The 288,358-nt window shown below is 35.1% G+C and overlaps 3 protein-coding genes across 7 annotated transcripts; all 3 read left to right on the forward strand.

Annotated features, from left to right (window-relative positions):
- The first annotated feature begins 17,842 nt into the window (after window positions 1–17,842).
- CTXN2 (cortexin 2) lies at window positions 17,843–37,514 on the forward strand. Of its 2 annotated transcripts, none has more exons than XM_051980596.1 (2): window positions 17,843–19,289; window positions 37,054–37,514. In XM_051980596.1, exon 2 carries the CDS (start codon window positions 37,111–37,113, stop codon window positions 37,357–37,359), a length of 249 nt encoding a protein of 82 aa, XP_051836556.1. In that variant the 5' UTR covers window positions 17,843–19,289; window positions 37,054–37,110; the 3' UTR covers window positions 37,360–37,514. The 2 variants fall into 2 exon arrangements, with proteins under 2 accessions (XP_051836556.1, XP_051836557.1); XM_051980597.1 differs by lacking the exon at window positions 17,843–19,289 and adding an exon at window positions 19,679–19,933.
- Window positions 37,515–51,933: 14,419 nt separating this feature from the next.
- SLC12A1 (solute carrier family 12 member 1) lies at window positions 51,934–178,410 on the forward strand. The gene is made up of 27 exons (XM_051980599.1): window positions 51,934–52,009; window positions 53,302–53,906; window positions 68,289–68,423; window positions 68,584–68,659; window positions 72,186–72,281; window positions 77,709–77,848; window positions 79,609–79,719; window positions 82,679–82,790; window positions 84,505–84,632; window positions 88,586–88,670; window positions 92,409–92,560; window positions 97,084–97,191; window positions 97,514–97,637; window positions 101,629–101,730; window positions 104,255–104,410; window positions 106,059–106,158; window positions 107,701–107,812; window positions 123,586–123,726; window positions 135,632–135,738; window positions 139,405–139,487; window positions 151,695–151,838; window positions 158,059–158,190; window positions 158,427–158,538; window positions 160,332–160,418; window positions 171,421–171,556; window positions 175,958–176,025; window positions 177,089–178,410. Exons 2-27 carry the CDS (start codon window positions 53,487–53,489, stop codon window positions 177,222–177,224), a joined length of 3,303 nt encoding a protein of 1,100 aa, XP_051836559.1. The 5' UTR covers window positions 51,934–52,009; window positions 53,302–53,486; the 3' UTR covers window positions 177,225–178,410.
- Window positions 178,411–209,101: 30,691 nt separating this feature from the next.
- On the forward strand, window positions 209,102–222,435 carry DUT (deoxyuridine triphosphatase). 4 transcript variants are annotated; one of them, XM_051980604.1, is made up of 7 exons: window positions 209,102–209,192; window positions 210,102–210,270; window positions 212,703–212,794; window positions 213,714–213,758; window positions 221,264–221,338; window positions 221,420–221,490; window positions 222,304–222,435. In XM_051980604.1, exons 2-7 carry the CDS (start codon window positions 210,104–210,106, stop codon window positions 222,358–222,360), a joined length of 507 nt encoding a protein of 168 aa, XP_051836564.1. In that variant the 5' UTR covers window positions 209,102–209,192; window positions 210,102–210,103; the 3' UTR covers window positions 222,361–222,435. The 4 variants fall into 4 exon arrangements, with proteins under 4 accessions (XP_051836564.1, XP_051836563.1, XP_051836560.1 ...); XM_051980603.1 differs by having other exon boundaries at window positions 209,182–209,280; XM_051980600.1 differs by lacking the exon at window positions 209,102–209,192 and adding an exon at window positions 209,330–209,544.
- Window positions 222,436–288,358: the final 65,923 nt, after the last annotated feature.

Here is a 288,358-nt window from a genome sequence, read left to right on the forward strand (position 1 = left end):
ATGAAAACCCCAAATGGGATCATGAATAGTTGAATAAAACTAAATAACAAAACTTCATATTTTCTCCAACAGTCACCATAGTTCCTTGTCCACAAAAACATCTTAATATTTATTGAACTTAATTGAATCATATCCCCAGACCCACATCAAAAATTACAATAGAATTTTTGATCAAAAGGAAAATCATATTCCAAAGAGCTCTGCCTTAATTGTATTGCATTATCTTTCTCTAAACATCATTTGTTTCTTAATCCTTAATCCCTTTAGTATTTTTGAAATACTAGGGCTACTAGATGGCACAGTAGATAAAGCATAGACTGAAGTCAGGAAAACCAGAGTTCAAATTTAGTCTTAGACACTTAACACTTCCAAATGTGTGACCCTGGGTAAATCATTTAATCTGAATTGCTTTACCAACTTCTTCTCCCCTTATCCCCCCAAAGAAAGACCTCATAAAGTAAAAAAAAATTTTAATTAAGATGAAATTCTAAGTATCCATAGCAAATACCATAGTAATATTCCTGACTCAATTAGACAGCTATGAAAAAAGAATGACAATTACTGATGTTTATATAACACTTTGGGAGACATAATATCATGGAAAGAGTATTTGGAATAGAGAGACATAAGCTAAAATCCTAGCCCTACCATTTGTAATCTGAATGACCCTGGGCAAGTCACCTAATTTTCCATTTTACAGAAAAGGGATTTGAATTAGTTAAGCTCTAATGTTCATTTAAATTCCACTTCTATAACCCTACAATCTCTCTTTTTAAGACATTTGGGTGTTTGTGCATGTATGGATTTTTAAAATAATTAAATTTAATTTAAAATAATTTAAAATAAATAATTATCTTTATTGTTTTTAATTTCAGATAGACTATCTTTGGATAAATAACTTGTAGATGTGACTCTATCAAAAGATACTTAATATAAAACTATATTTAAACTCCATATTAACTGATTTTTTATTTTCCCCTCAATCTTTGAATACCATTTTCTATGCATTTCATATGTATTTATAAGGTTCTATTTTATATTATAGTTATTTAATACATGTATTGTGCCTAGTGTCCTTTAAGAATATAAGATCTATGAGAGAAGAAACCATGTCTCATTTATTTATTTATCTCCCATAACCTTATATATAGATCTTTATCTAGTGGACACTTAATAAATATTTGTTTAATTGTAATGAATTAATTTCTTCAGGAAATGTTTTTAATTCAAATAAACAACTTTTTTTTTTTTTGAGGAAATCATTCTTCCATTCCAATTGTACCATGCTGAGAGTGAACCTGCTACTCCAATGATTATAGTCAATTGTACACAGGTGTAGATAAAAAAGATCGATGTGTTAAAACAGATAGATAAATAGATGAATTTTTAAAATTTCTAACCTACATTTCTTTTGTATTTTTTTACATTTCTATTATAGACATTATTTGCTAAACTGCTCCTCTGCTTAAGGTCTGTTTAAATCTTTCTGCAATAAGAATCACTCTTCTCACCAAGATGGTTTGTTCATAGCTATAACTCCCAAGCAGTCTGTAGTTATAACAAATTGTTACACATTGTACTTCTATATATCTTTGAATTGTTTCTTTTATTAAGTAGGACAGTCACATAATGAGATGACTAATGGGTAGCTCCCATATTCCTTTAGTTTCCTCTCAATGTCAAGAAGTCCCTCAGCACATTTGCTAGACACTCTAGGATGAAGTTATAGGAGGACATGGGCAAGAGTCATACAGGATAGGAAAGCATGAATAGGTGGTGATCTATGTCATCTTTATCATTGGAGGGAAAACCTACATAGTTGAAATTATAGTTCCATTGGAGTACCTTCATTAACAAAATGACCTTATTATGACTTTCATTAACTATCATTAAAATGACGTTCGTTACCAAAATTAAACTTATCTTTGGCATCTCACCAAGATATCTGATAGTATGGTTGGTTGAATATCAAAGTTGATGTTTTGATCCATTTACCATTATCATGAAATTAGAATTCTTTAACACCGTTTGAACATATTACATGCATCTGTGCTTGGATATCAATATTAACCACCAAAAATACAAAATATTTTCAACTCAATAAACTTCAAGAATCACTAAAAGTCAAGTGGCTTAATTATTAAACTTTAGCTTTTGTGTTAATATGGAAGAGGTTCAAATTTAATTTAGTGGCTTGCTTTTTAGAATCTATTTATGTATTTATTCCTTGTTGATTTATTTCCAATAGAAGCTTTTAGTCACAATTACTATATCTTACAGTATGGCTATTGTTCATATTTATTGTTTAGATGAAGTCTAAGAAGTCTTATCAGATTCATTAGATAGAATTGTAAAATACAACAATGCACTCAGTTTGCACTATAAAACAGAACACTTTTAGCTTTATGAGCTGTAATAATTGGCAGGAGGTGATCCAATTAAAACCAGTTAAATGGATCTTCCTTTAAATGGTTCACTCTACACATTAAACAGTTTGGGGGTGTTGTTGTTGTTGGGATTTTTTTGTATTTTGCTTTTTAAAAAGCTTACCACAAACATGAAGTTTTATTTTCAATTTTATTATACCAATAATAGTCCATTAAAGAATCATCATCTGTCCCAAACTTTCACTACTTCCATTTTTGGGCCCATCCCTTTTGATATTTTCTTCAACACTGACACAACCTGCTTGGCCATCTGCTAATCAAATCGAATCAGTGTATTACTCTCCTCTCTAATCCTATTTCAACACATTTAGTACTGACTCATCTCCAGATTCTTAGGAGAAAGCAGAGGGGAAGATAACCTGGAAGAAGAGCACTGAGGATAGAAAATGAAGACTGGTAATAAAGGATTAGAGGATTTTGAGTAAATCAAAATCTACTAGCTGAATAGGACTGTTGACCATTAAATGAAAGGAAAAGGCCTAACCTGTCAAAAAATGAGGACATTAAAAACAAATGGGCAATGTTTTTATTTATAGTATTGAGTGCATTCCTTTAATACAAAAGGACCTTTGAATACAATAAGTCTAGATATATAATATATCTAGAATAAGACTGGACTTTATTTGCTCCAACCTTTTCATAGGTAGTATTTGCTTAAGGTCATATAGTTATTAAGGATTGGAGGTGGAATTTGAATCTAATTCTTTTGATTTCCAAAACAGTGTTTCTTTACTATGCATATCTCTAAACTATACAACAGAATTCATGGATTATACCGAAAGTAAATAATCCAAATATCAATTGTATCTTATTTTGGATTGTATTTTTGTTCTTATAATAATAATAATAATAATAATAATAATAATAAACAGCAGAATATCTGGTATCCTAAAGATTCACTTTAAAATATATATATATACTTATAATGGGAGCAGATAGATGATAGTAAGTAGAGCACTGGCCCTGAAGTCAAGGGGACATTAATTTAAGTTCTCTCCCAGACACTTAATACTTGTTAGCTATATGACCCTCTGTAAGTCACTTAAGCCCAATTTTCTCCCTTATACACATACACACATATTCTTATGATGAAAAGACAAAGCTCAGAAGAAAATGCAAAGCTCACCAGCTTCTGTTAAAGCAGAGGTGTCAACACAGTGGGTGGCTACAAAAGGCATATTTCTGAGTGTGGATCCAAAAGATTAAAATACAATTAAGAATTTTTTTTAAATAAATAAAAATATAATGAAACAAATGTAGATAAGGTTAATTGTGACTTTCTAAGTCAATATTCAGGCCATAGGAATCTTTATATATAGTTTGATAAACACCACTGTGCTAAAGGAGGCAATGATATTCCAAAGAAGATTTTCCCAAAATGATATTCCAAAGGGAGGAATTTATCCTAAAATGTAATTGCAGAAGGTAAAGCTAATAACAGAAAGTTAGAAGCAAGAAAACTGGAATAGGAGTATTAGCAGGAAATGTAAATCAAGTTCTGTCCCCAGCTGAAATATTGGGATTAATTTCAAGGAATAAATCTTTTTTTGTTGTTGTTTTTTGAAAACATTATTACTTAGGGGCCTATTCACTGTTCTATGATTACTAAAATATTGTTCCTATCCTCTTGAAATGTCTTTAAAGTCACCCATCTACCCAGTGTATTAAATTGACAGATTTGCTTTTTGTGTTGCAGAAAGTCCTATTCAAATGAAGGTAAAAGAAACAGAAAGGGAAGGGGGAAAGTGGCATATTAAACAGGTGCATAATTTAAAAACTAAAGCTTCTTTCCTGCTAACAGCATTTGAGCATTTAGGAATAATAAGTCAGAACATTTTATGCTCCATCTAATTGCATGATGAATTATTTTCTCCATTTTTAATATCAAGTATAAAGTCATATTCTAATTCTATCATATTTCATCACCATGCTTTTTTCTCCCAGAATAGAGAATGATATGAGGTAACTCAGGGGCAGAAAATCTCATGGCTCTAGGAATAGTTCAGTGTGGCTAAATGAAACATTAAGAGGTGAGAGCAGTATGAGGCAAAGTTGAGAAGGCAGAATGATCCTAGACTGTTAGATCTTGGATGTTAGGCTAAGGAAAGGGAACTTTATTGGTTAAGCAATAGTGAGCCAATGAAAATAGTGAGCGATTGAAAAGAGATGATATGATCACTTCTATACATAAGAAATATTCATCTGAGATTAGAAGAAAATACGAAGCAAATTCCTGCTATTGATGGAATGGAAGGGAAGAAAGTAAATAAAATCATAGCTTTAATATTGAAAGGGACATTTATTTACAAATTAGGAAACTGAGGCCCACAGAAGTGAAATGAGGTTTGAGAAAGTTATCACTGTAGATCAAGTACCTATTAATGAAGAAATGTATTAGAAATGGAACTAGAGAAGGGAAAATGCTTCAAGAATATTTAAAATTGGAACTATTTCCCTTCATCTAATTTTCAAAGTGAGGAGAAAAAAGAAATATTGAAGGAATCAGGGAAGCATACGAAAATTCAAATTTTTGCTTTGTGTAATAGAATGGATTTTCTGTTCTTGCATCATGGATAGTTATGTTCAGTTGAAAATAAGGGTGTAAAATAATTATTAAGATTGTTTAATTGATGATAAATGGTCAAAGGATATGAATAGACAATTCTCAGATGAAGAAATTGAAACTATTTCTAGCCATATGAAAATATGCTCCAAATCATTATTAATCAGAGAAATGCAAATTAAGACAACTCTGAGATACCACTACACATCTGTCAGATTGGCTAGAATGACAGGGAAAGATAATGCGAATATTGGAGGGGATGTGGGAAAACAGGGACACTGATACATTTTTGGTGGAATTGTGAAAACACATCCAGCCATTCTGGAGAGCAATTTGGAACTATGCTCAAAAAGTTATCAAACTGTGCAGATCCTTTGATCCAGCAATGTTTCTATTGGGCTTATACCCCAAAGAGATACTAAAGAAGGGAAAGGGACCTGTATGTGCCAAAATGTTTGTGGCAGCCCTGTTTGTAGTGGCTAGAAGCTGGAAAAGGAAAGGATGCCCATCAATTAAAGAATGGTTGGGTAAATTGTGGTATATGAATGTTATGGAATATTATTGTTCTGTAAGAAATGACCAGCAGGATGATTTCAGAGCGGCTTGGAGAGACTTACATGAACTCATGCTGAGTGAAATGAGCAGAACCAGGCAATCATTGTATACCTCAACAACGATACTGTATGAAGATGTATTCTGATGGAAGTGGATTTCTTTGACAAAGAGATCTAACTCAGTTTCAATTGATCAAGGATGGACAGAAGCAGCTATACCCAAAGAAAGAACACTGGGAAATGAATGTAAACTGCTTGCATTTTTGGTCTTTCTTCCCAGGTTATTTTTACCTTCTGAATCCAATTCTTTTTGTGCAACAAGTGAACTGTTCAGTTCTATACACATATATTGTATCTAGGATACACTGTGACATATTTAACTTGTATAGGACTGCTTGCCATCTGAGGGAAGGGGTGAAGGGAGGAGGGGAGAAGTCGGAACAGAAGTGAGAAGAGAGTATTAAAAAAATAAAAAATAAAGATTGTTTAATTGATAAATTAATTCTATTTCTCATGCATAATGATTATCATTTTTTTAAATTGTCATGTAGCTACTTAATTATTAACATTTAAAAGACAAATGGAATGCTAAATAGAATGTAGGCCCTGCAGTCGGGAAGACATAAATTTACCATCTCAAACTTTTACTAATAGAATAATCTTAAACAAAACACTTAAATTTCTATTGCCTCAATTTCTTCATCTATAAATTAGGAGTAGCACTCACAACCCAGTGTTTTAGTGAGTTTAAAGCAAGGTATTTGTAAAGAATTTTGCAAACTTTAAGTACCATGTAAATGCTAATTATTATTATTATTAAATTTTGGGTTTGGAAATTTACTGTGTGTCTTTTCTGAAGACCAGCACAAATTAAATCCAGAACAATTCATTTCCAACTACTTTGGCTGCAAGTGATAATTTATTTTGATCATTACAATTGTTTAAGATGTCTTTTAAGTTTCAAAAAAGCAAGAATTCATCTTAGTAGAAAGACCATTTGCACTAACAAACATTCTTTAACATGTGAAGTCAAAAAAATGCTAAATTTAGAATCTGAGGATATGGGTTAAAACCATATAAAAGAAACTTAATGATATCTCTTATATGGTTTTAACCCATATCCTCAGATTCTAAATTTATTTAGATATTAGATATTAGACCCAGATATTAGATATTAGATATTAGATATCAGATTAGATATTAGATGATATTGAGCCAAGTCATTTTAACCTCCTTAGGCCTCAGTTTCCTTACCTATAAAATAAGGACTCGTTAACAACTAAGATCTCTTTCCGTACACAATATATGCTTTTAGAATCTTAAATACATAGAATTTCTGATAGTAATTATGGAAGCACTGTCCTGGCCCACTATTAAAGAAAATTGGTCCAATGATGGCAGTACGAAGTGAGTGGTTAAGACAAGTTGCTGGCATTTGTGAAGCCTCTAAATTTATTATGGCACTTGTTAACATTGGCTCTTGTAAACCTGTTAATATGCTTCTTGAAAACACTTTATCAGCTAAATAAGTCCAATCATATATTATGTATCAATGTGTTATGCATTAGAATGTCTTTCCACTGTTAGAACTAGCCATTTCTTTGTATTTAGTGTTTATCTGCCATACACATTCTTCGTGCTCCAGTAGAGCCTAACATGGTATTAGACATATCATGAATGTAATATTCTTCTCTAAAAATGTAATCTTCTCTGGGAGTAGGTTTCTTGGGGGGCTTCTGAGAGCAGCCTTTACTTCAGTTCAGTAATCCCCCCAAATGCAGCCAAGAATTAAAGTCCAAATCCTTTATTGTATCCTTCAAAGTCTTATCACCTTCACTTGGGGCTCGGCTAGTTTTTCTAAGTGGCCTTCTGTAGTCTTGGTTCCCAGAGCTTAAGCTCCCTTCTCTGGCTTGTGAATCTGCTCAACTGAATTCTGACTAAGGCTCTGAGAGCTCCTAGTGGGCTTGTCCTTTAGTGGGCTTGTCTTCCTGGCCCTGAGAGCTTCTTGCTTATATGCTGTAAACTGAATACACACCAATCATTATATCACTAGGAAACCATTATTTCCATTATGCTAAACTAGATTTAACCATTGTCTCCTCGATTCCACTTAGTACCTTGTTTCAAGTTCTGGCCCATAACATCTCCTTGTAGGACCAGATCAATCATACTGAACCATGCTAAATTAAATAACTATTGTCTCTATCAATTTCACTGTATTAGTACCTTGTAAGAATCCTAACATCTCCTATTTTCTTTTGATTTAGAACATAGGTGGTCATGACCTCTCTGACATCTCAAGGAGCGAGAACCCCCAAAAAGAAGTGATCACACCTTCCCTGACATCTCAGGAAGGGAAATGAAAACACCAAAGGAAATGGGAAATCAAATCAGATTAGCGGGTTTCTGAAGGGGCTCATTTGAAACAGGTATATATAAAGCCATCAATATAGGAGGTATTACACATAATTACATAAATTACATAAGCACATAGCAATATAACACAGGCTAGTAGTGATGTAAAAAATAACATGAATCAACATGAGAAAATTATATATGTCCATAAGTCCTAGAAATAGTCCAAAAGGAATCTATTGTCCATTAGTTCATGTGCCAGGAATCCAATAATTCCTGCAAGTTTTGAAGTCCTGCAATAATCTCATCTTGTGTTGGGGAATCCAATGATTCCTGCAGATTTTGTTCTTGAGTCTTTCTCCTTTGTTTCCAGATTTTTCTCTTTTTCTGTCTCTCTCCAGGTGCTTGTTGCCACCCATCTGTTTCCTTCTCCAGCTGTAGTAATACAAGCAAACCCTTTCTCCCAAGCAGTTAACCTAGCTAGTCCCTTCTATTTACCACTTTCTAAATCTCTCCTCATCACCTGGCAATTACATTCTCCAATGTAATTGTTTGCACCGGACACTGCCCTGTTGGTTTAAAAAGCCTGTATTCTCCCCAATTGTAATCTCTTTCTGCTATCTGATTGCTTTTCTGCTGATTGCTTATGTAATCCCTTTCTGCTATTTGATTGCTTTTTTGCTGATAGGTCATGTCAAAGTCCTGAACTTCTAAAGACTCTCTGGGTATAAACTCAGCTGCCATCATTCCCCACCTGTCTTTTGATTGAAATCTTGGAGCTGGGCCCTGCCTCTCATTTCCCTGGGTCAATTTATATTCTGAGGCCCAGTGGAAGTCCTTGTGGTATTTTGGACATGGGGTTTTGGGTTTTATTCTCTCACCCTGTCCTCTCATTTTATCTCTTTGCCTACACTGAGCTCTCAGAAGTCCTATTTTTCCATATTGAAAACATTGGCAAGTTTCTCTGGAAGTCCAGACTTCCAGAGAAGTCCCTTACCAAGAGGGACCCTGTCTTCCTATATTCATCATAGCCTGGGGTATAATAAGCATTTATGCCCACTGTGGCACAGCATCTTATGATCTCCTCTAAAGGATCATCTTTGTGTAGTCCCCACATAATTCTTCTGCAAACCTCATTAGCATTTTTCTTAGCCAGTTGTCTGATCATAATTCTTGTAGCTGCATTTTCTCCAATGGTTCTTGTGACACTTGTTTGCAAACATCCCACAAAATCCGTAAAGGGTTCATTGGGACCTTGCTTTATTTTTGTGAAGGCTTTACCTTTATCTTTCCCTGGGAGGGAACCCCAAGCTTTTATAGCAGCAGTAGCAATTTACTCATACACTGTTATGAGATAATTAATCTGTGCTGAATTCTTTGCATATTGACCTTCACCTGCTAGTTGGTCAAAGGTGACTTGTATATTAACTCCTGTTTGCCTATTGCATTGGGCTTGAATCCTACTTAATTCATGATACTCTGAAAGCCACAACAAATTTTGTCCAGGTTCTAAACATGTCCTTGCTATGGATTTCCAATCACTCAGGGTTAGGATTTCATAAGCCAAACTCTAGAAACATCTTAACACAAGATGATGTAGCCCCATAAAGAGTGCAACCTTTTTTCAAATCCTTGATTTTTTCCCAATCAAAAGGAGTGTATCCTCTCCTTTGTTGACCTGAAGAGTCAAGCTCTTCAATCACAGGGTATGCATTTATTTTTAAATCAGATATATCCTGTCCTTCATTTTTTTAACCAATGCTTTTTGTAATCTTGTCATAGGCTGCTTCATAGTTGGTGCTGAATGTGTTATTGCTTCTTGCCCTCCTCCTTCTCCCTCCATCCATGAAGGGTTAATTGAGAGAAGTAGGTCAGGTGATGGGAAATGCATCTGCTGTGAAGTGCCACATTTACAATTGTACTCAACTCCATTCTTATCTGATTCTTCATCTTTTTCACCTAGCTTATTTGGCTCCTCGCCCTCCTGCTCTTTCTTCTTTTTCCTTATTCTATAAGTTATATAATTTCCTAAAGCCAGTTGTATTAAATTATATGTATTAAGTGTCTTTGGAAATTGAGTCAGGTCCTTTCATTGTAGAATTGACATAGTTGCTCTCCTACTAATTTCCACTCCTTTGGATCCAATTCTTTTTCCATAGAAAACCAAGGAGATATGTACTGTATAGTTTTTAAAAGTTCAGTGATCTGCTCCCAAATTATAATCAAACCTTGGCTTTTCATAAGTCTGACAATGCTCTCTACACATTTTCCTTGAATTGGAAAAGAAGGCTATTTTCTAAACATCTGTCCCATTTTAACTGAAATACTACCTTAGCCCTTTAACAAAATTTCCTTGTATATTTTTGTACTCACCCTAATTTCTGGGTCGAGGAGACTTTTCCACTGAAATCAGGATCAGAGATTTTTCCACTGAAATCAGAATCCTGTCTATCCCACATTCAGGCACCAAAATGTAATATTCTTCTCTAAAAATGTAATCTTCTCTGGGAGCAGGTTTCTTGGGGGGCTTCTGGGAGCAGACTTCATTTCAGTTCAGTGTAATCATCCCAAATGCAGCTAGGTATTAAAGTCCAAAGCCTTTATTGTATCCTTCAAAGTCTTATCACCTTCACTTGGGGCTTGGCTAGTTTTTCTAAGTAGCCTTCTGGCTTGGTTCAGAGAGCTTAAGCTGCCTTCTCTGGTTTGTGAATCTGCTCAACTGAATCCTGTCTGAGGCTCTGAGAGCTTCTAGTGGGCTTGTCTTCTAGTGGGCTTGTCCTCTTGGCTCTGAAAGCTTCTTGCTTATATGCTGTATACTGAGTATATACCAATCATTATATCACTAGGAAACCATTGTTTGTTGTAGGATTAAATCAATGCTAAACTAGATTTAACCACTGTCTCCTCAATTCCACTCAGTACCTTGTTTCAAGTTCTGGCCCATAACATCTCCTTGTAGGAGCAGATCAATCATACTGAACCATGCTAAATTAAATAACTATTGTCTCTATCAATTTCACTGTCTTAATACCTTGTAAGAATCCTAATATAACATGTTCCATAAGTACTTTAAAAAATAAGTTTTCAGATAATATTATGATATTAAATTTACATGATGCTTTCTATAGTTCAAAGCATTTTCCTATCCATGATTCCATTTTAACATCAATCTTACACAGGAGTTCTGAAAATTAATTTTATTTATGAAAGATAATAAGATTTGATGATTATGTAGGCCAAATATAAAAAATCGGATTCAGAATTTTCTAATTTTTACTTATTTGATGTTAATCTAAAAGGTAAATTCTTTGATCTTATAATATTCTTATTAAAGTTACAATGTTTGAACTAACTCTCCATACCTCACCTGGTTATTGGCAAAACAAATTTGAAGGGATTGTGACAAATTGTTTTGAGATCTTCTTTGTCAAAGATTTTAACCAAAAGGGGGATCTCTGCAAGTAGCCTGAAGCAGAGAAGCAAATCCACTGGAAGCCACTCTGGAGCCTCCTTTATATCAATGTGCCTAAGAGGAGAGATCTCCAGGGAATCAGAGGACTCCATCACTTTCATAAACCATACAACTGTATAAAATGAGATGTCACAATGCTAAGATATGATGAACTGATGAAATGAACAGTAAAAATGGGTTGCTAAAAACCAGATAGAGCCGTTATCCTCTGTAAGATCTACTTGCCAAAGGGGACTGCCCCCAATGGCTTTTGTTAAAATGTCAGTTAATCTCTCTTTTCCCTTCATACTGTTAACTACCTCCTCTAATTTTGTGTAGCCTATAGAGAATCACTCTCTGTAATTTAGATTAGGATCTTTCTTTGGGTCAAAGTGGGGAATGACAAAAATGATTTAGTTAGACTCTTATTTTGTTCCAATCATTATTAATCAGTTCAGTGTGATTCCATAGGAATAATTGTTGTTAGCAATTATTAGTAATATACTCATCTATTAATATACATTTAGTCTGTCTAGTCAACTAATAAGAATGTAGGAATTACACATATTAATACATATTTGCTATATCTTATACATAGGAATAATTAGATAAGGTTAGATAGATTCTTTCTTATATTCAATCCCAAATTTTAAACCACTGGTAATAAAGTTCACTTGCCTAACCACAAGAAAGCCAGTGACTGAACTCAGTGTGGTTTGGACAACTTAACATGATTTGGAAAAGCCCCCAATTTATTTTTGTACCTCCAGACCACCTTATTTTGCTCAGCATAAGAAGGGAATCATCTTATGATCATTTAGTCAATGGAGATAATTCTTCTTTGCCATCCTGTGATTATCCATGCTGATGCACCATTTCTGACCCTTCTGGAGGGTCGAAATTAAGGTCTATCATCCAGTGAAAGTCTGTTGCCTCTTTTGTGGGTTTGGGTATCAAGCCATATAAAAAGTAAAGCCTTGGGGAGAGAGGGCATCCCAAATTGTGAGGAAGAGTTGAGGTCCCATTCATTGCCTGGACTTTTTAAATAAGTAGTTAATGAGTTATCAAACTGTGCATACCCTTTGATCCAGCAGTGTTTCTACTGGGCTTATACTCCAAAGAGATACTAAAGAAGGAAAAGGGACCTGTATGTGCCAAAATGTTTGTGGCAACCCTATTTGTAGTGGCTAGAAGCTGGAAAATGAATGGATGCCCATCAATTGGAGAATGGTTGAGTAAATTGTGGTATATGAATGTTATGGAATATTATTGTTCTATAAGAAATGACCAGCAGGATGAATACAGAGAGGACTGGCGAGACTTACATGAACTAAGTGAAAATAAGCAGAACCAGGAGATCATTATATACCTCAACAATGATACTGTTTGAGGATGTATTCTGATGGAAGTGGATCTCTTCGATAAAGAGAGTTAATTCAGTTTGATCAAGGGTGGACAGAAGTAGCTACACTCAAAGAAAGAACACTGGGAAATGAATATAAACTGCTTGCATTTCTATTTTTCTTCTCGGGTTATTTATACCTTCTGAATCCAATTCTCCCTGTGCAGCAAGAAAACTGTTCGGTTCTGCACACATATATTGTATCTAGGATATACTATAACCTATTTAACATATAAAGGACTGCTTGCCATCTGGGGGAGGGGGTAGAGGGAGAGAGGGGAAAAATTCGGAACAGAAGTGAGTGCAAGGGATAATGTTGTAAAAAATTACCCTGGCATGGGTTCTGTCCATAAAAAGTTTAAAAAAAAAAGTAGTTAATGACTGAAAGCTCAGCCTCAGTGGTTTTTCTCACAGATTGGATAATTTTTTACCACAGAGACAAACTCTTGGATCATATGGGTCAGTTGTACCCATTATGGCGCAGCATCCTACATGACATACCTGAATTTATTATTTTACTTTATCATTGAAAATAATACACAAAGTGGAAACCACCCCTCCCTATATTGCGCCCTGCATACCAAAACAATTCTACTTTCCACCTTTGGAAAAATATTTTGTTCTTTTATCAAGAGTAGAAAGATTTAAATTGTCCATCAATAACACTTTAAAATATATGAGACAGAAAAGATGGCTGAAGTTTTCAAAGATACCATCACCAAGATTATCATATTCATTAGCCAAATTAGAAACCTGACTACAAGAACTATCATAGTAGTAGATTTATAGAATCAATATCTGTTTAAACCTGTACTTTTCAAACCACAAACAATTGGAATATAGACATGTGTCAACAAAACCATCACAGAAATGTTCTAGTTCTGAATTTAAGATCAACCAGTCATTATTCATTCATGTTATAATATGGTCAGTGGAGAATTTCTACAAATCATATTTCCAACAAAGTGTGGCCTGACCAAAAGCTAGTGTAACAACAATTTTGAAAGAGTTCTGCCATTATTCATTCAGAAACAATCCTTTTATTTACAGTATGCCAGACTTTTTTTTAACTTGAGAAACAGATGTCAAGACTTCTATAATATGTTCATGTAACCTCATAAAAAGACTTGATGTTCTGAATTCTATTGGACATTATGAAACTTTGGTTCTCCAAAGAATTTGACTAGGATTACCAGATTTCCATGTGATGATATTAAAAGATAATATAGTTGTATTAAGTATGTTACTTATGTTCTATTGTTCACATCTAATAGTGTGGATCATAGTTGTGTAATATAACCATATTTTTAATCAACTCATTCTACAAAGACATATTTGAAAAATCTATCAAGGAAATTAGTTTTTTATCTTCTAGTTCAACATGTTATATAATACTTTCATGGTAGTCCTATGACAGCTTTAATATTGCTTGTGGATAATTATATTTACTAATAACTGTTCAGTCATTTTTTCAGTTATGTCTGAGTCTTTGTGACCCCATTTAGATTTTTTTTAGCAAAAATACTAAAATGGCTTGCTATTTCCTTCTCCAGTTCTTTTTACATATGAGGAAACAGAGTTAAGTAATTTGCCCAGAGTCACACAGCTAGTAATTAACTGAAGCCAGATTGGAATTCAGAAAAATGAGCCTTCCTGGAATCAGTGCTTGATAGACTGTGCTATCTAGCTGCTTAATTATAAGTTCTATATATTTCTAATAGTAATTATGATGAGCCTCTATGATATTGAACATTTCAGGGCTTCCTAAATGAGATCCATAACCTCTCAAAATTCTCTACACATGAAAAACTAAGTACAACATGGAATTAAATAAGCAACATATAGTTTTCTCTTATTATTTCCATAGATATATATGTATGTATATGTATATTAAATCTATAGCTATATTCATAACTATGCCTATATGTCAAATAAAAATTTTATACAATTTACCTAGATTTTAACATATCTCAAACTATGCTTATGGAAAAGATAGACATATATGGGATTAAATAATAATATAGTTAGATGAATTTGGAACTGGTTGAATGATCTTACTGAATGAATTATCATTAATAGGTCAATGTCACCCTGGCAAAAAGACTGCTCTAGCCTTCTCCAGAGATCTATACTCAATTCTGTGCTATTTAACATTTTTATCAAAGACTTGGCTAAAAGCATAGATAACATAGTTAATATACTTAAAAATGACACAAAACTTGGAAGGATAATTAACACATTTGATGACTGAGCCAGGATCTTAAGCTACAATAGTGAGCTGAATCTAAAACAATGGAGATAAATGTAACTTTACATTAGAGTTAAAAAAAATCACTTCTGTACTTACAAAGTGAAGGAGATATGTTTAGACAGCAACATGTTTGAAAAAGGTTGAGCTGTTTTAGTGGAACACAAGCTCAATGTAAGTCCATAATATTATATAGCAGTTGAAAAAGCCAATATATCTTGAATTACATTAAGGTTCCCTGAATTTGATAGAGGAAAGGAACCTCAGAAGTCATTTCATCTAACTCATAAACAAAAAGAATCTCATCTAGTCTCTATTTGAAGACCTCCACAAGACATGGAAACTTCCAATACATGGAAACAATAATTGTCCTATTATATTCATTTTTAAGTCAAACTCCAGTTGAAAAACTGTTTTTACCAGAGGATCCAGAAGGCAACAATGAAAATGATGAGACCTTGTATTCACTTCATATAAAGACAGGCTAAAAGAATTTATGGTAGCTGTCCCCTAAAAACAATAACTCTATAAAGACAAACATATTTAAAGCCCTGAGAACTCTGATCAATACAATGACCAACCAAGATTAGTGATGGAAAAAGCATGCTATTCATGTCCTGATGGAGAAATGATGAACTCAGAGTATAGAATGAAACATTAGTTTTTTGGAGATGTTCAGGGCTAGAATTTATTTTGCTTGCCAAAGCATATTTGGTAATAACTATTTTGTTTTTGTTTTTCAATGGTGGCTGGGGAAGAAGGGAAAATAAATTATTGTTCATTGAAAATAATACAACTCAATTTTTTGAAAATCCAATATCCCTAATAAGTAGAGTTCAAAGAATGGCTTGGAATCAGGAGAGATCTGTCTTTGGATTCCAGTGCTAATACTTATTAACTGTGACTCTGGACAAATCATTTAAAATCCCTGAACTTTCTTATCTCTAAAGAGATAATAGTACTTGCATTAATCTACCTCAAATCTAAGGGTAGTAAAGGAAGTATTTTTTAAACCTTAAAATGCTAAATAAATATGAATTGTTATTAGCATAGTTGCTTTTTTTTTTCTATTATAAGCCACTTTATAGATTTGGCAAAGCAATAGCAACAATTAGCTTGAAAAAAGGCCAAGGTCATGAACCTTATCCTAAGAAAAGCAATATTCAGTTAGAGTTTTCTTTTGGCATAGTATCAAAAGCTGACACTAGGAGCACTTTTTCAAATGAAGCAAGTATAGACCAATAAAAGAAAAAAAATCCTGTATCACCTCTCATCATATGGCATATCTCATCAATATAAAGGTAAATCGTCTCTAGAATGGCAATGTTATCTAATCTTCTCAAAGGAGCAAAATTTGTATTATCCATTAATATAAAAATAAGATTTCTAAGTAATTTTATCATTTTAAACTGAAATATTACTTCAGTACATGAAAAATCAAAGTGGCTATTCTCTCCAACGGTACAGATTCCATTCATGTCTACTCATTCCACCCATTCTGTGACCCCCACACTTACCTGATCACAACTTCTCTGCAGAGGAGTTCACCCAGTATCTTTGAATTTTCTTGACATAGGATGGTACCAGGGAGCACAAAGGACTATTCATCAGTTGCTCCACACTCACCAAGGCCAGACTGCCTTTTTCTATAGATAGATATCTTTTACATATCTGTATAATTCCCTTATTTATATTATAGTCTACTCATATTTACTATGCATTTTTGTTACCTTTTGGATATTTCTTAACTTTGGTTTTCCAGAGATTGTAGTATTCAAAGACTTACAACCATAAAACACCACCAAAAGAATATTCATGTTAAAAAGATAAGCTCTTTTCAAGGGAAAGTTTGAAGTCATTAAAAAAACAGTGAGAATTTCCAAAGTCAATAGGCCCCACTTTTCTCTTCTTATTCAGTTCTGTTCCAGACATAAGTATATGAAGTCATAACTAATATCAAAAGATAAAACAAGGACACCAACTATGTAGGAGACAAACACCAATTGATGACAATCAACTTGTAGGGGATAATAGAATCATGTATATACTTAATAGTTAATAGACTCAGTTTACGGATTATACTGGGCTAGGTTTGTCTTTTAAAAAAAGAATGATGGACAACAGGTAAAAAGCTATAGTAAGTTCAAAATAAAATAGTATGGACAGGTTAAAAATTTGTAAAAAGAGCAAACATGTATGGGAATACATAATCATCTGATATCACCTTACTTTTTATCTTCAATTGTTCAATTCTTTAAGTAATAATGAAAATTTTATGATCATATTAAGCTATAAACAGAAACGGACTGTTATTTTTCCATTTTAGGCATAATTATTAAACTTTGAAGCATGAAAATACAACAAAGCTACATCAACATGTATTCCTATCTATTAAACATTAGTAATAGGTCAGAAGAAGAAAACCAATATTTTGACATATTTTGCAGATATTTGTAACTTGAAATTTCACATAATCAAAATATATAGGAAGCCTGGAAACTGACTTTGAAGAAACTACCAACCCCAAGTGTGTTCAAGCATATTAGAGGGAAAGAAAGGTCAGCATTTCTTAATTTGCAAGTTATTTTATGATAGGCAATATGATGCCGTGGATATAGTCAACTTTTGAGTTGATAAGACCTGAGTTCAAGGTCTGTTTCTAAGATCTCCTGACTGTATTAACATAGACAAGTCACATAACCTCTCATTGCTTTAGGCAATTTTCTAAGATTACAAATTAAAGAGAAGGGAATCTATCTTTATTGATAGAAAGAGATTCTTTAATGAGAATTCTCTATACAAGTTAAATAGGTCCAGTCTGTGTATTCTAAAATAGAATCTCTATTTTTCTTAAGAAAAACTTTCCCCATATTATATCCTGGAGATAACCTCACAAAAGCCTGATCTTCATAGTACTCTCTAAAAACTGTGGCTTAATGAGAAAAGCAAAGAGGAATAGTCAAATTAAATTTGTTAGGTAATATAGACTTTAAAATGTCAGAAATGAAGATTTGGAAGTCAATATAAACCATTTCCTGGAAATAATATTGGAGACAAAATAGGAACAGTTGAAAAATTGCTAGATTTGGAATTAAAAGATCTAGATTCAAATTTTGACTGACTTTGTTGATAAGTGCCCATGGCTTTAGGCAACCTCTTTACCTCTCTGGGCCTCAATTTCTCATCTGTAAAAAAGGACACAAAAGAGGATTGGACTAGATTATTTCTGAGGTCCCTTTCAGCTTTAAGCCCATGATTCTATGCATGTCCTTCAGCTAAATCCTTCAGTTTAATACTGTCCTTAGTTACAAAATTGCCCTCTACTTAAATGCTATGCAAACAGTTTCAGCACCACTAACAGCGCCCAGTCCTACGCAGCTGGGAGAGATTTTTTTTTTTTTTTAATGAACATGCGTTTTTGTTTATCCTTTTCCTTCTTTCTTTTTCTCTCTCCTGTCTTTTGTTTCCTTTCCTTTCTCTTTCCTTCCCTTGTTCCTTTCCTTTCCTTTCCTTTCTCCTTCCCTCTTTCCTTCCTTCCTTCTTTTCTTGCTATCATCCTTCCTCGCTTTTTTTGTCCTTACTAGAAATTGAGAGAAGGTCAAAATGACGCATTCTATTCTCAGTTAAATCTCTTCTTTGGCTGATAATGCTCAGGAGGTACTAGCACAACTTGGACTGGAAGATACTGCCTCAGTACATATAATAATATCAGGGACATAGCCGGAAATCTAGAGGGGATTTTTAGCAATAAATTCGTTAGACCCCTGCTGCTTTAGGAAGTCAATGTGGTGATGAACCCTAATTGATAACCTGAGGTGCTGGATATAAATAGAAATGAGCTCTTTTTTTTTTCAGATCTGGAGAATTGTTAAAAGACACATAAGCCTGTTGCTAATGTAGCCCAGACTTCCTTTCCCTTTTTAGTTCCCACCCCTTTCTTCTCTCCCATACACAGCCAGACACAGACCCAGACATACGCATACCCACACACAAATACGTACACACACAGAGAGAGAAAAATACGCACACATACAGATATATACATTTCCACATGAATAGACACAGAGAAGAGCTCTTACCCACTCCCACACACATATACACATACACACACAGATAAGTACATACACACGTAGGCCAGGGAAGATTCCACGCAGGTACATAGGACAAGCGTTTTGCATTGTTCCTGAAACAGATCATCTAATACAGAGAAACCTGCAAACACTTTAGTCAACTCGCTGGATTTCATCTCCATGGCAACAAGCATGGAAGGTGAGACATAGCTGCCTGAGAAGTAACTTTCTCCCCACCCCCTGCATGAATAGACAAGGGAGGGCATGGATCTACCTCCATGTCCTCAAGATCTTACTTTTCTGAAGCAAACAGGTCTGCAACCCAGGGAATCCAGATTCTTGGGGAAGAAGCCCTAATGCTGCTGCTGTTGCTGCTGCTGCTATTGCTGCTGCTGGGTGTGTGGTGTGGTGGGTGTTTGTGTGTGTGTGTGTGTGTGTGTGTGTGTGTGTGTGTGTGTGTGTGTGCAGCCAGCTTGCTGATGCTTCTCACGTAATATTTTATAGGAAGTTTCCATGTTTCTTCCGTTAGAGAGAGAGAGAGAGAGAGAGAGAGAGAGAGAGAGAGAGAGAGAGAGAGAACGAGCTAAAGACAAGCAGAGCAGAATGATAATGAACGTCTGGGTTTCTGTCCATAAGATACATTGAGAATTTCCAAGTTTTCCACCACCTTGGAAAAAAAATGGGAACAAGAGCTCTATAGGGACCACCCTCCAGACTCTCTCAAGAGGAAACTTAAGGACTTAGTTTGGGGACTTTTATTGAGTGGATCATAACAGATCTTGAGGTTTTAGGTTTCTGGGAAGCCCTGAAACTTTTATACCACATCAAGATGAAGACACCTGGGTTTGTACTTTCAGATTTTCCTTTCATTCTGACATACTCATACCTCATAATTGATAAACAAGCCCTGTGTAAAGGTGGCTTGAGTAAAGATTTACCTCTTATCTTCTATAAGATTTACTAATTTTTGCATTTGGTGTGGCGGTGGTGTTTATTGTAAGTCTGGGTTAATGTTTATATCTCCTTTATGAAATGATGCAATGTCTGTTCTCTCATTTTTATGGTGAGTGTTTCTTTCATTTAAACTATTAAATTAAATTACAATCACAAAAATCAGATTCTATCCTAATTTCATTGATTTCAGTGATAATGCATGAAATCTACTTACAGATAACTAGGAAGAAAAAAAAAACCTGTTGATTAAAATAATTTTTTATTTTGAAAAATAAATGATTTAATTTTTTTATATTTAAAAATATACAAAAATATTTTTCAAAAATATATGATTTTCAGTACTAATCTCAGATGCTTTGTGTTATTAGTGATGCAGATGAAAGAATAAATTGTATCAATTTATGAATACTAAATTAAAATATAACATAATTAATAAGTTTATTTCCATCAGAAATAACTACTATCTACAAAATACCTGTGCATGAAAACCAAAATATTAGATATAAAGATGATTCGATCTTTCTTTGGGAGCTTTCTTCTGTAACTATGCTTGAAAGAGTCATTGAAAACAGCAAGGTTAATAAATAATTACTGAATGATGATACATGTTACTCATCAGGAAAACACAATTTATTTTTCTATTTAGTTCTCTAATTCTTTTTAAACAATACTTACTATTTAGCAATTGAGTCAAATAAAAGGTCCCTGATAACCATTGGGCCACTGGGGCCTAATCCTGTGACTCATCAAAACTCTCAGATTCCACTGAATGGCAATTATACTTGTTGCCAGAGAGAACAATTGTTTTTATTTTGATCAATCTAATCAGTTAGTGTTAGAATATATATGTACATATTTTTATGCATATATAGGCATATATTTCTGAGAATATGGGTTGACATGGAACTTTATTCTTCACTGATATGTCAAAATACCATAATTAAAGCATATTTTAAAAAAGTTTTTCAATCTGAATTTTAGAGATAATAAATAAAAACAACTGCTAATAAACAAAATTCATCATTTTATTTATGTGGGTAAGAGCATAGCCTACAAATGTTTTATATTATTTTCCCCCTTTCCCTCCAGTTATATTTTATTTGATTCTCTTTAAATCTAAATTTTTGTTTTATTTTAGTCTTTAAACATATCTTTGGTGTCAACCATTTTTTGTATCATGGACTCCTTTGACTCCATAAGTTTCTAGTGAAATCTATGCACTCCTCAGAATAATATTTTTTAATGGATAAAATAAAATACATGGGATTTCAAAAGAAACTAATTATATTGAAATAGATTTATATATGTATATCTTTCTATATATTTAGAACTCTCATCTTAGAAAGATTGACTAAAGTTATTGTTTCGCATACTTAAAAGCTATTCTGAAGATCATTATCCTCGGAAGATTCATGTTCTATTCCTCAGTTACTAAGAGTTCAGAATGTTTGCAGTGTCTCTAGTTCAATGGGTACAATTGAAAACCCCTCTGATTTAGGCCTTATATGCAGAACTCTGGAATATTTCCTTCTCGTTTCTACCAATCATTTAAAAGGTTAGAAATGTCCTTCATTAAAAGTTGACAGATGACTTTTTAGACTTTCTACTGGCTTTCAGAACTTTATCTATTATGATTCATTTCAATTTGTCTTAATGTGAATGAGTTCATTAGAGGTTGCTTTTCAGCACTAGTGAGGGACTAATATGAAAATATTCAGCAGAAAATTCTCAAAAAAGACTAAGTATTGCCCTCTTGGGGCTGCCTTCCCTCAGATCAAGTAAAATGGAAAAAAAAAATGAAAAATTTTTAGTCTGATATTCCAGGTCTAAAATAACCCATAAGAAGGAATTGAATGTGTTGGTTATAGTTTCTTTGCTGGTATAAATAAGGCCTATGGTAACAACTATATTGTTTTTTTTTTGTCATCTTCTGTTCTGTTATTTTTTTTTAACATGACAGAGTTCAGTTTTTTTTCTCTTTAAGAAAATTTTTTATTAAAGAAAAATATCCTTTCCCTTATCCCCCCCAAAAATTCTTTTTTTGGTTGTTTGAAAATGAAAATTTCATACTGGCATGAACCTCAGAGGAACAAGCTCCGTTTGAATCTTCAGCAAATGAAAATTTTATTAAGCATATATTTGGGAAAAGCTTTAAATTGAGGACTTCAACTTAGGAATCTACTGAAGAAAATGCAAAATTTAAATAAGATAAGGCCCTGCTTTTATAAAGCTTACAGTCTAGCAGAGGGAGATAAAGTTACAGATATAACAATAAATGCATCAGGGAAGTGTGACAAAACTTTATGGGGGATTCAAAGGGAAAGGAAATTGCCAACAAGGGGAATAAAGGAAGTCTTTAAAAAAAGAAAGAAAAGAAGTAGTGTTTTATTTCAACCAACCAATAAGTATTTATCTTGCTCAGGTGTATAGCAACAAGAGTTTGTATTCGGGTAATTGTAATAGAAATAGAGAAAAGACTATGATGCAATAGATGCTGCAGAAGTAAGGTCAAAAGGATTGATAATTTATTAAATATAAGAAAGACAAATATAAGATTCAAAAATAATATAACAATTGTAACATTATATTATATATTAGCATTATATTGTGTTACAACATAATATAGATTGTAGCATTATAGTTATAACATAATAGATTATATTTATATATTATATAACAAATATTAACATAAGTATATAACATAACATTATATTACAACATAATAGTGTAGCTTCCTCTATGAAGGTTAGGTCTCCAGGTGAATGGTTACTCCATTAGTAGGTTACTCCATAGCTCACAAATTCCTACCATTGAATTTATCTTTAAAAGTTGACCAGAGGACACAATTAGCTCAGAGAAAAGGTACTGAATGAGAAGGCATTAAAAGAACAGTAATTATAATGAATTGCCCCTTAATCTTGAAGTATAATCACCCACAAAGATATACAATATCCATGGGAAGAAGGAGAACACTAATAGGGAGGCTTACTTTTAGGAAACTTTATATGGTAGAGGCAACTCACAGCTCTGATATTGCAGAGTTGCAATATCCCTTCTCTTTTTACATTTTCCCCTCTGGATATGGCATTTCAGTTGGGCACTTTAATCCACTGATGCGCTGGTAAGTTCACTCTTTTCAGAGTATCTCCTATTGGACAAGTAACTAATTCTTTAAAGTCATTGGTAATGGCAGGAATGAGGAGAGAGAAAAAAAGGTAGAAAAAAACTTCCTAAGAAGCTGAGGGATTTTCTTTCAAAATCTATGTCCAGAGGTTACTGGATTCTGCTCAAACCCTCTGAAATCATTAAATATTGCAAATTAGGGTTTAAATTTTTTTTGCGGAGGTTGTTGATTATTTACACTGGAGCCTAGATTGTAGACATTTGACATAAAGAAAATGTTAGTAATTCAGATTAAACTTAAAAATGTATTGGTTCATATAGTTGTGTGCTTCCCCCCCAGAGAGCCCATTGTTAAAATTTACCATTCATAATTCTGAGTTCCATATCCAGCTTTCTTCTCAACTGCCAGAGTATATACTCTTGTGAGCTGTATCCTGCTTCCTCAAAGAGTCTTGCATCTTATTTTTTAAAAATATAATAGTTATCTTATTTTTCCCTCAGATACATGATACAAAAATTTTTAGCATTCATTTTTATGAGTCTGGCATTTTAAAGGCTACTTCAGGATTGAACCAGCTAATGGCTACCTACCTTATAATTCTGACAAGTTTGTTTGAACAATATTTTTATACCTCATGAACTATAATACTTCTTTATACTCTCTTTATGACTAACCCCTTATTGTTTCTGTTTTCTTCCTTTATTTTCTATCATTTCATTTCATCAAATGAATTAAGGGAAAATAAAGTTATCAAGACTCCTCTGATCAACTTATGCTCTATTGTCACTTCCCCACATTCTCTGCAATAATTAATATATAAAGCACTTGAAGACTCTAAAAGTATTTTTTACTTTCATTCTCATTTACAAATCTGGAATAACCCTGTTATGTAGGTACTACAGATATTATTATCTTCATTTTAAGGATTAACAGATTAAATCCCAGAGATTGCAATTCCAGTGCTCTTGACAATGAATGTCACAATGGGTGACATAGAGAATGATTTTTCCAGAGAAGAAATAATTGTCAGCAGAAAGAGCAGATTTAAGATAAAGAGTTTTGTTTGAGTTATGTTAAGTTTGAAATATAAGAAAATATAGGTTAAAATGTCCTTTGGATAATTGGATATACTGCTCTGAAGCTCCTAAGCAAGGTCCAGATTAAAGACCTAAGTTTAGGAGTTATCTGCATAGAGGGGAGTAACTAAAACTGAGAGTACACAATTGCCAACAGACTGTTGAGACTTAGAAAACTGCCACCTTAAGGAATTCAGAAGAGTGAGAAGGATGTGTAAGGAAGACAGGAGAAGAAGCAGGAGGATGTCTTTAAAATCAAGAGAAGAGACAATATATTTAGAAAGAAGTGGTATTTCACTGTGTCAAATATTGCAGAAAAGTTGAAGATAAGGGCTGAAAAATAAAAGGTAATGGGAACTGGTAACTAGATTCTTGGAAGAACTTGTGAACTAGAACTAGATTAGAGAATGTAATTTCAATAAAGAAATTGGTGTTAGAGGTCAAAATGCTAAGAAAGAATGTATGGTAAAAAAAAATAGAGACATTAGATATAAATAACTCTTTTCAGTAAGTTTTAAAAGGAAGGAAGAAAACTATATGTTTTCTGGCAAATGAGGAGTCATAGAGAAGAACAGAAAGAACATAAATGAAGGAGAGAGAGGTACAGAAGTAAAGGTAGCCATGTGACAAAGTGATTAGAGCACCTAAAGTCAGGAAAACCTGAGTTCAAAATCTAGCTTCTGATCCTCAATAGTTGAATGAACCTAGGCATGTCACTTACCTTCTGCCTGCCTCAGTTTCTTTTGTCTGCAAAATGAGTATAATAATAGCACCTAACTCCCAAGATGGAGTGAGGACAAAATGAGATAATATTTATGGAACACTCTGCAAACCTTAAATTTCTATAAAGGCTAGCTATTATTATTAAGATTCTAGACCTAGAGAAAGAAAGAGAGAATGAGTTAAAAGCACAGGTCAGAAATAAGGCATATCTCATCTTTTGGGAAGGAAGAGAGAGTGAGTGAATGGTGATTCAACTCAATTCAAGAAATTCAGTTCAGTTCAATAAAATCAGGATTCAAGTACTGACTTTGAGGCAAGCCACTTAAACTGGCAGTGTCCCTTTGAGAATATCTATCAGTTGCTGTTCAAGTGACTGATCTGAACTGGTTGAAGTTTACACCGTGGTAATGAAATCACAAGTCTGATCCACCTTCCAGAATTAATAAATAAACAACTACCAATCTTCTGAAATTTGTGATCTATTTGTTGGCAATCCAACTATTCCTTAACTTCTTGAAATGCTACTCTTCTTTCTATTTCCTGAAGTCACTAATCATCTCTTAATTGCTAAATCTGGTGACTTTTTTCTCTTCAATTCTCCTTGATGTTCCATGGTATTTAATCATCTCATCTATGCAATTAACAAAACAATAAATCAAGCTCTAATTTGTAGCATTTGTCAGTTTCCAAGTTTCCAATCACAGACTGATTCAAAACTACCTTTTCAATTATATCCCTGTTTTTTTACTCTACTTCAGTCAAACAAGTCAATTTACTCTCCATGGTCTTACGAATGCAGTACTTTTCTCTGCAAATCACAATACATATCTTTTCAACTTGTATGACTTTTGTCTATCTCTCTCGTATATCTTCATGCAAATTCACCCCAATAAAATCATTCCTTTAAATTTTGAACGTTTTGTGCAGAACTTACACTGTTTACTTTCTATCCCAGCTCAATATATGACTTCGACTTCCTTTTCTTTTTTGTTAAAGCTTTTTATTTTCAAAATATATTGATATTTTTCAACATTGACCCTTGTCAAACCTTATGTTCCAATTTTTCCCTACCTTTCTCCAACCCCCTCTCCGAGATGGCAAGTAATCCAATATATGTTAAATGTGATACAAATATATGTTAAATCCAATATATGCATACACACACACATATACACACACACACACATACATATATACTTTGCTGCACAAGAAAAGTCAGATCAAAAAGGAAAAAAATGAGAAAGAAAATAAAAAAACAAACAACAACAAAAAGAGTGAAAATGCTATGTTGTGATCCACACTCATCCTCTCTCTCTGGGTGCAGATATCTGTCTTCATCACAAGATCATTGGAACTGGCCTGAATCATCTCTTTGTTGAAAAGAACCATGTTCTTCAGAATTGATCATCATAGAATCTTGCTGTTGCCATCTACAATGATTTCCCAGTTCTGCTCATTTCACTTTGCATCAGTTCATGTAAGCCTCTCCAAGCCTCTCTGTATTAATCTTTCTGATCGTTTCTTATAGAACAACAATATTCCATAATATTCATATACCATAATTTATTCAGCCATTCTCCAGTTGATGGGCATCCATTCAGTTTCCAGTTTTTTGCCACTACAAAGAGGGCTGCCACAAACATTTTCACACATGTGGGTCCCTTTCCTTCCTTTATGATCTCTTTGGGATATAGGCCCAGTAAGAGACACTGTTGGATCAAAGATCATGCACAGTGTGATACCTCTTTGAGCATAGTTTCAAATTGTTCTCCAGAATGGTTGGATCAGTTCACAACTCCACCAACAATGTATTAATGTCTTAGTTTTTTCACATTACCTCTAACATTTGTCATCATCTTTTCCTGTCATCTTAGGCGGCCTGAGAGATGTATTATCATACTTCAAAATTGTCTTAAATTGCATTTCTCTGATTAATATTGATTTAGAGAACCTTCTCATATGGCTAGAAGTAGTTTAAATATTGTCTTATCCTTTTACCATTTATCAATTGGAGAATGTACCTTCTTTTCTAATAAAAAAAATTTCCTAGATATTATCTTTTATGCCACTTCTTATATTCACTATTAGTAATATACAACATCCTTTTATTCCAATTCTTTGACTCACTTAAAATTTTAATTTCTCCCAGAGATTCTGGCATTCCATAATTTTATGTCATATAGTATCAATTAAAAGAATATACATATACAAAGGAGGGTTTTGTTTTAAGTAGTAGTAGCTTTGGATTATTGAGAGCATTATAGAATTTTTCATTTTCTTTTTTTTTAACATGGAATTCTTCTATACATATTTCCACAATTATCATGCTGCATAAGAAAAATCAGATCAAAAAGAAAAAAATGAGAAAAAAAACAAAATGCAAGCAAACAACAACAAAAAAGTAAAAATACTATGTTGTGATTCACATTCAGTCCACAGTTCTCTCTCTTGGTGCAGATGGCTCTCTTCATCACAAGACCTTTGGAACTGACCTGAATTATCTCACTATTGGAAAGAGCCACATCCATCAGAATTAATCATCTCATAATCTCATTGTTGCTATCTACAATAATGTCCTGGTTCTGCTCACTTCACTCAGCATCAGTTCATGTAAATCTCTCTAAGCTTTTCTGAAATCATTCTGCTAATCATTTCTTATAGAGCAATAATATTCTATAACATTTATATATCACAACTTATTCAGCCATTCTCCAATTGATGGGCATCCACTCAGTTTTCAGTTCTTTACCACTACAAAAAGTGCTGCTACAAACATTTTTGCACATGTGGGTCCTTTTCTCTTTTTCATGATCTCTATCATACAGTTTTTCAAACACAATCCAATCTACTTTCTTCTCCCCAATTAATTTTGATTCTAACTCATTGACCCCTTGCAATATCCATAAAATGAGGACCACTTCCTAATAAAATGAGAGCAGGAGACTGTCCATGGAAATACGTATTTTCATACAGATAAAAAGCTTTCTTCATCCAATTCATTTTTCTTATATAAATTATTAGGCCAATATCTTTTGTGTGTGTTTGTGAAACTTGTTTAAGAAATTCTACCATATTTCTGGTCTTCATACTATCAGTTCAATGCCACAAATTCAGCAAACAGAATCATCTAGAAGACTTTACAATCAATAGGGAATATTTTTTTTCATTGGATTCTGATGTTGACATCTTTTATGACAGTGACAGATACCTTTGGTGAGTATGCGTCTACTCATACGCACATCCTTTGCTTGATGGTGATAATCAGGGGACTGAATAAACTTATCTCTGCTGCATCTATCAAGGAGTCTTATTTGTTCTTTAACATATATGTAAGAGGGTTTGGGCTTGACTGAGCTTACCCACATCTCCCAATATGGAGAAACCCTGCTTCTTTGAGTTCTCATATCAAAAGAATGGCAATAGCCTCTTTTGATTGGTTTTATAGTCCAGAATGGCCATGCTGAAATGGTCTCTTTTTGTATCTAGAAGGTGAATATAACAGTTCACCCACAATCCAAGTATCATAAACTTAACTGATGAGACAAAAAAGGACTTTACATGTATGTGGGTAATATCTTGTTAGAGGAAAAAGCTTTAAGGCTGCATTTTGCTTATTTGAATCAAATGTTTTATTATAATCAAGAAATCATTAAGACGATACTACTGTATTCTCTGAACCTTTCAGTTCATTATGTGGCTTTGAAGATAAAAATACAATTTGTTAAAGCCAATTAATGCCTGCCATTTCTATTTTGTTAAATTATAACTAGTTCACTTTTTGACCATAACTACTGTTCCAATTCTCCCTGAGAAGATTTGTTCTTGTCTATAGGACTTTGATCTTTTTCATTTTTTTAAATTAAAAAAACATGTTTGCCAACATTTTTATTTTGCCATGGTACCCTGGCTATAACTAGCAAAATAGAGGAGGGAAATTACTCTATCATATGAACTTCTATTTAATCTATAGCTGTATGATCTTGGACAAGTCAATTAAATATTCAGGGTCTTATTTCCTTTATCTGTAAAATGAAGTTGTACTCTCAGATTTAATGTTCCTCAGTTTGCCCTAGTTAAAATGGAGTGATAATAGTACCTGCTTCTCAGGGTAGTTGTGAGGATCAAATAAGATAATATTTGCAAAACAAAACAAAACAAAACAGCACAGTATCTGGCACATAGTGAATACAAATAAATTCTTATTCACTCTTTTTTCCCAGTAGCTCCCACCAGAAGCAGAGAAGTTAAGTGTTTGAATGAGCAGTAGAGATATGCTCTACAGAGCTATCCTTTCCCCTTCTGACAAGCCCATGTCTACTTCAGAGGCCATCTACAAACAGATGCTGCCAGAAGGAGTATGTAGAGAGTGTTATAGAGGTCAAAGAACAAAGTATGAAAGATTGGGACTTAGAAGAGAGAGTTTTTAAACCAGCTTTACTGCCAAGTAGATGTGCAATTTTGGACAAATCATTTAACTTCCCTGGTCTTGGTTTCCTCACATGAAAATGAAAATACTTGACGAGATGACCTTTAAGATCTTTTTTCCATCCATGTTTTTAAAGTTGTATGTATGACTTTAGGGCACTCCTATAGAACAGAGAGTCATTCTCTGTCAATCATAAGCATCAAGGAGATGAGTCAGACTTATAACATCCTGAGAGGATGTCAGAAGTTTCATAACCATTTCATAATTGCCACAAATATCACAAAATATTTCACCTAGTTGATAAAAATGAATGATAAGTAGAATAACAGAAGTTAGAGTTAGAAGGGACATTGAAAGTCATGCTTCTAGCCCCAATTCCCTAATGAGAATTCCTTCTACAACATTCCTGACAGATTCCTGACAAAACCTTTTATATTGTTGGAATGGTTTTTCTTTCTTATATTGAATTCCAGTCTGTTTCTTGATAACCTCTATCCATAAGTTATATGTTCACAGAAGCACAGATTTTTTAGTTGGATGAGACCTCCAAAGGCTAGCTAGTCAATTGTTATCTGCACAAGAATCTCTTCTACAATATATGCTTATCCAACTTTTACTTGAAGATCTTCAGGAAAGAAGAACTTACTAGCTCCAAAATTAACCTCAGTCTGCTTTTAAATAGCTCTAAATATTATGGAAATGTTCCTCTTTGGAACTTCCACTTAACATATCCAATGTTGCTCTGTAAGTCTCTCCCCCCTACCCCCCAATTCTTCTCTAAGCTAAACACCTCCTCTTCCTCCAACTGCTCTAAATTTGGTCTATTCTGGTCACCTTCCTCTGGACCTATTCCAGATTTATAAATGTCCCTCCAAATATATACTACTTAGAACTGAATATAATACTCTAGATGTCATCTAACTAGGTCAGAGGTCAGATTTTTACCTCCTTAATTTTGAGCTCCCTCCTTCATATAGCCATGATACAAAATAAAAATGTCATTTGTGACATTATTGATCTATATAAAGCTTGAAGTCTTAAAATTCTCAAATCTTAAAAACAAATGACTGTTATCATTGTTCATTCATTCAGTCATGTCTAACTCTTTGTAGCCCTGTGGGCCATAATATGTTCCTAAAATCCTTGAGGTATTCTTAGCAAAGATATTGGAGTTCTTTGCCATTTCCTTCTCCAGTTCATTTTTCAGTTGAGGAAACTGAGGCAAACAAGGTTAATTAACTTGACCAGCATCATAGCTAGTAAGTATCTTATTCCATATTTGAATTCAAGAATATGCCTTTCTGACTTCAGATCTGATATCCTATCCACTGAGCCATCTAGTTCCCTGACTGGTACATAGTAGGTCCCTTAATAAATGAAACTATTCTGGCTCTTTGAAATCATTGCTTCTTTTTTAATTGTTAACTATCTCCTTGATAATCCATTCTAGAATTTTGACAGGAATTGAAGTCAAGGTAACTAGTCTATAGTTATAGATTTTATCTTTTCTGCCTCTTTTTTTGGTAAGCAGGACAAGTTCAACCTTTTCCAGGACTTCAGAGACTCTTGATGGTTTTTCAAAGATCCTTGAAATTGGCTTAGCAGTCAAAGCACTTTGCAAATATTAAAGTGCTACACAAATGTTAATTAGCAACTTTTTTTGTCCCAGGATATAGTTCATCTGGTCCAGCCTGGTAACTTAACCTCATCAAGGATAGCTAAATGCTGTCTTATTATCTCCCTATTTGTCTTGTTATGACACTTATTAAATTTTTTTTCAATTCTTTCCATTCCAAAGATCATTCTTCCTAACATAGAAAATGTAAGTATAGTAAGATTACAATGGCTCTGACATTTCTCCTATTGTCTATTATCATCTATCTCATCTACTTGAGCAGCAGGGCTATTTCTTTTTAGATCCTTCTCTTTGCTTGAATATAATTTTTAAAACTCTTATTGTCTTTATCTTCAATCACTAATCTCAACTCATTCTTAGTTACTTTTTGTCTCTCTTCTTACATGACCATTTTAAAATTCATCTTCTGTTACTTGCTTTTGCTTTATGTCATTTTCTGAACATTTTTAAAAATCTAAGATGATTGATGAGTTTCTATGGGATCTGCATTAATCTTTTAAGACAACTCCCCTTTTCTTTCTTATGGGAATCATTTCTCTTTATGTCTTCTGTTATTCATTCTTGAGAGCTTTCCAACCCTCCTGGACTAACTTTCCTCTTAAAGTACCATTTTATATCTATTATTTTTCTGAAGCTTTTGTTATCTGTTCTCTCAAAATCCATGGGCAGATGTCAGTCCATATTCAACTTTCCTTTTCTCTCACAGATTCTAAGATAATATGATTCCCATATTTGTTTTGTTTTGTTTTGTTTTGTTTTTTATTAAAGCTTTTTATTTTCAAAACATATGCATGGATAATTTTTCAACATTGACCCTTACAAAACCTTGTGTTCCAAATTTTCCTCTCCTTTCCCCCACCCCCTCCCCTAGATGGCAAGTTGATTCCCATATTTTACCAGAGAAATCAGTTACTACTTGTTAATGAAGTAAAAGTTCTTCTCAGTTCTTTTACCTTTTGAAGGATGGAGTAACCATTAAGGCAAATTAAGAAATTATTACCTAGTATGGAGGGCAATTAGGTGGTGCAGTGAATAGAATGTTGAACCTAAAGAAACTCTGAGTTCATGTCTGTGATACTTACTAGCTGTATGATTTTGGTCAATTCACTTAACCTTGTTTGCCTCAGCTTCTTCATCTGTAAAGTGAGCTGGAAAAGGCATACCACTCTAGTATCTTTGCCAAGAAAACCCCAAGTGGGGTTATGAAGAGCTGGATGTGACTGAACCCCTCAAAAATCAGATATTTGGATAGTTGAAATCCTCCATAATTAACATATCATGCTATCCTTTCTTCACTTGATTCTTGATTTAAATAAATCTCTTGCTGTCTATAGTTACACAGGGTAAGTTTATTTCTACTTCCAAAACATAGACTTCCAAATATTTAAAAACAACTCTCCTGTCTTTTGTTATTCTTTTGCTTTTTAAGCCAAACATCTCAAGTTCTTTCATTTTTTTCCTCTAAATGATGGGATTTCCAAATTCTCACCATTCTGGTTACTTGCTTCTAAATGTACTCTACTCTGTCAATCTCACTCTTAAAATGTGGTTCTTAGAAACGAACATTATATACTTTAAATATGGTCTAAGTCAAGAAATAGTGCAAATATCACTTCCTACAAATTAGATATTTCCATTATAAATTATGTTGACTTAAAAAAAAAAACTTATTATTAGGTAATTTTTTTTTCTCCAAAAGAACTAAGGCTTATATATAGGCTATTAAAATGTTCTAAGCTTATTGTTCTAAGCTTATCAAGATAGTTTTGATCTTGATTTTATTATTGTTGGTATTAGCTTATCTTTGAAAATAATGTCTTTATGTCTTCATCTATATGATTAATAAAAATGTTGAGCAACTCAGACCCAAAGTCAGAATCTTGGGGCACTCCACCAGAGATAGACAGTCGATATCTACTCATTAACTAACATTCTTCTCTTTAAACTGTTCAACCAACCCATGTGGATATCATAAAAAACTTGGTTAAATATTTTTGCTCAAATCAATATATGCCATATGACATTTAATCGATTTATCAAACTATCAAAAAAAAAACAACTTTGTTTTATTAGAAAACCAAGTAGGTTAGCTTGGCATAATAGGGTCTGAGAGTCCTAGAACTTAGGTACATTGCATTTAGGGTCATGTTTACTCTTGGTATACAATATACTTTTTCCTAAATTCTGAAAAACTATTCTTTCAAGAATATGCCCTAGAATTTAGCCAGATATCAATGTTAAGGTTATAAAATAACAACTTCTAAGATTTATTTTTTCACTTTTTAAATATTGAAATATCAGAATATCATTTACCTATTACTATTTGGGTCATCATCTAATTCTCCATGATTTTATTCTGATGTTACTTTTGCAAGTACTTCAACTCTTGGAGATGTATTTTATTTAGCCTTGGGATAATAGAGAAATGGTCCATGGTGATCTAGGATAAGCTGGTAAATTGGGTAGATCAAAAAAGGGAGGCATAACTTCAGGAAGAGATGACAGGAATTTTAGGAACTAAGAGAGGAGTCTTTAAGCCCAAGCAAGTTCAGTAACACACCATTAGAAAAGTTGATCAAATATAGAACACTGGAGATATTGCAAGCCAGTCAGTCAGTCAGTCAATCATCAAGCATTAAGCATCTTCTATTCCAGGTACTATGCTAACATCTGGGTATATAAAGAAAGTGAAAACAAAACAAAATCATTGTTGCTCTCAAGAAACTCACAGTCTAAGGAAGCATAATGTGTAAACAACTATTTACAAACAAGAGAAATCAGAGCATCAAGGAGGATCAGAAAAAGGCTCTTCTAGAAGATGAGATTTTAGCTGGGTCTCAGAGTAGGACAGGGAAGCAAGGGTAGCAAGAGAATTCAGGTAACGAGGTGTGGGGGTAGCCAGTGAAAATATCCAGAGTCAGGAAATGGCAAATCACATTCTAGTATAGCTTTAAAAGCCATCTTAGTTGTTTTCAGATTTTTTCCTAAGCAATACAGTCATTAATGATCTCTGAAAATTACATAATGTATTACATAGATTATCTTATTTAAGTTTCCTAAAAATTCTATGGGATAGATACTGTCCATGGTCCCCAATTTACAGACGAGAAAACTTGTACTACAAAGATTAGGTGACTTGCCTGTAGTTACATAGCATGTCAAAGCTGGGATTTGAACTTGTGTTTTCCTGACTGCATACCTAGAACTCTAAGCTGCAAGGCCATGTTGCCTCACCATTCTTTTTCATTTGTTTATTTTTACTTTTTGGTGAGGCAATTGGAGTTAAGTGACTTGCCAGAGCTCACACAGCTAGTCTGAGGTAATATTTGAACTCAAGTTCTTCTGACTCTAGGGCTGGTACTCCATTCATGGTGCCATCTATTAATTTTTTGTACTTGACCTTGGTTGTATTCCCGTCTTTTCATTCTTTGTACATTTGTTTAGAAGCAAAATAGCAGGTTTTAATGGTCATGAACAGTGATGAAATAGCCATTTACCTACTCACCTAAGTTGAGTACAAATATACTCCAGACTAGTGGAAAAAATACTGATTTAATTCCTTTATTAACAGCATATTGCCATAAAAATCACAAGCTCATTAAAAATCTGGATAGACTGGTATGCTTTTTGATATTTATTTTTAAGGTTGGGCCTTAGTCTAAGTTATAAATGAGTTTTCATGTTACTCTTATTTGAGCTGATTTTATTTCCCCTGTTTGCTGATTATTAAGACTATTTGGCTTTTTTAAAACCAAAATATCTTTCATCACAAATTACGTAGTTGAAAGTTCAGTTTACTTTCCTTCCAAGGTACTGAGTAACTACTATAATTTGTAGCTTCCTGAGGAGTTCAAGAGAAAACCACTCTATTTGGTTATAATATAGGCAAATTTGGGGCTGAAATATAAATGAGCTTGTATTCTCATTTAGAGAAGAAATTCAGAGAAAGAAACCTTTAATAAAAGGTTGGTGGTTCATATTCTGTTATCACTAAATAACTTGACTATTTCAGTGGTGTTGATTTTGTCTAAGGGAACACTGCAGTCTAGTGGATTAAGTGTGAGAACAGCAGCAAGCAGATTTCACTATCCCCTATAACAAACAAATCTATATAATTTGCTTAACTTTCTGTGATTGTGTCAGCATGAAGCCAAAACAATGGTTCTATTTAGCCAATTCAACTAAACGAGTCCAGTTAAGATGTTCATCAGAACAGCAACAGAGTTTATAGAAAGTATAAAAATATTTTCTCTCTGTTTCTACTTCTTTTTGTATGTCTCTCTCTGTCTCTGTGTCTTCTTCCTCTTCTCTTTAATCTCATTATCTTCCATGGGCTCGCTATAACTCCCAGATCTATGTATCTATCTATAGTCTCTTTTCTGAACCCCATTCCTGTATTACCAATTGTCTGTTGGACATTTAGAACTCAATGCTTCTCAAACTCAACATGTCCAAAACAGAACTCATTGTCTTTTCCCCAAAACGTACTCCTTGCCCAACTTTTTTGCCAAGGGTACCATTATCCTTTCAGTCACCCCAGATTCACAGTCTCAGAGTCATCCCTGATTCCTCACTTTCCCTCACTTCACATAGCCAATCAGTCCCCAAATTAGTTCTACTTCCACATTTTTCTTATCTTTTCTTTTCTCTCTGCATTCCCAGCCAACACTCCAATTCAGGTTTATTAATCTAATTGCCTCAAATGACTATGTTCTCCTAACCACCCTTCTATCAGTCAGTCAGCAAATATTTATGAAGTACATGCTAAGTGCCAGAAACCGTGCTAAATGCTGGAATAAAAAGGAAGACAAATACACAGCCTGAGCTATCAGAAAGGTCACATTCAAATGAAAGATCCCACACACATCTGCCAAGTGACATTTCTAAAGCATAGGTCTGACCATTGTCATTCCTATGCTCTGAAAAATATACTCAATTCCATTGAATCCATATTATCTCTAAGATAAAATACAAACTCTTTTGTTTGACATTTTAAACGCTTTACAACCTGGCTCCAACCTGCCTCTCCAGGCTTAATATACATTATTTCCTTTCACATACTTACTCTATAGTCCAGACAAACTGACCTTTCTCTTCTTCATATGGCTTTCCATTTTCTGTCTCCATATCATTGTGCTGATTTTCCCCTTATACCTAAAACACAACTTCTTCATTTCCACCACTTAAAAGCCCTAATTTTTTTCTAAACTCAACTGTCATGTCATCTCCTATGTGAAGCCTTCCCAGATTCCCCAACAGGTTGGGCCTCTTCTCCCAAATTAGTTTACATTCTGTATTTACTTACTGTATACATAATTTTTCATGTACATGAAATCTCTCACTTTAGAATATAAGCTTCTTGAGGGCAGACTTTCACTTTTTAAGCTTTTAACAAAGTGCCCAGTACAGAGTAGACTAATTTGTAGTTACTTAATTGTTGATTAAGGCAAAATGTTCATTTAATATAATGAGTATTTTAGTCACTCTAATGTCAAATTACTAGTTTAACCAATTTTATGATTTTTTTCTATCAAATTAATTAGCTGTTTTAGCTTTATATAATGATAGCTCCAAGAGCAATAAACAAATGAATAAATGTATAGAAAAAGAAATAAAACATGTGAATAAATAAACTAGGTAAAACTTAATTAAATTGACCACTTTGACAAAATTCAATCAAAATGAATGAACAGTCACTATATATCATATCATACTGTAGTATTTTGTAGATAGTAATATCATATATCATTTTTTATGATTGTATTATAGTATATTATAATCTATTCTATTCTGTCATTAGACAAAATAAATAGTCTAATTCTAATATGAGAATATATTTGATAAGATTTCTGATCAACATCAATCTTTGTGTATAGCGGCTTTTCATATTTAGTGCCAAAAGTGTTTAAAGATAGGAAGCTTTCTTCTTTTTCTTTCTTTCTTTGTTTCTTTAGTTTCCTATTTTAATGACTACATCACAGAGTATATGATTGTAACTAAACTTACTATTTTTCTTGTATGTAGGCCACGACATGATCCAAGCAGGAATCCTGAAGAGGAATTCCAACAATGTGGTAGCAAATGATGAGTAGTATCCACCATAGCAACGGAGCAGCCAGCATGAGTGTCAACAAAGTTTCAGCTTTCTCATTGACATTGGAACAAAAAACAGGCTTTGCATTTGTGGGGATTCTGTGCATTTTTTTGGGCCTTCTTATTATCAGATGCTTTAAAATTCTGCTGGACCCCTACAGTAGTATGCCTTCTTCCACTTGGGAAGATGAAGTGGAAGAGTTTGATAAAGGAACCTTTGAATATGCACTTGCATGAACATTCTGCCTTCATTTTCATGTTTATTCAAGTTCAATAGAAAACAAAACAAAATAACTACCTGTGGCTCATACATCTGTAACCATCACTGAGGAAATGAAGGGAGGCTTGTGACACCTATATGGTTAAATAAATGTCTAAGGTTAACTCAATGGTATATTCTCTGGTACATTAAGGTTTTTCATGTTGAAAAACATTCTTCTAGATGGGGGATAAAGGGATAAAGAGAGAGAATGGTAGAATCATTAAATATCTGAGTAGGAAGGGTATTTTATTTTATTACATGGTTTTTATTTTCTGGGCCTCAGATTTTTTTCCTAGTTGATCTCTAAAGTCCCTTTTGGTGCTACAATACACCTACGCCAATACATATCTAAAGCATAAATCCCTTTTTTTAATTAAAGCTTTTTATTTTTCAAAACATATGCATGAATAATTCTGCTACATTAACTCTTGCATAACCTTGTGTTCCAATTTTCCCTCCCTTTCACCATCCCCTCTCCTAGATGACAAGTACTCCAGTATATGTTAAACATGGTAAAATATATATGTTAAATCCAATATATGCAAACATATTTATACAATTATCTTGCTGCACAAGAAAAATCAAATCAAACTGGGAAACATGAGAAAGAAAATAAAATGCAAGCAAGCAACAACAAAAAGAGTGAAAATGCTGTGTTGTAAATCACACTTAGTTCCCACAACCCTCATCCACCAGAATTGACCATTATATAATCTTCTTGTTGTCATGCATAATGATCTTTTGGTTCTGCTCATTTCACTTAACATCAGTTCGTGTAAGTCTCTCCAGGCTTCTCTGAAATCATCTTGTTGGTCATTTCTTACAGAACAATAACATTCATATACCGTAACTTATTCAGCCATTCTCCTACTGATGGGCATCCACTCAGTTTCCAGTTCCTTGCCACTACAAAAAAGGCTGCCACAAACATTTTTGCACACATGGGTCCCTTTCCCTTCTTTAAGATTTCTTTGGGATATAAGCCCAGTAGAAACATTGCTGGGTCAAAGGATATGCACAGTTTGATAACTTTTTGAGCATAGTTCCAAATTGTTCCCCAAAATAAGCCCAGTAGAAACACTGTAAAGTATTAATCCCATCAACATCTTGAACAAATGATCAATCATCATTTACTTGAAGATTCTTGTGTGAGAGTACTCACTACTCCTACTCAACCATTCCACTTTATGAAACATTAATAGTTAAATAATTTTTTCTTGTGTTGAACTGAAATATGCCTTCTTGATTATAAGATCATAAAAGTGGAAAAGATCTCAGAGGTCATCTAATCCAATCTTCTCGCTTTACAAATGGGGAAACTGAGGATCAGGAAATGTGATTTGTTAAAGACCAAACAAAACAAATCTAATCCTTTTTTTGTATGATAACCCTTCAAAACATTTGAAAATATGAATCCTAGACTCCACAAATCTTCTCTTTTTCAAGTTAAATATACTTAGTTATTTCAGTTAATAGGGAGACAGGTGGCACAATAGATAAAGCACAGGGCCTGGAATAAGGAGGACTCATCTTCCTGTGTTCAAATCCAACTTCAGTCACTATCTATGTGATTCTAGACAAGTCACTTAACTGTGTTTGCCTTGATTTCCTTATCTGTAAAAATCTGAAAAATTTCCTTCTGGAGAACGAAATAGAAAACCATTTCAGTATCTCTGTTAAGAAAACCTCAAATGTACTAACACTATAAATTACTTTTTGTCTGCTTTAGTAGACATGCACATACATTTATTACACAAATTTCTGGTTGATAAAACAAAAACATAGTTGGCAACATAAATTAATAGTTTGTTTTCTCCTTGCCCTCAATTAATACCATTTATAAATAATAGTTCTAGAAATGCTTACTGATTTCCATATGTTTCCTTGAGTAATCATTTAACCTCAATCAACATATCAAGCTGAGATTTTGTTTGATCTGTTTTTCATCACTTGGTGTATTTGAAGTATTTGTTGTTCAGTTTTATAGTTAAAAAAAAATCTTTATCCAGGATTTTACTATTTAAAGAAAATAAAGATGAAATTTTGCAAAACAAAACAAACAAAAAAGAAAACCTCACAAAGAATTGGACATAACTGAAATAGCACAATAATAATAACAAAATTAATTAATCCTTGATGCATTTTATCATTAATGGTCTACTTTAAAGGTAAAGCCAGATTCTGTGCTACACAAAGAAATTTTTAAAAAAATTTAATGAACCATAATCCTTTAAAGTACTTTAAACATCATTTAGTTAAATATAATTTACAATAAAAAACTTGAGATCCAAAGAGAATAAGAAATTTTCTGTAACACAGTTCATCAGTAGTAGGATCAGGACTGGAACCTATATTTTCTTGACATCCATTATAATGAATCTTCTGAAATAAATTGCCTCTCTCACTAAAACTTGATGTTACAATGGATTTATGCATTAAAGCTATGAAAATTGGGATCTCTGAGCAAAATGCGATAACCTTATTTAATTTTTAAAGGAAACATAAATATAAAATACTGTATTAGAATAAACATCCTTATTGAAACCTTTATTTACAAATTACACATTTATTAAATTATAAATTAATGGGTCCTTGGAAACATAGCAAATTATTCATCCGATGCACAAACATCTGACTTCATTGCATTATATTATTGTTCCTTCTGAGAGTTGTTGGCAATCTCCAAAGTTGTAGGATGAAGTTTAAGAAGAAAATAGTCATTGAATCATGACATAAACATAGATTTAGAACTGGAAAATACTTTAGTCCATTCTCTCCCAACCCTCCTCATCTAACAAAGGAGAAAACCAAGGCTCAGAGAAATTAAATAACTCAGCCAAGGTTGCTGAGGCATAAATAGATATGTGCTAAAAATTCCTAGATCCAAGTAACCTAGGAAAGGTAAGCTCTTCCCAGGTATTCAAAATGAAGTGTCCTAAAATATAGCCCATGCATATTGGGAGAGAGACACAAGGCAGACAAAATAAAAAAAGATTCTAAAACCCAAGAGAAGAACACAGAGAGGCAATTCAGGACCCAGAATAAGCTTTATCTAACTTGAAATTTTATTTCTTACTAGTCTTTTCCAACAACATGGTATAGCAGAAAGCATAATGTATTTGAACACATGAGCCATCAGAGTTGAAATTGTATCTCTGACTAGTTGTATAGCCACAGCAAGACATTTAACCTTTCTGAGGTTAATCCTTGGATTTTTCTGAGCCCTAGCATTGGAATCTATAAAACGGGGGTAATAGTAATATTTTCTCTTTCACAGCATAATACCATACTGTTATAGTAATTACTTCATTTTAAGACTAGGGGCAATCTAAGAGCCTCTAAGGTCCATATGGTTTCCTCTGCAGCTTTCGAGAGTTAATTTTAGATGAAAAGTTGTAAGTATAATCACAACTAATCTGAGCCCAAAGTTAGGCAAATTCCTAACATTTATATAGAAGTTTGGCTCTCTGTTTTAATTTACATTTAGGTCCATCTCTAATTATAACTAACCCCTGATCTCTTTGAGCCAAGATTTAAGTTGTCAAAATAAATAATAAAGAAATAGATTATTCATAGGCCCTTATAAGGGAAATAGGGAAAAGAGGAGCTCTTTTTTCTTAGTTCTTCAGTACGTGGGTACAATTGATAATGTCAGCTTGAATCTTCTGAACTGATATGTTTGAATGGCAAATGGCCCTCCTCAATATTTCATCTCTACTGCAGTTCAATTCTATTTTCTTTTTCTCTTTTTTCTGGTTACTCCTGGGCTGTTGGTGCTTTCTGATCCATTTCTTGTGCTTCTACTCTCTCTCTCTCCATTTACAGACCATCTCAATGACAAGGTTGTTGTAAATGCCAAATAAGTTAAAAATGTAAAGGTCTTTGAAACTCTACAATTATTTATAAACATGAGCTATTATTCTTTCCAGGAATCAGGTTTTTTTTTTTTTTTTTCATTCAAAAAGGGACATAAGAAAGAAGGAGCCACCTGTCATCTTATTCACTCTGCTATTCTTTCCTGGAAATGGGCAGTAGATGGTTCAAACTCATTTTATTAGTCTTAGCACATGAATCTTCCACTCCATGAAGGATCCAATATTCTTCTTCTCTCAGATATAATGCTTAATTCTATTTTTTAAAAAACCTTTCTCACTTTAGAGAACAGTCTTATGGAGAGTCTTTTTAAATAGATTTCTATATATGTGTGTGAGTAAATATTACATATCTGTTAGATCCACTACATTTCCTCCATTTCCATCCCCTATCTCTGTGAGTCAAACCCAGTTCTGCTGATGCTAAATCCAAACTTATTTATAGCATGCTATCCAACATCTCAGATATTCTTTCAAGGTAATCAGGAAATAAGCTGAAATCTGATCATTTCATTTTCTTTCTTTCTTCTTTCTTTCTTTCTTTTTTTACTAATAACTCTTCCAGATTATTGTCACCAATGCCAAGATGAAATCAATTCTGAAATTCACATCTTATCACCCCTTGCTGTCACTTCCCTCTCTCTGATTGAAGAAGATGGAGGATGAACATTGGAAGCTTCTCTCTGATTTTTAAACTAAGAATTCACCTCATTTCTATTTTGTTGAACATCTCACCTCCTCAGATCATTTCTTCTTCCCATCCTGCACCCAGACTGAAGAAATTCATAATCCCACTCTTTCTTCCCCTCAGGTAACCTTCTCTTACCCACTTACTTCATTTTCAGTTTCTTTTTATATATTATCCCATCTAATAGTAACATTGTAAAGCATTTACTAAGTGTCAGGTACTTTTGCTTTATACTTATCTCATTTGATCCTCACAATACCCTATTAGGTAAAATTTATTATTACCCCTATTTTACAAAATGAGGAAACTGAGGCAAAGAGGTTAAGTGACATCCATAGTCACACAACAAATAAGTGTCTGAGACTGGAACTTTCTGACTCCAGGCTCTATCCATTGAACTACCTAATTCAATCTTTAGATTATATGATCTCCTCAAGGATAGAAACTATCTTGTGTTTTTCTTTCTTCCCCGCCCCCAAAGCACAGTTCTGGCATATAGTTGAGTTGGTACTTAATGTTTGTTTGCTACAGCTCTTTTTTAGAAATGATGGGTATCACTATTGGTGGAACTGAGAATCAAACCCTCTAGAAAACAATTTGGAATTAAAGAAAAGTAATTCAATTCTTCACACTTCCTATTGTCCTAGTTCTGAAAATGTACTTCAAAGAAATCAAAGTTTTTTTAAAAAATGGCTCATATATACCAAAGTATTTGTAGCAACACTTTTTATGGTAGCAAGAAAATTCTAGAAATATAAAATCCTTTAAGAGGAATGGCTGAACAAATTGTAGTTTATCAGTGTAATGCAATATTCAAGCAATGAATATAAGGAATCCTGAAGACAGGGGGAATGGAAAGGCTTCTGTGACCCGATACAAAGCAAAAGAGAAAGCAAAGCCAGAAGAATAATGTACACAATATGTATACACAAGGTGCATGTGAAAATAGCTCTGAAAGGAAGCCAAACTAGTTAGGGACTCCTCTTAAACTTGGAGAATCCTGGAATTTTAACATTCATTTCAATAGAGATAGGAGATTACAAGTGTGGGAATGTTAGGTATAACTGTAATTCCAAAGAAACTGAGCAAGGCAGAGGTTAGAGACCAATTCAATAGTTTAATAAATGAAGAGAGAGAGATACTGGGACCAGATGGATCTTGGTCCCAGGGTTGCAACAGACTATCATCTCAAATAATCCAGCCCTGAAGTACTCAGAGGGCAAGCCTTTTATGGGATAACAAGAACAACAACACAATACGGGAGGTACCTGGGTGGGGATAACCTAATGGGGGGAGGCCCCTAGGATGACACAATGGAGGAAGGTTACTAATAGTCTAATGACTTCTAAAATGGATAAACCTTTATCCTGTCAAACATTAAGAAGGAGTGTCTATAACCTAAAGATATAAAATCTTCATTTCATCAACCATTTAAGAGGGAATGATTATAGCCTGGGGTTTTGGGGCAGAGCAACTGAGGTAGACCTTTATCTCATCAAACATTAAGAGGGAAAGGTTATAACCTGAGGCAGAATAACTAAATAGGACAATTGGAGAAACTGGGTCATGACATTAAAAGGGAACTTTGGTACAACATAACATCAGACCCAGTCACTGTGGGAGGGACTTTTTGTAATTTTTTGCTATATGAGAGATTTCCTGAAATAGTTTTTTTTTTTAAATTAATTAATTAATTTATTTATTTATTTTTATTTAATAATAACTTTGTATTGACAGAATCCATGCCAGGGTAATTTTTTACATTATCCCTTGCACTCACTTATGTTTCGATTTTTTTCCCCTCCCTCCCTCCACCCCCCCCCAAGATGGCAAGCAGTCCTATATATGTTAAATATGTTGCAGTATATCCTAAATACAATACATATTTGCAGAACCGAACAGTTCTCCTGTTGCACAGGGAGAATTGGATTCAGAAGGTAAAAATAACTCGGGAAGAAAATCAAAAATGCAAATAGTTCACATTCGTTTCCCAGTGTTCCTTCTTCGGGTGTAGCTGTTTCTGCCCATCATTTATCCATTGAAACTCAGTTAGGTCTCTTTGTCATAGAAATCATCTTCCATCAGAATACATCCTCATACAATATCGTTGTCGAAGTGTATAATGATCTCCTGGTTCTGCTCATCTCACTTAGCATCAGTCCATGTAGGTCTCTCCAAGGCTCTCTGTATTCATCCTGCTGGTCATTCCTTACAGAGCAATAATATTCCATAACATTCATATACCACAATTTACCCAGCCATTCTCCAATTGATGGGCATCCATTCATTTTCCAGTTTCTAGCCACTACAAACAGGGCTGCTACAAACATTTTGGCACATACAGGTCCCTTTCCCTTTTTTAGTATCTCTTTGGGGTATAAGCCCAATAGAAACACTGCTGGATCAAAGGGTATGCACATTTTAATAACTTTTTGGGGCATAATTCCAGATTGCTCTCCAGAATGGTTGGGTTCATTCACAACTCCACCAACAATGTATCAGTGTCCCCGTTTTCCCGCATCCCCTCCAACATTCATCATTATTTTTTCCTGTCATCTTAGCCAATCTGACAGGTATGTAGTGATATCTCAGAGTTGTCTTAATTTGCATTTCTCTGATTAATAGTGATTTGGAACACTCTTTCATGTGAGTGGTAATAGTTTCAATTTCATCATCTGAAAATTGTCTGTTCATATCCTTTGACCATTTATCAATTGGAGAATGGCTTGATTTCTTATAAATTTGAGTCAGTTCTCTATATATTTGGGAAATGAAGCCTTTATCAGAACCTTTAACTGTAAAGATGTTTTCCCAGTTTGTTGCTTCCCTACTAATCTTGTTTGCATTCGTTCTGTTTGTACAAAGGCTTTTTAATTTGATATAATCAAAATTTTCTATTTTGTGATCAGTAATGGTCTCTAGTTCATCTTTGGTCACAAATTTCTTTCTCCTCCACAAGTCTGAGAGATAAACTATCCTATGTTCCTCTAATTTATTTATAATCTCGTTCTTTATGCCTAGGTCATGGACCCATTTTGATCTTATCTTGGTATATGGCGTTAAGTGTGGGTCCTTGCCTAATTTCTGCCATACTAATTTCCAGTTATCCCAGCAGTTTTTATCAAATAATGAATTCTTATCCCAAAAGTTAGAATCTTTGGGTTTGTCAAACACTAGATTGCTATAGTTGACTATTCTGTCTTGTGAACCTAACCTTTTCCACTGATCAACTAGTCTATTTCTTAGCCAATACCAAATGGTTTTGGTGACTGCTGCTTTATAATATAATTTTAGATCAGGTACAGCTAGACCACCTTCATTTGATTTTTTTTTTCATTAATTCCCTTGAGATTCTCGACTTTTTATTGTTCCATATGAATGAAATAGAGTTTTATTGAGGTGGGAAGTAGGGAATAGTGTGGTCAGGGTAGAGGAAGCACTACCTAATTAAAAAGCACTTTAATTTTTTTTAAATGGCATTAAGAAAACATTTTTTAAAATTTAAAACAAGAAACAATTAGTTAAAAAAATAAACTATAAAGCAACAACAAGCCAACTCTCACAGAATGTGCTTTTAATCACTTTTCCCCTTGAAATATATGGAAGAGTATAACCATAATTTCATTCATGGATAATGCTGGAAACTTTCATGACAATCTTTCCTACCAGGAACAACTAAGATGAGGTATAGAGTGATTGCATTACTATTTTGTGGGTGGGTGAGGATTGGGGAATTCTTCAATTAGCCAGAAAGTTTTGGAGAACTCAACAGAAGGAAAAGTATTGCTTCACTGTTCAAACTCTTACATAACTCCTAGAAAGTAGAAAGGAAAGAGTCCTTCCAGGAGAGTTGTTGAGGGGTGAGATACCCTAAAAGCAATGGGAGTCCCCAGCAGGTTTTGGGAAAGAAATCTCAGTCCCAATCTCCAAGCAAGGTTTGGCAAAAATGGGTTTATATTCACTGAGAAGCTCTTTCTGTCAGTGGGCCCCTTTCTGATGGAAAAGCAGCAAAGATTGGGATACAAAGTTCTGATTTTATTTAGCTTTCTATGGCTTGGGGCTAGGAATGATTTGAGGGGCTAATTTCCAAATCAGTTAAGGTGGTGATTGTTCCCCAGGCCAAAGTGATAGCCAGATCAGTTGGAGGTGGGAGTTTCCTATGGGAACTAAGTAGGAGGGTAGGGAAGACTTGAGATTCAGAGTTTTTCCAAACCAGGGCCACCCCCCAAAGATCAGGGACATGCAGAGTCCTATTACATCAGAGTGACAGGCATGGAAGTCAGAGGAGATGGTAGTAGCTAGGCTCTTTGCCACCCCTCTTGGGTTCTTCTGATTAGACTCACCTTGGAGACAGTGTCTGGCAAATTGCACAATTTTGCTTCCTGAATTACTTACTGTATTTGTTTTCCTTTTGAGAAACAGTATATCTGCATTGAATGTGTTTACACCCTCAGAAAAGTTTCTTTGAATTTTCTCTCTAAGACCATGTTTATTCCACAGTCAAAAGACCTGTACCATTCAGGGGCTGGGCACCATGCCACAATCTAGTAGATATTCTATCCAAGTGTCCTACCTTGGCCTGTGAGAGTTCTAATAGGAAAAAACCTTGCCCCCTACTAAGCCTTAAGTTAAAACATATTATTGGACCCAGCCCACCTAGTGATGTAAGTTCAGTTGCGGGGAAGGATCTGAGGGAGGTTCACACTAACTTGAATTTACCTTTCATTTGAGTGATCTCAAGGAAGTTTGGAATGTTGGAGAGATTCCAAAGTCCCATAAGAATTAAAATCTGGATTGTAAGAACTGTACATGACCAACTTGTCCTAGTTAAGGATAGAAACAAAAGAGGCTTGAAGAAAAGTTAAAGAAGAAGTAAAAGAAGGCAGAATACAAGATACTCCATTTCTAATGTTGTGCCAAAGTTCCCTTTTAATGTCATGACCCAGTTTCTCCAATTGTCCTATTTAGTTAGTCTACCTCAGGTTATAACCTTTCCCTCTTAATGTTTGATGAGATAAAGGTCTACCTCAGTTGCTCTGCCCTAAAACCCCAAGCTATAATCATTCCCTCTTAAATGGTTGATGAGATGAAGGCTTTATATCTTTAGGTTATAGATATTCCTTCTTAATGTTTGACAGGATAAAGGTTTATCCATTTTAGATGTCATTAGAATATTAGTAATCTCTCCAGTACCTCCCTCCATTGTGTTATCCTAGGGGCCTCTCCCCCATTGGGTTATCCCCACCCAGGTGCCTCCCCCATTGGGTCGTTATCCTATGAAAGGCTTGCACTCTGATGCTTCAAGGCTGGACTCTTTGAGATGATAGTCTCGTCCAGCCCTGGGACCAACAATGGATCCATTGGTCCCAGTATCTCTCTCCATTTAATAAACTATTGAATCTTTGTCTTGCTCAGTTTCTTCAGCAATACACTAGTAGTTCTAGGAATAGATTCAAAAAATTGGGCTTGTCCTTCCAAGGGGAGTAGGTAGCCTTCCCCAAGGGAAAGAAATCGATAGCCATCTCTTCTGATTGCAATGTGTCTCTATCAAAATAACATGGACTCTGGGGTCAAAGTCTTCTAATGCTTACTATCTATAAGCACCTAATACCTTGGCAAGTTGTTTAATTTCTCTGGGACTAATTTTCTCCTATCTAATGAAGGACCTGGAATGACCACTGACTGCCATTGAAGATGTGTGTTCAGATCCCAGTTCTGAAGTATTACTACCTACCTGTGTGACCTTGAAGAATTTATTTAGCCTGTTGGGACCTCAAATACAAGGACTGGGTTTAATAGCATTGAGGTCCTGTTTAGCTCTAGTTTTGTGATCCTCTGGCTGCTCTGTCCCTCCCCCAATTTCTCTCCCCTAAACACATGCACTTTTTTTTTTTTTTTAACCAACTACCTTGAAAGACTAAACTATGTTTACCTTTCAAGGTCAGCATAGTATAATTTCCAGCCCTGCTCCCAAGCTTTCTTACCTATTTCTGTTTGTTGATGACTGACATTCTTTTAGTGGAGACAAAATCTCTACTTCCATAATTGTAGATGAACAGTTTATAATTAAAATGCCTTGATTTTAACACATAGACCAAAAATCATTCACTCTAACATATAAAAGAATAGTATGGAACATCGGAAAAATCACAGAACTAGGGAGTCAGTAAAACTGGGTCCATTCCTGGTTTTACCACTGACTAATTTTTATGAAAGTGGTTTCCCCATTGTAGGTTTCATTTTCTTCAATTATGAAATGAGAAAGTTAGATTAAATGATTTTGCTGTTCCTTTCCTGTTGGAATCCTTACAAACTGCTAACTAATTAGAGTTGATCTAATCTTACAAGAAGATGTTTTGGGTAGAACCTGAAACAAGGTACTAAGTAGGACTAATTAATACAAGGCTTGTGTTTACACCTTTACTCATTGGAGTTCACAAGTATGCCAGCTTCACAAAGTAAACTTTGTACCTTTATGAGTTCACACCTCTCTTGAAGCTCTTTGGGCCAGAGAGCACTATGGGAGAAAACCCATAATCCCTCTCTCTCGTATCCCACAATTCCTCCCTCTTGGATAAAAGAAACAGACAGAGGATCTCCATCAGATTTCCCTGGAATGACATGAAGAGTGGAGCTGGCTGGAGGCTGAAGAAAGCAGAGGCAAAGGCTGAAGGACCAGACCTTTGGAGTTGGCGACATTCGGAGAGAACTCTTGGAACCAAGCAGAGAGATAGGCCTCTAAGCTAACCGGGCTATTGGAGATAATAAAAGATCTGAACTTTTATCACCTGGCTGCGATTTGAGAAGAAAAAGCTCACCACATTTTGGCGCCCGAACAGGGACCGATTCAGATCCATCTGAACTAGATCACAACACTTTCCAATCTACAGCAGAGCTGTTGGGAAGAAAATCTTGGACTTGGAACCAAGGAACCATGTATTCAACTTCAGGCTCTGCCATGTACTAATCATGTGGTGAGGGGTAGATCATTGAAACTTTGTGAACCTCAGTTTCCCTGCCAACAAAATGGTGGTAATATATATTACCTACCTCCCAGGATTGGTATGTGAAAAATACTTTGTAAGTCTCAAAACACAATAGAATTATAATCTTCATTCATTAACCAACCAACAAACTTTGAGTCTTTCTTATTTTAATGGTGTAGCAAGGTATGGGATAAGAGTTTGTTAGTTTGATAGTAAAACTACCTACTTTGTCATAGTTGCCCTGATCTTTATGTAATGAATGGAGTTCTTGTCCAACTGTTGCCTTCAGCTACATAAAGGTGGTATAATTCGCCCTTACTCAATGAATTTATTTTGTCTCTTAGTCAAGATCAGATGGTTGATAACTAACTCTACCAGGAGAAAACCTAGGGCATAAATTTGCTTGCGCTGTATGTCACTGAAATAAGCATCTGCTGTTAATTATTCATCAAATCTCCTACCTTTTAAATCTGCTTTTTCATGATTCAGACTTCTGTGAAAAGGAAACCCTTGATTCAGTTTTTGCACTGATTTGGAAAGTTTATAAAATATATTAATGCTTAAGATTCTCACTCATATACCTTGGAAACCCCCATTCAGGGAAGGGGGAAAAGAATTCCTTCTGTTCAGACAGGGAGTAGTTTCCACACATGGAAGGTGTATCATCTCTGTTACCTTCTCTTTCATTCTGTTAGTTACTGCCCTTTTCTCTCTAATTTCCCCTTCCAAAAACTAAAGCACTTAATCCAGAGCAGTTAAATTCTGAGATTTTAGATAGTTAACATTAATGTTAATTAAACAGAAAGGAAACAATGTTAAAAAATAGAACTAAATGTTTACATGTGCTTTTTCTCCTTCCTGTGGCATAAGCATGAGACTTCAGTACCATCAGATTGATTTCTTGACTTAACCTGTACCATCTGATAAGAGGAGACTTTTATGCTCTGCTTACACAGCATCCTGCTTCATCACCATCTCTATTCACTCACAGATCACCAAGGCAAAATCCAAAACTCTTTTGAACTCTAACTGGCCATATTGCCACACTGATAAAACAGTTTTAAAAATGTCTGGTACAGCATCTGTGCCTCAGAATATCCTCTCTCTGGTGATAGCTATTCTTTTAGGTGAAGGGAAACAACATTGTCTTTATGAGACTATATCTCCCAGAAATTTACACAATGAGGTGCCTAAGATTTCTTTCTTCTTGCAGAAAATTACCTCCCCCTAAATTTCTGTGGCAATGAGGAGAGAAGATTCAAGAGAAGAACACACAATACTTTAATCAAGAGGAGAGGAGTATATGAAAGATGGAAAAGTCATGAATTTCATTAGTTATGGAACTTATTCCATCTAGTTTCACTGATACTTACGAGATTATACATTTACCTGCTTATATTAAGTTTTAAGGTTTATTTCATAAATGCTCATACTCTGTGCCATAGTGTTTCAACATCTGAAAATATAGATTATTTCTTCCCTGCTAAAATGATGCCATTTGGACACTATATAGTAACGAAGTGTTGAGGTTGAGAAGGGGAGCTCCAAAAGTCCCAGACCAGTGTCCCAAGATGTCTCAAAAGAATTTGAAGGCTTGAACCCATCTCCTAGTCAAGGGGCAAAGTTTATTAAAAGCAATGTGATGCCATTACTGAGCGGACTGAATTCTAAACAAATTCAGTAAAGAATCAGTACCAAGGAGATATACAGCTTTCAATCATAGATAAATTAATCCCCAAATGAATTAAGGGTGGTCTTCAGATAGATTGGATGTTCTCAGATTCCTAAAGCAGATTTCAAAGCCAGAAGACCAAGGACTCATAAGAACAGAACCCCAAGATCAGGAGACCCCCAAAATCACATTACATCAAAAGCAGGGAGAGAAAAGTAGATGAGTCATGGGAAAGGGAAGGAAACAGTTATCCTTGGAAGGCTGGGAGATTGCACACACACACACGTGTACTGCATGTAGTTCTAGGCAAACATATAGACTGTCAGGATACTTGGTTCACCCTTTTTGCTTGCCCGTGGAGCCAATATATTTAAATGAGAGAGGTATTGCCATCATAACAAGAATCTGAGATTAGTCCTTGAACCTTTGCAGCTAAAGAGCAATCAAGTGAGAGGAAGGACAGAAAAAGACTCAGACAGAGGAGGTAACATGATCCTAATTATTCTACCAACTGTCTCTATAATTGTTCTGAACCTCAGTTTCCTCATCTGTAAATTGAGGGGGATGGGCTAAATGATCTCCAAATTTTCTTACAACTTTGACATCCCATAAATTCTATTACTCAGATGGACAGTCTAAAGTATTTTGAAAAAGCCTTAATCAGCTGGTGTGGGTGAAGTCTTCCATCTGACAGAAAAGGATGCATTAGTTTTGGTGACACAAATCTGACAAAATGTTTTGTAGAATGAAGCAATTTGGTTTTTTAGATTCACCACTGGGAAATTTATGTCCTGTTGTATTCTTGCTTAAGAAACGCTTTGCCCTTGGGCAGACATGTTCCTTATAAACTTAGCTTCCATACCCTATCTGCCCACTTCATATGCAGAGAAGAGCCAACAGCCACTGTGAGCCAAAGAAAAATACTTGAAAACATGATTAGTTACAAAGTATAGACATCATCTCTGGAAGCCTATATTTTAGAGTGCATGCTTAAAAAGGGGAGGTCACTATGTAATCACTCATCTGAAATAAGCTCACTCAGGATAAAGATGGAACACCTTTCATCTACCTCCAAACAACTGAAGCGTCCCTGTTGTTCTGTTGGGGTATTGTGGTTACACAACCCACTTCCTGTTATGAATTAAAGGCATTTTCATTTACTTCCTTTCTGTAGGAATTAATGATTTACTACTAGTCACTGGTTGACAGTATTTAAGACCTTTTGGAGCTAATGAGTGGGAGGAGCTGGTGATCTTATTCTCAGCCAATCCCTACATGGTCCTCCCTGAAAAGTAAGATTCTAAACAATAAAAAGCTATCTAGGATAATGAGTGAAAGCAAAGTGTTCTTCTATACCCCAGGGATGAGGAGGCAGTTTACTCTTCCCTTAAAGACTGGCCCTCTGTGGTAAGTTCACTTCTCTTACACAATTGTATACATTTATGAATTAGCATTAGATCATTGTGTTGGATTTATTCAACTAAAACTGGGAAGGAAATTCAAAAGCTACCTACTCAGAATTCTTTTTAGAACAATGTGGGGAAAAAAGACCTTAGTATTGTTTGGAGAGCTTCTAAAGGTGGGCAACTGCTTTGTAAACTTTAAACACTAGATATGCTTGCTTTTACATATTTATTACTCTGGGAATGAATTAGTTGAGAGTCAAAGTTGACATTTTAAAATAAATATCCATAGGAAAAAATTGATTTTTATCAGTTTGAAAATAATGATCTCATCTTCCTAGAAGTTTCTTTGAAAACCAAAATGTAGGCTATTAAAAAATAACATTGTTCTGAAAAAAGAATTTAATGAGATATTGTTCTCATTCTTTGGAACTATGAAAATTATTATGTACTTTCATCTCCAAGTCAAATCTCTGCCTTATAATGAAGATTGATAATATTCCATTAAAACAATCTGTAGAGTATGGTTATTCTACATAGATATAACATAACCATTTTATTAATTTCTGGTGATTTATTTCCTCCCTAAACACCCATATCTTTAATAAAGACTCCACACTGCATTTGCAAAACAAACAAACAAATATTTCAAGTCTGGTACAAGATCTAGGGATCTGCAAAAAACTCGTGACATACTGAGAATGTTTTAAAATCTTAATTTATATTTTAAAGAATTTTTAAAAAGCTTAATCAATTGCTAATTGAAGGCATTACCAAAATATAACTGGAACAATTTTAATTACTTGGAATATCCATTTTTAATTATAATCGTCTAAGAAGACAAATCTTTAAGAAGATTTTGATTTTAATATTTTTCTCATTTTCTGGTGTCATTTTTCTTCCAACTGTACATTTAGAATAATTATTTTTGAAGTATCATTGATTTATTATTATCAAAGTTTTTTAAAGTACTGTAATGAACTATTAATATATCCAGCTATTTGAGTTAAATGTTTTCTGGCCTCAACTTAATGCTCCCAGCACAAGTCAAACATCTAATGACTCCAGTGGAAATTCTGTCTGCCAAAGCAAGTCTCCAGTTGTTTATTATGTGATTTAATTACCCAGGTGATTAGATTCCATAGAAAGGCAGATTTGAATAAAGAGAATGAATTTTAAATCCTGAATCCTAGGGTTCCTGGGATATTGTGCTTAGAAAGAAAACTAAATTAACTTAGTTAACCCCTATTCATTTCTGAAACTTGAAACAAACCTATTTTATGTTTTTGCTTATAGAACTGAGAAGAAAGACTTTCTGAAGGCTGTTAGAAGAGAATACTTTTAGGAACCAGGCTTCTTCTAGACTGAAAGCCAAGCGTTACCTCATTAGTTTTTTGTTTTTTTTTTATTTTGAGAAGGTAAAGGAACAGATTTTTTTGACAACCATAAAAGGGACGGCTTAGAAAAATCCAATTCAGAAGATGTCAATGAACAACTCTTCCAATGTATTCCTGGATGCGACTCCCAGTCATCCAAATCGTTTTCAAGTTAATGTAATTAATGAAAGCCATGAAAGCAGCACAGCTGCTGATGGCAATCATGACCCTCCACATTATGAAGAAACATCCTTTGTTGATGAAGCCCAGAACAGATTGAGGATCAGCTTTAGGCTTGGGAATCCGGAGATATATGACAATTTTCTCCAAAATGGAGAAACTGCTAAAACAGATGCGAGTTTTCATGCCTACGATTCTCATACCAACACATACTACCTACAAACCTTTGGCCACAACACCATGGATGCGGTTCCCAAGATTGATTACTACCGTAACACTGGCAGCATCAGTGGTGCCAAAATGAACAGACCCAGCTTATATGAGATACACGAACAACTTGCCAAGGTAAGTTTCAGGAAAGGTATGTAAACATCCCCTGTCTCTTTTCCATTCCCTTAAAATTGTACTTGCTCCAGTTTCTAGAATGTCTAAATGACCTGACTTTGAATTTTACTTCTGAGGCTTACTATCAATTTGCAGAATTCTAGTTTTTAAAATGAAGTGGTTAGACCAGCTAATCTATGATTCTTTCCAACTCAAAAACTTAATCTACCATCCTGTGATGCTTATGAAAATGTCTGGGTAAAATGTCCTCTCTGTAGCCTGCTTTGAAAGATAATGAGTGTTCAGTATATGCTACAGAAAAACTCCAAACTAGAGAATTCATTCATTTGCATTTATAATATCATAGACCATTGGTGCTTGAAGGTATTTTGCAAATCGGCTAGGTCAAACCATTATTTTATGGATAAGAAAACAAGAGGCATTGGTAAGTTTAAGTGACTTGTCCAAGATCATCCAGATAATTAATGGTAGGTCAAGGCTAGAACCAAATTTTTCTCATTCTCAATGAGAATTTTCTTTTCCTTACCCAAAGTATAATAGAATAAGAGAACTTTAAAAACCAGAAAGGTCTTCAAAGGTCATTTAGTCCAATCTCCTCCTTTTATAGATAAGGAAATGTATTCAGGTGATGAAATACCATGTTTAAAGTCATATTGCTAAGATCATGGACTTAAAGCTTGAAGAGATCTTGGAGACCAACCTTTCTTTTACAGAAATGGTCCATCCAAGTAAGGATCACATGACAAACATCAAAGGCAAGCTTTGAATGCAGAGCTTCCTGACTACTAGGCCATTGCTCTATCAGCAGGAATTAACACCCACATCTCCTGAATTCAGATCCAGAGATCTTTATTGATTATTTTTTTTCCTAAGATGCCTTATCTTGTTAACAACTACAGCAGATTCAATTTCCATTTTTCCCTGATTCATGAATTATCAGATGGATAATCAGAACAAGACAGCAGTGCCTTTGTTTCAGGGTACCCAGATTTGGGAGGGGAGGCTAACAGCATATGTAGTTTTTCAGACATTTAGAAACAAATGAGCTTAACTACTTAAGATTTTTTCTTTTCCTTATCATTAGATGAGATTCTACCAACCCTGATCCTGGTCTATAGTCCTGGGATTTCTGTCAACCCCTAAAATAGGTGTTTTCTTCACCCTTGGCATCCAACTAAAATTGTCCTTAAAGTTTATATGAAGGTACATTTCCTAACATGTGTCTGACTGTGTCACTTGTCCCAGGTACAAAAATTTCTAGCATATGGCAATAGTGTTAATCCATGAGCAAATTAACTTTTTCTTCCTCTCCATTTCTCTTTCTCTATTTCTCTCTCTCTTTCTCTCTCCCCCTACACACAGACACACAGACACACACACGCACACACACACCCCAAATGCTGTGAAACATTTTTCATGTTGTTATATAGTTTTATATACATGAATACATATATGTGGTTTTGTGTGTTTTACAATGTTTGTTTTAACAAGTAGTGTTCTCCTTAAGAATTTAATCCAAATAAATATTTTGGCTAGATTTAAGGAGAAAGGGGAGATTAGGCATTTTGTTGTTTTTCTCTTTAAAACACTGCTTGAGTTTTCTGAATGCACATAAACACTTAAAATGTAGTTCAATGGAGTTTCAACATAGAAGCAGAAGATATAGGTTGACATTCTATTATTTTCCCAATATAATTAATATGCTTAAATCTATTAGAATTAAATGATAAGAGTTTTTCTAATCCAGGGATAAATTATCTACAGGTCAAACAAATTTCTTCTTCTATATCTTGTACTCAACTATTCTGGTGAACTTTTAAACTTCCTGCAGTTCTGGAATTTTATCTAGATTTGAATGAATAGCATTATTTATTGAAATGTTCATTTGATAAAGTACTATTACAGCATGTCTTCCTCCATTTAGATACTTCACTCCCTGGCTGGTGCCCAGAGCCTTCATGCTACCCCGTTTCTTCTAATTTCAGTTTTCACTAGGAATTAATTTCCTGAATAAACTCATTTTGATCCAGATCTTTCTTAATCAAAACCCACCAATTCTATCCAACCCTTAGGTACGTGATGGGTGACTGACAGGCTTATTTTTTTTTAATTAACTATGAATTAATGCATCATCTCTTAAATAAAAATTAGATTTTAACCAATTTCCTAACCCAAAGAAATAAGAGAAATTAAGGCACAAAGCAATAGGGAAGAGATTTTTGAAAAGGAATGCTTTAGAGAGCATTTCAAATCTATCATGGAGGTAGCTGTTACTTGCACTGGTGGTTGCCCTTATTTCCAGGAAGACAAAGGAATCAAAATAGGAAGGAATATAGAAAGAGCTGTGATAGGCATTGTAGAGAAATTTGCAGCCCCTCAAAAGTAGACGCTTTTAAAATGAAGCTAGAACTAAATTCTACTTTATTCCATCCCACCTCAAGGCCTGCTTTTTTTCCCCTTAGCCTTTTATATCCTCCTCTGTCACTGAAATTGTCATCAAAATGTCCCATTCATTTTGACCAAAAAAGAAAATCAATAAAGTTGCAAAGCTCTAAAAATGAAAATGGCCAGGAAAAAAAAAATCTCACCTTGTTGATCATTGTGCTGTCCTAGAGGTTGCATGTGGCAGTGGCAAGTCTTAACTATTGAATAAATCCTCCCCTCCTCCCCACTGGTTCAACTCTGAAGGAACTACAGTTTAGATTTCCATGTGAATGACAAAAGAGGGATGCATCTGTGTCTGACAGATCTAGAACCCACATTGTTTTTTCTTTTTAATACATTTTTGAAAAAATTGAGTGGCACTAAGTATTTAGCTTTGACTTTTAGTAAAGACTGAATTTTCCTCCTATATAAGGGAATAGCAAATGTAAATGATTGGAAACTGGACTGGAGCCCAGTGTTCTGAATGTTAATGCTATGTTTTGTAAGATTCTCCAGGTAAGTAGCTGTTGATAGAAGATTAGTTCTCAGTCATCATGATGGCTCACCATGATTAGAGCTACATCTCTCTATTTACATACCCACAGTGGAAGCAGAGAGGTATGGAATCCAAATGAAGTACTGTATTTAAAATGGCCACAGTTGTGGACAAACCTATTTTAGGTATTGCTGGGAATCATCTCAGTCTTTCATTTTATTTGGCTTGTGAATCATGACATTCCAACAAAACTTGAGTCTTTTTTTTTATTTAGATTTGGTGGAAGAATTTAATTCCCCGCCCCCTTTTTTTTGTCAGAGATGAAGATGGACAATATCTAATATCAGCAGTTTTTGTCCTACAAGAGTATTTAGAGGCTTTCTAGCTCAATTCCTTTGTTTTACAGATGGAGAAACAGAGGCCCCAAGAGACTGTTATTTTTCTTCTTCATAGGGAAAAGAAACAAAGTTTTTTTTTTAAATCTCACTGATACTCTTCTATTTTTCTTGTATCACTATTATTTCCTACTGAATTATCCTCTTCCTCCTATAGAAACAAAATAAAATTAACATTGGTCATGTCTGAAAGCATATGCCTCATTTTGTATTTCCAGTTCACTCTATTTCTATCAAGAGATGGAGGTCATAGGCAAGTGATTTTTCCAATGTTGCATGAGGAATAAGTAGCAGAATTTGAGCCACTGACCTTGGTATTTAAATCTTTAGATGCTCTCAGTAAAATAAGTGTAATAAATTTATCAAAATTACAAAAGCTTTATACATAAATGCTAAATTCATGGTCAAAGGTTTTGAAAGTAGAAAGTCATAGGAATTACAGGATCTAAATAAGACTTTTCTCTCAGTTGTGCTTATTATCATTAGCATACAGGTAGGGTTTTGATTTCATTTATATGGGAAGCTCCCAGATAAGAAAATTCACTCTACTAATGAAGTTTGGCATCATTTCATTATTTATTGCTTGGAGCTATTGTTGTTCAATCATTTTTCAGTTGCATCTGACATTTTGTGACCCCATTTGGGATTTTCTTGGCAAAGATACTAGAGTGGTTTGCCATTTCCTTCTCCAGCTCATTTTACAGATGAGGAAACTGAGGCAAACAGGGTTAAATGACTTGCCTAAGATCACACATTAGTAAGTGTCTGAGGCTTCCCAACTCCAGCCCAGCGCTCTGTCCTCTGTACCACTTATATACCCATTGTCTGGATCACTGATAAATGATTATTGTTACTGCTGTATCTGAAATTTTGACAAGATTAAGACAGAAATGAGATTATTCTAAGTGTCTAAAGTACTACTCAAAAACCACCAAGTAGTGCAGGAATGACCTTGGGTTCTTGAAGGTTAGGCCAGCAGTTAGCTAATGGAAAGGTTCTTGTTTGGTATCTGGTGTTTCCCAGAAATGACCTAACAGTTTAGAAGATGCTCATCACCAGGTTGTCTCGGGGAGATTGATTTTATTTTCCTTTTATGCAGTAACTCTTAAAGACTACATGATAGAGAAGTTAACTCTCCACTACCAGAGGAGTCCACATACTGACAAAAATCACAAATCCTTAAAGTACAGATGAAATTTTAAGTCTCTGGCTTCAGTGATCTCCTGTGGCTAAGAAGAGCAGCCAGTTTGTGGCCCTAGGATTTTAATTTCATTAAACTTTTCCTCTCTTTTGAAGTAGTGATGCATTAAAGGCCCATGTATATGTGGAAATGGGAGTTCTGAAACCTCTGATGGTTAAAAGCAAAAATCAAACATTTCAGAGCCTAATTGTCCATTTAGGGGTTTAAACTGGAGAGACTGTCTTCAGTGAGCCTTTTCTCCCCCTACTTTTTGGATTTCTAATGAAAATGGAATTTCTAATACCTGTCTGCTAAATTTTCTTCTTTTTGTTCATTCATTCATTCCTTCATTCAGCATTCTCTGGGTTACTATTCCATGCAAGGCACTAAGTTATGGTACCAGTGATAATAGTTTTATTGGGTTTTTTTTAATGGTTTAAAATAGTCATTCTCAGTAGCATCTGACTCTTCATGACCCCATTTGAGGCTTTCTTAATAGTTCATTTCATAGATGAGGAAACTGAGGCAAACAGGGTTAAATGACTTGTCTAATGCCACGTAGCTAGTAAATATCTGAGGCTGGATTTGAACTCAGGAAGAGAAACCCACCTAACTCCAGGCCTGGCCCTTAAATCACTGTCCCACCTCACTGCTCTGAGACATCTATTAAAACACAAAACCCTACTGTTAGGACACATCATGAAACATTAGCAATAAAATGACCCCCATTTCACTTACCCTTTCAAAGGAAAATTATAATAAAACAAAGGATATGTTATAGTAATTTCTTGAATATAACTTATTTTGTTTATATATTATAGGACTTTAGCAGGAGGTAACAAGGCATAGTATCAACAATAAATAACTGGAGCCTGAGTGGGATCCAAATGAAATTGGGAAATATTTGACAAAATTAAATTATAATAAAAACACAATAAAATAATACAGTCAATAAAATACAATGGAATATAGATAATGTTTATTTGTGGTTTTCTAAGTCAGTATGTTGCCATAGGGATCATTGTATAATATTTAATGGCCTAGTTTCTCTCTTGAGTTTTATACCATTGACTGAAGCCAAAAAGACCTGGGTCAGAATTCTTCCTCAGATTCACTTTAGATATATGTACCAATGAACAAGTTGCTTAATTGTTCTCAGCTTCAGTTTTCTCTCATCTATAAAATGGGGATGATAATAATAGCATCTACTTCATAAAGTTGTTGTGAGGATCAAATAAAATAGTATATATGAAGTACACTAAAATGATATATAAATGTTAGCTATTATTATTTTCATCTTGATCCCATCAATATAGGGAGCTATCCCTGAGAATATTTTCTTTTTGCAGATTGACAAGTATCCTGTAATAGATGTTTTTGGGGGAAGGGTTGGTCCTTGAGGCCACTGAGGCATTAAATGACTTGTTCTGAATCATACAGCTCACATGAATCAGATATGGGACTTGAACACAAGTCTTCTTGAGTCTAAAGACAGGTTTTCACTACAACATGCTGTCTTTTAACCTAAAGCAATGCATTTTAATTATTATTTAATATTGTTAGAAAATAAAGTGTATAAATTATAAATATGTAAGTATATCTATATTGAATGTATTTAATGCTTTTATTTCTAATATTTTAATTTTATATGATAACTATATTTGTATAAATTTGTATATAGTATGAAAATAAATTATATAAAATAAAATATAAATCATAATCAGAAAAACAAAATGTCATTCCAGTGAAGATTTTGAAAAAATGAATGTGAATACTTCAAAAGTTATGATTGATACAAATTAAAGCATTAATATTAATAAGATAATCAACAGTACACAGAACAACTAAAAGGGACTACTCTAGGTTTCATGGATTGGTTTCATTTTCAGACTCCTAGTTGTTCACAGAATGAAAGTCATTTGTCATTAACAGCTTTAAGAGTGAATTCCAGTAGGGAGTCCAGATAACCAGGTTAGAGGATTCAGTCATAGCTGACTAAAGTGGGGAAGACCCTACTTCCTTTTTCATCCTTTGATCTATACAATATTATCATCTGTGTTGTTAAATTAATTTTTTTGGTCTCAAATATTGCTATCAATCAGCATTTATTAAGCACTTATTGGCACATGGTATAAAGTCAGTTGAGTTCTTATAATCCACTTCATAATATTTTATAATCTAAAGCAAATTAGATTGATCTGAATGGACAAAATATATATAGCTGACAAGCACTGAACACATGATTCTAGTCGTTAAACCTTTCAATTCTGTAGGAGCAAAGGGGTAAGTACTTATGCTTCCACTTTGGAAAATACTTTCTTCAAGTGCCCTAGAGTTCAAATCTAGAATATGTTACTTTGGAAAAAAGGCAAATTATGGAATTCAAAAAAATATGAATTTATATCAATATTATAGATACCCCTAAAAGACAGGGAAGACTAGAAAGCAAGCTAAAGTATATGATCTAGCCAAAATCTGAATTTAAGTGAGCTACACTTACAAAAATCTGCACTAGTGCCAGCTAGAGCTTCCAAGTAATTTTCCAAGGTAGTCCCTTATAGAACTCATTGCAGTAATAGAGCCTTTGGAAAGAGAGGAATAAAATATGGATCTCCTATTAGTAATCATTCAGTGTACAGCAAAGTGGAAAGAGCAGGGAATTTCCACAAAGATGCATAAAGCATCATCAAATGTTAGACTTGGAAGAGACCTTAGAACTTGTTAAGTTTACATTTACTCATTTTACAAATGAGGACTCTAAGGCTTAGCCGAATTAAGCTCCCAAGGTCACATTGGTAATTCGTGAAAGAGCTAGTTCTGGAAACCGAGTCTTTAGTCCAAAGTACTTTTAAAATCAATTCTTATCAGTCTGAACAACACAATATTAACTTCAAATGCAGAGGGCTGGAGATGAAGCATGCTACCTCCCTTTTGCTGGAGAAGTGATGGTTTAAAATACAGAATGAGACATAGATTTTTAAACACAGGTAATGTGGGAATTTGCATATTTTTTCAAGAGTTTTTCTTTCCTTTTTCATCATTCAATTCAATAAACATTTATTAAGTGTGTACTATAGGGAATGATAACAAGTGCTTGGAGAAATAAATAAAAATTTTAAAAAAAAAAAGAAGAAGAAGAAAAAACCTAGTAGATCCTGATAAAAAAAAATAATAAATTCTTATCAATTTAATTCCATACACATTCACTACATGTCTGTTGAGCTCAAGGCACTTAAGAGGCCTTTCTTACTTTAAGAGAGTCAAACTTATCTTCCTCAATCCTTTTTATTCTCTCCTATTGGACTTTATGAATGTTTTAATTATTGCAAATGTAAAATTTGAACATAAAATTTGGTAAATTATTTAGTGACAGAAATGAATATCAACAAATCAAACAACTTCCTTAACAATCAGTCAACAAGAATTTATTAATTGTTTGTTTATTATATGTTCAACATTGTGTCAGGGTCTGGAGACACCAATACAAGTAATGAAACAAGATTTATTCTGAGTTTATATTCAAATAATGGAGAAAAGTACTTATAAATGCATATATATATACATAGGCATATATATACACACATACACAAGGTAATTAAATATAAAGTAGAATGGAAGGGAGGACACAAGCAGTGGAAAACTCAGAAAATGTTCTATGCAGAAGATGGTGCTAAAGCTGCATCTTAAAGGAAGAGAGAGATTTTTCAAGTCAAAATGTAAAAAAGGAATGCATTCTAGGAAAGCAGAAAGGCCAGAACAAAGGCCCCTAAACTGATGGAGTGTTATTTGTAAGTGACAAAGAAAATACCATTTAGCTGTATCGTAGAATGCTAGAAGGAGAGTGATCTCCAGTGATGCTAGAAAGATAGGTCTGGGCCAAGACTTTAAGGACTTAAAAAGCTTAACGGAGGAGTTTACATTTTATCTAAAGGCAAAAGGAAGCTATTGGAATTGATTGAATAGTGTAGTCACATGGTCACATCTCCCCTTAAGGAAAATTACTCTGACAGCTGTGTGTTGGACAGACTGCAGTAGTGAGAGACTCAGATTCAATCACCATCTATTTTTTAGATCAGGGCAATCTGTTGGATTTTTCTGCCTCAGTATCCTCATTTCTAGGTTTTAGATCATACTAGAACTCATCTTCTCTCTCAGGGGTGTTATGAAAATTTTGCAGAAGAGATTGTCAAATCTCAAAACTATTTTTCTTTCTTTTTGGACTGCATGATATCAAGACAAAAATTGTATTTGATAAATGGAAAATATCATCTTTTGGAACTTTACATGTACCCTAATGATATCTAGCAAAATAGAAGTTTATTTCCCTTGGATCTAGCAATCATAGCATTCACTAAATAAAATCAAATAATGATTTTACTTTTCTTCTTTTATTGATTCTTCATTATGATTATCCTTTCTCGGGAAAATCATTTTGAACTGTGTGAAATACCTGCTTAACTATTCAAAAAAGGAATAGAAAATCTTTTATGCCAAACAATTTGGATTTTTAGAACACATTTTATCTCCTGAGTGTCTTTAATGCACAGGTACAACTCTTGGTAAATAAATAATAGTTCCCTAAAGCTAAACAATTTAAGATGTATTTATGGAAGGTTCCGAGCCATCATTTATGGTAATAGAGTGTGAACAAACAAATTAATTCAAAGTGCTAGGAAATAACTGGTTTTAAGTGGCAGTGACAAAACTTTTTTAGTTTTTGCCTTTGAGATTTAATCATCTGAACCTATACTGGCTCTGAATATTTAGGCCTACTGAGCATCTTCTTAGCTTTGGCTCCCTTATCCTATTTTAAAGGAAAATGGTCACAGTTTCTCTTTTGATTCTCAAAGGATTTGAGAGAAACTTGGTGTTGTTTTGTTCTCTGAGAAATATGGATAGTGAATGACAAAAATTACAAAAGAAAAAACCTCTACTTTTTGTCACTGACACAGAACCAGTGCAACCAGGTAATACAAACCAATTCCATAGCCAGCCCTCTCTCCATTAAAATAATGATAAACCTTTTGTTACTTCACTGCTCTAGGCTTTCCAAAATTATTGTTCATTCAGTTGACTCAACAGCCATGGCAGGTAGGATAGTATTATTTTCTTATTTGACAGATGCGAAAATTAAAGCCAGAATGGTTAAGTATCTTGAGAAAGATCTTCACTGAAATAATAGCAAAGTCAAAACTATAATGCAAGGCTCCTAACTCCTAGTCCAGTGATCTTTTTACTGAATCAAAAGAATGAGAAAAAGAGTTACTTATTCATTTTGTAAATGAGAAACTTTTGTAAAGTTTGCTGATAGACTGATGTATTGAGTAAAATATATGTACTAAAGAAATTAGTTTAGTTTAGTTTTTTTTACTCTAAGGAATTAGTTAGGAGTTGAGTGTACTTATTCAGTGGGAAAATGACTCAATGTTTATTTGAACTAACCGAGAAAGCTGATTGTTTTATTAAGCTTTTTTTGTCCATGTTCATAATATGCCATTAGTATAATATTCTAATAATAAAATGAAGAATTTGTTAACTGGGGAAGAATATTCACTAGGACAAAATGCTCATTTATAAGGAAATTTTATTTAAGTTATACATTCCTTTAACTTACTTGAATTTACTGTGGAGGGGGGAAATAATTCACAATTGTGGAGATTCTTATCAATCAATATCTTACATTGATAATATATTAGTCAATATCACCGGCTGAGTTCACTTCAGGGCAGATGACTTTCCTAGATTGAATCTCCAAGTATAGATTTTCAATTCTGAAAACTTGGATTCTGTTCATAATTCTACTATAAATAGATAAGTAACTTAAGCTCTGAGACACCACATCCATCCAGAAACAGGAAATGTCCTCTGCCTTAATGAACACAATTAGTGAATATCTGTCAGGATCTTGATCAATGGAAGCATGAAAAACATAACACTTTTCCTTCTCCAAATAAATTAAAAGAATGATAATGTAAATTAAATGTTCCTACAATTCAATTCTTCAACACGATGGGGATTTTTCACAGTTATTGTTTAACCAATTACTCAATTTTTTTCATTTGTGGAACTCAAAGTTAAATATGGAACCTCAAAGTTTCCATTATAAGATCATAGATTTAGCGCATTTTACAGATCAGGAACCAACCCTCCCCCCCATTGGGATATTTGTCCTTAGTGAAGTGAATTTGTCCCCCCAGAGGATTTAATCCCTGGAATCTGCTAAGATCCCTTTAAAAGAAAATCAGAATTTTCAATAGCTCCTAAATTATTTCAAACAGTATTTATGCTTAACTACAAACTAAAAATTACATGGCCAAGCAGCCCCTATCTGGGTTCAAATACAGTCCCAAATACTTATTAACTGTGCCATACTGGTCAAGTCATTTGAATTCTGCTTGCTTCAGTTTCCTTAACTATAAAAGATGGATAATAATAACACCTTTCTCTCAGAGTAATTTTGAGGATCAAATGAAATAAATTTATAAACACACTCAGACACATACACACATATACATCCCTTTGCACAGTACTTAGCACATATGAGGCACTATATAAATATAAAACTATGATCATATGAAGCCAGAAGGGCAATGTGGCAAAACAGATACAGAGATGGGCTTAGATTCAGGAAGACCTGATTTCAAATTCTGTCTTTAACATACTGGCTATGTTATCTCAAGTTCTCGGAAGCTCTCTAAGAAACAATGATGATCTAAATGGAAGAGGGAATTTCCACAGAGCTCTGAACTATACTCCTTCCCAAAATTGCTAGTCGGGAAAAGAAAGAGTATGCACAAGGGATATCCCAGGTAATCAGTAAACTTAATTTAATTTTTTTTTTTTGATAGGGAGAGGAGAGAAGGCAACTCTTTTTTATCAGTGCAGCTCCAAATACTATTTATTGGAGCATTCCTCCCCCCCAACCAAATCTTTTTATTAGTATTGCCAATTTACAAAATAAATTTTTAAACAAATTTCACTTTCTCTCCCCTTCTATCTGCCTTTTAACAGAGGGGCCTAGGAGTAGAGTGATAAAGAAAAACAGTAAAGGAAATAAGAAGCCAGGATGAAGACTAGTTCAACCCCTAAATACTAGACAGTCATGTAGACTTTAAATCCTTCAAATAATTATCTAAATATTAAAATACTAAACATTTACAACAATGAAAGAGGGTGAGAGGAATAAAATAATAGAAATTCGCGCTGTGGATCATGTTTTTGACACCTCTACTCTTAAACTACAGAGTAGAGACTATTCATCAGCAAAATGAAAGAATTGAATTAGATGGTCTCTATGAAATCAGATCTGTATTACTTGGATCCACCTTTAAGTTTGTCCAGGAATAAATATGTTACTGGCTGTTTATTCCACACCAATATGGCCCAATATAGAATGTTACAATGGATATGATGGTAACAGTGGTAGCATACCTAGGCTTTCTCAAAATAAAGATTCATTAGAAATATTAACCTGCTATTTTGTATCATTGTTCAGTGTGAATTGGGACAAATTATAAAACATCAACAATTAAAAAGAGAAGACTAAACAGAAAATATTGAGGATGGCAAATTTTTTTATCTTAGGACCAAAGATTGTTCCACACAAAGCAAATATACGTTACTTGTCCATAGAGTTTTCCCTGGCTTCTGGAAAAACAGTGATCACTTTTAGGTAGCTGGTCCACTCTGTAGGGTTTATTCAACCATTTGAAGTGCCATTCTTCAGGTGCCACTTAGGTCCAATTCAAAGGCATTAAGAATCACAAAATTTTGGACCTAAAAGAGCCAAAAGAATACTTTTCAATATGATGATAATTGGGATATTTGTCCATAGTGAATAAAGAAGTCAGGTATTCACGATATCAGTGACCAACTTTTTTATTTTCTGCTACTTGGACAAATAAGAGCCCTAAACTATGAGACAATCCCCTCCCTGCTCAGCTAGTTTGCCCAAGAATCATGAGACTAAACAAGCTTGTGTAGTATTATTGGTATGTCCAGTAACTCTCAGGCAAAAGTCTCAAGGTCAGATCTGAGAGGTATTTCCCATGAATTGGTATATAGTCTTTCATTTGTATGATTTTTCAGGACACTTTTACATATGTTATTTCATTTTAGCCTCAGAGACCCCATGAATTAAGTAGGGCAGGTGTTATCCTCATTTTATATCTGAACAAAGCAAACCCTAGAGAGGTTAAATAAATTGCCGAAGGCAAGGAGACCAGGTGTCCTACATTTGGCTGCACGCTTCTGGATTTCAAATTCCTGTCACTCCTGATGTGCCCCCAAAATGTCCCTTAATGACCTTCCCTTGGTTATATCCTTCTTTCTATTTTTATCCTTTTGTCTCTTTTCTTTTTCCTTAGATCACTTTGCCCAATCCTCTTAAAAACAGAATTCATTTAAAGTTTAGCCGTATTTGTACTTTCCAGAAAATTTTTACAATAGCATCTCTTAATGGACTTTTCCTACCCTGTTCTCATCCATTTTTCCTCAGCAAGTCAGGAAAGGAAGACATGTAAAGCTGTTAACCCTGAAGGATAACTTCCTCCACACTCAGTATTCAGAGATGACAGATTCATCAGGATTAATCCTCGAGTCTTTTATTGACATATTTGAAATCATGTCACTTTAGAAAAATTACATTTAATAAGGAAAAACAGTGGTATAAGAGAATGCTCACTGGATTAGCATTCAGATAATCTAGGCTGTAATAATTAATCATAATAATTATTAACATTTGCTTCACAAATACAAAATATTCTATTTGGCATTTAAAGTGCTTTACTAATTGGCCTCTACCTACCTTTCCAATCTGATTTCTTCCCCTCCTCATGCTCTGTGATCCATTTTACAGGGACTAACAACAAGAACCTTAGTTTCCTTCATTCTTTTCCTTTTTTTTGGCTATTTCCAACCTTGTGATTCTCTTCCTCCTTATCTTCCATTGCAAATTATCATGACTTCTTTAAAGGATTCATATTCTAACTTCTGCAGAAAGCATTTTTTCATTCTGTTCCACTTCCTACCCCTACTCCTATCCATCACTTAGTCTCATCTCTCTAAGAAGAAAAAATTTTCAGATATTCAGACTGTTTCAAAAGTCTTAATATAGTCTTAAACTAATGGCTTCAGTAGTTTCTAAATTTTTAAAGTATACCTTAAAACTATAGGGACAACCTGTATAGGCAGATGACCTCCATTTATACTAAATATTTCTTGTTCCTTCTCCCATTAGAACATGAACTTTTTAAGAAGTTTTCATCTTTCTTTTTATCCTTAAAATTTAGCAAAGAGCTTGACACAGTAAATGCTTAATAAAATGACTGAATGACTAAGTGATAAGTAGTTTCTCATTTGCTCCTCACAACTTTCTGAGGTAGCTACAGTCATTTTCATTTTAGAATTGAGGAAACAGGCTGAGAAATTATGTCCATATAGCACAGTATCACTCAGCTAAAAAGTAACTCAGGCAGGACGTGAATTTGGGTCTTTCTGACTGTGCTTACTAGTTAGCTATATGATCTTGCACAAATCACTTAAACTCTTAAAATAAATGAAATCAGCGTGAAAATCACAAAGAATTATATAAATGTTATTTTTTATTATTATTATTATGTGGCAGAGCTGGAACTAGGGACTAAAGTTTTGTCACCGCCAAGTCCAAGATACATCACATGGCTTCTGTTTTATTCACTGAGAAGTCTAAGATTAAGCACTTAGCTTCAGCATATAGCAGACAGTACATTATAAAAGTGGCTAGGATAAGAATTATTTTCTTTTCTCCCAAAGATAATTGTCAATTGGTATCATATGCCTTTGATCCTTTTGTATAGGCAGTTGTTCCTTGACTAAACAATATATTTTTGTCATGTGTAAAAATGTAGAATGTAGCTGTGACCTCGGGCTCCACTGACAGAGTTGCTAATGGAGATGGGATGACTGGTGAGGAACAAACTGAAAACAAAGAGGAAGACCCTAATGCAGGCACTGTGAAGTTTGGATGGGTGAAAGGTGTGCTGGTGAGAAAACTCTGTGTTCTATGAAAAGTCGGTGGGCTATTTTAATAAACTGAGTGTTAATATGACTTGGAAAAGACAATCCTCCCATTTTACCGTAGCTTTGGCTCTGTCTCCCTTCAACACTTTATTGATAAGAGATCTTTGTCCCTCTAATCCACAGGTGAGATGCATGCTGAACATCTGGGGAGTGATGCTTTTCATTCGCCTCTCCTGGATTGTAGGGGAAGCTGGAATCGGTAGGCATTTTCCCCCTTGAGCAAAGTTTTCATCAGTGTCAATGATAAATCCAATTTACATTTTTTTTCACATTAATGCTGAATGTGAAATGAGAATTAGGGGAAATCATTTACACCAGGAGCTCTTTTTATGTCTTTGACAGTATTTTTCAGAAGAGGGAAAAGGTGAAAAATTAACCCCTGTCAAATAGGAATTTTCCAGATTGCTAACCAAGTCAGGGCGCAGGTAAACATATATATATACAGAGAGAGAGAGAGAGTTTTAAACCAGAATGAATATATACATGCATATACATATATGCACATACATATATAAAGGTATAATTATGGCTATTCATGTATTTATATATACATAATATGTATATTTATGGACAAATATTGCAGATCAACTAAATAATTCTCAAATATCCACATGTTTCTCTCTTTATATACTTTATATACACTATAAGTAACATAGAACTATATATACATACAGAAACCAAGTGATTTGTCCAGGGTCACACATATAGCATCTGAGGCTGTATTTAAACTAAAGTCTTCCCAACTCCAGTTCTAGCACTCTATCCACTCCACCATCCATTGGCTTTCCTTCATCATGGAAAATACATATATAACTATGAAGCAATTTTCATAAAATAAAAAATAAATAAATCAAAAACTAAGATTGGAGTAAAGAAAAGGAAGTCAGTGAAAAGCTGATCTGAGTTTTGTGAAAAGGTTTAAATATAGAATTTTTTAAAAGAGAAATGCAGTCTCACTACTTTCAGGTACAGACAGTAATAGTTCTGTCAGATAAAGGTTCTTATTGAATAACTTTAATGATCAGATAATAAGCATTTATAACTAGTACATTGTTTGCATACTTCCAAAGAGATCTTTAAAGGTCTTGAAAAGTTTAGTTTGTATTATTCAATTGATATCATGTGTACACTCCTGTGTGACTCAACACACCCCTCCCCTTTTTTTATGGATAGAAGATAGTTAAATGTTAGACAGATGGAAGCTGGGTGGCTTAGTGGATACAGGGAGCTTGGAATCAGGAAGACTTACTTGAGTTCAAAACTTGTCTCAGACACTTGCTGTATTACTCTGGGCAAATCACTTAACCCAGTTTGCCTTAATATCCTCATCTGTATAATGAACTGGAAAAGGAAATGACAAACCATTTCTATACTTTTGCCAAGAAAACACCAAATTGGGTCAAGAAGAAGAGGATACAACTGAAACAAATGAATAACAAAAATTTTAATTCACAAATCCAGTGTCTGTGGAATACAAGGTTATAGTTATGTTGCACTTATATCTCTAAAATGCAGGATGGATACACTTTGTAAGAGGAGCTAATAATTAGTGTTCCAGGGTCTTCTAGGCATCTCAGCTTAAAACCTTCTCTGACCCTATACCTTCATCTAGCTACTTTCCAATTCAGGATGTAGTTAGTCATTACTTATAATAACTACCATTCCTCAACATACACACGAATTCTGAACCACTCAAAGACTTACCCAAAAGAGCAAAAGGCAAGTTGTTGTCCAGAAATGGAGCGGAATCACACAGTTTTCCATGTTTCATGTTTGGCAAAAGCCCAGTTCCTGACAAAGGGCTGCTTGCCGGTTTTATGATGCATATCAAATAAACGTTTACTGCCAGAGGGCCCAAGATAAGTAGATGCTGTTCCATGGAAAATCTGCATCTTAATATTGCCAAGTTTTTTGCTCTAGGGTTTCATGCGAAATTAGTTTTTTAAGGGCAGTTTAGTAACTTACTGAGATCATCAAGAAACATTACTTTGTTTGGAGGTGTGAGAGTAGCCAAGGGCAAGAGTAATTCTTTTTAATGTAACTTATTTAACATCCATATGTTTAGGTAATCATCTGAACTTTAATCAGATCTTACATTACCCTTTGCAGTCATTTCCCTTTACATGTCTAGAGTAAAACTATGATTCTCTAAGAATAGTATTCATTGCTTAACTGTTTATTGCACAACTAGGTTTTGTGTTATTTTAGTATGAACTTTTTTCTTAAGTAGAAAGCAGACTGGGAGAAGGATAAAAATTCTACTTGAATAGGTGTCCAGTGGGCTTTTCCTTTGAACATTCTTAGTTTGGGCATAAAAAAAAATTCTCAAAGAGGGTACTTTAGTGAGCAGTTAAAACTTATTATGGCATAAGCTACTGTGACTTTTTAGTAGTTATATCCATGAACTGAAAGTTAAATGAGTTGATTAAGTCATCCTCTGGGTCCCATTTGTATTCTTTTTATTGAGATAGACAAAAGGAAAGACAATTATTTTGATTCAGGGTCATTCTTGGGCAGACCTAATATAATGCCCAGATACCTAGAAGGAGAAGTAGAAATGAAACTAGTCAATGTTAATATTAGAAACAGCATCTCTGTGGAAAAATCACATGAAAGTAGCCAAGGGCAATTCTTTTGATTCTTAAGAAGAATGATAGAATCTTTCAGTTAGAAATTCTGTCTATTGCTTATCCCCTTTACTGCCTAGAGGCCTTAGCTTAGGGCATGACAGGGCAGTAAACAACTTTACCTCTGATGTGAGGCAATAACACCCTATTTTGCTTCCCCAAAAAGTCTGACAGAAGCTAGAATTGACAAAAGTAGAATAGTCAACCTCTGACTTTGAAAGTTCATCTTGCTTCCATCTTTATATGCTTTTGAAAGGCCATGGCCAGAAATTCTGCCTTTTCTCTTCCATGCCAATCAGTCAAATAATTTCTCAACAATAAGATCTGGCAACCCTCTCTATGTGCCTTCTCTTGATGTAGTACATTATGCTACAAATGGGTTTGATCTGGAAGATGCTGGGAACCAGGTGAAGTGGCTTTACCATTTAGCCATTCTGTTTCAGTTGAGTTGATCAAAGCACCTCTCCTCTCTGTAAAACATCCTGCCTAGGTGTCCTTTAGTAGATGGGCATTTTCATTTTTTATCACTTTTTCATGCAGAAATAATTCTATTAAAAGGAAGAGTTCTAAGAAAACAGGCTGGTACAGAGTATTATAATATTATCAACATATTCTTATAAGAAGAAATATCTGTCATATTAAAAACATTTCTTTAATTTTGTGGAAAAATGGATATAGTCTTGCACATAATAGATAATTAGTAAATATTTATCACAGCGAATCTGGAATGTATATGCATCTCATATGCAAACAAATCACAATCTAGTTATAGCACACAAAATTAATCATCCATCCCTTTCTAGTACTTTGTCAATGACAAGAATCACATTCTCATTTTGACGAGCCAGAGTCACTGACTTTTCACGGGTATCCTCACCTCACAGCAGTGTATTTCTTGGTCCACATCCCCATCAGTACTAGGAATAGGAAACTAAAGAGGAGAAAGCTGTGAGAACATTTATTTCCCCATCCAAGTTTTTAAACTTGAGTCCTAAATTCAGTTCTCCCATGAGCACTAAAGACCTGTTGAAACTTATACAAATGATTTATGGATTTCTTCACCATTTAACCATCTTTATTTTTCCTTTTTCAACTGAGGTCTTGGTGTGATTATCATCGGGCTAGCCGTGACAGTGACTGCTATCACTGGCTTATCTACCTCTGCAATTGCCACAAATGGATTTGTCAGAGGAGGTAATCAAAACTGTAGCATACAAGCCCACTTGCAAAATAAAGGTAACATAAGTTCAAATAGATCTCCACTGACCTTTCTGGATGTTTTCAAAGGTAACCCCAGTTGGTCATTTTTTTTTTCAGCCAAGATGGACCCAGAGAAAATGGAAATGAGCACAACCTTCATCAGTCCCACAGCCTTCTTATTCAAGTTTTTATTTAGGCAAGAAGGCCAAACATCAAATCTGGATTTTCTTTCCCAGGACATTTGCTTTAGTCAAATTTTCTTTTCAGGGCTGTACCATGAATTGTGTTCCCTTTTAGAAACTGTCCATCAGAATGAGTGGTTTCATGTCAGTCCCATCTGTTTCTTCAGCGCATAGAGAACCCCCAATACAGCCCTCAGGTTCTGGTTTGGGCATGAAAGCTTAAATCAAAGGTCACAGGAATACAAGTTAAATATAACATCTTCTATCTTTCATTGCTGACAGGTCTTGGCGTCCTCATAATTCTTCTTTCCACCATGGTAACCTCTATTACTGGGTTGTCAACTTCTGCAATAGCAACTAACGGGTTTGTACGTGGAGGTAAAATCTCTAAGGTTTCTAATGCCCTCAGCACTCACCGTGGGTAGGCAAAAACTTTCTTTTACTATTTTTGTGGGTATGAGAACAAGAAAGTGGCCCAATGTCCTTGAGGAGGATTTCTCCAGTCATCTGGTTGGGACAATCAATCACAAAAGGAACCAAGAGGTAATGTGTGTAAAGGTCAAGCCAATTACACTGTTGTCTTTTTAATTAAACTTTCTAATAAACTGATTTCTTCAGTGCATTTCAGGTGACGTCTCCTTGATCTTTGACATACACATATTAATATTTTATTTTTCAGGTTAATATGCAAGTATCTTCTTGGAGTTCAAATCTTGAAACTCAGTTCACTTTTAAAGTTTAGTGCATTTCAGGTACTACAAGGCCCCAGTGTGGTGAGAACATTCAGTACATTTCAGGTTCTTCACACAACAGGGCACTATGGACATTTTCCTTTTTTAAGTGCTGATTAAATCAGTAAGTATTAGAGCCAAATGTCTTTTCTGGGGATTTTTCAGGTCTTGGAGTTATCATCATTGGTCTTAGCGTCGTGGTGACAACATTAACAGGTATCTCTATGTCTGCTATTTGCACAAATGGAGTAGTGAGAGGAGGTAAGCCAATTCATTTATATCATGGGATATATATCTTGGTAATGTAAAAATATCTAAAACTGTTTTTTCTTTTTGAAACTTGAAAGTAATGTTAGTATTTCTATGGCAAAACCTTAAAAATTTAAATTCTCAGTCAACTTTCTCTTCATCCAAGACTAACTATTCTCTAGAATTGGTTTATCATTAATTTCCTGTGAATAACCAGACTGGAAAAATGGACCAAGATGGCCATTAGACCAAGGTGTCTTAATAATAAAAATAACTAGCATTTATATGTATTAGATTCATTAGGCCATTCTATGGATTATCTCGTGAAGCTCTTTCAAAAGCTGCACACAATTGGTACTGCAGGTATTATTATTACCATTTTATAGATAAGAAAGCTGAGACTCAGAGAGATAATGATTATCAAAAAGGGGAGTTACATTCAGGCCTGCTTGACCTTGAGTTTAAAAATAGCCACAAGATTACCTTTCATAGTCAAAATGTCTATAATTGGGCAATGAAGAAAAGCAAGAGATTCCCCCAGAGCCTGAGACAAGCATCCATGGTTGTCTTTATTCATCATCTTTGGAGTCTTGCCTACATTTTCTATCCTGAGAACCTTTCCCCAAATTTCTACCTATTGCCTCCAGTATTCGCCTACCACTACATGATATCAATGGCAAAGAAGCATGGGAAACAAAGTAGATCCCAGTTATAATTACAAAGTAAGAAAAGTTATCAAAATGTCCTTTCATCTTTCTTCCCAAGCCCTCCTTTCTCCATCCAGTACCCTTAATCTGTCCTCTAGCTTGACTAAAGTTTGAGCCACTAATTTTTGCTTTTCCCTTCCAAGTACTTAATACAGTGCTTGGCACATAGTAGGTGTACCACCTGACTTCTCATTATGCTTACTTTTTGTGCATTTGAAATAGCTAGGTAGCATACTGTTTACAATTCTGGAATTGAAGTTAGGGGTATTTGTGTTTAAATCTAAGTTGTATGACTCTAAGAAAATCAATTTAAAAAAAAATTTTTAAAGTTTAAAAAAAAAACTGTCCAAAAAAAGCCTGTCTGCCTTAATTTCCTCATCTGAAAAAATAGGGATAACAATAGTACTTAGCTCTTCAAGTTTCTGTATGAATAAAATGAGATAATATTTGTAAAATACTTTACAAACCTTAAAAAGCTATGTAAATTATACTTATTTTTATTGTGATTCCTCAGTGCCAAGGTGACTAAATAGCTATTTAGGTACAGCAATTAATACTAAAGTGTTAATGTGAGACAATGGTTTAATGAGTAACGCTGTAGCTTAATACCTGTCACACAATAAGGGCTTAATAAATGCTCCTTGATAGCACATTTATCTTTTAACTGAAACTTTTAAAACATTGATTCCTTTTGTTTTGACATCTCTTCATTTTCCACTGTATATCCCTGTCCTTCCCAATACAGAGCTTATTGCTTATAACAAAAGATAATAAAGAGGAAAAAAATCATTTTAGCAAAATTAATCAGCATATCAATCAGATTCAACAGATATGCAGTGTTCTATGTCTACAGTCATCTGTCTCTTTAAAGAAGGGAGGGTGGTGCATTCTTATTTCTCTTTTGAGAGCTAGAGTTAGTTACTCTAATTACCTGGCATTCATTAACTTATACTTTTGATTCCTTAACCTAAAAGAAAAAATTCTTCCAATAATGGTAATTTCAGATCAATAAAGGAGATATTTTGAAGGAGGGGACTTTCAAAGGTCTGTCTTTAACTCATTCAGTAACCTTCCCCTCCCCCCCATATTTAATAATTAGCATTTACATAATATTTTAAGATTTATAAAGTATAAAAATGATCACATGCACATAAATATGCAAGCATATATTTATATATGGGGGCAGCTATGTAGTAGAATGGTAGAAGGCTGGGTTTGAAGCCAGGAAGACCCATCTTCCTAAGTTCAAATCCAGCCTCAGACACTTATTAGCTGTGTGAATCTGGGCAAGTCATTTAACCCTGTTTGCCTAAATTTCCTCATCTATAAAATGGCCTAAAAAAGGAAATGACAGACCACTCCAGTAACTCTGCCAAGAAAACCCTGAATGGGAACATGACTGAAACAACTGAACAATAAAAATATGCAACTGAACAATAAAAATATGCATATAAATATATATACATTTAATTTGATCTACACAAAAATCCTGTGCAGAAAGTACTATTGTTCACCCCATTTTGCAGAAGAGCAAATGAAGTTTATAAGAGACTTATAAGAGAGGATATAGTATGTGAAATAAAGGAATCTAGAAGACCTGGATTTAAATTCTACCTGAAATATCTTATCCTTCTCTTCTGAGAAAGCCAGTTAATCTCCCTGAACCTTAGTTTCCCCATCTGTAAAATGAAGGATTTGTACTAAATGATCCCTGAAGTTCCTTCCAGCTCTAGATCCCATTCGGGGTGGATGAGCTGATTTCTTTCTAAGGATCACACAATTAGTATCTGATGTGGAAACTGAACTCGGGTCCCCTTTGTCTTCAAATCCAACATTCGAGCCATTATTCTTTGCTGCTCTTCCAAGTGTGGTCTTTATTCTAGCTTGTAATATTCAAGCTTTTTGTTAATGGAATTTTCATTGATTGGTACTTCATGGTCACTTAATCAGCCCTTTCCTGAGCTCCTTATGTACAAAGAGGCATCATTACTGTGTGGAATTACTAGTCCTATGCCTGTAAGGACATTAATAGCTATTAATTGCTTTCTATGCCTCAGGGGGTGGCTATTAATAAAATCATAGAATCATACAATCCCAAAATTGAAAATGACCTTAGAGCTCAGAGGATGTCTAATTCAACTTCCAGATGAGACATGAATCTCTTGTACAAAATCCTCAACGAGTGAGTACTCCCTTCCCCTTAAAGAGTTAACTCTTGCTTATTTACTTCCAATAAGAGAAAACATTCTGTTTCTAATTTTCTTTACCCCTGCCTAATGCCAGCCTTTCTTACCATTCACATTTAGACACACACATGTGTGCTAGCTAAATCCATATTTTTCTGGATTAGAGAAATTAAAGAACAATATTAAATACTGACTCAGGGTATGCAGTGGTCCTCAAAGTGTAGTCCAAAGAATTGTTAGGGTCTCTGAACCCTTTCAGAGGATCTACAAATTCAAAATCATTTTTTATTTCTCTTTGAACAGATACTCGATAGTTTTTTTTAAACAACATAGAGATACAGAGAACAAAAGTTTGAGAACCACTGGTATACAGCATTTTACTGAACAACAGATGTTTCTGAGATGATAAAAATTTTATTCGTTAAATTGTATTTTGGAAAGCTCCTGCATGAAGGAATTCTATAGTAAATTATTTTGCAAGAAGAATTATTTCATAGAATGACCATGATTTTGTAATTCACTTTTATGTGAATAAGATTTTCACATATTGGTTGAGTTTAAAGAAAGATACTATAGTAGCCTCTGTTAAGGGTTGCTAAATGGCACAGTGGATAGAGTGCCAGTCCTGGCGGTAGGAGGACCTGAGTTCAAATCTCACCTCAACACTTAATGTGTGACTATGAGCAAGTCACATAATCTCTGTTTGCCTTGGTTTTCTCAACTATAAAATGGTAATCATAATAATACCTAAAATTAGGAAGATGAGTTTTCCTGAGTTTCAGCTCTAACCACAAACACTTCCTAGCTGTGTGACCCTGGACATATCACTTAAACCTTTTTGCCTCAGTCTCCTCATCTGTAAAATGAGCTAGAGAAGGAAATAACAAACCACTGCAGTGGTGTTCAAACTTAGCCAAGAAAATCCCAAGTGGAGTCACAAAGAATCAAAAGTAACTAATTGACTAACCAACAACATCTATGTTAGACTCTTTACAAAAATCAGAGACAGACCTGGTCTTTTTTCCAATTCCCATCTAGGGATAAAGAATAGATCTGTGATTTTATTTGCATGTAGACCTCCAAGGTAACTTTACAATTTATAAACTCCAAGAATTGCCTACAAGACTTGGGTATTAAATGATTCAACCAGGGTTAAAAAACAGCATATTTTCAAAGCAGTACTCAAACTCTGAACTTCCTAGGTCCAAGACCTATTCTCTAGGTCTTGCCTCTAGGCCCCTGTGATTTTTAGGAAGTTACTATATTTTTATTGGAATATTTAGAATTCCAAGTTCAATACAATTAGTCACCAAATGGACTCTTAGAGAAATCCACTTGTATAAATAATGTTCTCTTTCTATTATAGGTGGGGCCTACTATCTCATTTCAAGAAGCTTAGGGCCAGAATTTGGTGGCTCCATAGGCTTGATCTTTGCTTTTGCCAATGCAGTGGCTGTCGCCATGTATGTAGTTGGATTCGCTGAGACCGTGGTTGACCTTCTTGCGGTAAATTACAATTAGGAGTATTCTTTCCTTTGGGCTGGAGAATTAGGTTTTTTAGTTTCTCCAGAGTAGTAAATAATAGACATATACTTTGTTCTGACTAAGCATTTAACAAATGTTTGTTGAATTAAAATTAGACAAATTATACCTATACAAAAACAAGGCAAAATTGACTTAAACTATAGCATGAGAATTTCTAAACAATAAGGTATATCAAATAGAGCAAAGATTGATAATTTGCAATAAATGGTTACCTCTAGAAACTATAAGAAAATTTGGAAAATAACTATGTTATCCTACAGCTATATGCCAAAAAATTTATCTTACATTTTATTTCTCATATACAAATGCATGACAAACTCTCAACTTAATTTCTTTTTTTAGTGAATGGCAAGGCTTACTGAAAACTAAGGGAAATGGGGAAACCCCTCCCTAAATAAAGAGTACCTTGTTTCAGAAGTTTGCAGAATTCTCCAGATTAGATTCTCATCAGTCTGATATAGTGAAAGAATAAGTTTCTTTTGAGTCAAGGGAATGTATTAGTTGATGTCCTAGTCTTCTATTGACCATAGAGTCCTTGAGGGCACAGGTTATTTTATTTTGGTCCTTACATCTCCAGTACATAGCATAGTGCCTACCATAGTAGATGGACATACAATAAATACTTGTTGAATGAAATTGAGTTGAAATAGTTATAGGACCATAAGATACCTAGGCCCTTGCCCTAATGTAAAGATTGGAGAACAATGTTCCTCTCTACCACACAAAAACTATTCATTTTTCTCCCTGAATAGAGACTCTCCCCATCAATGATTGTTTTTTCTTTTTTTTTTTTTTAATTTAAATTTTATTTTATTTAATAATAACTTTGTATTGACAGAATCCATGCCAGGGTAATTTTTTACAACATTATCCCTTGCACTCGCTTATATTTCGTTTTTTCCCCTCCCTCCCTCCACCCCCAGCCCCAAGATGGCAAGCAGTCCTATATATGTTAAATATGTTGCAGTCAATGATTGTTTTTTCAAAATTAAATGTTCTATTTAAATCCAACCAAAGGATTGTTATTACTTGACTAAGGCAAGATCAAAGCATGGATTATTGAATTTATTGGATCAAATAATCATAGATCTAGAGTTGGGAGGGATGTCAGAGACCATCTACTCCACTTCCTCATTTTACAAATGAGGAAACTGAGGACCAGGGAGGTTAAGTGACTCTAACTCAATTGTACAAAAACAACTTTCTTTGAGAATAAAATGAATATGCAAGTGAAATGTATTTGTATATCTTACATATGTATCACAACAGGTAGCACCTTTAAAATATACATTTTCAGGCATATTAGAAAGTCTTTTAAAAGATATTTATTTTCTACTCTCTGTATTTTAATTTAGCCATTTTCTCACATTGTAGTATTCAAAAAACCCTCCAACAACGTGGCATTCTTTTCAAAATGAGCAAGATGCCCCTTTTGTGGTGAATTTCCTTATCCGGTGTTAGGATATCTCCCCCCCAAAATAAAGAGAATGGATTTGAAAAATTCCAGCTCTTAACCTTATGTCCCGAGAACCTATAATCACAGAAAACAAGACCTATTCGTGTTTTTTTTAATTCCCTAAAATTGATCAATCCAGCATTTTCTTTAATTTTACCTAGTCTGCGGAAAGAGATGCATAGTATCTCTGCTTCCCTTTAATTGTATTAATAACACCTATCAACAAGAAACTGTGTTCACAATAATACCTATTATTCTTTTTTAGGAGAGCAACTCAATGATGGTGGATAAAACCAATGACATCAGAATAATAGGCTCCATTACGGTGGTGATTCTTTTAGGCATTTCAGTGGCTGGAATGGAATGGGAAGCCAAGGTAAATTTTTCAAAATGATGTATCAATAGCTGCCAGTCCACTTCTGAACAAATTACAGCAGGCCAGGAGAGAAGCAAAGAGAACCATATGTTCAAAGAGAATTGCGCAGTTATTACTTGTCATGGCAACAAGGGCAATTTAAGGCTGGGTGGAACATAAGACCCTCCAAAGTGTTGGGCTCAGGCAGAGTCAGAACATGACATCCATGTGCCACATGCCCTCTTTGTTTCCCAGGCAGCATCTCACACAAAAGGCCCACCTCCTCCTTCCCACCCCCCCAGCACCCCAGAACTGGGACCAGTCTCGCCATTCTTCCCATTCCTTCCGCCCCTCTCCCCTACTGAGCTATTAGCTCCGTGAGCATTGAGACAGGATCATATTCTTCTTTATGACCTCCAAGTTCCCCTAACACAGTGCCTTGCACACAGTCAATATTCAATACATGTTTGTTGAATAAATGAGTTATAATTGGTGCAGCCAGTAAGAATTGTCAAGGGAGCTGAGAGGATGTGAGGATGACAGCAGATAATTATCTCCCTCCTTCCCACTGCGTGGGTGATAGCCATGGCAGAGAAGCGATATACCTTTCAGAAGTGTAACCTGAGGATGCCACGGGTTCTGGACCAAACAGGAGCATTTCAGAATTCCTCCACCTCCACTCTGAATGATAACATAATATCAAGCTTCCAGTATGGAACCTCCTCCATGAATATATTTGAAAACTGCAATTATAGTTTTAGAAAATTCTAAACTCTAAATTATAGAATTTGAAAGTAAGAAGGGACCTCAGTGGCCAAATAGGAATTTATTTTAAAGTCCCAGACAAGTGATTATCTAATCTCTGCTTGAAGACCTCCCCAGAAGGGAGAACCTAAAACCTCTCAAGGCAAAAGACAGTTTTTATGGTTGGGAAGTTTTTCCTAATATCCAACCTAAATTTGCTTCTTTGAGATCTTCACCTACTGCTCCTGATTCTGCCTCCTTGGGTCAAATAGAACATGTCTAATCTCTCTCCATGTAACAGTGCATCACGTTTTGAAAATAAGATGGCTCTTACTTTCTTTTTGAGTCTTCTTTTCGCTACTTAAAATGTTCAGTTCTTTCAATTAGTCTTTCAATGTCATGGACCCAAGGACCTTCACCATCTTTATTACTTTTCTCAAATTATTTCCAGAATAACCATGCCTCCCTCCTCCTACTTTTGTATAATTGATCTTCTTGTACCTGGCTGCAAAATTTTAAATTTTCCCTAAGAAATTCTATCTTTTAAAAATTAAGTCCAATGCTTTAATCTGTCAATATCCTTTTGAATTATAACTAGAACTTCTAGTGTGTTGACCATCCCTTCATACTTTGTGACATCTATAAATGTGATAAATCTACCATCTATGCCTTTGTTCAAGTCTTTGTTAAACATTTAAACAGCACAGATCTCTGGATACTCCACTGGTAACCTTTTGCCAAGTTGACATTAAATAATTAAAAACCTCTCAATGAATCTGGCAATCCAACAATTTCTGCATCTGAGATTATACTGTCATCTAACTCTTATCTCTCCAGCTTCCCCATGAGAATAATATGAGATCCTTTATCACAGCTTAGTTAAATTCTAGGTAAATTATATCCATACCATTCCCCTCATCTATTAATTTAATTATCCTATCAAAAACATATACAAAGTTGTTCTGCCATGATGATGTTATGGTGGCTCTTTGTAATTACTGCATTTCTGACTACTACTAATGATAATAATAAGAGTTATGGCAATTACTTTTAAATTGATTTATTTTTTAAAAGCTTTTTATTTTCAAAACATTCATAGATAATTTTTTAATATTCACACTTGCAAAATCTTGTATTTCAAAATTTTTCCCCTCCCTTCCCCCCATCCTTTCCCTTAGGCAACAAATAATCTAATATATGTTAAACATGTATAATTCTTCTATATATATTTCCACAATTATCATGCATGCATCAAAAAAGGAAAAAACTGAGAAAACAAAAAAGGAAAATATCATGTTTGTAATCTACCCTCAGCCCTACAGTCATCTCATTGGGTACAGATGGCTCTTTCCATAATCAGTCCATTGGAGCTAGTTTGAATCATTTCATTGTTAAAAAGGAGTTATGGCTATTATTTAGATAGTACTTTAAAGTTTGGAATTTTGATCACATAAGTCTGGTCACAACATTGTTCTGCTAAAAAAAATTTTCAGCGCTTCCCAAATATAAATATAAATATTTTTAATAAGTCAAACATAAACTTGGTTTCCTTTCATTCAAGGTTCTCTGTAAACTGACTTAACCTATCTTTCTACTCTCATATTAGTTCATCTCTATAAATTCCAGGGAAATTGTTCTCCCCTCTATCCCTTACATGTGTGATATACTCTTCCAGCTCTGCTTCTACTCACATGATTCTATATATGTGGAAAACTATCCTTCACCCCCTTTACCTATTACATTCCTAATATTTTTTGAAGCCCAATTCAAATGTTACATCCTTCATGAAGTCTCCCTTGAATTCCCTTAAATATAATAACTTATCTCTTCAATCTTCATCGAACATTTATTACCTCTACAATGTATCTACCATATTATTACTTCTATAATGCATCTACCATTCAGTTTTGCCTATTATGGTTTTCTGTGTTTACTTATCATTATTCTACTATACTGTAAGCTTCATGAGGGAAGGGGACTTTGTCTGATTTGAACCTTATATCATAATGCTCTGCGTACATTTTTTAATGTTTGTTGAATGAATGAATGAGTACTGGTGTGTATATATTTTAAAAGTCAATTCATTACTTGGTAGTTCTACAGCATATTCTTTGTACAAGAGAGAATAAAAACAAACCAGTTACATTCCAAAATAGATATGACAAAATAAGTTCTATCCCCCTTATTAAAAAGACATGCTTAAATGTAATGGTCTAATTGAATTTCTTTTTTCCAGGCTCAAGTGATACTTCTTGTTATCCTTCTCATTGCAATTGCAAATTTCTTCATTGGAACTGTCATTCCCTCCAACCATGAAAAGAAATCTAGGGGTTTTTTTAATTACCAAGGTGAGTGCTCCTAAGACTTTCTGATTTTGAATGTCTCTTTTAAGAGCCCCCATCATCCTTATTTTGGGAACTGGGAATAAATATGAATGAAAGTCACATGTAGTAAGCAGATTGAAATCACCATGAAAACATAGGATGAGATTTAAGGTCAGTGCTTCTGACTCTAATATTATTGTTATTTTCTACCATACAATGGCAGACTCTTATAATCTTATTCATTCTAGGGGATAATATGATGTAAGGAAGCTTAAGGATCTTGGCTCCTACCCAAAGGGAGATTAGTCACTGAAATAACAGTCTTTAGTCATAAGACAGTCTCTGTCATAGTCCTCAAGGACATCATTTGAGTAAGATTTCAGCACATTTGCAAATGTGTGTTATATCTGTACATATAGAAATGTATATATGAACAGGAGCAGTGTAGTTTAGTGGCCAGAGGATTGAGCTAGCTAGGTAAGGCCAAGTTCAAGGCCTGCCTCTGACACATTCTCACATGACATTGAGCAAGTAATTTAAATTTTAAGTATCTCAGACAACCATCAGATATTATAAATGATAAGGCAAGTATTATTTATTTAATATAATTTTAATTATTTAACTTATTAAATTATTTCAATTATACTTAAATAATTGGGGAAATATTAATTGTTTGAGGGTGAGCATGGCCAATACAATAAAAATGAGAATTTTACCTAAACTAATTCATATATGCAATACCAATTAAATTGCTTAAAAAATTATTTTGCTGAATTAAAAAAAATAACAAAATTCATTTGAAAGAATAAAAAGTCACGAATATCAAAGGAACTAAGGAAAAAATGTAAAGGAATGAGGTTTAGCAGTATTAGATCTTAAACTATATCATAAGACAATAATTATCAAAACTGTCTGGTACAGGCTAAAATATAAAAAGGTGGATCAGAAAAAACATACCATTTATAGCTGCAAACAAATGTAGTAATCTTATATTTGACAAATGTAAACAATTTTTGGGAGTAAGAATTCAGTATTTGCTAAACATTGTTGGGGAAAATTGGGAAACAAATCTGCATTTGTAGAATGCTTTTTCTCCTCAGGTGTTCCCTAAACTGTTTATAGGGAAACCATGAATGCAATATTTAAACAACACACACACACACAAAAACCCAGAAGTAAAAGCACAGATAGAACATTTAAAAACATTTATTATGTCCTAGGAACTATGCAAATGTTCTATCCATTCTGAAGAAGGAGTTTCACATGGTAGAAAGAGCTATAAATTCAGTTTAGGTGTCCTGTATTCAAATGTGGCTCTTTCAGTTACTATTTGTCTGAACTTAGGAAAGCCATGATCTTATATGGGCCACATTCTTATCTAAAAAAAAGAGGTGGATTATACCATCTTTAGGGTCTCTTTCAGTTATAAATTGTCTGGTCTTTCTTTTGTTCCTTGGGGACAAAAAAGGAAGCTTGAACCTCAGTGAAATCTGGTATTGTTAAGGCAATAGAGGGGAAAAGGGTATTTTCTGAGGATATAAAGTGAACAAAGTGGTAATACTAAGTTACAGTCTCATGGCAAATATGATGTTCAATAAGAAATTGAATCCATCAAGCTCATCCCATTTTGGATGGAGGAAGTATATTAATTTAGGTTTATAGACACAAAATGCTATTAAAATTCTCTAATTGATGAAAAAATTCCAAGTGATAAATTTATCTGTCATCTGTGTTGCAGCATCTATCTTTGCTGAAAACTTCGGACCAAACTTCACAGAAGGAGAAGGTTTCTTCTCTGTCTTTGCCATATTTTTCCCAGCAGCTACTGGCATTCTTGCTGGAGCTAACATCTCTGGGGATTTAGAGGTAGGTTACCTTCTCTGTTTTGGATTTCGGAACTCTAGAGTTGTAGGAGTAAAATACCAGATAGAAATGACTGTGCAAAGTTATCTGGTTATTTTTAAATGATCTGGGTTTAATTGTTAATTTTCAATGCTAGTTCTAACTCCTAGAATGATAAACCATTTAGTCTTCTAATGAGTAAACTAAGGCATAGAGAAATTTTGATAAATCTACATCAATTAATTTTTAAAGTAAAAAATTGCTAAACTTTGTTTCAATATTGTTTTCAAAACTTTTACACTAATCAACAACAAAGAAAAGGAAAAAAAATCTCCTTTTATTTGTAGAAATCATTTTAGTATACTTAGAAAACTCCAGAGTAAGCAAAGAATATAATTGGAAAAACCATTGTTTCAACAAGGACACAAAATGAATTCAATAAAATTTTCCTCATTTCTATACACTGCCAATAAAAACCAAGAAGAAACAATTAGAAAAGAAATTCCATTAAGAATAATCATAAAATGTATAAAATATCTGAAAGCTATCCTACCAACACATATAGCATATATACAATTATAAATAAGACATATAAATAGAATTATAAAAGTTCCTTTCTCTGTAGAGATAATGATAAGCTTAATTGGAGAAAGATTCATTGTTTATGACAAAGTAAATGCCAATTAAAATGACAATACTACATAAATTAATGTAGAAAAATAAGGATCATAGTATAGCCAATTATCAAATTATATTTCAAATTATATATTTCAAAATATATACTTATTAAAACACAGTGGAACCCACTACATAAGGAAGAAAAAAATCAAAAATAGCATCCCAGTGTTTGGTAAATGCAAGGATATACATCGTTGGAAAAATGACACCCTTTTTGACAAGAACTGCTAAAACAACTGGACAACACTGGCAAAGGTTCAGTTTAGATCAATAACTTATACTATATACCTAAATAAACTCAAAATTAATATGCAGCCTGAATATGAAAGGCAATATCATAAAAACATTAGAAAAGAATGAAAACATTTACTTTACACAACTATGATTAAGAGAATTCTTAAATAAATAAAAAGTACAAGAGATAATGATATATGTACATAATTTTAATATATAAATTTGAAAACTTTTACACAAACATAATCAGTGAAAAGAGAACTAGAACGAACATAGAATGAAAAAAAAATTACTTCAAATATCACTGATAAAAAGCCTAATATCCAAAACATGTAAGGATTTTACAGAAATACATAGCACCAAGAGTTATTTCCCAGTATTTAAGAGCTCAAAGGGAATAATAGAAATGTGGGAAGATGGGCATAGTGACACCCTATATATAAGGATGTGAAAGAGTCCAACAATTCTAGACATCAATTTATAATTATACAACAAAAATGTTTTAACTGTCTATACTCTTTGTCCCTGTGAATCTCTCCCAAGGGGGGAAAAAAAACAGAAATAAAACTCCAATAGATACTAAAATATTCATAGTAGCACTTTTGGGGTAGCAAAGAATTCTAAACGAAGTAAAGACCCTTCAATTGAGGAATGGCTAAAAATGCCAATATATGAATATGGTTAAATATTAATATTTAGTAAAAATAATAAATACAAGGAATTGAAAAAATGGAGAGTTAAATGAAGTGGTTCAGAGTGAAATAAGCAGAATAAAGGAGACAATATACACAATGTAAAGGAATTGAACTTTAAATACTCAAAGAACTAATTTTAATTGAAAGATAAATAATGAAATACTCCTCCCCATTCATGGTATACACACAAGTGGTGGACACCTTGAACGGAATATTGTAGACATTGTCTAATTTGTCAGGTGTTTTTGTTTAAATATATTTGTCATAAAGGAGAATTCAATTAGGTGTGGAAATTTTTCAGGGCTTGAAATCATAGTGGTGTAAAGGCAGAAGGAATCAATAAAACATACATTAAAAAGTGATATCCTAGTATAAACTTATATTTATCTCCCCTCTTCATCTTTCTAGCAATGATTTCTTATAGCAGTCCCAGATTTGAATTTTGAGATAATTGAGTTTTGGGGGTTTTCACTGAAATTCTTCAACATGATCACATTGTGCCATCAGAATATAGAAGAGGAGTCCTTCATCTTTTTTGTCACAAATCCCTTTGATCTGAAGACAATAGGTTCCTTAGAATAATGTTTAAGTACATAAAATAAAATGTGATATTACAAAGGAAACTGTTCTATTGAAATATAGCAATCAATTAAAAAAACTAAGATTTTTGTTTGCTTAAAAATCCCTAATCTTGAGGCTGCCAACAATGTGCCCTACCTCAATGATCCTTCATCTGAACATACATCTGGTGCCTGATACAGAGCCTAACACAAGGCAACCAGTGCCTAAATAATTGAATTGATGGAATGCAATGTCAGAACTATCCTGTAAGACAAATCTTAATTCAATAAAGAACAAACATTAGTAATAGTAATAGTAACAATAATTATATTTACATAGCTCCTTAGAATTTTAAAAGATTTGTCTTTATATTAATTCAACTGGACCCCTAAACGAATACTTGGAGTAGCCCTTATTATCTTGAGGACCAAGAGGCATACCATGAAAACATAGGCAGAATAGTATAATAAACTGAACTGTGGCTTTCTGGCAAGTATGACCTTCACTAGGAAACCAGACAAATTCAAATTAATAAAGATTAGGAAACTGGGGCTCTGTTTAAGTGGCCTGCTGAAAGTCACACATATAGGAATAAAATGAGCTGGAATCTAAACTCAAGCCTTCTGATGCAAAATCTAGTGAGCTGACCATATTCAAGGTACTGTTAATGATTGTAATTTTATAAAATAAAAATAATATGAAATAAAAGGGGTACCAACTATGAAAAAGACTGATGAATGGGCTCCCTTTTATAACCATTATACCTATGAAATTCCCTTAAAGCAGGTAATTGATGGCAGAATGAGAATATTTTATGCCATACAAATTCAAAGACTATATTCCCTTTATTCCACTTCAATTCAAGGAATACTTATTGGATACTTATTATAAGTAGCAGACTGTAGTGGACACTCAAATCAAAGGCCCTCACCCCATAAAAAACAGTCCTTGTCATCAAGGAGTTTATATTCTTCTAGAGAATACAAAATAGGAGATAAGGAAAATAGTGAATAATTTGAAGAGAAAAAAAACACTAATGAGAAGGATGAGGAAAGGCATCCCGAATGGGAGGTGGCATCTATAATGAGTTGTAAAGGAAACTGAGGAGTCTAAAAAGCATTTCTGTCATATCAGAGAGCCTATATAAATGCATCAAAGAAGGACAGGGAGATTGAGTTGGGAGTACAGAAAGTAGGAATCTTGGCTAAGATAATTGGTCTTTGGTCTTTTTTCAGTGGTGTCCAATTCTTCATGACCCAATTTAGAGTTTTCTTGGCAAAGATACTGGAGTGGTTTGTCATTTCCTTCTCCAGTTCAATTTACAGATAAGGAAACTAAGGCAGACAAAATTCAGTGACTTGCCAGTATTATAAAGCTAGTAAGTCCTTGAGGCTAGATTTAAACTCAGGAAGATGTGTTCCAGACTTCAGGTTTCTCACCTTGCTGCCCTTAGCTAGAACTTGGAGTTCATTAAATAACTTAGGAAAAGTACTGGAGTTAGATTGTAGCTTTAGAAGGCAGGATGAAGAAATTGATTTTGTTCTAGTGGCCACTTTTGTTTAAGGGAGCCACTTGAAATTTTTGAACAAGAGACTAACATGGTAAAAAAAAATCATTTTTCTATCTGAGTAAAGCATAAAAATGTCCTCCATCCTCAGAGCTTGCTACTTTTGTCAGTTGGTTGATTTTTCTGTTTTTTTTTTCCAAATTGTTTTGCAGAATTGCAAAGACAGAATAAACTCTAGATAATTTCATTTCCCCACTTTATATCATTCTCTTTTAATCTTCTCACCTTTTTTCCCCTTCAAGGACCCACAAGATGCTATTCCCAGAGGAACAATGCTGGCCATCCTGATCACCACTGTTGCCTACATAGGGGTTGCTATTTGTGTAGGTAAGAAACAACAATAATAGCTAAATTCATATGGTGCTTTACAAAGAGTTTTACACACATTAACTTGATTGCTCTTCACAATAGCCAATTATAGTAAATTATTACTTCCATTATTACTGCCAATTGAGGAAAATAAGATTTAAAGAGATTAAATAAACTGTCCCTTTCTCATGACACAGTCAGTATCAAAGGTCAGATTCAAGACTTCCTGCCTCCAAATCCAGTGCTCTTTCTATATCAGGTTATATGCCAAAACTCAAGATTACTCTCAATGGTTATTTGAGTCTCCAGAATTTCTGTCATGCTTGGGCTGTGGAGGGTAAAACTCTCAAAATTTGCAAATTATTGAAAGCTGCTAAATGTTTAAATTGTGAAATGTCCTCCCCCCATCATTCTGGCATCTCAGAGGTTTGATTATAATTGTCATAGTTGGGGAAACAGATAAATAGTAAATATAGGCAGATAGAAAGAATAGTTATAGATAACTATTAGTACGCTTTCATATTATTATATATGTATTTATGTATATAATATGCCTACATGTAGAACTATATTTCCATATTTTCCTATATGTGTATGTGAATAGATATAGATATGGGTAGGTGTATGTGTCTGCATATATGCATATTCATATATTTATCTAGTTATCTATCTTATTATATACCACTTCAGATATTGATCCCATTGCCACTAAGAGAGGCAGAGAGGGATTTAGGTTACTTCCATTGCCATTATCCACTCCTGCCTAAAGGTGGGAATGCAGCCTATGTGAGTCTATCTGGGAAAAGGTACATAACTAGGGGTTGAAAGGAAAAAATGGAATTGTAAGGAAGATATAGAATTGGAGCTAATGGCTCATTTCAGGACTGCTTTCTCTAAAGAGGAAATTTCACTATTTCCAATTGCTTAAGAATCAGAAATTGACCCAACCTCTATTCACGCATTTATTCACATGGCTCACAGAATTTTGTGCACTAGCACCCGTTGTCTTTATCCCATCACTCAATGGTAGTACTTAATGTGTGGGAGGCAGAAATCTTATCTCAGAAACTGTGACCAAGAAAATCCATTGCTTACCTAGGAATATTTCTTGCTTAGGGGTAATGACTGATGAGGACCAAAAAAAGAAAATCACCAAAAGCCATGGAACTTTGAACAGTTCTCAGAAGAGACCTAAATTTTGTTCATTCTCTGCTTGTTTCAAGAGAATAGTAGAGCAGTTTATTTTCCTTAGGTTGACCTCTAGATTAAAAAGAGATGATGAAACAAGTTGGCTTGCAACCAAAGTCACAAAAAGAAACTTTTGTAACACAAACCACATTCAGAGGAAACAGAATGAATTCTGAATTCTGCCCTCATGTAGGTGGGAATGATATGGGGTAGAGACCCTAAATACCAGAGAAATGCCGTTATTATTGGGGAACCTGCCTTGTGACAGATAGAGGAAATGGGGAGATAATGGAAGAAATTAAGATAAAAGCTCCTCCAACTTCCCATTTGGTAACCTCCTTGTTTAACCATTTTACTTATCAGGTACAAAATCTCTGCTTCTGGGATACCAAAGGACTGCAAATGTCCTCAGAGCCTGCTAAATTCAATACCCTGGGGCAAAAAGCCCATAATCCCACCCAACTGGTGTCTCCTTGCAAATTTTCCTAAATAACTTTTTTAGGGATGAAAAGGTTTGCTGAATATTCAAACATCTCCAAACAGCTAATAGTGCAGTAGATGAGGCTTTAGGCCTGAAGTTAGGAACTCCTGAGTTATAATCCACTAACTAGTCACTTAATCTGTTTATTTTCTCAATTGTAAAATGTAAAATAATAGCACATGTTTAATGCCACAATAAGTACTAAATAAATCCTTATTCCTATTCCATTCCTCTTACAGAAAAATCATTGTTTTGGTGATTGAGGAGCTTCTATGACTTTCTTTTTTTAAATAATATTAAAGCAAAAAAAAAAAAAAAGGTTTTTCAGTGTTAGATTTTTCAGAAATTAGTTCCTTTTTTAACTGAAAAAGGTCAAAACTGAGGTGCTTTATCAAAGACAAGACCATGTCATAGATATCCCAGTATCTTCGAGTTGGAAGGGACTTTATAGGTCATTTAACCAAAACCATACTTAAATAAGAATCTTTTTATAACAAGACCTACAAGTCATCATCAGACCTTAAAAAAATAAGACATCTGGGGGTGTGGGATTCCTCAGACAGCCCATCCCACTTTGGTAGAACTCCAAATATTTCTCACATCAAGATTGAATCTACTTCTCTCAAATTTACATCTCTTCTCCTAGTTCTACTCTTTGGAGTCAAAACCAGTATGTCTAATCCCTCTTCTACACAGCAATCTTTAAATATTTGAAGAAAAGCATTGTATCCCCCACAGACTTCACCAGGCTAAACATCTCCAGTTCCTTCAACTGATCCTTCCTTCAGTGTCCTGACTTTAAAAATCCACCCTGATCTGGATGTTTTCTAGCATATCCCACATAATTAGCTATGGCTCCATCACCAGCCAGATCACCCTAACGGCCACATTTTCCCACAGGCTTCTGGGGTAATGCATATTTCTTGCACTTTTCTCATGGAGGAGAAGGAACAGTGTAGCGCAGTAGTGGACTACCCCTGGAAAATGCTTGTTAATCATTCTGGATTGCTTTGCTAAAATTTCATAGTTTCAGAGCATGAATGAATCTTAGAAATGTATTCTACTCTTCTTATTTTGCTGGAAACTTCATCGAGGTTAAAGAATGCCTAAAGTGACAGGGATTGCAAGTGCTAGAGCAAGAATTTGAACTCAGGTCCTCTGACTCTGAATCCAGTGCTTTTTTCTACTCTTCCCATGCTGCACTGGGGTGGTTTTCAGCTGAAGTAATAAAATCTTATTAAAAGAACTTTATTATTAGAAGACTCAATAATGGACCGAATGCCACTTCAGCTGTGTTGCTGCTTAAGAACAGTGACACTATCATGTTTTTAATTATTCTTAATCAAATGACTTCAAACATGTTAGAATAAAATCTTCCATATGGTTTCCTTTTCTTCTTCAAATATCTCCCAACCCTAGGACTTGGCATTCTTTATCTAAGAATGAGAGGTCCACTGGGTCAAAGACCTGAATGATATCTATCTGCTGGCCAATTCCCAGAAATGAGAAGATGCTCAGTGAATAAGGAGGATGAAGAAAGACGAGGGTTTTTTTTCTGTTTATTTTCACGAGCTCCTTTCTTTAAAAGAGTTCAAATAATTTAACAGTTATTATTTATTATTGATTAAACTAATGATGCAGTATAGTAAAAATATAAATATGAACCATGGGTATCTCATACTGAGTGAACATATTTACTCTGTAATAACCACGGCTCAAAATATTAGGATCACAAATACAAAAGTGAGCTAGTCTCTCAAACAATTTACAATCTAAGGGGAAACACTACATATAGAGTGGAGGGGGGCAAAGGGAAAGATTGGGGGTCTGGAAAGTTCAATAGATAGTAAGTGGGACAATAGGGCAGTAATCTGGCACACACTTTCTGGTGTCATTGGTGATGTATTCTAGAGATTCAGAGGAAGGGAAAGTCAGTATTGGGTAAGAATTTTCAGGAAGACTTCATAGAGGATATAAAATTTGAACAGGTCTCATGTCCCAGAAGTGGAAAAGAATGCCTCTTCAGAGGATCCCAATTGGGTCAGATGTTTATTTTTTAAATTAATTATTCACTTTCTTTTCCACAGGAGCCTGTGTTGTCCGGGATGCTACTGGAAATGTGAATGACACAATAATCTCTGGGATGAGCTGCAATGGCTCAGCTGCCTGTGGTCTGGGCTATGATTTTTCCAGATGTTTGAACCAAAAATGTTCATATGGGCTGATGAACAACTTCCAGGTTTGGATTTTTATTTTAAAACTTTTGTTGTCCTTGATGATTGGACGTTAGTTGTCTTAGTTCAATGTAGTGATTAAGATCTGAATTTGGAAACAGCTAGTCTTTAAACAAGTTTGCCTATAATGCCTGTTATTTTCAACTCTGGGTCCTAGAGTTAGAAAGAATCTCTGGACAGGCAAGTCCTTGTGCAAAGTAGGACTTCGAACTGGAAAGAATCTTAAGAAATAATCTAATTTAAGACTTTTATTTTGGAGATAAAGAATATCACAGAATAAGTAGAAGTGTCAGGATTTTTACTCAATTCCTCTGACTTCAAACAATATTTGGAATAACCCTCCATCTTCAGTTCCAATTCACTTGTGGTGGGAAACTCCCTAGGGAATTTGGGTTCTGCTGGAGAAAACTGGGACCCCAACAGGCCTTGCGACTAATATGCCTTATCCAAAAAGCTTCTAGGAAATCAAAGCAGATCTCCTAGGGAAGGAACAAAGCTCAGAAACAATGGAGATATTCCCTTGAACTCACCAATGGTCATATATTCACTCATGGGGTTGCCTTGGAAATTCTAAAGTGGGGTGGGGAGAAATAGTCTGGGAATCTGGTGAAATACAGACTACATAGGCCCTATAGAACAGTGACACTGAGTACCATTTACTAAGGGAAGTGAAACTTGATGAATTCCCTCTATATTTTCTGTAGCAAACTACAAGGTAGGGGGGAGAAGGAAGGAAGGAAGGCAGTTTATGCATATCTTTTCTAATGGACTTGATATAGCTAGAACATAGATCACAAACTTGGTTGATTATTTCCCCATGTTATTGTCCTAAGCAGAAAAGAGAAGATAGTTCACAACATAATAGATTTAGAGCACACCAAAGAAAGAAGTGGGCTCAATCATAACATTTTTATCAAAACAGTTTAATGAAAATTCACAGGCATTATTTACTTGCTTTCATATTTTAAAAAAGCATTTCACCCAATGTCACTAAATATTTAAGACTTGAAATTACTTACCAAATGCTTACATATAAATCTACTATATACAATAGAGAGCACAAAGCAAGTATTTATAAAATCAGTTCCCTTAGAGTTTTTAGTCTGACATCCTATAATGAAAATGAAATTAAGGATGTGCAACAACTAATCAAAAATATAAATTAAATTGTTTGCATTGAAGCAAAATAATTTAAGTTCATTTAATGTGGTGGTAAGAGAATCAGAAATAAAGAGAATTGAACAATGGGACCGCCTTCTTTTTAATGGAGTGGAGAACAGTCAAATGCTATGATTTATTTCATTGATATGGAAAGCTCTCATTGTGGAAACTCCTTCTACCAATGTCACAAGTCTTCTTCAACTTAAAAAGAATTATAGATTCCAAGCTGCAAGAGACCTTAAAGGGCAACCAATTTAGTTCACTAACCTAAAGATAAGGACAATGGTGATCAGAGTATTAAATGACATTGTTACCTAGTTACTAAGACTCCGGAAGGATTTGAACCAAATTCTACTAAATTCTAACTTCATCTCTCTATCCAGTTAACTTGGTCTTAGAGAGTTTCCTGGAGGCTCTGAAAGTGGTTTTTCCAAAGCTTGTAATTCTCATAGGTGGACTTGAAACCCAGGACTTTTATACTCTAAATCTGTTTTTCTAAGTCTGCTAAGCCATCTTGCTTCTCTTCTAATTAACCAAAGAAGGCTTTGGGAATTGAGGGGAAAAGGCATCATGTTTTAGGGAATGGAAGGCATTCTGGGAATCAACTGTAGCATTGGAAAAGCCTGTAAGATGACAGAGGAATTGACTAGAAGAAGAAGGAATGTCTGAAACTCTTGAGGGATATAGACAAAAAGAGTTAGAAACATAATAAATGTCCCAAGTGGCTGGTTGAAAGAGAATTTCTTATTAGGAAACTCTTAATGAATTTATTATCTATTAGAATTTCCCAATAAGGAAAAATAAATTATCTCAACCAAAGGTATTTCCTGCAAAACTGGACTTGACTGCCAGGATCTCATCTTGTATAAGACCCAAAACCACTGCTCAGTAAACATAGAGGAAATAATGCCCATAAAATATTCTTCTATGGGTATAGAGAAGAGAAACTGATCTTTTTAAAAGGAAATATAAACTTACAATATAACTCTTCCCAAAGCTTTATCCAAGTATCACATTTTGTTAGAACTTGCTATAATCTAAGAAAACTCAATTATATCAAACAGAGGAAAGGATTAGTTTTTTTAAAATCCAGAAAGCTTTTAAAGGAAGAAAAGAGAAAAATTATTGAGAAACCATTTAATGAGAAAATGGAGTTTTAGAAAGTGGAAAAAATCATTTGTCTTAGGATCTGATTTTTTTTATAATTGGGACATAATTCTTGTGCTTTACATCTGTTTGATGAGTTTCCCTAGTTATCCTTCCTTTACTGTTGAATTGAACAGACACACACAATATAGGATGTTCTAAAAGTCTTAGTGTTTAGTTTTAAACTAAAACTTCTGGGTTCTTTCCCAGTTTTGTAAAGGAAAACATAAAAACATGATTCAATTAGTTTCATATAATCATCATTTTATGTTTAATATACCAGTAGAATGAAGCACCTGAATGAAAAAGTCAATTAGAAAAACTACTGGAAGGTGTGGGCAAGGAAGGACTGAACATAGAAATCTTGTACCAAACTAACTATGTTTTAGACAAACATTGACAGTTTCTGTCCAGAGGGAAATCTTGCTCCACCTCTATTTCTGATCTTCATTTAGGATCACCCTCTACCTTTTCCCTCAGAACCCTGAATATATTCAATAGTCATTGGGTAAAGTTTGGATTCAATTCTGGTTCTAATTAGGTCTATATTAGGTCTTCTCCACATGATCATTAATGACTTCATCAGAAAGTCCTAAAGTCTCCCTTTCTTTCTCTGTTTCCAACCTTGTAACTCCTGTCCTACCTTCAAATAGGTTTTCCCAATGGAGGATATCTTCAGTTATTCAAGATGACAGATGTACCTTTCTGATATGTTATATGGATTTTTCTTACTCTTTTGGGTTGACCTTATTTATTTATTTATTTAGTTAGTTAGTTAGTTAGTTAGTTAGTTAGTTAGTTATTATCCCAACTGTTGCTGTTTTAGCCTGGTATTTCTATCTCAACCAGGCTGGAATTGCAGTGGCCATACATGGCCCAATTCCAATATTGATTAGTATAGAGTTTTAACCTGCTCCATCTTGCTTACTTAAGTCAGTTCAGAGGGACTCAACCACGATGCCAGACTTAGTACAAAATCCCCAATTATCTCTTCTCCTATTGCAACTCAGAACTGAACTCAAGCAATTAACCAACCTCAGCCTTGCTCAGTAGCAGGGATTACAGATGCCTATCATTATGCCTGAAATATTTATTCCTCTTTAGGCTAAAAGACCCCTTTTTCTCTTAGGCTAACATAATTCTTCACTTGGTTCCTGAGATATTCAGATTTCTCTAGAATCTGCTGATTTAACTATAAACAATTTTTAAAAATTTTCTTACATTCATCCAAGAGAATGGTTAGGTTTTCTCCTAATCCTAGGTCAGGAAAGAGTCAAATGTTCGTTGAAGAGTAAGAGATAGGATGGATATATTATCCTGAATGACTGAAAGTATTCTCAACTGGGAAAACCAATTTGAAGGCTGAACAAATTAGAAACAGGGAATGAAAGGGATGCTGAAGGGTTTTTTTTTGTTTGTTTGTTTGTTTGTTTTTGTTAGGGTCATTGATGGTCTTGTGATTAGGGTCCTAATATAAAACAAATAAGAATCAGAAAAGAAGAACCAAGATTCACCCAATGACTAGTAAATGTATTCAGGCTACTGGCATAGGCGAAAAAAAAAATTAGTCAAAGACAAGAAAATAACTTACCAGGTAGGAAAGAAGATAGAGGAAGAACCTAGGCCAAAATCAGAAATAGATATGAGCAAGGCAAGTTGTCAAACTAGATTATAGTGATTTTAGAGCAAGACTTCTCGGTAACTAATTTTTTTGCTATTTTGTACTTTTACCTTCAATTATTTAGTAAAGTAATTTGTGGGGGAGGGAGGGAAGGGAGGAGAGAGAATCCAACCATCATACTGATAGAATTTAAGAGAAGTTCTGTCCCCTCTAGGTCAGGAAATTCAAGGGAAAAAAATTGATATCCCAGAGATGGGTAAGGACCAGTGGTAGTGAAAGAGAGAAGGGGTCCCTAATCCAAATAGATCAGAACGATCTTGGAGACAATCTAATCTAAGCCTCTCATTTTACATATGTGGAAAGAAGGCCTAAGAAGTTTGTCCAAGTTGCCACAGGAGTAAAAAATAGTAGCATTGGAATCCAGCATTTTCCTCACTATTCTAGACTACTTGCATCTGGTGATCTGAGCCCCCAGGCCCCAAGCCAGTGAGGAAAGTATAATGAGGACAGTTTGAGCAACATTCCTCTACAAGGGCTGTCTCCTTCTTCCAGAAACTCCAGAATTACTTTTCCTTACCTGAGCTTCTGTTTTCTCTACAGGTAATGAGCATGGTCTCAGGTTTTGGACCCTTAATCACCGCTGGAATCTTTTCTGCAACTCTCTCCTCTGCTCTGGCCTCTCTTGTTAGTGCACCAAAAGTTTTCCAGGTACTGTAACCTCAGAAACACAATTTTCTTCTTGTTTTCTCTACATGTATTCAGCTGAAATACTTATTCTCACTAGCAATCATTTTCAGAAACATTTTAATGTTTGCATCTGGTCCAAGTGCTCTATCTGCCACATATTCAAGATAGATGCAAATAATATAAAGAATGATAAACTACAGATGCTAACCAGTGCCACAGTATCATATGTCACTTAATCTTTCCAAAAATCTCCTTGTTTAAGAGTCACTTCTGGGTAATGACTGTGTGCATATATAAATGACTGATTTCTCTCCTTTTTTTCCTCTCCTTTTTTTCCCATTAGGCTCTTTGCAAGGACAACATCTACAAAGCCCTTCAGTTTTTTGCAAAAGGATATGGGAAAAACAACGAGCCTCTAAGAGGATATATTCTCACATTCATTATTGCAATGGCATTCATTTTGATTGGTTAGTGGGTTTTCTGGTAACACTAAAAGTCAAAGAACATTTTTTATTTTATTTTCAGATTTGGAAAGTTAGCTTGTGCTAAGGTAGCATGGATGAGTAGAAAGAACATTGACTTTGTGCTTCAAGAACCTGGGTTCAAATCTTGTCTCTGAGGTTTGCTATCTATGTGACCTTGTGCAAGTCAGTCTGGCCCTTAGTAGTCTTATTTATAAAATAAGGTGGACTTGATAGTTTTAAATCTAGATTTGTTTTCTTCCCTACTTCCCAACTTTGGAATATTAAGCTTGCTTAGCAGGGAAATTAGAAATTTTTGAATTTTTAGGACCAAGAAGACATCCAAGAAAATACTATCATATTGAATCTGAGTTTTTTACCCATGTGACTCCTCATATTAGAACTCCTGCTCTGAGTCACAGTATATCAGAGTTGGAAGGATCTCAGAGAACACTGTGTACAATCCATACCTATATGAGCATCCTGTATACCATAATCAGAACATGATCATCCACATGTATGGTTTGAAAGATTACAGAGAAGATAAATCCACACTAGCTTGAAATAGTCTATTCTATTTTTGTATGGCTAATTGGGAAGATTTTTCTCTCAATTTGTTTGGTTCTGTTGACCTTCTGTTGGCCCCTTTTTTATTTCAAAGAGAGGGCAAAAATGTAAGCTCACTCAAGATAGGGACTGTTTTTTATCCTTGGGCTACATGTAGAGATATGTATTGGGATATCCACTTATCTCAAATGTTGCACAATACTTTGAACTTAATAAGTGCTTAATGGATATTTCATAATTTAATTGAATCTACATAATTATGTCTTGGAAGTGGGCAAATGAGTGTTGATATCTGGACTTGATTACCTCTCCTTTCTAAGCAAAAGACATCTATAAAATCTACATTGGGCCAAACTCACTGGTTCGAGTCTGCATCTCCTTGCTCCATCATAAGCCATGTCCCCATTAAGATGCCAATGTATAGGGCAAATCATAGATAATGTAGGCTGTCAAAAGCCCTGGCACCTGTATATATATACAGTATGCAGAACAAAGTATTCCTACCTATGATAGAATTCAATTAACCCAGTCCCTTTACTTGCTCTTTGAAGAGGAATTTGACCATAATTCCTGAATCTTTACAAGATGACCAAGGATTACACAAATTCTGCTCTTTCAGATTTCTAGACTTAAGAATAACCCCAAAGAATAAAGTAGCTATATATAGCAATGCTTCACTTATGTGGCATCCTTGGGGATATTTTCTGTGTGAGTAATTTTTCCATATAATTAAAATTAAATTCTTTAAGTGTCAGGTTTAATTTTCATCATTTAAAGGAAATCTTTCCAAAATCCATGACACCCTCCCCTACCTTCTTAAGCAGTTCACACTGAACATCTTTTAACTTTTTGATGACTAAGAATCATTCTTATCACTACCGATGTTTCTGATATGCTATAATACCTTGTCAGTTGTCACTTTTGTTGTCAGTGTATTCATCAGTGAACTGCCTTGTAAAGCACTGCTCTTTCTAATTTCCTCTTATTTTTCTATGGTCTTAGAAATAGTTCTAATGAAACCCTTAGATTTTCTGGATTCCTACAAAGTATAGCAGCTTTGGTGCATGGCCTTTGTAATAGTTATTCCAGAATCTCAGCAACATTTAAAATCCCATATTTTACCTGTATTCCAGATGATAGCAGTTGCCAGAAATCTTACTTCTAGATAAATAAGGAGTTACTGAATGATATCACTTATATCAGATGTACCATAACAGGGCTGAGATTAAGACCTATCTAGCTTCTTGTTGCAAACTGGGTAAACATTTTAGTTCCATATATGCAAGTAACCCAGAGGAATACATGCCATGCAAAGCTCAATAGTTATATAAAATAAAATATGATCTGCATCTAAGTTTCCTTAAAACTAGGATCAATAGAATTGAGATAGATTCAGGGGCATACTGTAAATATTTAACAACTGGATCTATACAGATGAGGATCTATTCCAATAATATACTTTTAAGTTTAAACTGCTCTATTAACATTTTCTCCAACACTTTAAATCTAGACAATCATGAAAACCCCATTTTATACTATTTGCTGATTTCTGAAGTATAATTATTCACACTGAAAATTTAATGATCAGTTCTGATGAGCTATTTAGAGCTGATTCCAGCATAGTAATGGGTACATGCAAAGATCTGACCAAGAGAGCATGATTCCTTGAGATTTAAATCATTTATCAAAAAGTCTGCATGAAGTTTTTTTAAGGACCCATGCTTTATCTAGCACATTAGCAAATTGAACTGAAGATGGGCTTTTCTTAGTGTACCCAAGGTTTAGCTACATTATAAAACATCCCTTCACACTCTTCTCTTACACAGTTTTTGTGCTTCTAATTATCTCTCCCTTTGTCAAAAATTAAATTTTAAAAATCTTGGGTTAATATTGGTGTTTTTTATGTTAGTAAGTTATACTTTAATGCAGAACTGAAAGTAGTAAGTTGTATTTTTATTTTAAGAGTTACCCCTCACCCCATCCCCAACTGTGAAACTCAAAAAATATTTTTTAAAAATAGTTTGTTGTTTATTTTCAATTTAATTGGTTTCCTTTGTATTCATTTAAAAACATCATTTTGAGATGGTTTCCTTAGAATCCACCACACTGCCACAGGTAGCTATGATACCTAAGAGGTGAAAATTGGCCTGCAGAAAACAATTAATATATTATTAAAGTTCCTTCGCTCACCCACACTTGGAGCTTCATGATAAGCATTTGGCTACAATAGAACAAATACTAGGCTGGGAATTTAAAAAACTGGGTTCTAACTCTTTGTGTATGTATATCCTAGTGAAGAAATCATTTGTCACCTCACCTTTGTACAGTCAGCATTTAGCATAGTACTTGGAACATAGTAAGCATTTAATAAATACTTTTCAGTTAATTGATTGAAATAATAATAGCTCTCATTTATATAGAATTGTAAAGTTGCAAATTGTTTTATATAATGTTATTCCATTTGGTCACTGGAAAGTTTGGATAGCTAGAATTTATATAGATTGGATTGTAGATTTCCACATAAATAATATTTCATTTTATCTGCACAACAATCCTGGAAAGGGGTGCTGTTAGCATCCCCATTTTACAGATGGGAAAATTGAAAAAATTATTTCAATTACTTGCCCAGAATCACACAGTTATTTGGTTTGAAGGGTTTGAAGTCAGATTTATACTGGTTTCCTAACTCTAGGTCCAGCATTCTATCCACTGTGCCACCTATCAGCCTCATAATTTAGACTTACATGATGTTTAGAATCATCTATATTTGATTTCACAAAGTATCTTCTATGTGCAAATTACCATTCTTGACCTGAGGGATATAAATATAAACATCAATAATTTATTAAGCATTTACTGGCCCTCAAGGGAATTATATTTAATATTCTATGAACATTTTATTGACAAGAAATGTATACAAATTACTTGGGCCATTTCTGTGGTCTCTTTTATGCAAAAGACATATAGACATATAAAATTTATATGGTTTGAACAATAGTCTAGAAGAGAAAGGAGACAGGGGTAATGAATCTTAATTTCATAACATAATAGCTGAATGCTTTTTCCACGTGGTTTTTTTCAAAAACTTAAAAGTTTAGAGAAATGGCAGGAAGTAAACCAGTGTCATCACTGTTATTTTAGAGGAAGGTTTCATCTGTTTTCTTCATTTCTCTTCTCAATCTTACCTGTATTTGCATTGGGATAAAATTCCCAATTACCTCACCTACCTATTGGCTAGATTTTTTTCCATCAATCTATTAAAGATCCATCTGATTATAGACTTCAAGTAAATAATACAGCCCTTAAGGAAAATCACTAACTCTAAATATGACAGAGATCAGCTATAATATCAGTATCTAAATAAGGTCATGTTTCAAGGTTATAATAGTTATTCATCCTTAGATTTCATCCTTGTGTTTTTCTTCCACAGCTGAATTGAATACCATTGCTCCCATCATCTCCAACTTCTTCTTAGCTTCATATGCACTTATTAACTTCTCCTGTTTTCATGCATCTTATGCAAAATCTCCAGGTAAGTTGAGTTTGATGTTTCAGAATGAACCAAAGAACCAGTAAACCCTTTGTCTTCCACATATCTTGTTCTTGCCTCCTTATATTTCCCTTCCAAAAAAATAGAAGATAGATAACATACTTGCACAATTGAAATGATAACTATCTCTATACTTATATCCTAGTTGTGAGCAATGTAACCTACTCTACTTTGGTGAGTTGGGGGATAACTTCTGAAGCTGAAGGGGAATCATGAGCAATGGCCTTCTTGACCAACCATAAAGTCAATTTTCTCCTAATGCAATAAATTATTCATTGCAAGAGAAACCACATTTATTTCAGCAGTAGAAAAACATTACTATTTATTTCCAGAGTGAAAGTGACCAAAGAAGTGGAATAAATGTATATATTTGAAACTTCCATACTATCAATTTGCTTCTTGCCAGTGGTACAGAGAAGAAGGATGAGTAGCTTCTATAATTACCTGTTGAGCAGAGTAAAGGCAGATCTATGGTGGGCAACCACCATTCAAATACAGATGACTTCAATATATTTTTTTACCTGGATTAATAGTGGCTCAAAATTGTGAAATCAAGGACTAATTCCTCCTCATGCCACCCCCTCACTCTCAGTCTCTCTACCACCCTCCTTCCTCCATTTCCTAAAGCCCTGCCATATTAATAGGACAGGAGTTAAGACATGAGTTGGAATTCCCAACTCTGAAACTTGCTTCCTTTTTGATTTAACTGTGTTTATGTATTAGGGGTAGAGGAACAGTAAGAGGAAGGAAAGTAGTATTTATGAAAAGTCTTTTACAAAACAGTCATTTTTACAAAATAAAAGTCTTTTACAAAACAGTGTTTTACAAATATTATCTCATTTTTATCTCAAATATTATTTCACAATGATCTGGGAAGGAGGTGCTAATATTATTCCCATTTTGCATTTGAAGAAATTGAAACAAATAGAGGTTAAATGATTTTTCCAGAGTCACACACTATTAAATGTCTGAAGTCATGTTTGACCTGAAGTCTTCCTTATTCCAGGCTCGCCATTCTATCTACTTTTCCCCCTAGCTGACCTCTAAGTCACTTTGGACAAGTTTCTGCATCTGTGAAATTAGGAGGTTGGACTATAAGGAATTTCTCTTGTCCTTGCCAAATTACATGGAAAGTTTTCATAGTTATAATTTTGGCTTTCAAAATTGCAGTTCCTTCAAAGCATTACCTTTTGACTGTTAAGACAATTATCGAGAGCCATTTGTATGATGTTGAAGCTCCTCCCTTTCCTTCTTGCTGTCTCCTTTTTCAGAAATATGATTTGAAAGATTTCTAAGCAAGACTGATAAACCTTAAAAAAAAGGACTATGGAGCCCCTTCTTTCAAAAAGAATTGCAATCCACAAAATTAGTTTAGTTTGATATATATATATATATGTATATATATATATATATATGTAAAGCATATTTTAAAAATGTATTATGTTTGCTGAGTAAGATATCTATGATTTATATGAATTAAATACCTGCTATATAATAGCCAAAGCATTGTGCTAAATGTTAGAGATACAAAACTAAACAAGTTTCTGAAGAAGATAACAATCTACTAAATAGCAGAAGACATATACAAATAATTAGGATATAAGTCATAATGTGATAATGAATAACAAAACACTTATTAAACACATAAAATGTACTAAGCACTTATAAGAATAAGTGCCAAAAACCTCACTCCTTTTATGCAGAAAGGGATGATCAAAAAAGGTTTCATGGAGAAGGTGATGTCTGACTTGTGTCTTTAAGTAAACAAAGTACTTCAACAGGCAAAGAAATCAGTGAAATTTATGCTAAGCTTGATAGTTGTCAGAAACAACATTCTAGAAACCAGAGTAGATAGTATGAGTGGGTAGGAGACAGTGGGAAGAGACAGAGTATCTCCAGTATAAAATAAAAGGGTAAAAGTTGGAACCTGGTTGCATAAAGCCCTAGATATTTCACAAATAACATAATCCAAGTGGTATATAAGGAGCTGGAGACTGAAAAAGTTTACTAGACTTACCTTATTACCAAAAAGGTAATAAGAATAAGAAGCAGGATTTGAATCTAGAGACAGAAGTTTTTCCCCTGAAAATAATTGTATCATTATAATGATATAGTTATCCTTCCTACTAGATAATGAAATACCACACAACAATGGAAGAGCATGCAATTTGGAGTCAGGGGACCTGGATTTGAATCTTTCTTTTGCTTATCAATAATACAACTGTGAATAAGTTATGTAACTTCTTTGAGCCTTGACTTCTTCATTTGTAAAATGGGAATCATAACTGTTTTATTATCTACTTTTTAGGGTTTGGTTATTGAGAAAATGAAATTACTTGATCCATATAAATCTTTATATAAAAATATGAACTATGAGCTATTGCTCATAGAGGATAGAAATACATTCTTATGTGTCTCTCTCTTCACATAGACTAGGTGCAAAAAATACTGAATTGAATTGAGGTTGAATGGAATTGAATTAAATAAAGTCATTCTTTATTTTCAGGCTGGAGACCTGCCTATGGAATTTACAACATGTGGGTATCTCTTTTTGGAGCCATATTGTGCTGTGGAGTAATGTTTGTCATCAATTGGTGGGCAGCTGTTATCACCTATGTTATTGAGTTCTTCCTCTATATCTATGTGACATACAAAAAGCCAGGTAAGCTCAGAAAGGCCCTTAATTATACAGTTGTCAAATCATATTTGATGAACCAACTGTGGTTGACAAGACCATTTTCAGTTTAACCATAGAAAATAACCAATGGGCAAGTTTGTATGCCAGTTGTTTAACAACTGAGTTTTCTAAAGAAAGAGGAAAAGGGCTTTTTTGCTACTATTTCAATACTATAAGTATTGAAATGTCTTGAAAATGATCACTTACCATTCATTGACCTTCCCCATACTTACTGCCTACCTTTTTCCTGATTTATATAGAATAAGAGTGGGGGGAGGAAGTACTGTCTTCATCACAGAGGTAATCTATAGAAGGTTGGGGGCTCCATTTCCTTCCTCTTAAAATCTCTCTAGACTCATGAAAGTTGCAATATCCTTTTTTACCTTTAAGTTTAAGAAAATAGAAAAAGGAATCAGTACTAGTCTTGCCTGCCATATAAAGTAGTCCTTGGAGAGTCAGACCTAGAAGAAATACTGAAAATCAGTAAAGCTCTTTAAGGACATCCATTTTGCATGAATTCTTGCCCATTTTGTTAGCTAACTTATTCAGAAAAACATTTGCTGAACACCATCTGCTTGCACATACACTCCTTCTGTCTCTTTCTTTCATGCCCTTGAAAATGGCCCCTTAAACATTCTGTATTTGGCATCCAGATCTTATTCGTAGGTTGACTCACTTCCTGAGCCTGCTTGCCCAGAATGTAATCTTCACACAACCCTCTCTCCCAAATGGAATTTCAATAAAAGACTATATCAGTTACAATTTTCTGATTAGCTAGATATTTTCTATTCAAAAACAGTATTTTTTACTCTTGGGTGTTGTTTATGAATATACAAGCCATTATTTCTCTCAGACATTGAGAAACACAGTGTAGTATAATGTAAAGCACTCTGGCCTAGAACTTAGAAGATGAGGATTCAGATTCTGCCTCTGAAATTCATTATTATCTATGGTATCATGAGCAAATCATTAACTCTCCTAGGGTCTTTCATTTCTAAATCTGTAAGAAAAGGAGTTGGACTAGATGTCCATCAAAAGTACTTTCTAATTCTAAACCAATGATTCAATAAACCCTACACTAGGGAAGAAGGAGGGAGGGAGGGAGAAATAGAGGGAGGAAGAAAGAAGGAAAAGAAGGGAGAGAAAAAAGAAAGAGGGAGGGAGGAAGAGAGGGAAGAAAGGAGGGAGGAAGAAGGAAGGAATGGAAAGAGGAAGAAAGGAAGGCAAGAAGAAAAGAAAGGAAGGAAAGGAAAGAGGAAAGAAGGAATGAAGCAAGGAAGGAAGGAAGGAAGGAAGGAAGGAAGGAAGGAAGGAAGGAAGGAAGGAAGGAAAAGAGGGAATATTGATTAAGAAAGACTACATTCCAATGCTAAGTGCTTTACAAATATTATTTAACTTAATCGTCACAATCAGAGAAGATAAGTGTCATTATTATCTCTATTTTATGGATAAGAAAACTGAGATAGACAGGAGAGAAATAACTCGCTGTGGTCACAGAATTAAGAAATGTTTTTGGCTGGATTTGAACTCAGGTCTTCTTGATTTCAGATTCTGTGCTCTCTGCTATATTTAGTTCAAAGGAGAAAAAATCAAAGCCTAAATATTGCTTTTCTGTATCTCTCTTAATTTATAGATGTGAACTGGGGATCTTCTACTCAAGCTCTTTCCTACGTGAGTGCTTTAGACAATGCTCTGGAATTAACCACTGTAGAAGATCATGTAAAAAATTTCAGGTACAGTTAATCCTGAAGTGCCATTGTGCTTTGAATTAGAGACAGGTGCTCTCTGAGAACACATCTGTGCCAAATGGAAGAGCTGAGGACAGATTTTTAAAAATCAGGTCTCTATAGAAACATGAGATGTCCCTACCCATAATGTCCTTAACTTTCTTAGCCATGTCCAATCTGTCCTGTTGTTTCCCGTATCACCAAGCAGATGTCATCTATTGAAAAAACTTCAAGTATTTGAAGAGTTATCATGTAGAAGAAGATTTAATCTTGATTCTTGTTGGCCCCAGAAGGCAGAACTAAGAATTAAAAAAGGAGAGAAAAGTTGTAGAAAAATAGATTTAGGCTTAAGGGCGAGGAAAAACTTCACCCTACTTCATTTCATTCCTTCTTTAATTAAAAACACAAAAGTTTCTGGACAGATCACTACTGAAAAAACTAAAGAAGTGTTCCCCTCTCCATGAAAACTTTTTTTTTTATTTTCTTGTTCTTTTTTTTAAAATAACTTTTTATTGATAGAACGCATGCCAGGGTAATTTTTTACAGCATTATCCCTTGCATTCACTTCTATTCCAATTTTTCCCCTCCCTCCCTCCATCCCTCCCCCCAGATGGCAAGCAGTCCTTTACATGTTGAATGGGTTGCAGTATATCCTAGATTCCATGAAAACTTTTAACAAAAATCATAATTAAGTACATTTTTTATCTTTGTCATAAATTCTATAGTAGTTATCTTGGCTTCTTTATAGTCCTGGGCATATGTTTACATGAATAAATAAATGTAAAGTATTATACTTGAGTTCAAAAGAATCGAGTACAGCATGGAGGAAAGCATTGTTAAAGGGCAGCTTGTCTAACAAAAAAAATCCTGGGAGTTTTAGAGGACTACAACCTAAACATGAATCATTAAGATAATGTGATAGCCAAAAAGCCAAGGCAAATTTGGGCTGTGTTAAATAAAAGAGGTCTATAGCTTCCAAGAATGATAAAGTGATAGCTTCTCTGTACTATGCTCTGGTCAAACTATATTTGTACCATTATGTTCAGTTTGGGGTGAACCCAGTTTAAAAAAAAACATTGACAAGGTGAAGAAAATGCAGAGGAGTGCTATTAGAATGGTGAAGGCCTTTGGCTCCTGAGAATTGGTTAGAGAAACTATGAATGTTTAGCTGGGAGCAGACTCGGGGCAATAAGTAGACATGATAAGTATATTTGAAAGAAGGACCTATAGAGCAGGAGTTCTCTGCCCCAAAACCAAATAGGAACAATAGGTAGACATTGTTGTGAGGTAAATTTAAACTTGATGTCAGAAGGAAAAAAAGAAGTCTTACCAATGATGCAGGTTCAAATGAGGAAAGAGATGTCTTAAGAGGTGGTAGTTTGCTTCTCATAGAGGTTTTCAATTGGAGGATGCCCTAGTGAGGATTCTTTTTAAATATGGTTTGAACTGAATGGCTGCTAAGGATCTTCCCAACTCTAAAATTCTGTGATTCTATAAATGTGATTCCATTTCCATGGCTAGTTCTTATTACTTATTTTCCATTCCTAGGCCCCAATGTATTGTTTTAACTGGTGGACCTATGACAAGACCTGCTCTACTAGACATTACACATGCATTTACCAAGAACAGCGGTCTCTGCATCTGTTGTGAAGTCTACGTGGTGAGTACCTTGAGGGTGGAACTGCAAAGTTCAAGGGATGGATGCCAGTACTGATGGAAGGTTGAGTTCATAGAAGTCTCTTGTTGCCTTCCGCCCTTTCCTTTGTTATTGCCAGGGAAGGGGGAGGATAGTTAACAAGAGAGCTAGAGGCATCTGGGACAAAAGTTATTTCCTCTGATTTATAAAGCAATGACCAGCAAGTACCTGTGATCCTGAATTTAAATGGGCAGATGAAATGTGTTTCAGATTTCATGGGAGACCAACTAAAAGTGATAAATATTTGCAAATGAAGGCCTCAGAGTAAAAAATAAGAGAACCGACTGTATAGCTCAAAGAAAAAAATTGGAGGTTTGCGGGTATAACTGTGAGTGGAAGCATAAAGGGATGTAATAGAGAGAATAGGGATCAATTTTTCTGAGTAATTGATGAGGAGAGAAGCAAACATAATGGACTTTCATGACAGCACATCACATTTAGGTTAAATATTTGGAAAAATTTGTTACACTAAAGTTACCTGGGGAATGAAGCAAATTTATCCAGCCTCCATAGAAACATTAAAGGCCAAAATTAGTACCTATGTGTTCTTCAGGAAGCCTGTTAAGAGTTACTGATGTCATAATTTATGAGTATCTTTCCTCTGAAGGAAAGTGGGTTGAAAAATTTAACCGTCACCATCATCATCACCAATCTGTGAAATAGGAAGGAACAATAATAAAGAAATCCACTCATCCTGTCCAAGACATACTTGATCCTTTCTAATGTTTTTGCATTATGTTCCCCATCTATAAAATATAAATGATCATAGCACCTGTCTAAGGTTGTTATAAGGATCAATTGAGATAATATATGTAAAGTGCTTTGCAAACCTTAAAGTGTTATATAAATGCGGACTATTATTATTATCATAATCCATATGTGCACAGACATCTCCATCAAAGGCCCCAACTATTAATCTGTACAGAAAATTAGCAAAGTGCTTTATAAACCATAGCATGGTAAGTTTTATGGGAGCTATAATGATGAGCTATTCTATAATGTTTTTCATTTTTTCAAATCATTTTCATATCTATTACCCAAGTATTCTCTTAACTATCTCCCAAGATAAGTAGAGCAGGTATTATTACTCTACTTTACAAATGAGGACATTGAAATCCAAAGAGGTTAAAGGCTAGACACACATCTAGTCCATAATAAAGCCTGAATTCAAACTTTTATTTCTGAAACTCCAAATCCAGTGATCCAGGAATCATAAGAGTCACTGATACTCATGCCCTCAGATCTTTGAAGAGGCAACATGTTACAGTGGAAAGAACAGTTGTTCTGGTATCAGAGGAATGGGTTCAAATGTCATCTCTGAGGTTTATTCTCTGTGCGACATTAAACTAGTCACTCATCACCAACCTCAGTCTCCTTATCTGTAAAATGAGGAAGTAGGATTTGGTGACATCTCTTTTCCAGATTTAGGCAGCTGATCCAAGTATCTAAGTTAAGTAGCATTTCTCCCCTTAGAGACCTTCCTATATCTTTTAGCAAACAGGTGCTTGAGAAGTGATGTGGCCCTGAGGTTAATCAGTCAACTAGCTTTAATGCAAGCTAACTTTGCAGTTAGCAATATTCCAGGTGCTGTGCAAAGCAAATTAAGCATATTCCTGACCTCCTGGAGTTTGCACTCTGACATTGAAGAAGCTGCAACTTTAAAGCAATCACCTAAAAGAAAGGATAGCAGCTTTGAAAGCACTAACAGCATAAGTAATTGGCAAACAATGACTTCAACCATTTTTAATCTTTTAAGCACCTTTTTCTCATGTTATCAGCTTTGGCATCCTGCGTTAATAGATTTTCATTTTTTGCCAATATGCAACAAGGGCCTGTTTTGATGGAGTAAGCAGTTTGGTGTGTTTTCCTTATCTAGCATCTTAGGCAAAATTGAGTTTAGTGGGCAATGAAAATATGATTGAGTGAAACTCCCTGCTTTCTTTAGAAATGGAGAAATGGATTGTGGGAGGGGTAAAAATTTTTGTATATTGGTAAGAATAAAAAGGATCTATACAAGATCATCGATTTTAACTCCTTCATTACCATAGCTAGGAAAAAAAAAAGATGAAATTGCATGCAAAACTCAGTTGTTGTTTTTCCACAAGAAATCTGACTAGCAGCTTTATCACCACCTCTAGGAGGGTTCCTTGTCTGTGTAACATATGTCTTGGACCATCATATGTTTCATGCTGATTGCCCAAGAGTTCTGATCCCAGGTGCTTGTATTCTCTTGGGGGCTCAAAGCACTTTCTGAACAGTAATAATTTGTCAGTTGCTTTCTGGAGCTGTGGGACTGAAAATGTTGTCAACATTATTATGCTCCAGGCTTAATTGTCTATCATCTTTTTGTAAAAGAAGGCAGGGAGCCATAGGAAAATAATTTTCTAAGGCACAGGCCTAGTCTGGGTTTGGGTGTAAGCAGTGGGTGGGGAGATAAATACTAAATTGTAACAATGATGTAAGAAAGAGAAAAACAATTTGATTTTTCACCCAAGAGAGCTAGCTGGTACTTACCCTGTAATCATCATTTTCAACCTTAGGAATTTTTCTACTTCACACAAAAAGCTATAACTTCCTCCTTTAAGAATAGCGAAATTTAGCCACTAGATCTGTTAGGGTAACCTGTCACCAGAGAGGTGGAGATTGCAGCCTTTCTCTAACTCTTCTTTCTAATACTCAAAAGCATGTGAAGGGACTGGGAAGAAGGCAAGGCCCATGGCTCCCTGGCCTTTCAGATATCCTCAGGCTGGAGGGAAGGTTCACTGCCAAGCACACCATGGCTGCTGGCACATCTCCTTCCTTGACACCTGGACATGGTAGTGGAAGCCCGGAGTTGGAAGCCTTCAAGGTTGAAAGGCTGGCAGTTAATAACTGTTAACATTAGCATTTCCCCACTACCCTAATACTTGTGAGTCTTGAAATAGGGTAAGAATAGGGTAATAACTTTCATTTAGAGAGTGTTTTACACATTACAAAGCACTTTAATCATAAGTAATAAAATTATCTCCGTTAACAGATAAAGAAACAGTTAAAAGAATGAGTAATATGACAGCTGTTTCCACAATGCATTGTACATATATTGCATTTGATCCTCATAGCAATCCAGGAGCAGGTGTTATTATTAAGCCCATTTTACAGATGCCTAACCCAAGGTCATTAGTCAAGTCAAGAGAACTAGTATCTGAAGGAGGATTTTGATTTAGGTGTTCTTAATTCTAGGTCTAGCACTCCATGTATATGAACCACCTAGAAATCTATATATAAGTGACCCATAGCATCACAACTAGTGAGTATCAAAACTGGTAGAAGAACCCAAAAATCCAGAACTCTTTACATACTTGAGTTGAAGACAAATATTTTTCTAATAATACAATAGTTTAATGTCAAATATAGTTAATATTAGTAGGAATAATAAACACATCAACAAAAACTCTTGGGGAGGAGTTTAGTAATTTTTGAGAGTGTGAAAGGATCCTGAAGCCAAAAAGTTTAAGCATCTCTATATAATACTATGAAGCTCCTTATACATACATATAAAGAAGCCAGTCATCCAATGGCTGTTGGGATCCCAAAGGCACATATAACAAAATCATCTTTTCCATCCTCTTTTCTGTATTTTCCCTTATAAACATTTTTATCTAATTTAAAAGATTATTTAGGTTACTAGATTCATAATTCTATGCAATTTTGTTGGTTTTTGAAGAAGGAACATTTATTTTTCTTACTTCTAAACTGTCTTAGGATTCCAGCCTCCTCAAGGGTCTTTTCCCATTGTATGAGGATTGGGGAACAGCCATTTAAGATTTCCCTTCAATAGTACATTAGTCATATTAGTGACTAATCTATCTGTAGATTAGTAGCTACAGTAGCTCTATACAGTACAATACAGTAGCTATTAGTAGCTCTGTAACTACAGATTGCAAGTCTAGCCTATGGATTTCTGGAATGTCTTCATTTATTGTTTTGCCAAATGACATAATATACCTTTTTAGTACCTCTTTCTGACCTTAAATTATAAGGGAAAATATGGGTTGGCAACTGTCTAATTCATTAAGTTGCTTCCAAAATCCACTTCCAAGTCTTATCTTCACAGCCCCTCCTAAACTTTGCTGCCTAGACTTACCTTCAGTTAAATTATTTGTTTTGGGTCATATGGGTAACATATATCAGAAGTGAGATGGGGAACTTGAAGTCTACTCTTACTGACTCTAAGGCTAGCTATCTACCCCACTATACCTCCCACAGCTTTACCCATATCTGGGTACTTAGGTAAAAATCAGTGCAGCAAAACAGCATTAATGTACAACCAATCAAGCTTTGGAAATGTTTAATAAACTTGAAGTGGATGGTCAAATAAGGATCTGGGGAATGATATACCATATTGGTTGTTGTGTTCTATTATTCTTTTATATTCCCCTTGATGTTTTCTGTTTTGGGGTGTTTCCCCCCATGTAATTCTCTGAGGAAAAAGTCAAGAACTCAATATATAGTCTTTGTTTACCAGGTGGCTGAACATATGTTTGCAGTCAGATCCTGTACTGCTTCAAAGAGCTAAGACACAAAGTAAATCAAGAAGGGGATATGAATGATGATGACATGTGTCATAGATTCATCTTACATGTGTTTTATAATGCTTTTTCATTTTCATTCACTTGTCCCACATATCTATTCAGTTTCCAAATCTTATGTATTTCTACAGCATCTCTCATATATGTAGGAAGGGGAAGGAAATAAGAATTTGTTAAGCATTTCCTTTATTCTAGGCACTGCACTAAAGACTTTACAAATATCTCATTTAATTTCATATGATCACTTGTGTATCACACACTCACTACTGAGTTCAGGCCCTCATCCTTTTTCTCCTAGACTATTAAAACAGCCTCCTAACTGGTCTCCCTATCTCAATTTCTTCCCTATCCCCTATATCCAATAGCCAAGATAATTTTTTTAAAGTACTCAACAGAATCAGCTTTCAACAAACATTCCTTAAATGACTACATTGTTATATAAAGACAACAAAACATAATATTTTGCATCAAGACTCTTAAGTTCTAGTAGCGATATGAGAAAGATGCAAATAATTGTAATATAAATTCTATATGCTAAGTATAGAATTATTAAATATAATTATAGAATTATTTTGAGAATGACAATTTACTAAAAATCACAAACCACTGAACTTTTATTAGGTCTATTCTTCCCCTATACAAGACCTTAGAATTTTATTAATTTTTAAATGCAAATAGAGGATTTTATATTTTTCACATCTATTAAGTTTATCTTATTGAATTATTGGCTTATTATTATCTTCTAGGCCCATTTTTCTAGCCTACCAACATCTTTTTAGATCCTTGGAAGCTTACATTCATTCCTCATTGGAATTGTTTCTCTTTGTTTTCAGAATTTCATTCTTAAGACCTTCCCATCCCTCTTGGGACAAGTTCCCCTACTTTACCTTGTTCAAAAACCTCACTTAACCCCATTGCTAAAAGAATCAAGTCCCAACCCCCTAATCATGTATATTGACCCTCATATACCCAAGTGTTCAAGTTTTACAATTCACTCAATTATCATGACTTATGCTTCCTCTCTCTCAACAACAGACATGGTCACACCCTTGATCTTGCCATTCTACTATGGCTTTAAGTCCCAGGTTCATATCCTTTCTCTGAAGAAAAAATCTACTCTTTCCAAATCAAGGAAGTATGTCAGACAATACATTATTTTCATTCAGTAATGGTAACTCTCCATCCTTTTCTACTCAGGTTCTCATCCTTTCTGCTTTTGCAACCAGTTCATATTTATTGGTCAGAATAAGATTTGGAGTAAAAGTTTCCTTCATTGACCTCTCTATCTTTTAAAAAAATTAAATTATTAAGACAAAGCAAGTTCTTAGCAGCTGTTTTGATTATAATAGAAAGAATTCCAGATGACATACTGAGAGCTGAATCTTCCTTTCCCTACAGTGTCATACCATAATATAGGCTTATAATCTGTTTCTGCAGTCTCTTTGTCTATTTCCTTTTATCCATGTAGTCTATAATATACAATATCACATCAATTTTTCCTTCTATTGGTCTTCATCCAAAAACTCTCTACCATGTTTTCCTACTAAAGTTCCTATATCTCTTCACTAGAACATGTTTTTAACACAGTAATATTTGGAGATCTTCTTTATCTAAAATCTGCTCTTTCTAAATGGGACATGCTGTGTGGCTCAGGAGAATGAGAACTGTTCTCAGAGCTGTTGGTGACTCTAGGTAAACCCAGTGCTTTACAAAATGACCTAAGATGGTAAGTTGCAGGGAAAGTACTGACCAGCTTTGTTAGAGAAGGCTTTTTCATTCACTAGTTCCCTAAATCAAATCCCTAACTCAGAGAAAAGTGAGGGGCCATTAAGTTGTACATAAGAATCTCTTCACATCATATATTGACTTGGCTTTAAAATGTAATGTTATCTATGTTTCATTACATTTTAATTTATCTTATGAAATATTTCCCAATTATATTTTAAACTGGTTTCTTTACACCCGAGTATGTCTGAGGTGGTTTGGAGGAAGGAATATGTTTGTATATCTCATCCCTAAATACATGAAACCATAGGAGCACCCCCTTTCTTTTTGCTCTTCCATATACATCCTCTAATCTTAATTCTATTACAACTCAGTGATTCTTATATGAATTTGTCCCCCTCCTTTAGAATCTTTAATCACTTTGTTATCCATACTTTATATAATTGGCTATAGACATAGAAGATCATGAGTTTCATTGCTGGCTGCCTCCTTGGATAGCATTACTTAGTGTTCCTCTCTATTGATTTTTCTTCATGTTATACCTGTGACTATCCATAGAATTTGCATTGACAGATGTATCTAACTTTTTGGTTTCCCTTACTTTTCCAATTAACCTGCCTCCATAAGATTTTTAAATCTTTAGACAAATACATTTTTACCAGCCCTCATTAGCTATGCTCCAATTCAGTTCAATAAACATTCATTAAATATCTGTTAAATGCAAAGCAGTGTGTAAATTAGTGGAGATCCAAAAGGGAAAAAAAATGCCTCTGCTCTAAAGATTAGATTGTGAGAAGAAATCAGGCTAGAAAGAATAAGGAAGAGAGCAGCAAAAACCAGAAATATGAAAAGCTTGGGATTGGTGCCAGGTCTAAGTCTAAAAGAAACCAGAGGATTTTTAAGAGGTAGAGGGGAAGAGGGAACACATTCTAGCCATGTAGGAAAACCTGTTTAAAAGCACAAAGATGGACAATGGAACATCAAGTTTGGAGTTCACCTAGGAAGTCAATTTGGCAAGAACATTGGGGGCATGTGGGACAGAGATATAAAATAAGTCTTGAAAGACAAGTTGAAGTCAGATTGTGGAGAGCTTTAAGTCCCAGGCATCTGTAACATTTATTCTTAGAGATAAGTAAGAATCAGTAAAGACTTTTGAGCCAGAGCACAACATGATTAAAATTATACCTTAGGGGGATTATTTTAGTAACCAAGTAAAGCAGGGGTGGCGAATGTCCTGCCCACAAGCAGTATAAAGCCTGTGAAATCATTTGTTCTGGCCCTGCCAAGGTAACCACAGGCAGTGATGAGCTGAAAGCTAGGTATAACCCCCCACGGCTTGAGTTTTTAAGTTGACAGTTTTGTACGGTCTGTGAATGATGTTAAAAATATCCAAATGGCCCTTGGCAGAAAAAGTTTCCCCACCCCTGAAGTAGAGGATGAACTGGAGAAGGCGCTTTTAAAAGCAGAAAGGTTTACTAGAAGGTTCTGCAATAGCATAACTGAGAAGGAATTGGTGTTTAAACTAGTGGTAGGATGTGTAAAGAGAAAGGGAGGGAGATGAGAAATATTTGGGAGGGTTGTAGGAAGTTTCAGCCTGTATGACACGAAAGTATGGTGATGCTTTTAAAAGAAACAGGGAAGTTAAGAAAGTCGGATTCTGAGGGGAAAGATTCATTTAAACATGTATCTGTTCCAGTTTGAGTTATGCTGGTGGGATAACATGCACATTCAGGTGGAGATACACAATAGGCAGTTGGAAATGCTAGACTGAAATTCAAGGGGGTAAACAAGGTTGTGTTGTAGATTTGAGAATCATTTGCATATAAGTGGTAAATGAAATTATTACAGTGAAAATTGTCACTATTGCAGTGCTTTCCTGTTTGGTCTTTCTGCCTCAAATCTTTCCCTAATCCAATCCATTCACCACGTGGCTGCCAAATTGGTTTTCCTTTAGTGTAGATCTGACTATGTCATTACCCAATCCAACAAACCCACTATTGCTTTTAGAGTAAAATATAAACTCTCTTGTTGAACTTTTAAAGCCCATCACCACTCTCCTTTCCTCTCCCCCTCCCTTCCTTTCCCCTTCTCTCCCTCCCTTCCTTTTTCTCACTCTTTCTTGGTCCCAACTCTCTTTTTAGCTTTTATCATTCATTACTCCTAATCAAATCAATGGTCTCTTTGCATTAACTATCCCCCATGGGGGGATGAACTCCTCCCATAGTCATACTCATAATCCTTCATTTATTTCAAGATGTACATCTAGAATCATCATCTATACAAAACCTTTCTTTATATTTGAACTGTTACCAATTCCTTCTCCAATGACCTTGTATTTATTTTGTTGTTATTCTTTATATATGTACTTTGCAATAACGGTGGGAGCTTTGTGGAAGGCATTTTATATTTTCTGCTCCCTCTGTTCTTCTGGAAGGAGCAAAGCTAAATTTCCTCCCAAGTTTCACCTGCTTCCACTCTGACTTCTACCTTTTCCACATTGGAGACTGGAGATTTAATTAGCTGTACACTGTTAAAATAGTGAGCTCATCTTTAGCATAGAGACAGTATAATGGTCCTCAGGTCTATGTGGTCCCCCTCTTTATAGCAAACAAAAAACTTACTAATACAATGACAATACTTCAGAACTCACAGTTACTATAAATCCCTAAAATTCAGACAAAAGTTTGACTGTTTGCCCTAATTTAAAATTTGAATATTTCTAACTAACCTCTGGCTTATTCATATTTAAGGCATATAGGAAATGTCTAATATTAAAACAAGTGAATAGAATACATTATGGTAACTGTTACTGGTCAAGCAAAGGGAGGAAAATGTGAGCAAGAGCTGACCTTTTGGAACATTGCTCAGTTTTCAAAGAGGCCATCAAAACTAGCAACTTAAATCTCAATTCTCTGTTCCAAGATACTTGCAGGGCACAAAGGACCACCTCTGTCTCTCCCTTCTCTGGCAACTTCAGCTCTCTTTTCACCTGCTGCCCCCATGCTGCTGACTTTCTCATCTTGTTATAAGTCCTGGAGATGCCAAGGTATATGTCATCTTCTGCCACTGATTGATTCGTGATCATGCTCATCAGTGCTCCTTCCTCAAAATCTATGCTTTCACAGACAGAGTGTGTCTCCTTAAAAACTCCCAGGCCTCAGAGCTAAGGGGAAATTCAGATTCTTCTGAACATCCCAGGATGCTGGTCTCCAATCTTCATGACACTGATTTAAGTCCATTTAAGTCTGCCTTTAGAGAAAGTAAGCTCTATGAGAACACAGATTACTTAATTTTTAAAAATCTTTTTATCTCTGGTATCCAGCACAGTTCCTGGTACTTGCTATGTGCCTGATAATACTTAATTGGTTGGTTGAAATTGAAAAGAGGACCATGGGCAGAATTTTAGGGAATGTTCACATTTGGGGGGGGGGTCAATAGAAGGAATAAGAACTATAAAGCAGAAATTAAAGAAGCAATCAAAGAGATAAAAGGACAATCAGGGAAGCTGTTATCAGTTTGTAAATAAAAATATCAGTAAAGCATCAGAATCAGACTTAGAAGATTTGAGTAGTCAGTGGGTAAAAAGGAAGAGAAGACAGTGAATGAAGACAACTCTTTGTAGAATTTGGCAGTTAAACCAAGGAGAAAGAAGAGACAATTTCTCAAGTGACACTATCTACAGAAAAGGGAATTGGATTGTTCTATGTTCTTTTAAGACATATAAGTCCTATTAGCAAAAGAGAGTGAATCATTGGGAATAAAGAGTGGGAAAACTGAGAAAGTAGGGAGTGATTTTAAAAAATCAAGGTCCTGGAGGTAATAAGAGAGGATGAGATCAGGTTAGAACTAGCAAGGAAAAGAACCACTTCATTCTTTTAGATAAGAAAGAAGGAAAAAATAAGTAAAAAATATTAGAGGTTTTTTTTTTTAATGTAGAGGAAGAGAATTGAATGAATTCAAGTCAAAAGATTTTAATCTTTTCAGGAGAGTTGGGAAATCTGTAGAAAGTGAGGCAATAGAATTAAGGGGCTTAAAGAAAGAGGAGCAAGTTTGGTACAACTATCAAGTGAGAAGATTATAGGAATTCAATAAGAAAAAGAAAAAGGAGTTTCCATAAAGCACTGAAGTTCCACTTGAAGTTAGAAAACATAATTTTGAAATAAATCCAAGAGACCGTTTTGAGATCTTACCCCCGACACAGTTCACAAGCTGTGACAGAACAAGTGATACTACCTCTCCTCCCATATTCTCTAATATATTAGTCCCCTCATAAATCTCTTCTCTGTTTCTAGTCCTGGCCCTGGTGCTTGCTCTCTCTCTCCTCTCCTTTCCTCCTTCCCTCTCCCTGTCTCTCTTTTCCTTTCTTCTTTTTCTTCCTCCCCCCCCCCCTCTCTCTCTTCCCTTCCTCCCTCTTTCTCCCCCTCCCCTCAACCTCTCTCTCTTTTAATTGCCAAATTTCAAGTCATTTTTCACAATTTTCATCCTCCTTGGTCTATCTGTAACTTTAAACATTGTAGACTATATTCTCCTTAAGTGATCTCTCCTCTCTAGGTTTTCATAACCTTATTCTTTCTTGACTCTCTTCCTACCTATATGATTGTTTATTTTCAATCTACTAAGAGACTGAATACACACACCCACACATACACATACATAATAGAATGCTGGTGTATATGTGTATGCATCTATATACACATATGTGTGACATAGAATGAATTTATTTATAAACTAAATCCCCCTATTAAACTTCATGGATGATAGGAACCCACCATTTAAATATTTTTATTTCCCTCTATATTATGTATGCCTACATGGACATGTATATATGTCTATATATGTACAGCTAACTAATGTACTTGTATTAACAAATATGCATACACATATGATTTCAAATCCTTTATGTCTATGAGTAAATCACTTACCTTCTCTGAGTCTCTATTTCCTCATCTGGATAAATTAAGGAATTGGGCTAGATAAGGCTAGAAGTCCCGTTAAGTTCTTGATCTTTAACCTTCCAATCTAAAATGAATGTATACACAAGTATACATATATGCCCTATATGTAGTCTACATACATATACATACATTCAATGATTTCATTACTCAGTTTACAATTTTCTGCTCCATCCATACCCTATTTTTATTCTCAATAATATCAATATTCACTGTTCACACTAGTACTGTTAACAAAATTACCTTGGTAGCTATATGAAATGGGGAGATATTTGAGATGGAGAAATCAATTAGGAAACTATTTACAACCCAACATATATACATACATATATATATATATATATATATATATATATATATATATATATACACACACATACACACACACATACATATATATATAATGGGGGTGTAAATGAATGTATTGGCAGATGATTTATATCTGTTTATACATATATGCTTATAGAATATACATGGGAATTATATGTACATGCACATGTCATATGATATGTCTATAGAACTCATGTTAAATGTGTATATGTGTATGTATTAGATACAGAATGTATTTGTATAAATACCAAATCCCCCTACTAAATTTCATGGGGTAGGCAAACTCTCTTCTCTAAATTTATATCTCATCCCAGTGTTCTACACACTATCTAAACACTTAAAATTTTTTGAATTGGATTAGATTAGATTAATAAAACAAGTTTTTCCTCTTTTTTGCTTTCCTTTTCCGGTTCCAAAAGGAAAGAAGGGAATTTGTTTTAATCTTCTAATTGAGATGTACAATAAACATGTCTTTTTTTTAGATTTGTTCCTATGTATTCATGTTTATGTATATATATGTATACCCACATAAATATGTGTAATTTGCTGTCAGAGAAACTTGAACAGAACACAGCATTTTCCACCATAGCATTACACTTCCTTAACACTTAGCCATAACACTTCCTGCCATAATTTAGATCCATTTCTTTTCTTTTATCTTTAGTAAGAGAACATTTTTTCACTGTCCTCTTCACACAGTAACCTTTCCTCTATTCAAAGACAGTAATTCTCTCATCACTTTATCATCATTTGTTCTGCAAAATAAATAATTGCAAACTTGTCACACTTTCTTCAGACCTATATTGTCACATTTGATGTTTCTTTTAAAAAGGAAAAAAAAAAAAAACCAACCCAACTACCCATAGTTTTATCTATTGAAATGCTGAGTTCATTTTTAAACTCATGAAGTTGGCTATAGAAGTATTTTAATTGGGTGATAAAATCCACTTCTGTGATGTGACTCACAGTGAGAAGCTAGAGGACTCTGTCCCTGCATGTCTTTCTTTTTTTATTATTTGGTTTTTTTTCCCATGGCAGCTGTATGGCAGCTTTGCTTCCACATTAATATGTGTGCAACAATGATAGTATAATAACTTTCAGCAAAGAGAGATTCTGCTTGAAATATTTTTATGACTTTACAATATGGCAAACCTAGGCACTAAAGTAAATCTCACTGTCACAGTTAATGTTTAATTTGGATTTTTGTAATACTAATAGATATACGTTAGACTGTATTTATTTAAATAAGTGCCAGTTTCCCAGGGGTTCACAGTCATAGTAGTGCAATTCATAGGTTGATGTTAAGGCACATCCTTCCAGGACCTGGGAATGATTTCTCTGTCCTATGCCTCCTCTCTGTGTTGGGTACCTTCCACTGAATTTCCTTTCTTTGCTTTATACTACACAGTATGTCAAGAGAGAGGCAAATCATATCCCATGTCAGATAGAATTTTAGACCTGAGAGGGACCTTAGAGATCATTTAGTACAGAGATTCTTAACCTGGAGTCTGTAAACTTGTTTTCTTAAAAAAAAAATTGATAACAGTATTTTGATGTAATTGATTTTCTTTGTAATCCTAAGTATTTTATATTATGCATTTAAAAATATTATTCTGAGAAGAGATCCACAGACTTCACTAGATTTCCATAAAAGATAACCACCAAAAAGTGAAGAACCCTCTGGGTTAGGAGTCCATCTTCTTCCTTTTATAGCTGCTCAAAGAGATCAAGATATGCCCAAGATCTCATGGCTAGCTAGTATCAGAACCAGGGCTACAATCCCAACCTCCTGATATCTCCCCCAGCCCATTACCCTTTCTTAGTAGCTTCTCAAGTCCCCAATTTCGTCACTTCTCAGAGTGATGGAAAAATTAAATCCCTCCAAAGAATTCTTCTTACCAAGTTTATAAGTAGGTCTAGTCCTCCAGCTACATTGAGGAAAAGGGCCACCTTTCATGATTGCTTTATACCATACCAGACACCATGGGTAACATGGAAAGCGCATTAGATTTGGATTCAGAGGGCCTGATGTTTAAATCTTGCCTCTCCCATTTACTATCTGGATGACTTGGTCAAGTTAGTGAACCCTCAGTTTCCTAAAATTATAAATGAGAAGGTTGGACTAGATGAATAGTAGTTTGGGAGATCCCTCCCAAAAATACTTGTTGAGTTGGGCTGAAATGGAAGGAGAAAAGAGCTAAAATATTGTCGGAGGTGATAATAAGATTCCAAATTAAACCAAATTAAAATATAATTGGGAAATGCTTAAAAAAGAAATAAAAAATGCAACACGATGTTAACTTGTTGTTTTCTAAGTCAATATGCCTCTGTAGAGGCCCATTTCTATTTAAGTTGAGTTGAGTTTGAGAGATGGCCTCCGTGTAACTTGATCAACAAGCATGAGTCCAGAATGAAGGCAAGGAAACTAAGAGATGAAAGTGAAGAGGGAAAGCATTCTTGGGATGGGATACAGCTAGTGCAAAGATGTAGAGGTAGGAAATAGAGAGTCATGTGCCAGGAACAACATGTTGGCCAATGTGTCTAGATTGTAGACGGTGTAGAGGGAAATAAAGTATCAAGTTGGAAAGGTAGCAAGAGGCCAGGGCATGGCCAGCTTTAAATGTCTAACAGAGGGCTTTATATTTGATCCTGGAGGCTAAATAAAAGCCACTGGAATTTATTGAGTAGGAAGAGATGACATGAGGAGATCTGATCCTTAGGAAAATTAACTGAGGCAATTGAGATGGAGGATGGATTGAAGGGAAGAAAAAAAAAATTAAGGTAGGAAGTCTAATTAGAAAGCTATTTATTACCTTAGCCAGGTGAAAGGTGATGAGGGCCTAAACTAGAGTAATGGCTGCATGAATGGAGATATGTTATATAAATAGGGAGAAGGGGATCAATACAAAAGATTTTATGAAGATAGTTTGTCATTGGATTAGACATGTGAGGGAGTGAGATTTAGGAGCTGAGGAGGACACTGAAATTGAAAATCTGGGACTATACCTGTGAGGAAAAATGATGGTGCATTTGACAGAATAGAGAAGTTTGGATGAAGGAAAGGATTTGTGGGAAAAATAATGAGTTCTGTTTTGGGCATGTTAAATTTGAGTTATCTATGGGACTCAACTATGGTTGCCTATGGAATATGCCTGTAGAACATCCTGATCAAGATGGCCCAAAGGCACTCTAGCTGGGAGATTGTAAGCAATCTATTTAATTGTTCACTTTCCCAGAAAGCTCTCTAAAATTACACTTTGGGTGGTTGGTTTGCCTATCTGCATTAGTGATGGAAGTTTCCACATAAGGAAACTGATGAAATTAAAGGTCTCTTTTTCACTGCTTTCCTCCCACAATTATTTGAATGAGGCAAATTCACATAGTGATGAAAAAGATTTTAGAAGACCTAGTTCAAATTCTGACTCAGATACATACTGGTTGTGTCACATAGACAAGTCACTTATTCTCCAAGCAGCTCTTTAAGTCTAGAAATTTCATAGAGAACTCCTTACACTAATAAAAATCATGGTAAAGTTGTTGTTCCTTTTTATTAAAGAAACCTAACAATGGCAACCTAGAGTTTGAAAGAGAAGTCGGGCACTCCTGTTCTGGCACTCAGTAAGCTAACTTCTCTGAGTCTCAGTTTCCCCATTTGCAAGGTAAGGGGGTTGCCTAACTCCAACCCTCTGAGGTCTCTTACAGCTCTAACGGTGTATGAACCACGTAGTGTTCTGATCTGCCCACTAAGTTCTATGTGGTTTTTTTCCCTTTGTTGCCATGGTTCTGATTGACTCCCTATCCCTAAAAGTGACCCTGAAGGCTGAGCCAAGAACTGCTGGCATCTTCCTCCTGAGGCACTTTCATCACAGCCTGGCATGAGTTCAGACTCATCACCACCTGCCCACTTCCCTCTTCTCCCAGAATCTTTGCAGTTAATTAATCACATGCTAATAACCCCAGACTCCTTGGCTAGAATGTGAATATCAACACTGGTGACTTCGGGGAAGAAAAGCTGAAATTTTTGTGGACTCTGGGGAGGTGTTCTCCCATTCCTTAGCCTAGCAGAGCTCAATTGCTTATTTCTGTCCTTTAAAAAACAAACACAACTTGATGTGAAATGCTACGATTTTTTGATTGACCAATTTTTCATTGTGTCATACAGGGACCTCGCAAGGAGTGTGTGAAGGAGATGAACAGCAGCATGACAAAGAAGCAGGCCTGGCTTCTCAAGAACAAAATTAAGGCTTTCTACGCTGCAGTAGCAGCAGACAGCTTTAGGGATGGCGTCAGAAGTCTCCTTCAGGTAAGGCTGAGGAACGGAAAAGTGAAAGACAATTAACACTGAATGTTAATAAAGCTCTAAAGTGAAATGATCCACCCCACTAACTGCCAAGATCAATACAGAGGATTCAGGATTTGGAAGGGGTCTGGTCCTAAGCATCAGCCATGATGAAAGGATGCCCAGGGTTGTGGTTTCTCTGAGCTGTGAATGAGAACAATGGAATATGGAAAATGAGGTTGCCTTTGGCCACCATAACACAATCTGCGCCCACACATATTGAAATGCAAATTTTTTCTTATAGTTGGCAACATTCAGTATCCTATTAAAACTTCAAATTATTTTTGCATTTCATACTATATACAGCATTAAGAGTTAGGCATTTTATTCCTTTTTTGTGCAAATGATGTGAAAGCAGCTGCTAGATCCGACTAAATAAATGAATGATGATCTGCTATGTTAAATCTCACAGTCCGCCTAAATTATTTCCAGAATATTTAATGAAATTTAATATTCAGAGCTGCTCAAGACTGAAGCACATTGATTTTAGCTTGCTAGATTATCCCTAAAGCTCTAACCAATTTTTTTTTTTTTTGCCCCAGTAGAGAGTTAAAAAAAAAAGTCCCATATCTACTATTGAGAACTACAATTCAATCCATTTAAGGCAACTAAACATTTACTAAGCACCTACTGCATGTAAGGCAGTGATGGCTACTAGGATTATAGGATGCAATAGAACAAAAGTCCTCCCTTCAAGGAATTTGGGGTTAGGAAAGAAGAAAAAGCACCTATAAATTAGAAATTACAAAAAGATAAATTTAAGATCGAATTAAGGAACACTTGTCTTACACTTAGAAGTATCCAAAAATGGAATTGTCTGTTCTGGGAAGTAGGGGATTCCCCTTCCCTGGATATTTTCAAGGAAAGCTAGATGACTACTTATTGGATATGTTTTAGATAGGATTTTTTTTTTTTGCAAGTTTTGGTTGAACCAGATTGCATTGAAATTCTTTACAATTCTGCTTATCTGTGAGAATATCCTAACTGCAAAGGAAAGATTCAAAGTGTTGTGAAAAACTTACAGAGGGAAAGATCATTCCACTTGTTAAGATCAAATAAGACATCATCATGGAAGTGACATGTGAAGTGATCCTTAAAGGAAGAAAAATATTTTAATCGGTAGAGATGAAAACAGAATTGTCGGGAATAATATAAGCAAAGGTATAGGAGTCAAAGAGCAGGATAATAACAGGAAGGGAGCTGTAAATGATTTGGAATTTATTGGAATATGGAGTATGTGAAGGATATGACCAAGAAATTAGAATAAAAATGTAGGTTAGAGTCAAGGCTAAGCCAATGCTTAGATAAAGAAATTTATACTTTATGATATAAGCAATAGAATGTGGCCAGAGGAGTCTGGATAGATTAGAGAGAGGGGAGACTAGAGACAAAAAGACTAGTTAGGAACCTCTTGGTAGCCTAGGCAAGAGGTGAATTCACTGTGGAAGTGGATGGAAGAAGCAGAAACAATGAAGGGAGTAGATTAATTAATCAACAAGTATTTATTAAGTACTTAATATGTGCCAAGCACTGGAAATACCAATTCAAAGAATGAAACCATCTTCATATGTAAGAAGCTTCCATTCCAAATGAAGACTGATGCTGCCAAGGTCAATTCAACAGAGCTGGAAACAAATTGGATTGAGCAGTGGGGGAAGGCTAAGAAAAATAGACAGTCCAAGAGGACTTGGAGGTTTCAAATATGGAAAGCTAAGAGGGTAGTCTATCAAACAGAAATAGAGAAATCAAGAGGAAACATAGATGTTAGCAAAAAAGATTACATGTTCATTTTTGGATCATAGAATTAGAGCCAGAGGTAATTTAGAGGTCATTTAAATCAACATCCCCATTTTATAGGTAAGAAAATAGGCACACAGAGGTTAATTAACTTTCCTGTCCTAATACAGCTTATATTTAACAAAAATAAGATTCAAATCCTGATCGTTGGCTGATGGTATCAACCATTATAGAGATAGCCATCAGGAAATTTGAAAGATGAGGACCTGAGCTCTACAGAGAGTTTGGGAGTAGTGGTACAGATTTCAAAGTAATAATGCATAAAGTTGATGATTAAAGGCCTAGAAGTGGCTGAGGTTTAAATAAAAGGATGTAGAAAGAAAAGGGAAGGTAGTTAAGGGGAATAATATGGGAAAGACCCACATGGAAAGGCCAGGGAAGCAAAGACAATATGAAAATACTCGGGAAAATAAAAGGCAGATTATGTTATCACTGTGTCTAAAAACTAGGGGAGGAGAACATATCAAGAAAGTGGTTAGGAGAAAGGGAAAAAAGCATTTATTAAGCATTCAGGTGCTTTACAAATACAATTTTATTTTATGATGCAATGAACTCTGCTAGGTAATTGCTATTATTTCCATTTTACAGTTGAGGAAACTGAGACAGATAAAAAATCTGATTTGCCCCGGGTCATAGCTAGTATCTGAATTTGAATTCAATTTTTCCTGACTCATTCTGCCACCTAGAATCCCAGTCAAGCTTCTCAAATATTGAATAAGAACTTTTTAAAAAGTCATTGGATTTGGAAATAGAGTTATTGAAAATCTTAGAAATATTTTAGTATAATTACAATGAAGATACCATATCTATGGTACTTTACCTCTTTTTCTTCGAATCTTTGCATGGACTATTGCTTACACCTGGATTCCCTTTTCACTTCTGTTTCATGAAAAGTTTAGTTCCTTAACTAGAATTATTTAAATGAGGAGAAGGAAAGAAAGTATAAGTGAACAAATAATTAAACAAGCAAACAGAAATCTCCAAACTAGGGAAAGTTGTAAATAAATAGGAGCCAGGGAAAGAGAAGTGAGAGCAGAATTGCTTCAAAGTCAGGGAAATCTAATTGCAGGAAAAATACTAACTTAAAAAAAGATTTTTCTTTTAAATTTTAGAAAAAACAAAGTCTACACCTAACAGATACTCCAAAAGAACTTATAGATAGATGAGACAGATGACAAAAATAATGTAGATGTATCAAATGACTTTTAAAAGGGATTGAGTATACTTAGAATGGAATTATGAGAAGTCCTTTTTAATCTTGTCAGTATAAATATGCGTAGCAGACCAATTACATCAAGACTGTGTCATTCATACTAGCCATCACAAAGCAATGCATTCTTCCATAATATTTCAGATATTGGATAAGCTGTAGGTATTACAATGCTCAGTCCCTTGGAAAGAAAGAGATATCTGGGAAAGCTCCTAAGGACAGTGTCTGGAAGGAGTTTAATAAAACTATTGAAGACATAATAAAGATTACATAAATGTCCAACTGGTATTTGCAGCTGAAAATTTGTTAAACTAAATCACACAGTTAATGACAATGAAATACACAGAATGGAATTTGGAAAACAAAAGGATATCCGAAATTCTTGAGATTCTAAATCAACAATTTAAACTGAAAAGCCAAAAGCTGATATAATAGAAGGAATCACAGCAGTTGAAAGGCCAAAATAAAAAGCTAACATCAACCTTAAAAATCAATTACTTAGAAAAGCAAAGAAATTAGAGGAGAGAGAGAGAATCCTGAAAGAGGATATGGAAATTTTCTTGCCACTTTAATAACAATAGTAGCAACAAAACAATAACAACTAGTATTTATATAACACTTTAAGGCTTGCAAGCATTTTATATGTTTATTCATTTAATCCTCACTACAACTCCTCAGTGTTTTGTTCTGTTATTTTTTAGTCATTGCCAACTCTTCATAATCCCATTTGAGGTTTTCTTGGTAAAGATACTGGAGTAGTTTGCCAATTCCTTCTCTAGCTCCTTTTACAGATGAGGAAACTGGGTTAAGTGACTTGCCTAGAAATACACAGCTAGTACATGTTTTAGGCCAGATTTGAATTCATGAACAGAAGTCTTCCTGACGTAAGTCTTCCAGGCTCTTAGCCTAGTACTCTATTGCACTTCCCATCTGCACCATAACTCTTTGATGTAGGTGCTATTATTAGATAAGGAACTAAAATACAGAGAAGTTAATGACTTGTAAAGCTCAGAGATATTATAGATCTGAGACAGGATTTGAACTCAGGTCTACTTGGCTCCAAGTCCTGTGCACTATTCATGGCTGATCTATCTATATAGTTAATAGAGGTCCTACCCAAGAAAAGTTCAAGTTAGCCCAGATTTGAAACAGTGAATTTGTACACTTAAGGGAAGAATAGTTACATCAAGGAGGTGATTAAAAACTTGTTTCCCTAAAAAACTTGAAAGCAAAAGATATTAAATAAGATGCATAATTATTGACTCAGATGCTCCACAGAGGAGCATGAATAACCAGCAAAGCATTTTACTAGCCTCTCTTCTGATTCAAGTCCATCTCTAGCATTCTTCACAAGACAGAACTTATTTATTACAGAAACATGAGAATACCAACAGGCTATCCAAATACAGATTAATTATATGGGAGGATGCTTTCTACACAAGATACATAACTTGTATCACTCCAATCTCCAAACATTTATGAGAAAATGATATATTGACTGATCTCATTGACTGATGAGAAAAGGAAGGTGCCAGAAAGTCCCTGGAATATAAAAGGTAGCTCATTATCAATTCAGTGATTAATGAACAAGGCTTCCCACTTATGTTGCCTTTACTTGGTTATCACAAAACCTTTGACTCTGTTCAACATGGCTCAGTCATGTACAGCAAATGAGCTGTATATGTATATATATTATATATGTGTATGTGTGTGTATATATATATATACAACTCATATCTATACTTATGTACAATATATAATAATGAGAATATTAGAGTAATGTTCACATGGAAAACACTTCTCTTTTTCTGGACATATCACCAATACATGTCAAGAACAATCATTAGCGTAGCATTTTCCAAGTAGAAAGAGATTAACCTGTCCGTACCATTGCATTTAATAGTTGCACTAGTACAAAGATGTAATATATGCCACATAGAGAGTGCTATATTGCACCGCCTGCAGAAAGCAAAGAATTAGAAACAAAGTGAGATTGTTGGGAGACAACTAAAAATATATGAATAATGATAGGTTACACAGTATGAAGTAAAAAAATGAGGAATTCAGAAAAATATGGGAAGAATTATATGGACATATGTAGAACAGAACAACAAAAAGAATCAAATAATGACTACAACAAAAATGGAAAGATCATTAAAAGGAAGCCAAAGTGAAAAATCAACGAAGATCCTGGATGAAAAATAATGAAATACCTATCCTTTTCTACTCTATAGCAGAGAAGAAGAGGGCTACTAAGATAATGTTAATATCAGATGTGATTACTCTTATCAGATATTGTTACTTAAATATCTTTTAATATCATAATCAACCTGGAGATGAGCTAGAAAATAATTATAATGTTAAGACAAATGGCATCCAATAGGCTATTTTTTTAAAGGAAGAAAAGCAATAACTGAAAATATTCCTGGCATATCCCTATTCTTTGCTGAATTTTTATATTCAATTTTATATTCAAAGGAGTCAGAAGTCATGACCACATCCTGATGCCAGAGATGTTGGTGCAGGCAGGACAGGAAGCGTAAGAGAAAATGCACCCTTAAATGACAGTCTTAGAAAAGAGGAATAAAGTGTTCTTGAAGATATTCCCTTTTTATTGCACCTAAAGAGAATGCATCAAGTCACTCACTGAAGAGGAATAATATTAAAGGACCAGAAAAGCTATTACCTCCTCGTGATCCTGCTATCTCTTTCTAATTTTCCTAACCAGTGCAAAAATGTGTCATTGCAAGGAAGCAATTGGTTACTTTTTTAGCAGCTCATCTATGAACTGTACTGGGAGCCTAACACTGTTCATAAATGGAGTTCAATATAGAAAGTCAAAATTCCTGTCCTATTCATTATAATACACTGTCATCTATTATATAAATTATTGCTTACCTGCATGTATACATTTTATTCTAAACTTAGTTTTTCAATAAGTAATCTTAATCTAGAAGTAGTTTACTACTGTGAGTAGAATTCTGTTCAGCTTACTGGGTAAAAAAAAAATCTGGATTCAAATCCTGCTTCTAACACATTAACTATCTATAATTGAAAAATATTTAATAAAACAAATACATAGCAGAACATAGATCATGTTAATTTGTGATTTTTTATCAAATAACAATGTAGCCTGCAAGGATCCTTATTTGTGGCTTAGAAGCCTCAGCCTCTATTTGAATTTCAACACTAATACTCTAAACAACTTTCAAAGACTATAAATTACAGATGTGTTTCTAATCTGCATCTGTAGAGGAAGTGTCCACATTAAGAGTTTCCACAGATGAATTAATAATCTATTACCTGATTCAACAATTTATAGGATAGAGTGGACAGTCAATTTCTGGAGGATTGGGTTAATGTAAGCTCCCTAAAGGAGAAAACAAGTTTTCTTTTTTCATCTTGATCTCCCCAAAGCCTAGAGATTACATAGTAGATGATGAATAAATTCTTATTGAGTTAAACTGAACTCACGAGATTTGTTTCTATCATCTCCATTAACTTTTTGCACTAGATGTCAGACACTATACACAGAAAATTCTGCTGCAAGCTTATACTCTAAGATCAATAACATGGATGAAGACTAAATGAGGAACAGACAACTGAATAAGAAAATCATAGAAATAAGACAAGGATAAGTGTGCTTGAAGGTTAAAAGAATGTTAAGTGCATTATTTGAGAGATAAAGTGAGAAGAAAGCATATGTGGGATGTATTCCCAACCTAAGTCAAGAGGAAATAATAGCTAAAGAAATAGTCACCTCATCTTTGATCTGTCCAGAATAGCTTTTATGAAGGTGATTCAAGAACTACTTTATCAAAGACTATGGGAATACTTATGGCAGCTAAGTAGTGAAGTGGATAGAATGCTAAATCTGGAATCAGGAAGACTCCTCTTTATGAGTTCAAATGTGGACCTCCAATACTTTCTAGCTGTATGATTCAGGGCAAGTCACTTAACCCTGTTTACCTCAGTTTCCTCATTTGTAAAATGAACTAGAGAAAGACATGGCAAACCACTCCAATATTTTCCCAAGAAAACCCCAAGTGGGGTTACAAAAGAGTTGGACATAACTGAAAAATGGCTGAACAACAAAAAGGGGGAGTTTAGCATAGTGAGTGGAAATGGAAGATACTTAATCATATGGTAGTGTTGTGAGAAGATTTATAAACAATAATATGACAATGGATTGAAGGGACTTTGAGTCAAAGAACCAAGAGAAGGTGTGTGTGGGGGGGAGAATATATCCTGAACATATAGGAACATCAGCTACAGATTTAGTCAATGGGTTTTAAAGCATGGAATGAAGAGCTGGATAGAATCAAACTAAAGGCTCCAATAAAAAGGAAGCCTGGATTAAATAATATATATTGAAACAGACAATTTCTGCAATAGATATAAGAATCAACTGGTGCTGATCTTCAGCACCTTGGTGAGGAGGAGGTTGCAATTATTCAAATTCTACCACTGTCAACAAGGCCATAGGAGGCAGATATGGTTAGAACATCAAAGTATATTTATTTCAATGTTTCACTAGATTTGGGATCTCACTGATGTGGGAGCAGATAGGAGCCAATCCCTGCCTTATTCAGAAGAATATAGTAATTTTCTTTTTAATAGTAATAATTCTTTTTACTATATTAATAGTAATAGTCTTTTAATTTGTACTTTAACAAATCTAGAGAAGAACTCCTTAGTTCATAGGAGTTCTCCTAGACCTTTTAATGTAGTGTGAATGCCATTACATCATCTACTTCATCCGTTATCTCTTGATTTTCCTATAGAACCGTTCAACCTTCCTTTCTGATCACGAGTAATAAGCATTCAAGTTAATCCCTCCCTCTTATTCATGGGGATATGATGTATGCACAAGAGGAAATATGAGAAAATGTAAAAGCTACAGGGACAGGAAACAGAGATGGAGTGCTATATGTGGAACGAGGGAGAAGCTTGTATGGCCAATGACTCATGTAGGAAACTGTTTATCAAGTAGCTTACACCTGACAGAAGCTGAGATGATAATTGAATCAGACTAGAGAAAAGCTACTCCAGAGACCTTGACCTTGGACTTGGAGACACCAGCACAACATATACCCAAAAGCAATTTGGCTCTGTCTCAGGAGGCACCATAGAGCAGTGGAAAGACCAATGTCTCTGAAGTCAATGGAGTCAAATTTTAACTACCTATGTGACCTTGAGGGATTATGTAACTTTTGTAAGCCTCAGTTTCCTCATGTGTAAAGGAAAGACATTGGATTACATGGCCTCTGAGATGGCTCTGATCCAGATGGGTAATTCTTTATTGGTGCTGTGACTGAAGTGGCTCAGCAGGTACTAGATCTAAGTGGGCCCCACCACAGAGGAGGACTACTTGACAACCACCAGAAATTTTATCCTGACAATAATTAAGATCTAGAGCTTATTTGGCAAATTTAGGAAAGTTAAAGAAAACCTGTCCCATGGTCAATTTTTGCTAAACTCAATGCCAGAAAGCTGAGGGCCTTTTGAAATAATCAAAACAAATAGATACAGACATTCTCAGGTTTTCCATAAGTGAGGAATGAGCCAAAGAGATATTGTGGTAGACTCTATCTAAATATGGGTCTATCGTGTCAAAAATTATTTCTATTTAGGGAATGACTTTGTGCATGCTCTTCAGATGATAAGAAAATAGTGATGCTTTTCTAAATCCTTAATTCCCAGGGTCCAAGACAATCCATTTTAATCTGCATTCTCCTTTTTATTTCCTGTCCTGCCTAGAAAAGCATTTCTGTCATGTTGAATATGGTCCTAACTAGTGACTCTTCTGAATATGGAAATTCAGAAAACCAAGGATAGTTATACCCTTAGGAATGAATATCAGAAACATTGCCTTTTTTTTCTTTTAAAAACATACATTTTATTTACATAGTTTGTCTTTAAAGCACTTTTTATGTCCCAGCCTCATTCCATAGTGAAACCTCTTATTATTTAAAAAAAAAAACAATTAAACAAAATATTTCCAGTGACTGTACCTGACAATGTATATAGCATTCTATCACAATGGTCTTCTACTTCTCTGCTATAAGGGGAGGTGTGCTTAATTGTCTATTCCATGGAAATCTTGTGAACAAATAAGGTACATATGCTGCATGAAAAAGAGGAGGTGGTCCTAAAGAAGATGCAATCAAGAAGAAAAGCTGGAACAAATCAAGAACATGCAGGATTAAAAAATACAAGGAACTATGATGGATGTGACAGTCAGTCAGTCAACAAGTACTCACTATGTGCCAGGCACTGGGCCAAGTTCTGGTGATTTAAAAGAAAACAGAGCACTTGCCCTTTAGGAGATCACATTCTAATGGAGGAGACAATATGTAATATGTAAATAGCTAATTATGAGCATACAAGATATATCCACAGTAGAATAAGGTAATGGAAGCTAAGGGCAGTGACAGGTCAGACTCGTATGTCAGGAAAATCACTTAGGCAATTCAATGGAAAATGGATTGGAGTAGGAGGAGACAAGGCAGAAAGATCAACTAGAAGACTTTTGTAATAGTCCAGGCACAAGGGCTTATACAAGGGTGTTGGCTGTGTAACAGTTCTGTTACCACTGGAGGATCTATTTTCAAGATATTTGAAAGTAGAGAAGACACTAAATGATTTTGAAGGGAAAATTGTAAATAATATTATTACAGAAATATTATTACTGAGGACAAAAGGAACTAAAAATTTCTATGTGTACATGCTCATCTCTTTAAAATTTGCATGAGCTGCCCACATATACATACTACAGATGAAAAATAGGAAAAATAAGCAGCTATTCTGCAAATTATTTATTTCTTGTGGGATATTTTATCTCAAGAGGTCCACAACTAGCTGAAAATACAAGGGAATACAGGAGCTGAATTTACTACTGATTGCTGAGCTCACATAATAGTCTTTTATAGATGTCAGAACTTTGTTTAATAGTCATGATTATCATCATCATTAAGCATGGTATAAAATGGAGATATCTTGCCAAAGGTGTCAATCACTGTTGTGAATAATGTCAAAACAAAAGAGATTTCTTATAGATGGAGGGGTCCTCCAAATGTCCCTGTTTGCAGCCAAAATTATACCAGTTACATTAACTTCCAGAACTTTATGACCTCCATCTTCATTTTACCTCGGTGTACACAGTAATGGTTATGCCATTGATTTGACCATCATCCCCCATAGCTATACCACCTCAATGATCCAGAACTCTGAAGTTCATTTCCCTGACTTGCACAACTCTTTATTCTCCAATATCTACTTTTGTGTCATCCCTTCCATAGAATCTCCACACTCCCTATAATCTCCAGTTCTCATCTCTCTTTGTTTTCCAAGATTCATTATCTTTATTATAGTTGCATTTTCCATCTTTCCAATCTTGATCACATGGTTGACCTATTCAATCATATATCTCCAAGCTTTTCTTAAGTACTTGGTCTTTTTTGCCTGATCATCAGACACACCTCGCCAAACTAGAATCCTGGATCATGGTCATCATCTGCCTTTTCTATTCCTACTTATATGCTGCTGAACACTCCTAGATAAAATCATACAACTCTGCCAGATGGCTTTCCCACAAATTTATGTTGTTTAATCTCAATTGAGCCCTTACTGATGTTTAGAAATACTTTTATTTCCCCCTTATTAACATTCCATCACAATCTCTACTGGAGCTATTCCAAACATTCTCTTCTCTCCTTTGTTCCCCTTCCTAAAAGACATCTCCTATTTTCCTGAGAAAATAGAAGCCTTCCTCTTCTTTCCCCACGCTGAACCTCCAAATTCCTCTTCATTCTCCATTATCTCCTCATTTTCTCCAATCTCCATTGAAGAGGTAAAGTCTTCACTTGCATAGGCTAACCTGGCCTCTCTCAATTCATAGCTGTCAATTTCCTAAATAATATTATATTGTTAATGGATGGTAAGGATGAGTTCATTTTGGGACACCCTGAGTTTAAGATGGCAATGAGATAGCCAGTTTGAGATATCTAACAGGCAGATGTAGATGGGGAAAAGACTGGGAATGATGGACAAATAACTATGAGAGTCACATGCATAGAGATGATAACTGAAACCATGGGAGCTGATGAGATCTCCAAGCAAAATAATAGAGGGAGAAGACAAGAGTGTCCAGAGCAGGGAAGAAATGAATAAAGTTACTTCACTTCAGAGATTCCAAATATTCTGGTTAAGCTGAATCATAAATATATTTTCACATATTCCTATCCTGTAAGTCAGCTTCCTAGTATTAACTGATGCAACTGGCATTTAGATCATGTAACCAAAAGGGAATTGGATATATATATGGCTACCACTTGGAAGATTTGGAACTGGTACATACAGTGTGCTCAGTGCAGTAGGTTTGGTTCTGGAAACATGTCCCTGTTCCATTTCAACTGCTGCCACGGATTCATCCTTTAGTGGCCTTTGCATGTCAGCAGTCTAAAGATGAACCTCATTACTAGCGACATTACAGATGTTACAGTTGAAAAAGAGTTTGGTACCACTCTGTTATAATAAGCATGCCAGCCACTAAACCAACCCTTTCTTGATTTTAAATTATTGAACCATTTTAATGAGTGTATGTCAGAAGAAATGCAAATGAATGCTAATTTAGAAAAGCTACATTTCTGTCATCTAAAAACCATTTATGGCTGAGATGATTTAGAACTAATCTTTCTATTTTATGCTTGGTTACGGGCATGAAGGACACACAGTAAAATGTAATCTAATCTTCAAAATCTCTAGAACATTACTTCAGTGATCTTTGGACCATTATTTTTCATTTGCTTCAGTATTTTATATATATGGTAAGGAGTGTCCATGTTTTTATGTACTGTTTAGGCCTCGGGCTTGGGCAGAATGAAACCAAACACAATGGTGATCGGATTTAAAAAAAACTGGAGAAAAGCTCCCCCTGCAGAGATTGAGAACTATGTGGGAATTATACAGTAAGTGATGATTTTTAAAACTTATTTCTTTAAATAATAAAATAAAACCCTAACCAACACAGTGTTTAAGACATGTGCGTGCCATATTGAATTGTTTTTACCCCAAGGAAAACAATCTGAAATTACTCTGGATTATCTCTAAATAAAACTAATGATAACATCACATGTTTCTAAGTCCTATAGGAGGTAAGAATTATTTCATTCACACCACCTTCACCTTTGGTTTTAAAAAAAAGCTGGAGATTTTTACCCAATAAAACCTATTTACAGAATTATTAGCGAGATAACTTGGTCTATAAAAGAAGAATATTGAATATCTGATGTTCAAATGTCAGTCCTAGCTCAGGCCCTGACTTCCTCTAGATCTTGACTGGCTTATTTAATATTTCTTTACCAAAAAATCCTCTCTTTAATATGAAAACTCCTACATACTATCTCTTTCTGAAGAGTACAAGTATTAGTGAGATGTGATCTAATTTAGACATGGGATTTTTTTTAGCTTTTTATTTTCAAAATATTTGTATAGATAATACATTTTATACCATGATTAATGATGATAATCGTGACTATTAAACAAAGTTCTGACATCTATAAAAGAATCTTATATGAATTGCATTCACCCGTGCAAAATCTTATGTTCCAATTTTTTCTCCCTCCTTTTTCCCTCCTCCCTTAGACAGCAAGTAATCCAATATATGTTAAACATGCAATTCTTCTATATATATTTCCATAATTATACTACACAAGAAAAATCAGATCAAAAAGGAAAAAAACAGAAAACAAAAAACAATCAAACAAAAAGGGTGAAAATACTATTTGATGACATGGAAATTTTTAAAAAGTGATTATTACAGTATTAGTGAGATAAGCTTAATGTAGCTATTGTTTCTCCCTATTATTGTGCCATCATTGTTAAGGTAGGGAGTATATTAGTCAGTTCCACGGAATCAAATCTTACCATCACAAGATGCTATGTGATAGTAACTTCCTATAATTTCTCACCTAAGCCAATACTACAACCCAACAACAGACCAAATCAATAAGGCTATTCAGAGACCCAATTCTCTACAGGGTACACACATATACACAGGACTTGCTCCATCCTCATGGGCAACTAACAGGAAGCCACATAACTCATACAAAATGCCATCACCATCATGAGCTGGAGGGCTAAACCCACACCTTAGACCACCCCTTCACAGGGTTAGTTTGATGCTCTCCAACTCCTGTGTCAGTAGAACTTCCACAGTCAGTTTGTTCACTAGTGTGAGCAAAGTGCTCGCATTGTACTTTATCTACTGCTTTTAATAATTCTTTCAGAGATGCCATCATTTGCAAGTGGCCCCAAACTGGCATCTGTACTTCTCCAAACTATACATTTCTTCCTCATAGTGACAGTCCCTTTTCTTACTCAAGAGGCACAGCAATCCTAGCCTCTCCAGTTTCTCTGTGATTACTGATACCTCAGTACTGACAGCCAATGGAGTGAATGGTCCCTATTAAAAAGCAAGAAACAAAAAGACCCTTTGATTCAATTGTCTCATTTGTACCAAAGAGCAGATAGTCCAGAAGTTCAAAAGGGGAAAATATTTTGTCTTTTCTCTCCTCCCCCAAATACTTATGAGAAATTAGCTAACTACTTCTTATAGGTACTGTCCTAAATAGTCAATAGTCATAGTTGGGGGTGCATTGGAGAGGGCTGAGGAGGAATGTTTTTTTCCTCTGGCTTGATATCTAAGGAGGCATCCACCACAGGGCAATAGGTAGCTCCGCTGTATAGTTTGTACCAGCATCCTTCTTGGTCCAAGCCAGCAATGTTTCTCCCTTTTTTTCTGTACCATGTGCTAGGGACTAGGCAGGTTCTATCCTTCTACCTGGTACTAGATGCTATGATAGAAAAAGCCCATTTGTACAGAAAAGAGAGCCTTTTGTACATACTGAATATTTCTTAAACTAGTCCAATGCTTTACCCCCTCTGCTGGATTAGAAATCAAATGATAACTATATCTGTTGCCATACATCAGCAGCCTGTACATGATATGACTTTAATAACATGCCTGTGAATTTTTTAACTGACTATTTTGTCCTGTGGTGAATTGAAAACTATAAAGGAAGTTCTTTACTTTCTGAAATTAAATATACCATTTACTTTGTCTGGAATTCATCAGGACAGTTAATTCCCATTTTGGAAACTGCCTCTTATGGGACAGGTCAGTGACTTTTCTCTATGAGCTAACATTTCTGAGGACTGCCTAAGGGACCTGAGAGCATAAGCAATTTGCCCATGATCATATAACTACTATGTATCAGAAGCAAGACTTGAGCCTAGCCCTTTTTGACATCATTACCAGATCTCTAACCCTTATACCATCCTGCCTCTCAATTTCGCCTAACAAATATTTATTCAACAGAATAAGCTTAAAGAACCCATTAATTGAGTACATTATAAAATCTTTTCCTTGAATCTGGATGTCCCCTTTTGCTAATCCATCCCTGCCTGGAGCTGCTTTTGGTACCTGGTTTTCTCTAATAATGCTTTTTTCCTGCTGCCCAAGGGGAACAGAGTGTGGGATGTTTCTCTGAGTCTGGTACTTGCCAGCAGAACCAGAACAGAACAAGGGGTTGAATTTTCTCAGAGGATAATTCTTTTTTTCTCTGAATGCTACTTCCTCCTGCAAACTCAGGTAGATGCACAGAGCAGTAAAGATTCCCAAGAGTTTTTCACTCCTTCCCAGGGGGGTAGACAAATGTGCCCCTTACAAAATGATAAAAACAGCACAGAATCTCACAAACCCAATAACTTAGAGAAACTGTCCTGCAGCTTCATCATTAGGAATGTCTAACCTAGCAGTCAACACAGTTGTTTGTTGGTGCTCACTGCCATCTGGCTGTAAGCTAATGTATAACAAGACTGGGCTCAATAAACATCATTTTGTCGTGTTCAAAGGCCCAGCGAGGATTATCAGCCGCCAGCTAGCAGTCTGAGACAGGGCAGAGCTTTGAAGTGCCCGCTGAAGCCCTGCGCTGTGGCAACTAGGAGCACGCAGGGACAGGTGGTCAAGCAGATAGTTACACACAGACACACAGAATCATAAAATGGCAGAGCTGGCAAGGACATGAGAGACCCTCCAGAATGATGCTCTCATTTTAGAAAGGAGCAGACCGAGGCTCAGAAAAGATGCAAATGGTTTGTTCACTGTCACACAGAGGCTAAATGGCGCAGGTGATATCGGAATCCATATCTCATGATTCCCCAAGCATTCTCTTCCTACCTATATTATCTCCAAAGTACTTTTCAGCCCAAACCTTCTCTTAAATTTAGGAAAATTGCTTTCCCTTTTTTGTTATCTTTTAAAGTACCACATTTCCATTTTTCAGGATAGGAAAATTGACTGGATAATCCTGTGGTCAATCTAGTTTCTTGTTGATTTTTATTGATTAGCTAAAATGATTCCTCATTGATCTATTTGTCGCTAATGCTTGATATATTTAAATCAGGAAAATAATGCAGAAGGAGAAATTTGGAAAAGCTCACCCTCACTGGGGATTTTACCATATCATTTTAATTACTTGAAAGTATCAGCATCTGTGTAACTTTTTCAATGATACCAGTTTGAAATGTCTCTTCTAGGATAAAAAATGCTTCTATTTTGATTTTTCTTTCAGTGATGCCTTTGACTTCGAGATTGGTGTAGTAATTGTCAGAATCAGCCAAGGATTTGATATCTCTCAGGTTCTGCAGGTACAAGGTAAGTACTAACTCATATTTGCTTCTTAAATTAAAAGTATATACAGATCTTCCCCAATAGTATTTTCCCTATTGACTTGTAACTGTAGCCTTGATCCAGCCAAATACTAGAAATATAAATAAAAATAAAATATTCAGCAATTAAGAGAAAATGTTCTTCCACTAGTGGTTTCACCTTCATTCCTGTATTCTTAAATGCGACCACTTATGTAAAATATCCTATGCCAAAGCTAGCTGTTGTCATCAGTCATAGTATAAGAGCAGAGGTTTTTAAGTTGGTGGTCCAAAGGCCTTCAAGGGCTCCAGAGATAAATATCAAGAGATCTATGAATTTAGATATGAGAAAAGTCCTGATGATGCTTCCTGTAGAGTCATATATATTTTATTTTATGCATTTAAACACTTTATTTTGAAGGATTCATAAGCTTCACCAGACTGCCAAAAAAGATTAACAATCCCTAGAGTGTTAGAGGAATCACAGCATAGTGGATAAAAAGAGCCAGTCTCAGAATCAGGGTGACCTTGGTCAAGTTACCCCTCTGAAATAAATCGCTCTGACTGCGGACAAGTCACTAACTAACCTCTCACTTCTTCAAATGAGTCTTTAAAAACTCTGCATTGCATTGTTGATCTGCATTGATAGAAGGGAATTCTTCACTGGAGTGAAATGACTGAACCAGACCCACAAAATAAATACACACATAAATAATAACAAAGCTTTAGAATGGCAACACTGGGGTTTCAATGTGTAGGTTCCTTCCACTGAGACAGCTAGACGTTGCAGTTGGATAGAGTTCCAGGTCTAGGGTCCAGAAGACTCATCTTCTGAATTCAAATCTGGCCTGAAACAAGTTATTAACTCTATTTCTTCATTTGTAAAATGAGTTGGAGAAGAAAATGGAAAACCACTCTAATATCTTTGCCAAGAAAACCCCAAATGGGGTCATAAAGAGTCAGAAATAACTATTGTCCAGTACTCCTTCCACTAAAATAAATGGTGTTTGTGCCTTAATTTATGATCTTTAAGTAGTTATTGCAAAGAAAAAAATCCATTTCCTTACAGTCATGAAGTGATAAGTCTCTCTGAACTAAGGGAAGTTACTTATCTAATAAGAGATGTCTAACCTATCATCCATCCATACTCATAGCCTTTTATGCCAACAGGACATAAGAGACCTTAAGCTCTACTGACAAGACTTTTGATAAGTCAGTATCTTCTCCATATTATAAAGAAGTGCTAGAAAGGAACTTTAGCAGTACAATTAAAATAATAGTATTGGTAGCAATAAACAAATCGTAAAGCTAGAATTATTAAAACATCAACAGTTAAATAATCAACTAAATTAATTTGTGAAGACTTTCATAAAATAGAAATTAATCCATCTCTTGCAAAGAAAAAAAAGGAAAACAATTTTGCTTTATGAGTCCACAATTTGGTTTGCAGCTAATATGGAAATAGGCCAAGATTGATCACATTATGAAAGTAATCTAAAGGAGTAGACAGAAACACTAATTCTGATTTGTGACTGCTGCTTTCTACTAAAAAAATTTTTTTTTTATTCTTGAAGTACAAGCAAACCTTTTAGTACACAAAACAAAGACTTTGATCTCTGCAACCAAATCATATGATCCAGGACTGCATGTCTTTTCTATTCAGCTGAGGTTGGGAAAAATACATGTCATTTTGGAGTCTAGGTTCAATTTGCCTGGGGAAACTTTGCTCTGAACAAATTATTCTCATTATAACAGAAGGAATTATAGTACCATAGATTAAGAGGTGAAAGGGACCTTGAAAGCCACAAGATCCAACTTTCTTATTTTATAGATGTAGACACTAATTCTAAGTAAAGATTGACTAACTTTCTAAGGGACACTCAGCTAATTAGCATCTGAGGTAAGATCTGAACACAGATCTTCTTAATTCTAAATATAGCATTTTGTCTACTATACCACCTGTTATTGAAAGACTGTGTAAATCTTCTGAATGAACTCTTGGGGAAAAAAAAATTAGGGACTGGGCATTGAAAAGATAGTTTTAAAGTATATCAGCTATATTATGTGCATCACTGCCTCAAGGGCTAAACAAAGCAAAGTTGGGAGTAGGTCCAATCCTGGACTAAATAGTTCATTAGACATAGTTTGTATCTTAGAGAAAGAGAATGGAATAAGCATTTATGCAGCATCTGCCAAGGATGTTTTACAAATATTCTCTCATTTAAGCCCCACAATCCTAGACGGTAGGTACTCTTATTATTTAGCCCCATTTTACAACTGAGAATACCATAAATGACTTGACCAGAGTCATATAGTCAGTAAGTATCTGCTGAATTTGAATTCAGGTCTTTCAGTCTCCAGGGTCAGTGCTCAATCCTCTGTACTGTGGTATCCAGCTGCCTGTGATGTCCTCAGCTTCCTTGTTTATTTCCTTTTTTCTTTTCACAATACCTTTGATCCAAGGATCTAAAATTCTCCCTTCCTCTCTCCTTCTCCCTCCTTCTCTCTCTCTTTTTTTTTCTTTCTCTATCTCTATCTTTGTGTGTGTCTGTTTCTGTCTCTCTCTACCTCTGATTTTTCTCCCTGTCTCTCCCTCTTTCTCTTTTTCTCTGTCTCTGTCGGTCTCTAAATTTCTTTTTTTTTTTTTTTCTGCTTCTGTATCTCTGTCTCTGTATGTCTTTTGATCTGTTTCTGCCTCTGCTTATAATTTTCTCTCTGTCTCTCTGTCTGTCTCTGTATATGTCTATCTCTGCCTTAAATTTTCTCTCTGTCTGTCTCTCTCTTTCTCTCTCTCTGCCTGTCTCTCTGCCTCTGAATTTCTCTCTCTCTCTCTGTCTCTGTCTGTTTCTCTCTCTGTCTCTGTTTCTGTGTCTCTGTCTCTTTCTCTGTCTCTGTTTCTCTCTTTCTCTGTCTCTGTCTCTGTCTGTGTGTGTCTCTGTCTCTCTCTCTCTGTGTCTCTCTGTCTCTCTTCCTCTCTCTCTGTCTCTCTTTCCTACTCCATAACCTACTCTATATTTCTTTCTGTCTTTCTGTTTCTTTTTCTCTGTGTGTATTTCTCTGTTAGTCTTTCTGTATCTATTTCTATTTTTATCTTTCTATCTGTCTCTATCTTTGTTTCTGTCTGTCTTTCTCTTTTTTCCTCCTGTCTTTCTCTGTTTCTCCTATCACCAAAGGAAAGATACTGGATAAATTCTTTAATTCATTCACATCAAAGTCTTGTTCAGTTACTTCCGTTGGAAAGTTTGTCCTGGGGAAGATGATAATTAGCAGAAATAAAAAAAAATAACTAATAGCATAATTTCAGCCATCAAATGGGGAAGTATTTCCTGCTGTCCCTCATAGACAAATAAGATTTAGTGTTAGAATGGATGCCAGAGATAATCTAGTCTAAACCTATCCTTTTATAGATGAGAAAACTAAATCCCAGGCAAGTAAAGGAACTTGCCAAAGGCTTCTAGGACTCATGTCAAAAAGACCTAATTTTGAATCCAGCCCCAGACAGTAGAGTCTACTATTTGCCAAGCACATTTTACAATATATAAAGTAGAACTGGAATCAGAACCCAGGTCCTCAGACTTCAAGTATGAATCTCCTTTGTCATGACCTAAAACAAAAAATAAAATAAAATAAAATAAAACCATACTGATGGTCGCCTACTATGCTTACAAATAAGGCCAGTTTGGGGCTTGAAGATTAAATGTTCAGTAATTAATTTTTTTTTTTTTTTTGATGTAGGCCAGTAGAGAGTGCACTGTCCTGATTCAATCAATTTAATTCAAATATTCATTATGGGCCTACTAATGTACAGGACACTGAGAGTTGGTATTTCTTTTTCTTTTCTGCTTTTTAAAAGTCCAGACTTTTGCTGATTTCTTTAGTACACAGGCTACCCAAGGGGGAAATTCCTTTTACCAGTGCAGATCAGAACCTTTGCGGCAAACTCAGTTTGCAGAACCTTTGCTGCTGAGAACTCTCAGAATTTTGAGAAATGCTCCAGGCACTAACAGGTTAATTAAACTCTTCAGAGACTTGAATCTAGGCCTTTCTGACTCTCAGTACAGTTTTCTATTAAAGATATATGGTACTTCACAAATAAGGGACAAAAAGAAAAAAATAAAAATAGCTTCTAATCTCAAAGAAACTACATTCTTTATATGTACATATTATGAGATATAATATATAAAGTGATAAGTAACTTTAACATAATTTGAGAGAAGCCAAGGATTCCTAGAATATAAATGAGGAGAAAGTCAATTTCAAGCATGGAGAATATCTTCCAGTGGCAAAGAGATGAGCTATTGAAGGGTTAGTGTAAGAAATAGCTAATAAAGAAATTTGGCTTCAATATAAAGCATGTAAAGGGAAGTAACATGAAATAAATCAGGAAATGTTGGGTGTAATCACGTTTTAGAGAGTTCATGTTTTATCTGAAAAATAATAGGGAGTCACTGAAGATTTTTGACTAGGAAAGTGACAAGGTCAAGCTTGTGCTTTAGGAAGATTATTCTGGCTAATTGTGAGGAAGGTGAATTAGAAAGGGGAGAGACTAGAAACAAGGAGATGAACTTGGAGACAATTTTAATAGTCCAGGTGAAAAGTAATGAGGGTCTGCCATGTGAATGAAAAGAAGTGAAATGTGGACGTAGAATTGTCAAGAGTTGACAGATAATTGGATATAGAATACAAGAGACAGGGAAAGGCCTATCAAGAATGGATTCAAGGAAATAAATAAATCCCTTGTTCTTGTATCTAACCTAACTTCTTCCATATATTTGTACCTGTATTTACCAATTAACTTTCATTTAAAAATTAGATTATTGTTTGATTTTGCTTAATAAACATTTAGCAAATGGCTTTTATGTGCATGACACCATCCTAGGAAATGGAAATACAAAGATGAGTAAGGCAGAGCTTTTGAATTCAAGAATCAATCAATCAAAGAAGGGGCATAAGAAAAAGATGTCAATAATTCAAACTAGAGGTGGTAAGTGCCTATGAGAAGTAAAGTCAAAGTACTATGAGAGATGAGAAAGGGACTGAATATTAAATCAAAATGTTAAAGTATTCATGATAATAGTTTGCATTTCATAGCACTTTATAATTCACAAAGCACTTGGTAAGCATTTGTTTCGTATGCTTCAAGCTAAAAGAGAGAGGAACTGAGAAAACATGAACCTCCTCTTCTCCCTATGCCCCTGATTGTCACAGAATGAACCATCAGTTTAGTTTCCGTAAAGCAATACAATGAAAAAATATCACAGCATTTTTTAAAAGAATCCCAGCACTGAACTACATCCCCTCTTAATTTCCCAAGGGATGTATATCCTATTTAAATCAACTTTGATATTTGAAATATTCTGCTTCTTAGTTGAGAAAAGGAAAGTACAGTCTGCTTCTAATGAAATAATTATAAGTACCAACTATCTAGGGTAAACAAAGAACAATGAAATACAAATATACATGATGAACATGAACAACAGAAATGTAATGATAGAAATTAACTCTGAGTCACATTTCCATGCATCGTGTTGAAGTTTATGTAACTTATGATGCAAATCTCATATTAGGTTTTGAATTGGGGAAAATAATCTTGGGTTCCATTAGGTTATACTCTAATATAGGATTTAATAAGAGACTGATAAATCTTAAGTATTACATTACAGTATGTTAATGATCATCATAATATCTTATCCAATCCAAGCCACGTAGAGCCATCACAGATTCTAATTTAAAGAAAATATTAGCCATTTCAGTATGCCCATATACTGTAGTTAATAAAGTAGAGTCTCTGAATACAAATCTGCTTTATAGGTAATTTACCAGTAAATGAAGATTACTTCTATACCATGTCACAATCTAATATAATGGAAAGAACTTTTTTTTTTTTTTTTTAAGAAACAGATCAATGTTCATAACATGCTAACAGTCTCTTACTGAGTTCATTCACTTCTAATTGGGGCTACTTTCTTTTAATGAATTAATCCATTTCCCTAAAAGAAAATAAAAACTATCTTTTTTATTCTCTACTTTCCACGTGTATTTAACAAAAATGTTCTACCTATGCAAATAGCTCAAATTGGACCAGCAGTAAATAAATTGCTGAACTGTGATTCACCATCTATTTTGGTCAAGAATTGAGTATAAACATGGCAAGATTTATGAGCATGGAGGCAGCCCATTGATGCTGCTGTATCTGATCAAAGAGCTTAACAAAATAAAGACAGATGGTGATGTAGTAAATAATTACTTGATTGTAAGGCAAGTACTGTAGGATTGCCGAGTGCACTTATCTTAACCAGACTTTATTCACATTAACATTAACAGCTCAGGGTTGATTGACCACGGAAAGAATCCAAGTTTATGATTAATAAAGAAAAGAGATACATTGAATAAGAATATGATTTCCCAAGCAGGCTTTCTTGTCTGCCGGTCCTTCTGTCCAATCACCCAAGTAGTGATTGTTCCATGTTTTAGTACTTAACACATGCAGGAATTCATAGAGTAAGCCTAGGGGATTTTAAAAACAAAAGTCGACCATACTGACAAGCAGGTGATGTGGCAGAGGGAGCAATAATTAGCCACCATATTGGGTGCCACATGGTCAGTGCTATTCATTACAGTCTCATCCATTACTGGAAGCACTGAAATCAACTCTTCCCATGATTGCTTTGGCTTTACACATCATCGGCAGCCTGAGATCCAGGCTCTTTTTCATCCATTAAATCCGTTCAAGGAACTAACCTTTAAGACTATTGGGAGAGATATGTGAAGAAACAAGATAGAATAGGGAGAGATCACTTTCAGCTGGGATGGGAGGAACCAAATCAGAGGTTTCATGGAGGAGGACCGTATAAAATGGACCTTTAAAAAAAATAAACAAATGGGGGGACAGAAGGAAAAGGGCTAAATAGGCAGAGTCAAATATAAGAGGCAAAAAGAAGATAAATAGGAACCAAAAAACAATGAATAATCCATTTTAGCGGCACTGGATTTAGAGGAGGAGGAGGAGGAAATGGATTTGAATACAACTTTTCAGGCATAGACCAAAAAAAAAAAAAAAAAAAAGTCACAGGAAACTGAACCCAGGCCTTAGTTTTCTTATCATAACAATTTTAATAACTTGAAATTTGCAAAGTACTTTATATGATATCTTACTTGGACCTCCCAACAACCTTGTGGAAAAGGTGCTATTGTTACTCCCTCTCCCCACCCCATTAATAGATTTTTAAAACTGAGGGTAAGAGAAGTTGAAAGAATTTGCCCAGAATCCCCTAGCTAATAAATGTCTGGAGGGAGGATTAGAACAGAGATTTCCCTGACCCCAGTCCCATCCTGATATCCACTATATATACCATATACCTGCTTCTGTAAAATGAAGGGGTTGGACAAGATATCTTTTGAGGTCCCTTCTAGTCTCCACTACTAACACAGAGGATTTGAGTGAAAGAAGGCTACAAGGTAAGTCAGAGCCAGTTCTGTCTCTTTGGCCTGGCATTTTGCAATCTGCTCTGTCCTGGGTGGCTATTCCTACAAAGCACTCAGTCAAAGAGTTGGAACAGAGCCCAGGTCTTCAGTCAGCCTGCCGACTCCATTACAAAGGCAGGTCTTTTCTCCCTTGCCCGGACTAGAGGAGAAAGTGTAAGACATTTAGTGGCTGAATCACAGGGTGCGCTGGGGCTGGGCCAACAAAGAAATTCTCAGGGCAGCCCCCTTCCCACCCCATTATTCAGAAGAAGCTGGCTCTGTTCAGATTCTTGCAGCATCCTTGTTAACCCACAAGTGACCTGCCCCCCAAATCCAGTAAACCAAGACAGCTTCCTCTCCAGTTTCATTGTACGGACAGTGTGCCATTAGCCAGAACACTAATGAAAATATCTGTGCACAGCCCATATGTGTCTACATCTATCTGTGTGGTCTTAAAAATATAAAAGTCAGAGGCTGTAGCTCTGGAGGAATTAACTGTGTTATACCAGGTGCCCAAGGATATCCCTGCTTATTTAATAATGAAGAAATGGAAATCAATCGACCAAAATTAAAATAATCCCAGTGAGGATCTCATGGGATTACACTGTTCTGAAAATCCTCCAATTTTAATTGTATAATAAAAACCAGTTCTGGAATTTGCATGTATGCTGCTGATGGCCTGTATAAGAACATCTTTCTTCAAGCACTTTTCATACTGAAGACACTTTTAATTTTTCCTGCAGAGCAGAATATTGGATTACTAATAAATGGTCATGAAACCCTGTAACATCTACCCAATGAGAGGGCATTGGGGCTATGATTTCAATCATGTCTGACTCTTTGTGACCTCATTTGGAGTTTTTTAGGGCAGATCCTATAATGGTTTGCTAGTTCCTTCTCCAGCTCATTTGAAAGATGAGGAAACTAAGGCAAACAGGGTGAAGTGACTTGCCCAAGGTCACACAGATAATAAATATTTGAGGTAAGATTTAAACTCAGGTTCTTACTGTCTCCTGACTCAATGCTCTGTCACTGCCCTTTGCGGATACTACAATGAGAGAACGTAGACAAGAGCAAAAAGGATAGGTTGCAAGTGATACAGAGGAAGATAGAGGAAAGAAAGTATCTTACACAGGAAAAAAAAAAAAACTATATAGGGCAACTATATTGGGGATTTGCCTCAAGGTACTGGATTTAAACTAATGACCAGACTTGATATATGAATAGGATACTCACATATGGTATATAGGATAGAAAATTGACATATGGATAGAAAATCTCTCTTATCAAAAAAAAAAAAAAAAAAAGACTATTTTGCAACTTATGGTCTTAATGGATTGACTAGAATCCTGAGAGTTTATATTTCTGGAGCAGAGTCACACAATCACTATCAGAAGTTGAATTTGAACTCAGGTTTTCCTGACTCAGAGGCCAGCTCTTTAACCACCATGTCATGCTGCCTAGAATTTAGAGTATTGATTGCACCTGAAGGCCTTTTGTAGCATATTTTAAAAAAACAGAACTTACTTAGGACCAAGATCCCTTCACTCCAATCTCCCACTCCTCAACTGAGAATACCTTTTGTGTCATTTGTCACAAGTACAAAAATCACTAGGTCTAGTTCTGATCATATAGGAATGGTAAAACTTACCCATAGTCACGTAATCATTATCAAGGTTTAAGAATCATGAACCCCAATGTAATACTTTTATGAGAACAGCTCACAGCTGATCTTTGACACCACCAATCTTGTTTTTCTGATTTCATTGGCTACTGATCTCAAGGACCTTCTGCACATTGGGGAAATCATATGAACGATTTGACCTTAAATCTAATGTCATTACCAAAAGATTAATAGTTAAGTACTGGGAAAATGCCAGCAAATTTAGTGGAATTGTAGAATATACTCATTTGGGAGATTTGACCATTTTGGAAGTTAATTAGTACATAATTGATAAATCATGAGAACACACAGCCTCTCTCCCTAGGGAAAAAAAAGCCAACCACATCAACAAGACTGACATTTAAACATACTGGATAATAGTATTTTCTAAGAACAATGCTAGGAATTTTTGTTCATTCCTCCATAACATTTCTAGGTTTATTGATAGTAGTCTTTCTATTTCTTTAGGACCTCCATGAAACTCCCACAATAATACTTTTTCAGAAGTGATAAACTGTATCAACTTAAAATAAGTATTAGCTTCACCAAATTTGGAAAGGTTTATCATAAGATGGTTAATCATGAAGTAATGATTTTTGGGGTTCCAGCAACTCATGAGGCATGAAGGAATTGTGTTCTGCATATGTAAAGGGAGCACCATACTGATGAAATAATAGTTCTCTGGTTCTTTTGAAATAAGACATATTGAAATATATATTTTTTCTTCAAAAAGAGTAAAAAACCAAAATCTGAAGAAAATAGTCAGATCTTTATATCTAAATCCCCTCTGTGTACTAGGCACTAGGGTAAGTGCTAAGGCTACTTTTAAGAATCTCAATGTTATCAGGAAGACAATAAGCACACAGATAAGTATCTATAATACACATGCAAGAATCACACAAAATTTTTGTTTGTTCTTCACTCTTGAAGAGGGCCATGACATCAGGAAGGGGATACCATGACATGCAAATGATTTGGATTTAAGTGAGGGAGGCCTGGGTAAGGAGATGATGTGTTACTGAAAAGGAAGGGACAGACAAAAGAAATATGATTGGATAGAGTCAACTAGATCTTACAACCAATTAGTCATCTGGGGAGAGGGAAAGTACAGTCAAGAATGAGTGATTGAATGAAAGGATGGCAGTACTCTGAACAGAAAGAGGGAGACTCACCAGAGAGGTGATGGGCATTGTAAATGTCCAATAGATAGTAAGTAAGGGGCTAGACTAGGGCTGGTTATGCAGATTTGTATAGAAATGATTATTGAAATCATGGGAACAATTGGGGAAATAACAAGAAGAGGAGGGTCTTCGATAGGGACCTGGGATATATGCATGATGATCTAACAAAGGAGATAGAGACGAATGGTCATATGAGTAGAAGCAGAACCAAGAGAATGGATCCCAGAGAAGATGATAGACAACCATTTCAAATCTCGTATTTGCTGTTGTGTTCAGTCGAGTCTGACTCTTTATGGCCCTGTTTGGGGTTTTCTTAGCAAAGATGCTAAAGTGGTTTATTTACCATTTCCTTTTCCAGCTTATTTTACAGAAGGGGAAAAGTAAGGCAAACCAAATTAGGTGACTTGCCCAGAGGCACAGAGTGGTAAACTAAGCCTGGATTTGAACTCAGGAAGAGGTTTTTTCCTCACTCCAGGCCCAGCACCATCTCCATTGCACTAATCATATATAAAACCTAAGAAAAATGAAGATTTAGAAAAGGTCACTGAATATGGCAATTAAGAGATCATGGATAACTTTGAAGCAAGTTATTTAAGTTGAATGATGAAATCAAAAGACTTGTTTCCCTTTCCCTTTTATTTCCAAAGAGAAAGGAGAATATGAGTATATATATCAGTCACCATCACAGACTATTTCACTCTCAGAAGGCGTCAAATGATGGATTTTTTTTTTTTCCTTTAGTGGTAAATTTTTGCCTATGGCAACTATAATTTATTATTTAGCTTGATGAGCTTTAATTGTTGCATTTGGATTTCAATTTAATCCAGCAGTTAATGACTGTTTACTGTGTGCCTGGCATACTTCTATGAATTTATTGCTTTGTATACCATATCTTTGTCCAGATATTTTCACAAGTACTATAGTCACTCACACTGATACCTCAGATTTGGAATTTTTATGCAGATTAAAAAGAATTACTCACTTTTCCAAGAAATCTATATTTTTCCTCATAATGTGAACAACCATTACTCTAATCTCAATATTAATTTCTTAATACTGTTCATTGTGTATGTTTTTACACTACTTTGAAATGATCAGAAAATGATATATTTTTGCTGTGTGTGTATATGTGTGCATACACGCACATTCACACATTGAAAGATACTATCTTTCCCTAACTTATTCAATGCCTCCACAATATAGACACAGAAAACCCATAGTTAAGGATATAAATGAATCAAAGCAATTCAGGTCATCTAAATTTTATCTAGAGAAATCCAATTCCTGTGTATATAGATAAAAAATATGTACATACAGACATATATAGACATATATCCATAAACACACATATGAAAGGTAAGGTGACCCAGTAAGTAAAGGCCTTGAAATTAGGAAGACTTGGATCCAATTATGCCTCTGACAATTAATAACTAATCATGGATATTTTCAGTCATGTCTTTGGGATCCCATTTTGGGTTTTTCTTGGTAAAGCTATTGGAGTGGTTTGCCATTTCCTTCTCTAGTCCATTTTACAGATGAGGAAACTGAGGCAAACAGTTAAGTGACTTGCCCAGGGTCACATAGTTAATTAGTACCTGAGATCAGGTTTGAACTAGGAAGGTAAGTCTTCCTGACTCCAGAACTGGCACTCTATCCACTGTGCCACCTAACTGATTATGGAAATATACATATACACATACATACAACATATATATACACATATAGATAGCGATATATACATACATATACATATGTGTATGTGGTGTGTATATATATGTATACAGAGAGTGAAAGAAAAATATAAAATTACCTCATTTTCATAGATTTCATAAAAGTATCATTGCAAACTCTGATTCTCAGCTAAACAAATGAATAATTTGCTACTGGCTTTGTTTTCTATTAACAGATGAATTAGAAAAATTAGAACAAGAGAGACTGGCATTAGAAGCCACAATTAAAGATAATGAGAGTGAAGAAGGAAGTAGAGGGATCCGGGGACTGTTCAAAAAGGCGGGGAAGCTGAATATCACCAAGCAAGTTCCCAAAAAAGGTAAGCTTTAAAATCTCCCGTTTCCTTACCCTAAAAAGAATAACAGTTTCACTGCTAAACTATTGCAATCTTTTAGCTGAATTTCAAAAATCAGGCCATCTGCAAGTTTTTACTGACCTCTATGTGCAGGAAGGATGATGAGAGGGGATCAGAAGGCTCAAGGGCCAGCAGGTGGATCAAGGGTATAAAGAGGAAAATTGGTCTCAGAAGTCTGGAGATTGGTGGTCTCCACAGAGAATCTGGTGAGGAGTTAGAAGTAAATCCCCTCAGGGACTTTACATAATAAAGAGATGATTTAGATTGAGAACCAGACACCTGAGTTCCCAGGGATCCATTGACTATTAGAGCTGGAAGCAGCCCAAGAGAAGTAACTGAAAGGTAGGAAGGCCACCCAGCTCAGAGGCAAAGTGATTGGCTCGAGGTTAAGGTAGCCAGTTCTTTGCTGAAGTAGGATTAAAACCAGGTCTCTTGACTCCCAATCAAGACTCCTCTACACTGCAGCACTGCCTGCCTAGGTTTAGGAATGTGAAATGAAGGAGTATCGATTGACTGAGAAAAAGGGAGATGGAGAGAAATTTACAAACACAAAGAATAGGGACACAGCATGTTGTACAAAAAGCACTGAGATTCTGCGTCAGAGAACCTGACTCTTCTGCTCCTCATCTCTGAGCAACTATGAGGGACTAGGAAAATGAAAATTCAACAATTCATAAAGCCCTATCATCCTCATTCTTAAATAATTCCTTGGACATCAACCATGATTTCACAGGTATTTATTATTAAAGATATTAAATCACTCTTATATGTAATAAGATTTTTACTAGACCTATGATTTTTTATTTATGGAATGCTTAGTAAAGCAACTGCTTTTCCCACTGTTAATTGGAACCAATTCTGAAATCTACTCTATTAGAACCCTAAATTGCTCAATGACTTGTCCACAGCCATGCAGCCAGTATGTGTTACACTTAAACCCAGTTTTTCCTTACCCTGAGACTACATCTCTAGTTACTATACCCAATTGTCCCTCATATAATAACAAAGCAATGAAATCATAACTATAGAACCCTGGAAAATTTTATATCTACATATACTTTTAAATTTACTAAATACATTACAATTAATCATGGTAGTCTTGGATTAACAACATATGATTTAATAAACCTGGTTTCATTTTATAAAAAGAAAGATTCACATAGTTCATCCTTTATACTAGTTCTCCATAAACGCAGCTGAGAAATTTAGAAAGGTTTGTAGTGGCCTCTGCTGGTATAAAAATGTTAAAGCTTGAACATGTATTTTTAAAAGAAAACTAAGGAAATTTTTTGGAAATAGTTGGAGGGAGGGATAGTGCTGAATGTATACTATAAGCATTTACTGGTTATTAATTAGATCAGGAAAAGATAATGTCTCTCTAGATGTTCCCATAATCATATCAGAATTTAAAAATTGGGATTGCACCAGTTTCTACTTTGCATGATTAATTTGCACCTGAGATACTCAAGTCTGGAGTTTTAAAGTAATCATCTAATTGAACAGGATGTTAAAAGAGAAAGACAGAGAGACAGATAGATAGATGGAATTCTCTCTCTCTTTATTTTTAATATTTATATTTTCCCCACTACAGTAATGGTGTGAAATCTCTGAGTGTGGCATAGGACTTTCTTACCCAATCACAGGGGAAGCCAGGAGCTGCCAATATAACTCTTGTATCTGTAAGAAACAGAAAGGATCCTGAAAGCAAAAACCAGCTGGGTTATGGAGATACACAATCATTTGCTGGTTTCTATTCCTTCCCTATATCCTAATACTTGGCTATCCAGGAAGAGTGGTCATTATTTTAAAGTTAATTATTTATAAAGATTCTATAGTGTTTTCAAATGGTGAGATTAGAATCTGATATTTTATTGATTGATTGATTTTAAAATTATCTGCTATATCAATTTCAATTCAATTGAACTAACATTTACTCAGCACTTATTCTGTTCAAGACATTGTGCTAGCCACTAGGGATACAAAGAAGAAATAGCCTCAACTGGGGAGGAAGAGAGAGATATAAGACTTTCATTTGGTAAAAGTAGAGATTTCCTTCATCTAGATTAGAGAAGGCTTTTTTGGGGTGGAGTGGCACCTGAAGATGGTAGATAAAAGGCAGCAACCCATTCAAAAATCTCCCATCATTTTCCCCCAAGCAACTTTAAAATAATATCCTTTGTGCCTTGGTCTTCCTTGCCATTGTAGAAGCTTTTTATGGACAAGTTCTTTTTTTATTGTTTGATTTTTTTTCTTAGCCTATTTCTTAACTTTTCACTTAAATATTCACCTAGAGGTGGGGAGGCACCATACAAAGCTGTAGACCAAAACACAAACTCAGAAGCTGAAAACAGCTAAAACAAAAACCTCAAAAAAAAAAATTCTAATTGGACACAAGCCCAACAAGAATTCCTGAAAAGTTAAACGAAAAAGATAAGAATGATAAAGGAAAATTGGGGAAAGAAATTAAATTGATGAAAGAGGAAAAGGAATATGTGAGGAAAGGGGGAAGGAAGAGCTAGAGTAAGGGAAATTATCTCATATAAAAGAAGAATGCAAAGAATTTTTACAATGGAAGAGAAAATATGAGGGTTGGCAATGCTTAAACCTCAATCTCATTAGAATTGGTTCAAAAAGAATATACGTGTACCCATACACATACACATATCCTCACTCAAGTATAGAAATAGATCTCACACAATAATTTGATGAAGATGGAAGGGTATAAAAGAAATGACAAAGGGGGAGTAATAAATGGGAAGGCAGATTAAATGAAGCAGTAGTCAAAAACAAAACAGACTTTGGAGGAAGGAAGGACAATATGAAAAACAAGACATACAGCCAGAAGAAAATAAGATAAAGGGAAATACAGTTAATAATCATAACTGTGAATGCGAATGGGATGAGCTCATCCATAAAACCGAAGTGAATAGTAGAATGGTTTAGAAACAAGAATTCATCAAAATGTAGTTTTAAAAAGATGCCATTTAAAATAGAAAGACATAGATAGAGTCCAAATAAAGAGATGAGCAAAATTTATTATGCTTCAGCTGAAATTAAAAAGGCCCCTAACCTGTCATGGTAGTAATCATGACATCAGAGAAAGTAAAATCAAAATAGACCTAATTAAAAGAGAGAATCAGAGAAACCACATTTTGATCAAAAGGACCATAGACTATAAACTAATAACAACAACAACAAATTACATTAAGTTCTCTAATAAAGTTCTCTTTTCTTAAATATATAGGTAACTAAAGGCAAAGTTATTTAAAAAATAAGAGCTACTCCCCAATTGATAAATTGTCAAGGGATATGAAGAAGTAATTTTTAGAAGAAGATATCAAAGCTATCTATAGTCATATGAATAAATGCTCTAAAATGCTCTAAATCACTATTAATTGGAGAAGGCTCATAAAAACAACTCTGAGATACAATCTCACATCTGTCAGAATGGTTAATATGACAGGGTTCATGACTTTCAAGTTTGCTGTCCTTTCCCTTGTATCTCACTGATTTTTCCTGGATACACTTCTCTCCTAAGAGGTAAAATATCTAATTTCCTTCTCTATCAATAAAAAGAAGTCATGTTAACAAATATATATATATATATATATATCCTTCTTAAAACACAAGCTGTTATGTGATCCAGAAAGGCAAAGAATCAAAATTTAAAAGGGCGTATAATGCCATATCAAGTAAATAATATTTAGCATGTGAAACACATGCTTGTGTTAGTTGTTTGGTAGTTTTTCTGGGCCATAAGATCAGGGCTAATTCTTCCCTCAGTTATTCATAGATATATTCCCTGGACTGCAACAGATTTGCATGTAGTAAGACCAGACCACAGAATTTCAGAATTGGAAGAGATTTTGACATCCATCTAATCCAAAGGTTCTTAACCTGGATAGATTTCAAAAGATCTATGAACAATGGTTGAGAAAAAAATTGCATTTTAATTCTCACTAACTTCTAACTAAAATTTAGTATTTACTCCCATTATTTAAAAACATTATTCTAAGAAAATGCCCATAGTTTTTGTTAAACAGTCCAAGGAGTCTAGGATACCAAAAAAAAGGTTTTCAGCTTCTGAACTAGTCAAACCTGGGGATTCTGTAAAAGAATTCAGAATACAAATTGCTGTACAAGGGCTGTCTTTGTGCAAAGCTCTTTAAATGTAAACTCTGTGTGTGCATGTAATTCATTTAGTAATTTAAACATTCAGTATTGTTTCTTGACACTGAAAGCAAGCCTCAGACCATTTTGTTTATAAATGTTTTTTCTCTCTCATGGGTCCAATCAAGTCTAGGGAAATTGAAACTGCATAGAAACAGATAATTGCTTTACAATTCTCAATTCCAAAATATGGCAATCCTGAAAAATATTACAAAGAATTTTTGAAACCTGTTAGATCAGAGATAAACCTCAGAAAAGGATGTCAGCTCTATTTAAATACTGCCCTAAGAATTTTTTAAAATATAATAATAAAGTCACAATATTTAAAGAAAACTAAAAATTTGAAGTTATATACAAATTAAGGTACAGTGTGACCAAGTTCATATTTGCATATGGGATCAAAGAGTCCTATCTATATATTATTGTCTCTCTGTTTGCAATTTTACTGTCAAAGTTAAGTTGTTACTGTTTAAAAAAAAAAAACAAAAACTAAGTTTTGAAACATTTTAAAACAATGTAAATTTGGTATTTTCATGTTTTTAAAAATTATTTTATTGAAAAATCAATGGAAGGAAATTCATTAGAATATAAGAATAATTGCTTCAATAAACTGGTTTTAGTATCTATTTTTCTTTTATGTTATTTAAATGACATGAACAAATCATAATGATAAAAAAAGAAAGTGTGTGCAAAGCTAAAGAAATCTATTTAATAGGTGCCTTTAGAAAGTTAGTTTAGACCTTTATAAATCAAAGTTTTCAGGTTTGTTTGGGGAAGGATTTGAATTTTTTTCAGATGCTTACAAATTGTAAACTATTGTTCAATTCATCAACAAATATTTATGAAAAGCATTTTCTCTGTGTGAAGACAAAGACAAAAATGAAACAGTCTGTGCCCTCACGAAGCTTATATTCTGTTGAAGAAAGCAATCGCATTAATGAAAAGCCAATGGTAATGCTTTTGCAGATTTTTTTTGCAGGCACATACTCAATGCATGCCTAAAATGTACATTTATAAATATAACAAAATAAATACAAGATAACTTTTGAGGAGAGGAAATCAGTAGCTGGGTGGGAATCAAGCAAAGATTTGTGTACAAGGTGGAGCATGAGCTGAACTTTGAATTAAACTAGAAATCCTAAAATGTAGATATAAAAAGGGAGTTAACAGTTTTTTTTTTTTTGAGTTAACAGTTTTAAAGCACCCTCAAACATCCCATCCATAACCAATCTTGTCCAAATGGCTCTCACTGTCTTCAATAAGAAAGTTCCTTTTATAAACAGAAGTTGCTTTTATTTTGAAAGTTTATGTTGTGAATTCTTTTGAATCTTTAAAGCCCATGCAATTCTAATTTCTATATCTAGTATTTAATTCCTTAAGGAAAGGGTGGTCAAAATCACTCGTAGGGAATGGAAATAATAGGACTTTTAAAAGCAGTGGAGGAGACATAGAGCCAAGATAGTAGAGGGGCTTTGTAAAACCACATTTTCATGTGAAAACATTTAGAAAACATTTATACATCCTATAACTATAAAATTCTAAATATATTGTCATGCATTACATATTTAAGGATTTCCTTAACATCTTTTACTTTTTAGGTAAATTAGAAAGATTAGTATCCTCAAGTAAATTTACATCTGAAATTTGGAAATTGTATTGGAGGTTTTGTGGTTGTTTAGGATTTCTAAACTACTATAATAAATTGGTCATATTATTAGAATTGCCATATGACTAAACAACAATTCCCTATGAGGCACAAGATCAAGGACAGAAAAACATCCAATAATAAAATGAGTGATTCTTTGGCCAGTCCTAAATTTTCATTCAAAAGTAAAAAGTGATATTAATCATTATGCAAATAGAAAAAAAGAGAAAATAAAATCCATTGTTTATCTATCTAATTTTTCTAAATTTAAGCCTTCCTGTCACCAGGAAGAAAAAGATCTGTTTTAGTCAACTAATTTAATGGAAATGTACTTGTTACCATTTTCAAATTTGTCTTTTTTCATTTCAGACAGTGGCATTAACACAATCCAATCAATGCACGTGGGGGAGTTCAATCAGAGACTGGTGGAAGCCAGCACTCAATTTAAAAAGAAGCAAGGCAAAGGCACCATTGATGTTTGGTGGTTGTTTGATGATGGAGGTAAGTGATGCTAAAAAGTACAGTAGAGAACAAAATTTCTCTACTGACAAATTTAGCATAATGTCTGGGAAACATATGATAATGTTAGCAGATGAAGCATGAAATTTCCATATTTTCCAAAGATTTAAAAAAAAATAGTGCTATAAATGTAGGGCTGAATAAAGTAATTGAGTTGTTCTCTTTCACTTACACATTCATTCATCTTAACAATCATGATAAACTTTTTCCCCCTCCAGGGTTAACACTCCTAATCCCTTATATCCTGACTCTCAGGAAAAAATGGAAAGACTGCAAATTAAGGATTTATGTTGGAGGCAAGATAAACCGTATTGAAGAAGAAAAAATGGCGTATGTATTGGCAATTTCTGTCATTTAAAATAAGATATGTGGTTTATACTCATATTATTTAACAGCTCCTATTAAAATATCTTTTAAAAAGCCTTTCATGTATAATTGAAGTGAAAAACAAGCCATTCTGATAAAATTAAAATTTATTTTCTTTCCCATAATTCATTATTCAAGTCAACTGGGGAATACATCAACTTTATTTTGCCAATCTCCATATTCCCCTCACTGGAAGAGTTAAATGCTTTTAAAACAATACTCTTTCTACTGTTGGCAAAGAATCCTCTCTTCTAGGCTTGAATGGGAATATCATTACTTTTCTTTAATGTTTATTTGGTTTTATCTAATTACTTATTCAAAAGATAGAGACTCTAAAGTTATGCCTACATTTGCATGATAAAAGAGAAAATACAAGTGTTGACTTCAGTTTTATGGATGCTTCTGGTTAATCTACTAACTAACCTTCAAGTCTTAGTATTGCAATTGAGTATTTTTATTCTTAAAAAGGTGGAGGTACCCTGGCATGGATTCTGTCAATACAAAGTTATTATTAAATAAAATAAAATTAAAATTAAAAAAAAAGGTGGAGGTATATACCTTTATGATTATTACTACAATTCTCTAAGTGGTGCTATGTACCTTATAATCATAAAGCACCATAATCTTTTTTTTTAATAGCTTTTTATTTACAAGATATGTGCATGGGTAATTTTTCAGCTTTGACAATTGCAAGACCTTTTGTTCCAACTTTTCCCCTCTTTCCTCCCACCCCTTCCCACAGATATCAGGTTGACCAATACATGTTAAACATGTTAAAGTATAAATTAAATACCATATATGTATACATGTCCAAACAGTTATTTTGCTGTACAAAAAGAATCGGACTTTGAAATTGTACAATTAGCCTGTGAAGGAAACGAAAAATGCAGGTGGACAAAAATAGAGGGATTGGGAATTCTATGTAGTGGTTCTTAGTCATCTCCCAGAGTTCTTTCGCTGAATGTAGCTGGTTCAATTCATTACTGCTCTATTGGAACTGATTTGGTTCATCTCATTGCTGAGGATGGCCACATCCATCAGAATTGATCATCATATAATATTATTGTTGAAGTATATAATGATCTCCTGATCCTGCTCATTTCACTCAGCATCAGTTCATGTAAGTCTCTCCAGGTCTTTCTGTTGGTCATTTCTTGCAGAACAATAATATTCCATAATATTCATATACCACAATTTATTTAGCCATTCTCCAATTGATGGGCATCCACTCAGTTTCCAGTTTCTAACCACTACAAAGAGGGCTGTCCCAAACATTCTTAAAGCACCATAATCTTAGAAGAATTGGAATTTTAGGTGATATAAAGGACAATGGATAAAGGCACATTAGGCCTAAAGTAGACTATAGAACAATACCAATATTGACTTACATGCAAAAATTGACATAAAAGGCAGCTTCAAGACTGTCCAGAAAATGGACTAAGCTCCATCGTATGGCATAAGTGATGAATAATATGTAGATTGACAGAATGTTCTACTGATATTTTCTAGGTCTAGTTTTTGTATTTTACAAGTTTTTCTTGGGCTTTATTGAAATAATTTTAGCCCAAACTTAATATATCCATCAAGTGTTGTAATGAAAATCAAATATCAACTAAAATCTTTTAAATAAATTAGTTTGCTTGAGAAGCTAAATTGAAGTGAAACATGATTGCTTTGATATCTTAACTCAAACACAAATATTGTTTGATTGAGAGCAGTTAAATATTAGTGATGAAATGTTCTTTCTTGTGTTTTAGGATGGCTTCACTTTTGAGCAAATTTAGGATAAAATTTGCAGATATCCATATCATTGGTGACATCAATATTAAACCAAACAAAGAAAGGTATGAAACATTTATCAAAATCCATTATTTACCTCCACAGTAATCTCTTATTCTCTTTTATGCTCGTTATCAAAGAGTGAGAAAGCTAGGCTTTTACCACCGTCAGTTTCTGGTATCATAGAACTCAGAAGGGCCTAAAATAATAATGAACACAAAACTATCCAATAAAATATTATATAGATTCAGGGCTTCTTAAACTTTTTCCACTCATGACCCCTTTTAGCCTGAGAAATTTCTAAGTGATCCTGGGTATATATGTAAGTAAAATAAATATACAAATCAAACATTTACTGATAATAAATCATAATTTTGTGACCCCCAACATTCAGTTATGAGACCCCATATGGCATTATAAACCACAATTTAAGAATCTGGAGAAGGCTACTTTCAAAAGATCTGTAAAATTTGTATAATGAAGTTCAAAAAAAATTCAACCAACATTTTGGAGTTGTTGTTCATGTTTCTTTCTGAGTTCTCTCTTCAAAGAAAATGGTCATAGAGTCAGACAGCTTCACTGAATAGATAATGATATTGATGATGATGAGATGGATAAATAGATATTCTTGTGCTTATAATTGGGGAGCATTGGTGAACAACTTGGGGAAATGGACTTTTACATGGTACAGAGCATAAATTTACTTGGGAGTAAGCCATTCAGATACAGCCCAGCACATTTATATTCCCTAGAGTTATTATTGCCCTTTGTTTTTTTTTCTAATCTATGACCTATGACTGATTTATAAATTCCCATTGTGGGTGTGACCAATAATAAAATGACAATTTATTAAAATTCCAAGATTCTATTTTATTATCAAAGCTACAACCCCACTAAATTCTTGGTGATTTGTGACTAGTACAACCAGTTGTTTTCTTTTAAGAGGGAACTAAACCAGGAGTTTCATCAGTATGGGGGACTCCCAGTGAGGGATCTCCCTCTTCCAGTGAACATAACCATTTCTTCTGGGATTCACAGACTCTGAGACTCGCATGAGGCACTGGGCATCCTTGCACAGGATCATAGAGCCAGGATGTGTAAGAACCAAGATGGCCCAAACTCTGAGCCCTGCGCTCTCCACTCTGCCACACCAGCTCTGTGTAACTGTACTATTAGCCAATTCAAATGGCTTTATAACAAAACCCATGCCCTAATTTGATAAGAAAGTTATTTGAGATACAATTGTCCAAGTCATTCTGCTGTCATGCTTGCATTTTATGCCAGGCATAAATGCTTTACTTTTATAATGCTTTACTTTTATAAATTCTACAATTACTACACGTTCCTAATCAAAATGAGCCTTTTTGCAATTCTCTTTGGAAAATAGAATTAACATGCCTACATGAACTGGACTCTAGTATAATTCTCTCTGGTGGCCTTCAGGATTTTCATTTAATTGAAGAATAGATGAATTTCAATTCACCTTAAGCCCTTTCCTCTTAGTATGTTTTTTTTTTTTTTTAATATAATCAAATAAGCTTGAAGCTTCTGGGATGGGTGGGTCAGTTTCAAAGCTACTTTGAGGTGCCAATTCACTTAGAGGATCTGTATAATAAAGTAGGCTGCTAGGCAGGGATGAATTGAGGGAATGTAACTCAATCCTAGCCTCCAAAATACTTTCCCGTGTGATTGGAATTCCTTAAAGAAATTCAGATGTAACCTATTTAGAGCCAGCCAGTAGGATTTCTCTAGGTTTTCAAAGACAAAACCAGGTCAAAAAATATATAGTTTATCAAGTGTTCATTTCCCCAGCATAAGTCCTCTGAAACGGAGTCATCTTATTGTGAAAACCCACTTCCAAGAGCCACTAGAGGATCCAGAACAGCTACAGGACAAAGGGTACAGCCTAAGAATATGCCATGGGTAGAGTTAGGTTTCAGCTTGGCCGGCTAGGCCACTTTCCACGGTCAAAGCTGTCTCCCAGATCATTACTGCTCCTCCTTAAAAGCTTCAGAGAAAATGGTCCAACACATGCCTGAAGCAAGATTTCTCTCCACATCATCCCTTACATCCAGCCTCTCATTGAAGGCCTCCACTGAGAGAAACTCCCGTTCTTCATACAAGCTGCATGTTTTATTTTTATTATTGCTGTTTGGGCATTTCAGATGCATCCAACTGTTTTTGCCCCCTTTGAGGTTTTCTTGATAAAGACATTAAAGTGGTTTTGCCATTTCTTTCTCTATCTTATTTTACAGATGAGGAAACTAGATAACTAGAGTTAAGTGACTTGACCAAAGTTACCCAGCTAGTGAGTGTCTGAGGCCAGATCTGAACTCTGGAAGATTAGTCTTCTTGATTGCAGGCCTGGAGCTCTATCCACTGTGCCATCTCTCTGTCTTCATATGTTTTACCTTTAGAGAACTCTAAATTTTAGGAACGTGTTCCTTATTACAAGTAACATCACTAGGAGATGAAACTCGCAAAAGGTCAATAAACAAATTAACAATGAAAAGTATTTATAAAGATTTTTGTAGCAAACTTTTGTCATCAGGGACAATGGAGCTATCACATTTGGTCACAGATATATTGCTACATAAGAAAAAAGAAATGGTCCTGAAGAAATATATATGGCAAAAGCTGCATAAAAATAAAAATATACATAAAGAAGTTGGATTAGAAGCAACACAATTTTAAGAGCGCTGAAGAATTGCTTCTCAAAGTTTCTGAAGGAGATGCCGCCAAAATCATGACGTGGAAAGGGGAAAAACGTAGACCTTTATAACAACAACAAAAAGCAACAGAAAATATCAATAATTATAGACTTGTCTGCCTATTCCCATCTATACAAAGTTTTTTTTTTTTTTTTATGAGAGTAATATACATACTGGCCTTACCTATTTTGAGCAAGAAAGTTGTGGTCATAACTGGGGAGGTTTGGGTTAACTTTCCCCCAAGATGGATTGATCTGGACCCAGCTACAAACCCTGTGGACATAAAAGCAGTTTTTAGGACTTTGAAGAAGAGCTTCTGAAACCACAGGGAACCTCTTTGCTGACTACTTTTAACCTTCTTGCTGGTAGCTTTTATCTACTTTTATCCTTTGGACTGCTTTTAGTCACCTATAGAAATGCTTTTTTCCCCCAGAAATATTTGAATATGTTGCTCCAGTTGCAGGGTAGTGACCCAGATAGAAAGGAACAAGCAGGTTTTCCTAAATGACCTTCTTTATCATATTTTTAATCACACAATTGATTGAAAGGTATAGAAAATATGATTCCACTGCTTTTGTTTTGAAGAAAAAAACCACTTTTTAATAGAACAAAACACTACCTTAAAGACTTTCTTCCAACAAGATATCAAGATTCCTTGAATGAGATATCAACAGAAATAACTTTGTTCATTGTCCCTCTGGTTATAATTATCAGGCAAGACATATGCTTGCCAAAGGTATTTTCTATTGCTGAGGATATACACAATAGAGTTCAAATGGAAAAGGACTGTCCCTTTTTTAAAATAGTATTTTCCCACAGTTTTAGCATTCATTTAACAAGAATTTGAGATCTGAATTTTTCTCCTTGTCTCCCTCCTCACTTTTCCCCTTATCCTAAAATAGTAGGCAATTTGATATAGGTTATATATGGACTATTGTGTAAAACATATTTCCAAATTAGTCACAGTTGGGAAAGAAGAAACAGATCAAAAGAAAAAACGCACAACAAAGAACAAAGAAAGTGAAAAAGTACACTTTACTCTCCATTTCAAGTCCACTAGTTCTTTACCTGGTTGTGGATAGCATTTTCATTCACAAGTCCTTTATACTTGTCTTGGATCATTGTGTTGCTGAGAAGAGCTGAGTCATTCGTAGTTGATCTGTTGCTGACACTGTGTGATCCTGGCTTTGCTCTTATCATTTTTATCACTTCATGCAAGTCTTTTGAGGTTTTGCTAAAATCAGCCTGGCCGTTTCTTATTGCATAATAATTGCTTGTTCAGCCATCCCCCAATTGATGTGCATCCCCTTAATTTCCAGTATTTTGCTCCCATGAAAAGGGATAATATAAATATTTTTTGAACCTGTAAGTTCTTTTCCCTTTTTATGATCTCTGGGATACAGAACTAGTATTGTTGGATTACAGGATACGTATTTTGGTTGCCCTTTGGGCATAGTTCCAAATTTATATCCAGAATGATTGGATCACAACTCCACCAACAGTGCATTAGCATCCCAATTTTGCCACATTTTCCAACATTTTTCATTTTCCTTTTTTTTTTTTTTTGGAGGGGGGTCATATTAGCTAATCCAATAGGTGTAAGGAGGTATCTCAGAGTTGTTTTTATTTGTATTTCTCTAATTAATTTTTACACAATTACATATAAATATGAAAATAGATCCAGGAAAGACAGTGTCAGAATCATTAGACTACCTGAAAGCCATAATCAAAGGAGGAGCTGAACAGCAGTTCAAGAAATTATCAAGGAAAACTGCTCCAATATCCTGTAAACAAAGGGCAAAATAGGCATTGAAAGAACACACTGATCACCTCAGGAAAAAGATCACAAAATTAAAAATTCCAAGGAACTATTGTTAAGGAAAAATACTGCAAATGGTCAGAAAATAGTTTTGATTTCTTCATCTGAAAACTGACTTCATATTCTTTGACTATTTAGCAATGGAGAATGGCATGTACTCTCATAAACTTGACTTAGTTCTGTATATATTTGAGAAATGAGGACTTTATGAGAGAGACACTTGCTATAAAAATTGTTTCCCAGCTTTCTGCTTTCCTTCTAATCTTGGTTGCATTGGTTTTTTTGGTGCAAAAGCTTTTTAATTTAATACAACCAAAATTGTCTGTTTTACAGTTTGTAATGCTCTCTCTTGTTTGGTCATGAATCTTTACCTCACTTCTCCTATAAGTATTTGGATGTTATGTCACTTGGTATATATATGTTTAGTATTGATATTATTTCGTTGTCTATTGTACCTTTTAGCAAATAGTTTCCTTCCTTATCTCTTTTCATTGGGTTTATTTTTGCCTTTATTTGTCTGAGATCAAGATTACTACCCCTGCTTTTTTTGACTTCAGCTAAAGCATAATAAATTTTACTCTAGCTTCTTACTTTTACTCTGTCTCTTTGCCTCAAGTATGTTTCTTAGAAATAACATGTAGGATTCTAGTTTTTGATCTACTCTGCTATTCATTTCATTTTTATGGGAGATTTCATCCCATTCATATTCAAAATTATGATTACTAATTATGTATTTCCCTCCATCCTCTTTTTCCTTTTTTGTCCTCTATCTTCTTTCACACTTTCCATTCTTAAAAGTGGAAATCTTGTCTACTATCTCTTCTAGTCTCTATCTCTTCTGTCAGTCCTATATTCCAAATCTCTGCTTTATTTAATCTCTCTTCCTACTTTCCTGTTAGATAGAATAAATTTCTATATATAAGCAATTATATATTATTCTCTCTTTGGATCAATATGGATGAGAATAAAATTCAAGCAATACTCATCATCCATCCTCCCATCTCTTCTTCACCATTATAATAGTCCTTTCACACTTTTTCATGTGAAATAATTTTTAATTTTGTGATATTTTTCCTGAGGTGATCAGTGTGTTCTTTAATGTTGCACTTGCGAGGTCCTATATGATTCTGATTGTGATTCCCCAATATATGAATTATTTTTTTCTGACCATTTGCAGTATTTTTCCTTAACAATAGTTCCTTGGAATTTTTAATTTTGTGATCTTTTCCCTGAGGTGATCAGTGTGTTCTTTCAATGCCTATTTTGCCCTTTGTTTACAGGATATTGGAGCAGTTTTCCTTGATAATTTCTTGAACTGCTGTCCAGCTCCTCCTTTGACCTGTGGGTCACCTGTGGGCCACCCTGGCTATTAATGCATTTTTTTAATGCAGTGATGTTGCCTTGAGGCCCACAGGGACCCCTTGTGTCTGATGCTGTATTGGTGTGGTGGAGGGGCAGTGGCTGGTACTATTGAAGGCTGGAAGAATCTGGCAGCTTACTTGATGCTGAGCTGGGGGCCTCGTGGTGGGACTGGCTAGTGGGACACTTCTGTGTTTCCCTGAGGCTATACTGAAGCATGGGGTTGTCCAGCCTCTAGAGGATGTCTGTTTCCCCAGGGCTGTGTGTGCTGAAGCATGTGAGGATTCTCAGAGCTAGAATTTGCTGGTTCCCCTGGCTAAACTAAGGCATATGGGGGTGCTTGGCAGGATCTCCCATTACTTTACTGAGGTGGGGCTTGCTGTTGGTGTGCTGGGACACTTCCTGTCCTGTACTGCACTCCCCTTTTACCCAAGTGAGACAGACCTTTCTGGCCAATCTTCCAAGTTTCTTGGGCTAAAAAACTATTTCATCCCATCTTTTTGCGAGTTCTGCTATTCTAGGATTTGTTTGGAGGCACTATTTTATGTTTATTTGGAGGCAAATATGGGAGAGTTATGGTGATTTACTGGTTACACAATTATTTCAGGTCCTGAAAATTAAAAAGAGATTCCTCCTCCAGATGCTTCTGCTTGTGAACAGCATGGTACTGATTGTCAATACAATCTAAACACTTCAGAGCCGCCTAAATGAAATCCATGATTATTCAAAAGATAGTAACCTAACTATTCACTCAGGAAAAATAACTGTATGAATGAAGAATGGCTATTCTTCAAATTATGATATATCATTGAAGTGATATCCCATAGAAGTTATCCATAAATAAATATGTCATGGACAGATCTGCAAAAACAGATGCATGGACAATGCACCAGCTATAGAACAGCAACAGATCAGATTGCCTTGAGAAATTGCATACTTCTTTCAGTGACCTCAAACTTCTCCCTGAAATAATAGCCCGTCTCCTGAACACCAATATTTAGGTAATATTATAGAGCAACAAGCCATAACTATTACTGTCTTCAAAGAAGTAAGGTTGAAGATCACTCAAAGGGCAATGATGAAGTATATATTAGATCTAAACAGGATAAAATACAAGGAATAATGCAGTAGAAATAAATAAAGAATGCCATCAGAGAAATGCATGGCTGGCAAAAATGATTAATCATATAATTAAAATGAAGAGAACGCAAGCAATGGATAGCTCATGTGTTCCACTAGAACCTGTATCATGTCAAGATAATGAAAAGAAAGCCTCAAGTATATTCAATGGAATCTCTTTGACAACCTGCTGGGAGGATCTTGAAAAGAGTCACACAGGAAAGGCAGGCAAGGATGGATTGCAATATGAATCACTGGAGGAAATACTCACTTCCAAGAGATCATTTGATCCATACCATCTATATCTGTATGTGTGTAACTAGCTGAAATCTACCTTTCCAACTTCCACCCAATCGACTTGGATGAAGCAAAATAAATCTGCTTTCTTTTCAGCAGTACAATCCTTTAAGCATTTTAAGAAAGTAAATCATCTTTCCATTGCATCACATTGTCTCCACTTGATATAGCATATCAGCCAGTCAATAAGCATGTGCTGGCTCTGTGCTAAGCATTGGGGAAGCAAAAACGAGCCAAAGGCAAACCCTACCTATGTTCATGGAACTAACAGTCTAATGGAAGAGACAATATGCAAATGGCAATGTATAAACAATACAGAATAAATTGAAAATAATCCACATAATCCACAAGATGTACATACATTTAAGGGGAATCTGGAAGACTCCTTGTAGAATGTAAGATTTTATGTGGAAATTGAAAAAATTCAGGGATGCCAGGAGGCAAAGATGCAGATGGAGAAAATTCCAAGAAAACAATATACCTGTAGACAGTTACAAGAACAAAGATGCAGTACGATGACTTGATGTCCTTTTCATCAGCAGTTGCTCTAAAAAACACCAAAAAATTATACCATGTTATTTTGGCATAGAAAGTCCCTACCTCTAGTTACCATCTTCCAAGGATCAGGACTGTTTAGTAGCTACTGACTTGGGAATATGCCTCTTCCCTCATCTCTACTTTACCCTTCCTTCCAATGGATGACTCCAGTCTGAGTGAAATTAAATTTACTGTATATGATGAGACTTTCTATAGTGGTCCAAGCCATTTACCTATAGATAATTACAGGAAGAAAGACATAGTTTGATTAGTTTAGGAAATTAAACCTTAATGTGCTTCCAGTTTACTTGTTCGACTAAAGTAGAAAGTGTGAGCACAGTTCTGGCATTTACACTGTATTTATACTTATCCTAGCTATGAAAGATTAGAATGGATGGATGGATGACAAAATTATTGAACCAAGAGAAACTGAGACATTCAAGTAGTTAAATTTGATTCTTTTACAATATGGAATGAATTGAGTCATAGGCCATCTTCAGATGAGAATCAGAGAAAATTAGAAGTAATTAAGCAGAGAAATTTAGTTTAACAGTGATGGTAAGGTAGTTATCAGCAGAATCTTGTGCATTACCTAAGAAGAAAAGAAATCTTGATGTGAGAACCCAAGAAGGAAAATTATGTAATTATCATAAAAGTTTTGTTACCTGTCATATTAGTTGAATTACTTGAGCCAGGGGAGGGGAGAAAGGAAAGAATGGTTATCAGATAATCCTCCCCCCATCCTTCCCAAAAAAACCCTAGGTTAAATAAGAATTATACTTAACAATGGAATATCTTACCATACAAGATTGCCATAAAGAGCAATTAGAAAGTTCCTTAATTACGGTAATCAGGCTTAAAAAGGAACCCAGGGTAACTGAGCTGAATAGAAAAATATAAGGACTGTTAACATTTTTACCTGTCATTTACCAAAGAACATGGAAATTTTTCTGCTTTGTAGCTCTAAGAAAAAACTTACTTGCTCAGTCTAAATTTATGCCCCATTTTAAAAGAAAGCAATTCACCTGTTAGTGGGTAGATGCTATTAACTAATTAACAAGTTCCTATGTAATAACAACAACAAAAACCCTACCCAACTAAATTAATTTAAATAATACTTTAAATTTTTGAAATATCACAGATTTATACCTGGATGGATCCTTACAGGTACTTACTTTACAGATGAGGAAACTAAGATGTTAAAACAGAGCTTAAATGAGTTGTCCAAGATTGCAATGGAAGTAAAAATCCAGTACCCATTACAACTTGACTATGTTGCCTCCATCCTTCAAAACAATGTGGGTAAAACGGATGATAAAGGGGAAAACTGAAGGCAAGACCCGTAAATGACTTAACCCCATAAGTCAATGGTAGGACTAGAACTCTTGACTCCTGGCCCACTTATCTGAAGGCAGCTTGTGGCACAATGGATAGAGAACTGGCCAACAATCAAAAAGACAAATATAACTTCAGCCTCAAGACACTTCCTAATTGTGTGACCCCGAGCAAGTCATTTAAGTCCAATTTCCTCAATTATAAAAAGATCATTTCCTTCTAGAATTGTTGTGAGAATTAAATAAGGTAATATTTGTAAGGTACCATGGAGCAGATACCTAATAAAGCTTGTTTCCTTCCTTCCTAGTTCAGTATTCTTTCCATTATACTATGCTATCTCTTGAAGTCTTTTTAGGAAATGGTTATAGGCAGGTATATAAAAGCCACTACTCGGTGGTATTTCCTATCAGTTTCACACCTGCCATGCTGTTACACATAACTCTAAATGGTACTATGTAATAGAAATTGTGATAATGGATCATATCAGCCCTTAACATTTCTGACAAAAGTACACATGGGTGAGTTCACTTTTCTCCCTTTTCATTTTTTCCTAAAATCAATATCTATCTCTGACCCTCCAGCTAAAAAATCAGACTAATTATTTTATGCTTTTAATTTATTGATTCATTAACCCATGTTTATAATAATTTCCCTAGATTCTAAATTTTATTATTTCCTAAGAGTTTTGTTCAGCCATCTGATTTCACTTACAAACCTAGAAAACTGCTTGAGCCCTGAAGAGTTCAAGACTAGTTCTCCAGCTAGTATATATTACCCTGACTTTCATTTCAGAAAGTTTCTAAGTTTCACTTCTGAATTTGTTAATTAAAATTGAACTACATTTTATAGATAAGACCAAAATGAGGCGTGGTTTTTTTTTTTTTTTAAGGCAGAGGGGAATTGAAAATTGAAGCAATGTAAAATACATTTAATGTTTTATGTTACAGTTTTTGAAGTTTTGTTTTGTTATTATTGGGGAAATAGATTTACTTTAATATTTTTATGAAAGACAAAATAATACTTTAAAATATATTTTAAATATTATATTTATATACATATAACTGTTTCATATTGACATAAATATTTTGTATAAGTATAAAATACTTTTATCTTTTTAAAATATTATAAAGCTTCTATTAGATTCTCTCTCCTACTAATATGTTTTCCTTTTAATCAAGTATAAATATCCCTAGATTTTCAGGTATTAATATCCATCCTAACCACCTTGACCCCTAAACAATATTCAAATACTGTCATTTGAAAAGTTCTCTCTTACACTCAAAATACACAAAAATAAACAAGCAAAGGCATCTGCAACTGTTACCAAAAAAAAAAAAACCAAAAAACTCAAAACTCAAACTGTTATTATAGTCATTAAGTTCACAAGATTATATATTTTTTAATTCAACATGCCCACACCACACTAACATAACTGGAAATTACATAGGTAGATTGAAAGCTATAGCCTTTTTGACTCTTACTAAAATCTAATTTATATCTTATATCAGTTCATAGGCTATTTCCCAATTAGCATGTACAATAAGCAAATAGAAAATTATTTTATGTTCTGATATGTCTATAGTAAAGTTATTTGCTTGAATGGAAATTGCATTACCAAAGGAGCTAATATTTTTGTATTTTTGTGTTTAAACTCAATAAAAATACTTCACAGGTTGGCGACATATTAAACAAACTCTGGGCATCTTCTAAGTAGCCAAGAGGATAGATTCTTCTTTGTTCATAGGATGTTACTCACATAAATAATTCTTAAAATATTTGCATGACATTCAGCACTGATTCAAAGTCAGCAGGACCAGTAATACCTAGAGTATCTGTGAAATAATGAGTCAGTTTCCTACTGTGAAGCATCCTTTATAATTCCAATTTCAGCTGGAAATTCTTTGAAGAGATGATTGAACCATACTGTCTCCATGAAAGCTGTAAAGATTTAACAACTGCTGAGAAATTAAAAAGAGAAACTCCATGGAAAATTACAGATTCAGAACTGGAAGCATTCAAGGAAAAGGTAAAGTCTCTTCTTCTCTAAATTTTTACATTGTTGTTAGAATAGCTGAAAAGAAACCAGTGACTGGTTGAAAGAGCAACAGTAGAAACCGCTATTATTTTCTTTCATTGTTCAGGCATTTAAAGGTTCTGCATTTTTAGATGTTTTTCAATCATCTCATTAGATACAACTACTTTTAAAATTGCTTGTTTTCATTGCTTTTGGTTTGACTTACAAAATCAGAGTTGTTTTAGAAAAGAAGAAAAGTAGATTGGCCATGAAATTTGTTTTTTTGTTATCTCAAAGAATAGTAGGTATCCATGTATAGTCATTTAAGTACAGACCTTTTAAAAGTAGCAATATAGGTTGAATAGCTTAGGAGCATCATCAGTGCTCTTAGGTACCATTTACTTGCTCTTAGGTACCATTTACTTCTGTAAAAAATATGGAATACATGAAAGTCTCAGAAAAGATTTGAAATGAATAAATTCAACAAAGGGTTTAGGCAAAAATTTACTGCGTTAAAAAGTCATTTTTAAAAATAGTTTGGTAGTAGGAAAAAGCTAGGTGGAGTAGTAGATAAGAGTATTGAAACTGGAGTCAGGAAGAATTAGCTTCCTGAATTAATCCAGCCTCAGACACTTACTAGCTGTGTAACTCTGGGCAAGTCACTTAGTCCCGTTTGCCTCAATCTTCTCATCTTTAAGATGAACTGGAGAAGAAAATAGCAACCAATATTTCAATATCTTTGCCAAGAAAACTCCAAATGAGGTCATAAAGAGTCAGACATGACTGAAAAATGATTGAACAACAACAGTAACGAGGATCTTATTATAAGACCTTGAATAGAAGGGGCAAAATATTGACTTTCTTCAGAAAAAGGTCAGAATTCAAATCAATTCAACATTTAAGTGCCTAGTACATATATACAGGGTACTAGGTATGAAAACATCATTCTTATCCTCTAGGAGTTTATAAATTAATAGAAAGGATATGATAGTACACAAATATATTATCAACAATATAGAATGTAAGAAAGTAAGGGGAAAATTAAGGCATAGTGTTCCAGGAAAATCTGAAGAAGAATCAGTGATCAAAAGATTACCTAAGACTTTATGATGAGATACATATAACTAATTATATTTGTCTGTATTTAAGTTGAGGGAAATTGGTCACAGTTCTATCATAGAATTTTTCCAATTTATCTGAATAGCAGATCTCAGGGAAACAATTGGAAATCATAACATAAACCAGAATTTGTGGTTGATTTTATATATAAATGAATCTTAATAATATAACAAATCAGAATTTGTTATTTGTTTTGTGTACAAAGAAACTTTTACTCTTTTTTAAAGTTATCAAATACTTGAGGCTTTTGTCTGGTTTTAGAGACTGGTCTTTAAAAGAACAGATGGGTTGGTATATAATTTGGGTGTTTCTAATTAATTGACTAACCAGTCTGAGTTAAGGATAAATTCTACTTACTTCCCTCACCACTGGAACAATAGTCACTTAAGATCCATTTCTTTCTCTGTAATCAATTTAACTCTATTCAGTGAATGCAGGTTATGATATTATTCTTTGGAATAAAGTATAGAATTAGGAAAAGTTTTAATTACTATCTTAAATGTATTTCAAAGTCAAATGAAATATTCAAGTAGATTCAAAGCTAAGCATGTATGTATATTTATGTATGTGTAGACAGATACACACACACACACACACACACACACACAAGTATATTCCATGTGCATCTGATTTGGATCAAATATGAATTCATTATGTCTTTTAAATTTAAGAAGGATTTTTGGATTGCTGAATTCTGATTTTTTTTCTTTAAAAGAAAGGATTATGTTGTTCTAGTTATGGGACTACCAAAGTGGGAACTTGCAAGGCAAAATCAGGGAGGGTGAATACAGGTCATTATAATCAGGCTAGGCTTACTAAAAACATTGATGATCAAACAATAAAAGGAAAAAAAAGCAGATGAAATAGACTGAGAATTTTAAAATTATACTCCATAATACGGACTTTAAATCAAATTAGGAATTAATGGAGGCATACCAATGAAAATATGTTGGAGAGGATATGAGGTAAGTAATATCATTCATTAATTCATTCATGTGGCTCAACATGGTTTTTGATAAATAGACTAATGCACAGAATGATTTAGAAAAGAATAGATCTTATTCAGAAATGTCAGTAAATCAAATGCTACACTATTTTGTATGAATGGGGGAGATGGTAAGTAAAGACTGAGGGAGAAAAATACAAGAATTTAAGCATTTTATAATATGAAACTTAACATCTAATTTGAATGTTTATAATATAGAGGACAGTGAGAACATCCAAATACAATAACAAAGTGAACTTGATTGGAAGCAAAGAATGATATGAAATGACCAAAAAATTAGTACTAAGTTGGAAAACTAGTATAAGATTTTCTTTGCTTTATAAATGTTATGGGGTAGGCTATATGGTGCAGTGAATAGAACTTTATAAATATTATAGTCTATTCAATTCAGTTCAATTCAATAAACATCTATTAAGTACCAACTCTATATCAGGCACTGTGTTAAGTTTTAGGAACATAAGAAGAAGTAAAATACAGTCTTATCTTCAAGGAGCTTATAATTTAATGAGGAAAATGTCTTTTAGAAACCCCTGCTCTTCCATTGATATGAACCAGGGATTCAATTTTTTTAAAATGTTAATGTTAGCATTTTTTCTCTAAACTATACTATATGAAATTAAGTATCAAAATATTTATCACTTATATGATTTTTAAGTATAAATATAGCTTTATTTCCTTCATTTTATCCTAACTCCTTCAGCCCTCTAAGCAAGCATTTATAGGTACAGTTAATACATTTCAAATCTTGCCATGTTCCATAGCCAAAATAGCTTGGGAATCACTGGTCTAGCAAACAGAGAACTGAACCAAGCCAAGAAAGTTGTAGCTCTGTCAGGTCTATCATTTTGTGATTGAGCAATTCATTTTTTTCCCTCCTGAACCAGTGAAATTATGATAATAATTGCCATCCCTTGCTTTTCTATTACTGGAACACTGTATGGATAAATTAGATTTGGCTGTTCATTCATATGTAGCAAATGACTCACTCTGAAACATGCATTAACTATTTTATCCCATTACATTGCCAATTCTTACTAAAAAACAACATGTACCCTCCAAACTTTAAATGTTAGTACAGCTGTTGAAAGTGTTTTTCCTGATAGAAGTAGATGCCTCATGACTGAAAAGTACTTTGTGCTTCCTGGGAAAGATGGAATGTAATTCAACCTATCTTCTTGGAATATCCTGTTGAAATTAAGAATAGGCTTACTTCTCCAACCTTATCAGTTTCCTAACTCCTTAAAAAGTATAGTTGTTACTACCTTCTTTTGCTCTGTCATCCATTTTTAAGGTTATTTTTAATCCATTTTTAATTATTTTAGAACACAGGAGGCACATTGGATAAAGCTGTAGGCCTGAAGTTAGGAAGACCTGAGTTCAAATACAGTCTCAGGCACTCAAAAGCTATAAGTCACTTAGTCTCTGTAAAATTTGTAAAATGGGTTTAATAATAGCTCTCAGGGTCAAATGAAACAATATCTATAAAGCACAGCACAGTACTTGTCACATAATAAACATTATATAAATGTTAACTTATCATTATTATTCTAAAAGTTAGACAAAGGTTTCTCATAAGTTGTATATATGTATATATAATTTGAACCAAAGAATTAATTGCATGTGTTGATAATTAAGGTTCTAACGATTAAAGAGAACTTTTACTCTGAGATTAGGAGATTGGATGAGACTACAAATAAGAAAAGCTATTAACCAGAGTGAAGAGACAAGGTTTTGTCCCAAGGCTCTGAATTTAGAAAGTCCTTCAGTGTGGTAACAAAACACCCATAGCAAGAAGAATTGTTAAAACAGAAAGCTACATAATAAAATAAAATGGAAAGCTACAGAGATGGCATGGTAGAAAGAGCTACCCACCCTAATCTGCTCCCCATTTTTTCATCTCAGGATTCCTCAGTAGTTTCACACCAAGGATTTCTATCTGCTGCAGAGGGAGATGTTACTCTCTCTCATCTAAAGGAGATAGCCATTCCATTTACTGTAGGTGTGGTATTGGTAATTGCCCCCAAAGCAAAAATTCCTGTTTGTCAGTCTGAAGAAAGGAACATTGTTTCTAGAGGCAAGAGACCTGTGTTCAAATCTTGCCTGTGATACTTGCTACCTATCTAACCCTGGACAAGCCACTTAACATTCTTGAGTCTCAGTTGTAAAATGGGGGTCTGGACTCAATGAATTCTAAGATTTATTACACTATAATGCTATGAATACCTAACAGCCCAGGCCAAAGCTGTTTGCTAAAAAAAAAAAAAAAAAATCTTTTTTATTGTCCACAGATTTATCGCCAAGTCCGATTGAATGAACTCTTACAGGAACACTCACGAGCTGCTAATCTCATTGTCCTGTAAGTACCATGTCATACTGTGTATGTGTATGTATGTATGTATGTATGTATGATTGTATATGTGAACATAATGTGCCTTGCTGTATGCATAAACATGTCTATATCATGTGTGTGCATTCGTGTATGTTGTGTATTTGTGTGTATATAATATATATCATGGACATATATGGATTAGATTGCATATAATACTGTAACAAACTCTATGCTATAATATATGAAATTATGCATGTAATGTATTGTGTTTACATATGTGCATAATTTACATATTAATGTTACACCAAAAAAGTGATAATATTCAAATAATTTTATCAACCTAAGATTTTTTTAAAAGCTATACTGAATTTTAAAATTTTAGGGAGCAAGTGGAAATAAACATTGGTAAATTTTGATAGTTCAGCATGAATGGTTTATTATCTGTTTTATAGTTTTCTGACTTCTATGGAAATATAAGTATTCAAGCTGAGACTGGGTGTTAATCTCTCAAGAATATTGTTAAAAGGATTTCAGTTTGGGACAGGGGCTTTTTTATGACTCCCTACAGTTCCTAACAACTTAAAGGGTGTTTTACCTAGAACTCTTATGATAATAATAACTTAAAAACAATAAAGTAGCTGACTGGCATGATGAGAATGGTAAATTGGTCATCAGAAGATTCCAATTCTGGTTCTTTTTCTACAAGTAAACCAATTAATCTCTCCAAGTCTATGAAAAGAGGAAATTGAATTAAAATGATCATTAAGGTGCCTTCTAACTCCTAAATGATATGACTCATTCATTTTCATTATTTATTTTTCTCTTTTTTTTAATAATCTAGCACCCAAATCTGATTTGTCTGATTTTACAAAACACTTGTATTCTTTAAGAATTAACATTATTCTAAAGTTATCTTCAGACTCATTTAAGTGTTTAAGTTTTTCTTGGTATAATCAGTCAGGATGCTAATTAAATAGCAATTTAAATTACTATTTATATTATTAATGTTGGCCTCTATCATAATTTTAAAAAACTTTTTCTCTGTGTGTTTGTATTTTTTTTTCTTTCTTCCCCAATCCAATTCCAACAGGAGTCTTCCAGTGGCTAGAAAAGCCACTATTTCGGATATCTTATACATGGCCTGGCTAGAAATCCTCACAAAGAACCTCCCTCCTGTCCTGCTGGTTAGAGGAAATCACAAAAATGTCCTAACTTTCTATTCGTAATATACAAAGGATTCAAACACAATTCATTTTAATATGTGAAGGGCAATATGAAGTACTTCATGTTCCAAATCTGATCTCAAGAAACTTCCAAAGACTATTCTACTGATCTACAACCAACTCTGTCACTACTTTTTAAACTTACTTATAAAACCTAAATAATGTAAACCTATCTGCTAAAAGTGATACCAGCATCAAGAAAAGCCTGATCCCAGGCAAATGTCATCATTGCTGTCAATATATGAATAAGGACATGAAATAAAGCCATGCTTACCAGTGCTTATTTTTTTAAGCTACCATGAATGTAAATTTCTCCGGAGTAGGAGTCAAATCTTTTCTTTCCATGGTATTTGCTTACCAAGTCTAAATATATTATTCAAAAAATACATGTTGACTAACTGATCTAGTAATTCAAGCTTATTAAATGGAAAAGAATAAATTTGGCAAGAAGCATGATCATCTGTAGTCTCCTGAGAAATTTATTTAACAAAAGAGTATTAAAAGCCTGTAATTGAAAACTATTCAAAAATTCCTTGTCACTGAATGTTCAGTGGCTAAAATTGGCAATTTAATGTAAGTACAAATATACTAAAAATATTCAGCTTGAGTTTACTGCCTACTTGAAAATATATATATAGTAACTGGATTAATAAAAGCATATATTTTAATTAAACAACTAATGCAATTGCTATTTTTGAACACATTTTAATTGACCTCTATTATATAGATTGAAGTTGGCATTATACTGCTAATTATGTGTGATTTGTTCTAATTAAATAGTTGATACCTAGGAAATCTTAATGCCTTTTAATTTGAAAAATAAATAGCACAGATTTTCATATTGTCATCTATTTACATATAAATACATATATATGTAGAAAGAGAAAATCACATATTTAATTATTTTATATGGTGATGACATGTATTTAAAAGGATAATAAATGAAAAAGTAAATTAAGAATTAAATTAAGAAACTTTCAAGATTTGGAATATATAGATCGTCATTTTCTTTTTTTTTCCCTTTCATCTTGGAGACTTATTTATCAGTAGAAACCAAGCACAAAATTAGAAATAAATTTACCAGTTTTTCCCCCCAAGTGAATGACTTGATTTTTGTGATGAATTTTGGTTGCTTATAATTGATATGACATATGAAAAAATGAAATTGAAATAAATAGATAAAATTTGAGTGTGTTGGTCTATTGTAATTTTTTTTTTTTTACTTTTTCATTATGAAGGTTGAGTCAAAGGTAGTACTTCTGAAACCTGGATCAATAACTAGCCTCATGAACCCCGAGGAAATGAGGAGAAAACAGAAAAAACAAAACAAGACAAAAAATAATACAAATTATGCTTATAGAACTAGGCAACAGGAGGTAAGCTTAATAGATCCAGGAGAGAAGAGGAGGGGAAAATTATGTAGACCTAGTGTTAAAAGTGCTCAGGACACCACTTTAAGATTAGCAATGATATCATTTTAAATATATAACTGTGCTAAGTACTTTACAATCATAGCTTTTGATCTTTATAGCCCTGAAAGATAGGTACTATTATTATCCCCATTTTACACATAAGGAAACTGAGGCAAGCAGAAGTTGTGATTTGCTCAGGTGTCAGAAATGGATTTATAATAACTGAAGAGATAAAGCTCGAGCAATGTAATTTATTAGCAAAGCATACAGTTGCATAACAAACTGAGTCCATGGCTCCTCAAGATTTTGCACAAAAGCTAATACAGTCAAAGGGAGTAAAAAAAAACAAGCTATAAGGCTTGGATATTCAGATATTTATTAAAAGAAAGCTTTGGAACTTTCCAAGATGGGGGACAGGAGAGTAGGTTCAGAGGGGACAACCTTCTGATTTCTTCAAAATCAGGCGATTTACAGGAAAACAAAACCTAAGTCTTAAAATGGAGGTTGTTCACAAAATGTAACCAGTTTAGTTGTCACAATTTCATTTTTCCTTTCTTTGATCCTTTGTAGACTTGGCTCTCAATTCTTGATTGCTATCTAAAAGCCAGATCAATAAAGTTTTTTATGTATTCATTATGGACATCATCAAGAAAAGCCCAAGAAGTATCCTTTCACATCCTTATAGTACAATAGCTGTTACAGAGTCTAAGGACAATAATGAAGCATAAAACAGATAGCCCATTTGCCTATAGTGGCTGGCAAGCCATTATCTTACAACCAAGTGAAACAGGAAGAAAAGGAAATATTCCCTCAGGGGTCCTTTGGTTTAGGCACTTGTGTTTCTGTTTTAAGGTGTTGGAGAAGATCAACTCCCTCATCATCCTGGCAAGTTTCTCAGTTTCAAGTGAGCAACAGACCCAGAAGTAGTTCTCACAGTAGGGAAGGTTTTTACCCAATGAGTTAGTTGATTAATGATTACAAGGCAAACTCTGTAGTGACCAGACTTAGGCATGTTAACAAAATCAGTTTGCAAGTGCTCAAAAGGAACATGAGCTAGGTTGATTGCTGAAAACAATAACATGAAATACATAATGATCAAACTTCTGACAAGTAGGACAGGAAGCACAAATATGCATGACATGGAATATTATTATTGTTGTTGTTATTATTATTGTTCTATAAGAAACAATCAATAGCAGGATTTCAAACAGATCTGGAGAGACTTATATAAACTGATGCTGAGCAAAGTAAATAGACCCAAGAGAACATTGTACACGGGCAACAACAAGATTATGCAATGATCAATTCTATGGATTTGGCTCTTTTCAACAATTAAGTAATTCAGGCCAATTCTAATAGACTTGTGATGGAGAGAGCCATCTGCATCCAGATAGAGGACTGTGGGAACTTAATATGGGTCACATAGTATTTTCACCTTTTTTTGTTCTTGTTTGCTTTTTGTTTTCTGTCTTTTTTTTTCCTTTTTGATCTGATTTTTCTTGTGCAGCATGATAATTATGGAAATATATGCAGAAGAATTGCACATGTTTAACACACATCAGATTACTTCCTTCTAAGGAAGGGATGCAGGGAAGGGAGGGAGAAAAAAATTGGAACATAAGATTTTGCGAAGGTGAATGTTGAATACTATATATGCATATATTTTGAAAATAAAAAGCCAAAAAAATAAAAAATAAATAAAAGAAAAACAGCAAACATGCATGGCAATAAGGGTAATATCAGAACAGAACCACATCCTTCTAGTCATTATCTACAATTCCTTCTGTGCCAAAATGCTCCTCCTTATGGACAGACAACCCTGGTGATAGAAACTCCAAGGGAGAAGTGTTTTCTGCAAGGCCCTAGATACTGTCTTGGCATAAAAACACTGTTTTCACTTTGCAGTTTTAGAGTCATTATTAGGTCAACATTAGAGGCAGAAAGATGAAACACAAACCCATGTCCTTGAGGGCAGCAGATTTTGCAATAGCATCAATACCCTTGTTTCTTCTTAAAACAGGATTGGTTTCAATAGTGTGGTCAGGACAATGAAAAAAAGCCAGAGAGCACTAGGCAGTCATAGTGAAGATAATTCACCAAAGAAGTGTAGGTTCATAATCAAGAAAGGTCACTGAGGGACCTCTTGGCCATGTTAACAACAGAATATCATGGAAAGACTCCCCTGAGGTACATATATCAGGGAATAACATGGCTGGGTTGAAAATCAAACACTTCAGAGTCATATTTGCTTTCCTCCAAAAAGTCACTTCATATTTAACAAGTCTTTGAAAAGAAAAAGTTTAAGTTCAATATCTCAAAAAGAAAATCTCAATTTCATGGAAGCATTGCCAACATACTGAATCAAAGAGGAAACTTTGCAAATAATGGAAGCCATGCCCTATTGTAAAATTTGATATGGCTGGGTGGGCTTTTCTACCTCTGAAGTAGATGAATGCACATCCATTGTATGTTCTTCCAGGTGAAAACAAACAGGGAACATCAAGTTGAATGGGCATGCTATTTTTTTAAAAAGAAGTTGAGCAAAGATCTATTGCAGTGAAAACAGGTAACCTCACTGGAAATTGAGGAGATGACGGTTGCAAGATTGAAAACTAATGGGTATCTAGGTATGATATAAGCATTAATAGCACATAAGTCTTGCACAAAGGGATAAATCAGGGCCTAGTTTGGTTTTCCTAAAAGGAAGGATCAGAATGGTACAAGGTTATTTACACATATAATAATATCTTGATCCGTCAGAGAATCAATAATGGCTGGATTGCCTTTAAGGGCCTGGACAAGGAATATTGAGGAATGGATGATGAGAAGTCTTTCTTAGTCTTGATGGTGACAGAGATAGCAGAATTTAACATGCCTAAATCTATGAATGAAGTTGCCCTTAGAGAATCAGCAATGTCAGATGCAATCCCCAGACTATCATTGAGGGTTTTTTGGTTACTCTGACCCAATACAAAGAACAAAAAGGGGGAGTCAGCAGGGGATTGTGAAGACAAAGATTCACCAGAGGAGCAGGGAATAGTAGCCCTAAATTTACAAAGGAGATCATAGCCCAACAAGTTAACAGGAGATGAGTATAAAGAGAAAAGAGCTCTATTAAGAGAGGATAAGTAATAATCACTTGCAGAGACAATTTGGGCACACTTTGAGGCGTCCCTAAAATCCCAACAACATTTAGAAATTCAGTAGAAATTCAGTCAGAATGTGGTTTGCTCATCAAAAGAATTAGAGGTTCTAGTATTTAATAGGCAAGTATAAATCACGTTAAAAACTTTGAAGGAGAGGTATGGGAAGAGGTAGTGATGGAATAGCTGGAGCAAGGACATCAGGATTGAAAAGAGAAAAAAAAAAAACTTCATCAGAATCTACAATCCCTGCCATTCTACCCCCTCATTCCAAAAACTTTTTGTGGGTTCTTTTATTTCTACCTTTAAGTCCCACTTTCTACATCCTCTAATAAGGTGGCCCTTTTAGTGACAAAAGTATCTACACAGTTCATGGTTTCCGGATACAATTCTCTGAGGTTTTCATGAAGGTTTCTCTTTCCTTTCATCCCTTCTTTCATAAACATATTGAGCAATGTTTTTAAACTCACCAATGCCCTTTTCATGCCAACCATGGCAATTTTTAATGGAAAAATTTTCATATTTCTGGCATGGATTAGCTAACAAAGATCAAATTAATAATTCTTGCATTTCAGATTGACTGGCTCTAACTTATGTACTGCTTAGCATGCTTATACAGACTATCATATAAGCGGTTATTCTTTTTCTTTTTCAACAGTTCCTTGGAACTTATTCCAATTTTCTAAGCAAACAGCACAGATCTCCATGTCCCTAATTAAGGATTCTCTTGCCTACTGCAATTTGGTATAATTGGCCAAGACATTGGATTCCAGTGCGAATCTTAAAGAAGCCCATTAGGGAGACCTGCAAAACTAACAGGCACCCCACCCTTAGTGAAACATACATGTTTATAGCCTGTCTAATATCAGTTGTTTCTCTTGACAAGATTAAAGTTTCCATTAAATCAGTTATGTCTCCTCAGGTAGAATAATAACCCCTAAGATTGGCCTGAAACTGGATTGTTACAGCCCTGGGGTCCTTATCAAATTTCAGAGTATCTTTCTTCCAGAGATACTAAAAGATTGGTGATTTCTTATAAGCAGCATAATTCCCAGATTAGTCATGTCAAGCATAAATCTTTTTTGAAGAGGAAAGACACTGGTACCAGGTCCCTCATGCTCAGAGAAGATCAAATTTCCTGTTACAGTAGGAAGAGAGTAAGATGGAGAAGTAAAGGACAGAATAAGGGATGTTTTCATAGGAGTGTGCTTAGCAAGGTGAAGTAGAGCTGCCAAAGTAGAAGAAATGGTGGTGTTCATCAGAAGAGACTAGAGGGGAATTGGCAGGATATAAAGTAGAAAACTATGAATTATCCACCAGAATAAGTGGCCCATTAATACAAATATTATATCTGATATGAATGAGGGTTTTCAGTGGCTAGCCTTCATCTCTTTTATTTGCAGTAATGAAATATGCCATATTGGGGCCAAAACAGATTACCAGCTGAATCTCTTGCAGTTTTAGTCACATAATTCAATAGCACAGTTTTTAATCATTTCTTGGTATGAGCATCTCTTAGTACTAGAATATAAGGAATTTCTCCAGGACAATTGCTTTTAATATACTACTACCAGATCCTATTATTCCCATAAAAGTTCTTCCCTTATGGTATGAGGATTTATTTGCCTTAGCCTAGAAAAATTTAAGATTGATGGGAAGTCTGATCTCCAGGATAGTTATCTGTGAAAAAGTCCCTCACTGAAAAGGTCAACCATCGTCCTTCAGATAGTTCTGAAAGGCCATCACTGGGGGCCAGGGTCCCTTTCTCAACCTCCTGACTGACTCATCAGAAATTGTCACAAGTGGATTTATAATAACTGAGAAGACAAAGTTTGATTCAAAGCAAAGCAAAGTTGCATAACAAATCAGGTCTAGGACGGCTCAATAGACACAAGGACCCCAAATGTAAATTTTGTACTTAATATAGTCAAAGGGGGTGGAAAAACAGGGTATAAAACATGATATAAGGTTTGGTGATTTGAATTCTTATTGAAGGAAAACTTTGGGACTTTTTGAGATGGGAATAGGGGAACCATCTCCTAATTTCCCCCAAATCAGGAAAAGAAAGCTAAAGTTTCAAAATGGAAAATTGTTCACAAAATGGAATTAGTTTAGTTGTCACTATTTCATACAGGATCATAAGCTAAATGTCTGAGGTCATATTTTTAATCAGGTCTTACGGATTTCAGGCTCAGCACTATATTCACTGTACCCATGTAACTGCTTATGAGGAAATAAACAAATATGGAATTCCCAAGAAATAATTTAAATAATTCTTTAAGATAAAGTGATTACCAAATGAGAACAGGGCTAAAAAAAAATGCTGAGATTCTTGTCTGGGAAAAAGCAACCCTGAAAGATCATATGATTGGTTTACTTAATAATATATGGTACAAAGCGTGACCTCCTGACAAGAGCTTTACCTATTTGTCAATTCCCATCCCCACATGAGGGCCCAGAGCTTCTTTAAGGCTTCTTGGTTGGAGTACTCTAAGATTGTTGAAGCCGGAAGGTCTGTAAATATCAAACTTGCTTCAATTCCAACATCTCTGACTGGTTCCATATTTGAATTCCTATAAGTTTCTGGCATTCCTTTTTGCAGAACAAGTCTGGTTTGAAGGTATTGTGGTTTTTTACTTTATTTCTTATTCATTATTCATTATGATGATCTTTTGTTTCATCATTTTTAATGTATATAGTGAGAATTGGGATGTTCTGCTTCTATTCACTCTATCATCTTAACCAGAACTCTCTTCTGATCTTTGTCCAAATGCTCTCTGTTCTGCCTCCTGATTTTATAACAGTGTCTATAACTTTAATTTTCCATATAACTAGACTCCCCAACCACCTCCATTTTATCTATCATGTTTCTTTTAATTAAGGCATATTCTTCCATGAATTTGTAGAAAGATAGATTCATGCAGAGAATGTATATTAAAATTGCTTCTGATTTATTTTCTCTTCAAATTAAATGCCTTTGCTGGTTTTACACTGGTCCTTCTTAATTCTAGTGCTTTCTCCCAACTAATTATTTCCAATTTATCCTGTATATTTTTGTTGGTACATTTTATATATATATATATAATCATCTCTTCCATTAAACTGTGAGTTCTTGAGGGCAAAGATCATCTTTTCCCTTTTTTGTATTCCCAGCATTTAGCACAATGTCTGGCACATAAAAGGTGCTCAATAAATGTGAGCTGATTGACTATTGCCAGCCTGGATTTCTATTAGCATGATATAACTGAGTATCTAGACCTAACACTCTACTACTACCTATTTCACATGAGTAGAGCTTTAAGGAATATGAAGGGATACCCTTACCAAAAAATCCTTCCCAAAAATCTAAAACTAAGTCTTTCAAGTTTTAGGGTTGGCTGTTCAACAGGCAATATTCCAATTATTCTGTTTCCTGTAGTAGAAAGTACATCCTAGAGAGAAAATTGTAGGCTCTCCATCTCTTTCCCTATCTTTTCTACTGTCAGCCAAGGAACCTATCCACAGGAACCCTGACATTAGTCTCTGCAGTTGTAAAACCTAGTTCCTGGAACAAATTGCTTTCATGGAGGTTATGTTTTCTCCCCCTTAAATTTAATTTTCTATATTATATAATACATTTAAACATAAGCTAGATATTTTAAACTGAGATTTTTTTCACAATTATTCTGGCAATTTTTAATTCTCCTGCTAATATAGTCAAGGATACTCTGGAAGATATATTATAACTGAGAACAAAATAAGTTAGTGGCAACCATCATCATAAATCAGGAATGTTTGGTAAATTTACCAGGAATTTTATGCTACAACATCTGATATAAGTCATCACTAGCTTTCTAAAAGTCATGATATAATTCAATGGCTCATACTCTCCCTTTCCTTAGAAAGTTTTTTTTTTTCATTTTAAATAATGATTTAGTCAGAATGAAATAACTGTCATCTCATGATTTTTTTATTTAAATTTTAGCCAGTAGCTGAGTTCTACATAAGAATTAACTGACTATATATTATCTACTGAAGGCTGTCTTCCAGTAACAGGGTTAATTTTAATTAAAGTATACTCTATCCTGATGAATGGCTAATATGAACCCTATCTACTCATGTTAAATGTTGGTATTGTGGCTAATCACTAATCAGGTATAATTGAGTTTCTTGTATACTTAGATATGATATTAAAATAATTTTCTGCCCAGGTATGTGTTATATTTGGCATATTTTTCTCTATTACTTGGGATAGTCTTCTAAAAAGAATTTTCTATTCCATCAATTAATTGGAAGTAAAAAACAAACAAACAAACAAACAAACAACAACAACAACAACAACAAAACCCTCTCGTTACAAAGAATCAAGGTTTGATGCAAAGATACCCTGAAACTAGGGATGTACTGGTAAATGTTAATACATAAACAACATTGGGAACAAGGAGAATATTCACAGGACATATTTTTAAACTGAATTTGCATTAACACTTTCATAAGTCTAGTCATCAATGAAACAAAAAAAAAAAAATCAAGCTCTGCTTTATAGTGTTTTCTGATTTCAAGGTGTAACTGCTCACACTAAAAATTTCACAATTGGCTCTGGCTTTTAAACTGGTTCCAATCCTCCCACCCAATATCTGTTTTAGAAGAGATATCTGCTGTGATCTGGAATGTATGAGTAAAGGTTGTGGTTAGGACACAGCAATGTGTGAAGAGTGCTTAAATGAACTGGAGAAGATCATTAGCTACTGGATGAGGGCAACTGACATCCCATAGGAAAAAATCTAATAACTGGTTGAAAGCATCAGTCATTGGATGTTCATAATATAAATATACATACAAACATATATACACACACACACATATATACATAAATGTGTACATATGTGTATATATGTACACACATATAAGACAGAGTAGTCTTTTTTTATCATAGCTTTTTATTTACAAGCTATATGCATGGGTAATCAGAACCAGGCAAATTCTGTCCCTATCTTTTATGTACTACTTTATTACCTTCACTGAAGCTGGAATAAAAAAAAAAAATTGATATCAAACGGCTGGCCTGAATTCTCTTTAACTACACGACTCCAATCTAAGCTGACACCTCCTGAATGAAAACTCTGTTTCCAGAGTTCTATTTATTTGAATAAATACACTATAACAACAAATATTACAAACTCCTTATTGCTTATCAAAATAAAATTCTTTGTCAAATTATTCAAGATGTTGCTTTAAATAATCCTATTAGATCTCCTACTTAACCTCTCTTTATTTCGCAACATCAGCTATCCATTCCAACACAAAGTTTCTGCTAAATCCAGCTTCTGTATTTACTCTCATAACATAGTTTCAACCTCTTTTCCTTTCTACTAAGTTACAAGCATACCCAAACTCACTTCCTTCAAAAACTTTTTATTTGTTAACTCTGTATTTTCTCTGTTACAACTTTTAAAATATTATGCCTGTATTTAGTGTGAAATGCACTTAGATTCAAATCTGTGATTTCATTGGCATGGGAGTCTCCTCACAACCATGCAGATCAGCAATTTACTTGGTCTTGGTCTTGGAGTGTTCCCTGGGTGACTGAGAGGTTTAATGACTACCCATTGGTCATATAGCTTAACACATCTTAGGGACAAACATTGAGCCCAGGTAATTCTGATTCTAATGTTAGCCACTGTCATATTGCTTCTCATTCTATATAATACTTATAAGATGTTGCTTTATATTTTTGAAGTTGTTTTGTATTTATATGTTTGACTTTAAGTTTTATAAAGAGATGGACTCATCTTCTTTTTATTCTGTATTCCTGACAAGTAATCTAGTGTTCTGTTTATAGTTGATACTCAATAAATATATAAAGTTCTAAGTATAAAACTAAATACCTTTTTAAGATAAATGCTTTCTGCAATAAGATATTAACCTTCATCATATTTGTCATCTTCTGAAGGAAATGACTTATCTTTAACTCATGATGAGAACTACTTGTTATTTCTTGGCTTTTATAGCAATTTTGATATTGTTAAAATGAAGAAAATAGATTTTAGGGGAAATACTCCCCACGGTACAAAAGGAAAAAGAGCAAGTGGAACCAATTGTGGGGGTCCTCAAACTACAGCCCTGGCCAGATAAGGCAGCTTAGGATGTTTATCCCCCTCACCCAGGGGTATGAAGTTTCTTTATTTAAAGGCCCATAAAACAAAGTTTTTGTTTTTACTATAGTCTGGCCCTCCAACAGTCTGAGGGACAGTGAACTGGCCCCCTATTTTAAAAGTTTGAGGACCCCTGATTCTAAGTTATAACCATTCACTGAGCTTAGAATAAATCCATAATGCCCATTTGCCAAGGAAATCAAGGATTAAAGCAAGGTTCCTAGTATGGACAAAAAAATTAGCAGAGAGTCCAATAAGGGGAAAGAGTTGAAACAGGAAAAAAAAAGTTTAGGCTACTGGTGATATTTGCAGATGGCAATCTCATAGAGATCAGCTGCAAATAAAGGTGATGCCTGGCAATGCAACACCCAGCCAATAAGACTCATGGCTTCTAGAAAGAGAGACTGTTTCTAGAACAAAAATTTAAGAAGGCAAGTTTTATCAAATTAGGGACTTTTAAAGACCACAGTCATCAATACTGCCTATTAGTGAAAGGAATGGATAGATACAAAGGAAATATGTAAGGAGCTAGATAAGTATTTGGCTCTATCAAATCAAATACTTTTTTATATTTAGTAAAAAAAAAAAATCAAAAAAGCATCTTCCATTCTTTACATCATTTAGTCAATTTTGTGATGGAAAAGATGTAGTTTATTATGGAACATCATTTTAAAAAGCCTATTTCTTTCTAATCACTGATATCCTCAATGCATATATAGATTAATATTATTTTAAAATGTCCATAGGTAGGAAAGTAGATATATAGTTTGATGCTAATTGATATTCCTTCTTCATTATTTTTTTTCTTAATAATAGGTCTGAGATTTTCCCCCATGTATTATCTACAAGAATAATCTTTTTTATAGTGCTATTCCAGCTGTTTTTCTCATTTGTTTTTATTTTAATATTTACTCCCACTTCTTCAAGAATTATCTCTTGAGCTGTGATGTTAAAATATAAATGTGGCAATTCTATTGTCCTTGATGCTGAAAAGTTTGTCATAAAAATCCTCATAGATCTTTAGTATCATTTGCATATTTGTTGTCCTTCTAGTCTCATCTTTAAACACCACTGAAATGACTGCTTAGTTGTTGAATCTCTTGAAAACTTTCTTCATATGTTTTTCCTTCATGCTGTTTTATGATGTGAAACTGCTCATAATTTTTCACTATGCTCCCCTATAAGATTTCACAAATTAGCCTATATTTTAAATTGGTATAACCCTTGGCTGTCATATCCCTTAATTTGGCAAGGAGATGAAGAGAATTCTAATGAAAGTAGTTTTTAGACTATTTGGGTCACCTCTTAATGGCAACTGTTTTTTATCAGATAAACTTCTGTACAAAATTGGTATAATTAATGTTGATGTCCTTTTCCCATTTTTCACATCAATAACTCAGTAAAATAGGTTGGAGTTGCCTGGATTGCATGACATTTCTTTTCCATCTTTTTTCTGGTTCTATTTTAATTCATTCAACAAGTATCTATTTAGGGCCTGCTATATGCATAACATTTTGCTTGGCACTGAAGTATGTAAAATATTAAAAGTAAAGAGTAAAATATAAAAAAAAAAAGTAAAATAGACTATAGCAATTGCCGTCCATGAACTACATGCATATATATTGTTATTTTTTTTGGCCCATAATTTGCTACCTTCATCCCACCTCATAATTCAAGGTTTTACTAATGTATTAATTTCTGCTATAGAAGGCTAAATGATGGACCAAATTCCTGTGTAGAACTGGATCCATTAATTGTTTTATATATATAGCCCATGTTGAGAACTCCTTTTATAAACACAAGAAATACTTATTTTATGTATAATTTACTATAAATCTTTGATAAGTATATGCAAGAGTTAACAAATAACAAATAAACAACACATACAAACACAAACACAGACACAATAAATAACAAATATTTTTGTTTTTTAAAATGAAAGTAAAGTTATAATTGGTTGTCAACTATTAATTGGCTCACTAAAATTTCATCAGTGCTTTTCCACTTTGGTCTTTTTCTTAAAAGTTATTTTGTAAGACAAGGGTAGCTTCTTCCAAGGCAAAACTTGGATTTGATCCCTACTCTATTTATATCTTGACTCTTTTATCTAATTGATCTTTATGTTATCTGTCAATTTGATAAGTATGCTACCTATGTCTTTATCCAAGTTATTGATAAGACTCTTAAATGACACAGAACCAAGAATAGACTTGTGGGGCACTTCAGTGGAAGATCTCCTGCCATGGTGACTTTCCATTAACAATCTTTTTTTCAATACAATAAATCAACCAAATTCAAATCCATATAATTACATTGGCATCTAGTTCACATCTCTCTAACTTTTCTACAAAAACTGCATGGGATAATTTAGCAAATGTTTTGTGAAAATCAAGATAAATTACAAATATATATTTATTTATACACACACACACACACACACACACACACACACACACATATACACATGCATGTCAAAGGCTATTTCAGATTTCACCCTTTCAGATTTTGAGTGGCCACACTGAGCCTTTTCAAACATCATAAAAAATAAAAAATTTTGAGTGACTCATTATAAAGGGGATGAAAACTTGACTCTACCATTTGCCTGTGAGAAAGAAGCTCAGGAAGTGCTGGGAATTTGCAAAGATAGTAACTTATTTTGTGAGTGCCTTTTCTGTTTACCTTGCCTATTCTCTAGCTAGCCACATGAGCCACATGTTTAAAAACAAACAAGTCAAATCCACCAGTCAGCCCAACTGTAGAATCACCAAGTTGATGAAAAGAATGATGAAAATACCATGTTCAGGAATCAGCAAGCCCAGGGCAAAGGTTTCTGCTGTACCTGGGTGTAGGCTCAGATTTTTTTTTCAAAAAGCGTATAGCAGAAAAATGTTTGTGGCAACCCTTTTCATAGGGGCTAGAAACTGAAAACTGAGTGGATGCCCATCAATTGGAGAATGGCTGAAAAAATTATGGTATATGAGATTGTAATATTCTCTTTAAAATGTAATATTCTCTGTTGAAGTTTTCTTGGGGGTCTCTGGAGGCAGCCTTTGTTTCAGTTCAGTAATCACCACCGGAGTACAGCCATGGGTTAAAGTCTAAATCTTTTATTGTCTCCTTCAAAGTCTTATCTCCTTTACTTGGGGCTCAGCTAGTTTTCTTTTCTTTTCTTTTCTTTTCTTTCTTTTTTTTTCTTTTCTTTTTTTTTTTTTTTTTGCTTCTTATCTCACATCTTTATTTTTTTTAATATTTTATTTTATCTTATAATAACTTTATATTGACAGAATCCATGCCAGGGTAATTTTTTTTACAACATTATCCCTTGCACTCGCTTCTGTTACGATTTTCCCCCTCCTTCCCTCCACCCCCTCCCCTAGATGGCAAGCAGTCCTATATATGTTGGATATGTTGCAGTATATCCTAGATACAATATATGTTTGCAGAACCGAACAGTTCTCTTGTTGCACAGGGAGAATTGGATTCAGAAGGTAAAAATAACCTGGGAAGGAGAACAAAAATGCAAATAGTTCACATTCATTTCCCAGTGTTCTTTCTTTGGATGTAGCTGCTTCTGTCCATTATTTATCAATTGAAGCTCAGTTAGGTCTCTTTGTCAAAGAAATCCACTTCCATCAGAATACATCCTCATACAATATCGTTGTTGAAGTGTATAATGATCTCCTGGTTCTGCTCATCTCACTTAGCATCAGTCCATGTAGGTCTCTCCAAGCTTCTCTGTATTCATCCTGCTGGTCATTTCTTACAGAACAATAATATTCCATAACATTCATATACCACAATTTACCCAGCCATTCTCCAATTGATGGGCATCCATTCATTTTCCAGTTTCTGGCCACTACAAATAGGGCTGCTACAAACATTTTGGCACATACAGGTCCCTTTCCCTTCTTTAGTATCTCTTTGGGATATAAGCCCAATAGAAACACTGCTGGATCAAAGGATATGCATAGTTTGATAACTTTTTGGGCATAATTCCAGATTGCTCTCCAGAATGGTTGGATTCGTTCACAACTCCACCAATAATGCATCAGTGTCCCAGTTTTCCCGCATCCCCTCCAACATTCATCATTATTTTTTCCTGTCATCTTAGCCAATCTCAGTGGTATCTCAGAGTTGTCTTAATTTGCATTTCTCTGATCAATAATGATTTGGAACACTCTTTCATATGAGTGGTAATAGTTTCAATTTCATCATCTGAAAATTGTCTGTTCATATCTTTTGACCATTTATCAATTGGAGAATGGCTTGATTTCTTATAAATTTGCGTCAGTTCTCTATATATTTGGGAAATGAGGCCTTTATCAGAACCTTTAACTGTGAAGATGTTTTCCCAGTTTGTTGCTTCCCTTCTAATCTGTTTGCATTAGTTTTGTTTGTACAAAGGCTTTTTAATTTGATGTAATCAAAATTTTCTATTTTGTGATCAGTACTGGTCTCTAGTTCATCTTTGGTCACAAATTTCTTTCTCCTCCACAAGTCTGAGAGATAAACTATCCTATGTTCCTCTAACTTATTTATAATCTCGTTCTTTATGCCTAGGTCATGGACCCATTTTGATCTTATCTTGGTATATGGTGTTGTGTGAGTCCATGCCTAATAACTGCCATACTAATTTCCAGTTATCCCAGCAGTTTTTATCAAATAATGAATTCTTATCCCAAAAGTTAGGATCTTTGGGTTTGTCAAACACTAGATTGCTATAGTTGACTATTCTGTCTTGTGAACCTAACCTTTTCCACTGATCAAATAATCTATTTCTTAGCCAATACCAAATGGTTTTGGTGACTGCTGCTTTATAAAAATATAATTTTAGATCAGGTATAGCTAGGCCACTTTCATTTGATTTTTTTTCATTAATTCCCTTGAGATTCTCAACTTTTTATTGTTCCATATAAATTTTGTTGTTAATTTTTCTAGATCATTAAAATATTTTCTTGAAAGTCTGATTGGTATAGCACTAAATAAATAGATTAGTTTAGGGAGTATTGTCATCTTTATTATATTCGCTCGGCCTATCCAAGAGCACTTAATATTTTTCCGATTATTTAATTCTGACTTTATTTGTGTGGAAAGTTTTTTGTAATTTTGCTCATATAAGTCCTGACTTTCCTTTGGTAGATAGATTCCCGAATATTTTATGCTATCAACAGTTATTTTGAATGGAATTTCTCTTTGTATCTCTTGCTGTTGAATTTTGTTGGTGATGTATAAAAATGCTAAGGATTTATGGGGGTTTATTTTGTATCCAGCTACTTTTCAGCTAGTTTTCTTGAGGCCTTCTGGATCTTGGTTTCAGTGGAGAAGCAAAGGAGGAGAGCCTGCCACCACTTCTTATCTTCTCTAGTTCTGATTCTAGCTGAGTTTATCTGAGCTTATATGCTCCCTTATCATAGGTGTGAATCTTGTAGAGCTATAGTAAGTACTAAGTACATGTAGGGAACTAGAGAACTGTTAAACTCCATGCTACATTAGATAACTATTGTCACTATCAATTCCACTGACTTAGTACCTTATAAGAATCCCTTGTTTCAAGTTCAGAGTTCTGGCCCATAACATGATGTTATGGAATATTATTGTTCTGTAAGAAATGACCAACAGGATGATTTCAGAGAAGCCTGTAGAGACTGACATGAACTGATGCTAAGTGAAATGAGCAGAACCAGGAGATCATTGTACATGGCAACAAGACAATACGATGATCAATTCTGATGGACGTGGTTCTCTTCAACAATTAGATTTAATTTAAACTAGTTCCAATTGTCCAGTAATGAGGAGAGGCATCTACACCCAGAGAGAGAACTATAGGAACAGAGGGTGGACCACAACATAGCATTTTCACCCTTTTCTGTTGTTGTTTGCTTGCATTTTTGTTTTCCTTCTCAGGGCTTTTTTTTTTCTTTCTAGATCCAAATTTTCTTGTACAGTAAGATACTATGGATATGTGTGTGTGTGTGTGTGTGTGTTGGATTTAACATATATTTTAACATATATTGAAATACCTGCCATCTAGGGGAGGGGATGGGGAGAAGGAGGGGAAAATTTGGAATAGAAGGTTTTGCAAGGATCAGTGTTGAAAAATTACCCATGCATATGTTTTGTAAATAAAAAGCTATAATAATAATAATAATTTTTTAAAAGCATATAGCAGAAAGCTAGTTGATCTTAAACTGAGCCTAAAGCTAGTAGTCGAGGTAAGTACAGCCATGCATTTAAGTAGTACTGATAGGAGATTACGAGACTGGTTCTACCATGCTTGATGGAAATAATGAGAGGTCATCAGCAGCCTTGTAGCATCAGAGCTCCTCTACATAAATATCTTTTAAATTGGTTTGATCTCTCATCAATCTCTTCAGCCAATTCCCATTTTTCCTCCTCTTTGGAAGTATTTTCCAATTCCAACGGGTTGGTCACATTGTTCAAATGCCAAATATACATTTGCCTACAAGATTATGTTATGGAGATCTCACACAAGGCAAGAGCTCCCATGAAACACATAAGAAGAAGCAAAACAAAGACATTTCAAAGTTCCCTCTGAAGAACTTTGGAATTGATTGTGAGAATTGGGAGATACTGATAACAAGATCAATCAGCACATCAAAAAAGGAGCTGTGCTCTGGGTAAAGTTGAATTGCAGTAACTCAAAAGAAATATGAGATGTGCAAATTTAAAATCACCTCCATTCCAAGTGTTCAAACACACTATTTGTATCCAAAGTATAGTATTATATTGTTCTGATTAGTTAGTCAGTTACACTGTACTCTGATCCTAACATTGGATGTCATTTTGGTCCTCTTTCTGTATGAAAGATAGCAACTATTTCATTTTGTATCTTCAGAATTTCATTCCTGAAGTTTTCTATCCCTTTGGGAACAGATATCATCAATTGGATGTTAGTCCATAGGAGAGGGAGGACAAGGCTTTCCAGTTAGAAGCAGAACAAGAAAAAGGTTTAGATGTGGAAATGGGCACTGATTGAGGATGCATTGATCAGTCATGTATAATCTTACTAAAGAGTAATGGAAGACAGTTGAATGGCAAGGTAAGAAATTTGGATCATAAGCAATAGGTAACTTTTTGAATAAAGTCTGACATAATGAAAGACTGGATATGAAAAATTTGAGAGAAATCTAATAAATTAATTTTTAATAATAGATCCTAAATTAATTCATGGGTTACCTTTTCCAGGTATTTCATATTAAGTGAGACTTACTGAAAACAATCCTTTAACCTAAATGAGTAACTCTAATGGCAAAAATTTAAGGTAACTATTTTTAGCACAATTACTAGGGCAACCAGCTCACCCAGAATTAGGTGAGCTTCAGCTCCAGCATTATTACTAGCACACAAAGAAGCCATTTAGCTGGGATATTTGAGAAGGCAGTGACTCATGTTGTAGATTGTAACCTTATTGCCTTTGGCCAGATATCAACTGGGATTAGACCCAAGTAAAATTTCAGGATTCCAATCTGCAAGCAGTGCTCTGCATGGGAGAGCTTCTTTCCCGTGGGCATTTTTCTGTGGGTCTCATCTAAGAGAGGAAAGGCAAAAGGAAGTGCCATCCTTAATCCAGTTATCATCTTCTTTGCTGTAACTCTTTTTGCAGTCTACTCAGGAGAGAAGATTAGTGAATATAAAAGGCAATTCAGATGTAACTAATACACAAACTATTATAGTTGTTGCTTAGTCACAGCTGATTCTTGGGATACTGTCCATGGGATTTCTTGGCAAAGATATTGGAGTAATTTGTTATTTTTTTTCGTCATTGGATTAATTTCAACAGAGGTCAAGTGACTGCTCTAAGATCAAACAGGTAGGAAGTATCTGAGACTAGATTTGAACTCAGATCTTCATGACTCCATAACCAGTGCTCTGTCCACTGGGCCATCAAACTTTACATTCAAACTATCTAAAACTATATCTCACTAACCTGGAGACATAGCTGAGAGTTCCACATATACTTTTGTTTCCTTTTTTTTTTTTTTAATTCATGGGTAATTTTTTTCAACATTGACCCTTGCAAAACCTTCTGTTCCAAATTTTTCCCTCCTTCCCCCATCCCCTTCCTCTAGATGGCAGGTAGTCCAATACATGTTAAATATGTTAAATCCAATATATGTATACATATTTATAAAGTTATCTTGCTGCACAAGAAAAATTAGATCTAGAAAATAAAAAAAAATCTGAGAAGGAAAACAAAAATGTAAGCAAACAATAACAAAAAGAGTGAAAATGCTATGTTGTGGTCCACACTCAGTGGACCTCTCTGGGTGCAGATAACTTTCTCATTGGACAATTGGAACTGGTTTGAATCAACTCATAGTTGAAGAGCACCACATCCATCAGAATTGATCATTGGATAGTCTTGTTCCACATATATTTTTAAACAGTGAAACCTTTTATTTATTCTTCAGTTTATACACTGTAAGTATCTTCTCTGCCTACACAAATATTCTGGGGGGAAAAGGATATTACAGCCTGAATTATTCAGAGAATTGTCTCTATTCTGTACTTTATTTTGCATGTGGGCAGGATCTAAGTTTTCTAACCTCTATACTAAGGGTTCTTAATTTTTTAATGCCATGAACCCCTTTGGCAGACTGGTAAAACCTATGTATCTCTTCTCAACATAATTTTTTATTTTATTTTATTTTTATTTTTATTATAGCTTTTTATTTACAAGTTATATGCATAGGTAATTTTACAGAATTGACAATTGCCAAACCTTTTGTTTCAATTTTTCCCTCATCCCCCCACTCCCTCCTCAGATGACAAGTTGACCAATACATGTTAAACATCAACATAATTTTTTAATACAAATAAAATAAAATCCATAGCATTGCAAAAGAAATTAGTTAAATTGAAATATTTAAAAAAAAAAAACTAATTCATTGATCCCACATTAAGAACTTGCACTTGCCTCTCTCCCAAGGGAGTCTTCAGTCCATAGGTATCCTAAAAATGAGGCATACCAGTACACATCACACAGTCCCACCACAGAATTGAACACTGAGGACTAGTGATGCAAATAGTGTTCCCCTTGAACTTTTGCCTGATGGGAGGGTAACTCTGAGGAGCTTTCCTCTGGGAAAGGCCCACCTCAGGGAATCCAGTTAAGTAGTTTCATTCTCTTATCGTGGTGGGACTAGTTACATCCTCTATTGAGTTGAAAATTAATCCAGGACCACTCCTACTTAGCTCAAATTTAAGTGGTCTCATTCAACTGGAAATCTAAGCCTGGGGACAGTAATCTCATTCAATTGAAACTCCATTCTCAGATTTCTTATTTTAAATTCATAATTTACAGAGGCCCAAAGCGGGATTATACCTTGTCAAGGAACCTCTCCTTGGCATAACTGCTTGCCAAGACTCCTGCCCGCTGTGAAGAAACCTTCTTCTTAGTGATAATAATCTCTTGTTATATCTCTGCCAGGATTTCTCTGCTAGGACCTTTATTTCTCTGCCAGGGCCTTGTCACTCAGAAGTCAGTCTTTCTAGTAAAGCTGACTTCTGCAAGGCCAACAATAAAACTTCCTTTTTGCCACTAATATTTTGGGTTCATGAATTCTTACACATTGAACCTGCCCTGACCTAAGGAGATTCTCACACCTCAACTCTGCACTGCCACTAACTGCATCACTAGAACTTCCTGACACAGAAGATGTAAGGTGAGAGAATGAACAACACCCTCCAACCTCATCTGAAGAAACTGAGGTCCTATAAGAGGCAGGGTCACTTTCATATCTGAGTAATTCATTCATTTCCTTCTCCTTTAAATCCTCACTCAATCATCCCATTTCTCAGGGACACAAGTAAGGAACAATTCATTTGCTTTACTTTTCCCATTTGCACTATGACTATTTCTGATCTTTTTCTTATCCTGGCTTGCTGATGTTGAAAATGGATTTTGGGGAGAACATGACTGATTCATTTTGCACTATATTTGCTTTTATTATATTTCTTTCTTTTTCTTTGTGACACCAAATGTTTCCTTCAGGATTTCCCTAACCCAAATCACTTTAGCATTACTCAAGAAAACTCAGATCTTTGAAAAGTTCCAAAAATTTAACCACTTCTTTTTATACTATCTGTCACTAGTAGGAGGCTATCAAATGTTAACTGACTGATAAAGTAGTCAGTGCTAAGGGCTTTTGTAATAGTTTATGTATCCATTTTCTTTTATTAAAAAAATGTATTTTTTCTAATCTATTTGCCCTACTGTATATATGTATGTATGCATGCATGTGCATGCATACATATATATATATATACACACACATATATAATATTTGGTATGCGATTATATATGCCTCTAAATCACCTATGGAATTGTGAGACACACATGTCTATCACCTCTTTACTGATGGTGTGTGTCACACTCTTGAGTGGATAAATAAACTGCAGAGTAATTGTCTGTCTCATCTTGCTAGCTTATTAGTTCAGTGGTTAGTAAGGATGCTGAAAATTTTTGTTACATTGATTCTGTCTGATTTTAGACTTTTACATTTTCTTTGGATTCCTGCTTTACCTATTAGTAATTTTACTCTCTTATCCCAAGTCATCTTTTTTTAAAAAAAAAATTAACATTTTATTGACATTCTTTGTTTTTATTCATAGTTCTTGCTATCTTTGCACAACCACCAGCCTTCTTTTGTAATACAGATAGACAGTTAAGAGACACCTGACAATTACTGTTCCTGGCAGTTAATATCTGATGATGGCTGCTTTCAGTCCAGCTTATGTCGGCTTTCAATGACTGGTAAACAGCTCATATCTTATTATAACTTCTCTACACCAAGGTAATTTCCTTGCCATAGTGAAAAACCATAATCCCTGTAGCAAACAATTATCTCCCAAGACTTGGGCTCTAGTCACACAATCAATGCATTCTCCTTTGTTGCTTTTCTTTGTAAGGTCATATTCACTCTTTTATCCCAGCAAAAGTGGTGATTATAACACCTGAATGAATATTTATGTAGCTCTCTCAAAAGTTCAGTTGAAAACTCCTTTTGGACAAATTGAAATATTTCATAGTCATTTTATTACTTGAGATTGGTTGAGAACCCCAGCTGAGATTCACTTTACACAGACCAAAATTATGCTTCTGTAGCCTAGTAAATAAACCATGTTTCACAGAGTTTGGGGGTTGAATGACAATCTAATGAAACCAAGTAAAAGCAAGTCTAATTCACTTATCTCATTGCTGGGTTACTCAGATTTTCCAGCAGTTTGACTTTGCTGCTTTTCCCTTATTATTGGAAGTTACCAAGGTATGCATTGTATATTTCCATAATTTTTTCAATTTTATGAATAGCAAAAAATAAAGTCTTGGTCCAACTTTTAAAAATCAGTATTTTTAGCTTTCAATCCAGGATATGTACATAGACTTAGAAGCACTCCAGTGTACATATTACAACATCCAGAGTGAGTGCCAGCAGCTAATTTGATTATGGAAATTATTGGGTTTGGTAACAGAAACATAGGTGAAAAACATAGCTCTTCTGTTCCATTTTTTTGTGTGTGTTTAAAGTCATGTCCTGACAAAAAGAAAAAAATTACACAACAGTTACTGAAGAATTGGAAAAGAAAATTGTCATCACTAAAGTCCTTGGCATTGTCCAATGGTTCAGTGTTAGAAACAGATATGGTTAATGGGGAATATGATATTAAATAAGGCACAATACTATCTGCTTTGCTATAGTACCTAAGAACCAAAGGGCCCTTACATCTACTTCAGAGCTGAAACCTCTAATATGTTTTATGTCCCCCTATTAGAAAGTGAGCTCTTCAAGAGCAGAAATTGTCAGGCTTTATCCTTTTTCTCTACAGTGCTTAGCACTGTGCTTTGCACATAGGAAGTACTTAATAAATCCTTTTTTCACTCATTTTAAGTAGCTGACACAGTAGCATAACTCTTATTTTCCACAGGTCAAGAAATTATATGTCCCTTTCTACTTCAAACACTACCTATTCCTGGACAATTCAATTAACCTCTTTGCCTCAGTTGCCTCATCTGTAAAATAAGATAATGTACTATTTCATAGGTTGTTAAAATCAAATGAGATTGTATCTATGTGAGCATAGATATACTTGTATGTATATATGTCTTTGTATGCATATGTGTGTGAAGTACATTGTAAAACAAAGCAACATATTAATACTATTGTTGTTGTTGTTATTGTTCTTACTATACATTCCCTACAAAATCTCTCTACCCATGATGACACTGTATCTATTAATACAGACAAGATAAGACAAGAGCCACTTATTTGAATTACCATGAAGGGGAGTGAAATTTGTATAATATTTCTATTTGAAATGACCCACAGTTCAACGTGTTTAAAATTGAACTCATCTCCTACAAAATCCCAGTCTCCTTTTCCATTATGACATAGAGGAAAGAGAGACCTGTGGATTCTTTCTTTGAAACATCTCTTAGATTGTCCTTTCTCTCTATTCCTACTGCCATAATCCAATTTCAGGCCCCATGATGTAAAAAAACTAAGTGGCCACACTGAACAGAAAAGAAAGTTATTAGTGCTTTAAGAAAAACCCTTTGGACTACATGTAGCATCAGCTCCTTAGGGTACAGATTGGGTTCTTATAATGTTTTATGTTCATTTAGAATCCACAATCAATTAAAGGCATTCTGCAGCATATTTGAAATGGAGAAAGGATGCAAGTCTTGGGGTTGGAGAAGTTGCTAAAAATCAGTTTTGTTCCTGTGGGAAAATACTTTTCTTGGTGTTTAATCATATCAGAATAGCCTGGATTGACAATTAACTTCTAAGATATTGATGGCCCCTTTTAAAAACAGAATCATTTTTGTTCATCCTGTTTTGTCTAATGGGAAGGAATGTAAAGTGTAAACCCCATACCTCTGTTCCCTTGGTCTCAGAGTATACTTTATTTGGGGACACTATTTCCCACAAAACTAACTGTCTTCAGGTTCATCCTACCCATACAGAATGTATCATCTCTGCTTCAGGAATCCCCAGTTTCCCTCAAAGCTCAGTCCACATGTCTTCCCCACCATGAGGTCTTTCCTGACCTCTTCAACTGCTAGCGTCTCCCCACTTTTCACCCCCAGTTCCTGACAGAAATTACATTTATACAGCATGAATTTAATAAGTACTGATACAGAAACAGTTTCACTGATAGAATATAAGTTCTTAGAAGGTAGGGACTTGTTTTTGCCCTTGTATTACTGTTTCTGGCATAATAAGTAAACAATAAATGCCATTTTAAATGACAGATTCTCATGGGCCTAAAGGAACTAACTGAGTTTCTGTTCTATATATTCTCACAACTATCTTTTGAATGTTTTTGATTTTTAGGCTGTTGCAATTATGATCCTGAAAAATCTATTCTAATTTCTTTGATCTCTATATGACTCTAAAGAGCCATTACAGAAATCTCCTCATAGATTGAAGAAAATATAACATTTTTACTGGAAAAGACTTGGAAGAATGGAATCTTTACTCTCCTGCTTCTCCTATTTCTGTGCTGCCAACCTTTTTAATATTTCCACCAGTTCTCCAGAAGGAGAATATGAACAACTAGTCTATATCTTTTTATTGCTTCTTCTATTCTTGAAATTACTTGTTAAAAAAAATCATGACTCCACAATGTTGCAATATCTAAAGCAAATATGTGCCATATTCCTGAGTAAGGCTATTTTTTGCTTAAATGTTCTCCTGTAGTGAGAATAAATTTGTTATCTTGGCATAGCTGACTCCATTTGTTTTGTTGTCCGTTTTTCAATATTAAGATAAGCATAGATATAGTACAGGTTGGTAAACAGTGTGTTTATAAACAACTGATAAACATGTGGTCTCTCCAGGTTAAAAAAAAATGGAAAAAAAAATATGGTAAAACAATAAACCCAAATTCTTTATTATCATATAATCAGGTATCAAATTGATTTTTTTAAAATGAGGGCACCAGTCATCCATCAGACATAGGGTACAATGCACCACCAGCCATAGCTAGAGCTAACTGTAAGAAACTCACTTAGCCTTCCAGCTTTCAGTCTGCTCTTAGGTTGTGACTAAGACTGGCTCTAGCCTTCCTCCCTCAACATCCCTCTGTTTTCCTGAGGGCAGAGCTGACTGATTGATGGAGATTTGCCAATTTGTTAGGCAACTACTTCAGAGGGAGATATGAAGCCTCTGGGGGTTCAGAGAAGGGACCTTTTCATTGAGTAGAACATTTGCTTTCTGGAAAGCCTAGAAAACTAGGTTGGCAGTTTGTTCTTCCAAAGGCTTTGGTTTTTGTATTGTTTAATAGATAATATGAACGAGTGTTTGCACATATTTGATTACTAAATTTTGATTGCTGACATTGTAAAACATCATTTTAGTGTTTTCATCATACAAGCATAAATAACAGGAAAGTAGTTTCAAGAAGACCCTTATATTACATCTTCCAATGCAAAATCATTTAACTTATGTTCCAAGTTAATTTAACTTAATTTACAGTACTATTTGCTGCCCTCATACATTCATGAATTTGGTCTTTAAACTTCATTCATAGAATGCTGGCTAAGAAATGTCACCCATAACTAGAGATCACAAAAGAAGAATACATGATTTCAAATAAATTCATTTAAATCTAAACAGACTCTGTTATAGCTATTATAGAACATACAATAAGACTGTCCTGACTTGTTCAGGTAGCAACTTGAACTCTTATGATATAGAATTAGGCCCTAGTCGCATTTAATCATACAAAAATAAGGATGAAAATAGGGAATAAAAATATATTTGTCATATAGATAGCACAACTCAAATCATTTTTTTTGCTGAGCTAATGTTTAGTTTTTAATTGGTTTAGTCTGAAATTAAAGATTTTTTCCAGTATCCAGTGTTATTTCAACTGCCTTATGATCAGGAATCTAATGCTACTATAGACATGTCTATCATCTGGTCTAGGTACTATATCCTAAAGTCCATAATACACCGTGTATTATGTTTAAATGTCATGATTAAATTATCATGTTATACATATCAGAAAGATAAAGATAAATAAAAAAAGCTATTCCTTTTCTCAAATACTTTACAAAGGAATGGTAGAATGGGCATGTATACAAATTACTCATCTAATTTAGAAGATGGGTAGAGGAATAAGAGAAATCCAACAGAGTGACCTGAAACATTCAAACAAAGAAGAGTCACTTATTGGGAAGAAGAGGAAGGGGTAAGGAAGAAAGATCAGAATCAGGAAACATATCATGGAGCAGAAGCATCAGACAGACCTAAGCTTTAAATAAGTATTTCAGCAGACAGAGAATGGAGAAAGAGAAGGTGAATTTCTTGTAATCATGGGGAGGTGGAGACAATGTATACGAAGGCACATAAGAAATAGCAGAATTAGAGAATGAGCTGCTCAATTTGACTAGAGTATCTTGTGGGGAAAAAATGGGATACTATGAAATAAGATTAAAAAAGAAGTTAGAACCACATTAAAGTGGGCAAAGGAAATTTCCATAAGGCTTCTGAGCCATTAGTGAGTCATGGTCAGCATTGTCAATTAGAGACATTACTACAGTAATGGTGTGAAAAATGGATTAGAGAATGGAGAAAATGGAGGTGGAAAAACTGATTAGGTAATTTTGAAATTTTCCAAATGATAGTTGATAACTTACCTATTTTCCAATAGAGAAATGATATAAACAGACAGTTTTCAAAGGAAAAAATGGAGCTATCAAAAATCTTATGAAAAAAAAATAAAATGGGAAAACAAGTACACTAATGCACTGCAGGTGGAGGTGTGACTTGATGTAGCCATTCTGAAAAGCAATATGGAACTATACATAGAAGTTACCAAACTCTGCATACTTGCTGACTCAGCAATATAACTACCCGTAGTAATTACAACTAGCATTCATATAATATTTTAAAGTTTGCAAAGAACTTTTAAAATATCTCATTTTACTTCCACAACATTTCCAGGAAATAAGTGCTATTATTATTCCCGTTTTACAGATAAGAATATCAAGAAATGTCTAAAGTAATATTGAACTTAGGTCTTCCTAACTCCAAGGTTTTGGTGCTCTAGCCACTGTGCCAGAACATACAAAAATATTTATAGCAGCTCTTTTCGTGTTGGTCAAAAACCAAAAACTAAAGGATTGTCTTCCTATTGGGAAAGGGATAAGCAAATTGTGACATATGAATGGAATGGAATATTGTTGTGCTATAAAAAATGATGTAATGGACAATTGTCAGAGGAAGATTTTTATGAACTGATGCAGAAAAAATTAAGCAGAATTAAGAGAACAAAGTTTAAAATAATAACAAAATTATGGAGGAAAAACAACTTTGAAAGATTTTAGATCTCATTTTACCCAGAAAGCTGGGGTCAATGATAGAATGAGAAACAATGATAGAACCTATAAGAATTAGAGCTGTGTAAAAGTAGTCTGTGCTGTCCCATGACCACTTTGTCAGGTATATAATAGTGAGGCTTCCCTCTGTATATAGAATGGACTAGCTAGCCCCTGTGATCCTTTCAGCCATCAAATTATCTGATCCTATAATCTAGATCCCAAAAATGAAGATTTATATTTATAGATAGGAGAGTTCCTGCACCAAAGAAATTACATAGCAATATATTGACTGTGATTTAATCCTTGTCCTACTGAAAGGCTTCTTAACCTTTTTTTTTTTTTTTTTTGGATGTCATGGATTCATTTTCCAATCCAGAGAAGCCTATGAAATATTTCTTTTAAGAAATGTTCTTAAAATACATAAAATTACCAAGGAAACTATAATTGGTTTTAAATTGAAATAGTATATGTATATATACAGTTCACAAAACTCAAGTTCAGGACTATTGTCCTACAGTAATATACCACATTATTGGTTGTATAATCTGGAAAATGGGAGTGGAGAGAAGCAGTGCAACAGAGCTTTTTAATAAAGATCAATACTTACATCATTGGATTTGTGATTTTTCCAACATAACCTCAAGTCTAAGTTCTTGTTTTGTTGCCCCGAGTTTACTTTTAGAGAACAGATAGTTTGGCTTCATGGAAAGGACATAGATTTCTAATGCATCAACTAAGCAGCCAAAGTAATATTTCTAAAGCACAAATCTGATCTTATTATTGCCCCAGTTAATAAACTCCAGTGGCTCTCTGATACAGCTGGGATCAAACACAAACTCCTCTACTTGGCTTAATTTAAATTCCTGCATCATCTAGCTATTCTAGCTCAATTATCTTTTCAGGCTGCTTATACATCTCTCCCTTTTACATACTCTGTTATCCAACTAAAGTGGATTTCTTACTATCCTTTCCACATATTCCATTTCCAGTCCCCATGTTTTTGTATACCATATGTCTTTGTTCACTCTCCTCCTTTCATACCTGGTCTGCTCTCCATCTTAGTCTCTTAAATTCCCGAGCTTCCTTCAAAAGTCATCTCAAGCACCACCTTCTATAGAAGGTCTTTTTTGACCTGGAGGTATTAATTTTTGCTCCAACCCCAAATTACCTTGTATTCACTTAGCTGTGTGTCTATTATTCTCCAAATAAAATGTAAATTTAAGAGGGGAATTAATTTTTTAAAAATAATTAACTTTTAGAATAATTTATTTTTTGTCTTTGTAGCTCTAACTCTCAGAACTAAGCCTGGCACACAATATATGCTCAATGTCTTTTAATCTATTGAAGTAGTACCCACAATACTCCAGACATATTCTAAAGCAGAGTACTTCAAAGTCCATCATTTTATTATTTCTGGAGGTTATAATTCTTGCAGGTGTATACACACACACATATACACACACTAGATATATATTAAAATTACTTGAGTAACTTTGAACACATGCCTTACATAATACTCGTCAACAGAGTGGAAAGCAAAAGACCATGTTCTTAATACTCAACAAAATATTATCCACTGAGTATTATTTTGAAAGAGTGAGTTACCATATTTTGTTGTAGTGGTATAATTTTATAAATATTTTTGATGTCTTTTTTTCTTACATTCTTTAACTGCCCCTCTATATCCCTCTCCTCCAATCTCTGAGAGCTATCTCTGATAGCAAAACATTTTTAAGAAAAAAAAATTCAGCAAAACATATACTGGGCATGTTGTTAAATGCAATGTTTCATATCCATGAACTATGTTCCTCTTTAAAAAAGAAGTGTTTCCTTAGCTCTTCTTTTGGACCTTGTTCTTTATAATTTCAGAATTTTTGTTGTTATTGCATAATTGTTCTTGCCTATACAGTGTGGTAGTGACCCGTCCAGCAGGTCATCAAGGTGTGGGTCCTGAGGTGGACATTTGTCTGTGAGGCTAGGCCTGAAAAGGGATGGGGTTAGAAATGAGGAGGGAGACCAGTTGGGGTGAAACAAAGTCTCAGTTTAATGAATGAAGAGGGTCTAGTTAAATACATTTCTGAATGGGGGGTTGCAAAGTAAAGAATGTCACACCAGATGTGTGGCAGACATCCTGGAGCCTAATCGTTATCTTGCACCTGGGCTGATAGGGCCAATTTTCTGGGACACACATCATCTTGTCTCAGGAGTTTAGGGTGTATAGTTTGTTTACGATAAGGTTGTAGCTTCAGAATTTATGTGCAGGCGATTACATTCTTCTTTAGCTCTTTGATTCCAAGGACATGGTCTCTGGCATGTCCCCCAAGGACATGGTCTCTGGCATTGTAGTCATTTTTATATAAAATTGTTAGGATGTTAGGTGATACCTTGTTTTCCAGAATTAAGATCCCACAAACAAGCTGTTCCCTGAGTTTACTCTCTGATGACCTCAACCACAACAAAATCACATTAGTATTTCACATCTGAGCTCAGACATGCATTAGACAAATTGGGACTAGTACCCATCTTCTGGTCATGAAGCCCTATATGACTCAATCTTGGATCACTATTGCTGTTGCTCATAGGTATAAGTATTGAGGTCTCCCCACATTGCCTTGGGTCCCCCCATTACAGGCAATGGCCTTGCGGGCCCTGTTGCTTGATGGTAAACTGTTTCTCTTATTAAACTTATGTTTGATTACTAATTCTCCTCTCTCTTGTCTGCTCTGTACTACTCTAGTCACCCACAGGTTAGTTCCTTCTAGTTGACAAGACTTTTCATGTTTTTCCACATTCACATTGTTGTTTCTTAGAGCAGAGTAATATTCCATTACATTCATGTATCACACCCAAAACACATGAATGGCATGGAATATTGTGGTGCTCTAAGAAACAATAAAGATGTGAAAAGAATTCCTGCTAACCATGCATCACCCATATTCTACATATGAAGCTATTAAAAAAAAATTCAAAGTAAAAGATTTCCCCTTTTTAAATTGTACTTTATATTCTGCCCAAATGCTCCAATCTGTCAATATTTTTCAGAATTTTGATGAACATGTCATCTATGTTTTTTTTAATTTTTATTTAATAATTACTTTATATTGACACTCACTTCTGTTCCGATTTTTTTTTCCCTCCCTCCCTCCACCCCCTCCCCTAAATGGCAAGCAGTCCTTTATATGTTGGATATGTTGCAGTATATCCTAGATACAATATATGTTTGTAGAACAGAACAGTTCTCTTGTTGCATAGGGAGAATTGGATTCAGAAGGTATAAATAACCCGGGAAGAAAAACAAAAATGCAGATAGTTCACATTCGTTTCCCAGTGATCTTTCTTTGGGTGTAGCTGCTTTTGTCCGTCATTTATCAATTGAAACTCAGTTAGGTCTCTTTGTCAAAGAAATCCACTTCCATCAAAATATGTCCTCATACAATATCGTTGTCGAAGTGTATAATGATCTCCTGGTTCTGCTCATTTCACTTAGCATCAGTTCATATAAGTCTCGCCAGTCCTCTCTGTATTCATCCTGCTGGTCATTTCTTACAGAACAATAATATTCCATAACATTCATATACCACAGTTTACCCAGCCATTCTCCAATTGATGGGCATCCATTCATTTTCCAGTTTCTAGCCACTACAAACAGGGCTGCTACAAACATTTTGGCACATACAGGTATGTTTTTAATAGCAAATGGGTCATCAAGTCAGTCAACTGTTTTTATTGAATAAGTACAATGTGCCATTGTGCTAGGTTGGAGAGATAACGATATTAAGCAGATTCTCCTCTTAAGGAGCTCAGTCCATTGGTAGCAACATGCAAAGAACTATATGCAGGATAAATTGGGAATTTTCTCTGAAGTAAAGCATTAAAAGTAAGGAAGAATACTGGGAAAGGTTTCTTGTAGAAAGTGAAATTGTTTTGAGACCTAAAGAAAGTCAGGGAAGCTAGGAGGAGAAGAGGTGGACCAGCATGGAGAACAGCTTATGAAAAATCCTCGGGGTGGAATATGCCTTGAAGCAAGAACACCGAGGAGACTAGTAGGACTGGATTAAAACTCATGTGGCAGGAAATAAGGGGAAAGATGATAGGAAAGGTAGGAAGGGGACAGTTAAGGGCTTTGAAAGCCCTTTTGTATTAGATCCTGGAGGTGATGGGGCGCCATGGAAGCTTATTTAATAGAAAGTGTCATGACCCGAGTTTTTTTTTAAAAAATCACTTTGGCAATTTAGTGACTAATATGGATTGAAGTGGGGAGAACCTTGAGGCAGTGGACCTATAACTAGCAGGTAAACTGCATTAAGCAGCATTGTGGCAGTGTCAGATGAGAGTATGTCCCTTCTCATCAGAGATGAAGGTAGAAAGGACAGAACTTGGCAACTGGCTGGAAAGATGTGAGATGAAAAGGTCAGGGATGGCATTTTTTCAAGCCTGGGTAATTGGGAGGGTTCCTGAATAGTAACAGGTAAATTTAGGGAGAGGGCAGAGTTTGGAGGGCAGCGAAAAGAACCCCGAGGCACTACATTACATCCTCCCTTCCTAGGAGACACAATCTCACGCTTGGATTTTCTTACATCCTGAGATCGAGCTCCAAATCCCTAATGATTAGGAACAGTTGCAGCTCTATACACAGCAGGGGGACCAGAGAAGGCCCGCAGCTGGCACTAGGATGCTAAATACCGCCAACCTCCGAAGGGACTATAGTCGTAGACACGAAGGGCTGTGCCTGAGTAAGGCAGCAGCCACCAGTACCACGTGGGCTGTGGTACGGCAGCATCCCGCCTAGGAAGTGGTTAATAGATTGGCCGAGAAAGACCGTACCACCTGGTGGAGTTACTGCGCATGCACATCCTCTTCAGGCTGAAAATACCCGGCTCCTGTGACTGCAACTTGTTTGCTAGCGCCTGAGGGGGCGGGGTGCTCATTCAAACGTAAGGAACTAATTCTGCGGGTTATTCTGGGGAGAGAGTACGGTGGCTGCCGGCGGCCAAAACTGCTTCGTTCTGGATTCTAAGCCAGGTGCATCGTTTGGGGTTCTGTCTATCCCTTGGGCTGGGTGTTATCAGCTATAAAATGGTGACCTCAATTGAGACTCACCATCCCTTTTAGATGGCCGACCGTAAAGTCAGCCGATCCTCCCCACCTTACACATAGTCATCTATCTGCCCAGACCTTCTCCCCGCCCCCCTAACTAAAGGCCTACGTCTGCCATGCTGCACCGGGAGCTCAGGCGGCTTTTCCACATTTCTTTCAGCTACTCTAGGCCGGGATGCGGGGAAGCTAGTAAAGATGGGGAAGCGATGGACTGGGAGCGGGGAATCCCCACAGAAGCAATTCATTGGGGTGGGGCAGATGTGATCGATAATAGCGACAATCAGCTGGGCCTGAAGGAAAACTTCCCCGCAGATGCTCGCTGGGAAGGCCTCTCACAGAGGTTTGCTTCGATAACATGCAGGGAGCCAGACCTAATGACTGGGGTTTAGTGTTGCCTATTTTACTGGTTTAGGGACGCGTCCATTCCGCTAGCGATGCCGGGGCGGCGGCGGGGAGAAGAGGGATGGCCTGAAATTGGGAATGAGAGCCCAATAAAAAGAATCTCCCATATAAGACCAGCCTGTTAAGGCTGAACGACAGCACTGTTATGCAAAAGTCGTTCTCGGATACCGCGCTCTTCTCATCTCAAACATTTTAAACCCCCTGTCTCCCCCGTCAGGTTGACCGGATGAGCTCGTCCGGGGCACGTCCCGGCGGCTCGCGGGGAAATTCGAGATTACTTGGCAGCGGGACTGAGTGATTGATTCATTGTATTGCGCGCCTTTTCTTCTGTTTTTTCTCCGCAGAGATGCCCTGTTCCGAAGCGATCCCCGCCGGCGTCTCCCCCAGCAAGCGGGCCCGGCCTGCAGAGCCAGAGCCGGAGGGCCCTGTGCGCCTCCGCTTCGCCCGCCTCTCGGAGCACGCCACGGCCCCCTCCAAGGGGTCGGCACGGGCTGCGGGCTATGACTTGTACAGGTGGGTAGGTAGGTGGGTGTAATTGAGTGAGTGGGAGCGTCCGCCCGCTTAGCCCTTTGTGGTCAAGCCTAGACGCAAGGGAGAAACCGTACTAAAGCCTGGAGAGGACTTCGCGACCATTCAGACCCTGTCTCACTTTGCAAATGAGGAAACCGAGGCTCTTAGTCTGGTCTCAAAGCCTTTCAGGGGTCGTGAGTAGCGAAGGCTTGATTCAAACTCAGTTCCTCGGACTTCATCTTTCTTCCCCTTTACCTCTCCCCTTAACTCCGACATGCGAGGTCCTACCTCTCCACAGTTTCCTGTAATCAGATTTTCGCGCCAATTCTGGGCGCTTACTCGTCTGTTGGGGTTTCCCACCAGTTAGTTAGATGCAGTGTCCCAAAAAGCTTAGTGCCGTTTTACGCCACTAAAACTTAAAATTTAATATTTAATAGCTTGAAATGATTAAGCTGTCGAAGCTTACAATGTCGGTAAGACTTTGGGGACACCCCCATATTTAGGGTCTCACCAACTTTTAATACCAATAACCAGAGTAGCATATATAGATGGCATACACGCACTCTCGTGTTGTGTTTCAGGTACTATGATAAGCACTTTACAATTATTATCTCCTTTATTTCTCACAACAACCCTTAGGGAACAAATACTTTAAGGTTCCCTGTGAACCGTTTTCCTCTCTACAAGCATTTTATATCTTGCCCCTGCCCTCTTCTTTCAGCTCACGCTGACGTTGCTACCACTTCAGAGTGAGCGCTGTTTGCCTCTCCCAGGACCCAATTTAATAATTCCCCAACTGATCACCCTGACTCTGAGCTCTTGTTTTCAATCCTTCTTCCACAAAGCTTAATTATCTTTGTAATACACAGTTTTACCATGGCCCTCACTATTCTCGATCTAAAAACCTTTAGGAACCCCCCCCCATTGCCTATTAAGATAAAACACAAATTTCATCCCCAGGCATTTAAGGAACTCCACAGTTTTCCTACTTGTCTTAATAGTCATTAAATACTGTTCTTCTTTCTAAGCAAAATGACCTAGTTAATTTTTTAATTCTTATTGTGTGTTTATATCTAATCTAGTGAACCATAAACTTTATGAGGGCAGGCAATATAATTTTTCTTCATTGTAGCCTATGCTGCCTTCTAGTGGTTTGAATTGAATGGAAAAAGAGTATCCCAAATATTAAGAGACAAGAGAAGTAGTGTTATTATATTCAAAATAATCCCAAGTACTTTTTTTCAGAGAAAGCTAAAATTCCTCAAAACATCTTAGATTCATTTTAGTTAAATCCTGTACACATAATCTTAACATCACACTGAATTGAAACTTAAAAATAAAAACAAAGGCCAATATTGGGCATCCAGAATTCTATTTTAGACCACTCATATTTCTAATATGTAAAATGGCTTAGAATGGTTAAAATCACACACCCCTTTTTAAAATATATTTTCATCACTAGGTCACAATCCCTTTTACAGCTTAATAGTTGATCTTTTAAAAGTTGCTGCCTGAAATTTTCATCACCTTGTAGCCAAATCTCCTGATGTACCTCTCTGAAACTCAGCACATGTGACCAAAACCATAGGCAAAGCTACCTCAGCTAAAGTTTGGCTTTAGTCCTTAAGAACTCAGGGTTACTTCCATGGCCCAGTGAGACATCAGAGTAGGACTTCAGGTTTTTTGCCGGCTTTCCTAACCTTTAGAATTCTAATCCTTAAGGAGTCTTATAGTGTTCTTTGTAAAGAAAAGAAAAGAAAAAAACCTATGAATCTTGGAGGAGTGAATTTTTGTGTAATCTCATTTTAATAGCTGTGTAAAGCAGTGAAGTACTTGATTTGCCTGAGGTCACTTAGGCCATTATAAGCAATCAGTCCTTTCTTAGAGATTAAATACATAGTAGTTTAAGGTAGTGAATACACAGAATTTACTCCACAAACCGCTGCTAATGTCAAGCTGTTTACAAAACCCAGCAAAGCTTTAACCCTTTTACATATTCTTGGTCTCTTTATTCTTGACTCATAACTTTCTCAGCCTATCCCCATATTTCTTCTTTTTATTTTCATTGAAGTGAAGTAAGGTCCTTTTAAAAGATCTATCTACTTCTCTAATCTGGCTTCTTGATCTTCATGCACTATTCCTTTCCCAATATTTAATATATTTTAGAATTAAGTCATCTCAAATTGTCAGCAAAAGAACTAAAAAAAATTGTTATCAGGTAGCATACTCCTCATGCTGCATGGGAATTTTTGTGGAGATAAATTGGAAAATGAGTGATTTGAGCATTAATTTTTAAGAATAAATATAGAGATCTAAATTGGCATAAGAAAATTTATTGTTTCACTTACACATTTCTGATAATCCAGTGCTTTGTCAGTAGAAAATTTAAATTGCAAAATCTACTTTATAACTACTTTGCTTGGTAATTTTTATAGTGCCTACGATTATACCATACCAGCCATGGAGAAAGCCCTGGTGAAAACAGACATTCAGATTTCTCTCCCTCCTGGGTGTTATGGCAGAGTTGGTAAGTGGCTTAATAATTTATCTTTCTTTGTGTTTGAAATAAACAAAATGATCTTAATCTTCATTTAATCATATATGATCATACATATTTGGAATTATTAATCAAGGATAAATTAAAGACAACAAATACAACTATTTGTAAGTTTCCTATAGCCTAGTATCTCCCACATCTCCCTTGACCCTTTGTTTTTACTGTGAAAGCGTGGTGAGGCAATTTTACCACGAATTGCTGGCACATTCCCAAGAAATCCTACAATAATTGGAGCTAGACAATTATATGCATCTTACATAAATAGGGAAAGCAAAATTTCAGTGTTGAATTATATTCCCACATCTTTGCTATTTTCCCCAGATTAGGAATATACTGTTTGCTAGACTAAATATTCAGTGTCATGAACGATTGGAACAATAGTAAATATTAGGATATTAATATTTGCAGGGTATAGGAGGTCATGGAAAAGTCTTAAAATTTTTTGTTGTCATAAAAGAAATAATCCTGGTAATCTTAATGTCATCAAGTAAAGAGTTTTACCTAAGTAAATAAAGAAACACATAACCTACACTGACTGACCTGATCTTAGACATTAACTGATTAGCAAAACTCCTGGTGATTCAAGGTTTTTGCTTTCCCTAGAATTCCCACTTCTAATAGAAAAGTCATCTCAATTAAGTGAATTTTAGATTAACCAGTTTTAATTTCTTGCGACTTTTTTAAAATTTCTGTTTTTCCTGTTTTAGTAAGTATGGTAAATACAAAATGCCTTCACAGTATTGCTATGAAATTAAAGTCACTCCAGATTTATAAGGTTTATATTAGTGTTGAGATTTATAACTAAGGCTAAATTGTGTCAAAACTTTCAGAATATATGTATGTATGTATGTGTGTATTCCTTTTAATTTTATTTATTTATTTGGTTAAGCTCCACGTTCTGGCTTGGCTGCAAAACATTTCATTGATGTAGGAGGTAAGATGTTTACTTCTTATTTCAATCTTATATTTGCAAGTTTTTTTTCTCCCTCCCCCCCAAAAAAAAATGAAATTCAAATTTAAAAAAAAAACAATTTTTTTGTTTTTTGATTCCTGTTCAATAAAATGAATTATTTTCTTTATTACCATGTCATCAAGCTTTAGTAAGCTTCAAAGGAATCAAAAATAATTTATGTTTTTATGTACTTTTTAGTCTTACCATAAAAAATGAAGTGTTTCTTTTTATGGTAAAGTTGCCCATGCTAAAATTTCTAACTCAGTCTAGAACTTATTGGTGTCTTCATCTTCTATTAGTGGGGGAAACCAGTTTTGGCTGTTAGATCTTTTGCTCCCACAGAGTAAAAAAAAAAAAAAGAAAAGAAAGAAATTACCAAAAAACCTTTCTAGAGAGATCTATTTCTATGGGTCAGTATAATTAAGATTCTGAGGAAGAAAAGGAACCAAGGATGAGTTATTGCATTCTCCCTTTGAAAATCTCAAAAGTAATGTGTAAATGTATAAATTCAAAAAGATGCATATTCTCAAAATAATAAATGTGCACTAACCCATATACAGCTTTAGCAGGAACTGCATATATCTGTAAACCAGCAAGTATTTATTAAGTAGCACTTGTATGCTAGTCATTAGGGGCAAAAAATTTAGAATTGGGACAATCTGTTTTCAAAAAGCTTACATTCTACTGGAGGAAATACTGTATATGAAGCAAATACATTCATCCCAAATCTGATGACCTAACAGGTTAGTCCACACATTTTGGTTATTATATTTGATTCTGGATGCCATATTTAAAAACATATCTAGCTTGTGTCCAGGACAGAATGGCTGGGCTAGCTATATGTCTTTAAATATGTCATATATAGAGAAGGCAAAAACGTTAAAGATACTTAACCTGAAGAGAAAACTCTTGAGAAGAAATATCTTCATCTCTTTGAGGACCATCATGAAGAAGACACTATTTGAGAAGAGTAACAAAAAATAGGAGCCCTCCTAAAGATCTACAGAAAGCAAGAAACTGCTTTCCCACCTCTCAGTGCTCTCCAGATGTCTTTTGTTTTTGACTAGACTCTGGTGACATCAGCATGGGAAACTTATGTGGCTGACTCTCATGGCCAGTGCAGATCCAGCCCCTGCTCTGCGACCTAACTTTGATACTTAGATACCAGGGGTTAGTGACCTGCCTGGAAATACATCTCCATTATTGATACAGGAGTGACATTGAATCCAGATTTAGCTAATTTAGCTCTACTCGATTAACATTTTGTTTTTTAATAGAATAAGAAACTTTTGCTATTTAGCCTTTTACCAAGATTAGGCTTTTGTCTTCTGATGGATAATTTAAAATTTCTTTTAGGTTTAATTATGTATAGCTTTGTTTTCTTCAAAGGTCCCCTTGCTGACAAGCCTATTTTTCTTTATTTTAATGTTTTGTTTAAAAGTTAGTATGAAACTGATCAATATAACCAAATAAAAGTGTTTTACCACACCATGGCCAAGGGTCCTACAAACAGCAGTGCTCACCTGGCTAGTGGCCCTGCTTCCAGTCGAGTTCCCAAAACCATCATTCAAGGGAGCAATCTCTGTAGATAAGGGATTGGTCATTCCCATGAGGTACATCCACAGTGTAGGCAGACAAGCCTATCTGAAATAGTAAAGCAACAAGAGGGGTAGAAAATAAATTTTTGCTAATTGAGACCCCATCTCCCTTCGTCTGGAGAGTCTGGAGAGAGCTGGATGCTGATTCATAGGACCCTGAAATAGCAACATTCCACTTGACCCTGCATGCAATCCAACCCCCAAATCCTTTATTCAGGGAATTGGTCCTTACAGAAATATATCCTGGCAAGTGCTTGTGCAGGAGCTGTAGTGCCAAAGAAAATTTCTGGCACTATTAAATAATTCAACATCAGAAACATGATTTTATCATGTGGAAGTGACAGGAAAGATATATTATCATGTGTTCCTGCCCTATATGCTAAGGGGCCTTCCCATCTAACTTGCAGCTGAAGCATCTTAAGGTGTGTCCAAAGTGTTTTGAACATAATAAATGTTTTTTTTTTTTTTTTTCATTAATTCTTGCCTCTGGACAAAATACAGATACCTCTATCTTATCAAGCCTTTTTTGAAATCTTGTTTTAACCTTTCTTTTTTTTTTTTTTAATTATAGCTTTTTTTATATACAAAACATATATACATAGGTAATTTTTTAACATTGACCCTTGCAAAAACTTCTGTTTCAGTTTTACTCCTCCTTCCCTCCATCCCCTCCCCTCGATGGCAGGTTGTCCCATACATTTAACCTATCTTTTTAAACCAAATTTTTGGTACACTGCTTTCTAATCAAACTTGTCTACTTGTTCTTCTGCATGATATTCCATCACTCACATCTATGCTTTTTGCTCAAGCTGCTCCCTCCTCTGCCACATTCCCTGAGAATGTGCAGAAGGTTATGATTCTGCCTGTCTGCAGAATACTCCCTGGTATCTGGCTTCTGTCCTTGCACAGCTCAATCTAGGTGAGAAAGTGATATCTCTCATGATGTCACTAGGTGGTAGTATGGGATAATACTTGGGTTGAGGAGCAGCTCTGATGTCTTTTAACTTCATAGTTCAGATCTGGAAAAAATTTGAGAAATCAGTCCAACCTCATTCAGTAAAGTCACATGTAAGGAAGTTGAAATTCATAGCTATGTCCTCAGACTTGTAATATCACACTCTAATTCCATTATACCATGCTGAACTCTGATATGGTTTACAGTTTAAAGATCCTATGCTTTATATAATATTTTTCCAGATGTGTTTTTAAAAATTTTTGTTACACTCCTGGTAATTTAAAACTAGTCTAGGCATATATTATCTATTTGAAAATAATTTTTTTTGAAATTTAAATATTTTTCTCATAACCAGTATTTACTGTGCTTAAAACAAAGACCCAAAAAGCATTGAACCAAAAGAAATGGAAAACTAATCCAACAGTTGGTATATATTGTTCATAAAATTGTGGTGTGTCCTTGGATTGTTATGACTTTAAAATGTCTCATAAGCACAGGTTTATCATACCTGGCAAAACATTTTATTTCCTAAGAAGGATGTTATTAGAATCCCAGGCTGTAAATAAGGGTCTAAGGAAAAAGTTGAATATGCAGGATTCTGTTCAGAATGCACATCTGGTAGGTGTGGATGGTTTTAACTAAAGTAGGTTTCCAACAAATGACATGCCAAAGCTTTGACACAGAAAAACTTTTGCCTGAAGTCAGTTATTAGTCTGCCAGTTCCAATGCATGATTTTTCCAGTGATAACTTCAAGACACATTTTGCTTTCTCATGAAGAGAAAGAAATGCCTTGTGCTTACATGGGAAATTATGTTCCCATGTTTTTCTTGAATTATCTATTCTGTTAGGTGTAAAATGAACCCTTAATTTCTGAAATTTGTAGAGGTTCATGGATGCTAACATGTATATGTGAAATATACATGTAGGCCTTTATTTTCTTATATTTCAATTGTCTTTAAACTTTTCTCATTCATAGTTTTAGTAGCTTTTAAAATACATCTTGAAATGAGTTGGTGGCATTTTACCTTAGAATATCTGAACCATTCTGGGTAAACTCCTGACCACTAAAATAGAATACAATGATACCCAGTCACATTAATGAGCCAAACAATGATGATGATCTACTTTTTTTTATTATAGCTTTTTATTTATAAGTTATATGCATGGGTAATTTTACAGCATTGACAATTGTCAAACCTTTTGTTCCAATTTTTCCCCTCCTCCCCACCCCTTCCCCCCGAAAGCAGGTTGACCAATACATGTTAAATATGTTAACGTATACATTAAATACAATATAAGTATACATGTTCTAACAGTTATTTTGCTGTACAAAAAGAATCGGGCTTTGAAATAGTGTATAATTAGCCTGTGGAGAAAATAAAAAATGCAGGTGGACAAAAATATAGGGATTGGGAATTTTATGCAATGGTTCATAGTCATCTCCCAGAATTCTTTTCACTGGATGTAGCTGGTTCAATTTACTACTGCTCTATTGGAACAGATTTGGTTTATCTCATTGCTGGAGATGGCCACGTCCATCAGAATTGATCATCATATAGTATTGTTGTTGAAGTATATGATGATCTCCTGGCCCTGCTCATTTCACTCAGCATCAGTTCATGTAAGTCTAGTCCAGGCCTTTCTGAAATCCTCCTGCTGGTCATTTCTTACTGAACAATAATATTCCATAATATTCATATACCACAATTTATTCAGCCATTCTCCAATTGATGGGCATCCATTCAGTATCCAGTTTCTGGCCACTACAAAGAGACCTGCCACAAACATTCATGCACATACGGTCCCCTTCCCTTCTTTAAGATTTCTTTGGGATATAAAAGCCCAGTAGAAACACTGCTGGATCAAAAGGTATGCACAATTTGATAACTCTTTGAACATAGTTCCAAATCGCTCTCCAGAATGGCTGGATGTATTCACAGTTCCACCAAAAATGTATCAGTGTCCCTGATTTCCCACATCCCCTCCAACATTCTGCATTATCTTTCCCTGTCATTCTAGCCATTGTGACAGGTGTAGTGGTATTCAGAGTTGTCTTATTTTGCATTTCTCTGATTAATAATGACTTGGAGCATCTTTTCATATGGCTAGAAATAGTTAAAATTTCTTCATCTGAGAATTGTCTGTTCATATCCTTTGATCATTTATCAATTGGAGAATGGCTTGATTTCTTATAAATTAGAGTCAATTCTCTATATATTTTGGAAATGAGGCCTTTATAAGAATCTTTGACTAAAAATGTTTTCCCAGTTTATTGCTTCCCTTCTAATCTTGTCTGCATTAGTTTTGTTTGTACAAAAATTTTTCAATTTGATATAATCAAAATTTTTATTTTGTGATCTTTAGTCATAAATTCCTTCCTCTTCCACAGGTCTTTGAGGTAAACTATCCTATGCTCTTTCAATTTATTTATAATCTCATTCTTTATGCCTAGGTCATGAACCCATTTTGACCTTATCTTGGTGTACAGTGTTAAGTGTGGGTCAATGCCTAGTTTCTGCCATACTAATTTCCAATTTTCCCAGCAATTTTTGTCAAATAGTGAGTTCTTATCCCAAAAACTTGGAGTTTTTGGGTTTGTCAAACACTAGATTATTAAAGTTATTGGCTGTTTTGTCCTTTGAAACTAACCTATTCCATTGATCAACTAGTCTATTTCTTAGCCAATACCAAATGGTTTTGGTAACCACTGATTGATAATATAATTTTAGATCTGGCACAGCTAGGCCACCTTCATTTGATTTTTTTTTTTCATTAATTCCCTTGAAATTCTTGACCTTGTGTTTTTCCATATGAACTTTGTTATTTTTTCTAGGTCATTAAAACAGTTTTTTGAGAGTCTGATTGGTATAGCGGTAAATAAATAAATTAGTTTAGATAGTATTGTCATCTTTATTATATTTGCTCACCTTATCCAAGAGCATTTGATGTTTTTCCAGTTGGTTAGATCAGACTTAATTTGTAGTTTTGCTCATAAAGTTTCTGATTTTCCCTTGGCAGATAGTTCCTAAATATTTTATACTATCAGTAGTTACTTTAAATGGAATTTCTCTTTATAACTCTAACTGTTGGATTTTGTTAGTGATATATAAGAATGCTGATGACTTATGTGGGTTTTTTTGTATCCTGCAACTTTGCTAAAGGTGTGGATTATTTCTAATAACTTTTTAGTAGAATCTGTGGGGTTCTCTAAGTATACCATCAGCAAAGAGTGATAATTTGGTTTCCTCATTGCCTACTCTAATTCCTTTAATCTCTTTCTCAACTCTTATTGCCAAAGCTAGCATTTCTAATATGATATTGTAATGGTGATAGTGGGCAACCTTCAAACAAAGCTATTTTAAAGATATCAGAAAAGACTTCCTCTAACTTGGCTAGTCTTATTTAACTTTACTTAAATCATTATAGACAGGTGGATATTAATTCTGTTCTAAAAAAAATTCTCCAGGAAAAGAATTCCACAACCTTCTGTACTAATGTTCCAGTGTTTAACAACATATAACACTGAATAATTTATTCCATAAATCTAATCTAAATCCCTCTTTAGGTCTAAAAACATATCTACTTAGGTATTCAGAGTTAAGATGGAGAACAGCTGGTCCTATTTTTTTATGGAATGACTTTCTTCAAGGATAGTAAAGATTAAGTCAATCTCCTTCAACAGGATGTGGGAAAAGAAAACATGATTCAGCATTATATGACCTGGCCAACTTTTTGTTACTATTCAATTAAAGAAGAGTTCACAATTTACCCCTGTAACATCCATTCTAGACATAGAATTCCTGTATTACTTAGTCCTGGCCTTCCAATTTTTGTGCCTACCTTTGTCTACCATTTAATTGAAATTCTTTGTGTTTTACCTGCGTATGATATAATTGTCACACTCGAAAAATTGAGGTAATTGGATCCTTCTTAAATGAAATCTCTTGACACATTTTTAACACAGATTTTGTCAGTGAATTACTGAAAGGTTAAAATACTTTATTTCAGTACTCCCATTTTATTATCCTCTAGTGATTCCATTGAAAAATCATGTTTTCTGGATGTTCAGTATTGTAGAAGTAGAATGAGTAGTTCTCATTCTTCTGATACTATTTTCTGAATTTGATACAATTATAAATCAAAATTGTGGGAATGTTCCTTGTCCAAAAAAGTCAATAGCAAGCTTGTAGCATATATTCAAATAACTCTTAACTTCAGCATCCTTTTAAACTATGGAATCTTTCTTTAGGTATTCTAAGAGAAAAAAGGAATAGAGTGGGTTACAGAGTGAAGATCGTACACCTTTAGCTCTGTTGTAAAGCTTGGAAACCAAAATACCTAATTTTCTCTTAGTACTTAGGAAAAGTGAAAGTCAGATTGAAAATTTAGAGAAAAAAGAGGCAAAGCAGCTCAAACTAAAGTATGAGGTCATGCCATCTATTTTCAACAGTGGGAAGAAGTTGATTTGCATAATTGGATGAAGAAAAAATCATTTTCCAGGTGTTTCTGAGCTGGGATTTTATATTTTTGAAATATTGTAATTTTCCAGACTATCATATTCCATATTCATTTTTAACTATTGAAATTTTTAGAGCCATTCATGAATTATCTTTATCATCTGTGATTTCTTAATCATAGGGAACTATCACCACCAAAATTGATCAAATCCAAATCTATACTTCAGTAGATAAATCTTGGGGAGTTGCCTGAGACACATAAAGCTTTAATGATTTGCCCCAGATCATGTAAGTTATGAAAGGTCAGATATTAATCCACATTTCCTGAACTTTGAAGTTCAGAATTCAGTCTACCCTACTGGACTACCTCTAAAGTTTTTTACACTATTACTATACTCTATTAGTATGCATAAGTAAAAGTAGCTAGCTTTAACTACCAAAAACTGTGTTTCATTAACTTAATATGTCTCCTACAGCTGGTGTCATAGATGAAGATTACAGAGGAAATGTTGGTGTTGTACTATTTAACTTTGGCAAAGAAACATTTGAAGGTAAGCTAATAATGTAATTTACTACATTGCTAAACATCTGTTTTTCTGAAACATATATTTATAATATCTTTTTATTTAAAGTGAAAAAAGGTGACCGTATTGCACAGCTGATTTGTGAACGGGTTTTTTATCCAGAACTTGAAGAAGTCCAAGTAAGTAATTATAACATAATTAAGTCATTGGGAGAGTTATCATGTAGCCATGTAGTATCATGAGTGAGTGATGTTTCTTTATAGAAGATACAGTACTTTTTAAAGAAGATCACAGGTCATATAATTATTTTAACAAGTGTGATTCTATGTAAAAGTCCTTGTATAGAAGAAAGAAAATTATTTTCTTTTTGATTTTTAATCCTAATAATAAAGGGCAAGTTAGAAATGAAATAAAATTTTAAGGCCTATGTAAATGCTAAAATGAAGGTTTATCCCTTTAATCTGTTAAAAGATGGCAATATGGAATAATGCAAAGAATTTTGGAGTTTGGATCAAAGGGCCTGGATTTGCTTCTTACTGCTCTGTGGTTAGTTTTCTCTGGTTGTGATGTACCTCATTACAGTATGGGGGTCAGAGAAAAATTTGGACTAGGTGATCTCCAGGGTCTCTTTTTGCTTGGTATTCAGTAATTCTAAGATAAATTTTAAAAGAAATTCCTTAAATCTCCCTATAGAAATCATTGTAATATAGCTTTCATATTAATTTTTCCTTGGAAGCTAATTTTTAATTCTCTAATTCACTAAAGCCCTAATATATTTTTAAAGCAACTTTTAGAAAATACTGTATTTACTGTGGCTAAGTGCATCATCTGCATTTTACCATTTTTCTTTCCTACTTACTGCCATATCCCCTAAGAAAGATGTGCTAATCATAGGACAACACTGTAGAGGAAAAGACTTTAAAATTTAGGTGTCTAGAAGAAAAGAAACTTTTGACATTAACTTAATAATTTGATACTTTTTTCTTTTTCAGGGCTTAGATGACACTGAACGTGGAGCAGGAGGTTTTGGTTCTACTGGTCAGAACTAAAATTATATAATAAAAATAGATGTAGCAATTTTCTTCCTAAAACATTTCATAAAATAAATTTCCACTTCTGGTGTATGTGTATGTGTGTGTTTCATTGTTTTTTAAGTTTAGCTTAATATTCTTGGTTTTATTTTAAATTTCAAATTTCTCTCTCTCTCTCTCTCTCTCTCCCTCCTTATTACCACCCTGGAGAAGGCCACTATATATGTAAAATCATACTATGCATACTTCTATTTATCAGTTCTTTCTCTAGAGGTGGAGGGCATCTTCCTTTAGCAGCCATTTCTGTGTACAATATTCTCTTGATTCTGCTCACTTTGTTTTTCATTATTTCATGTAAGTCTTTCCTTTTTTTTCTAAACTCAGCCAGTTCATTATTTCTTAGAGCACAGTAGCATTCCATCATTATGTTTTTTCTGTATTTCTTTGTACATCGTGTTAGGGAACTCTTGGTTTAAAAGACATGATTGATGTTTGCGGTAGCTTAACTAAGTATTCATCATCATTTTCTTTGTCTTATTTCAAATCATAGCCTTTTAAAAAAATCTTTTTATTATAAAGACTATAAGAATATTCAAATAGCATGTTATTTTTATTTTTAAGGTGTTCAGGCAAATTAAAGTTTGGGGGTTTTCTAATTTTTCTTTTTTTTTTTTGACTTTTTTATTTTAAACAAATACAAAATAAGAAAAGGAAAAAAAAAACATTGCCAGAAGTACAACAGAACATGAAAGGATTCAAAATATAAAGCAATAAATTTCCATTTTCAAGAAAGCCTATAGTATACATTCTGTTCAAAACTGTTCATCTATGCTCCCTTTGTTGTTTGCTATGCATTTTTCCCTTTTATCCCCCCCACCAACAAGGCTACAATAAGCACAGATACATATGTATACATGTACATAAATATATAATCATTCACATATATTCATATATTCTTTCTACTTGTCCCGTTTCTCTGAAGGTAGATATCATCTTAAGTTATAGTCTTTGCACATTTTTCTAAATCCACTAACTCATTCCCTACACCATAGCAATATTCCATTCTTATACTGTCTAGTTATTTTAGTCTAAAGCATTATTAATATGGCTGATAGAGTGTAGTTTACCTATTTTTCTCTTCCATTTAAATCCATTTTAGCTTTAAGATCATGAGTAACACTCCTGGTTTTTTACATAATTCTAATGATTTAGGAAAGATGTAAACATTGGACTAGGGCTAATGTTAGGTAGTATATAATAGAATATCAAACATCTCAGTCTGCAAATTGACAAAACACTAAACTGGTCAATGTTGGTAAATTTGTAGAAAAGCTTGGTAAAGCTATGAGTTGATCCAATATTTCTGGATATCAACTTGGAATTACTCAAAAAATAAAAAAGTTAGCTATTCATACTCTCATCAATTTATGACAGCACTTTACTCTAAAATATCATTTTGGGGTTTAGTGAGTTCTGAATGTTATTTTTATGATTATTTAATGGGATTTTAAAATTTGTATAAAGGGCATGAGAAACTCATGTTTATAAATGGGAAGACTTGAAGAAAGTGAACTCTTGAATATTAGAGAATACCAGTGGGATTGCATTAGATAACTTAGATCCCTTTCAATACCTAGATTTTATGTAATAACTATCAATTATATAACTTGGTAAACTTTACAGAGTATATTGTCTCACTTGAACCTCATAATCTTGCAAAGTGTTATTCTCCCCATTTTATAGTCAAGTAAATGGGTTCAAAAAAATAAAATAACTATGCAGCCAGGAAATGTCAAATGCAAGAATTTGAATCCAGGTCTCTGGATCCTACCATGTGGTAATAGCATTTTCAAAGTAAAAGATAAGTGTCTAAGGAACAACAATCTACTTCTTTCATTCATCCAACAAATATTGACCGTCTGCAGAAGTTGCAAAGATGAATAAAGGATTTATAACCTGGTCAAGAATGAATAATTCCATATTGGGGTATGGGGTGGTCAAGACAAGTCTGTTCAAAGGGCTCTTAGAACTAGAGGAAAAGACCATTTCTGGTTCAATTGATCAAGGAAGACTTGAAATGGTGATATTTGAGCTGGAGCTTGACAGGATTTCCATAAATGGGAAGATAGAATTTTAGGAATCTTAAAACAAGCAAAAGCCTGGTGTGGTAAAAATGTTCTGGGACCCATGGATCCAAATGAAAAAGAATAATCATGGGGCATCTAGGTGATGTAGTGGATAGAGCACCAGCCCTTAAGTCAGGAGGACCTGAGTTCAAATGTGCCCTCAGACATTTAACATTTCCTAGCTGTGTGACCCTGGGCAAGTTACTTAACCCCAATTGCCTCAGCAAAAAAAAAAAAAAAAAAAAAAAAAAGAAAAGAAAAGAAAAAGAAATAGAGGAAAGATCACTAAACTTGCTCATTCATTTCCTGACTTCAAATGCCAGCCCCACTGTTTACCTTTTTTAAGATCTAAGGCAAATCATTTTCCTGTTCAGGGCCTCAGAAAAATCTGCAAATTAGAGGGGTAATATCTATTAAGTATTTACTACACATCAAACTGTGTTGAGTGCTGTGGATACAAAGAAAGGGGGAAAAAATTAAATAACAGTCCCTTGCTCTGAAGGAGTTCATACTCTAGATGGACACATAATAATAAATGAAATCTGGGAAAGGTTTCCTACCCAAGGCGGGATTGAATAGAGCGGGAGAACCTAAGATAGGGAAGAAGTGCTTGCTGGACATAAACCTAGTTAGTACGACTAGATTAGAGAGCACACAAGGGGAGAGGAGGAGGGAAGGGGGATGTTGTCCAATCATGTCTAACTGACTGCATTTGGGGCTTTCTGTTAAAAGAGTAGTTTGCTATTTCCTTTTCCGCCTCATTTTACAGATGAGAAAACTGAGGCAAATAGAGTTGAGAGACTTGCCCAGGATCACAAAGCTAGAAAGTGTCTGAGGCTGGATTTGAATGGGCTTCCCTAATTTCAGGCCCCAAGCACACTATCCCCTATAATACTTAGCACCCTCTAGGGTTAGGAAACTTCTATCACTTACTCCTATTCCTGTGATACAGAATACCCTATAGCTGAAGCCAAAATCCTTTCCCTCCAACTCATGGCAGCCATAACCCTACACAACTGTCCCCTCACCTTCCACCCTTTCCCATTGCATGGTGGCCGTAGGAACTCCTACTCAGGCTGAGTTCAAATGCCAGCCCTACTGCTTACCGTGTATGAGATCTTAGGCAAATTCCTAAAACACTGCGTATCTGACTGCCTTCTGCAGAGCCGGGCTGATCCCACTCCAGTCCAGAAAGAGGCAACAGCTTCCTCTTTCCTGGCAGCCACTTTCAAACGTCCCTCTGGGACCTGCTTTCAGTCCATTCCATCTGTTATCTCATCCTGTGCATGGCCTGGAAACAATTGCCTAACATGCCCCTCATTATTTATTCTCCGTTCTCCAGGAATTTGGTACCTGGCTAAGCCTTCCTTTTTGCCCCAGCCATTGCCTCGTATCTGTTTTGTAGACATTGCTTTGTGCAGGTAATTATCTCCCCTATAGAGTGTAACCTATAGGGTGACTGGCACCCAGGGGCCACTCCATCCTCTTCCCCAGCCTAACCACAAGTGCTCTCCAGAGCCCTCAATTGTCCTGTTTCGAAGAGGACCAATGACATCATGGGGTGATGTCTTGACTCAGACTGATCCAATTCCACTGGCAGGACAAAAGTCAAGATGACGATGGCCCAGCGAGCAGCAGAGATCCTTGGAATCGCTTCAACACCTGACCAAGGTCCAAGTGCTCCACAGCATCTGCTGCAGACACTTTGATGGTCACGTCTGCCATTCTGCAAGAGCAAGTTTTCATATGTTTGGAATAGACCCCATCCTGCCCAACTCAGGAACGCATTTGAAGCTTTTCATTACCCAAGGTGTGCACAGATGAACAGCCCTGGAAAGGGCTCTCCAGGGACGTATCCACTTTGTTTTTAATAGTATTTTGCTTTTTCAAATACATGTAAAGATCGTTTTCAACATTCATTTTTTGTAAGACTTGGTGTTCCAAATTTTCTCCCTCCTTCCTTCTTCTTCTTCTTCTTCTTCTTCTTCTTCTTCTTCTTCTTCTTCTTCTTCTTCTTCTTCTTCTTCTTCTTCTCTTCCTCTTCTTCTTCTTCTTCCTCTTCTTCTTCTTCTTCTTCTTCCTCTTCTTCTTCTTCTTCTTCTCTTCCTCTTCTTCTTCTTCTTCTTCTTCTTCTTCTTCTTCTTCTTTTTTTAAATAACTTTTTATTGACAGAACCCATGCCAGGGTAATTTTTTACAGCATTATCCCTTGCATTCACTTCTGTTCCGATTTTCCCCCTCCCTCCCTCCACCCCCTCCCCCAGATGGCAAGCAGTCCTTTACAGACACATCCACTTTGAATGCACCCCTCTTCTCTTAATGTTTCATCAGATCCCATGGATTCAATCATCAGCCCTAGGGATGACTGCAAAATCTTGACTGCCCTAATCTCTCTAATTCATTCCTTATTCCCATATGCATACAGTACAAACAAAAGAAGCCTTATCTTCACCCATTAAATCTAGCCCTTTCCCAAACTTCCCTGTTTGGGTTGGGAGAATCATCATCCTTACACACCTTTATGCTTACAAAGTTGAAGTCATTGTTGATTCTTCTTTCTTTGCTCCAGCTCCTGTACTGAATCACTTGACAGTCTTCTCCATCTCTTTCATCCATTCCCTATTTTTCCAGTCATGACTACCATTCCATAATCCAGTCCCTCATAATTTCTTTTGGACTGTTGGAAAAACCCCCTTATTGATCTCCCTGGTCCCAGTCTATCTCTTCTCCAGTCTAACTTTTCCAAATTAGTATTTGTTGAGTCATTTTTTAGTTGCATCTGATTGACTCTTTGTGATCCCATTTGGGGTTTTCTTGATAAAAATATTTTGCCATTTCCTTCTCCAACTCATCTCTCAGATGAAAAAACTGAGGCAAACAGGATTAAATAATTTACCCAGTAACATAGATAATAAGTGTCTGAAGTCAGGTTAGAACTCAGGGTGATGAAGCCCAGCACTCTATCCATTGCACCCTCTAACTGCTTTCTAAATCAAAATTCCCAAGATAATAAATTTAGTTACATATTTCCTTCTCAGCAAATTTTCAGTGACTCTCTATTGCATTTATAACTATGTGTATATATATAGTAATAATTTTTTTTAAAAAAATCTTATATAGTCTAGCTCCCACTTACCTTTCCAGAATTATATATTATTTATTTATTCTAAAACCAGTGGTTCTCCAACTTTTTAATCTCAAAAATCCTTTAAATTTTTAATTAGGGAATAGTGAACAAATCATAGTATATGATTGTCATGGGATATTATTGTACTTTGCTCTATCAAATCAAGTATTTTAGTATAATCAGCCAATAATAATGGTGCAACAATATGGACCTTCTAGTCAGCTATGTGATTACAAAGATGTATTCTGCTGCAGAATATGGTTTTCAATAAGCTTCTGGATCCCTTTTTCTATTATCATCAAAAATAATCACAATATATGAGAAAGTTATTCTTCTGAAATTTCCTAGGAAGATGTGTTGGGTTTTATTCTGAATTGCCTTTTTTCCAGTAGTAAAGCCTGTGATTATTTCTAATTTTTTTTACTATCTTCTTCCCTTTTTTCAGGTGTCTTGAGAATTAACCCCTGAACACTTTCAAAAGTATCTTTTGAAAAAAGGACTTTTCTTTGTATTTACTGCATCTGATCTAACTAATCTTATTGTCTCTTCTTTTTTATGGAGAAGGGGGATTCTCATGTTAGAGATGTACGATGGTGATTCCATTGTTATTAATGGAGAAAATAATTTGTTATAACAATCTTGGCAAATTTTGTTTCCATTTCTGTTCCTAGGTGTCCTTTTATTTTCATCTTTAAATATTCTTAGAATGATGTAGTTTAGTTGTCTCATAGTAAGTTTTCTGTAAAATCATTTTAGTAGATTATCATGAGTTTTCCAGAAAATGACCCATATGAAGTAAGTCATTTTTAAAAAATACAGTCTTTTCCTATTATGTACAACATAAAGCTCTCTATAAAACAAAAGAATAGCTATAGGAGAAAGGCATCTTTATTTGTTTTTTTCCCTAGCAGAGCATGTTTTGATCTATACTACTATTATTCAAAACATAAGTTCTGAAAATGCCTGCTTGTCTTAGATAAAATAAAATTCTATTTTGGCTAAATTTTAGACCATTATAAATCTTAAGTGCTTCAAAATACAATCAAGTATAATATTTTCTCTAAAAAGAATATTCCTATCAGTTAATCAATATGGATGAACCTTTAAAAGGCATCTTATGGAAAGTTTTTTCTTCTATTTATCCTCTCAAATAGAAAATCATCACAAATCATTTGCATTTGACCATGTACAAATATAGTATTTGATGAGAATATCAATTTTGCCAATAACTATACAAAGTTTATACCTACTAATGAAAAAGTAGGTTAAAATATAGAAGAAAGCAAAGGACTAAGTATCAAGAAACAGTTAGTTTAGTTGAATGACTTTTGACAAATCACTCCACCTCTGTTTCACATTTTAAAAAAATTTAATTCAGCCCCCCAAAATACTAAATACTTACTATGTGAAAGTGAGTTAAGTGCTACAGATACAAAGACAAAATAAAAATCTGTCCCTACCATGAAAGAGCTTGCATTCTCTGGTGATTAAGTAACCACAATTTAAGAAGGGAGAACACATTAATTGGGGATTGAAAAAAATTTCATGGATGTGGCGTCCCCTGACTTGAATATAAAAGCAAAATATTGATTCTAAGAGGCTGAGGTAAGGAGGCATTTCAGGCATAAGGGACTGCCTGTGAAAATGCAAAGAGGCAGGAAAAAGAATGTCAAATTCAGGGAACAGCTAGCAGGCCAGTTAATTTAGAACAGTGTTTCTCAAAGTATGATCAACGAACCCTTGAGAGTCACTAGATACAATCCACATGAACAAAAAGTTCAAGGGAAAATCACTAATAATTTTAAGAGTGTAAAAGGAGTCTTTAATTTATTTAATTTATTTTTAATTCATGGAATAAAACAAGTATTTCCATAACAGTATAATTTTTAAAAAGAGCATTGTACAGGAAACTGTAATTCTATTATGCATAACTTGCTATTCCCTTTAAATATATAATAAAGTTATCATGTAATTTTTTTTTCTTTTTTTCTCCTTTGATCAAGTTTTATTTATATTAGGAATTCAGAGTTGATTTAACATAAAGAAAACTATAAGTATAATAAGTCATGTTAATATAAATAATAAAAAGAAATTATATGATTCTATCAATAGATGCAGAAAAGTCTTTTGATGAAATCAAACAGTCACTTGAATTTAAAACCATAGAAGTCATAGGAATATTGTGTCTTTCCTTGAAACAGCAATTATTATTTATCTGAATCCCAAGAGTAAACATATATGTATAAAAAAAATGTTAGGAGTCTCTTCAGTAAGATCAGGAGTAAAACAATCTTGCCTATTATCACCACTATTACTTAATGTAGTGCTAGAAATGCTAGCTATTGGAATAAGAAAAGATTTTGTAAAAGTAGAAGTAATAAACAGGCAAAGACATGAAAAAATTATTTCATTTTGTAGATGATAAGATGGTGTCTTTAGAAAACTCTAAAGGGTCAACTAAAATTAATTTAAATAATTAATAATAAAATTATAGGATATAAGATAAATTCACATAAAGCATTAGCATTCTTATATCTAACCAATAAAACCCAGCAAGAGGAGGTAGAAAAAAAATTCCATTCAAAATAACTACAGAAGTTATTTATTGAGGCATTAAGTGGCACTAAGTAAAGAGAGCTCTTTTGTGGAAGACCTGTTTTCAAATGCAGCTTCAGAATCCACTGAAAAAAGAATGCCAAACCACTCCAGTGTTTTTTACCGCGGGGGAGGGGGGGGGAACAGCTAAATGGCCTCAGTGGCTATAGCATTGAGCCTGAAATGAGAACTGAATTCAAATCTAGCCTTGTTTGTTGGGAGTTGCCCTTTCTTGCAAGATCATAATAAATCCTTTTTTTTTTTTTTTTAATTCTTTTTTACCTTGAGAGTCTCTAGTTTTAATTTGGATAAGGGTCGCTGTCCCAAACAGTTTTGGGAGCTCATCTGGGATATTTCTTGTTCATGAGGGTCTCTCCTGTCCTGAGTCCTTGGGCAGACACTCTTCAAAGAATTCTCTAGTGGTTCCTGGACTGGGCTTGGGAACTCCTGCTCCTGATCAGTTAAATTTCCAAAGAGAAACACTGGGAGAAAGCAAAAATGGAAGTGGGCTAGCAAGGATAGAGGATTAATTCTGCCCAGGAGATAAGCCAGCTGAGAAAAGTTTGAAATCAGTCAAGTAAATTGTACACAACCCAGCTAGGGCAAGAAACTGGTGAAGGAGATAGAGACTAGGAGGACTTTCCCTTTGACAAGATTTGGGTGACTGGGATTGGAACTGAGAGACTTTAAGCAGTGGGAATCCTAAAAAGATTCCAATTTCCCTTTGATATTGGGAAACTCTAAGTGGTTCTAGTCTGTAAGAGTTCACTTATTTCCCTTTGAGAAGATTCGGTGAGTCCTTCATTCAAGAGGACAAGATATTGTGAACTTTGGGAAAGGGACAATCTAAGGCAGGTGTCTTTAAAAATTTATCTGGGAAGATGGCCCTTTAGGAAGAATTGGGATGAGTACCAAAATGTATAGCGATTAAATACTTGGGAAGATGCCCCACATGCTCAGAGGAATTGTCGATGCCCCAAGGGCTGAGTGTAAATTCAAATGAGCTTTCAACACCCAGCCAACTAGCTCCTAGGTCAGTTTTGTCTTCAATGTTTCAGTCAACTGAATTAAAAAAGATAAGATCTGGCTATTTGAAATTTAAAAGCACTTGTTTGGTACATAATTGGTTTTATACAAATAGCTTTTAGCTAGAGAGAGGAAGGACTAGTTCTGACATAGGGAAAGTTTTTAACTGCCACATCAAAAAGAAAAAACAAAGAAAAAAGTGACATATTTCTGTAGACCTAGAACTGGCCAATTTAAGTCTGCAGAAATAGTTTAGATTATAGAACTTCTAAAACATTTTTTAGCAAAGTCTGAGGTTTTTGAAACTAGTCATTAAATTGCTTGGCACTATCTCTCAGATTATTTGAGTTAATCTACTGCATTTTTAAGTAGACCTAATTTACATGACTAAAAGCCATCTGAGGGCTCGAATCTGAGGCTTACAGAAAAATTACAAAAGAAAAAAGATCCTCTCTGGGATTTCTCATGATTCTCTTCCTTGCAGAGGTTTGTGGAATCTGTCTTGGCTAGGCAGGCATCCCTCACTGGTCTGGATTCTTCTGGGGTTTGTGCTGGTACTTCAACATCTTAAACATGGCTTCTCAGCATTTCTGGCATGGAGGGTGGGCTAATTGCTCAGCCACAGATCTGCAGGCATATATCTAGATCCAAATTTCTCCAAGCCATTCCCATAGGGTCCTGAAGTCCACCAGTTTCTTAAAACCCTTCTTACATGTTCCCCTTTCTTGTAGAGAGACTCAAAAGGGCAGTTTTCTGCTACTTTAATTTTGGGTGCTGTATTTAAATTGGAATTCTGATTCTGAAGTTGTATGAGATAATTATTAACTAGTGGGTGATAAAATTGTGAACTTGTTTATTCTGGTATAAGAATTTAGAAATGTGGCCATTAATATTGAAGTAAGTTTAAATCTGTATTTGATTTGAAGTTTAAAAATTTGGGTATTAAAACAAAGTTTTCTGGTAACTTACCTAAAAAAGTCAGATGTTTGCATCTCCTAACTAGACCATGTAGCTTTCTAAATTATATGAGCTATGCTTTAACATTTTGTCAGCCCTGCAAGATATGTGCTATAAATTTTGTAAAATTTGGTCCAAAGTTGTTTAGATATTACCTATATTCTGAATCTTAAGGTTTGTCTTGCTTTCTCTCTTTAATAAAGAAACAAAAGCAAGAAAATATATATAGTAGCTGAGAGGTATGTAATGTATCTAAAGATGAATAAGAAGGTATTGAGATGTCCCTCTGGAGGGAGAGAGCCTGGCTCCAGTACATTCAAGTTAAGGTTTACTAACCTAGCAGGAAAACTAAGATATTTACTGATTATAGTAGAAAGAATGGGTGCAAGCTTGCCCCTGAGCTCTGCCTTAAGAGGAGTTAGTGGAATAACATTGAAATACATTGTATCTAAGTATGGATCGATAAAGACCTATGATTCTGATAATGGAACATACTTTACTTCTGGTTTTATAAGAACTATTGGAGAGGGGATGCAATTCCCGGGCATCTGCCCTCATCAGGGAAAGTGGAAAGAAGGAATCAGATTCTTAAGAAACAGATTACTAAATTGATGTAAGAGACTAAATTGCCTTGGACCAAATATTTGCCTATTATTTTGTTAGAAAAATTTGAACTGTTCCCAGAAATAACCTAGGACTTTCTCCACATAAAATGCTGTCTAGTTTATTTTATTTGGGAGGAGAAAGGGAAAGACTCTCTTTTGAAACAAAAGATAAGGAATTATATACTGGAGTGTCCTTATCACTTTCAGTCCTTAGGAAGCAAGAATTGTTGGTCCAGACACCACCTTTGGAGTTTGCAGTTCCAGGAGAGTGAGTGCTTACTAAATCCTGCAAGAAGTAGAGTGAGAAGGACCTTGCCAGATATTACAGATGACTGAGGCTGCAGTATGGAGGCTGAGAACACCAGGGTTAAAGGACCTGTGGAGGAACCTCAAGAATGGATTTTTAAGAACAATTTATAACCTCTAAAATTGACTTTGCACTGGGGCAATTAGGAATGTTTTGGTAGGAGGGAAGATTGTGCTTACAGGAATTTTAATAATATTGTTATTGCACTTGTTGCTTGTATTTCAAGAGAAGTTTCTAGGGACTCCTTGATTGAAGGAAGTTGAATTAACATCTTTTTGGATGAAAAAATTATTAATGTTAATTGTGATAGAGTTATTTAATGTGAAATTAGGACAATATAGTCTATATTCTATGTGAGTTTTAATTGATTGTATTGACTCATCTTAAAGCTATTCCCATTGTTTAGGGAGATTCTGAGAACAGTGCTCTATGTCTTTGTCCCTTTGAACATGATTAATACCTGGACATGTTTTGATATAGATTGGTTATTTTAAGGTAAAATGATTTATGTAATGTTGAATTTAAAATTCATTTACTTAAATGTGAAGAAAAGCTGTGAACTTTCTAGGATAAATCTTAGTTGTCAGTGTAAGATTATAGTCAATACTTATTTAGCATATGTGACCCTTGAAAGCTAAATTTACCTGAAGTTTTGATTAATATGACTTGCTATTTGAAATAAAATCTCTTGGGACTGTAACTGATAAAATTATTTGGAGTTTTTAATTTAGGTATGATTGACTGATGGATCATCAAGCCAGTAATTCACCATCTGAAACGAATGTGTCACAAGCTACTCAGAAGAATGTGATCCTGAATTGTTACAGGTGGAAGTTAGTATCTGGGCAAGAGTTGAGAGGACAATATTGGCTTCCACTTAAGGTGGGAGCCTTCTGACTCAGTTTCCCAGTGGTGTCCCTTTGATTATTCCTGAGTTTCAGTATAAGGTAGAATTGTTATTGCATAGAATTATCTAAAACTAAACTAAGTTAAGGATGTTTTATACTGGCATGTATATTGCTCTTAAGACCAGTTTTTTATTATAACCATATTCCTGCTTTTTCCTCTTATAGCAAATTTTTATAATCAGGACAAATGTTCAGTAGAAGATATGAGTGCAATTCAAGTACATAAGATCCTGAAGTTTTCTATATGAAAATATGTGTCATTATATTCTACTAAGTAGGTAAGTGAGTATTTGACCTAGTCATTTATCTGTTGCTAAATGCATATGTCTGTCTCTTTTAGCATTTCTGTTGCTGATGATTTTGCTGATAGGCATCTTTATTGGTGAAAAGTTACCTACTCTAATTACTGAGAACACAAATGGCTGATGTGATAGATGGCCCCACATAGGAGTTGGGAGCAGAGAAATCCAAATTTTTTTTTTTTTTTGCCGAATAGGCTCATTAGACTCCAGGCCATGGTTTAAATAATTACTAACCAGAAGACAAAAGCACTGGATTTGTTAGCAGACCAGTCCACTCAGACTAGAGAAGCAGTACTCCAGCATTGGTATTAAATTACTTGTTGGAAGAATGTGGAGTTTGTGGGAAATTAATTTTTTGCTGTGTGAAAATTGGTCATATGGACAGGTAGCAGAGAAAATTGCCAAATATATCAGAAAATTGGCCCAAGTCCCATTCCAGACCTGGTTCTCATCATTTAATACCTCTGGGTGGTCTGGAGGCAGCTAGTGAAAAGAGTCTTTAGTTGCTGCTGATAGCTTTAAGTGGAGTCATACTACTCCCTGTCTATCTCCCCTATGTGATACATATTATTATAAGGGTAGTGCAGACATCATTAGCCAGGATGGTAAAGGTTGAACAACCTAGAGGGGGAGGTCCAGTTAGACTTGGAATATTAAAAGGATGACGATGGACCCCAGGAGAAAAAAAGGACAAACCAAGTGCAGAGGGATTGAAGATTGAGAACAATAGGCTTGAGAAAATGTACCAAGAATGGTGTGAAAGGTCTTCAAAAGTTAATAAATAAGGAGGAGGGATTGAATAGGAATAAACTGAGTGAAGACCTCTCAAAAGAATGTGGCCTAGACCTATGCCCTAATTGTGACTTGAGACTTTGCAATAACAAGTTGAGCTATAGCTAAAGTTGCAGGTGTTTGATTATCTTAGATAAACAAACATTTCCCTCCACCCAACTTTTCATTAACATTTAAGTACTTATTACATGAAAAAGAGTGTTTTAAATTACCTAGTATTCTTTGTTTCTGTGCTCTGGGTAAATTAAAGCTCCCTAGCCAATGGGGGAAAAAATCAAAATGTGGGGTCGAGGCTTCTGATTAGGATCTATATAATTTTGTGTTTTGCAATTTACACTTTGTACTCCTGTACTGACCCCTTGTCTGTTGGAAGTTGCCCTTTCTCCTGAAATCTAAATAAATCATTTCTTGTTTTTAACCTTGAGAGTCTCTGATTTTAATTTGGGTAAGTGTCGCTGTCTCACACACTAAGAAAGCCCCAAATGCGACCATGAAGAGTTGAACATGATTAAACAAAAATCACAATGAAGCTATGAAATATTTGGGATACATATCTTCTAAAATTCACCAAAGGACTCCAGGACTCTTAACTACAAAACAGTCTTTATGAAATAGATAGACCTAAATCACTGGAGAAATATTTAATTGCTCATCAATAGATTGAGCTAGTGTAATAAAAATGACAATTTATTGCTCAGTGCTGCACCAAGCTCCTCAAAGAATATTTTATATAGTTAGAAAAATAATAATAAAATTCATATGAAAGAATAAAAAGTTAATAATTTAAAGAGTAACAATGAAAAAAAGTTGGAAAGAAGAGATTCTATCAGTATCAGATCGCAAACTATACTACAAAACAATAATCATTAAAATAGTTTGGTACCAACTGGGTTTTTTTAAAAGGCAATCAGTGAAATAAAATAGGTCTTACAGTAGAAACAAAGAAATAGCCTCCTGGTGTTTGATAACTATGAAGACTCAAGTTAATGGGCAAAGGACTCATCCTTTGACAAAGAATTATTGAAAAAGCTGAACATCAGTATGGCAGAAATTAGGTTATATTTTAAAAATAGCTGGTTGCTTGCTATTTTTTAGGGCAGGAAAAAAAAGAACTTTAGCTCTTTCACTCATTCTTCATGATTCTTTTTTATCTTTTTACCTCATTAAGCTTGTGATTATATACTGTCAGACTCTCAATTTAGCTGCAGACCTGAAGGGATATTTAAACAAACAGCTGGGATTTATCTAAGGTAAAGTTTTTAAACTTTGAACTGAAAACTTGAAAAGAACAAAAATTCTAAATATAAATATTGGGGTGGACCCAAAATAGTAGAGAAGACACAGGCTTCATTCTAAGCTCCTCTCCCATCCTCATTATTAATTACCAAATTCAGCCTCAGAAATAGTGCTTGACTGGTGAAATCCATGAATATTAAGAGTACAACAAATTACCAGCCAAAGATAATCTGGAAGATCTCTAGAAAAGGTTTGTCCTGATCAGCAAGAGCAGGCCAGCTCAGACAAGGAGGCAGAATCAGAGGCTAGCACACTGAGCAAACGGGGGTGGGAGCAATCTCCACAGGTGGAAAATTTGCAGGGAGCACTCTACCATTGCTTTGTTGCAAAGCAGTAGATCAGCAGAGAAGTTATAAAAAGGCCAAAGGTATCATGTACTCCAAAAAACGCCAGAATCTAATGGAACCTGGCTATACCCACCCAGCACTGGAAGTGACTCAGCACAGACCACAGCACAGCTATGCAGCCGCATTCTGCAATGTGGGGCTTTTGACCACAGCAGCCACAAATCTGCACAGCAGGAGGGCTCTGCCCCAGGCAATAGAACTTCTGCAGCATGACTGGGCTTCCTAGGGCAGAAACACTTCCTGTGCAGGGCTCTTCCCAGGGCACTTCTGCAACTTGGCCACTCTTAAAAGCCTGTTTGCAGGACAGCGACTGTCCATATATCTATCCCTATTCTGCAGAGGAAGCTGGTAACCTCCTTGTCCTGAAGACAGACCCTAAGGGCTTTTTTAAAAAAAATTAGTAAAAAAGCCAAGCATATGCTAAATATTTATAGCTTCTATACAGAGAGAGAGTAGGTTTTCAATCCTGAGGAGACTAACAGCAAACAGTCTCCAGACAAAATCCCAAAGGGGAATGTAATCTGATCCCCATCACACCAAGGCTCTCCTAGAAGAAATTATAAAAGATCTTACAAGAGAGCTAGAAGAAAAATGGGGAAAGGAAAGAGAAGCTCTTCAATAAAGTACAGAAAAGGCATATAACTCACTTAAAGAAAAATTTGATAAAGTGGTGAAAAAAACCAACTTCCTGAAATGTGAATTGGAAAAGGTAAAGAACTCCCAGGGAAACAGAATTTATGAATTGGAAAAAATAAAGAACTCCCAGGAAAGTGGGATTTGTGAATTGAAAAGATAAAGAACTTCCAGGAAGGTAGAATTTGTGAATTGGAAAAAATAAAGAACATCCAGGAAAGTAGGATTTATGAATTAGACAAAGAAAATAACTCAGTAAAAAAAAAATAATGAAATGGCAAAAAATTCCATAGAGCAAAACAACTCATTTAAAAACTCACTTGGACATATACAAAAAGAAGTAAAAAAAAAAAAAAAAAAAAAGCTAATGAAGAAAATAACTCATTAAAAATCAGAACTGAACAAAGAGAAATGAATGATTCGTTGAGACATCAAGAATCAGTCAAGCAAACCCCCCCAAAAAAAAAAAAAATGGAAAAATAGGAAAAAATGTTAAATATCTACTTGGAAAAACAACAGACCTGGAAAATAGATCTAGGAGAGATAATCTGAGGATTATTGGACTTTCTGAAAATTATGATGAAAAAAAAAGCCTAGACACTATTTTACAGGAAATCATCAAAAAGAACTACCCAAATGTAATAGAATCAAAAGGTAAAATAGTCACTGAAAGAATTCATCGAACACCTTCTGAAAAAGACCCTAAAATAAAACCTCCAAGGAATATTGTGGCTAAATTTCAGAATTATCAGACTAAGGAAAAAAATATTACAAGCAGCCAGAAAAAAAAAATTCACATACTGAGGAGCCACAATAAGGATCACTCAGGATCTAGCTGCTTCCACATTAAAGGATCGAAGGGCCTGAAATCTGATATTCCAAAAGGCAAAAGAACTTGGAATGTAGCTAAGAATAATCTACCCAGCTAAGCTGAGCATTTTCTTCCAGGGAACAAGATAGACATTTAATGAAATAGGTGAATTCCATTTGTTTCTAATGAAAAAAACAGAGCTCAACAAAAAATTTGATGTCCAACTACAGGACTCAAGAAGCAGAAAAAGGTAAAAAGAATTCTTGAGAACTGTGTTTCTGTTATGGGCATATATAAAGAATGCATGCATAATTTGATTTTTACTGTTACAATATAAAAAAAAGGGAAGTAGGAATGGAAAGGTGATAGTATCAGAAAAAGGAAAAAGGGGAGATAAAAAGAAGGAAACTATATCTCACAAAGAGGCAAAGGAAACCTATCTTATCTGAGGGAATTTAGGGAAGGAGAGGAACATTGTGTGAATCATACTCTCATCAGATTTGGCTCAAAGAGAAAATAATTGACATATTTGGTTTACAGAGAAACTTCTCTCACCTCATTAAAAAGTGGGAGAGGAAAAGGGAAAAGGAAAAAAAGTAATAAGGGAAAGGTATAAGAAAGGGGAAGGGATTCAAAGAGGGTGGGAGGGATTCTAAAGAGGGAGAGCTGTGTGAGACAAGTGGTGCTCATAAGTTTAATACTGGGGAGGGAGATAAGGTGAGTAAGAAAAAGAAAAGCATAATCTGGGGATAATCAGATGGCAGGAAATACAGAATTAATCATTTTAAATGTGAATGAGATGAACTCTCCCATAAAGCAGAGGCAGATAGCATACTGGATCAAAAGTCAGAGCCCTACAATATGTTGTTTACAGGAAACACATTTAAAACAGGGAGATACATACAGAGTAAAAATAAAAGGCTGGAGCAGAATCTATTGTGCTTCAGGTGAAGTAAAAAAAAAACAGGGATAGCTATCCTTATCTCAGATCAAGCAAAAGCAAAAATTGATCTAATTAAAAGAGATAAAGAAGGAAACTATATCTTGCTAAAGGGCAGCATAGACAATGAAGCAATATCAATACTAAACATATATGTACCAAGTGGTACATATATCTAACTTCCTAAAGGAGAAGTTAAGAGAGTTGCAAGAAGAAATAGACAGCAAAACTATAATAGTGGGAGATCTCAACCTTGCACTCTCAGCATTAGATAAATCAAACTACAAAACAAATAAGAAAGAAGTTAAAGAGGTAAATGGAATATTAGAAAAGTTAGGTATGATAGATCTTTAGAGAAAACTGAATGGAGACAGAAAGGAGTACACTTTCTTCTCAGCAGTTCATAGAACCTATATAAAAATTGACCATATATTAGGACATGAAGATCTCAAAATTAAATGCAGAAAGGCAGAAATAATAAATGCATTCTTTTCAGATCACAATGCAACAAAAACTACATTTAAGAAAAAGCTAGGGGTAAATAGAGCAAAAAGTAATTGGAAACTAAATAATCTCATCCTAAAGAATGAATGGGTGAAACAGCAAATCATAGAAACAATTAATAATTTCACCCAAGATAATGACAAAAATGAGACAACATACCAAAAGTTGTGGGATGCAGCCAAAGCAGTAATAAGGGGAAATTTTATATCTCTAGAGGCTTATTTGAATAAAATAGAGAAAGAGAAGATCAATGAATTGAGCTTGCAACTTAAAAAGCTAGGGAAAAAAAACAAATTAAAAACCCCCAATCAAATACTAAACTTGAAATTCTAAAATTAAAATGAAAAATCAATAAAATTGAAAGTAAAAAAACACTATTGAATTAATAAATAAAACTAAGAGTTTGTTTTATGAAAAAACAAATAGATAAACCTTTAGTAAATCTGATTAGAAAAAGGAAAGAGGAAAATCAAATTGTTAGTCTTAAAAATGAAAAGGGAGAACTTTCCACCAATGAAGAGGAAATTAGAGCAATAGTTAGGAGTTACTTTGCCTAACTTTATGCCAATAAATTTGATAACCTAAGTGAAATGGATGACTACCTTCAAAAATATAGGCTTCCCAGATTAACAGAGGAGGAAGTAAATTGCTTAAACAGTACCATTTTAGAACAAGCTATCAATCAACTCTCTAAGAAAAAATCCCCAGGACCAGATGAATTTACATGTGAATTCTACCAAACATTTAAAGAATAATTAACTCCAGTGTTATATAAACTATTTGAAAAAATAGGGAATGAAGGAGTCTTACCAAAATCTTTTTATGACACAGACATGGTACTGATACCTAAACCAAGTAGGTTGAAAACAGAGAAAGAAAATTATAGACCAATCTCCCTAATGAATATTGATGCTAAAATCTTAAATAAAATATTAGCAAAAAGATTATAGAAAATTATCCCCAAGATAATACACTATGACCAAGTAGGATTTATACCAGAAAGCATACTCATCAAAAGCAGGGCTGGTTCAATATTAGGAAAACTATTAGCATAATTGACTATATCAAAAACCAAATTAACAAAAACCATATGATCATCTCAATAGACGCAGAAAAAGCATTCAAAAAAATCCAACATCCATTCCTATTAAAAACACTTGAGAATATAGGAATAAATGGATTTTTCCTTAAAATAATCAGTAGCATCCATTAAAAACCATCAGCAAGCATTATATGTAATGGGGATAACCTGGAACCAATTCCAATAAGATCAAGAATGAAACAAGGTTGCCCACTATCACCATTACTATTCAATATTGTATTAGAAATGCTAGCTTCAGCAATAAGAGTTGAAAAAGAAATTAAAGGAATTAGAGTAGGCAAATAAAAAACCAAATTATCACTCTTTGCAGATAAAATGATGGTATACTTAGAGAAACCCAGAGATCCTACTAAAAAGCTATTAGAAATAATGCACACCTTTAGCAAAGTTGCAGGATACAAAATAAATTCATGTAAGTCATCAGCATTCTTATGCATCACTAACAAAATCCAACAGTTAGAGTTACAAAGAGAAATTCCATTTAAAGTAACTGCTGATAGTATAAAGTATTTGGGAATCTATCTGCCAAGGGAAAGTCAGGAACTATATGAGCAAAACTATAAAACACTTTCCACACAAATAAAGTCAAATCTAACCAATTGGAAAAATATTAAGTGCTCTTGGATAGGATGAGCAAATATAATAAAGATGACAATACTACCTAAACAAATCTATTTTTTTAGTGCTATATCAATCAGATTCCCCCAAAACTATTTTAATGACCTAGAAAAAATAACAACAAAATTCATCTGGAAGAATAAAAGGTTAAGAATTTCAAAGGAATTAATGAAGAGAAAAGCAAATAAAAGTAGCCTAGCTGTACCAGATCTAAAACTATATTATAAAGCAGTGGTTATCAAAACCATTTGGTATTGGCTAAGAAATAGACTAGTTGATCAGTGGAATAGGTTAGGTTCAAAGGACAAAATAGTCAATAACTTTAATAATCTAGTGTTTGACAAACCCAAAGATCCCAGCTTTTGGGATAAGAATTCACTATTTGACAAAAACTGCTGGGAAAATTGGAAATTAGTATGGCAGAAACTAGGCATTGACCCACATTTCACACCATACACCAAGATAAGGTCTGTAATGGGCTGAGGCTTGAGTTGATATACTGAGGTCCCAAGTACGTGAGGCTAAATAGTAATTGGACCATACTCTATTAATATATATGCTTGGAGAAAGAATGCCCCCCTCCCACTCTTTGTACAAGTCCTGATGTGTTGTATAGGAAATGACATTTTTGGTGGGTGGAGGCAGGGGAGTGGGAAGGGAAGTGGAAGGAGGGACTGCTGGCTGGCATCTTGACACAGCTGCTCGCATTGCCATTGCGATGGCCCTTCAGCTCTGATCTCCCTCTTCTAGCTGGCTTCCTGTTGCAGCTGTCCACATTGCTATCGCAGTCCTTCCTGCCCATATTGCTATCACAATCCCCCCTCACCTCTACTGAGAATAAAGATTGAAGATTTTTCCCTTAACCTGAATTCCTGACTCCGCTGATTTTAAATACGTGGTCATCACAAAGGTCAAAATGGGTTCATGATCTAGACATAAAGAATGAGATTATAAATAAATTAGAAGAACATAGGATAGTTTACCCCTCAGACCTGTGGAGGAGGAAGGAATTTGTGACCAAAGAAGAACTAGAGATCATTATTGAACACAAAATAGAAAATTTTGATTATATCAAATTGAAAAACTTTTGTATAAACAAAATTAATGCAGACAAGATTAGAAGGGAAGCAATAAACTGGGAAAACATTTTTACAGTCAAAGGTTCTGATAAAGGCCTCATTTCCAAAATATAGAGAACTGACTCTAATTTATAAGAAATCAAGCCATTTTCCAATTGATAAATGGTCAAAATATATGAACAGACAATTTTCGGATGAAGAAATTGAAACTATTTCTATTCATATGAAAAGGTGTTCCAAATCACTATTGATCAGAGAAATGCAAATTAAGACAACTCTGAGGTACCACTATACACCTGTCAGATTGGCCTCTTTGTAATGGCTAGAAACTGGAAACTGAGTGGATGCCCATTAATTGGAGAATGGCTGAATAAATTGTGATATATGAATGTTATGGAATATTATTGTTTGGTAAGAAATAACCAGCAGAATGATTTCAGAAAGGCCTGGAGAAACTTACCTGAACTGATGCTGAGTGAAAAGAGCAGGACCAGGACATCATTATATACTTCAACAACAAAACTATATGATGATCAATTCTGATGGACACATGAGATGAACCAAATCCACTTGTTCAATAATGAATAGAACCAGCTACACCCAGCAGAAGAACTCTGGGAAATGAGTATGAACCACTACATAGCATTTTCAATCTCTCTGTTTTTGTCCTCTTGCATTTTTGATTTCCTTCACAGGTTAATTGTACATTATTTCAAAGTCTGATTCTTCTTGTGCAGCAAAATAACTGTATGGATATATATATATATATATATATATATATATATATATATATATATATATATATATATATATACACACACATATATATACATATATACATACATATATATGTATATATATATACATATATTGTATTTAACATATATGTTAACATATTTAACATGTATTGGTTTACCTGTCATCTGGGGAAGGGGATGGGGAGAAGGAGGGGAAAAGTTGGAACAGAAGGTTTTGCAGTTGTCAATGCTGAAAAATTACCCATGCATATATCTTGTAAATAAAAAGATATAATAAAAAATATATAAATATCCCCCTTTAATTTCTTTTGCACATCATCTTTCTCATTGACAGAGTTCCAACATCACTCCAATTCTTCATTTTTAAGAACACAATAGTAATAATGATAGCTGGCTTAATGATTTATGTGCATTACAGTTTTGACTATCATAATAACCTTGGGGAGTAAATTATACTATCCATATTATAGATGAGGAAACTGAGGGTAACAGAATTTAAGTGACATTCATGACTATTTAGCTAAGTAAATGTCAGAGACAGAATTTGAATTTAGGTCTTCCTTTATGCTTAGCAGTTTTTCTTTTTACCTCACATTTAAGAAGCACTTAAGTTTTCTTTGTTTTTGTTTGCTGAATTTGGGGGGGGGGTTTGGTTGTTGTTGTTCTGTTTTATTGTATAAACTATTATAAAGTACCTTCCTCAGGAATTTGGAATTGTGCTCAAGAATTACAAAATTATTTGTAGTCTTTGACTGAGCTATGTAATTATCAGGATATGTGAAAAAAAAAAAACCAGAAAAAGGACTCATTTGTACCAAAAATGTTTATAACAACTCTCTTTGCAGTATCAAAGAACTGGAAATTAAAGCAGTGCCTCTCAACTGGAGAAATAACTAAAAAATTATGATATACAAATGCAATGAAATATTATAAGAAATAATAAAAATAGATGATAAAAATGGTTGCAGAGAAACCTTGTATGACCAATGTGAACTTATACATAATGGAAAAGAACAAGAAAAACAATATTAAAAAGAAAAATTTGAAAAATCTGAGAACTTTGATCAATATAATGACCAAGCACAATTCCAAAGAATTACTTCTCTACAGAATGATGATGAAATTAAGATGGACAAAAAGACATTCATTTTAGGATTTATCCTATGTAGCAATTTATTTGCTTCACTATATATAAAGAAAAAAAGAAAAGAAAAAAGGGTCATTGAGGTATCTTTTTTTTTTCTTTACTGGAGAGAAAAGGAAAGAAGGCCATATAAATAAGATTAACTTTGAAATAATGTACAATTAATCTGTGAAGGAAATCAAAAATGCAAGAGGACAAAAACAGAGAGATTGGAAATGCTATGTAGTGGTTCATACTCATTTCCCAGAGTTCTTTCACTGGGTGTATTGGTTCTATTCATTATTGAACAAATGGATTTGGTTCATCTCATTGTTGAAGAGAGCCATCAGAATTGATCATCATATAGTTTTGTTGTTGAAGTATATAATGATGTCCTGGTTCTGCTCTTTTCATTCAGTATATATATATATATTTACAAGGGATTCATTTTTCTCTTCCTTTTTCTCTTTGGAGGAACTTAGGGGTAAGAGCAGGAGAGAAGAAAAAAAGAAAAGAAAAAAGGGTCATTGAGGTATCTTTTTTTTTTCTTTACTGGAGAGAAAAGGAAAGAAGGCCATATAAATAAGATTAACTTTGAAGCTCTATTCTATTCTATATCTATATCATTATTATGTTGCATATATTAGATCACATTATATTATGTTATGCTATTATATCAAATCACATTATATTATGCTGTATCACATATTATTAGGATATAATATCCTAAAAAAGAAAAACAAATTATATAAAACAGACACCAGCAATTTCATATATGATCTTCTCTGTACTTACCAGGTATTTTTCAAATGCTCATTCTATTTGAAGTCTGTTAAATTAAGAATAAAAATTAAAAACTATTTTTGAAAAACAAAAACAAAATACTTTCTTCATAGCAACTCTGGGAGCTAGGTGGTACATTATGTCCACATTTTATGAATTGGGAAATCAAGACTGAATGAAATTAGATTACTTATCCAGTCATATCCAGTAAGCCACATATCCAGTAAGAGTCTAATGACAGGCTCAAACCCAAATCTTCTGACTCAAAATTCTACTCACTTTCCATCAAAAAAAGCCCTTCTGAGGAAGAAAGATGTTCTAGGCAATTGATCTACAGCTCCATCTAAGTCCTGCCTTTCATAAATTAGTTCATTTCCTGCCTAGCTGCCCTCATCTTTACATCTTCATCACACCTCACCAGGTATCTTCCCCTCTTTTCTATCCCACCTTCCTCACTGCATTTCAACTTTCTTGTGTCTTACTCCATTAGAGTGAAGGACAGTTAGGTTCAATAGTGCCTTTGGTGGCAAAATGGATAGACCTCTGAGACTAGAAAGGTGTATTCTCATGAGTTCAAATCCAGGCTCAGATACTTACTAGTTATGTGATCCCAGGCAAGTCACTTAAACCTGTTTGCCTCAGTTCCTTCTCTGTAAAATGAGCTGCAGAAGCAAAAGGAAAAATCATTCCAGTATTTTTTTCAAGAAAACCCCAAATGGGATCACAAAGAGTCAGATATGACTAAAGAATAACTTAACAATTTGACTATTAGATTGAAAGTTTCTTGAAGGAAAGTACTGTCTCATTTTCATATTTGTAACTCTATTGCTTAGCACAATGCCCAGCATTTACTACTTAAATGGAATTGTTGAAAGAGAACTGGACTTGGAATCAGGAAGACTCAAATTCAAGTCCACTTGGGTGACCCTGGGCAAGTCATTAACTTCTATCTGCTTCAATTTCTTCAATTCTAAATGGAGGTAATAATAGCACTTACCTCACAGGATTGTTGAGAGGATCAAAAGAGACTTTTGTAAAGCTCTTATACAGAGCTTGCCATATAGTACTACTTTAGAAATGCTCATTATCTTTCCCCTTTCCCCAAATGTTTATTGACTGTCTAACTAATAGAGGCAAGCAAGAACCTGAAAGTTTAATAAGCTACTCAAGATGGCAGTAGACTGTGGTGAGCTTTTTCTTCTCAAAACGCAGCCAGGTGATAAAAGTTCAGATCTTTTATTATTTCCAATATAGCCCGGTTAGCTTAGAGGCCTATCTCTCTGCTTGGTTCCAAGAGCTCTCTCCAAATGTCTTTAAATCCAAAGGTCTGGTCCTTCAGCCTCTGCCTCTGCTTTCTTCAGCCTCCAGCCAGCTCCAACTCTTCATGTCATTCCGGTGAAATCTCGACTTGTAGCGTCTTCACTCTCCAGTACTCTCCGACTGGCCCATTGGCCTATTTATGCTCCTTCCAGAGAGAGGGATTATGGGTAGTTCTACTTAGTACCTTGTTTCAGGTTCTGCCCAAAACATCTTTTTGTAAGATTAGATCAACTCTAACTACTTAGCAGTTAGTAAGGATTCCAACATCTCCCCCTTTCTTTTGTTTTAAAACATAGGGGGTTCCTGAGGGGGTACACATAAATCCATCAATATGGGCCAGAACTTTGTAACAGATATACATGGTATACATAAATCCATCAATATGGGAGGCATTATACATAATTTACAAAAGCACACAGCAATATAACACAGGCTAGTGGTAATGTAACAAATAACATGAATCAACATGAAAATTTAACTACTGCAAAAGTCTCATCAACAATCTTTCATCTCAAGAAATCCAATGATTCTTGCAATTGCTTAAAATACATAAGCACATAGTAATATAACACAGGCTAGTAGTAATGTAACAACATAAATCGACCTGAAAATTTACAAATGTCCATAAGTCCTAGAAATAGTCCATAAGGAATCCATTGTTCATTAGTTCATGCGCCAGGAATCTAATAATTCCTGTAAGCTCTGAAGTACTGCAAAAAGTCTCATCAACAATTTTTCATCTCAGGGAATCCAGTGATTCTTGCTGGTTTTTCAGGAACTGAAAGCTGAAGATTTTAAAGTTCTTTTGACAGTCTCATTGTTAGCCATCTGATTCTTTCTTCATCTGTGGAAATATAAGCAGATCCTCTTCCCCAAGCAGTTAATCTAATTCCCTTCTATTTACCAAGTTTGGGATTTCTCCTCATCATCTGGTAATTACATTGGAGCTGTTTGCATTGGATATTGTCTTGTTGTCTTAAAAGGCCTGTATTCTTCCCAACTGTAATCCTGATTGCTTTTCTGTTGGTTGATGACATCAGAGTTCTGAATTTCTAAAGTCTCTCTGGGTGTAACCTCAGCTGCTATCATGCCCCACCTGTCCTTTGATTGATACTTTAGAGCTGGGCCCTGCCTCTCATTCCTCTGGGTCAATATACATTTAAAGGCCCAGTGAAAGCCTCGGTTACATTTTGGACATGGGGTTTTGGGTTTTCTCTCACCCTGTCTTCTCACTCTATCTCCATATCTACAATGAGCTCTCAAATGTCCAATTTTTCCGCACTGAAAACATCGACGAGTTTCTCTAGAATTCCTCTGCCAAGAAAGACCTTGTCTTTCCATGTTCATCATAGTCTGGGCATAATAAGCATTTGTGCCCACTGTGGCACAGCATCTTATGATTTCTTCTAAAGGAGCATTTTTGTCTAGCCCCCATATAATTCTCTTGCAAATCTCATTGGCATTTTCCTTAGCCAAATGTCTAGTCATTATTTCTGTTGCTGCATTGTCTCCAATGGTTCTTATTACAGCTGTTTGTAAACGTCCCACAAAATCTGCAAAAGGTTCATTGGGACCTTGCTCTATTTTTGTGAAAACATTATTTCCATCTTTCTGTCCAGGGAGAGAATTCCAAGCTTTTATTGCAGCCTTAGAAATTTGCTCATACACTGTTATGGGATAATAAATCTGTTCTGAGCTCTCTGCATACTGACCTTCACCAGCTAGTTGGTCAAAAGCAACTTGTACAATAGCTCCTGTTTGCCTATTGTGTTGGGCTTGAATCCTACATAATTCATGAAACTCCGAAAGCCACAATAAATTTTGTCCCAGTTCTAGACAAATTTCCACTATGGATTTCCAGTCATTCGGGGTTAGGATTTCATCCAGTAACATCTTCACATAAGATGATGTAGCCCCATAAAGAGTGCAACCCTTTTTCAAATCTTTAATTTTTCCCAAATTAAAAGGAGTGTATTTTCTCTCTTTTTGACCTGAGGAGTTGAGCTCTTCAATCACAGGATCTCCTTCATTTTTTGCTTTAATTATTGCTTTTTCTAATCTTGTTAAATTCTGCTTTACAGGAGAAGCTGACTGTGTTTCTGTCTCTCTCCCTCCCCCTTGTTCCACCCATGAAGGGTTAATTGTGGGGGGAGGGTCATGAGATGTGGAATCACCTAATTCCTCCTGCTGTGAAGTATCATACTCAGAATTGTAATTAACTCCATTCTCATCTGATTCATCCTCCTTTTCACCTAGTAAAGTTGGCATTTCTTCCTCCTGTACTTTCCTTTTCATCATTCTATCACTTAAATAACTTCTTATAGCCAATTGTATTACATTATATGTATTAATTATTGAGTTAGGCCCATTTTTATCACAGAATTGACAAAGATCCTCTCCAACCAATTTCCATTCATTTAGATCTAATTCCTTATCAAGAGAGAAACAAGGACATATGTCCTTTACAGTTTGTAAAAGTTCAGTGATTTGCTGTAAACTTATAATTAAACCTTGGCTTTCCATAATTTTGACAATGCTCTCTAAACATTTTCCTTGAACAGAAACAGGCTGTTTTCTAAATATCTGTCCCATCTTAGATGAAATTCTACTTTAACTCTTTTAACAAAATTTCTTTGTTGCACTCACCCTAATTTCAGGGTTGAAGTCTTTTCCACTGGATCAGGATCAGAGGCTTTTCCACTTGAATCAGGATCGGAGCTTTTCCACTTGAATCAGGATCGGAGCTTTTCCACTGAAATCCACTGAGGAGTCTGTTTGTCCCACGTTCTGGGCGCCAAAATGTCGTGATCTTCTTCCCAAATGCAGCCAGGTGATGAAAGTTCAGATCTTTTATTATATCCAATATAGCCCGGTTAGCTTAGAGGCCTATCTCTCTGCTTGGTTCCAAGAGCTCGATTTTTTATTATATCCAATATAGCCCGGTTAGCTTAGAGGCCTATCTCTCTGCTTGGTTCCAAGAGCTCTCTCCAAATGTCTTTAAATCCAAAGGTCTGGTCCTTCAGCCTCTGCCTCCGCTTTCTTCAGCCTCCAGCCAGCTCCAACTCTTCATGTCATTCGGGTGAAATCTCGATTTGTAGCGTCTTCCTCTCTCTAGAACTCTCCGACTGGCCCATTGGCCTATTTATGCTCCTTCCAGAGAGAGGGATTATGGGTAGTTCTACTTAGTACCTTGTTTCAGGTTCTGCCCAAAACATCTTCTTGTAAGATTAGATCAACTCTAATTACTTAGCAGTTAGTAAGGATTCCAACATCTCCCCCTCCCAGAAGGAGATAAGAGAGATCTTCCATCTCTGTTGGAGGCAGAAGAAGGCAGAGGCAGAGGCTGAAGGACAGAACCTTTGGATTTGGAGACATCCGAAGGGCTCTAAGCCTCTAAACCGGCTGTCCTCTGAGAACAAACTCCAACATTTGAACTCTTAACAGAGCACCAGCCCTGAAAGACCTGAGTTCAAATCTGATCTCAGACACTTAACACTTCCTAGTTGTGTGACCCTGGGCAAGTCACTTAACCCCATTGCCTCAGAAAAGGAGGAAAAAAAACCCTCAACTATTTGTAGTACCTGTAGATTCCTCCTAATGAGTCACCTCCTGAGCATTTTACCAGATCTTCACTCAACAATGATGGACTCAACTGAAAAGAGAAAGTAGTCTGGGATTGGAATTGGAGCAGAAAATTTAAATTCAAGGAGTTCCATTTGTTTCCAAGCTTGTCTCCACCATGCTACGAGGAACTGGAAACTGAGTGGATGTCCATCAGCTGGAGAATGACTGAATAAGTTATGATATATGAATGTTATGGAATATTATCGTACTATAAGAAACAATCAGCAATTTGATTTTTGAGAGGCCTGGAGAGACTTACATGAACTGATGCTAAGTGAAGTGTAGAACTAGGAGATTACAATGATCAATTCTGATGGACATGGCTCTTTTCAATATTGAGGTGATTCAGGCCAGTTCTAATGGTCTTGTGATGAAGAGAGCTGAAGATTTTAAAGTTCTTTTGACAGTCTCATTGTTAGCCATTTGATTCTTTCTTCATCTGTGGAAATATAAGCAGATCCTCTTCCCCAAGCAGTTAATCTAATTCCCTTCTATTTACCAAGTTTGGGATTTCTCCTCATCATCTGGTAATTACATTGGAGTTGTTTGCATTGGATATTGTCTTGTCTTAAAAGGCCTGTATTCTTCCCAACTGTAATCCTGATTGCTTTTCTGTTGGTTGATGACATCAGAGTTCTGAATTTCTAAAGTCTCTCTGGGTGTAACCTCAGCTGCTATCATGCCCCACCTGTCCTTTGATTGATACTTTAGAGCTGGGCCCTGCCTCTCATTCCTCTGGGTCAATATACATTTAAAGGCCCAGTGAAAGCCTCGGTTACATTTTGGACATGGGGTTTTGGGTTTTCTCTCACCCTGTCTTCTCACTCTATCTCCATATCTACAATGAGCTCTCAAATGTCCAATTTTTCCACACTGAAAACATCGACGAGTTTCTCTAGAATTCCTCTGCCAAGAAAGACCTTGTCTTTCCATGTTCATCATAGTCTGGGCATAATAAGCATTTGTGCCCACTGTGGCACAGCATCTTATGATTTCTTCTAAAGGAGCATTTTTGTCTAGCCCCCATATAATTCTCTTGCAAATCTCATTGGCATTTTCCTTAGCCAAATGTCTAGTCATTATTTCTGTTGCTGCATTGTCTCCAATGGTTCTTATTACAGCTGTTTGTAAACGTCCCACAAAATCTGCAAAAGGTTCATTGGGACCTTGCTCTATTTTTGTGAAAACATTATTTCCATCTTTCTGTCCAGGGAGAGAATTCCAAGCTTTTATTGCAGCCTTAGAAATTTGCTCATACACTGTTATGGGATAATAAATCTGTTCTGAGCTCTCTGCATACTGACCTAGATCAACTCTAATTACTTAGCAGTTAGTAAGGATTCCAACAGTAGACCAAGATATTAATAGTCATATAATTTTCCTTACACCATTTTAAAGAGAATGTAATGCTGGAGAAATTGAGGCAAGATAGAGATTAGTTTTTAATCATTTTAATTGTTGAAAGTTTAGACTACCCAAAGCCAGCTGCTTGCATGGGACTCGTGTCTCAAAGCATTCAACAGCTAGTGGTTAATGCAGGAGACTTTTATAGCAAGGGTAACCAAAGGCAGATAAAGGGGGGAGAGGGATACTGGACAAGTCATCTTTCTAGGAAAGAATTATAATTTAATCCTCACAGGATAAGAGTAAGAGGGTGAGGACATTGGGTGAGTGAACAAGATAAGAAGGTCAGAGGGCAGAAGACAGCAAGTGGAGTTGAGAGGCAATACTTAAAGAAGGGAGAATTAGATCAGCAGGCATTTGAGATAAGGAACCTGGAGTTTTTTGACTCAGTGGTATTTCAGGACCTCCAGTCCTGCAAGGAACAAATGAGTGGGGTCATAATAATTTTATTCAGGGCATAATAGTTCAGGGAAACTGAGGCATTACAAGAATATGTCATTATAATAATACGGTGAGGGTAGCAATTTCTACTTTGAAATACAAGGGATAAGGTGGAAGAAGCATGTGAAGAATTCACAAGGGTTCTCTTTGCCAAAAGGTTCCTTTATTTACAAGAAGAGATTTCAGACAAAATGAAGAGGTAAAATACAGGAGTAGTAAATATGAAAGAGATTTATGAGAGTATATAGTTAGAAAAGAAAGGGGTTTTAACAGTTAACAAAGGAAAAGACAAGTTCATTAGTGAAACTTACAATTAACTAGGAGAAACAGAATACCTGTGAGATGGAAGTATACCATTTACCAGCAGGCTAAATCCTTTGAGAAGGTTAGCACTCTAAAAAAGTTAGTTAGCTATAAACAAGGAGTAAGACACCATGAAGTAGAGCATGGCAAGCTAAACTCAAAGGGGTTGAGTAAAAGTTGGTGTGGGCCACGGGTAAATTTATAGAGGAAATTTTTTTTAATGTTAAATCCAATATATGTATACATATTTATTTATACAATTATCTTGCTGCACAAGAAAAATCAGATCAAAAAGGAAAAAGAAAAAAAAAAGAGAAAGAAAACGAAATGTAAGCAAAAAACAACAAAAAGAATGAAAATCTTGTGTTGCTATCCAGACTCACTTCCCACAGTCTAGTCTCTAGATACAGATGGTTCTCTCCATCACAAGATCATTGGAATCAATGTAAATCATCTCATTGTTGAAAAGAGTCATATCCATCAGAATTGATCATTGTATAATCTTATTGTCTTGTAAAATGATCTTCTGGTTTTGCTCATTTCACTCAGCTTCAGTTCATATATAAGTCTCTCCAGGCCTATAGAGAAAATTTAACCTTGAGGGTATGACATCACAACTTGGTTTCTAATTGGATACAGTAATATGAGGCCTCCAAAAACCTCTTAGGGAGTGGGACTCCAAGGCTGAGCTGTTCAAATCAGTCAGTACCTTCCTTCCCTGCTAGTCTCAAGGAGCTTTATCTTAAGGCTTTCTCTGCTATCCTACCTAATTACTCAGGATATCAACAATACAACCAATATTTATCATTTTGAAGTTTACAGCACATATACAAAACCTCAGTAGAGGCTAATAATAACCTTAAGAGGTTAAGTGCTGAGTATTATCATCAATTTAACAGATGAGGAAATTGTGTCTCTAAAAGGGTATAACTTACATATGGTCAAACAACTTGTGCCAGAGGCAGAATTTGAGTTTTGCTCTTATCTATAAGTACAGTATTCATTCATCTACAACACAAGCTTTCTCTCAATAAACACGATGAGTGGGTTTTTTGTTTTGTCATTATTTATTTATTTATTTATATTTTTTGCTGAGGCAATTGGGGTTAAGTGACTTACCCAGCATCTCATAGCTAGGCAGTATTAAGTGTCTGAGGCTGGATTTGAACTCAGGTCCTCCGGATTCCAGGGCCAGTGTTCTATCCACCGTGCCATCTAGCTGTCCCTTTGTTTTGCTTTTGGGCAGGGGCATCTAGGTCTGTGGATCCACTGTTGTAAGAAGCTGAATTCCCCTTGTAAGGAAATTCCCTTTTTCAATGGAGATCAACAACTTTCCCAGTGTGAAGAAATACTGAAAAGTTGGGTTTCCACAAATGTTGCAACTGACCAAGAGGTTTTCAGAATATGAGAGGTTAAGATTCCACTGAACAATTAAGTGATCAATTGAAGCCTTGAGTAAACAAGGAGTTGGGGAGGAGGAAGGCACAGGTGGATTCAGCCAATCACAAAAAGCTTGTGGTTTTGAGAAAACTTGACCTAACTTAGCCAAATCATTATTGAAGCCTGTTTAATAGTCTAATTGAATATTAAACAACACACCCTGTAGCAGGAGTTTTCCACCATTTTTGAACATGGGATGTATGATGAGGATGTTTATACATATGTAAGAGGAAATATATAGTGGACGTATCAGAAAGATTGTAACCTGGAGCCAATCTGGTCTCTGAAGGGAGGGACTGTGCCAAACTAGCAAGTATAAAGCTTCTCTCATTTCTGTGCTCAGAGGTTCCTCTTCCTCAAGAGGAACAGAGCCTGCTTCTGGACAGAAACATTAAGTCTATTCCTTAAGATTTTTCTTTAATAAATTTTCCATGATATCTGATTTTCAGTTCAAGAGTATATTTCTAATACCAGCCTACAATTTTAGAGGGTTCCCTTGGGGATAAAAAGAGAGTCCTGAGTAGGTGAGTAGGGAGTGTCACACAGCCTTTATATATCAGAATCAGGCTTGATACATCATCTTGGTTCCCTAGCTTGATATTTATTTACTGAACCAAGGTGCTTCTTTAAATATACAGTATGATAATGAAAAAGCTCCCACCAATTTATCAAGACAACTCCTTATTTGTGGATAGGAACCCAGTCTTAATTATCATTGCATCTCCCTTAGAGACAAGCAAAGGGCTTTGCATATAAGTAGCAGTGCTTACTTAATACATGATTGTTGAATCAATCCAAAGAAAAAATTTTGATTTAATTGTCTTTTTCATCTTCTGGTAAAGAAATAACTCCTCTTATACTAATAATTTGCTTATTGTTTAGTCCAGAATAATACCTTTGTTTGAATTATCACATGAATTGGAATAGAGAATGACTTATTCTCTGCCCAATTACTGGGTGTTTCTCATCTTGAATGGTACAGTGAAAAGTGATGGATCTGACCTCAGACATTGCTAATTGTGTGATCCTGAACAAGTCACTTAACTCTGTTTACCTCAGTTTCCTCATTTCTAAAATGACTTGAAGAAGGAAATAGCAAACTACTACAGTATCTTTGCCAAGAAAATCCTGAATTGGATCAAGAAGAGTTGGACACCACTGGAAAACAACCAAATAACAACTCATCTTAAAAGTTAATTGAGGGAATTTTTTTTCTTTTAGAGAAGAAGTCTCTTTTGTCTTGAAAGTTTGCCTTTTGGTTTCAGCAAATGCCAGAAACTGAGCAAAGGACCTAGTTGGGCTTCCTCCATATAGCTATTTTTAAAAATACATGTTATTTAGATTGGGGTCAGGTGCCACCAAAAATCTCAAAATAACCACTAGATGTCACTTGAAGTTTACTTTTTTGTTCCAGGGGCCTGGCCTCAAAAATGGTTCATTGACAATTAGGAATTGAGGACTCCCAATGGGGCCCAAGTTGGCAGAAAGCAAGATGCAGAAAGAATTGAGTGAAAGCAGGCAAAAGTCATTAAAAGAGAACAATGATTATAACTTTAAATAAGATTTGGGTGGTTGCAGCGTTTGCATAATCCCTCCTGGCATTTGTTAGGATGGAGAGAAGCCAGCAGCTTTGCCCTCCTGCTGAGTTTCAACAAAAAAAAAAAAAAATGGAAAATTGTAATGAACAGCTTGAATTTTCCTATCTTTCATTTTCTCTCCTTTGCTTTATGGAATGCAGTTTTGTTAATGATTGCATTTTAATGAAGTTAACTTTGCAGCTTGTTAAACCATTCATAAGAAACCAGTTCCTTTTGTTCAGGCTTCTACCCATAAATTAAAAAACTTCTAGTGCTCATTAGCTCAGTGAAATACAGAGGACAAAAGTGGACATGGAAGAACTTGGGGTATTTCTGTGAAGGTCCTTTGGGGTTATCCACTTCCTGTGTTTGCTAAAAATCCAATAATCAGCTCTGGTAGGGACATTGCATCCTGGGGTTTTGTTTGGTGCACCAACTGTTTGCTTATTTTTTTTTTTAACTGTCATTGTATTTTGGTTTCAGGATGGTTAAATAAGGTTCAGTATTAAGTAAACTTCTCTGACCCGGCCTGTTTCCTGTCTTGTCAAATCTTTACTTGTAATAATAACAGTGTTCTTTTATTGGGTACTGTGCAGCATGATGTTTTTGGCATGCCCAATATTTTTGACTTGCAAAAATGTGTGTCCTCCAGTGCAAGAGATGTGACCACTCCAATGCTTCAGTACCCCAATGGGTTCCAGCCTTAAAAAGGAGTTTCTTTGAGGTGTATTAGAATTGCTAAGGAATTATCAACATTCTTATTCCCTAGACAGAGTAAATAAGGAATAGCAGCCATCTTATAAAATTGCTGAATCTCTTTAGTCAGTGAATAGTCAATGAAAAATTTACTACTTACTTAAAAAGGGTCCTTTAAACAACTGGCTTAGCTTGTTATAAAGACCTGGTGGTTAATTTTCGGAGAGTTCCAATCTAAGTGAATTCTTATTTAGAGAATATGGAACAAAGGAAGGAAGGGAGGGAGGGAAGAAGGGAGGGAGACAAAAACTATGCACCCACCAGATTTTATCAGATTACATAGATGTGGTAGTTTTGTTGAACCAAGGTAGAGTCCAGGTTATCAGGGGACAACCTTTATGTTTCTCATTTATGTATATCTAGATCCAAATGATTGGCTAAAACCATTCTTTACTTTAGAGTTGAAGACACAGGACTTGAACTCAATTCTTATTCCTTCTTTTTGCTACTTTGTGACCCTGGACAAGTCATATGATAGCTATTAGCCCTTAATTCCCTTATCTGTAAAATGAAGGAGTTAGATGAGTTGATCTCTAAGATCTCCTCCTTCTCCAAATCTATCATCTGAAGTGACTCATGCTTAATGGAAGTCTCATATTAAAGTAATCTTAAAGAATGGTGAATGTGGACTTTCAACATGGTTGGTCTCCGGTTTTGTGTTACCACCTTTTGTAACAACTTAGTAACTCAAGGAATTTATGAGAATAAAATGGTAAGTTTTAACTTATTTTGCATTTAAAACAAAATGCCTTTATTACTCATACAAATATTTTCTAAGCTTTTGAAGTGGAGGGAAGTATATACTAACTTCATTTAAGATAATTTTTTTATTGTCAAACTGTCACACTAAAACTAACTCAACCCCCCCACAACACTTTAAGCTTTCAAAACATATTAATAATCATCATTATGTTTAATAGAATAAAAAAAATCCTTAGAGCTGAAAGAGCCCATCTACTTCAGTTTCCTCATTTTTTCATATAAGAAAACTGAGACCCAGAGATGTTATCATGGTCACAAATGCTGAAAAGTGGAAGAATCAGTATTTGAACCCAGATCTTCTGATTTCAAATACAATGCTCTTATTACTATTTCTACACCATTTTTTTTTTCTTATGGAGGCTCAATTTTTTTTTTTATTGAAGCCTTAACTAATGATAACTGAGACTTTATTTTAGGTAGATAGAATTCATTTGAAACATGACTACCCAGATCCCTTTTTTTCTCCATCTTCTAGCCCTATGATTTTCCTTCCAAAATACCACTTCTAATATGCCCCCAAAGTTACTAAACTATGTATATACCCAGCAATATCACTCTTACCTCCAAAAAGTTCAAAGAAAAAAGAAAAAGACCCATATGTAGAAAATATTTATAGCAAATTTCTTTTGGTAGTAGGAAAAAACAGGAAACTACGAGAGTATATATCCATGAATTGGGGAATGGCTAAATAAATTATGATATATGAATGCAATGGAGTACTATAATTCTATCAGAAATAATGAAGGAGATAGTTTCAGAGAAACTGGAGAAGACTTGTATAAATGGATGCAGAATGAAGAGAGCAGAATCAAGAGAATAATTTGTCAAAATGACATTATAAAGCTAAACAATTTTATGTTTGTAGCAACTTTCTTTGTGGTAGCAAAGAATTGGAAATCAAGGGGACGTCCATCAATTGGGGAATGGCTGAACAAAGTTTGGTATATAAATGTAATGGAATACTATTTATCTATAATAAATGATTAGGGTGGATTTCAGAAAAACCTAGAAAGACATGAACTGATGCTGAGTGAAATGAGCAGACTCAAGAGAATCATACATAGTAACAGTAGCATTGTTCAATGATCACCTTTAATAGACTTAACTCTTCTCAGCAATACAATGAATGATTTTAGACAATTCCAAAACACTTGGAATGGAAAAGGCTATCTACATCAACAGAAAGAACCACTGAGTCTGAATGCAAATTAGAGTAGATTATATTTTCACTTTTTTTTTTTTTTTTGGTTCTTTCTTTCTCATGGTTTGCTTGTTGTCTTGGAGAGTGGGGAGGAAAGAGAGGGAGGGAGAAAAAATGGAAATTAAAATCTTATAAAAGTAAATGTCTTTACATGTAATTAGAAAAAATAAAATACTGGGGGAGAAAAAAAGATAAACAATTTTAAAAGACTTAAGGACTGTAATCAACACAATGATTAAGTATGATTCCAGAGGATGAATAATAAAATATGCTACTCACTTTCTGACAGAAGTGATAGATTCAGAATAGAGAATAAAAATAATCTTTTTTTTTTTTTTTTGAGATGGCTAATGTGAAAATTTGTCTCAAGGGTTTTGTTTTCTTTTCTTTTTCAATTGGATAGGGTGGGGAAGAGGTGGGAGGGAAGGTAGATTTTTGAATTAAATTCAAATTTAGATATGTAAATTAAAGTAAAAACAAAATGCAATTAGAAGTTAACATGGAGAAACTGAGCTCTATACCACTGGAGAGAGCTTCTTTACTGGTGAAATCATGGACTTTTTGAAGTTTTAATGTAATAGTAAAAGATTTGACACAAGTTCAAAAGCAAAGTAAGGATAGAGGAATCCCATCTAACTTTCTGATTCCACAATACAGGGCTTCTCTCCCTCCTTTTCTTCCTCCCTCTCTTCTTTCTACCCTATTTCCCTTCCTTCTTCCCTCTCTCCCTCCCTCCTTTCATTCCTTCCCCATTCTCTTCCTTCTTTGTTCCCTTCCTTCTTCCATCTCTCCCTTCATTCCTTCCTTTCTCCTTCTGTTTCTTCTTTTCTTCCTTTCCTTCTTTTATTTTTTCTTCTTCTTGTTCTTCACTTTTGAAGAAAAAAAGTGCCTTGGTCCAAAGAACTGATGAAGAAATACTATCCTAGATAGAAGTGGAAACTATGAATCTTGAATTCATAAATATTGTCAGTGGCTCTCTTCAACAATGAGATGATTCAAACCAGTTCCAATTTTCAGTGATGAAGAGAGCCAATTACAGTTAGAGAGAGGACTGTGAAAACTGAGTATGGTTCACAACAGACATTTTCACCCTTTTTGTTGTTGTAGGCTTGCATTTTATTTTGTTTCATTTTTTTTCTTCTTCAGCACGATGATTGTATAAATATGTATACATAAATTGGATTTAACATAAGATTTCTACCATGTTTAACATATATTGGACTACTTGCCATCTGAGGGAAGGCATGGGGACAGGAGGGGGAAATTGGAACACAGGGTTTTGCAAGGGCTAATGTTAAAGAATTGTCCATGCATATGTTTTAAAAAATAAAAAACTTTAATAAAAAAAATAATATATTGTCAGGCATGAACTCTGTGTTACTTGACTTTATTTAAATATTTTTCTTTTTAATTTGTAAGGATCCAATAGGGGTGAAGTTAAAGGGAAATTGACTCTGTGACTGTGGTACTATATTTTTTTGATCCGAACTGATGGTTTCATCAGCATAGAGAGATCACATTGAGGAAACTGCCTCAACAAGCTTGTCCTGCAAATTTCTTCCAGAGTCTGGAAACTCTGGGCTCAGTTTCCCTAGAATATGTTGGTTTTTAAGTTATATCATTACTTCCTTTTGATTTTGAATCGTAAGATACAATGATAAACTTTAAAATAAATAAATAGTAAGTGATAGAAATCCAGCCTTACCGTCAAATTGACTTGGATACAAGTCCTACTTCTGACACATAGTAGCAATATGATCTTGGCAACTTATTTAACTTTCTAAAGCTATATTTTGCAAGTGGTCCATCTGCACTGGTTGAGGCAGTCTCTCTCACACATACCTGTGATGATACTGAGAACTTCCACCCTCTTTTAGGCTTGGAGTTCTGAAGGTTGAAGATCTGGTATCTATGACCAGTAAGTGCCTAATTGAATGCAGTTGAGGGAGGTCTCCTGTAATGGGCTGAGGCTTGAGTTGATGCACTGAGGTACCAAGCACATGAGGCTAAATAGTAATTGGACCATACTCTATTAATATATAAGCTTGGAGAAAGAATGGCCCCCGCCTACTCTTTGTGCAAGTCCTGATGTGTTGTATAGGAAATGACGATTCTGGTGGGTGGAGGCAGGGGAGTGAAAAAGGAAGGGGAGGAGAGCTCAGCCCTCACTTGCTCTGCTAGCTGGCTTCCTGTTGTAGCTGCCCATATTGCTATCGCAATCCTTCTTGCCCATATTGCTATCGCAATCTTTTTTCACCTCTTCACTTGAATAAAGACTGAAGATTTTTCCCTTAACCTGAGTTCCTGACTCCGGCTGATTTTAAATACGCGATCATTACAGTCTCCCAATAAATGATGGCTCTGAATTTTTTTTTTTTAATGGCCAAGCAGGGGATGTTTCAGGTCACTGTCAGGAGCCTTAGCCAGGAATAGTGTTGTGCTAAAATTTCTTGATGCCCTTGGAAAATTCAAGATAGTAAATTACTGGAAAGTCACTACTATTGAGTAGGTAGTTGAGAGACTAGATTGTTGACCAATCTGCAAAATAGCCCCTTCACAGATGATACATTTGCTGCCCATAGGGGATTTAATCAAACTTCTTTGTGAACAGGAGGCTCCAAATACAGAAGAATCCAGAAAGCAGAATCCATTTGGTCCCTATCCATCCAGTCACAGCTGTATAACTGTCCTCTACAGAGATAATCAGAGGCCAAGATACAAATGAACAAGAAACCTGATTTGAGCACATCATTAGAAAATGCAGATTGTTGCCAGGTTCTTACTTCAATCTGAAAGAGATTCCTTCCTGGTCAGAAGAGAAGAGCTAAATCCAGAAAATGATCTTTGTTCTTCCTTGTTCAAGGTCCTGTAATCTTAAACCTTTCATGCCTCTGCCCTTAGGGGAAAGAGGTACCTTCAATCACCTTTAGTCTTGCCTGGATCTAACCCTTAGGCTATAAGCCAGAGTTCCTGGAAACAGTTTCTCCTACACAGAGGACAAAGGGAAGTAACATTTAAAAGGGCAGCAAATCGCAGTCTGACTTCCTGGCTGGAGCCAGACTAATGTAACCCCAGGGGATAATGAGTAAGAATATTACCCTATACCTATTGGTTCAATGCCCAAGACTTAAGTTAGTATGTCACATTCTAGAGTTCTTGTAAGGTCTACATATGTAAATTTATTATAAACATTACATATGAATCTAGTATAATTTGCAGGGACTGGTTTTTTTTTTTGTTTGTTTGTTTGTTTTATTTTTTAATGGGAAGAAGAATGCAGCAGGAATTACTACTCTCTCTCTGGCACATGGACCAAGAAAACTTGACTTTCTCCTTCCTTCCTTCTAAAGAATTTTTTTTTTTTTTAAGAAAGTAGCTCCAGCTAATTTAAACAACCCAACTTAATTGCTGCAGGAGAATACCCGGCACTGATGGATATTTGGAGAGACAGTGAGATGTTCTTCTTAACCCCCTAGTGATGAGTGGGAGATCTATTACCCTAAATCTGTAAGACAGAAAAGGGAAACAGTAATGAGTCACTGTGGGCTTTACATGTAATTGAAAACAAAATACAAGGTAAGATATTAGCAATAGAGAATGATGGAATTGCTAACCTGTGTCAGATTCCTGAAACTGTGAAGATATTCCAAGTTCTTGGAGTGTTAGCAAAAAATTTGGTAACTGGTTTCTAAATCCTTTACTCTGTACTTGACATTTGTGAGAAAAATAAGAACTTTTATAAAGAAGGAAGGACAAGATGGAGAACATAATGGGTTGTCCTTCAAACAAATATATTCACTAAATGAAGTAAAAGTTTAACAAAAGTAGTACTGAGACTTCCCAAGCAGTTACATAACACATAAAAATGTTGACGTTGGGAAGGGAATCCCAAAAGTTTTGGATCATAGACTGGTGTCTCAAGATATCTCAGAAGAATTTGCAGGCTTGATCCTATTTCCTAGTCAAGAAGCAAAGCTTAATTATAATTGTAATGCCATTACAACCAAGCTAAATTCCAAAAGAAATTAACAAACTCCTAAAAGAGAGGAGACCCCTTTATCCAGCTTTCTATCATTGACATGCTAATTCTATGGCCCAGAGGAGTGGTCTCCAGAATTTGGTTATCACTGATCAACAGATTATCTGACAATCAGCAATGAACTGAGGAGTGGTCTATTCAAAATCAGACAAATTGTTGTTCTTAGATTGGGAGTGTAGGAAGTTCCTAAGCATTAGCGACTTATTGTTAGAACAGAAGCCCTTCCCTAAAATGAGGGTACCTCAAATGCTATATTACATCAAAAAGACCAGACATTTTTGGCAGCTGCCAATTCAGTAAGACCCTTTTGTTTCTCCTAAGCAATCTACCACAGTAGCTGGATATAGACTCCTTAAATCTCTACTTAAATTCCCTCTACAATTTTAAAGAGGTACATCTAAATGTTTTTAATAGGGAAGTTCTCCTTATCGCTTATAGTAAAAGTCTTGGTGAGAAAGAGAATATATTGTCGCACTAGCATTCACTTTAACCATTAATAAATACCATGTCAGACAGTACTAAAATTTTCCACATCTGTAATCCCCTACCTCTGCAACAAAGGTGGGGAAAAGACTTTTCCTTGTTCTTTGGGAATTAGAGAGTTTCTTTGTACCTCAAAGACTTGTTTGAATGTTTTGTAGTCATAAACACTATTGGCCAATATATACAAAGATATAAATTCTTCAAGATGGAAAAGAATCCTGGGCCTTATTTTCCATCTCTGTAACATATGAGGATCAAACAAGATCCTTCCTATGCTCATATTCTATGATTTCAGGCAATGGAACCTTATCCTTTCCCAGAAAGAAACAAAATAGAAAGGTTTTTTTGTTTTTTGTTTTGTTTTGTTTTGTTTTCCCCAGATGACTGGAGGCACCATTGCCAGGCACAATCAGTTAGCCATGACTAAGACCCAGTCACAGTTTGCTTCTCACTGGCATTTTTTCCCTTTGGCAAAAACAAAACAAAAAAAAAGTTTCTGGGAGGTCAACACCTATTAGCTAAACTGGGGCAAACCCCTCAATTGACCTTGTTTGTTCAGCACTGACATCAGCAGAGACCCACCCCACAGCTGCCTCTTTTGGTAATGATCTCTTGGGCCAGGATATGTTTTGTAAATGATCCAGCTGTATGGAAAGGACCCAGCAACTGCAATCAATCAACTGAATTAGGTGTCCTCCCTTAGGTGTCATTATAGTTAACATAACACTTTCATATTGTTTGATGCCGTTAACAACCTTGTGAAGTCCCAAGTAGGCATATGGCTATTCCCATTTTACAAATAAGAAAACTGAGGCTGTTGAGTGATATGCCCTGTGTCATACAAGTAAGAGGAAGCACAATTATCTTCCAATGTCAAATTCAGTCCTTTATCCATGCTGCCTCTTTTTTTTTTAAATTGTCCCTACTCATTCTCATGCCCCTCACAATTAATGCATAGTTTTAGAAATCTTCTGAGAAGAAATCACCCAAGAGTTCAACTTCTGTTCTTGTATCTTTTGGCCAGTTGCCAAAATGGATAGCAAATAAACCTGTCCAGACACAGATCCTCTCTCCAAAGTCTGCACAAATGGATTCCCCAAACCTAGAATGCACTCCCTCCTCAACTCTATCTCTTACAGAATTCCTAGCTCTTTTCAAAGTTTGCTTAGGTGCCATGTCCTAATGAGGTCTTTTCTAAACCTTTCTCCCCAGTTCTTGACATTTTTTCTCCTTTTGAAACTCCTGATGATAGCTTAGAATCTGAAATGTCTAGACTGAGTAAGTGGTGGGTCAGACACACAACCTCTTCACATTTGCTGGACTTCTGGAAGAAGCATTTAAATAGCCTCCTTTTTTCTATCTATAAAAGTTAATCTCGCTTTGAAGCAAGGTGTTCATCTGTAGCTCTGGGCAGCAGATATTACAGCATGAATCTATTTTTCCACTCCCTTCATTTCTTTCCCTCTTCCTTTTGTTCTCCTTCTATTACTAGTCAATTAATTGGTTCACCATGATTTTCATTAACTAATATTTTACAGGATAGTGGACTTAGAGTAGCCCTTGGAGCCAGAAGAAACGAGGCAAAATGTTAGCTCAGACCTTTAGTTTTTGTTTCACCATAGGCAATTCTCTTGTCTACCTTGTTCCTCAAAATTCTGCAGTTCTGCAAAATGAGAATAATGAAGCCTATAATAGGTTTGTTTAGAGGTTCAAGTCAAATCACAGACCATTTGTTAAGCATCTACTGTATGCCAGGTACTGTCTTAAGCACTGAGGATATAAAGAGAGGCAAAAAACTACTACTCTCAAGGACTTGAATTGAATGAAATAAACAATACATGATAAAGTATGCAAAGTACTTTGAAAACTCTGAAACACTAGATAAAATCTTCATTGCTTAAAGAACCCATTTTTGTGGCAGAACCACACTGGTGTTTAATTCTGGAAGGTCATAAATTTGAGGGTAATCCAAATGAGAGACACATCTCTGTGTATTATATGAAATATGAGTATCTGGTGGTAACTTCATTGATCAGACACATCTTACATTTGCTCCTGTGACAACTTTACCCATCCACCTGACTCTTGTGTATACCAACCCATTTTCTATCTCACCAACCAACATGTTGGGAGTCACTCACTGTCTTTCTCTTTTATGCCATTTGAATTGGGAGAGGGTAGGAGGAAGGAGGAAAAGGTTCTCCACATAAATAATTACTACTTCTACTTGTGAAATAAAATACTGGTGATAAGTGAGGGGAATGACAGATGTCGCTCACTCTACAAATATTCACATCCATTGATAAGTTGCTACTAAAAGGAGGAAGTTGGTAGAGGAAAGGAGCCCAGGAGTATACCTGTAAAGGAATCCAGAAAGGCATTTTTCTCTGTGTGTCTGTGTTTGTCTCTGTTTCTGTCTCTCTATCTCTGTCTCTCTGTGTCTGTCTCTCTATGTCTCTCTGTGTGTATCTTGATCAGACTTAATTTTAGGGAACCCAAATGAAATTAGGGTTTCTGGTGGTCAGGGAATTAAATGAGGTCCAGTGGCAGGTTCAGGGTTCAGGGAATCAAATGGAGCTCCCCTGCAATCCCCTGGGATTCGACACAGGGATAGGGAGTTTTGGGGACTTCCTTCTGGTGGCACAGAAGTTCTCTGTAAAGGAATTTACAGACTGAAAACATAGATTGATAAAAGAGGTTTATTACAGGGATTGGAAGTAAGGTTAAAGTCTGGTTAGGGAAATAGATGAGGGTAAAGAAAGGATGGCACTGGAAAGAGTATTCCAGTGGGCAGAGATCCTTGGTGTGCCAAGTATAGCATAACATGGCATGTTTGGAACTTCTGCAAAGAGAGGGTTCTAGTTTGGCTCTTTTATAATAGGGGGCTTTGTCTTCAAGCTGAAGGGGGCGCATGGGTGGAGTCCAAGTTGGCTCCTAGCTGGGTTTCAGCTTTGAGCTGGAATTTAAATTGAATTCAGGACTGAACCAACCCCCTCAGATAACAAGGAAATTGTTTGTCCCTGGAACAAAATCCCTCACTGAGGCAGAGGTGAAGGAGATTTTCTCCTTCAAGGATTGTCAGAGTTTCAGGGTCCCCTCTTCATATCTGTCTCTTTCTATCTCTCTCACTGTCTCTATCTCTCTGATTTTCTTGTTTTCTCTCACTCACTGTCTCTCATTGTCTCTCCTCCCCATCTCTATTTTTATGTCTGTCTGACTTTTTCATTTGCCCTCAGGGTCCAGCTTTTAAAGGAGTCAAAGACAGTGAGTGTGGTTTCCTCAGAAAAAGAGTTAAATTTGGAGTCAAAAGATCTGAGTTTGAGAATCTGTTTAAGATGCCAACTGGCCATGTGACTATAGACAAGCTATCTAACTTCTCTGAAATTTGATTTCCTGATAGTAAAATATGCACTTTAATATACCACCCATTTCCCAAAGTTGCTATGAGGAAAATACTTTGTTTTATAAAATTAATTTTAATTTTTATGAAGAATTTAACACATATTAAGTAGAATGGACATTAAAAAATGCCTCATAAAAACAGAGAGTAGCAAGATGACACAGTAGATAGAGTATAGGGCCTGCAGATAGGAAAACTCATCTTCCTGAGTTCAAAGCTGGTCTCAAACATTTACTAGCTGTGTGACCTTGGGCAAGTCACTAAGCCCTTTTTGCCTCAGTCTCCTCATCTGTAAAATGAGTTGGAGAAGGAAATGGCAAATCATTCCCAGCATCTGTGCCCAGAAAACTCCAAATGGGGCCATAAAGTGTCAGTCATGACTGAACAACAAAGTAAAAACAGAGAAGATTGAATGTAACACTTCTGATGTTTGTTTTATACAGTTTGCTTTTCTTTTTCAGGATATTACAACATAATATAACATGACAACATAATATAATATAACAGAATATAATCCATTTCCTTCAGGTTAGAAACATAATATAACATGACATGATACAATATAACACAATACATATAACATAATATAATATAGCAATGTGATCTGATTTACTTCAGGTTAGAAATAGAATATAATATGACATGATATAACAGAATATAATATAACCTGATTTGCTTCAGTCTAGAAACCTCCCTGTGCTTATAGATTCTGCCTACTCCATCCAGTTGGCTAAGGAAAGCTCTATAGAGAAGCACAAGGCTTATGAATGCCCAAGGAAGAACTCATTACTCTACTAGAAGTGTCTAGCTTCATCTAGATGGTCCTTCATCACAGTTCTAGCATAGCTCTTAATATTAAAGACAAACAATAGCCACTAATTTCTTTAATAGAAAGGAAAATAGATAATACAATGGGGGAAGGGAGAGCAAGAGGGTGAAAGGTGCCAGTCTTTGGACATAACAGCTGTCAATGTCAGACATTTTGATTGCAAAACTGGGAATGACTTTCTATGCTTAGTCCCTATTTCCTTACCCCTTCCATTGCTCACTTATTGGAGTCTGATCCCTCCCAGGGAGTTATTGGGAAAAGGATTAGGTATGTCTCATAAATCATTACTCACTCTGTGACAGTCTTTTTACATACAATGGCCTCATCCGGGATTCAGCTTTGGCTCCAGTGGTGGCTCCAAACAGCTGCTGACAGAGTCTTTAAAAAGAAAGACATCAAAGTACAAGTAGATCAATTATGGAAAATCTATATAGCATTAAGGAGGACCAATCCCACACTTTACACTCCTTCATATGATTCTTATTTTTTCCAAAAGTGTTCATTTATGTCTCAGATACCCCAGTCCCATGACATCAGTGGCTTAGAGATTCAGGGAATTCATCTCCAAATCCATGTTGATTCCTGTATTGGTCAGATCCCAGCCACAGTTGGATGCACTGTAACTTGACTCTAACATAGTGATATCATTTTTGACATCTCTTTGAGAATGGACAACAGTCAAGAAGGTGTTACTTTTTGTTATTCTTGTTTTCTCTTTTCTGACTTATTTAGCTTTAGTATAGTGTATGTATATGTACATATGTGTTTTTTGAAACTGTATTAAAGGAGGGTACACTCATACCATACAAACAGCCTGGTTTTGCAAACCAGGAGACATGGCTTCAAGTTCTAGTTTTGAGCTTTCCCAGCTGTGGACCTTGGCTAAATCATCTACATTCTTTGAGCATTGTTTTCTTCATCTATCAAATGAATTTTAACACTCTATGACTGTGTATGTGAACAGCAAAGGATCACCAATTCAGGCTAAGAGGAGGAAGGTCAATCTGTACTCCAGAATATGTCATTTTCAATAAATGGAGTTTTATTACTATAAAGACATAATGATGATTCACTAATTGTTAATGAATTACAGAGTCCAAGCTCATTCATAATAATAATTCACAAACTTTCCTCACATTAATGTGAGGTAGATAGCATGAGCTAATGTTCCCATTTTATAGATTGGGCAGCAAAGGCAAAAAGGTTACGTAACTTGCTCACACTGACAAAGCCAATACATTTCTGAGGCAGGTTTATGTGCCCAGTTCCAAATTCAGCACTCTTTCCACTGTCTCTTAAATATAATTAACATGTTGCTTGCATTCCCCCGCAAAATTGCTGCTACTATAATGCCTCCAAAAATTTTATTCTACTAAGGAGGTAGACTATGCACCCTCATGCATATATTTTAGCTTTTTTTATTCATTTAGCAAAGGTTTTTTTTTTTTTCCATAAATAGGAGAAAGGCAAAATCCAAGTAGCCCAGCTGGAATTTTTATAAGTTCTAAATAATCTCCAAGTAATGTTATAGATTATGAACTATAGAAAAGAGCACTTCCATCTCAGAAAAATCAAAATTGCAGGTGACCCAAAGGGCAGTGCAAATACTCATGATGGTGAGTGTAAATAGGTTGCCAACTTATTACCAATGATACCTCCACAATAGAAATAATATAAATGATTTCAAAGACATGTGTATGTGAATATGTATGATTAGAAAAGGGAGATATACAAGTCATGAATCATTAAATGGGCAACTTGAAAACACATTATCCTTGAGCTGGCTAAAAAAACAAACAAACAAACAAACGAACAACAGAGTGAAAGACATCAGATAGAGATGCAATGATCAAGAATAAGAGTAATGAATCTAAAGTTAGACATCCTGGACTCAAATTCTCTCTCTTTTATTTAGTACCTCTGTGATCTTAGACAAGCACCAATATCTCTTTGGATCTTAGTTTCCTGATTTATAAAATGAAAACACTGAATTTCAAAAGTCTCTTCAAATGCTAAGTTGATTAATCCATAATCTTATAACTTCTAAAGTAGAGAGTAGTTACAAAGAAAAGCACACAAGCTGAGAAGGCATGAAGATGTTACTCATAAAGGAAGATCTCAAGTAAATAAAATCATAGCTCATCAGACTTGTCACTAGAATCTAAGTTAATGAAGTTGTACTGCTTGCTTTACCTAGCTTTACTAGATCACTATGAGGAAAGAACTTTGTAAATCTTAACATGCTTTAAAATGTGAAATGTTGTTGGGACCCCAATCTATTGATAAATTCAAGTCTCCCTGACTGCAAGGCCAGCTTTCTATCTCTTCTCTCTCTCACCACTAATCCTTATAATTCATAAATTCAATTTTTAAAAAGTCTGGTTCAGGCTCAGAAATGTGAAGCTGCCCTTGCCAAAATGAGTAGAAAGGAAATATATGGGAAAATAAAATCAAGCCCCAAATACAATCATAAGATATTAAATATATTGACTGAAACTGTTTTCTCTCAGATTTAATTTCCTATGTTTACAAATCATGTTTTAAATTCTCCTGCATATTTCCTGGGGAGATAGGATAAAATCCCAAATGCTTTTTGGAATTTCTCCTGTCCACTTTACATATCGAGTTTTCTTCTCAATCCTCCCCCATGTAATTCTCTCCACTCCCATTCCTGAATTCCCACCTGGTCATTGCTCTCTCTCTCTCTGTCTATCTGTCTGTCTCTGTCTCTGTTTGTCTCTTTCTATCTCTTTTTGTCTTGACCTTTCTATCTCTGTTTTTCTATCTCTGTGTCTCTCTTTTTCCCTGATATCCCTTCAGAATTTCTTTTTAAGCATTTTTCCTTCCCAAGTTTTTGGCCTAATTCCCATAAAACATTAGAATCCTCACCCAATATAAATGAGTAGAAAAGAGAGCCAAACATGACAGTTTTCTGGGGAATAGGACACACAATCCTCCCTTGTCCTTTTCTTAAGTACCCTAAGGCAAGTCTCTGGGACAGAAGGAGGAAGCTCTGCTAGGTGTCCTAACCCTCTATCCTTCCCTTGACCCTTTCAGCCAACTTTTGCAAGGGTGGATGACTAGGCACGGAGAATTAGATTCTCATCCCAAGCATGAAAGTTGGAGTTTTGACTCTTTACTTCTACCCTTTACTTTTTTTATTTATTAAATTCAATGTGTTATACTTGGCTTTCCCATTTGAGTACAATACTTTTGGTATCCTACTTCAAAAACAAAGTTTAAAAACATTCCTTCTAGCCTCAGATGATGGAGAATTGTTCTCCCTCCTATTAACTTCATAGAAAATGTAATTTTACCTTAAGGAACATTTAAACTTGTTGAAGGGGGTAAGATAGTGTTGGGGAGAGGAGAAAAATTATGAGAAGAGAGTATTTGTTGGTTTTTTTAAAAAAAACATTTTTTTTCTTTTTGGCAAAAAGAAATGGGCCATTTTCATGCTGACATCAATGCTGCTATTGAAAAATGTCCCAGAGAGGGGACTAGTTATAATTTCAGTCTGTTTTCTCCATGAGGAGCACTCAGTGAAGGACACGCCCAAGCAAGCAGCAGCAGAACCGGGCTTGGGAACCTCTATCTGTTCCAGAAACCAGAGTTCCCACATAACTACATAATGTGCTGCTATCAGGTTACTGGGCTAACCACAATGGTCTAATGCAATAGTAAGGATGCTGGAGCTGCAGTGGGAGTGCTTAATTACCCAGGGAACATGACTTACCCAGAGTTGTTGCAATCTTCATAGAATAACACGCAAAGGCTCCTAAGGAAGGTAAATGTTCTTTCTGACTGAAACAGTCACTCCAGTCTAAGAGTATTCTAGGATTAAGATTTCCAATGTCTTTACCTCAGTCTGTTGGGGTTGAAGAGCTAGGAAGAGTTGAAGTTTCTCTCTGAAGTCATCTATACTAGCTGCAGATATCTATATCTATAGATAGATGGATAGATGGATAGATGGATAAATAGATAGATAGATAGATAGATAGATAGATAGATAGATAGATGGTAGATAGATAAATAGGTAGATAGATATGTTTGTGTGACGTATAGGGCAAAGGAATGATAGCCACAGAATCTGGGACAGAATGACTAGGACTTAGTTTTGGAGTCAGATTGACTTCAACTCCCAACCTGCCATTGAATATTATACATTCTGGAAGACTTCTTACTCAGACAGAGAATTTGCATATACCCTTAGAAAAGGTGGAGATGGATAGGTAGCTAGATGGAACAGAGGTTCATAAGTTATTTATTATACAGTGATAGCACTTTCCCAGAAACACCATAAGATTGGCTTAAGCTGCCTCTAGCCAACAGAAGTAAGCTGCTTACAGCACCTCAAGCAAGGGTTACCTATAGAGTCATCAGAATAGCTGAATGGAAGGGAAAGGTTGCTGATGGCAGAGATTTTCAAGTTTACCTTAGAGGTGTGAAGTGATTAGAAATTGCTAGTCAGAACAGAGTAGAGGTCCCAGAGTTTTCCAGGGATTAACAGAATGATCCCCTTCAATTTGGGTTATACTCTGTTATGAAGGCATTCTAAGGTATAGGTTGTATAGGTTCCTAGGTTTCAGGCCTAAAATTATAGACCTAGAACTAGAAGGGACTACAAAATAGTTTAGTTTAACTCTTCATTTTACAGATGAAGAAATTAAGGTCCACACTAGATTAAGTGATTTTCTAAAGGTCACAAGGTAGTAAATGTCAAAGGCAGTATTTGAACTCAGGTCTTTTGATTACAAAGCTAATATTCTTCCCATTGTACCTTTCTGAGTTGCTGTGGCCAAAATAATGCATCCCCAATTCTCTGGTGATGAACCTCACACAACAAACATATGGCCCCCATTGCTGGGGCCTGTCAGCAAAGCTCTTCCAGATTTGATACAGTCATTTTTCCTCTTAAAACTTTACATTTATGTTTTGCTGAAATTCCCTAAGACCATTCTTCTGAAAAGAGAATTTGGCACCTAACTTTACTCCAGCCTTTCCCAACTAGTAATTGAGTTTTCTTAGGCAAAGAACAATAGTGCCCTTGGTTAGCTGAGGCTCCACTAAATAAACACTCTTTCTTCTAACTCAGTAAAAACATGCAAATTCATCAGATTTTTCTTCTATCTATTTGTGGATCCTAGTATTGATTCAGAGTTAGAAAGAGCCTTAAAATCCAAGGAATCAAATTTCCTCATTTCACAGAAGAATAATTATGGCCATACAGTTATTAAATGCTTGAGACAAGATTTGAACCCACGTCTACTAATCAGAGCTCTGCCATCCCTGGTGAATGGTAGACAAAACAGCAAATAACCTCAAAGAGAACAGTAACTCAATTTAAGCCTAGCTGAGGTACATTGGAAGGCTGAAGAAGCTATAGTCTTAACATATTTCTTAAACAGAGAAGTTTATTATCTCTTTTGACCCTGAGTGGATGACAGGGATGAGAAGATGAGAAGTGGCTCTGGAGAAAGTTGAAAGCTGAAAACTGGTGAGAAACAAAAAAGATAAATAGTTAGTGGAGAACAGCAATCAAGGAGCGCCCAATGAGGAAAATAGAGATAAAATGTCTAGTGGGAGTTTGTCAGTTGATTTGTTAGTCATCTTGGGGGCTATTTCCAGTTGTCCTGTTCTACATCTTGCCACTGGACCCAGCTGCCTCCAAAGAGAAGAGTGAGACTGATAACTGCTTCACTTAAATCCAGTTCACTTGCAACTCATGATGTCATCTTCCTAATGTCATTGGTGCTTTTTCAGAATGAAACACAAACACAATAATCATGTCCAACTCTTCATGACCCTCTCTGGGATTTTCTTGGAAAGATGTAGAATGGTTTGCTATTTCCTTCTCCAGTTCATTTTAGAGATGAGGAAACTGAGGCACACAGGGTGAAGTGACTTGGCTAGAGTCACACAGCTAGTGTCTGAGGCCAGACTTGAACTCTGGAAGCTGAGTCTTCTTGACTCCAGGTCTGTTCCTCTGTCCACTGCAGTATCTAGTGATCCCTAGTGGACGATATTAGAAATTAGCTCAATGGTATCCCCAGATATAATTGGCAATAATGAATGAATTATTATGAAGAATTCTTTTACCCATGAATGATTTCTGTGTGTGTGTGTGTGTATATGTATGTATGTATGTATATATGTATGTATTTTCCCACTAAGAAGCTTGCATGTGTATTTATGGGAATGAACTCCAGGATAATGGGGAAAACATTCTCTTATTGTATTATTATGTGATTGCTTTGAACTTAGTTTGTTTTCTCTCTGAGAAATGTAGTAATATAAAATCTAAAGATACCAATAAAATTTTATTTAAAAAAAATAGTACGAGTGCATAATGAAAGTATTCAAATCTTTGTTCATTTCACATCCATTCTTGATTTGGCTACTTTGGTCAGTGCTGTCTATCCTAAAACCTAAATACAGATAGAGTATTGGAATTTTCAAATTTATGCCAAAATATCCAATCTTCCTGAGATTGGAATTCCACTTAATTCACTATTCTCTGTATCAAGCTGATCATCATGCTGGTTTTAAGTAGTGTCAGCTCATGTCACCCTGTCTATTTCTTAGTTCCTAGGAACAATTTCCTTATGCTGACTGGGTTGCTAAATCAATAAATTGTGTTTACAGAATCCAATTGATTAGCACTCCAGGCTTCCTCCCAGGTATTCACAGCTATAATAGTGGTCTCCTTGCATACCATTAACCTGGCTGGCATTGTCCTTACTTTAGTGTTGTCCCTTCCTTCTTTGCATGATGGGCTGGACTTTGATGGAGTCATTATTGTTGCTAATATTGATATTTTTATAAATTCCACACATACCTAGTATGGTGCCTCTTCCAAGCTTACAGTCAGTTGCTACACTCATTTGTTCCAGCCATATTCATCAGATTTTTTTCTGATGAGCATAGATCATGGGTGCTAAAGCCGAACCTTCAAAGTCCATTCTCTAGTTTCTTTCCCATTGAAAAATCTTTGTAGGCATGTATCCCTCTCTCTCCCCAACCATCATTTGTTTGGAGCAATAGAGAGGTTTGCGATAGTGACTCAGGATCAATTACAGGAAGGTTATTCTTAAGGAGCTTGGACTTGTCAGGCAGAACAGAATATGCAATGAAGTGGTGGAAACTGCCACATACCACTGTAGGTTGTAAAAATTTTAAAGACGCGATCTCATGGCTAGAATTGTACACTAGATGTTCTCAACCCTGCATTAAATAATAGATGAAAACTCCCCAAATTACAGATTCCATAATACCCTTGAGAATTCATCAAATCATATTGAAATATCTTTACAGATAAAACTGCTGCCCATAATCATCCAGACATAATATTTATTCACAAAAATTAAGAACAATGTTTTAAAATATATGTTGTCATACTGAAAATTCATCATCTCCAAATCACATGGAATGAAAAGCTTTAAAAATATAGAGACTTAGAAGAATGAATGCTGTACAGGAAGATGATAAAGTACATATCATCCCTGCCATCCATTCTTGCTACTGGTATTGTCCCAAAGATACTTTCAGGGGGTTTAAAGAAGACAAGCTTACATCCCAATATTCTTTCCCAGTGAGAGAAAAAAGCAGTCAATTTATTCTCTTACTCAATAATAGGCTGAATAATAAATGTAGAAGAATAACAAGATATTGACTTGTTCTCAGATCATTTCTACATGAATTCTATCTGAAAAGTCAAGAACAAGATAAGAAAGACTACAAAAGCAGCATTTATCTCTTGGATGTGTCTCTTAGGGATTCCATGATGAGTTTAGCTGCTTCCTGACCCTTCAGTAGTCACAGGTAATGAAGACAATCAAAGACTTTATACTCAATCTTTAGAAAATTCTCTATCAAATAGAAGGAGTCCTCTATCCTACGGCAGAGAAACTCCCAGATCCCTTTACCGTTTTCTTTTTTTCCCTCGCCCTACTCTTCATACTTCCCATAAGGCCTTTTCTAAACTTTCTCTTCTTTTTCCCTCTCTCCTTGAAACCTCTTGGTATTTTCTTATTTTGTACCATAGAATGTAAGTCCCCCGAGGGCAGGGGACTGTTAATTTTTGTCCTTGTATCCCCGTTTTGCCTTTGTATCACATTGCTTTGCATATAGAAGATACTTAATAACTATTTGTGGAATTGAATTAATAATAATCAGAATCTTTTAAAGACATGTCAACAAAATAGGAAAAATAATTCTGAATATTTTGCAATAATTTATTTTAATTATATTAGGAAAATTTATTATTTCATGGTTGACAATGATTAATGGGCCAAGTAACTGAGCTTCAAATGTATAATTAACAATGTACCAGCACATCACTGAATTTAAACTGATTGTTGGTTTGTACCAGTTGTTATTCAGAATTTTCAGACATGCTGACTCTTCATGACCCCATTTGGGGTTTTCTTGGCAAAGAGTGGTTTGTCAGTAGTTTCCTTCTTCAGCATATTTTACAGATGCAGAAACTGAGGCAAATAGGGACAAGTGAATTGCCCAGGATCACACAACTAATTAAGTGTCTAAGGCCACATTTGAACTTAGGGCCTGATTCTAGGCCTGATATTCTATCTATCCTACTACCTACTTGCAAGTTTGTACCTGCATATTAAAAAAAAAAAAAAAATTGGTAGTTGGTGAATGGGATGGTTTTAGGAGAGAGATTTTGTAAAAAGGTCAAGGAAAAGAGAAATGTGAGTTTGAACTTGTTGAGACACATATCCCTTCCTCTTAAGCTTTTTTGCCTATTAAGGCTGAAATGTCCAATTTGCCACTCACTTTTTGCCAATATGCCCACTTGTCCATGGGTGCCTCTATGGGTGGGGAAAAAGCAATAATAAAAACATCATAACTTCTACTACATTGTCTGATTAAAAAAAGTTTAGGAAGGAAAAGTGAAGGGGGAAGTTCTATGGAGAGTACTTCTAAGAATCCAGGTTCTTGGAGGATAAAAAAAAGAATCTGTTTGAATTCTTCAGTAACAAATGGAATTCCATAAGACTGATCAGCGGCTAATGCAACAATATTTAAGTAATGTTGGCAACCATGACTGGTCCTGCCCTAAATATTTTTAATAACTGAACTGTTCTGGATGATTTCAAGTGGTTGTATAAGCCAGGAAGCATGCAGACCAGCCACCCTGCAGTGAGAGCTGGTGATTTCATTAGCTTGGGAGGCTTTCCTGAGCACATAGCTATCTTGGTTGTGGGCTGGGAACTCCAAACTGCTTCCCAAAAGGGATTGTGAAGTCCCTTTCCTCAGTCCACTCCCTAGAAGTGCTCCTCCTCTTCAAAAATTGTGCTCATCTCTCCCTCCCCAGGCAGCCATTATCTGTTTTGACCCTCCCTCTCAGCTTCTCATCTTCCTCCACCCAGCACCAAGTCTCAGAGCTTACCAGGCTTCCTTTCTCCTCTTCCACTCCCTTTCCCACAGTTCATTTCTTTCCATTCCTGGGACTCGCCCTTCTTTATTCATCCCTGATCCCTCACTAGTGCCTGACTTTTTGCCTTGGAGCCCTTCTTGTCTTTTGTAATTTGTAAACTCATTGACCTTTAAACGTGGCCAAAGAGTTCTTTTTGGCCTTCCTCCTCCTGCCCACCAGATCTTCCACAAGGCTTGGAATTCTTTGCTTATTTGTTTATAATTTCTTTTTTCCTCCTCTTACTTCTCCAATAGTTCATCCCTACTATTCTATAGATCTGAAAACCAATACAGTTGGGGATTAAAGAAATATGCTGTCTTGAGTGCTGAATAAATCCTTCTTTCAGCAATCTTCATCCTAGTCCATAGATTCAACAGTTCTGAAAAGAATATATTCTTCACTACAAGTCCAATAAATTTCACATCTATACCCTTTCTTTTCCCCCCTACTTATCTCATGTCTGCATTTAGTCTTCAGCACCAATTGTATCAAGCTAATACTTCTGTAGTATAGGAGACTGTGTGCATTTAAAGGAAGGGTAAGGCAAGAAAAACTTTAAGAGATGCTCACAGGAAAATCTTGCTAGGTGGAGCAATGGATAGAGCTTTGGACCTGAAGTTAGAAAGAAGACTTCAAATTCAGCCTCAGACACTTGCAAGCTAAGCTGTGTGACTCTAGGCAAATCCTTTTACACCTCTGTCTCAGTTTCTTCATCTGTAAAATGGGAATAAAAATAGTATCTAATTCCAAGGATTGTTGTGAGGATCAAATGAAAAATAAAATAATATTTGAAATTCTTAAGGTATTATAAAAGTAAGAGCTCACTATTGTTATCATATACTCAATTCAATTAAATAAATATTTCATAAGTACCTATTGATGTCTTGATAAGAGGGATGGTTGGTGGCAAAGAAAGACTGAAGTATTGATGGAGTTACTTCCTGAGGCATGCAAGGAGAGGCACCATGGGGATCAATTTAACTTTGTGATCCCACCCTCTGTGAGGTTGTCCAGTCAGAAATCCAAATTATGTCAGACCCCTGAAGTTAGAAATCCAATTTATGTCAAACCCCTCAGGTTAAATTTCCCCTATACATCTGTCCATAGTTCCCACTGAATCCCTTTGGGGTCAGTCTACCAGGGCACTCTGGCTCTAGGAGGCTTCTTCCTCCCCCATGCCATGTGGTGTCTTTATCCTTCTTACAGCTAACTAACTCTTTTAGGGTGCTAAATCCCTTTTAAGTTTTAGCCTGCCAGCTAATGTATATTACAGCCTCATGGACTATTCCTTTTCTCCTGGTTAATTATAAGTTCCACTAAGGAACTTGTCCTTTCCATCAATAAATGTTAAAAACAAACAAATAAACCTTTCCTTTCTAACTATATGCTCTCCCAACTCTATTTCACCTTTATTTCCTGGTGTCTATTGTATCTCTTCATTTTGTCTGTAACCCTTTTTTCTAAATAAACCTACTTTTTGCCAAAGAGAAGGATCATTGTGAATTCTTCATGTGACCAAACCCTATCATTTGGTACCTACACTAAACTTGTCATTTGGTGCTAAACTTTAAGCACATCATTTGGAACCAGGAATTGCTCTCTAGATCACACCACCTCCTATGAATAAGGAGGCAAGTAGGCAGATAGTGGATAGAGCGCTGAACCTGGAGTTAGGAAGCCATGAATGTCATCCAGAGAGAGAACTATGGAGTCTGAATGTGAATGTGAAGCATAGTATTTTCACTCTTTTTTTCTTTTTCATAGTTTTTTCTCTTTTCAGTCTGATTTTTCTTACATAACATAACAAACATGGAAAAATTATGTTTAAAAGAATTGAACTTATTTAACCTATATCAGATAGCTTGCTGTCTTAGAGAGGGGAGATGTAAGGGAAAGAGGGAGAAAAATTTGGAACATGAAGTCTTACAAAAATGAATGTTGAAAACTATCTTTACATGTATTTGGAAAAATAAAATACTATTAAAAGTAGGAAGACATGAATTTAAATTTAACCTCAGATTCTTAATAGCTGTGTGATCACAGGCAAATAACTTATCTCTATTTGTCTAATCTATTGGAGAAGGCAAGGGCAAACTACTCTAACAGCCTTGCCAACAAAACCCCATACAAGCTCATGAAGAGTCAAACCCTACCAAACAATAACCATATTGCAAGACATTGTGACAGTCTCGGGGAATTTGGTGGCAAAACCAGATTGGAGTGATGGGTGTGGAGGTGGTTTTGGGAGAAGATAGTAAATTCCATTTTGGACATAAGATGATAGATCTAGAACTAGCAAGGACCTTAGAGGCTATAAATTCCACTGAACACTCACTTTACAGATGAGGAAACCAAGGCACACAGCATTCAAGTGAGTTGCCTGTGTCCATAGAGCCAGTAAGTGTCTAAGGCAGGATTTAAACCCAGATCCTTCTGTTTCTGTGGCCATATGTTGAATGTTAGAAGTCTATGGGGCATCCAAGAAGAGTATATCCATAATAAAAAGGGAGAAAGAGGGAGGTGACAAGGAGCAATTCAAGTTGCTAGAAAAGGTAGGGAAAAGGAGCTAGAATGTGGAAATATCTATCTGGTTTTGAATCTTGCCCATATGTGACCATGGGCAAATCATATGGCTTTTCTGAACCTTAGTGTTTTCATCTGTAAAATGAGTATACTAATACTTCATTGATTTATTAAGATTAAATGACATGATATTGATAAAAAAAATTTTCAAATTTTAAAGTACTATATAAGTATCAGCTGTTATTATTATGTCTTTTTTCTTATTTTCCCCCTCTCTTATGCATTCCCCAATGGAATTGATGAATAGTCAGTTATGTGAACAAAAATGTTTGAACTGGATTAGCTTATACTAGGATCACTGCTTTGAATTGAAACAAATTAAAGTTTGCAAGTTTCTCAAATATTCCTCATATCTTAACTCAGGAATGCCAAAGATTTCCAATGACACATTGACTATTGACTGACCTAGGCAAAATATCAAAGTGGTCAAAGTTTATTTTTGTTCTCTTTTCGTCTCTATTTCTAAGCCATTCTAAACTATTCTTGCATCATTTCCTGTGTCCTTCAGATACTCAGGGTTCCCATGCAGCCTTCTGACTAACTACAATTCTCAGAGCTATAACTAGAACAAGGCAACCTAGGCTTTTGCTCAAGATATCAACCTCCTGGTGGGCATACTTCCTTTGAATTTCCTCTGTGCCCCATTGCTTTAGTTTTATCTCTTCTCAGGAAGTTTCTTTCTGGATGAGATTACTCTGCAAACCACCTTCTAATTATCACCACTAATTTTGCCCCCGGAGTACGAATTCCCAGTAGTGTTTCAGAACATCTCCACCTGAGGGTTTATTGTCCTCCAAATTCTCCCTACTATATTCAAAACTCCCATCTCCTGAGCTAGGTATTCATTTATCTAATTAAAGCAATTCACACTGAGGCATGACTCTGGGGACTTATGAATTTTAATAGAGGAGCTTGTTAACCCAAATGAATCTCTAATTGATAGACTATACTGCAGAGATATTTTTGTTCACTCTCCTTTCCCCAGACTGCCAAGGAATAAAACATGAAATAAGTATTGCAGCTGTTCACCATACAACAGTCCCACACTCCCACCCCCACCCCCCACCTCTTGGCCCCTTCCTGCCACACACACAAACACTTTTGCAATCACTCTGCACCTCCTGGGACTCAACAAAAACAAAGAGTCATCACTCATCACTTAGGAAAGGAGCATGGGTTGGCACAGCAAATGGGGAATATTTGAAATGGCTAATCACAAAGCGGGGTGTGCCAGAAGGGCCCCTCCACTTTATGACTGATCCCAAAGGACCTGATGAATATTCATATTCATTTCAAAGCCAAGGAAACTGAGGAAAATGGAGAATTGAGACAACGAAGTCAAGTTACTCACATGGGGGTATGAAGGCCAATTTTACTAAAGGAGAACCAAAATCCCTCCTATTTATGGATGATGTTTTCTTATCTCTGCTTTTCTTTGTTTATTTTGGTACCATGATAATTCCGAAAGAGGGAGGAAGGCAGAGAAGAAGTAGGTAAGGAGAAAATCACATTCAAGCTTTCCTTGCTTTCCTGAGAAGGTGTCACAGAGCAATAATTATCATACTTTCTCAGATACATATAGGGATAACTTTCCTGGCCAAGGACTCAGGATCAAATACAGCACCGGCATGACCAACAATATGTCACAAAAGCAAATATTCAACAACCATAAATCTTTATAACAATTTAGAATAGTGGAATTAAGTTCCAAGTACTATGTTAATTATATCAGGGACCTTGCTGTGTTAAATTTCAATGTTAAAACTAATGGGCCAGCTGTCTATTCATTAAACTATTTTTTAAGTATTTGCTTTCTTATCATTTGGGAGAATTTTGGAGATCATTTGGACAATTCAGGTCTTTCAAAAAATACTGTCCAGGGAAATTTGGACTAGTTTTCTATTTCTGTTATGGGAACAATCATTCCCTCAGGCATCCAGATTCATAACCTCACAGTCATTTTAACATGTTCCTTCTCCCCCAATCTCTCCCTTTCCCTCCCCCACCTCCGCCAATTGCCAAGTTTTTTGAATTCCATCTCCAAAATATCTCTTTCATCTATCCTTACTCATCTCTTTCTTCAATTATTATAAAACATTAAAATTGATATTCTTACCTCTGGTCTCTTTCCTTTCCACTCCATCCAGCAGACACCTGTCTAAATGATCTTTCTCAAACATAAACATATCCCTGCTAATGAACTTTCAGAGGCTTCCTATTTCTTTTAATATAAAATACAAACTTGGTCTGGTATTTAAATACCTCCAAAATCTGGCTTCCATCTACCTTTCTAGTTTTATTTCAAATTATCAACTTGCACACACTCTATGTTCCAGCCAAATTCAGCCTCCCATTTCTTAACTCCCATAATTTAACTTCTTAACTTAACTTAACAAATTTATTTCAACCGTGCCTTATATATGAATTCACCTCCTCCTCAGTTCTACCTTTTAGAATTCTTAACATCTTTTAAAGTTTTAGTCTGTCTCCTCATCTGTAAAATGAGGTTATTGGATTAATCAGCTTCTGAGATCCTTTTAGCTCTTGATCTATACTCCTATATATTGAATATAGCTAGTATTCAATATTGTGAGAAAGAAAAGAGTTGTTAATGTTGATGTTGTTGCTGTTGTTATTTAGACTTTGTTTCTGAAGAGAACCAATGACACCATGGGATGATGTCTTGTTTTGTGCAAGAATTGGATTTAAGCGAAGCAAAGCTGTTCAAAGTCATCAATATCATTCACTCTTCCAGAATCATGAAAGTCCAGTGGCAAGACAAAAGTCAGGACTACTGGCCATGGCCCAGGATGATCTGTAGATGACCTGGCCTTATCTAACCCTTACAGAAATCAAAAATCAGAATTAAAGCCAGTTTCTGGTTAGGAATGGTACATGAACTGAACCTTAAAGGAAGGAAGAAATTCCATGAGGCAGAGATCAGAAGAAGCTCCTCCAGGCATGGAAGACAATGTGTATAAAGGCATCTATGCCTTGAACTGAATTTCACCAAAACAATACCTTCCTCTTGATTACTTTTCCTCTTGTAAAGAGAGGTATAGAAACCACAGCCAAATTTTCTAATAGGTGCTCAATAAACCTTTAATGATAATGATGATATTCTCTTCAATGGAAAGCATTTTTTAAAGTAAGACTCAATCCAACATATTTATCTTTCAATGTTTGCTGCTTCCTTATGTCACCAGTGGTCCTGGCATGGGGTGAGAGAGGGAGTGTAAGAAAAGGAGCTTTTGTTCTGCATTCACAGAGTTGAATTTATCCCAGAGGTAGATGAACTCAGCCTTTTTTGAATTAATATTAATTAACATGAGGCAAAGGAAATAACTATTTATTTCTTCTACCCTCCCAAAATGCTTAAAATAAACAAAAAGATTCATAAGCTTTCATTAACTAAATACCTAAAACTTAAAACAATAAACTTTCACTGTTATTGAACTCTCTAAAAGGTAAAGGCACTTTGTGGAATTGATGAAGAAAATTTTTACTTTCATCTTGGACCTTCAGAATTCAAGCAACTCACATGTGCCCAATGACCAATGAGGCATGGCTTTTTGTCCTTTCAGGTTCAGGACCACCCTCTTGATGGTCCTCATTTCTTCTAAGATACAGTCTACTTGTAAGAAGCACCTCCCATTGGGCAGCCACCACCAGCTCAGGAACCAGGGATCATCAATCTTATGTGGTAACTGCCAAGTCTGGAAATGTCCATCTCTCAAGGTCTCTGTTCCTTGGCTTGTGCTCAAGGAAAGATACACAAGCACAAGAGGTTCAGCCTCCCTCTGATCCAGGCAAGCACGTATGCCGTGCTCTTTCAGCTGCCATTGCACTAGAGAGTAAGACGAGTGGGGGAGAGAGTAAAGAAATTGACTCCCTTCCCTTGCTGATAGTCCAAAGAAAGGCTGGGAGAAGGATATAATGAATTATTCCAGAAAACAGTGGACCCTTTCCCAATCTCCAAAGTCTGCTGAGCAGAGAAGCTAGGTGGTACAGCGGATAGCACACTGGGCTTGGAACCAAGAAAACTCCTCTTCCTGAGTTCAAATCTGGTCTCAGACAAGTGCTAGTTGTATGATACTGGGCAAGTCATTTCCAAGGAAATGGCAAATTACTCTACTATCTTTACTAACAAAACCTGAAGTAAGGTCACAAACAGAGTGCTGTTGGTTTGGGAAGACCTGAATTAAAAACCTAACTCTGATATTTATTGTATAGGACTCTGGGCAAATCCTATCTCAGAAACTCGGTTTCTTCATCATTAAACTGGGGGAAACAATATATAATGTTGTATATGTATATAGAACCACTGGGTTGTAGTTGGACAAGTACTTTGTAAGCTTTAAAATACAATATAAACATGACAAAGTTACTGAAAGCAAGTCAACAAAAACAAATCAACACATGCCCCTGCGACACATCAAGAGGTTTCAGTTGCTTCATCTATGCTTCATTGCTATAGTGAACCCCACATGCCTCTTTCCTCCTGTATCTCAGTTTTGTTGTTGTTCAGCCATGTCTAACCCTTCATGACCTCCCAAACCATACTGTTCATAGGGTTTCCTTGGCAAAGGTCCTGAAGTGGTTTACTGTTCCATCACCAGTGGATTAAGGTAAACAGGATTAAGTGACTTGCCCAAGATCATACACCTAGTGATTTGAACTCAGATATTCCTGCCTCCAGGTCCAGTGCTTTATCCACCAACCCATGCAGTTGTTAATATATTTCCATATACTCTCTGTAATTGGTTCTGTAACCAACATACCATCCCCACTTTCACTGACTGCTTCCATTGAATAACCTGGTGATCTTAAACTTAGGCAGAAATATAGAGGTATTCAGTCTCTCTCTAGGACAGCTGTTTCTTGTAACTGCTCTACAGGGAAAGTCTTAAGGAAACTTGTTATGATGTCATGTACCCCAGCTCTACTTCATTTCACCACTTTGATCCCCTAAACAATGATTCTTTTCTCATTCGAATGGAAAGGCCTACATAACAGTTTGTTGACAAGCTATCTGAGTATTTCACACTTCATTGGAAAAATATAAAATGACTATTAGTTCATTGGAGCAGACTTTTTTCCAAAAGAACTTCAAAACATTTTATAGAACATTGTAAAGATAGACATAAGAGACTGATTTGAACAGTGCTTTGTAGACAGTAGGAAGAACTGCATTAACAAAAACAATGCAACTAGAATAAGAAGGAAAATTGTCAATTGGGAAAATAATCTTTGCATCAAAAATCTCAGATAAAGGTCTGATAAATAAAGTATATAGGAAATTAGCATGAATATATAAGACTGAGAATCTTTCCTCAATGGATAAGTGGCCAGAAATATGAAGTTACAGTTCTCAAAAGAATACTTGCAAATTCTTCACAAACATATAAAACCTGGCTCAAAATTACTAATAATAAGAAAACTGAAAATTTAAATTTGACATTTCATCTCTCATTCCCCCAAATAGGAAAAGATGACCAAAAAAAAAAAAAAGAGAATTAGTGGTAACTAAAAACAAGTAATGAATCCACTGTTCATCAAACTTTGAATTAATTTGACTATTCAGGAAAACGGTTTTGAATTATGCTATGGTAGTGAATTAAATGCTTATATACATCAGTCCAAGGTAACCAGGTAGTACAGTGAATAGAATTCTGGGCCTAGAGTCAAGGAAACTCATCTTCCTGACTTCAAATCTGGCTTGAGACATTTACTACCTGTAAGACCCTGGGCAAGTCACATAAATCTATTTACGTTTCCTCATCTGAAAAATGAACTGGAGAAGGCAACAACAACCCACTTGTATCTTTGCCAAGTAAACCCCAAATGAAGTTATAAAGGGTTGGACATGACTATTGTGATTGTTGTTGTTTGTACTTTATTCTGGAAGAGAAAGAAAGATGATGTCATGACTTGCAAGTGAATTGGATTTAAGTGAGGAAAGGCTGTCATGACCAAGAAAACCTCAATTGGGATCACAAAAAGTCAGACATGAATTAAATAACTCAACAACAACTACTATTAGGTATATACCCCTCCCCCAAGGTAAAAAAAAAAAAAAAAGATTTTCTCTGAAAACCAAAATATTCATAGCAGCTCTTTTTGTGGTAGCAAATAATAGGAAACAAAGTATATGGTCATTAATTGGACAATGGCTAAATAAGTTATATTCAGATACAATGGAATTGTCATTATATTGTATTCCATTCTTAGAAATATAATATCAAGAAAAATGAATATGGAGAATTCAGAGAAACAAGAAAAAAAATCAACATAGTAATTGATGCAATGAAGAAAGTAGAACAACAAAAAAAATACCCATACATTGATTACAACAATATAAATGGAAAGAATAATCCTACCCTACCTCCCCAAAAAACTAAATCTTTTGTAACTGTAACAAACAAGCTTGTTCCTAAACAAGAAATGAGAAAATCTACTTGGGGAGTATAGGCTTGTACTGTACTATCAAATTGGCAAAATTAATTTGCTTTCTTTTCAATGTTTTGTTACGAATGCATGGTTTAGTGAACAGAAGAAGGAAAGATCATGAAAAAACAAAAGACCTCAATTAAAAACCAAATATCTACTTAAAAAAAGAAAGAAAGTAGATGGAACATAAGAACCTAGGGATAAGTGTCCATGTGGCAGGCATCTTGGAAGGATTCTAGACATGAAATTCAAAGCAGTGCAAAGTGGTAACTATTTATAATAAATATATGATGATGTTTTACATAAATAATTCTGTTCCCTACCCAAATCTGCACTTTTTTTTCCCTCTAGGGAACCCTTGCTTGGAATCTATGATTGAGCAGATAAATCCTAGGGAGTTGGCTGAAACACAGAAACTAAGTGATTTGCCTATGATCACATAGCCAGTAAGTGTCTGAGGTGGGCTTTGGATTTAGATACTTTAAACTCCAAAATGCCATTCCATTGTCTATACCAATGGTCTCCAAACTTGGTTGGGTACTCTATCAATAAACATTTTTGAGCTCACACCCTCTTGTGGTATGGAAAACATATATATGTATATATATAAATTATATATATGAACTACTATATATTAGTACAGTACAATTATGTAGATTCTAAAATTTACCCCCAAAAGGCAATTAAAGAGGATAAGATAAAAATGAATATTTGATCCTACAGCTAATAGGGAATCACTAGAGTCTAATAGGACAAGAATGATAGTCAGATTTACATCTTAGAAAAAGTTCCTTGGCAGCTTTCTGGCTGATGGAGTAGAGAGAAGAGAGAATGAAAATGAGGGAACTAGTTACAAGCCCATGGTCCAAGTGAGAGGTAATAAGGACCCTAATATAACAATGGTTGTATAAAACAGAAAAAAGGAAACATAAGCAACTGATTGAAGGGAGAGAGAGCAAAGTGTTGAAAATGATACCAACCCTGAAGGAGTAGAACAGTGCAATGCTGGGAGATAAGCGCAAATTTTGGTTGTATTGGAAACAATATAACACATGATCGACTGTCAAAGGGAAGGTCTAGTGTGACCTGTATCCTTATTCTCTTATTGATCACATAACCTTTGGATTAATCCATGGCTTCTCTGTGTTGATGTCATGGCCTTTGTTTTGGAGTCTAGTATCCTATATGATATGGAAACAATCTTAAAAAATTGTACTGCGATGGACTTGGCTCTTATCAGCAACAAGATGATTCAAGACAATTCCAATAGACTTATGAGGGAAAGAACCATTCACTTCCAGAGGGAGAACTATGGAGACTAAATGTGGATGAAAGCATTGTATTTTTACCTTTTTTGTTGTTGGTGGTGGTATTTGTTTGCTTTTTTTCTCTTTCTCATGATTTTCCCCCTTTTAATCTGATTTTTCTTGTGCAAGATGACAAATATGAAAATGTGTTTAGAAGAATTATACATGTTTAACCCATAGTGGATTGCTTGCTGTCTGGGGGAAGAGGAAGAGAGGGAGAAAAATTTGGAACAGAAGGTTTTGCAAAGGTGAATGTTGAAAACTATCTTTGCCTATATTTGGAAAAATAAAAAGCTACTATTAAAAAAATGTACTACACAGATTTTCCTGTAGAAAGAATCAGAGAGTTAGAGTTGAAAAGGACTTAGGTCTAATCCAATTCTTTTCATTTTATACCTGTTTCTACCTCTCACTTGATTATCCTATACACTCTTCAATGTCCTCCTATTCCTTCTACCATCCCTTTGGATCTCTGACTATGACATCTCCCAGGTTATTCTTTTCCCCTTTACCTAAAATCCCATTCTTTCTTTTCCTTGATTTCTTGCTGTGCCAAAACTTAACCATTAAATCTTTAAAATAAAGTCTCTTTCTAATTCTGGGAGCTTTGGAAAGCCCAGTGTGCTCTTGCTTGCTAAGTAATCCATGCTATACTGGAGAAAGAGCAATGAGGGCAGTGTTGTTAGTAAAAGAATGTTTTTTCATCTTTGACAAGACTGGGGAGAAATGAAGTTTTCTCTCATCTCCTCCACCTTGCCCAGAATGAGATAGTGGTGATTGTGACTTCTGGCACCAGAATTACATTTCTTAGAGAACAAACATGAAAGCCTTCCAAGGCAGGATTTTATGACCAACTAGAACAGCAATTCCAGCTCTGCGGACACGAATGCAGAAAGTATATTCCCCAATAGCAACCACACTTAGTTATGTTTTCTTCCATCATGACGTGCAGAACATTCTGTTTTCACAGGTGGCCTTCTTGCTGAATTCAGGAAGTCAGACTCTAAATTACAATACTGCAAACCTGTTTACAGAGATTGAAGGTGCTTGGGGAGGCAGCTTCATTGAGGCCTTAGGGGTACAAGAATCTGGGTTGAGAATAAACAGGAACTGGAACAATCTTCCGCCTTTTTCTTATTCCCAGGGAACAAACAACCTGGGAGGGCCACTTCGAACAGGACCACACTCTGAGCAGCCCCAAAGTCTGTCCTAAATGAGCCCTTGGGGCAGGTAAAAATTGAGGGACTTGGACTCTCACAAAATGTAAAGTTGAAGGAGTCTTCAGTGGCTCCCTAGTCCATAAAGAATCCCATATAGAATATCTCTGCCAAGTGGTCCACCAACCTCTACTTAAAGACCTCCAGGGAAGCAGAATCTCATAACAACACAGTGAAATAGGTATTCTGAGTATTGAGTATTTTTATCATCCCCATTTTACAGATTAGGAAACCATAACTGAGAATTTGATCACAGTTAAACATCAAAGAAATGTCAAATGGCTGATAAGGTCCTTTCCAACTCTCAAAATCTGTGATTCACTTGCCTCAGAATTTGCACAAGTCCTATATTCTCCATCTGTAGAATCCTCTTGTTTCAAGATTCAACTCCAAGGTCACCGTTTTTGGGAATTCTTCTTTGATCCTCCTGCCCCCCCAAAGTATTCTCTTCAATACAATTGAACAAACATCTCTTTCTTGCTAATATAGGCAACACAGTGAACTAGGGTCTGGGGGTACAGAGACAATAAAAAAGCCATCCTTGTCCTTAAAGTGATGGTTTTCTTTAAATTTTCCTTTGAATTAGTTAGTCAAGAACTTGCTTTGGTTTAAAAAATCTTTTTCCACTTTTGTTTATAGAATGACTATTTGGCATAGGGGGACGTATATTGGTATTATCTAGTTGATGTAAAAATAAGAGATA

This window comes from Antechinus flavipes, chromosome 2 (genome assembly GCF_016432865.1).
Source record: "Antechinus flavipes isolate AdamAnt ecotype Samford, QLD, Australia chromosome 2, AdamAnt_v2, whole genome shotgun sequence".
Classification (NCBI taxonomy): Eukaryota; Metazoa; Chordata; class Mammalia; order Dasyuromorphia; family Dasyuridae; genus Antechinus; species Antechinus flavipes.

Bases quoted from the DNA above. Each gene is read 5' to 3' on its own strand.
- CTXN2 (XM_051980596.1), top strand. From the start codon at position 37,111: ATGATGAGTAGTATCCACCATAGCAACGGAGCAGCCAGCATGAGTGTC.
- SLC12A1 (XM_051980599.1), top strand. From the start codon at position 53,487: ATGTCAATGAACAACTCTTCCAATGTATTCCTGGATGCGACTCCCAGT. The intron at 84,633-88,585 runs GTAGGTTACCTT...TTCCCCTTCAAG, and splicing joins ACATCTCTGGGGATTTAGAG to GACCCACAAGATGCTATTCC. The intron at 158,539-160,331 runs GTATGTATTGGC...CTTGTGTTTTAG, and splicing joins ATTGAAGAAGAAAAAATGGC to GATGGCTTCACTTTTGAGCA.
- DUT (XM_051980600.1), top strand. From the start codon at position 209,472: ATGCTGCACCGGGAGCTCAGGCGGCTTTTCCACATTTCTTTCAGCTAC. The intron at 210,271-212,702 runs GTGGGTAGGTAG...TAATTTTTATAG, and splicing joins GCGGGCTATGACTTGTACAG to TGCCTACGATTATACCATAC. The intron at 212,795-213,713 runs GTAAGTGGCTTA...TATTTGGTTAAG, and splicing joins TGGGTGTTATGGCAGAGTTG to CTCCACGTTCTGGCTTGGCT.